The 239,054-nt window shown below is 38.5% G+C and overlaps 3 protein-coding genes and 1 long non-coding RNA gene across 9 annotated transcripts; 2 read left to right on the forward strand and 2 right to left on the reverse strand.

Annotated features, from left to right (window-relative positions):
* Nucleotides 1–14,260: 14,260 nt before the first annotated feature.
* LOC131813732 (uncharacterized) lies at nucleotides 14,261–18,081 on the reverse strand. The gene is made up of 2 exons (XR_009346924.1): nucleotides 17,785–18,081; nucleotides 14,261–14,320 (listed from the first exon to the last, which is right to left on the reverse strand). It is a non-coding gene; the product is annotated as an uncharacterized LOC131813732 (long non-coding RNA).
* A 35,822-nt stretch (nucleotides 18,082–53,903) lies between these two features.
* XPO4 (exportin 4) lies at nucleotides 53,904–175,863 on the forward strand. 4 transcript variants are annotated; one of them, XM_059143773.1, is made up of 23 exons: nucleotides 53,904–54,041; nucleotides 81,197–81,302; nucleotides 86,701–86,842; nucleotides 91,297–91,435; nucleotides 102,896–103,012; nucleotides 103,751–103,904; nucleotides 125,775–125,887; nucleotides 130,582–130,739; nucleotides 130,994–131,168; nucleotides 147,791–147,967; nucleotides 148,574–148,716; nucleotides 149,225–149,370; nucleotides 150,214–150,391; nucleotides 155,290–155,449; nucleotides 155,915–156,084; nucleotides 156,872–157,046; nucleotides 159,692–159,985; nucleotides 161,045–161,225; nucleotides 165,555–165,673; nucleotides 167,137–167,267; nucleotides 167,813–167,930; nucleotides 168,459–168,551; nucleotides 170,861–175,863. In XM_059143773.1, exons 1-23 carry the CDS (start codon nucleotides 53,973–53,975, stop codon nucleotides 171,056–171,058), a joined length of 3,456 nt encoding a protein of 1,151 aa, XP_058999756.1. In that variant the 5' UTR covers nucleotides 53,904–53,972; the 3' UTR covers nucleotides 171,059–175,863. The 4 variants fall into 4 exon arrangements, with proteins under 4 accessions (XP_058999756.1, XP_058999757.1, XP_058999760.1 ...); XM_059143774.1 differs by lacking the exon at nucleotides 53,904–54,041 and adding an exon at nucleotides 56,821–56,839; XM_059143777.1 differs by lacking the exon at nucleotides 53,904–54,041 and adding an exon at nucleotides 86,420–86,590 and having other exon boundaries at nucleotides 81,196–81,302.
* Nucleotides 175,864–180,189: 4,326 nt separating this feature from the next.
* Nucleotides 180,190–206,969, forward strand: EEF1AKMT1 (EEF1A lysine methyltransferase 1). Of its 2 annotated transcripts, XM_059144265.1 has the most exons (6): nucleotides 180,190–180,307; nucleotides 191,890–192,052; nucleotides 195,377–195,459; nucleotides 202,783–203,063; nucleotides 204,963–205,105; nucleotides 205,483–206,969. In XM_059144265.1, exons 2-5 carry the CDS (start codon nucleotides 191,909–191,911, stop codon nucleotides 205,097–205,099), a joined length of 645 nt encoding a protein of 214 aa, XP_059000248.1. In that variant the 5' UTR covers nucleotides 180,190–180,307; nucleotides 191,890–191,908; the 3' UTR covers nucleotides 205,100–205,105; nucleotides 205,483–206,969. The 2 variants fall into 2 exon arrangements, with proteins under 2 accessions (XP_059000248.1, XP_059000249.1); XM_059144266.1 differs by lacking the exon at nucleotides 205,483–206,969 and having other exon boundaries at nucleotides 195,380–195,459; nucleotides 204,963–205,434.
* Nucleotides 206,970–211,159: 4,190 nt separating this feature from the next.
* On the reverse strand, nucleotides 211,160–232,101 carry IL17D (interleukin 17D). Of its 2 annotated transcripts, none has more exons than XM_059144380.1 (3): nucleotides 230,681–232,101; nucleotides 229,610–229,905; nucleotides 211,160–211,918 (listed from the first exon to the last, which is right to left on the reverse strand). In XM_059144380.1, the coding sequence occupies exons 1-3, from the start codon at nucleotides 230,693–230,695 to the stop codon at nucleotides 211,600–211,602; spliced, it is 630 nt and encodes a 209-aa protein (XP_059000363.1). In that variant the 5' UTR covers nucleotides 230,696–232,101; the 3' UTR covers nucleotides 211,160–211,599. The 2 variants fall into 2 exon arrangements, with proteins under 2 accessions (XP_059000363.1, XP_059000362.1); XM_059144379.1 differs by lacking the exon at nucleotides 230,681–232,101 and adding an exon at nucleotides 230,267–230,390.
* Between the last annotated feature and the right edge of the window lie 6,953 nt (nucleotides 232,102–239,054).

Below are 239,054 nucleotides of genomic sequence, written 5' to 3' on the forward strand. Positions count from 1 at the left end.
CATTGGCAAAAATTCAACATAATAAAAGATCTTTGCTATTAAAATGCATATTTGTAAGTACTACTATGCTGGCATTATTAGCCATTAATTATTTTCCATCAATAAAGAACTTTTCCTCAGCAAGTGAATTTTCCATTTCCGAAAGTGACAGCTTAGTGGACAAAATGTGCTTATTCACTGTAGAAAGGAAGAAACATTTTATTGTTATTGAACACTGGGATGAAATACATATGGCCCACTGTTAAGGGGAGAAAACTAGCTTGAACGGCAGCTTTGGTTTTCTTTTGCAACTCACATCAAACTGTTCTAATTTTTATTTCCGCCATCAAATATGCTTTAGAAAACTCAAGAGGGAAAGGGAATCCTACTGTATTTGTGGATAGTTTTGCTCACCATCTTCTTTCTTCCTGATACTGTTAGGATTTTTATCTTTTCCTATCTTTCTAGAAAATGTCCTTTACCCATTCTTTTAGGAAAGGTCAAGAGGTGACAAATTCTGTTAGGTTTCCTTCATCTGAGAATGTCTTCCTCTCCCCTTGTCTCCTGAAAGATATTTTAGGTGTACTTACTTTGGGTATAATTTCATTTGGGTGTAGGATTCTAGATTGATAGTTGTTCTTTCAGCACTTGAGAAATATGCCCCTTCTGTCCAGCCTCCATGGTCTCTGATGAGAATCTATTATTCTATTTTTCCTCTACGGACAAGGTCATTGTCTTTCTCTAACTCCAAAATGTTCTTTAATTGCTTTCCAGAAGTTTAGTTATGTTGTGTGCTGGCTTGGATTTCTTTAGATTTACCCTGTTTGTGGTTCACTCAGATTCCTGACTATGTAGGTTCACATCTCTTGCCAAATTTGAGAAGTTTTCAGCCATTATTTCATTGAGCACTTTTTCATCCCTGCCCTGTTTCTCTTCTCTGTCCAGTACTCTGAAGATGCAAGTATTACATCTTTTGTTATCCCTGAGACTCTGCTCATCTCTCCCCTGCGTTTTCACCCATTTTCTCTGTGCTGCTCAGGCTGGGTAATTTCTGTTGTTCTTTTAGTTCACAGATTCTTTACTCTGTCCCCTCTCTTCTACTCTTGAGCCCATCCACGGAGCTTTGTATTTCAGTTATTGTTTTTGGGGACCACAAAATAACATTTGATTCTTTATATCTTCTGCTGCTTTGCTGAAGCTTTCTACCCATTTTCTTTTCTTTTCTTTTCCTTTTAAAAAAGAACACAATTGCTCTTTGAAGCATACATTGTGATTTCAAATCTTAGGTAAGTCTAATATCTCAGCATTGTTGTCTAGTGATTTCTTTCAAAGATCTTCCTGATTCTTGGTGTGATCCTCAGTTGTGAACCTCACATTTTGCATTACATTCTGAGACTTTGGATCTTCTGTTTTAGCTGGCTGTCATGGGCATTGTTCCGGCAAGGAAAGAGGGACATAACTGCTTCATTATTGCCTGGTGCAGGCAGAAGTCAGCCTCTCAGCCTCTTTTTGATATGCAGGGACAGGGACGTTTCCTTGTTAACTGTTGAGCAGGGGTGATGTATCTGCTGTCCAAGTTGTGTCCACTGACATCTTGTTGGGGTGGCCTCATTATCACTGAGAAGTCCTGACTCTGTGCAAAGCCTCCTCTGACACCATCCTAGTGATGGGGGGAGAGAGATGCCTCATTATTGTCAGGTATCGGACACCAAAGTCCAGGTTCCCCATATTTTTCACTTAGACTGCCAAGTTGGGAAAGGCATCACCAGCCAACGGGGATGAATATCCCAGTCTCCTGCTTGAAGTTCTCTGAAATCACCCCAGCAGGAATGTTGAGGAGCCTCATTTCAGCCTTGCAAGAGTAGAATTGTAGGCTTCCACTTTGCCTTTGCTGGCATGGCATTTTAGGGTGAGCGTGTGGTGCCACAGTTTTCTCTGGCAGTTGGCTGGAGTAGAGAGCGATTATGGTCTAAAAGCTGTCTTGCTAGTCTACCCCACTAGCTAGAGAGAGCAGGCTTTTGTTGGGACTTTTTTTGCCTGTGCTTGTTGGCATTTCCAGGCTGTTGGCTTCTAGCTCCAAGTTTGGAACACTGAGGCAGAAAGAAAACCCAGAGAACTCACTACTATGTCATTCCTTGGAGACTGAGGTCCCTAACTGCTTGGCTACCACCTCTCTACCTTTCAGTGCTTTTTGTTTTATATGTAACGTCTAAGAGTTTTTGTTATATTTAACAGGAGGAATAGGGAAAAGTATGTATACGCCATCTGAAAGTGGAAGAGGGTTTCAATTTCAACTTCAGTTTTAACTAATTAAAACTCAAAATTCAGTTCCTCAGTCATGCCAGCCTCATTTCACATGCTCAGTAGCTACACATGGTTAATGGCTACCATACTGGATAGCTCAGATCTGAGACAATAGGTTCTCTAGTTTTGCATTAATCCTTGCACTGACAAACATCTTGCTGAATTATTTTTTAAGATTTTATTTATTTCAGAGACAGAATGGAAACAGGGGGAGGGGCAGAGGGAGAAGGAGAGAATCTCAAGCAGATTCCACCCTGAGCACAGAGCCCCAATGCGGGGCTTGATCTCATGACCCTGAGATCATGGGCTGAGCTGAAATCAAGAGTTGGATGCCCAACTGACTGAGCCACGCAGGTAACCTCTTGCTGAATTTTAAGATAAGGATAAGCTAGCCTTCATCTCTTATGCATCATTTACACTTGGGCAATGGAGAGACCACACCCTCTCTCAAGGAGCAGAGTCAACTGAAGTGAAGATCTACGGTGCAACCAAAACTACCTTTGGTTCAGCAGCATCATTGACTATTCCTGCTACACTGCTTTGACCACATGGTGTTTCCTAAAATCACCAGTTTCCTTTTCTTTAAGCTGATGACTAATGTCTCCAAAAGGATCATGATAGCTTATAGCAATAAGTCAAGACTAGAAGACATGCAGCATGTCTACTACAGCAATCTCTCACTTGTCTTACCAGACATCGCCAACCGATCAAGAAACCCATTCCGTCTGAACCCAGACCTGGCCTCAAAACCCAGCTCAGTGCTTGGAGAAGTTATTGATTGATCAAACCAGGCATCAAGATAATATCTTGTTAACACCCTTAGCACAGCAATGGCAACCTCTTGAATTCCCCTCTTTCTCCTTTGATCCTATTACATCTTTCCTCCTGTGAAAGCCTCGGTGCTCATTTATTCCTTCCACTGACCTCTAACTCTTACGTCAGTATGATCATAGGTGCTCACATTTTCCCTGTCCATAAAAATGAACCAGCTTCAGTGATGCCTCTGTCGCTTGTGTTTTTAAATTCTTGAAGCAGGGCCATATAAGAGAAAGAGTCCTGGGCGGGGAGTCCAGGGCCTTGATTCTAAGCCCAGCTTTGAATAACTTTGGGTAAGTTAGAACTTCTCTCAGATTTATTAGTTACACAGGTCAGAGAGAATCTGGCTTTTATGTTATTCTTAAAAGTCTTTTGCTTCTCTCATATACTAGTTGTGCTTGTATTTTGCATAGGTTTTCCCAAAAAAGCATTCTAACCAAAACAAGTTTTAAGACCACTAGTTTACATGATTGGTAAAATGTTTTCTTTGTTGTTAAAAGCTAATTTTAAGGTTTATAAACATAATAAATGTATATAGTTTTGAAGAGATTTCAAAAAAAGAAGTCTGTGTCCATCTCTTACCATTTCCCGCTCCCCAAACACAACCAGCTATCGTGTTTTTCTGTTATTTCTTCTAGTATTTCCTTTGTTGGTAATAAGCTTCTAATGCTATTTCTTGACTTACTTATTTCAAATATTTTTTATCAATAGCATATTATGTTCATTCTCTTACAGTCCCCTTCCCAACCTCTGTTTCCTACAGAGTTCTACTACAATTTTTTGTTAAATCAATTGTCAGTGTAAATACTACTGAGACTATGCTATGTACTCTTTGAGCCAAATACTATATTGTGATTATGTTTTTCTTTTTATATAATTTTTTTCCTCTTTGACCTAATTGCCTCACTTTTTCGTTTGCTCTGTTTTCTTTGAGCCTGCAGGTGGTTTTGTCTGTCCACACATCCTTTCCTCCTCCCTCCGTCTCCCCACCCCCGCTCATTCCCTTCCTCCTGCCTGTCCTTCCCTCCTTGCCTTCCAACTGTTGCAGTGGATCTGTCAAATGCCAGACTGTTTTCCAGGAGCACAAATGCTTTGTCCACCTCCTCCCAGTCCGGACTGGCCGCCCTCCAAACCTGACGAACAGCTCATCTTGGGGAGGAATTCTCTTTGTCACTTTTCTGTGTTGGATCCCATTTTTGCCAAAAGCTGTATCTTCCTTTTTCTTGATTTATACCTAGAAAACGTTTGGAGTCCTAGTTTGTCTGAAAATGTCTTTCTTCTACTTGATTGAAAATATGGGGAGGCATAAAATTCTAGGTTGAACATTCACATGCATTTGGAAGGCATTAATCCTTTGTTTACCTGCTTCTAGTCTTAGTGTCAGAAGTCTAATGCCGTTGGGATTCTCACTCCTGTGTAAGTGGCCTTTCTCCTCCCCACCTTTCTCTCCAAGCATTTAGGATCATCTCTGCATGCCCAGTGTTCTACATTTCATGATTATGTTCCTTGATATACATTGTTTTTCATGTATTATCCTGAAAACCATGTAACTTTCAACCTAGAGGTTTGTATCCTTGAAAATTTCTGGGAAATTTTCTTTCGTTGCTTTGAACGTTATTTGTTCTGTTTCTCTAACTCCGATATGTTGGATCTCCTCAATTGCTCCTCCAGTTTTCTTAAGTTTATATACTAACCTCCATGTCTTTTTTATTCCACTCTCTGGAAGATTTCATTGACTTTAGATTTTATATTAAACTCTTCAAGGGCTGGCAAGCAATATCTTTTTTAATTCCCAAGAGCTCATTCTTATTCTCTAAACAATCTATTCTTGTTTTATGTCTTCAATATTTGTGTTTATTAGCACTCTTACTATTTCAAGTTTTTTCTGCTGTTTGCCAAATTATCTCTGGGTATCTTTTTGCTATCATTTTTGATACTTGTGTCTTTGTTTTATTCTTTCTCTTTCATGTTGAAAGCTTTCCTCAAATGACTCTGGCCATCTTTTTTTTCAAAAAGTAGCTTTAGGGGCACCTGGCTTCCTAGTTGGTGGAACATGAGACTCTTGGTCTCAGGGTTGTGAGTTCAAGCCCCAAGCTGGGTGTAGAGATTACTTAAAAATAAATCTTTTCTTTAAAAAGGTAGTTTTAGGGACGCCTGGGTGGCTCAGTTGGTTAAGCAGCTGCCTTTGGCTCAGGTAATGATCCCAGTGTCCATCGGGCTCCTTGCTCAGCGGGGAGCCTGCTTCTCCCTCTACTCTGCCTGCCATTCTGTCTGCCTGTGCTCGTTCTCTCCCTCTCTCTCTCTGATAAATAAATAAAACTTTAAAAAAAAAATAAATAAAAAGGTAGCTTTAGGGGCGCCTGGTGGCTCAGTGGGTTAAAGCCTCTGCCTTCGGCTCAGGTCATGATCCCAGGGTCCTGGGATCGAGTTCCACACCGGGCTTTCTGCTCAGCAGGGAGCCTGCTTCTCCATCTCTCTCTGCCTGTCTCTCTGCCTACTTGTGATTTCTGTCAAATAAATAAATAAATAAAAAGGTAGCTTTAATGAAATATAATTGACACAAATACATAAAGTTCACCCATTCAGAGTGTAAAATTAAACAGTTTTCAGGATATTCAGAGTTGCACAAAAATCCCAACAACTTCGTTTGATTTTTTAAAAGATTTTATTTATTTATTTGAGAGAGTGTGTGCAAGAGAGAGAGAGAGAGAGAAAGAGAGCATGAGCAGGGAAACCAGGAGGGGCAAAGGGAGAGAGGGAAGCAGACTCCCCACCAAGGAGGGAGCCCAGTGTGGCGCTCGATTGCAGGACCCTAGGATCATGACCTGAGCCAAAGGCAGATGCTTAATCAACTAAACCACCCAGGTGCCCCCAAACATCATCACAATTTTAGAACATTTTAATTTTCACTCCAAGAGAAACTCTGTTCCCTTTGGTGATCACTCCCATTTTTTTTTTTAAACCCCCCTCCCAGTTGCCAACCTGAGGCTATCACTAATCTAGCTCTTATCTCTATGGGTTTGCCTCTTCTGGACATTTCACAGAGTCATACAATATACAGCTTTTGGAGACTGGCTTCTTTTACTTAACCTAATGGTTTAAAGTTTCGTCCATGTTGTAGCATATGTTAGTATATCGTTCCTTTTTATTGTCAGATAATTTTGTGTAGATTTCCCCCATTTTACTTATCCTGTTTATCCATCAGTTGATGAACATTTGGGTTATTCCTACTATTATGAATTCATGAGCATTCATTCATAAGCATTCATGAGCACGTTTTTGTGGGGATGATGATTTCATTTCTCTTGGGTATTTGCCCAGTAGTGGAATTGGTGGTTCAAATGATAACTCTATATTTAACCTCAGGAGGAACTGCTAGACTGTTTTCCAAAGCAACTACATCATTTTTGCATTCCCTCCAGCTAGTATGAGGCCCCCAGTTTCTCTGCATCCATCAATGCTTGTTATTATCTGTCCTTTTATTATAACCATCCTAGTAGGGGTGAAGTGGTATCACTTTGGTTTTGATTTATATTTTCCTAAAGAATAATGATATCAGTCCTTTGCCTGTGGTTATTAGCCATCTTTATATCTTCTTTGAAGAAATGTCTCTTCAAATTTTTTGCCAATTTTAAAATTTGATTATTTATTTTTTATTATTATTGAGTTGTTGGAGTCCTTTATATATTCTAGATACAAGTGCCTTATCAGAACTATGGTTTGTGGGGCGTCTGGGTGGCTCAGTGGGTTAAAGCCTCTGCCTTTAGCTCAGGTCATGATCCCAGGGTCCTGGGATCAAGCCCCGAAGCGGGCTCTCTGCTCGGCGGGGAGCCTGCTTCCTCCTCTCTCCCTGACTGCCTCTCTGCCTACTTGTGATCTCTCTGTCTGTCAAATAAATAAGTAAAAATTTAAAAAATAAAATAAATTTAAAAAAAAAGAAAAGAAATATGGTTTGCAAATATCTTTCATTCTTGGAAGTGTGTTTTCCTTTCACTTTTTTTAAAAAGGCATTCTTTAATGCCCTTATGTGTTTTAACGTTGATGAAGTCCAATTTCTTAATTATTTGTTGGTTTTCTTTTTGACATCATATCTAAGAAATCTTTGCCTGACCCAAAGTCATGAAAATTCACTCCTGTGTTTTCTTTAAAATTTTTTAAATTTAGGGGCGCCTGGGTGACTCAGTGGGTGAAAGCCTCTGCCTTCGGCTCAGGTCATGGTCCCAGGGTCCTGGGATCGAGCCAGCATCGTGCTCTCTGCTCAGCAGGGAGCCTGCTTCCTCCTCTCTCTCTCTCTCTGCCTGCCTCTTGGCCTACTTGTAATCTCTGCCTGTCAAGTAAATAAATAAATAATCTTAAAAAAAATTTTTAATTTAACCCTTACATTTAGCTCTATGATTTATTTTTAGTTTATCTTTGTGAGTGGCAAGATGCAGGAGTATGATTTCATTAGTGTGCTTGTGAATATTGACCATTTGCTGAAAAGACTATTCTTTTCCCAATGGATTGTCTTAACATTCTTGCCAAAAATTAACTGACCATAAATTTAAGGATTTATTTCTGGACTCTCCATTGTATTTAATTGAACTATGCATCTATCCTTTTGTTATCCATTCTTGTTTAAAGTATCAAGCACTGACAGCTGAATAGGAGCCCCACCTGGCGGGGTCGGGGTGTGTTTTATTTATGACTGAGGTCTTTCTGTATTTGCAGGAAAGACTGCACTTGCTGACTGGTGGTCATACAACCAACTGCAGGCATTCTGTGGACTTAGGTCCCAGCAGAGATGGGCTCATAATGTGCACCCCTTTCTCTACCTTGAGATCTCTGCCTCTGTTGCTTGTACATTGGCCATGATCTCCCTCGTGAGTCAGGAATCTTCTGCAGTGTGAGAAGCTTGAAGTCTACCTAAAAATGGTTCCCCATTACTCAGCAGCTGGCACTGCCAGGATATTTATGATTCTTAAATAAACCATTGAACCCTCTTTACTCAGTGCCCATTCCTTTGCTTTCAGTTCGCACCAGGAGCACTAATTATTTCCTCAGGACCAAAAGTAACCAGCTTCTTCTAGTGTTCTTCACCAACCATAGACTTTAACACACTACTCTATTTCAATGTATTACACTGATTTAAACATCTAAGATATCTGGATGTATCTACATTTTCTTTCTCCCCTAATACCACTAAAATGACAGAAAATAGATTTTTTTAGGTTTATCTTTTTAGGGCACCTTTAGGTTCACAGCAAAATGGAATGGAAAGTACAGAGGTTTCCCATGCACCCCTGCCTCTACACACGCATAGCCTCTCACATTATCAACATCCCCCACCAGAGTCCTTTTGTTACAATCAATGAATCCACATTGACACATCAGTATCATTCAAAGTCCATAGTTTACAGTAAGATTTGACTTGGTGTCATACATTCTATGGGTTTTGACAAAGGTATAATGACAGGTTTCCACTATTATGTTATACAGAATAGTTTCATGCCCTAAGAATCCTTCGCCTGAGTGACTCATCCTCCCTCCCCATAACCTCTAGCAGCCACTGATTTTTTTTTTTTACTGTCTCCACAGTTTTGTTTTTTCCAGAATGCTATATAGTTGAATATAGATAGATTAGCTTCTTTCCCTTACTAGTATGCATTTAAAGTTCCTTCTGGGCTTTTCATGGCTCGTTCCTTTTTTGTGCTGAATAATATTCCATTGTCTGAATTTACCATGGTTTATTCATCTACTCACCTACTGAAGGACATTTTGGTTGCCTCCAAGTGTGGGCAATTATTAATAAAACTGTTTTAAACACCCATGTATGGATTCTTGTGTGGACATACAGTAGTCTCCCCTTATCCATGGGGGATGTGCTCCAAGATCCCCAGTGGATGCCTGAAACCACAGACAGTGTATGAGTCCTAGATACGCTATGTTCTTTCCTGTACATCCACAGCCGTGATCATGTTTAATTTATCAAAGAGGCATTGTAAGAGATGAACAATAATAACTAACATTAAACTACAATACACATAACAATACACTGTAATAAAAGTTATGTGAACATGGTCTCTTTCTCAAAATATCTTTGTGTACTATATTCATCCTCCTTGTGTTGGTGTGAGATGATAAAAGACCTATATAATAATATATAATATATATAATAAGACAAAGCGAGGTGAATGATGGAGGCATTCTGATAGAGAATTAGGTGACCGCTGACCCTCTGAGAGTATGTCGGAAGGAGGATTGTCTGCTTTAAGACCACGGTTGATGGGGGGTAACTGAAGCCACAGATGAGGGTAGACCACTGTACTTTTCAACTCTGGGTAAATTCCAAGGAGCACAATTGCTGAATCGTATGCTGGGAGGATGTTTAGTTTTGCAAGAAACTACCAAACTGTCTTCCAACGTGGCTGTATCACTCTGCATTCCCACCCGCAATGAATGCATTTCTGTTGCTCCACATTCTCACCAGCATTTGCTATTGTCAGTGTTTGGAATTTTGACCATTCTAATAGGTATGTAGTGTGGTATCTCAGTATTGTTTTAGTTAGCAATTCCCTGATGACATATAATATTGAACCTCTTTCCGTATGCTTACTGGCCATCTATATATCTTATTTGGTGAGGCTTCTTTTCAGACTGTCTATTTTAAAATCAGATTGCTTGTTTTATTATTGCTGAAATTTAAGAGTTCTTTGTGTATTGTGAATAACAGTCCTTTAGCAGATGTGTCTATAGCGAGTAATTTCTTCCAGTCTGTGGCTTATTGTCTCATTTTCTTGAGAGAATCTTATTGTCTTGCACAGTGAAGAAATTTTTAATTGTAACAAAATTCCACTAACCAATTCTTTCTTCCATGGATCATGCCTTCAATGTTCTATCTAAAATGTCATTGCCAGGGGCATCTGGGTGGCTCAGTGGGTTAAAGCCTCTGCTTTCGGCTCGGGTCGTGATCACAGGTCCTGGGATCAAGCCCCACATCGGGCTCTCTGCTCGGCGGGGAGCCTGCTTCCCCCTCTCTCTCTGCCTGCCTCTCTGCCTACTTGTGATCTCTCTCTGTCGAATAAATAAATAAAATCTTTAAAAAAAAATAAAAATAAAATGTCATTGCCAATCTATGACCCCACACCTCTGTGAACATGAGAACATGACTCTAGAAGCAGTGAGGAACTTGGGGGCTGGGGTACCGGGGGGCTGAGGACTGGCACCATCTGGAAGCTGTGCACATGCTCCACTCTGCTCTCTGTGCCTGCATTCACAGACAAACGTGACTGGATGACAACAGAAAATGGTATTGGACCAGTGGGAATCGGCAGCTTTGCACAGGAAGCTTTGGGAGATGTTTATTGCAATCTGCCTGAAGTTGGACCAGATTGAGCAAGATAAGTTTGGTGCTTTGGAAAGTGTGAAAGCTATTAGTGAGCTCTATTCTCCTCTGGTCAGAAATAACTGAAATTAATGAAGCTCTTGCAGAAAATCCAAGACTTGTCAACAAATATGTTATGAAAATGGTTGGCTGATCAAGATAATACTCAGTAATCCTTCAGAACTGGGTGAATTAATGAGTGAAAAAACATATGGAAAATACATAAAATCTACTGAGGAGTGAAAATGGAACCCCTAAATAAACTAGCATAAAGCGACTTAATCTAGTAGAGTTGTCTTGAATTAGTTGTGCATAGAGGTTTTAAAATAGCAACTTAACAATACGTGAAACTATATTAAAGGAGGAAACCACCCCTTAAATTTCTAATGATTGCATATAAACATGACGTGCATCTTTTTTGCAACACCCTATGATTTTTAGGCTAGACTCCAGTTATAACATTCAGAATCCTAAAATTATCTGTGTTTAAAAACTAGTTATAAAAATTACATAAATCAAGAACAACATTGTAATCTTAAACCTTAGGGAATATAGTCATTTGCTTATATCCTGGATTGCTTACCCCAGATTGAGGTGGAAATGCTCAAATTATCTTCCCATTAGAAATGCTAGCACTGGAGAAAGGTTTGTGAGTTGTGTAGTGTCAGATAAAGAGCAATACTGTCTTTAATTTTGCAATATACCGCCCTTGCTGGTGCTGTTTTTATGCAAAGAAGCAACAGGCTTGTAAGAAGAGAATTAGTTTAATCATAAACATTCAACTTCCTCATTAATTATGGTTTTTGTTTTGCTGTTACTATTTCATTTCGTGCTAGTATTTGTGACAATAATAATTTTAACTTAGGGGAAGTTAATTTTGTTTTTGTTTTTTAAAGTAGGCTCCACACCCACGGTGGAGCCCAACTCAGGGCTTGCACTCACCACCCTTAGATCAAGCCCTGAGCTGAGATCAAGAGTTAGACACTTAATCATCTGAGCCACCCAGGTGCCCCTGGAAAGTTATTTTTTAAGAAGAAATTTAAACCATAATAATGAAAATTTCCAAGAGAATATTTTTAAAAAGTAAATAAAATGTCACTGCTATACCCAAGCTCATCTAGATTTTCTCCTATTATATTCTATGACTTCCCTAATTTCATGTTTTAGATTTAGGTTCATGATTTTTTTGGCAAAAAAAAAATTTTTTTGTGAAGAGTGTAAGGTATCTAGATTTTTTTTTTTGTATGAAGATGTCTAATTGTTCCAGCACCACTTACTGAAAAGACTGTCTTTGCTCGTTTCATCTTTGTCAAATATCAGTTGGTGGGCAATATATATGTGGATTTATATCTGTGGTCTCAATCTCATTACACTGATTTATTTGTCCATTCTTGTGCCAATAGGATACTGCTTTGATTACTGTAGCTTTATAGTAAGTCTTGAACTTAGGTAGTGTCAGTCCTCCAACTTTGTTCTTCCCCTTCAGTACTGAGTTGGCTATTCTGGGTCTTTTGCCTCTCCATATCAACTTTAGAATCAGCTTATTAATATCTGTAAAATGATGTGCTAGGATTTAGATTTGGGTTTGGATTGTGTAGGATCTATGGATTAAGTTGGGAAGAACTGACACCTTGACCACAATTGTCCTATTCATGAATATGAAATATCTTTCCATGTATTAACTTCTTCGTTATTTTCATCAAACTTTTAGTTTTCCTCTGTAGATCTTGTATATGTTGTGTTAGATTTATACTGGAGTATTTCATAGTTTTGTGCTTCTATTGTAAATGGCAATATATTTTTAAGTTACAAATTACAAGTTTCACGTTATGCTTGTTCATTGCTGATATATAAGAAAGCCATTGTTTTGTGAACTATAATTGACATATATGCATATATATAATTGACATTTATACATTGTATTCATTTTAGGTATACAACATAATGATTTGATATATGTATATACTGGGAAATGATTATCACAATAAGTTTAACTAATATTCATCACCACACATAGTTACAAGCTTTCTTCCTTGTGATGAGAACTTTTAAGATCTATTATCTTAACAATTTTCAAATATGCAATACATTATTGTTAACTATCATCATCATGAGATACATTACATCCCCAAGACTTATATATCTTACAACTGGGACATTTTTATATGTTGACCGGTTTTACCCCTTACTTTTGTATATTAACCTTGTATCCTGCAAACTTCTATAATTGCTATTGGTTTCAGGAGTATCTGTATAGATTTTTTCAGATTTTCTACATAGACATGTCATCTGTAAACAAAGACCAGTTTGATTTCCTTCTTCCCAATCAGTATAAATGTATTTCTTTTTTTTTTTTATTTTTTAAAAGATTTTATTTATTTATTTGACAGAGACACAACGAGAAGAAACACAAGCACAGGGTGATTGGGCTTTCTGCAGAGCAGGGAGCCTGATGCAGGGATCGTTCCCAGGACCCTGGGATCATGGACCTGACCCGAAGGCAGATGCTTAACAACTGACCCACCCAGGTGCTCCAATGTATTTCTTTTTCTTATGTCAACTGAATTAGCTAGAACTTTCAGTATGACATTGATAAGCAATAGTGAGGGATATCCTTGACTTGTTCCTGATCTTAGCAGGAAAGCTTTGAGTTTCTTACCATTAATTATGATGTTAATTGTATGTTTTTATAGATGTTCTTTATCAAGTTGAGGAAGTTCCCCTCTATTCCGATTTTGCTGAGGTGTTGTTGTTTTTTTTAAATTTTTTAAATTGTTATCATGGATGGGTCTTGGATTTTGTCAAGTGAGTTTTTTCTTTTTTGTATCTATTGATTATGAGCATGTGATTTTTCTTAAGCCTGTCGATGTGATGGACTACCTTAATTAATTTTTGAATGTTGAACCAGCCTCATCTACCTGGGATAAATCATACTTGGTTGTGATGTATAATTCTTTTTATACATTGTTGGATTTGATTTGCTAATATTTGTTGAGGATTTTTACATCTATGTTCATGAGCGATATTGGTCTGTGCTTTCTTCTCTTTTTCTGTGCTATCTTTGGTTTTGGTGTTAGGGTAATGCTGGCCTCATAGAATAAATTAGGAAATATTCCCTTGGCTTCTATCTTTTGGAAGAGATTATAGAGAATTACTATAATTTCTTCCTTAAATGTTTGGCGAAATGCACCAGTGAACTCCTGTGGCCTGGTGCTTTCTGTTTTGGAAAATTAACATTGATTTGATTTCTTTAATGGATATAGGCCTATTCAGATTTTCAATTACTTCTTGCGTGAGTTCTGACAGATTGTGTCTTTCAAGGAAATGGTCCATGTCAACTAGACCAAATATATTCTTTTTCTTAAAAGATATTTATTTATTTCTTTGCTTATTTACTTAATTTAGAGGAGTATGTGGAGGGGCAAAGGGAGAGGGAGAGAATCTCAAGCAGACTTCCCACTCAGTGCAGAGCCCACCACAGGGCTCGATTCCACCACCCTGAGATTATGACCCAAGCCAAAATCAAGACTGACTGAGCCACCACCCAGGCACCCCCCCAAAATGGATTCTTTTAATGTCCATGCTCTATTGATGTCCCTCTTGCATTTCTGATATTGGCAACTTATGTTCACTCTCTTTTTTTCTTAATTAGTTTGGCTGGAAACATACTGATTTGATCAATTCTTTCTAAGAACCAGCTTTTGGTTTTGTTGATTTTCTCTTCTGATTTCCTATTTTCAATTTCATTGATTTCTACTCAAATATTTATCATTTATTTCCCTCTTCTTCCTCCTTCCCCTTCCTCTTCTCCTCCTCCTCCTCCTTCTTCTTTCTTCTTCTTCTCCTTCTCCTTCTTTCCTAAGGTAGAAGGTTAATGCCTTCAATACTATACATTTCCCTCTTATCACTGCTTTTGCAGCATCCCACAAATTTTGGTAAATTGTATTTTCATTTTAATTGGCTTCAAATATGTTTATATTTCTACTGAGCTTTCTTCTTTGACCTATGTGTTATTTAGAAGTGTGTTGGTTAATCTCCAAGTATTTTGGCATTTTCCAGCTCTTTCTGTTACTGATTTCTAGTTTATTCTATTTCTGTTCTCTTAAATGTATAAAAGTATGTTTTATAGCCTAGATTATTGTCTATTTTGATGAATGTTTCATGCAAAAATAAAGAGGATTTGGCTGAAAGTTTGTGTTAGAAACTACTCAAATCATCTCCCCAACTGCCCTTCTCCCAACTGAAAAAGCCAGGAAATTATTCTCTGAGTACGATAAACTAGAGGGCTGTGATGTTACAAGGCATGGTTTCAGACAGAACTATAGGACTGTCCACAGTGGGATGAAATGGATGTATGTTCTGTTCTCACTCAATTTTCAGAATACTGGCCACAAGGCCATCATCCTCTGGGCAGGAGATTGGTGTTCTTCTCCAGGCCCTCTCAACAGTCTAGAAGGAGTGACATGAATATACTGATACTGAGATTCCCCAAGTAGGGGGTCAAACCAGATTACTTTACACTGAAGCTTTACCACACACTCAGAGCTTTTGTCGGCATTTTAGTGCTTAACTCTTATGTATGAACCTTTGAAGAATAATGTGAACCTGAGGAAAGCTTCTAACTTGGAAGATGCAGACAGAAACACACAGACAAAAAAGCAACCAAAAAGAGAGAAAGAGAGATTGTGTGAGAAGAAATTTTCAACAAATTATCACTAATATTTTCAAAATGATAAGAAAAGATATTGCAACCCTGAAAAGGAACAGGAGGCTGTATATTATTTTTTAAGATTTATTTATTTATCCTAAAGAGAGCGTGCTAGGGGATGGGGGGCAGAGAAAGAGAGAGAGAGAGAATCTCAAGCAGATTCCCCACTGAATGCAGAGCCTGATCACATGATCCTGACATCATGACCTGAGCTGAAAATAAGAGTCATATGCTCAACTGATTAAGCCACCCAGGTGTCCCCAGGATACTGTATATACTTCTTTTAATTTCAGAGAATAAAAGAGAGATCTTTGATACTAATAAATAAACAAACAAACAAACAAATAAATAACAATCATAGCAAAAATGTATAACTCAGGAGAAAGTTTGAGTAATAAAGTCAAGGAACTCTTCCAGAAAAAAAAAAAGATCCCAAAGATGAAGACATGGAAAATAAGAGAGAAACATAAAGAATTAGAAGATATGCCCATGTCTAATTTCTGAATCACAGGAGTTCAGAAAGAGAGAAAAAAAATAATGGAGTTGAGGAAATCCTCAATGCCATAATTCAGAAAAATTCCCTAGAGCTAAACAATATGCTTCTAGATTTAAAGGAAATGAAGTGCCCCGAAAAACGGATAAAAAATAGGCCCATACATGGGATGCCTGGGTGGCTCGGTTGAATGTCTGCCTTTTGCTCAGGTCATGATCCCAGGGTCCTGGGATGGAGTCCCACATCAGACTCCTTGCTCAGTGGGGAGCCTGCTTCTCCCTCTGCCTGCAGCTCCCCCTGCTTATGCTCTCTCTGACAAATAAATTTTTAAAAAATAGACCCATACAAATGTATATCATCACAATATTTAGAATATTTGGAACAAAGAGAAAATTCAACAAGCTTCTAGAGAGAGAGAAAACAGTTACTATACAAAAGATCAAGAATCAGAATGGCTTTGAACTCAACACCAATTCTAGACATTAGAGAATAATGGAACAAGGTCTTCAAAATTTGTAAAAAATAATTGTTTCCAACCTTTTTAAATGTTTATTTATTTATTTGTTTGAGGGGTGCCTGGGTGGTGCAGTCAGTTAAGCATCTGACTCTTAGATCCAGCTCAGGTCATGATCTCAGGGTCATGAGATGGAAGCCAACATCAGGCTTTGTGCTAGGCAGTGGAGCCTGTTTGGGATTCACTCTCTCTCTGTCTCTCTGCCCCCACAACCACCCCTGCTCTCTTTCTCTCTCTCTCTCAAAAACAAAAACAAAAAGACATTTCAGATATTGAAAAATTCAAAATATTTTCTTCCCATACAATCTTTCTCAGGAAGTTACTAGAAGGTGCACTTCACTGAAAGAAGAGATTAAACAAAGCTAGAAGAGGACATACGGTCCAAGAAGTAGATCCAATAGAGGGAAAAAGGAAAGGGGATAATTGGGATGATGTTAAAACAATCCAGAATGACAGCCATGCACCATGTGCAGATGACAAGTCATTCATGTGGGATAGCTCAGAAGGCTCTAGTACAGACTTCTGTGGGAGAAGTTCTTTCACCCATCTGGAAAGGAGATTGTGATATTTGGTGAATAGTACAGGATTGGATTTTGGTTAAGTATGTAGAAAGCTAAGCAAGTATTAATTCTAGGGAAAACTAAGGGTTGTGCATAAAAGTAAAAATACAGTGGTTCATTTGAAGATAATACTTACATAGATATAATAATGACATGTTAAATGTTGATTATGATAATACTGTATTAGGAAGATAAGGGAATGGGAAGAACATGCGTGGATAGCAGGAGAAAAACATTTTTATCTTCCATAATGGGAAATATTTGCATCATACCTAAGATGGCAAAGAGATGCTGCCTTACAAGGACGCAATTTGGAAATAAGTCCACTGTCAGATGTATGTATTGAGAATATTTTATCCGATTTTCTTAAAGGTGTCTTTTAAAGAGCAGGTTTTAGTTTTGATGAAGCCAAATCTCTTATTTTTTTTTCTCTAATAATGCTTTTGTTGTTCTATTTGAGAAATCTTTTCCTTGTCCAAGATCATTCTGTGCTTTCTTCTACAGTCTTTTAGCTTTAGCTTTAGCACTGGGATCTGTCAAAGTATTTTTTGTGTTTAGTGGTTTTAAAAAATATTTTATTTATTTATTTATATGAGAGAGAGTGTGTGGAGGGGAGAGACAGAGAGAGAGAGAGTGAGGGGCAGATGGAGAGGGACAAACAGACTCTCTACTGGGCAGGGATCCTGAAGTGTGTGGGACTCAGTGTGGGGCTCAATCCTAGGATCCTGGGATCATGATCCAAGCCCAAAGCAGACACTTAACCAATTGAACCACCCAGGCATCCCCTGTTTAGTGATTTTTGTTAAAGTGAACATGTCTTCCTCCCCCATTGACTTCCTGTGCCTAGCACATAGTGGGCACTCATATTTTTTGTTAAATTCACATATTCATCTACAAGCTCTTTCAGAGCAGGCCCTGTATGTGACAGGGTTGGTTTCTCCACCCCCCCCCCTCTGGTCCATCAAGACCCAGTGCCAAACACAATGCTATACACAATATAACCCTCAATACATAAGTTCTTAAAGAAGCCAAGGGCAGAGGCCATACCTATGTTTCTCTTGTGTCTGTGAAGCCAGGACAAGGCTCTGTTCTACCCCAGGACCTCAGGATGTGGTAGGTGGGTTTCCATAGATGAAGATAAGAGTCTCATCCTGGATATACTGCATATGGCTGGAGCAATGAACATGGGGTGGAAGTTGGCCCTAGGGTCAATCTTCTAGTCTTATCTTCCTGGGACTTCATATGCTGTTCAGATGCTCATTGCTGGTCTTTGGTTTGCATGCTCTGAATTTTAAGGACAGCTTAGCCTGTAAGCTGAGACCATTTCTTTTCTCTCTGGTAAACTTTGATCTTGAACTTTATCTCACAGTAGCTTGGAGTCTCTTTTCAAAATAAACACCACGTGGGAGTACAAACAAAGTCAATATTAGTAAATCGTTAATGGTTGGACACAAATTTTTTACTTTCATCAGCTAAAATACAAGGTAGAAAATCAACCACAATCATATGATACAGCCACCGGCTTCCTGCTAAGAAAAACTAAATCTCCACTGGCTCTAGTCACGGTCAAGCAAGGTCAGGAATTGGAGGAATACTGAAGGTAGAACCAGGAAGACACAAGTTCTACCATCCCAGATTTCCTTGTGACACTTGGCAGCTTTGGATTTAAGCAGGGCTTTCAGACCACAGTATGTTCTTGTTTTTGTTTTCATGGAAGAAGGAATGATATGAGAAACATAAGAAATGAGAGCTGTGGGAAGTCATCACTGTCAATCGGCAAGTCAGGACTTGCTTTTTGCTGGTGGCTTATATTTGCCTATATTCTGCCTTCTTCCCTCAGCGCTATCTGGTGTGGCCCTTTTTTGGGGCCATTGACCAGAAGTCAACTGCATTTTAATTCCTTCTGGAAACAGTCCCAGTTTGACACCTTCCATGATTTCACATTGTCCAAAGATAAGATTCAACATTGGTCCAGCACCAGAGACCTTTAGAATCCCACTCCAAATACTGCATTGTGGTGATGCAATGGAATCATCAGAAGCTCTGGCTTCAGGTGGACCTGAGTGTAAGTTGCTGGTCTGTCTGAAGCTGCATGATCCTGGGTGATTTTTTAAACCTGAAAGAGTTGCTTAACACTTCTGAGGCTCAACCTCCTTAATATAAAAATAAAGATAATAGTACCAATGGGAGAATTAAATGAAAAGCATAAGCAAAGTGCCCAAGACATAACAGATGCTACCTAACAAGGAGTCACACCCCTTCCTTTCATCTCTGAACCCTCTTCCAAACACCTGTGCTGTAACGATACCAAAATCTTTTATGAATCTTTAAATACACATGTTCCTTCAGACTTCCATTATGTTTGCATACATTTCCTTTACCTGAAATGCTGTTTTTTCTAAATTTTCATTCTGAGAACTACTGCATGCACATGAACACCCATCTCAAGTTCTAGCTCCAAGATGAGGTCTTCCCCATGCATGCCTCAGATGCATGTTCTCTTTTCAAGGCTCTGTAGCAGTTGTGTTCCAAGTGGGAAGTTTATAGCAAGACAGGCCTACCTCAAGAAACAAGAAAAAAATCTCAAATAAGTATTCTAACATTACACGTGATTAAAAAAATTTCTAAAAAATGAAACTAAGAGCTCTGAAAAGACAAGCAAAATTGATAAACCTTTATCTAGACTCATCAAGAAAAAAAAGAGTGAGGACACAAATAAAGGAAATCAGACATGAAAGAGATGTGACAACTGACACCACATAAATACAAAGGATTATAAGAGAATACTATGACAAATTATATGCCAACCCAGAGGAAATGGATAAATTCATAGAAACATATAGTTCTCCAAGACTGAAACAGGAAGAAATATAAAATCTGAATGGATCAGTTACTAGTAATGAAATTAACTCATTATAAAGAAGAACTCCCAACAAAATTCTGGGACCAGATGGCTTCACAAGTGAATTCTACCAAACATTTAAGGATGAGTTAACACCTACTCTTCTCAAACTGTTCCAAAAAATATAACAGAAAGGAATGCTTCCATATTCATTCTATATGGCCAACATTACCCTCATACCAAAATCAGATAAAGCTAGTACAAAAAATAAAATTCCAGGCCAATAGCCCTGATGAATATAGAAACAAAAATTCTCAACAATATTAGCAAACTGAATTCAACAATAAATTAAAAGGATCATTTGTCATGACCAAGTGGGGTTTAGTCCAAGGATTCAAGGATGGCTCAACATCCAAAAATCAATCAGCATTATACACCACACTAAAAACCATACTCATCACAATAGATACAGAGAAAGCATCTGACAAAATTAAAAATCCATTCGTGGTAAAAATTCTCAACAAAGTGGATATACAGGGAACATATCTCAGCTGAATAAAGACTATGAAAAACTCGCAGCTAATATTGTATTTGACAGTGAAAAGCCAAAAGCTCTTCCTCTAAAACCAGGATCAAGATAAGGATGCCCATTCTCACCACTATATTAAACATAGAACTGGAAGCTAGCCACCACAATCAGACAAGAAAAAGAAATAAAAGGCATTCAAATTGGTGAGGAAGAAGAGAAAACTCACTATTCACAGATGACATGATATTACATCAGAAAACCCTAAAGACTCTACTACTGCTAGAACTGATAAATGAATTCAGTAAGGTTGCAGGATACAAAGTCAATATAGAGAAATCCACTGCATTTCTGTATACTAATAATGAAGAAGCAGAGGAGAAATTAAGAAACAATCCCATTTACAATTGCACCAAAAATAATAAATACCTAGGAATAAACTTAAACAAGGAGACCTGTCCTCTGAAAACTGTAAGACATTGTAGTAGAAAGAAATTGAAGATGACACTAATAAATGTAAAGATAAACCATGATCATGGATTGGAAGAATTAATATTGTTAGAAGGGCCCATATTTGGGTCCATACTACCCAAAGCAATCCATGGATTCACTACAGTCCCTATCAAATTATCAGTAGCATTTTTCACAGAACTAGAATAAAGGATCCTAAAATTTGTATGGAATCACAAAAGACTTCAAACAGCCAAAACTGTCTTAAGAAAGAATGAATCTGGAGGCATCACACCCCCAGGTTTCAAACTGTGCTACAAAGCTACAGTAATCAAAGTAGTAAGGAATTGACAGAAAAATAGACATAGAGGTCAATAGAACCGAATAGAAAGCCCAGAAATAAACCTGCATTTATGTAGTCAATCAATATATGACAAAGGAGGCAAGAATATACAATGTGGAAAAGACAGTCTCTTCAATAAATGGTGCTGGGAAAATTAGTCAGCCACATACGAAGGAATAAAACTTGACCACCTTAACACGCCATATACAAAAATAAACTCAAAATGGTTTCAAGACCTAAATGTAAAACCCAAAACCATAAAACTCCTAAAAGAAAACATTGGCAATAACTCTTTTTTTTTTCTTAAGACTTTATTTATTTGACAAACCGAGATCACAAGTAGGCAGAGAGGCAGGCAGAGAGAGAGGGGAAAGCAGGCTCCCCATCAACAGAAAGCCCGATTCGGGGCTCGATCCCAGGACCTGGGATCACGACCTGAGCCGAAGGCAGAGGCCTTACCCCACTGAGCCACCCAGGCGCCCCAGCAATAACTCTTGAACATGGGTCTTAGCAATATTTTTTTGGATCTGTCTCCTCAGGCAAGGACAATTAATGCAAAAATAAACAACTGGGACTACATTAAATAAAAAAACTTTCACACATCAAAGGAAACCATCAACAAAATGAAAAGGCAACCTACTAAATAGGAAAGATATTGGCAAATGATATATCTGATAATGGGTTGATATCCAAAATATATATAAAGAACTCACATGACTCAACAACAAAAAACAAACAATCCAATTTTTTAAAAATGAGCAGAGGGACTATATAGACATTTCTCCAAAGAAGACATGCAGATGACCAACAGATACATGGAAAGATGCTCAACATCATTAATCATCAGAGAAATCAAAATCACAACAAGATAGCACCTCACAGCTCTCAGAATGGCTTGTATCAAAAAGACAAAATGTAGTAAGTGTTGACAAGGAGAGCGCCTGGGTAGCTCAGTCGGTTAAGCGTCTGCCTTCAGCTGAATTCATGATCCCAGGGTCCTGGAACTGAGTCGAGTGTCAGGCTCTCTGCTCAGTGGGAGTCTGCTTCTCCCTCTCCCTCTGACACTCCCCTGGCTTATATTCCCTCACTCTCTTTCTCTGCCAAAAAAAGATGGAGGTAATCGATTGATTAATGAATGAAGAAGATGTAGTAGACTTATATAATGAAATATTACTCAGGTCGTAAAAAGGAAAGAAATCTGACACATGCTATTAAACAAATGAAATTTGAACACATTATGCTAAATGAAATAAGCCAATCACAAAAAGACAAATACTGTATGAGTCCACTGATACGAGGTACCTATCGTAGTCAAAATCATAGAAACAGAAATTAGAAGGGGTTGGTTGCCAGGAACTGGAAGGAGGGGGAATGGGGACCTGTCCCTTCCTGGGTACAGAGTTTCAGTTCAGGAAGATAAACAATTCCGAAGATGGATGGTGAAAATCCTTAACAGGATTGAACTGTACACTTAAAAATAACTAAGGTGGTGAATTTTATAGTGTGTGTGTTTTACTACACTTAGAAATAAAATAAATCAATAATCCTCCAGGGGACACAGGTGTGTGGAGGAGGAGTTGTGGTCACCTTCTTATGGGCCACAGTCATCATGAGCCTTCAGTGGGGTCAGATCAGCTACCCAGAATCCCGTGTCAGCATTGCTGGTTTCTGGTGTCTGATACCGAAGGGTCAGGCCCCTTCAGAAACTCAGACCACTTTTGTGCCAGAGGCGTACCTGGGAAGTGTCTCATGCCACTGTGCACGATTGGGGACCCAGCTGCTGTGACCTCACAAGGCAAGAAAAGCGAGAATGAGCAAACAGAATATGTAGATGGGCCAGAGTGTGTTTTTTGTGGGCAGAGGATATCTTAGTCTGTTTATCTTCTTGTCTCTTCTAATAAGACAATGCCTTTTCTGACTATGCTGTTGGAAAAGTCTCCCCACCTGCTCACTATGATCTTAGAATCCAATTATTCAGTCATTGTTCCTCAGTCTCTCCTTGTTTTATTTCCTCTTTCCTTGGGGTTGAATCTGTGCTTAACTGTGTGTCCTGAGAGTCAATGATTAAGACTGCCTGTGTGAAGAAGGAAATGTTTTCCTTCTCTTGACAAAATTATCATGAAAGATGTTGGAACAAGGATATTTTGGTTCAAGTCTCAGATCTGCCACTTTTTAGTTCTGGGATGCTGAGCAAGTCACTGAGCAAGTCATTATCAAAATTAGGCCAGTATCTTTTTTCATTTTACTGGGTTTTGAATATCCTGTTAAGCATATTAGTGTTTTTGGTTCAGTTTAACAAGTGCTTATTGATCACCTACTATGTGACTGGGATCATCCAAAGGAAGTTGTCCTCCCTTGGTTTCTTCACTCATTTGATAAATATGTTCTTACACACCTTCTATGTACCAGAAAGCATTCTAGGTGTTGAGGATACCCATGAAGAAGGCAGACATGTTTCTTGCCTCCCGCAACTCCCAGTGGAGTAAAGCATTTAGAAAATGATAATGCAACAGTCTAAAAAGTGTGCCAGGGTGCTGTTGGGAGCACAAGAGATACCTGGTACCTGAGCCAGACTGGAGAAGTGAGAGAAGGCAGGTCAGCAGAAGTGATGTCTGCACTGAGACCTAATGACAACTAGGAGATGACCAGCTAAGGGGGTATGATGTGGGATGGTAGTGTTATGTCACATTATGGCTGGAGCTTTGTAAGGCCAACAGAGATTTAAGGCCAGAGACACAGGCAGGGGCCAGACCTTATGAGTCTTGTTAAGGAAACTGAGCAGGGTTAGTCAACGTTGATTTCTATTGCAACTCAAGAACTCTACCAGATTCCAATTGAACCACAGATCCATACATCTCAATGCCAGCGAGCAGCTCCAGAGATAATTGATTTGGAACCAAACCTTTGGGCAAGTGAAGTATTATTAGCCCTATTTTGTGAATGGAGTGGATCGCTCAGGCTGAAGAAGCATAAGAAACCCATCCAGTGTCACAGTGAGAGAAGACGAGAACTCAGGCCTCCAGTCTCTCAATGGACCAGTGAGTCACTCTGTTAGGGTCCGTGATCAAAGGAACGAGACTGATACAAAGCGAAGGTCAAACAAAACTTTATTTCACGCCAAGCATCAAGAATCAAACTGACTGGTCAGGGCTATCTCTTACGAAAAGGCGAGGACGATGTTCCTGACAAGGTCACTCCCAAGAAGGCCGCTCCGGACGAGGCTGCTCCAGATGAGGCTGCTCCGCAGATGAGGCCGCTCCATGATCGGAGCCGCTCCCAAGAAGAGGCCGCTGCTCCATGAGGTTGCTCCCCAGACAGGGCCGCTCCCAAGAAGAGGCCATTCTGGACAAGGCCGCTTCCCGGAGGAGGCCGCTCCCAACGTCAAAGAGGCAACGATGACAGCGATGATGACAAGGAGGACAACCCGGATGACACAAACCCTGCTCCCCACGATACCACTCTGACAAGGCTGCCGCCCAGAGGAAGCCACCGCTGCAGACAAGGCCGCTCATGGCTCGGGGTGGTGAGGCATTTTGCGGCAAGGCTGCTGGCGGCTAGGGGCCATTGGCATCTCTGGACCACTGGCGTCTTGGGACCGCTGGCATCCAGGGGCTGCAGGTGTCAGGATCGCTGACCACTGGGTCGCTGGACTACTGGTGTCTCGGCACTGCTGACGTCTAGGGGCTGCAGGCGTGGGGACCACTGACCACTGGACTGCTGGAGCACTGGTATCTCGGGACCGCTGACCGCTGGGCCGCTGGACCACTGGAGTCTCAGGGCTGCAGGCGTCAAGGGACCGCTGACAGCTGGACCGTTAATGTCTGGGCAGCTCGGGCGGCTGCTCGGGACCCCCGGTGGCTGGAGGCTGCAGGGGGCGGCTTTCGGGGCCACTGGAGGCAGGACCGCCGGAGGCGGGGCCGCAGGTGGCTGGAAGCTGCAGGCGGCTGGAGATTGCAGTCGGCGGCTCGGGGCCGCTGGAGGCTGAGGCTGCAGGCGGCGGCTCTTGGGGCCGCCGGAGGCAGGGCCTCAGGCGGCTGGAAGCTACAGGCCGGCTGGAGACTGCAGGCGGCAGCTGGGGACCCCGGGAGAATGGAGGCTGCAGGCGGCGGCTCGGGGCGCCGGAGGCTGGACCGCCAGAGACGGTTATAGCTCTTACAAGAGCTGTTACAGCTCTACTACTCTACTATTCACTGTTGACTCCCCTGCTCTCCGCCGACTCTCCGCGGACCCTCCTGCAGCAGCAGCCCCCTGACAGCCCGGCCGGAGTAACCTTTATGGGGGTGGTTGAGCCCCGCCCCCACATAGGCGGCCAATTGAATTCCAATTTCCCCAGTAGATATACATACGCCTCACTGATTGGATGTCTCCACTCAGTCGGCCCCACCCTTATATCCAGGATCCACAAGCAAGTTCCTCTGGGAGGGGCAGACCCTTCCAACTCCACTGCCACCGTTTAGTTGTCCCATGTGTTTTTCAGTATAATACCTCACTTTGATAACAGAATCATTTTAGTAGAGATAGTAATACAGAATTTAAGCCTATGAGTTGAAAATAATGAGAGAAGAAAGCCATGTTCACTGATAAGAGAGGGAAAGTGCCAAATAGTACTTCTTCCAATATTTAGAACAACCCTTTGGAATTTTCTACATTATTCTCCCCACCTCCCCACCAGGTCAGAAAATAGTTCTCACCTTTCTCAAGAAACAAACAAAGGAGCATAGGGAAAGGGAAGGAAAAATAAATAAGATAAAAACAGAAAAAAATGCAGTTCTGGAGGAAGACAACCATGAGAGACTCTTGACTGCAGGAAAAGAACAAGGGTCGCTGGAAGGGAGGAGGGCGGAGGGATGGGGTAACTGGATGCTGGGCATTAAGGAGGGCGTGTGATGTGATGAGCACTGGGTGTTACATGCAACTGATGAATCACCGAACTTTACTCTAAAACTGGTAATATACTATATGTTAACTAAATTGAATTTAAATAAAAAATTAGAACGAAATAATTCTGATCTTTCTTAACTTCCCTTTTCTTACAATTCCTCCTCATACCCAACAGATGCTTCTCTAGTGTTGAACCATCCAAAGAAAGTTACCCTCAGGGACTTCAGCAGCTCAAACCAGGAACTGAGGGCCCTGGGATGGGTGCTTCTAGAAAAGCCTGGGTTGGGAGCCACCTTGTGGTCAGGGCGCTGCAGAGCATAGCTATTTAATGAGGCAAATGCTTTTGGTTTAAAAAAGGAACAAGCTGTATAGCTAAAACATTTCCCAAAGTGATAAAAATGTTCAGAGGAGTTGTGTGGTTTACAGCAACTCCCAGGAAACCCTTTTTCAAACAGAATTTATCTCTGGTCTCTGTGGAAGGCAAACAGTCTGGGTTTCTGCTAGAGCACTGTTCCTATGATTGAAGAAATCATGACTTAGGCCAGACTAACAGTTCTCAAAGTGTGGTCTATGGGAGCAGGGAGGCCCAGGAGGTCCCCTTTTCCAACTACATATCTGGGGGAGGCTGAACTTTTCCATCTACGTCAACCAAAACAACATAGCACAACAGATTGAATGTGGGGGCAGAAATAAGAATCCAGCTGTCTTCTCTTAAACCAGATATTCAAGAGATTTGCAAAATATGAAACAATGATATTCACCCCATCACCATAACTTTCCCCCCCCCCTTGGAAAAGATAGGTATTTTGCAGAAAGCATGTTGTTTATGTTAACATGTAATGATTTTTTAATTTTTTCAATTAATATTTTTAAAATTTCTAAATTTTAATTTCTACATGATAAATATTGATAGATACAACGCTTTTCCACTCCCTCACTCGACCACACACAAAGTTCTGCAGGGTTCTCGCTAATTTTTTAGAGTGCTTAGGGGTCCTGAGCACAAAAAATGTGAGACCAGCTGGACTAAAGCAACATCTTGTCATCCTGAGCATTCAAAACACCTCAGAACACGGAGGTTCCGAGTGAGTGGTTCTGCACTTTTTGAGGCCCTGGCCCAAAACCACATAAACGTGGAGCATCAGGTTAATCTGCTGTGGTCTTTCCACCAACCTATGCTTTGAAGGCCCAACATTTGACGTTTGGGTTGTTCCCTGTGAGACACCTCCTTAGAGATGTTTGCCCCTCCCCGTCCCTGGTCCTGTTGGGCACATGCTCCCACTTCACTGCTCCAGGAGACCAGCTGTGTGTGGACTCCATGGCCTCACGTGGTACTAGTGGGCCTTGCCTCACACCAGCATCCTGGGACTTCCGGAGCCACGCCGCACGACCCAAAAGAACAGGGAAGTCAAACGCCTGGAGGGAGGCCTTTGACCAATGAGATTTAGGAGCAAGCAGACGCCATTTCCTTCCTCCCTACCTGCGGTGGATGTGCTGAGTAAAGTAAGGGGCTTTCTAGAGACTGCCCAGGAGCTGGAGTAGTGGGGTGTGGTGGGTGCCAGTGGTCCCAGCTCCTCCGCCACCACAGTCAAGCCTCCACTCAAAACTCTAGTTCTGTGAAGCCAGGCTGAGGCCGAGTTTACTATTTCACATTCTCAACATTCTCCATGTCCACCAAATGCAAATGACCCACAAAAGAGAGCCGCATTTTCCTTAGTTTGCCATTTTTTGACCCCAAGTGACAAAAATTAAAGCAGCAGCTTCTAACACTACTATCACTTGAGAACAAAGGTTTAAATTTCCCAAAGTGACATTCTTTTTTATTATGCAAAATATTATTGTTTACTGAGCTGGGTATCCAGGTTCTCTCAAAGCTCTCAAAATGGAATGTCTTTATCCTTAAAGGAATTTTTTTTTAAAGATTTTATTTATTTATTTATTTGAGAAAGAGAGCATGAACACACAAGCAGGTGGGGGGAGGGGCAGAGGAAGAGGGAGAAGCAGGCTCCCTGCTGAACAGTGAGCCCAACTCCAGACTCAAAAACCCAGGACCCTGGGATCATGACCTGAGCTGAAGGCTGCCGCTTAACCTGAGCCACCCGGCAACTTCAGGAATTCCCTCTTTTTTAAGTTTTTATTTATCCCATTTACATTTTTTAAAAGATTTTATTTATTTATTTATTTATTTGTCAGATAGAGAGAGAGAACACAAGTAGGCAGAGTGGCAGGCAGAGGCAGAGAGAGAAACAGGCTCCCTGCTGAGGAAGGAGCCTGATGTGGGACTTGATCCCAGGAACCTGGGATCACGAGCTGAGCTGAAGGCAGTGGTTTAACCGACAGCCACCCAGGCATCCCACATTTACATTTTTTTAAAACCTTGAGGTATAACATATAATTGTCATGTCACAAAAACTCACCCTTACAATATCCCATTCACTGCTTTTAAGAAGTTTTTCTAGTTGTGCAACCATTACCGTAATCCAGCTTTAGGATATTTCCATCACCCTAATAAATTCCTTCACACCCATTCACCATCATCCAACACCTACACAATAGTTCTGTTCCATAGTTCACCCTTTCGCTTTTTCTTTCTCCTCCCTTTCATGTCCAGGTCCACTGTGTTCCAGTGAATGGTCAGTTCATGTGAGCAGCAAGCATGGCTGTGGGGCTATGGCCACTGGCAGAGCAATCTCTCTAAATCACCTCCAGGTCTGTGTCTCAGACACTCAACAGAGAGTCACAAGCCTACTCTCCTCTGTGGTTGAAGAGCCTTATTGATTGCCCATGGAGTAAAGTGCCCTTTCATCTGAGTTGGGTCAGCCTCTCCTTGTCAAATTGCTCTTTGCCAGTCCATCCCCTTCAGTAACAGTGGATGCCCTGGTGGGCTCAGCTGTCCAAAGACTGCTTGCTAGACAGCCCTTGCTCAGTCCTCAAAAGGCTTACTTTTCCTTGAAAAACAATTCATTCCTTTCCCGCTTCTTCTTGCTCCTCGTCCTTCTTCTATTTTTCCTCCCTCTCTTTCCCCTACTTCCCTCCCTCCTTCAACAAAGCTACAGAGCACCCACTAATGCCAGACCTGGTGCAGGAGACAAGAAAATGAAATAACTAAGGCACAGTCCTGCTATCAGGGAGCTCACATTTAGGGAAGACAAACACATAACCAGTTACTTTTTATAAAATCTTTTTAAAGATTTTATTTATTTATTTGACAAAGAGAGAGAGAGAGAGGGAGCACAAGCAGGGGGCGCAATAGAGGGAGAGTGAGGGGCAGACTCCATGCTGAGCAGAAAGCCCAACACAGGGCTTGACCCCAGGACCCCGAGATCATGACAGGAGATGAAGGCAGATGCTTAACTGACCAAGCCACCCACGTGCCCTGACAGTAACTTTTTTTAATGTGATAAATTCTGGGATAAAAATAATCAGGGTATTATGGAGATAATGAAAAACATTTTTAATATTTTGTAATTTCCCTTTTAGTTTTTATTGGAGGAATAAATGAACAAATTTTTAATGTACAGAAATTTAAAAATTTTTATGTCAATTGAGATGTTTAAATATGTGTTCTCATCTGTCCAGAAATTAAATATTAATTAATGTTGCCTTATTTTCATGTTTACATTTAACTCATTGATGCATCTAAAACATAGTCTCATGTATGATATGAGAAGACACTCCAACTTAATTTTTTTCTAAGAACTTATGTGTTTAGTATACAATGAACAACTGCAAAGTGACAAGAAAAACAACAGCATCCTGACATGAAAAATGGGTGAAGAATATGAACAGGAAGTTCACAGAAGGAAAACAAGGCACTGATAAATACATGACAAATACTCAACCAAATTGTCACCATTAATTGAACAAATGCAAATTAAAACACTAAGGTACCACTTTCCCCCTACTGTTATGGCAAAGACTAAAAACAGTGGCGTTCAGATTCTAGCATGGTTATATTGAAATGGACACTCCTGCCCTATTGATAAACATGGTTACAACTTTTATGAACACAGATTTGGTCATAATTTCAGGGTCCTGTGATGGAGCTCCACGTCAGTCTCCCCACTTGGCAGGAAGCCTGCTTATCCCTCTCCCACTCCCCTGTTTGTGTTCCTTCTCTCGCTGTCTCTTTCTCTCTCTGTCAAATAAATAAATTAAAAATCTTTAATTAAAAAAATTCATGCACATGGTAGTTATTTTAACACTTCTTTAGCAGTATTTTTGAAAAGCAATTATATGTCCAGTAATATGAGGACAACTGAAAATATTACGGTGTGAGTCTTCTGCCATATTGAAATTTCATGAATCTTTAGAAATCCTGTTTCCAAAGCTTTTTTTTTAGGGGCCAAAGTCTTAGTTATAAAATATATAATTTTATAAATATATATATGTATATATATATATATATAGTGATATATAATCACTATATAATGTTAAGTCTTAAAAAGGCAGAATATGGGGTGCCAGGGTGGCTCAGTGGGTTAAGTCTCTGCCTTCAGCTCAGGTCATGATCCCAGGGTCCTGGGATTGAGCCCCGCATCAGGCTCTCTGCTCAACAAGGAGCCTGCTGCCTTCTCTCTCTCTCTGCCTGTCTCTCTGCATACTTTTTATCTTTGTCTGTCAAACAAATAAATAAAATCTTTTTTAAAAATGCAGGATATAAAGTTATAGATGTATACTGTGATCTTAATAATGGCATGTAGAGAAAAAAAGAGGAAGAAATATATCAGATTTTTCAATGTTTGAAAAGAAATATGACAAAGTTAAAAAATGGTTGTATCTTCGGAATGGTACAATTGTGGGTGTTTCTTTTTTCTTCCTCCATCTTTATATTTTCTATCTATTTCTAGATTTTCTTTTTCTTTTAAGATATTATTAATCTAGGGGCACCTGGGTGGCTTAGTTTGTTAAGCAGCTGCCTTTGGCTCAGGTCATGGTCTTGAGGTCCTGGGATCAAGCCCCATGTCTTGCTCCCTGTTTGGTGGGAAGTATGCTTCTCCCTTTCCCTCTGTGCTCTCTCTCTCGCTCTCACTCTCATTTATTTGAGAGAGCAAGAAAGAGAGTGTGCATGCACAAGCCTGCTTCTCCCTGCTGAGGAGGGAGTCCCTGGATACCAGGACCCTGGAATCTAAGCCAGGCACCCCCAGGCACCCCACAGTACATTCTTATCACTAGGTTTTTTTGACTACCTCACTGATAATAGCAGAGTATATTGCACATTTGCAGTGTTGTTTTGGCATGTCCTTGCCAGAGATTTCTAAATCTTGGACAAGAGATCAATGTTGTCTGTCAAGCCAAAGCACAAGGTTGTGATCTATGAAGTCTGTCAATGCCGCCAGAAGACTGACCCTCAAGACAGTAATACAAGTAGAAGTTAATAAAATTTTACTTATAAATATGACATTACCAGTAGTAATGCAGTTAATGCAGTAATTAATCATCCAAAAGGCATTTAGCCTCACTACATTATTATAAATCTTGTAATAATTTCTTTAAGACAAGGAGATAAGCCCAGTCTACTCAGAATGATAAACAACTAAGTATAAACTAGTGCATTGGAGTGTGTGACAATATGTTTGTCACACTCAAATCCTTATCCTTTGTTCCTTCCTGGGGAGAAGGTATACATGAGTAGGGAATGAAGTGTCTCACTTCTGGGCCTCCAGTCTGCTCAAGGGAGGAGTAGGAAGTACCTCAGCTGGTGAGGGATCTCTTTGAGGCATAAGCTGGCCTGGAATAGATCAAGTCTTCTGGCGGTCAGCTGTGGGGCAGACATTCATTTCTCTGAATCACTGTGGGAAGAACTGGCTGAGGCCCCAGGCTGGCTCCTCAGAGTGGCTCTTGCTTAAGTCAAATCATGGCATATAGTCAGCTCCTGGTGGGCTTCAAATGCAAAGCCCTTCAGGTTCTTGAGTATTGTCCCTCTCTTTGCCCCCACATTCAAGACAGCAAGGACCCCTTCTGAAACAAACATCCTGGATCAGGTGCCAGGCTTTTGGTGACCCAACCCAGAAGTTTCTGATTTGTTCCTCCTCTTTCTCCATCTGTCCCATCCTTTTTTACCCACTATGCAAAAGCCCCTTTCTTCGTCTTCTTTCCCAGAAGACTTTAGATGATCCCTTAAAACCAGAACCCAAATCTTTAGCAACCCACACTACCATGGATTCCTCTCTCCTCTTGAGCAAGGATGGCTCAGACTTGTGGGCACATCACTTCCTTTATGATAGGTTGGTACTTCTGCCAGTCAACCCAGGGTCACAGACTTGTGTGAAAGCATAGGTCCCCTCTATGCCTGTCCAGGAGTTCCCTACTGAAACCTTAAGTGCTCAGCTTGCCACCGAAGTTTGGTCTGCAGCTCCCACTGTGAAGGCCACTGAAAGGGTTGGAACAACCACTGAGTATCTTAAGCTGTTCTCCCACAGGCTCTTAAACAGAAAATAGAAATAAGGGTAACAGAAAATAGTTTCTAAAAAACAGAAAAAGTCATATCCTTGTACACAAATCCTTTTTCATATCTCTATATCCTTAAGAACATTTTTAAGGCTCTCATCACATATTTTTGAATTGATTTCCCAGAAGGGTTGTGCCAATTTATATTCCCATGGAAGTGTTAATTTTAAAACATCTCTTGTAAATGCTGTCTTTATCTTACTCTTAGAGAATTTCATTTCTTCATTTTGAGTAAATACACATGATGTTTCATGTAGGTTTTTCTTTTCATTCTAGAATTGTAGCTGAGGCCCAAAGCCATGGGCAAAGTTTGTTAAGAACTCCACATTCTATGTTCAGGGAGACTTAAAAAACCCCTCTGGACCTCCGAGAAGTGCCAGGGGGCAGTCCACCTCATCACTAGTCAGCTCTCCAAACCTTCTTACTTCCCCAGTCAGCATAAACCTTTTTGTTCACCTGTTGGGCTTCAGTTCAACCAGAGTTTTGCTCATCAGGAAACTGTGTCATCTAAGCAGAGCAGAACAATGAGGAAGAGATGAAGGGTGAAAGAGGGAAGGCAAGAAGCAGTTCACAGTGATCGCTTGGATGGACTTCTCCCCTTCAGTGAAGTAAGACTATGTTGGTTGAGTGGATGACAGCTTAACCCGAGATGGCCTAGAGGCAAGAAGCTGCCCACTGGGCCAGGCATAGGAGGTGTGGAGGACCAAGGAGAGCAGGAGCAGGACTTCTTGTACAAGAAGTTCAAGCAGGAGCTGAACTTCCCATGTCAGGGGCTTGTGCAGATTCAGTCCTCCCGGGGTGTGAACCTCTTGCCACAGAACCCCTCCCATGCACCCATGCAGCCCCAGGGTTTGGAGGGCCACCTCGAAGAGCTCATGTCTATCAGTTTTGAGCAGAGAGACAGTGGTGACCACCAGAAGGGGGAACTTAGCATGAAGTAAGAAGTGAAACCCAAGCACCCCTCACCTGAATGAGCCCATTCCAATTTTAGTACTCAAGGGTCTGCAACATTCATAAATGTTTATAAGCTTCAGCTCTGAGTCCTGGATCTGCACCTAACAGGCAGTCACAGAAGGAAACCTCTGTCTCTTATACTCTTCTTTCTTTCTCCAACATCAGAGATGCCAGCAAAGAGAAAAGGTGGGGCTAATGCCCCCTTTACCCACTGCCCATCTAGGGCATAAAGACATTTGGCAGCATGCATTGAAAGTAAAGAGTTTGACCAAAATGTCTTCAAGGGACTGGCTACCCAGGGTGAAAGGTAACTTGTTTTTGGTCAAATTATTTGGGGATGGGGGGGGAGGCAGGCATATATACATATATTTTATGTTATGTTCTAATGGATTGAAATCAACTAGATTATAAAGTTATGAAAAGGTAGAACATTTGGGTGGCTCAGTTGGTTAATCTTCAGACTCTTGATTTTGGCTCAGGTCATGATCTCAGAGTTGTGAGATAGAGCTCAGCATCAGACTCCTCGCTCAGCCGCAGACTCTGCTTGGGATTCTCTCTCTGCCTCTCCCTCTGCCCCTCCCCTCAGTCACACATGCATGCTCTCTCTCTCTCTCAAGTAATAAATATGTAAAATCTTTTTTAAAAGTTATGAAATGGTATATAAACATGGTTCTCAAACTGTGTGTTGAGGTGCCCAGTGCACAATCAACTCCTAGGGTCAGCAAGGGGAATTCAAAGTTTTCTCTTATTGAATTGACAAATTGATAGGAAAACAGAAGTGATGCCTGTTGGACACCACTCTGCTAACTCAGGGTAGCTCATAGTTTGAATATTAGATCACACTACCTTCCTTGCAATGACATATATCTTTGCAAAGCTGGGAATTTGGGGAAGTGCCATGATGAAAAACAATAATCTTGTGAAGATCAGTGTGGAATGGGAAATGAGTGGCAGCAGCATCCGGTCTTTTTCCAAGATTTGAGGAATTGTGCAGTGCCCAACAAACACACACATCCATTGGCAATTGTGGTTACTTAAGGATAAAATAAAAATAGCACGTTTTCTTTCAATTTAAATGAATTTTTTTTTCAAATGGCTACTGGGATTTTAGAACACAAATACTAAATTGCTTGGAACTAACTACATAATAAATGGTACTATTAGGTATTTCTTTTGGCAGGGGAGCACTGAGAAAATATCACTGAAACACTAGTGTACACAGACTAGAAGGTACAGTAGTAAGTAGGTCTCTCTTGCACCCAGAGAGGCAACCACAGACACTCATTTCTTGTATGTTCAAGAGATACTTAATACACATAATAATAATTAACTTTTATTTAACTTTTACTTCATGTCAAGGACGCTTCTAAGTCTTGTATTTATTAGTGAGTTTAATCTTCTATGATACAGGTACTATTATTACTCCTATTTTAAGGACACAAACACTCAGAGAGGCTAAGTAACTGCCCAAATCCCACACCCAAAAATGGCTTCAGGGTCAGAGCTCTTTGATCTACTCTATATTACCTTTGTGCCAAGTTTGGCTATTATCTTAAAGATTTTATTTTTAGGTAATCTCTACACCCAACCTGGAGCTAGAACTTATAACCCCAAGATGAAGAGTTGCATGCTCTGCCAACTGAGCCAGCCAGACACCCATCCCATGGATATTGTCTTTTTTTTTTTTTTTTGGACGTTATCTTTAAAAATATGTCAACTTGATAGGGAAAGAAAATACCAGTTGTTTGAGTATTTGTAAAGTTAAGCATTTTTTAGTTTAACAACAGATCAAAATTAATTAATTAATTTAATTTAATGTCTAACATGGAGCCCAATGTGGGCATGAGCTCTTGACCCTATGATCATGACCTCTGCTGAGATCAAAGGTCAGATGCTTAATTAACTTAGCTACCCAGGTGTCCCTTGAGCATCTTTTTCATATGTTTACTGGTCATTTATATTTATTCTTTCTGTGACTTGCCTTCTATGTGAGCATTTTTAAATTTTAAAATGTCACCACTTTCTAGGGTGTCTGTAAAAACATTAATGTGCTAATTACTTTGAAGTGCCCAATCAGGCAGAAATGCCAATTATTGTGCTAACTGGAATCTTCGGCTCCTCTATATTTCAGTAAGCCAAATTCATTTTTTTCAAATTAGAAGTTTATTTTCTAGGGGCACCTGGCTAGCTCAGTTGGCAGAATATGTGACTCTTGGGGCGCCTGGGTGGCTCAGTGGGTTAAGCCGCTGCCTTCAGCTCAGGTCATGATCTCAGGGTCCTGGGATCGAGTCCCACATCGCGCTCTCTGCTCAGCAGGGAGCCTGCTTCCTCCTCTCTCTCTCTGCCTGCCTCTCTGTCTACCTGTGATCTCTCTCTGTCAAATGAATAAATAAAATCTTAAAAAAAAAAAAAAAAGAATATGTGACTCTTGACCTTGGGATTGTGAGTTTGAGCTCCACATCAGGTATAGAGAGTATTAAAAAAATAATAAAATCTTAAAAAATGGTTTAGAGGAACAGTTACTTTCCAGAGACAAAAATTAATCTTGAGCTTTTCCTTTACCACTTCTAATTTAAAATGGTTATTTGAGAAAAATAGAAGAATCTCCCTACTTCATAAAAGAAACCTTAAAACATTTGTCTCTGACAATTAAAGATTGTGAGTGCTGCAGGAATCACTTAAGGCTACTTGTTTTTTTAAGAAGTGATTTTTTTTTTCAAAGTCTGAGGAAGAAATCAATGTTATGTGATATTTTCTTGTGTAAATTTCATTGCTATTTATAATTTATCTTTGCTGATTGTTCTTTATTTCTCCATGTGGGAATCTTATTTCCATGTCTTAGTTGAACTGAAATAGTTTTAAATTGGCACTGCTGAGGCACAGATCTATTTTTTTTTAAGTTTATTTATTTATTTATTAAAACTTAGTAATTTATTTATGAGAGAGAGAGAAAAAGATTGGGGGGAGGAGCAAAAGGAGAGGGGCAAACAGACTCTGCACAAAATGTAGAGCTTGATCTAAAGACCCTGAGATCATGACCTGAGCTGAAGGCAGATGCTTAAGCAACTGAGCAACCCAGGAGCCCCAGGCTTATTTATTTTAAGTGACCTCTACACTGGACTCAAACTTACTTACCTGAAGATCAAGAGTCACATGCTCTCCCAACTGAGCCAGCCAGGCACCCTGGATTGAGGCCTACATTTAGCAAATAGAGGCCATCTGAGTTCCAGTAGAGAAAGCAAACGAGGACCTCAACAATTATTGATATATGTAAGGAATTGAGTCCTGAAGATAAAAATAATTTAAATAATTTTTTTCTAAATATTATTTTAAAAAAATTTTTAAAAGATTTTATTTATTTATTTGACAGAGATCACAAGTAGGCAGAGAGGCAGGCAGAGAAAGAGTGGGGGTGGGGTGGGGAAGCAGGCTCCCTGCAGAGCAGGGGGGCTCAATCCCAGGACCCTGGGATCACGACCTGAGCCAAAAGCAGAGGCTTTAACCCGCTGAGCCACCCAGGTGCCCCCTAAATATTATTTTTAAACAGTCTAACAGACACTCCCCCCTTTAAAAAAAAAAACAGTCTAATGGACATTTCCTTTTATTATGTTACTAATTGGTCCAATTAACTAACCTGTAGCACTAACAATCACATATCAGTTGTGATCTAGACTTTCAAGAAAAGATTGTTCCAGAAAAGCAGGCAGGGGGTGGGGGGAAAGAGGAAAGATTGTTACCATAGAGATTTTCCAGATAACTTCTTTTTTTTTAAATCCATTTGCTTTATAAAAATATAAAAGATTCGTTTTTCCAAATAAATCTGTCTTTCCCAATTCAGTCTGTGGACTTTAGGAACCAGTAAAATAATGTAGGTGAGATCACCAGGTATATAAATACTAGGAAAGAAACTATGATAATGCAGTTTATAGGTGGATCCATGAATTTTTAAAAATTATCACTTATTTTTATTAAAAAGAAATAACTAGAACCCACCTGTGAGATTTCAAGAAGGCTTTAGTACTTAGAATGAGAAATACTTTAAGGCTAGGGAAAGAAAATAAAATTGTTGCCCCAAATATAACTGCAGGTTTTCTTCCTAGTTAAATTAGTTGCCTTTCACCCCAGGTTTTGAACTTAAAGAATTGCTGAACTAGAAATGAAGTTTCAGTTAGAGGCAGCCTGGTGTTTACCTCCTCCAGCAGCCTGGGAGATATCTACAAAGATTGTTAACGGTTTTGATAAGTAGGGATTCAGAACCAAAGTCTTTAGAATGCCCTAAATGGCATTCGTTGTTTTGCCCTGTACTTCTGGCAAATAATTTTTCCAGAGATCACCTGAATTTTGTTGAGTAGATTTTTTTTTTGCTTGTTTCTCTTCTGTGCCATGGAGGTTTATGCCAAATAAATACCTGTAAATAGAAACCTGTTACAAATCTTCTTTCTTCACAATAGGTTACATGATCACAGCTGAAACAAAAACAGAGATACTAATATAATAAGAATACTTGTAGAAATTCTTTTATGCAGATATATTTAGTGGTTTGATTTCCTTTACTCTAGAATATACAGATAACTGTTACCCTTACCTACTATCCACTAGGTTATTTATACTGAATTCTATTTAGTATTTTAGTCCAGAAAGTACCATAGTTTCTCTGCGAGCCAAATCAAAGCAATAAACAGCAGAGGGAGCTGGTGAAGTGCCTTTGCAAGTAAGATCTGTGCTCACTCTAAGGGTACACGAAATTTTTTGGCATGACATTTTCATGGAGTGGAAAATAGGAATTCTTTATTAAACCACCTGCAAATTGCAATGTTTTCTTTTAGGTATTTTCTTTTATATCTATATATTCTAAGAAGGTGCTGTTGAACCTACATTGTCAGAAAAATACTGTGCAGATTTCTGTAATGTTAAGGCAAATCTGCATCATATCCACCACCACCACCAAAAAAAACCCTGCACAATTATTAAGGGACCTTTGAATGCCATGGCTTACTCTGTCCTTGAGCCATTATGGGCACCTAATGTTTGTTCATTTCAGAATGAATCAATAAAAACATACTGAGCAGCCTTATGTACAATGTATTTATTGAGCATCTCTTTGCACATACTGAAAGCTTAAAACTGAAGATTGAATATAAAATCCATGGGTGTCTCTAAATAAAGGTATCATAAGTTTTTTCAGGACAACAGTATAAGGCAGGTAGGCTTATCTGATTCTGTTCATCAACTCTATAGATCATTACTTTCATCAAAGTTGAAATTTGTAGGCGTGCCTGGCCAGCTCAGTCAGTAGAACATGTGGCTCTTGATCTTAAGGCTGTGAGTTCAAGCCCCATGTTGGGTGTAGAGATTACTTAAAAGATTTTTTTTTAAAGTTGAAATTTGTCATATTTACCCTCCAGAATTAGATGAACTTAGAACTTTGGAGAGAGAATTACTTTGAGATTACAGAAAGAACACACTTTTACTTCAAATAGGACTCCTCCTTTTAAGTAAATGTGTAGGGACTGAGTCAGGAGAGCTGGCTGGGGCCATCTTTGATAAGAGGTGGACTTGAGCTCTGTTGGAATAAATAGAGTGAAAATCTTCACAGGAGGCAGAGAGGGTGTTACATGTGAGGGGAACAAGAGTCAGGGGGTGGAGGCCCACATGCATGTGGTGTGGCTGGTCTCTGGGACAGTGGGACCAGCCTGGCTGAGGTAGATCATGACTTCGGTAGGTCAAAACAAACAAACGAGCTCTTGCCAAATACCATGTTCCTTCACACTAGACTCATCTGGAATGTATTCACTAATGCAGCAGTCCTCAGAGTTTGTTTTGTTTTTGTTTTTGTTTTTGTTTTTGGAACGCCTCCGCATTCTTAAAAGAGTATTCAAAAGGGTCCCCCCTGAAAACCAAGAGACCCTGTCTCCATGGAAAACTTTGCTTACAAACTTTGTTGGCATCAGGCCCACAGTCATGAAACAGAGCTTTCCCCAGCGTGTAAAAAATCAAACTCAGAACACCCTGCCGTGTGGAACTCACTCTCCCAGGAACCACCGAAAAAATTAATGAATGGAGAGAAAAACAGAAACAAAATTAGAGAAAACAAAAAAAACAACAACTGCTTTGTTGTTCAAAAAACCTTGCCATGGTTGTAGGTCCTTCTCAGTGCCTGTGTGACCCGGAGGCTTTAAAAGGATCAGAATATTTAGGGGCTGCTCAGCTATATATTTAAATTTGCTGTGTATATGACACATCAGGCTCCAGAGTCTCCCAGTGCTAGCGTTTGTGTCACCTGCTTCTGGTATGAAGATGCTCTCAGGGCCCCCAGGTGTGATGTTCATATAGTGAGGCTGACTTACATAAGCAGTGTCGCACCTGAGGTGGAGATTTGTACACCAGCGGTTCTCGTAATCATAAGCGATGGGGATTTGATGATGACAGTGGGCAGCAGTGGGAAAGAATGGTCTTTCCCAAGCTTCTTTTTCACTTGGAAACGCTTTAAATGTTCAATTCCTGGCAATTCCTTTATTTTTCATGAGAGCATATTAGACTATAATTTTTGTTTTATTTTAATCATTTGAAAATGTGGTATTTTAACTTTAAAAATTAAAATCATGTTCCCTTCAATAATCTGAACATTAAAAAAAAATCAAGCATTAAACCAATTAAAATGAAAGGGGGCAAAACCCTTATTGATGAATCCAAAGAGCTTTTGTGTATGTGGATTATATTTATTGGTATCTACTATGTAAAGAAATTAAAATTAAGAAATGATTATTATTGTTATTTTCTTTAGGCAAAGGAAAAGAGAGAGAGAGAGAGAGATTGGATGAGCAGGGGAGGAGGAGCAGAGGGAAAGGGCATGGAGCCTGACTCAGGGCTCCATCTCACCACCCTGTGATGGTGACCTGAGCTAAAATTAAGAGTTGGAAGCTTAACCAACTGAGCCATCCAGGAGCCCCAAAATTGAGATGTTAAAAAAATACTAATTTATTTTTTATTTTTAAAAATAAATATTTTAAAACAAAACATTTAGTGAGGAGTGACATTATTTTTTACATTTTTATAAGTTTCTTTAAGTCTGACTTAATAAAAAAGAACTACATTTTCATATGTGTCCCTACATTCAATGCACAGGGATATCACATACTCAGCCCTTGGAAAACCTCACTGTTCACACTGACAGAAAAAGAGTAAAAAGGCAAATAATGTCTCAGTTTTATTATGAAAATAAATTTTTCCAATTATTTTGTTTAAGCAAAATCATCGAATTTCACATGAAAAATGGGATGTTTAGATTGATCTTCTAAAACAGAAATTCAGGGGCGCCTGGGTGGTTCAGTCGTTAAGCATCTGCTTTTGGCTCAGATCCTGATCCCAGGGTCCTGGGATCCAGCCCCACCTTGGGCTCCTTGCTCAGCAGAGAGGCTGCTTCTCCCTCTCCCTCTCCTCCTGCTTATGTTCCCTCTCTCCCTCTCTCTCTGTCAAATAATAAATAAAATCTAAACAAATACATACATACATACATACACACAATAAAAAAGAAATTCAATTATGGTTTAAAAAAGAACCCATAGGAACATAAAATTTACCATCTTAAGTATTTTAAGTATTCAGTTCAGTAATGTTAAGTATGTTAACACTGTTAACAGTGTTGTGCAACAGATCTCTAGAACTTTCCAGTCTTAAAAAACAAACTCTGTGCCCCCAACAAACAGTTAGCCATCCCTCTACTTTGTTTCTGTAAGTTTGACTACTTTAGGTACCTCCTATAAGTGGAATCATACAGTATTTGTCTTTTTCTTCTCTTTATTTTTTAAAAGACTTTATTTATCTGTTTTAGAGAGGGAGAGACAGAGAAAGAGAGCTACCATGAGCAGGGGAAGTGGCAGAGGAGGAGGGAGAGAGAGGAAATCTCAAGCCGACCTCATGGTGAGCACAAAGATTGCACGATCACGACCTAAGCTGAAACCAAGAGTCAGATGTTTAACTGACTGAGCCACACAAGCACCTCAGTATTTGTCTTTTTCTAACTGGCTAATTTCACCTGGCACAATGTCTTCAAAGTTCATCCATGTTATAGCATGTATCAGAATTTGCATCTGTTTGTTTGTTTGATTTATGCATTTACTTCAGAGAGTGAGTGCATGACTGGGGGGCGTGGAGAAAGAAGAAGAGGGGAAGCAGACTCCCCACTGAGCAAGGAGCCCTATGGGGGCTAATCTCCAGACTCAGGGGTTATGACCTGAGCCCAAACTAAGAGTTAGATGCTCAACCAACTGAGTCACCTAGGTGCATACCAGAATTTTCATCCTTTTAAAGGAGGATTAATATTTCATTTTATGTCTGTACTACATTTTGTTTATCCATGCATACACTTTCTTTCAAGAGTTTTAACGCTTTTAGGTCTTCAATCCATTTTAAGTTAATTTTTGTATATGGTGTAAGAAAGTCCAACCTAATTCTTTTTTGTCCCCAGCTTTACTGAGGTATAATTGACTTATAAAATTGTGCAAGTTGAAGATGTAAAACATGGTGATTTTATATATGTATGTTTATATGTATATATATCTTGCAAAATGATTACTACAATAAAGTTACTTAACACGTCCATCCCTCACATAGTTACAATTTGTGTGTGTGTGTGTGTGCAAGTCAACTTCTTTTTTTTTTTTTGCACGTTTTTCCATCCAGTTTACCCAACTCCCGTTTGTTGAAAATTGACCTTTCCCCATTGAAAGATCTTGACACTTTTTTTTTTTTAAAGATTATTTATTTAACAGAGAAAGAGAGAGAGAGGTCACAAGTAGATGGAGAGGCAGGCAGAGAGAAAGAGGGAAGCAGGCTCCCTGCTGAGCAGAGAGCCTGATGCAGGACTCAGTCCCAGGACCCTGAGATCATGACCTGAGCCGAAGGCAGTGGCTTAACCCACTGAGCCACCCAGGTGCCCAGATCTTGGCACTCTTGTCAGAAATCATTTGGGGCGCCTGGGTGACTCAGTCAGTTGAGCATCCAACTCCTGGTTTTGGCTCAGGTCCTGATCTTAGGGTCATGAGCCTGAGCCTAGCATCAGGCTCTGGATCCTGCTTGGGATTCTCTTTCCCTCTCCCTCTTCCTCTCCCCCTCCACCTGCTTGCACTATCTCAAAAAAAAAAAATCATTTGATCACATATATGAAGGTTCATTTCTGGGATCTCTGCTATATTGTGTTCATTTACATGTCTGTCTTTGTGCTCGTGCTTTGTGATTAAGTTTTGAAATCAGGAATTGCTTTGCTTTTTCAGGACTGTTTTAGCTATTTGGGATCCCTTGTGATTCCAGGGGACTTTTAGAATGGGTTTTTCTATTTCTACAAAAAAAGTATTATTGGGATTTTGATAGAGATTACATTAAATCTATACATCATCTGGGTATTACTGACAACTTAGCAATAATAGGACTTCCAATCCATGAACATTCCCATTTATCTGTGTCTTCTTTCTTTCAGCAGTGTTTTGTGGGTTTTAGTGTATAAATCTTTCACTTCCTTGGTTAGGTTTACTCCTAATTACGTTTTTCTTATTGATGTTATTGTAAATAAGTTTATTTTCTTAATTTCCTTTTTAGATATTTCATTGTTAGTACATAGCAATGCTGCTGAGTTTTTATTGTTGACTTTATATCCTGCAACTTTGCTGAATCTTTAGGATTTTCTTTATCTGACATCATGACATCTGTACACAGAGATAATTTTACTTCTTTCTCACCAATTTGGGTGAAATCCCAGTTCTGCTATTTCTTTTTTTTTAAATTTTAATTTTTTATAAAATAATATATTTTTATCCCCAGGGGTACAGGTCTGTGAATCGCCAGGTTTACACACTTCACAGCACTTACCAAAGCACATACCCTCCCCAATGTCCATAACCCCACCCCCCTTCTCCCAACCCCCCTCCCAGCAACCCTCAGTTTGTTTTGTGAGATTAAGAGTCACTTATGGTTTGTCTCCATCCCAATCCCATCTTGTTTCATTTATTCTTCTCCTACCCCCTTAAGCCCCCATGTTGCATCACCACTTCCTCATATCAGGGAGATCATATGATAGTTGTCTTTCTCTGCTTGACTTATTTCGCTAAGCATGATATGCTCTAGTTCCATCCACGTTGTCGCAAATGGCAAGATTTCATTTCTTTTGATGGCTGCATAGTATTCCATTATGTATATATACCACATCTTCTTTATCCATTCATCTGTTGATGGACATCTAGGTTCTTTCCATAGTTTGGCTATTATGGACATTGCTGCTATAAACATTCAGGTGCATGTGCCCCTTCGGATCACTACGTTTGTATCTTTAGGGTAAATACCCAGTAGTGCAATTGCTGGGTCATAGGGCAGTTCTATTTTCAACATTTTGAGGAACCTCCATGCTGTTTTCCAGAGAGGTTGCACCAGCTTGCATTCCCACCAACAGTGTAGGAGGGTTCCCCTTTCTCTGCATCCTCGCCAGGATCTGTCATTTCCTGATCTGTTAATTTTAGCCATTCTGACTGGTGTGAGGTGATATCTCATTGTGGTTTTGATTTGTATTTCCCTGATGCCGAGTGATATGGAGCACTTTTTCATGTGTCCGTTGGCCATCTGGATGTCTTCTTTGCAGAAATGTCTGTTCATGTCCTCTGCCCATTTCTTGATTGGATTATTTGTTCTTTGGGTGTTGAGTTTGCTAAGTTCTTTATAGATTTTGGACACTAGTCCTTTATCTGATATGTCGTTTGCAAATATCTTCTCCCATTTTGTCAGCTGTCTTTTGGTTTTGTTAACTGTTTCCTTTGCTGTGCAAAAGCTTTTGATCTTGATAAAATCCCAATAGTTCATTTTTGCCCTTGCTTCCCTTGCCTTTGGCGATGTTCCTAGGGAGATGTTGCTGTGGCTGAGGTCAAAGAGGTTGCTGCCTGTGTTCTCCTCAAGGATTTTGATGGATTCCTTTCGCACATTGAGATCCTTCATCCATTTTGAGTCTATTTTCGTGTGTGGTGTAAGGAAATGGTCCAATTTCATTTTTCTGCATGTGGCTGTCCAATTTTCCCAACACCATTTATTGAAGAGGCTGTCTTTTTTCCATTGGACATCCTTTCCTGCTTTGTCGAAGATTAGTTGACCATAGAGTTGAGGGTCTATTTCTGGGCTTTCTATTCTGTTCCATTGATCTATGTGTCTCTTTTTGTGCCAGTATCCTGCTGTCTTGATGATGACAGCTTTGTAATAGAGCTTGAAGTCCGGAATTGTGATGCCACCAACTTTGGCTTTCTTTTTCAATATTCCTTGGGCTATTCGAGGTCTTTTCTGGTTCCATATAAATTTTAGGATTATTTGTTCCATTTCTTTGAAAAAGATGGATGGTACTTTGATAGGAATTGCATTAAATGTGTAAATTGCTTTAGGTAGCATAGACATTTTCACAATATTTATTCTTCCAATCCATGAGCATGGAACATTTTTCCATTTCTTTGTGTCTTCCTCAATTTCTTTCATGAGTACTTTATAGTTTTCTGAGTATAGATTCTGTGCCTCTTTGGTTAGGTTTATTCCTAGGTATCTTATGGTTTTGGGTGCAATTGTAAATGGGATTGACTCCTTAATTTCTCTTTCTTCTGTCTTGTTGTTGGTGTAGATAAATGCAACTGATTTCTGTGCATTGATTTTATATCCTGACACTTTACTGAATTCCTGTACAAGTTCTATCAGTTTTCGAGTGGGGTCTTTTGGGTTTTCCACGTATAGTATCATATCATCTGCGAAGAGTAATAGTTTGACTTCTTTGCCGATTTGGATGCCTTTAATTTCCTTTTGTTGTCTGATTGCTGAAGCTAGGACTTCTAGTACTATGTTGAATAGCAGTGGTGATAATGGACATCCCTGCCGTGTTCCTGACCTTAGCGGAAAAGCTTTCAGTTTTTCTCCACTGAGAATGATTTTACGGTGGGTTTTTCATAGATGGCTTTGATAATATTGAGGTATGTGCCCTCTATCCCCACACTTTGAAGAGTTTTGATCAGGAAGGGATACTGTACTTTGTCAAATGCTTTTTCAGCATATATTGAGAGTATCATATGGTTCTTGTTCTTTCTTTTATTGATGCGTTGTCTCACATTGATTGATTTGCGGATGTTGAACTAACCTTGCAGCCCTGGAATAAATCCCACTTCATTGTGGTGAATAATCCTTTTAATGTACTGTTGAATCCTATTGGCTAGTATTTTGGTGAGAATTTTCGCACCTGTGTTCATCTAGGATATTGGTCTATAGCTCTCTTTCTGGATGGGATCCTTGTCTGGTTTTGGGATCAAGGTGATGCTGGCCTCATAAAGTGAGTTTGGAAGTTTTCCTTCCATTTCTATTTTTTGGAACAGTTTGAGGAGAATAGGAATTAGTTCTTCTTTAAATGTTTGGTAGAATTCCCCCGGGAAGCCGTCTGGCCCTGGGCTTTCGTTTGCTTGGAGATTTTTGATGACTGTTTCAATCTACTTACTGGTTATGGATCTGTTCAGGCTTTCTATTTCTTCATGGTTCAGTTATGGTAGTTTATATGTTTCTAGGAATGCATGCATTTCTTCCAGATTATCAAATTTGTTGGCGTAGAGTTGCTCATAGTATGTTCTTAAAATTGTTTGTATTTCTTTGGTGTTAGTTGTGATCTCTCCTCTCTCGTTCATGATTTTATTTATTTGGGTCCTTCCTCTTTTCTTTTTGATAAGTCTGGCCAGGGGTTTATCAATTTTATTAATTCTTTCGAAGAGCCAGCTCCTAGTTTCGTTGATTTGTTCCATTGTTTTTTTGGTTTCTATTTCATTGATTTCTGCTCTGATCTTTATGATTTCTCTTCTCCTGCTGGGTTTAGAGTTTCTTTCTTGTTCTTTCTCCAGCTCCTTTAGGTGTAGGGTTAGGTTGTGTACCTGAGACCTTTTTTGTTTCTTGAGAAAGTCTTGTACCGCTATATATTTTCCTCTCAGGACTGCCTTTGTTGTGTCCCACAGATTTTGAACCATTGTGTTTTCATTATCATTTGTTTCCATGATTTTTTTCAATTCTTCTTTAATTTCCTGGTTGACCCATTCATTCTTTAGAAGGATGCTGTTTAGTCTCCATGTATTTGGGTTCTTTCCAAACTTCCTCTTGTGGTTGAGTTCTAGCTTCAGAGCATTGTGTTCGGAAAATATGCAGGGAATGATCCCAATCTTTTGATACCCATTGAGGCCTGATTTAGGACCGAGGATGTGATCTATTCTGGAGAATGTTCCATGTGCACTAGAGAAGAATGTGTATTCTGTTGCTTTGGGATGAAATGTTCTGAATATATCTGTGATGTCCATCTGGTCCAGTGTGTCATTTAAGGCCTTTATTTCCTTGTTGATCTTTTGCTTGGATGATCTGTCGATTTCAGTGAGGGGAGTGTTAAAATCCCCTACTATTATTGTATTATTGTTGATGTGTTTCTTTGATTTTGTTATTAATTGGTTTATATAGTTGGCTGCTCCCACATTAGGGGCATAGATATTTAAAATTGTTAGATCTTGTTGGACAGACCCTTTGAGTATGATATAGCATCCTTCCTCATCTCTTATTACAGTCCTTGGCTTAAAATCTAATTGATCTGATATAAGGATTGCCACTCCTGCTTTCTTCTGATGTCCATTAGCATGGAAAATTCTTATCTACCCCCTCACTTTAAATCTGGAGGTGTCTTCGGGCTTAAAATGAGTTTCTTGTAGGCAGCATATTGATGGGTTTTGTTTTTTTTATCCATTCTGCTACCCTGTGTCTTTTGATTGGGGCATTTAGCCCATTAACATTCAGGGTAACTATTGAGAGATATGAATTTAGTGCCACTGGATTGCCTGTAAGGTGTATATTGTGTCTGTTCCTTTCTGATCTACCACTTGTAGGCTCTGTCTTTGCTTAGAGGACCCCTTTCAATATTTCCTGTAGAGCTGGTTTGGTGTTTGCAAATTCTTTCAGTTTTTGTTTGTCCTGGAAGCTTTTAATCTCTCCTTTTCTTTTCAATGATAGCTTAGCTGGATATAGTATTCTTGGCTGCATGTTTTTCTCGTTTAGTGCTCTAAATATATCATGCCAGCTTTTACTGGCCTTCCAGGTCTCTGTAGATAAGTCTGCTGCCAATCTAATATTTTTGCCATTGTATGTTACAGACTTCTTTTCCCAGGCTGCTTTCAGGATTTTCTCTTTGTCACTAAGACTTGTAAATTTTACTATTAGGTGACGGGGTGTGGGCCTATTCTTACTGATTTTGAGGGTCATTCTCTGCACGTCCTGAATTTTGATGCTTATTCCCTTTGCCATATTGGGGAAATTCTCCCCAATAATTCTTTCCAGTATACCTTCTGCTCCCCTCTTTCTTCTTCTGGAATCCCAATTATTCTAATGTTGTTTCGTCTTATGGTGTCACTTATCTCTTGAATTCTCCCCTCGTGGTCCACTAGCTGTTTGTCCCTCTTTTGCTCAGCTTCTTTATTCTCTGTCATTTGGTCTTCTATATCGCTAATTCTTTCTTCTGCCTCATTTATCCTAGCAGTGAGAGCCTCCATTTTTTATTGCACCTCATTAATAGCTTTTTTGATTTCAACTTGGTTAGATTTTAGTTCTTTTATTTCTCCAGAAAGGGCTTTTATATCTCCCGAGAGGGTTTCTCTAATACCTTCCATGCCTTTTTCGAGCCCGGCTAGAACTTTGAGAATTGTTATTCTGAACTCTAGATCTGACATATTACCAATGTCTGTATTGATTAGGTCCCTAGCCTTCAGTACTGCCTCTTGTTCTTTTTTTTATGGTGAATTTTTCCGCCTTGTCATTTTGTCCAGATAAGAGAATATGAAGGAGCAAGTAAAATACTAAAAGGGTGGCAACAACCCCAGGGAAATATGCTTTAACCAAATCAGAAGAGATCCCAAATCATGAGGGGGGAGAAAGGGGATAAAAAGAGGTTCAGAAAAAAAGAAAGAAAAGAAAAGAATTAAAAAAAGAAAACAAATAAAGAAAAGTATAAAAAAGAAAAAATATATATATTAGATGAACTAGTTAAAACACGTTAAAAAAAGAAAAGGGTAAAAGTTAAAAAAATTTTAGCAGAAGAAGAGAAAAAAAAAGAAAAAGAAAAAAAATTAAATTAACTGCAAGACTAAAGAATCATAGGGAGAAAGCCATGAGTTCTGAGCTTTGCTATCTCCTCCTCTGGAATTCTGCTACTCTTCTTGGTATTGAAACTGCACTCCTTGGTAGGTGAACTTGGTCCTGCTGAATTTCTTGTTGATCTTCTGGGGGAGGGGCCTGTTGTAGTGATTCTCAAGTGTCTTTGTCCTAGGCCGACTTGCACCACCCTTACCAGGGGACAGACTGAGTAATCCGCTCAGGTTTGCTTTCAGAAGCTTTTGTTCCCTGAGCACTTTCCGTAGAGTTCCGGAGGACGGGAATACAAATGGCTGCCTCCTGGTTTCTGGCCTGGAGGAGCCGAGATCCCAGGGCCCCACTCCTCAGTGTGCCCTCAGAGAACAGCGCCCAGTAACTCCCGTCTGCCTGACCTCCAGCCGCACTCCAAGCTCACCCAACCTGTGACAGGTTCAAGATAACCCCGAGCTGTGAGCTCGCTGTCGGCTCTGTCTCTGTTGCCGGCTTTCCCGTTCCAATACCTGCAAACTCTGTGACACTCAGACACCCCCGATCCTTCTGTGACCCTGCAGGACCTGACGCCACGCTGACCCCGCGTGGGCGTCACCCCGGTTTAGCCTCTGGAGCGATGTTCCTCAGCGGAACAGACTTTTAAAAGTCCTGATTTTGTGCTCCGTTGCTCCACTTGCCGGGAACCGGCCCCTCCCTTGGGGTCTATCTTCCCGTCGCTTTGGATTCACTTCTCCGCCAGTCCTACCTTTCAGAAAGTGGTTGTTTTTCTGTTTCTAGAATTGCTGTTCTTCTTCTCTTCGATCTGCCTATGGATTTGTAGGTGTTTGCAATCTTTAGATAAGCTATCTAGCTGATCTCCTGCTAGCTGAAGTAGTCTCAGCCTGCTACTTCTCGGCCATCTTGACTCCTCCCCCCCCCCCAGTTCTGCTATTTCTGAGGCAAGTAACTAGGGTGCTTTATGCCTCAATTTCCTCATCTGAGATTTGTGAAAATAATAGAATAATTATTATATCACAGAGTTATTGGGAGTATTGAATGAGTTAGATGAAAACAGCTTAAAAAAATAGCTTTGTCCTTCATGTAGTAATAGTTTGTAAACATTAACCACCATTTTGTAATATTCTTAAATTGATTGGAATGTTTACTATTTTACAATGTGAAAATTCTTATATATTTAAATAATCCATATGAGACACCAACTGTGTGTCCTTCAACTCTTTTTTTAAAAGAATTTATTTGAGAGAGAGAGTGAATATAAGAGCGAGAGTGAGAGAGAGCATGAGTGAGCAGAGGGAGGACAGGGAGATGCACGCTCCCCACCGAGGAGGGAAGCCGATGTGGGGCTTGATCCTGGGACCCAAGGATCATGACCTGAGCCAAAGGTAGATGCTTAAGAACTGAGCTACCCAGGCACCCCTACAATGCTATTCTGATATAAGTATTCAGAATTAGTGCAGACCCCACAAATCAAGGACCCAATCCCATACGACTGCCTCTACTTTAGATGCCTGTTTCAAGTCTTAGGAACAACCCATACTTTTGACCCACTGGGATTCCCACAACCCTCTGATTAGATTCAATCATTTGCTAGAATGGATCACAGATCTCAGAAAAACACTTTACTTACATTTACCAGTTTATTATAAAGGATACAAGTGAACAGCCAGATGAAGAGGTACATAGGACAAGGTCTGGAAGGTCTCTATCACAGGAACCTCTGTCCCTGTGCAGATGGGGTGTGTCACTGCAGGTGGATATATTCACCAACTTGGAAGCTCAGCAAATCTCATTGTTAAAAAAGTTTTTATAGTGTTCAATATCCAGCACCCCTTTTCCTCCCTGGAGGTTGAAGAGTAGGTCCAAAACCAAAAGAACCAAAGTTCCTAGCTTTTGCACCTTTAGGTGACCAGCCCCATCACAGGGCCATCTGGGGGCCCCACCTTTTCACCTCATTAGCATAAACTCAGGTGTGCTTGGAGGAGGCTTGTTATGATTAAGGGAAGACGTTCTGTCACTGAAGAAATCGAAGGGTTTTAGCAGCTTCTTGTCAGGAATGAGGGCAAAGCCCAAATGTATTCTTTATTATACTACAGTTGGAAAGAAGTAAGAGAAAATGAATTAATTAATGACTGTTATTTTAAATAGCCTTATCTCAAACTTTTCGGAAGCAAAGACCATGACTTCAATTTTAATTGTCCTATAGTGTCAACCATTGTGCCAAACAAGTAATCAATTGATAATAGTATTACCTTACAATCATGAAATGCTTCATAGCTTTATAAGTCATCTCAAATGTATTATCTTCTTTGAATCTCACATACTAGTAATGGTCAACACTTTACAGATGATCAAACTCAGGTCCTGGGATGTTAAGTTACTTAGCCAGTAAATATACCTTAGACGAAGCAGAGATAAAATACAAACTCAATTCTTCTGATTTAAATTCCAGCCTTTGTTTACTTCACAACAAAAGATACTAAACTATAAGATAGGTGACTTGTTCTACCTGGGTTGGTCCTAGATCATTTAATTTCTCTGGGTCTTATTTTCTTTATCTGAGAAATGATCATTAAAGGATTTTCATTTCCAAATCTTAAGATTCTATTATCTCTAAATTATCTTCTGGTTTTAAAGTTTTAATATCATTTAAAATACCACAAAAGTTGGTTTTTCCTTTGCACTGAAATGTCAACAGTGGAGATAATAACCATATTTCCACTTGAGAAATATTCCTGGAAAGCCACTAATTTAGGAAAGACACAACATTTAGTAACATTGGTAAATCCCACTGGTTTCCATTAAAAAAAAAAAAAAAAGCAAACACCAAACACCTGTGTTTCTAAGAAAAAGTATGTAATATACTTTACTAATAAGTTTTGGTGAAGAATAAGTAGGGATAATTTTGACTCCCATGACATCATACTTGTTAAAGGAGTACTCTAAAAGTAGAGGGGATGTATTTGTGTAATATTCTTGATTTCAGGAACATTTCAACCAGACATATACTTCTTTTTAGACCATTAACATTTCTCTCTTAGAAATTATTTGAATCTAAAAAAAAAAAAAAAGAAATTATTTGAATCTGCACAACTTTCTTCTCCTTTTTTATTACAGGATATGAAAAGCTTGTGGTAGGCTGGAATACTACTTCTTAATTCTCTGCAAGAGAGCATTACTATTGACTAAATAAAGAAATAACACGAGCCAGGCATTGGAGGGGAGGTTAAGCTGGTAAGTAAATTCTACTGTTTTCCAACATTGAGATTCTACAATTTCATTTTTTACCCCCCCCCTAAAATTCATGGTCCTCAGTAATATGAGATGTCTATAATCCATTTTATAAAGCCTAATATACTAATTTGAAAAGAAGCCTACTTATCTCCACATTTGATAAAATACTTTCTACCCTCCTTTTAAAAAAGTGTCTCCATGCAAATTTCTTACGTAATTACACAAAACAAATGCTTTGGAACAGAAGACTCAATCTGAAGCATTATAGGCCTCAAACATTTAATGTCACAAACTATTCATTTGCCTACACTTTGCAGATAGATCACTGATGTACAGTAATTACTCTTGCAGTGACATTCTGTAATCCTTTTCTGGACTGCTATACTTAGTCAAATATTTATTGAATGCCTACTATATGTCATGCAGTATGTTAATCATTTAGCTTCACACAATTCTTAAAATAAAAAAGGCCATTCACTGTATTTTGGTCAACTTTACCCTTTTGTAATGAAATGAAAGCTACTTCCTTTATTTCTCACGCAATAAAAACCTCATTAATTCACTTTCTCAACTCCCAAGTTGCAGATATCAAATACAAGAAATGTGTTTTTTTAAAAACAACCTGTTTTGCTTTTTTTTTTTTTTAAGATATTATTTATTTCAATCTCAAATAGGTGGAGAGGCAGGCAGAGAGAGAGAGAGAGAGAGGAGGAAGAGGAAGCAGGCTCCCCACTTAGCAGAGAGCCCGATACGGGGCTCGATTCCAGGACCCTGAGATCATGACCTGAGCCAAAGGCAGAGGTTTAACCCACTGAGCCATCCAGGTGCCCCAACAACCTGTTTTTCAATGGCGAAAACAATGCAGTTCTGTTGCAGTGACATTAAAAACACAACACAACACAACACCCTGGGGTGTGGCTCAGTTGGGTAAACCTCTGCCATCTGCCTTTGGCTCAGGTCATGATCCTAGGGTACTGGAGCCTGCTTCTTCCTCTGGCCCTCATTCATGCTTGCTCTTCCTCAAATAAACAAAATATTAAAAAAAAAAAAATTCTCAGGGTGCCTGGGTGGTTCAGTCCGTTAAGGGGCTGCCTTAAGCCCAGGTCATGATCCCACGGTCCTGGGAAGGAGCCTCACATCCAGCTTCCTGCTCAGAGAGCTCCCTCTCTCTCACCTGCTGCTCTCCCATTTGGGCGCTCTCTATCTCTCTGTCAAATAAATAAATAAAATCTTTTAAAAAAATCTCAAAAGTACGCTTTACTTATAACTAGGAAGAATAAATATAGAAAGATTTCAACTGAGGAAAACTTACAAACACTGAAATGAATTTGACTTTCTGCACAGTCCCAGAAAGCAGACCAGCACCAAAAGATCAAAGTCATAGGAAAGTAGGTATCAGCTGAAAACAAAATAAACCTCTCTTCTGAACAACTTTTCTAATAGTTAAAGCTGGTTTGAATACTGAAATAGCTGCTCTCAGGACTACTTGCTTGGATGTTGTAAAGGAGGCTGAAGCACTAGAGGGAAAGTTATATCACTATATAAAGTATCCATCAACATGGATTCCGTAACTAACATTGCTATTACAACTTTCTTAAACCCGACAAAACGGTTGACGAGGAGTTCTTTCTGAATTCAAGAAGCAGGGTATTCAAGGTTAGGATTCCTGTTATTTCACTTTCCCGTATGACATAGCCCTTGAAAAGAGCTCGCAATGATCTCCTGTCCAAATAAATTTGGAGGAATCTCCTGCAGGACCTCCCATTAGGAAAAACAACCTTACGAACCTTTCTATCTTGGAATGCTCCCCCCACCCCCGCCCTTTCTTTTTGGCAAGGAGAGACGGAGAATTAGGACTTGGGAGGACAGAGATGTTCTCAAAGGCGCACTCTTAGGAGAGGAAGTGGGGAGAGCAATTCCAAGTGAGATCCTACACTGCGTAGAGTGGAAGGGCCGGGACGAAAGGAGTGAAGGGTAGAGAACAGAGAGCGTGCCGCCGTCGCGTAATAATGCCTGGTGATGGGGCGGGGTGTGTTCCGGGTGGAGGGAACCCAGACGCTCGTGGGCACAGGGGCTGGAGAGGCGGAGAGGACCGGGCGCCGGACAGCACGCATGCGCGGGCCCGAAATCGCGGCCGTCACGGTCTGGGTCAACGGCCCGGGTCTTGCCTGGCGCCGCTCTGCGGGCGCCTTCTGCTCCAGCGAGGCGGCTGGGCACAGCCTCTTCTCTTTCCCGCCGCCCAGGCCAGGCCAGGCCCACGGGGCCGTAACACCGGCGTCGACGGCGGCTGAGACGGCCTCTGGGAGCGCGTGAGGCTCCGGGGTCGCTGCGGCGATTGGCCGGCCGCGGCGCCCGCTCCCATAATGCAGCGCATGGCGCGTCATTGAAGAGAGACCATGATGGCGGCGGCGCTTGGGCCCCCAGAAGTGATCGCTCAGCTGGAGAACGCGGCCAAAGTTCTGATGGTGAGTACACCGCGACCCCCGCACCCCAGTATCTGCGAGACCTTGGCTGGCACTGCAGTGCCAGGCGTTCCCGTCCCCCGGGCTGGCGACCGGCAAGGGCCTCCAGGGAGCCCTGGAAGTGGAGGAGGTGGCGGTGGCGTGGCGCAGGATTCTCCATCCTACTTTCCTTCCCTCTTGGTTCCCCCTTCTTCCTGGGGCTCTCCACTTCCTCTAGGTGTCTGGCACTCCGGTCGGGCGACGGAATAGGGTGTTGAAGGAAAGAGGGTTTCCTGTGCCACGGTCTTCACGGTATACCCTGTCCCACAGACTGGGTCGAGAGCGAGGCGTGGTTGTGAGGTCGGGGTCATCTCCGCAGGGCTTTGGTCGGGGGCAGTGTGTGCGCCGCCGAGGAGTTGCTGCCAGAAGGGAAGGAAGGAAGGGATGGCTCAGCCCAGGTGCTGTTAGCAGTCCTTGTTTCCTTCGAGGATGTGGGTACTCAAGCTCTTTCTCCGACCTGCAACCACCTCTGGGGTAACCGCAGCCGCCAGCACGTGGAAGGACCGGCAGGAGGAAGGGAGGGGAATATTTGGGACCAAGGTCATTGGGGCAAAACTTTATTAAGTACCAAGTTCCCTGTGGGTCGCGCATTGAGAGCGGAGTCTAAGGGGCTCCTTAACACTATTCAGTGAACAATTTGATGAGTATGTTATTTGCCCAGGGAGTTTAAGAAGGCTGAGTTAAAGGATAAAAAAAGTATTCCACGCAGGGAGTAGAAGTAAGGATAAACTATATTCAATAAACTGTATTTTCTGGCTCGGTTTTGTTTTTGTAAATTTTGGTTTCCGTGTTCGTAGTTGTTTTTTTTTTTTTTTTGGAAGTTTGAGGCTCGGTTGATTGCTTGAATTGATCCAGCCTTTCTAAGAATCGAATATCGAGTGCGGCTAGCTTCGTTTTATTTTATTGATTAATTGAACTTTTTTTTCCCTTTTGGTTCGTTGCTTGGATTATATGTTCGAGCATCACGTTTAAAAGTATTTGAACTAATTCTAGCATAGTATGTAGTACCACTTATCAAGTTTTGTTTTCACACACAACATCAGATAGCTTAGGAAATTTAACTAACGAAATTGAGAAGTCTAATAAAAGCAGGGTTTGCTTGCTTCCTTATGAGCAAAGCTAAGTGAATCGTTTTGTCACAAAACAGTAAAATTTTCAAACTCTTCCAAGTCCAGAAAAAACTAGCTAGTGTTCTCAAAATTCCTGACGTGGTATTTCCTGAAATATCTGAAAAATTTCTGGGAGCCAGGGACCCTATTTTCATTAGACTCTGGAAGCAGTATGTGACCCCAAAAAACACTGCCTTTGTTCTTACATTAATAAGATAAAATTAGTGTCCTTCATTACTGGCCTGAGTATTAATTAGCACTTGAGTTTGCCAGCACCAGTACCGTCCCTCTTCCTTGGCAAAGCTGTTTTATCATCTGTAAGGGAGTAGCTGAGAAGAATAGCAATAAGTTCTGTTTATTGAGTGCATACTACATCCAGATACTATGTGCGATGGTTTTACATACTTTATTAATCCCTGCAACAGCTTTACAAGGTTGAAAGAGAGTTTACGTGGCCCAGATTACATAATTACTAAGTTGATGATTTAGGTTCAGAAATGAGATCTGCCTGACTCTAAAGCTGAGTCTGTTTCTGCTGTACCTCACCACCTCTTAGATATGTTGTGTAGATATCCATTTACATACTTTTTATTTAATCATTCTAGAGGGTAGTATTAAAAAAAATTATTAAAAGTAGGAAATTTGTTTTTTGAAGTTTCCACTTTATATTCACAAATGTGGACTACAAATGTGTGGGAGTAACAATTACTGCATTATTTCTAAGTATGAAAGCTGTATTCCAATTTATTATTAGTAATAACAGCTCACATTTATTAAATGCTTACTGTGTGTGGAGCATTCTGCTAGGTGCTTTTACGTATGTTGCCTTATTTAATTCTTACTAACTATAAGGTGGTAATTTTTTTTTTTTAAGATTTTATTTATCTGCTTGACAGAGATCACAAGTACGCAGAGAGGCAGGTGTGAGGGGTGGGTCCGGGGGAAGCAGGCTCCTTTCCGACCAGAGTGCCATACTTAGGGCTCCATCCCAGGACCCTGGGATCATGTCCTGATCCGAAGGCAGAGGCTTTAACCCACTGAGCCACCCAGGAGCCCCTGTGACGTGGTAATTGTTAACTTTCATTTTCATTTTATAGACTAAGGGGCAAAAACATGTAAATGCTAAGTAATTTACCCAAATTTGCAAGCAAAGTAGTTAAATCTTCAACTATTAAGCATTAGAATATTTTTAAAAAGGTTGAATGATTTTAGCATTTATCCATCTGTGGGTCAGATGGATAGCCATCTGAGGAAATCTCATTTATAGGAAGTTGCTATATATTTTAATTGTTAATGTGTTTTGGGATTCAAAGTAATTACTGATATCTTTCACAATCGTTTTGCTTAATTTTTCCATTTGGTATCCATATATTTCTTTTATGAAATTTGGCATAGAGTTTTAGTGTGCAGAATAAACTCAAGACATCTCTTAGTACAGAGGTCAGAGGTCTTAGTCCACAGTGGATATCAGAAGGAAATTGTAAGCAAATTTTTTGATGCAAGCATACATATTTGGAAATAGGGTTTATAGTTTTATCAGCATTTCTAAGGAAGTAGAGACCCTGAAAAATAAGAACCTAGTCTAAGCATTCTCCCTTCCATTCTACATATGGGGAAACTGAGGTTCAAAGAGGTAGAAGTGACTTGCCGAAGGTAGGTCACAGAACAAATTAGTGAGAAGAGTGATCCAGAACCTAGATCACCAGACTCCTGTTTCGGAACTTTAAAAATTTTTTACTCACCCATGTTGTTTCTCGAAGTCAGTATATTATAATACTGTAAATGTTACATTTTATTGCTTGATGGGAAATTTTGAAATTGTTTTTGGATATTGCAGTTGCTTCATTGTAAATATCTACACTCAGTCCTATTTAGGTTATTGGGTAAATTGCCAAATAGTGTATTAGACCTTTATAGTGAAAAAAATATTTATTGATTTTATAGATCTCAACATAAATGGTGATTATCCCCCCACCACCTCAGTTGTAATAGGGAGTATTTTCTGTAGATGCTTGCTAGAAAATATATTTGAAGGTGAACAAACTAGGAGGAGGATGGACTTTTGTAGGTTAGCAGTTGTGCAAGTGAAGTTATCTATTTTGAAAGCATTGTGCAGTTGGAAAGTTAAATAGGTCCTGAACATTTCTTCTGCAAAGAAGATTCCATTTGTTGGCTTTTGGTTAAGACACCTAACCCTAAATTTTTGAGAGTATATTAGATATATACTAGAGTAAGTTAAGTTGACCACACTTCAGTGCTAACAATCTTATCAGTGAGAATCTTCTTTGTAACTGCTTGAATTTAGTAGGTTACATTATAGACCTGAAAATTTGGTGGTGTAGACACATTTTCTGTTATTTAAAACTATAGCAGTAATACCGGAACATATTATTTTAAAATACAGCAACAGCACACACATACACAGAATAAAAAGTGAATCTCTCTCTTCTTCGTTCCCCACTCTCAGTCCGCCCTCCCTAAGCAATCTGTATTAAGGTTCAATATACCTTTTTTCCTGTGCTTTTATAATACACATTATATAGTTTTCTTTTTTTCACATGAATAAGAATACTATCAATATCCATAATTTAGGAAATCTTGCAGATACCTTTCTGAATAGTAAGAAATTCAAGCTGTGCAGAAAGGTGTATAGGGGAAAGTAAAAGTTCCCTAAGGTCCCATTTGCTTTTCAGACTTGACTGTTTCTTGAGTACACATATTAAAAATCTCTAAACAGGGTACCTGGGGGGTACAGTTGATTAAGTGTTCCACTCATGATTTTGGCTCAGGTCATGATCTCAGGATCATGAGATCGAGCCCTGAGTTCATCTCCTTGCCCAGCGCAGAGTTGGCTTGAGATTCTCTCTCTCTCGCCTCTGCCCCACTTGTGTGTGTGTGCGTGGTGTGTGTGGGCGTGTGTGCTCGCTCATGCCCTCTCAAATAAATAAATCTTAAAAAAAAATCTCTAAGCATATAAGAGCATACATAACATTTTTATTTTTTATTTTATTTTTTCATTTATTGGGTTTCTTCTTATTTTTTCATTTGTTTAGTTTCTCTTAGTGGATAATTATAAATCAGTAGGACCAGCACAAAACTGACACAGCCTCTACAATGCTGATAGCAATTTTACATTTATAAACACATCAACACAGAGAGTATGTAGGCTGGTAGGCTAACAAAACCATGTCTGAACCTCACAGAGATGGTCCTTCCGTCGCAGCTGGGACCAAGGGGGGACAGGGACCTTATTCTGAGGCTGCATAACTGCCCCCGCCGCCAAGAAGTACACACGTAATTTTTCAAATGTATTTTTTTACATCAGTGAAACTGTGTAAGCCATATCTTCCTGTGCTTTTCTTTATCTCCTTGTGGATGAATTTTTTTTTTTTTTTTAAAGATTTTATTTATTTATTTGTCAGAGAGAGAGCGAGAGCGAGCACAGGCAGACAGTGGAAGGCAGAGTCAGAGGGAGAAGCAGGCTCCCTGTGGAGCAAAGAGCCTGATGTGGGACTCGATCCCAAGATGCTGGGATCATGACCTGAGCCGAAGGCAGCTGCTTAACCAACTGAGCCACTCAGGCATCCCAATCCTTGTGGATGAATTGTAAATGGGGTTTGTTTCCATTTTGTTTGTGTGTGTGTGTGTGTGTGTGTGTGTGTGTGTGAGAGAGAGAGAGAATAGGTATAAAATGTAGGATGTCTTTTGATTTTAGAGACATAATGGAAAAGTTTAGTGTCCTTTTAGTATTAATATCATATTTGAACAATAAACCTGAAAAATGGTTTATTTTTTTCAATTTCCTTGGTATTGTTTTCCTGGCTTGCTCGAGCTGTTAGGAATTGTCCTTTGTTGAGTGTGTGTGGTGCCAATATGTTGCAGAGTACATATGTTAACTGATACTTCAAAGAAAAATAGTTTACTGTGGTTGTTTTAAAACTAAAATTGATTTAATACATGTAAATGCAGCTTTAATGGGAGTGATTTTATGATTGGTTTTCATGGTTTTTATTGTAGTAGAATCTGGTTACTATTTTGAAAGCTTCTATAAAATTGTAGTGAGATATAAAAAATTCCTATTTCATTTTCCCATCAATTCTGTGAAGCAAATAGATATAAATTTTATAAAGAAGTTCTGAGATTCAGAGATGGTAAGTGATTTGCCTGTGGTCCCATAGCTGGTTTGGATTTGGAGTTAAGTCTGGTCATTCAGTCATTCTAGAGCAATTCTTCCATATGTATTTGCTAGGCATAATGCTATGTATGCTAAGGAGATAGGAGAAAGACATTGTTTTGAGTATAGTCTAATGGGGGAGAAAGGCAAAACTATTAGTTGTTAGATGGCATTATGGAAGTATATACTAGTGCTCTGAGGGTACAGAGGAGGGACATCTATCGCAGACTGAGTTGGGGATGTAGAAAGGGCTTCTAGGTGATCCTTAAGTAACAGGTGATCTTTAAGCTGAGTAGTCAATGAAGGACAAGTTGGAATTTTCCAGTTGGGTGAGGGGTGAGGCTAGAGGAATATATTTGTATAAAGGCCCAAGAGAACCAAATGCCATGCTTGGGGAATATTTGAGCATTTATTTATTTATTTAAGATTTATTTATTTTAGAGAGAGCATGAATAGGAGGAGGGGCAGAGGGGGAAGGAAAGAAGCACAGTTCCAGCTGAGTGCGGAGCCCGGTGAGGCAAGTCTGGATTCCATGACCCCAAGATCAAGAGTTGGACGCTCAACTCCCAGGCACCCCTTGTGCATTTATTTAGTAGATATTTCCTGAGCCCTCCTATGTTTAAGGTACAGTGCTTTTATTTTTTTTTGTAACCAATCATAAATTTAAGAATTTTGATTGTAGCACTTACTTTTATTGGAAAGATGCATTATATTGAGTAAGCATTTTTCTTTCTTTTTTTAAAAGATTTTATTTATTTGAGATAGAGATAGTGGGAGAGCACAAGCTGGGAGGAGGGGGAGAAGTGGGCTCTCCACTGAGCAGGGAGCTCAATGCCGGGCTCGATGCCAGGACTACGGGATCATGACCTGAGCCGAAGGCAAACACTTAAGCAACTGAGCCACGCAGGCACCCCCATTTTAATTTATTTCACTTTTGTCTCTGTTGTGGCACTAGTAATTTTTTCCAAAAAATTAGTGGGGAATTTTTATTTAAAGTTCAATTAAATATGTATTTTACATTTGGACTCATAACTCCACTAATTGAAACATGGCCAGTGATCCAGAGAAATGTGAAAAGACCTTTGAAAAAGGCAGTTGATAAAATTTAACAGCCTTGGGCGCCTGGGTGGCTGAGTGGGTTAAAGCCTCTGTCTTTGGCTCAGGTCATGATCCCATCAGGCTCTCTGCTCAGCGGGGAACCTGCTTCCTCCTCTCTCTGCCTGCTTCTTTGCCTAATTGTGATCTCTGTCTGTCAAAATAAATAAATAAATAAATAAATAAATAAATAAATTTAACAGCCTTAAAATTTAACAGCCTTAAAAATTCAGTAAACTAGGAATTGACTTAAAAAACACAGTAAGTTATTTCAGACCACTAGTAAATGGTGATATTCTTAAGAGTTGAAATAGGGAGTTGTAATATAATTATTACTTAACACTTGGAGAGCGAGCTGATACAGTAAGATAAGAAAAAGGAGTAAGTGCAAATATTGGAAAGGAAAGTAAAAAAGATAGTTATTTGCAGGTGATATCCAGAAAAAGAAGTCCAAGGAAACTAAACTATTATTGGAGTATGGGGACACCTGGGTGCTTCCGTTGATTAAGCAGCTGCCTTCAGCTCAGGTCGTGATCCCAGGGTCCTGGGATCAGAGTCTCTTATCTAGCTACTTCCTCAGTGGGAAGCCTGCTTCTCCCTCTGCCTGCATTGCCTGCCACTCCCCTTGCTTGTGCTCTCTTTCTCTGACAAAGAAAGAAAATCTTAAAAAAAAAAAAGAAAGAAACTCTTAATAGTTGTTTGGTAATGTGACCAGATATAAGAGAAATAAACCAATTGTGAGATTTCTTTTATATCAACAATAATCAAGTTAAAATTGGGAAAAAAAAAAAGACTTTATTACTTCAGTTATAAAAAACCGTGGGAATAAATTATAGGACACTATTTTTTTTTTTTTTTTTTTTTTTTTTAAGATTTATTTATTTATTTGACAGAGAGAGATCACAAGTAGGCAGAGAGGCAGGCAGAGAGAGAGAGGAGGAAGCAGGCTCCCTGCTGAGCAGAGAGCCCGATGTGGGACTCGATCCCAGGACCCTGAGATCATGACCTGAGCCGAAGGCAGCGGCCTAACCCACTGAGCCACCCAGGCGCCCTATTATAGGACACTATTAAACATTAAACACTATTAACCATTCAACTTTTTATGAAGAAAACTAAATAGTTTATTTGAAGAATACAAAAGGAAATCTGAATTAGATGAAGGCTATGTTCATCATTTCAAAGAATTAATTTGGTAAGGTGGCAATTCCTCCCTCATTGATCTGTAAGTTGCATGTAATGTCAATCAAAATCTTTCTTTCCTCTTCACCCTTTTTTGAGGTGGGAGAAAAATGTGACTAATTAATTAGAAAGTATATTTGGGAGAACAGTTGTATGAGAATAACATTTTTAAAAAAGGAAAATGAAGGGTTGGGGGGACTTGATGTACAGTTATTAAGATTTATTCAAAAGTAATAGTAATTGAGGGGCACCTGGCTGACTCAGTGCATGGAACCTATGACTCTTGATCTTTAGGTTGTGAGTTCAAGACCCATGTTGGGTGTAGAGATTACTTAAAATCTTTAAGAAAATAAAATAAACAATTTTTAAAAAGTTACAGTAATTGAAACTTTGTAGTGCTAGCATGGGAAAAGAATAGAAAATTGAAAGACTGGTCTAAAAACTACTTTAATTAAAATGATATTTCACATTGTGAAGGTAACATAAGAAAAAACAAACTATGCTTTAATGCTAGCAGAGGTATAAAAAGTTACAACTTTTAGGGGCGCCTGGGTGGCTCAGTGGGTTAAAGCCTCTGCCTTTGGCTCAGGTCATGATCTCAGGGTCCTGGGATCCAGCCCACATCAGGCTCTCTGCTCAGCAGGGAGCCTGCTTCCTCCTCGCTCTCTCCACCTACTCGTAATCTCTGTCTGTCAAATAAATAAATAAAATCTTAAAAAAAAAAGTTACAACTTTTTGGTAGATCGTTGAATCTCAAGAAATGTAGGTTGAATGTATTGTAGTGTTACTTTTTTTTTTTCCCAAAGATTTTTATTTATTCATTTGACAGAGATCACAAGTAGGCAGAGAGGCAGGCAGAGAGAGAGGAGGAAGCAGGCTCCCTGCCGAGCAGAGAGCCTGATGTGGGACTCCATCCCAGGACCCTGGGGATCAGGACCTGAGCCGAAGGCAGAGGCTTTAACCCACTGAGCCACCCAGGTACCCTGTAGTGTTACTTTTTTATAGAAAGATCAAAATGGACATGGGAAGAACCTCAAATTGGGGGTAAAAAATGAAGGACAGAATATATGATCTTGTTTTTGCTTTCTAAATAAAATCTCTGCATATATCTGTATATGTATAGAAGCAGAATTGGAAGATATATACTAAATTTTTAAGAATGGGGGTCTAGAGAATGGGATTGGAAGTGGGAAGAGTCCTTTCTACATTTCAGTATAGTCTGAATTTTTTTACAACATAAAACATCAGATCACACATAATTAATATGTCATTCTGATAAATTTGAATGTTGCATGTATTTTTAAAATCTGTGATTACTTTCTTGACTATTCTGTATTTATCTCAAAATTAAAAGCTGTCTCACAGCTGAAGCTGAATAGAAACCGCATTTGTAAATCAGGTCCCATTTCTGCAGTTTTCTTTAATCAGTGCTAGTTAAGGATAATCTTGCTAGCAAATAAAAGGAAAAAAAAAAAGGATTTCGAGAAAGAGCTATTAGAAAATCAATAAACTTTATTTTGGAGAAGGGATATGGATTTATTCTCATGCCAAGTTCTATTCACTTACAGTCATGGGAAAAATTAGGCCCATTATAAAATGACAAAGAGAATATTCTAGAGTAGGGACTTTCAAAATTTAGAAGGTGCATAATCATTCTTAGGGTGTGTTTTTTTTTTAAGATTTTTATTTGATAAAGAGATTGACAGCAAGAGAAGGAACACAAGCAGGGGAGTGGGGGGTGGGGAGTGGGAGAGAGAGAGGCAGTCTTTTTGCTGAGCAGGGAGCCCTGTGCAGGGCTCCATCCCAGGACTCTGGGATCATGCGCTGAGCTGAAGGTAGACGCTTAACCGACTGAGCCACCCGGGCACCCCTAGGTTTATTGTTAAAACTAGAATGCTGTCTTCTGTGTAAGGGTACTGATTTACTAGGCTATGTCTCATTTCACTCTCCTATCTTTAATGGCTTCCATAATAGGGGTCTGAAAGCTCAGCGTGGTTGTTGGCCCCAGTCTCATCTTCCAGCCATAAGCCTGATCCTGTCTACTTTTTTTTTGTTTCCCAGCCAGGGATGGCTACATGATTTGTGGGGCCTCATGTAAAATGAAAATGTGGGGCTCCTTGTTCAAAAGGCAGGGAAGAGGTGCCATTAGAGGCTTTAAAATACAACGCTCTTTCCTTTATGTTTTATACTCACAAAATGTGATAGTAATAATGCTTTCTGGGTAGCAGCAAATTTATAAATTGTAAAAGTATTTTCGTTTAATTTTATGTGGAATTGTGATTGGTCATAAGATATTTTTGGCTTTTCTACAAATTTATTAGGTCATCAAAATTTTTACTTTTAGCCATTTTATTTTCAGTTGCTATAATTGAAAGTGATGTCATTCGCTCTTGGCAAATGCAAGATTGTTAATCTTAAAAAAATATTTATTTATTTATTTATTTATTTAAAGATTTATTTATTTGTTTGACAGAGATCACAAGTAGGCAGAGAGTGAGAGGGAGAGAAGCAGGCTCCCTGCTGAGCAGATAGCCTGATGCAGGGCTCGATCCCAGGACCCTGGGATTATGTACGGAGCCGAAGGCAGAGGCTTTAACCCACTGAGCCACCCAGGCGCCCCTTATTTATTTGACAGAGATCACAAGTAGGCAGAGAGGCAGGTAGAGAGAGAAAGGAGGAAGCGGGCTCCCCACAAAGCAGAGAGCCCGATGTGGGGCTTGATCCCAGGACCCTGGCATCATGACTTGGGCCGAAGGCAGAGGCTTTAACCCACTGAGCCACCCAGGTGCCCCAAGATTCTAAGTGTTTTGAGTAGGATCTTTTTATTGTTGCAGCTATTACTAGAGTTAAATTTTATAGGCTGTGACAACTATGGGATACATTTCTGATTAATTATAAATACAAATTTTAGCTGATGATTCTTACAGAACTTTTTTTTTTTCTTTAAAGATTTTATTTTTTTCTTTGACAGAGACACAACAAGAGAAGGGTACACAAGCAAGGGGAGTGGGAGTGGGAGCCCCCGATGCGGGGCTCAATACCAGGACCCTGGAATCATGACCTGAGCCTAAGGCAGGTGCTTAACAGCTGAGCCACTCAGGTGCCCCAGAACTTTTTTTTTAAAGACTTGGTACTGAAATTAGTTTTAGATGTAACTTTATACAGTATTTTAATGTTTCTTTTGACAGTTCTTGTTACTTGTAGAAGTTATAGAAGAAACCAAAAGTAGCTTGCTTAATGGTTTATTTATGATTAAATTTATATACAATGAAAGATGTGTTTTTATGCATCCTGCCGTAGTATCCTTCAGTTATAAAAGAAAAATAAAATTGTCTCTCTGATTAATACATGGTCTGTCCAGAGCTTTATACTAAAACAGTGCCTTTTCTGTTGAATGCAATGATTTCTAAATTTAATTTTTATTTCCAAGCCTGGAGATGCTTGCTTTGGTGTAGAAATTTTGAAAACCAGAGACTCTAAACTCTGAAGGATTCTAACAACTCCCTGAAATGCTTTAGTGCAGTGTCTGTTTGTATAATTTTCTTCTGTAATTTGCTGACAAAGTTTACTCCTTGAGTTCTTGTAAGTGCTTAGACTGGAAGGTTATTGTTTGTGTAGTTATCTTAGGGACAGGGTTGGGTCATGAGCAGGCAAGTGACTTCCCATGATGGTAGGTCCTGGAGTAGCTGCTAGTTGGGCCCAGCTTTGTCCATAGCCACTTGGGGCTTGCAGCACTCCAGACTGTCTTGAGGCATGTGTCCCAGGCCACCATCCTGTCTTCACATCTCCTACACATGCTCTCTTGTCCCATTGGGCTTCACCTAAAACACAAGTTCAAAAATAAAATTATTAAGAATTTCAAAATGGCAGGCGCCTGGGTGGCTCAGTGGGTTAAGCTGCTGCCTTCGGCTCAGGTCATGATCTTGGGGTCCTGGGATCGAGTCCCGCATCGGGCTCTCTGCTCTGCAGGTAGCCTGCTTCCTCCTCTCCCTCTCTCTGCCTGCCTGTCTGCCTGCTTGTGATCTGTCAAATAAATAAATAAAATCTTAAAAAAAAAAAAAAAGAATTTCAAAATGGCAGCAGCAGAGTATCATGTTAAACATAGATCACACACTCTTGAAGCTAGCCTTAGGCTACAGCTTGCCAGGCATTTTGAGTTACTCCCTTCTTCTGGAACCTTACATGTATGTATTCCCTTCTCTTGGAACATTGTTCTCCCCATTCTGCCTAGTTATTGTTAACTCCAAATTTTAATGTAGTTGTTTACTTTCTCAAAGAAGCCTGAACACTCTTAGGTTAAATTGTTTTTTTCATAACATCGTCTGCTTTAGTAATACTTATTTATACCTGCCACTTTATGGTATTTATTTGATTGTATGACTGACTCATCTACTGGATTGTAAGCTCCATGAGGACAGGGCTTCTATTTGTTTTTGGTTGTCATTGGCTCACTATTGTGTCTGAAGCATCTAGCACATTGCTTGCATATAGTAGGCATTTGGTAGTAATTTATGGACTGAAATATAGGAACAGATTACTATAGGGAAGGCCTAGAGTTTAGCAGTAGGTTTCAGAGACAGATTATGCAGGTTTGAGTTGAGGTTTTATTGATGCTTGCTTTTTGCAAGGTTTTGAGTAAGTTTTTATCTTTCCAGCTTCTTAAAACCCTTCTTCTATTGCTTTTTTATTGTCTCAGCCATACCAGCCCTCTTTTCAGTCTTTCGCTTTCCTGTTCTTCATCCTGCCCCAGGCCTGTCTTTGTTCTTTGGTTTTGTGGCAGGGGTTAGAGAAACAATTAGAAAACAGCAGTAGTATGGGTAGTGAGCTACTCAGATGAGATATTAGAAAAACCACTCTGTTGCTTATATTAGTAAGCACATGTGGAAAATTATTGAAATTTAGAAATTGAAAGGCAGTATAACAAAGAGGTTGTAGAGCCAGACTACTTGTATTCTTCTTGGCTTCCGACCAGCTGTGTGACATTTGGCCAGTTGATAACATTGCATCAAAGCACATAAATCAAGGCAACCTTAGGGTAAGCACTTAATAAGTATATTGTTGAGTTAATTAAATTTCTTATAGAGTAGTGCTGATAGAACTTTCTGGTTGATGGAAATATTCTCTATCCCACTTTCCAGTATAGTAGCTGATAGCAACATGTGACTGTTGAGCACTTGAAATGGGCTAGTGCAGTGGAGCCACTAAGATTTTAATTTTAGTTAACTTAAATAGCCACACGTGGGTAGTGGCTGCCATATTGGGCAGCATAGATCTAGAGTGTGGCTGGGTGTCTCTTTGCATTCAACTTCTGATTGGTAAATATTGATTCCAGATTTCAAATAATTCTTGGAGTCTGTCATTACTTCTGGTTGTTGCATTCCTACTGTTAAAATGCAATGTACACTAATTTAGATATCAACTGCTGCATCTTTAATAGATTTTACCTTGTGTCTGGGTGGCTCAGTCAGTTGGGTGTCTGCCTTTGGTTCAGGTCGTGATCCCAGGGTCTCAGGAGCCAGCTTCTCCCTCTCCCTCTGCTTGCAGCTCCCTTTGCTAGATGTGTGCATTCTCTCTCTGTGTCAAATAAAATAAAATCTTTAAAAAATATATAGATTTTACCTTGTTATCCTGATTCTTGCACTAGAATCATCAAAATACATACTTTTGGAAACATTAGTGGTACATAACATTGATGAAGAGAAGATGGCCAAATTCTTTGCTTCATAATTATAATTTTCCTGTTTAGGTTTATAAACAGCAATTAGAATGATCAAAACAATGAATTTTTCATCACCTTTACATACATACCTGCCTTTTAACATTTGTCCACTTATGAACTATATCTTTTTTTTTTTAATGCAGACCTCATAAAAGAGTAAGAATAAAAAATAGTGTCACATATCCACCTAGCAAATTTTTTTTTGTTACAGAATATTGGGTAATGAGGTAGTTCCTCTGTAATGACTGGATGAGAATACCATCATTTCCTTTTGTCCTTGGAAGTATATGGTTCATTTACTGATTCTTGTGTTTGAGAGAACTAGGGCGAGGTTTCTCATCCTTGCCATTATTGATATTATTGTGGTCCGGCATGTGCATCCTGGGAAGTTTGGCAGCATCTTTATCCTTGATCCATAGTTACCAGTAGCACTTCCCAGTTATGACAACCAAAAATGTCTCTAGACACTGCAGGCAGCCCCTGGGGGATAAAAATTGCCTTAGGTGAGAGCCAGTGATGTAGAATATCATCATCTGTAGACTCAGGGTCTGAGATTATGTTTATATGATCAATTTTATCATCAAACAGTCTATCTGTTAGAATTTTCTGCAGTGATAGGATTTGCTTTGCCTAATCAGCTAGCCACTAGCAACATTTGGCTATTAAGCATTTGAAATGTAGCTGGTGCAACTGAGGAACTAAATTTGTAATTTAAGTTAATTTAAACTAATTTTAAACAACCACATGTGGCTAGTGGCTACTGTATTGGACAGTACAGGCCTAGAGTGCTGTTATTGTGTCTTTTCTGTTCTGTTGATGATGCTGTTCTGTGCATCATCTTCTGATTCACCTCATAATTGTGTCTTGTCTGTTTTTTTCTCTTTCTCATTTTGGGTGGAAATTTTAAAATTCTGAATTCTCAGGACTATTGAATGTAATGTTAAAAAAAGACTTAGGAATGTGGTGTTTCCATATTTCTTTGATATGTTCTTGAAAGGTCATGCTATATCTTGAGCAGTGTAGTAAAAGAAAAATAGAGGCTAATGTAATAGGGTTGATTTGTTTTGCTATTGGATTATTTTTCTAGGTGATTTCACCATTTCTTGTTTTTAATTTTGTTGTTAGTTTAGCCATAGTATAGTTGACAATAGTTGCTGAGTTCTGATGAAATAGTCCTTAGAATGGTGAAAATGGGGGCACCTGGGTGGCTCAGTGCATTAAAGCCTCTTCCTTTGGCTCAGATCATGATCTCAGGGTCCTGGGATCGAATCTGTCAGAGTCTGTCATCGTGCTCTCTGCTCAGCGGGGAGCCTGCATCTCTCTCTCTCTGCCTGCCTCTTTGCTTACTTGCGATCTCAATCTCTGTCAAATAAATAAATAAAACCTTAAAAAAAAAAAGAATGGTGAAATGGTAAAATGTTTCAAGATCTAAGAAAATATTATTACTAAGATTCCATTATGAATCCTAGACTTATAAAAGGGTCTGGTGGGTTCATAAATGAGTTCAAATCAGAATGAGTTTTATTCTGTTTTTTTAAAAAATAAATTTTCTCTTTAGTCTTTAAAATAAAATACCTCTTTAAAAAAAAAATCAGGGTGCCTGGGTAGCTCAGTCAGTTAGGTGTCAGTCTTTTGATTTCATGTCAGTTTATGATCTCAGGTCCTAAGATCTAGCTTTTATTGGGCTCCTTGCTGTTCATGGAGCCTGCTTGAGATTCTCTCTCACTCTCTCTTTCCCTTTGCTCCTTCCCATCAGGCGTGCACTTACTCACACTCTGTCTCTCTTGCTCTCTCTCCCCCCTCTTAAAAAAAAAAGGAGAGAGAGCAGAAATCACAAAATACCAAGCATTATAAATAGTTATTAAAAAAAAAAAAAAAACAAATTTGCTAATTAAGGAAAAAAACTCCAAAAATTAAGTCCACAAGACTCTGATGTTATACTGACAATTATGGATAGTTTAAGGGAGTGCCTTCATTGTCTCAACATTATTGTGATGTTTGCTCTTTTTTTTTTTTCTTGATTCTTTTTTTTTTCAATCTGGTTAAGGAAGTTTCCATTCCTATTTTGCCAAAAGTTTAGTCATGGATCTTATTAAACATGTTTCTGCATTTTTTTTTTATAAATACCTTTCTCCTTTAATATGTTAATGTGGTGAAAGACATTAGTTTTCTGATGTTAATCCAACTTTGCAGTCCTGTGATAAACTAAGTTGGTCATAGTGTACATTATTTTTATTTTTAAAAAATCCATTGTTGTATTTGGTATGTGAACTGTCTTAAGATTTTTTCCATCTCTGTTCATGAGTAAGCTTGGCCTGTAATTTTCTTTTCTTACACTGTTCTCATCTGGTTTTGGTATCAGCATATTTGTGATGATATATGCTGACTTCCTAAAATAGGTTGAAGAATGTTCCCTCTTTTGTATTCTCTTGAAATCTGTGTAAGATTGGAAAGATTTATTCCCTGCTGTTTGGTAAAATCTGGATTAGGGGTTTAAAGAAAAAACATTTAAAACTTATTCAATTTATTTAATAGTTGCAGGACTGTTTAAGTTTTCCATTTCTTCGTAAGTTAGTTTTGCTTTATTTTTCTAAGAATTTGTCCATATTACATAAGCTATGTTTATCAGCATAATGTTATTCTTTTGGTATCTCTTTATTATTCAAGACCTTTGTAGTTACAGTTTCTTTAATCTTGCCTGCTTAAATTCTTGTGTCTCTTCACCCCTCTTGCCAGAGTTTTATTAGTCATTCCAAAGAATGACTAATAAAACTAATAAAGAAGCAACTCTGGGCTTTTTTTGTTTCTATTTATTGTATATATAATTTCTGTTTCATCATTTTTTGCTCTTTGTTATTTTCTTCATTTTATTCTTTTTGGGTAGGTTCTGTCATTTTTCTAAGTTCTTAGGTTAGAGGTTTAGCTTACTTGTTTTAACCTTCTAAAATTTCCAATGTAAGCATTTAAGGCTATGCATTTTCCTCTTTTACTTGATTTACATATCACAGATTTTTGATATGAAGTATTTTGGGTCAGTGTTTTCTATTATTGTTTCTTCTTTCATCCTTAAGTTTTTCTTTTCTTTTTTTTTCTTTTAAGGTTTATTTATTTGAGAGGGAGGGGAATGGCTGCAGACTGAGAGGAGGAATCCTCAAGCCGACTCCTGGCTGAATGGGGGCCTGATTAGGGCTTAATCCGAAGACCCTGAGATTATGACCTGAGCCGAAATCAAGGGTCAGACACTTAACTGACTGGGTCACTAGGTACCCTGTCTTTGAATTTTTTTAGTTTTCATTTTTAGGCAGGTTCTAATTTAATTGCTTTGTGATAATGTGTTACATATGTATCAATTATTTAAAATTTGTTTGAATATGCCTTATAGCCTAGTATGTTGTCAGTTTTTATTCAGCATGTATTTGAAAAGAATATATGATATCCAGTTAAGGGCCAAGGTGTTTATGCCTCTTAAATTAAGCTTGTTAAGTCTTTTTGTCTCCATAAGCTAGCAGTTACAGACAGAGATATATTAATGGATTTGTTGGTAGTCCTCTCATTTTTGCTTTATATATATTGGAGGCTGTGTATGTACATACCACTTCAGTTAACCCTTTAATGATTATTAGATGGCCCACTTCTTTTTAGTAATACTTGACTTTAAAGTGTTTTTTTTTCCTTTTGTTATCATAGTTATATCAATTTCATTAACTTCTGATGATAATTTGCTTGGCATGTTTTTTCCCATCCTTTTCTTTTCAGCCTTTTTATGCCCTTAGGTTTTTTGTATGCACGAAGTTGGATTTCCTTTTTATCTAGATTGAGAATCTCAGGGGTTTTTTTTGTTTGTTTGTTTTTTGTTTTTAAATCTACAGTTAGTTTATTTATATTTATTTGTGATTGCTGATAAGTTATATATTTTTGTTATTTTGTGTATGTGTATATGGTTCTTCCTTTTGCTTTCTTTTGAGGTTTGAGAATCTTTTGTTTCTCATTCCATGGTTTGGGTGTTGTAATGTATATATTTTCTATTTTCTTGACCATGGCAGATATTTTAGTATGCATACTCAATTTAATCTGTATATGTTGTCCCAGAACAGTGCAAGAATTTAGAACTACCTCTCCTGATTTATGTTCTGTATATTGTCCAAAATCTTAAGCACCTTTTAATTTCATAAATTAATCATTTTAAAAATATTAGTATTCAGATTTAGTCCCCTAATTAATTTCTTTGTCCATAGTCCTTTGCATTCAAGACTTTCCATCTGGGATTCCTTTCCTTCTTGGAGTATATCCTTCAGAATTTCCTAAAGGAGGAGTGTTTCCATAGTTAAGAGTTTTTATTTAGGGAGCCTGGGTGGCTCAGTGGGTTAAGCCACTGCCTTTGGCTCAGGTCATGATCTTAGGGTCCTGGGATCGAGTCCCACATCAGGCTCTCTGCTCAGCGCGGAGCCTGCTTCCTCCTCTCTCTCTGCCTGCCTCTCTGCCTACTTGTGATCTCTCTCTGTCAAATAAATAAATAAATTCTTTAAAAAAAAAGTTTTTATTTAGCTTTTATTTGCATGACCATGTCTTCAATTTCATCTTAATCCTTGAAAGATGTTTCCTGGATCTGCATTTCTAAGTTAATAGTTACTTTTTGTTAGTACTCTGTAAGTGTTACTCTGTTTTCTCTCTAGTCTGGTTTTTCCTTGCTTTAAGAAATCATTTTCAAACTGTTACTTCTTTGAAGATAATCTTTCTTTTTTGGCTGTCTTTCGGATCTTCTCTTTAATTTTTGGATTCTTCAGTTTCACTGTGGTATCAGTAATATGATTTTTTTTTTCTTTTTTTATTCTGTTTGGATTCATTGGGCTTTCTTACTTTGAGCTTTAGTGTTTCTCATAAATTTTGAAATTTACTTACCAATTTGGAATACTTCTGCCATTTTTGAATCTTTATTTTTCTCATCCTTACTAGATGGTGTGTCAGTAAAGATCTTGGCAAAGGAACACTAAAAGGAGTAATTGAACAGTGTTACACTGGGGTAAGGTCTAGGAATCGCAGTGTTGCATTGGGGTAAGGTCTAAGGGAACCGCAGTGGATAGGGAAGCTTTTGTTAGGGCCTGAATGTGCAGGGAGGGAGAGTGAAGAATTTGAGAGAGCTGCAGCTGTAGTAGAGAGCAGCCTGACTGGAGTTGTGGCTTTTGGTGAAGAAAAGGTGCCACATGCTGGGGCTAGGGGAAGAGGGTGAGGAAGCCTAGATGATATGGTTTTGTGTAGGTTAGTTTCCTGGGGCTCTAACCTTTACTTTGTCCTCCAAGACTTTTAATGTTTGTACCTCTCTACATTTTGAATAATTTTTTGTATCTCTTTTCAGTTTTCTCCTATATTTAAAAAAATGCCTTTTTTTAAATATATATATATGTGTGTGTGTGTGTGTATATATGGATATATTTACTTATTTATTTTAAAATATTTTATTTATTTATTAGACAGAGAGAGAGGTCGCAAGTAGGCAGAGAGGCAGGCAGAGGGGGGGGGGGGAAGCAGGCTCCCCATTGAGCAGAGAGCCCAATGCGGGCCTCAATCCCAGGACCCTTACTGAGATCATGACCTGAGCCAAAGGCAGAGGCTTAACCCACTGAGCCACTCAGGCGCCCTCTTACGTGCCTTTTAATCTATCCATTGAATTTTTAACATTTTTTGAGGCATATACAATAAAATTCACAAATCTTGGGTGTCTAGTTTGATGAGTTTGGGCTGTTGTATATACTCCCTGTAACTACCATCTAAGTGAGATATATGTTTATAAAATGTTGAAATTTTTCTTGTATGTTGTTCCTAAGAGATCTGTTGTGTTATCTTGCTACTTACTTTTACCATTTTTAAGTACTTTCATATAGTTGTACAGCCTTCACCACTATCTCCAGAATTTTTCCATTATCCCAAACTGAAACTCTGTACTCATTAAATAATAATTCCCCATTTCTCCCCTCACCCCATCCAAGGCAAGCACTATTCTACTTTCTTTCTCTATGAGTTTAACTGTTTTAGATACCTTATATAAGTGGAATTATATGGCATTTTTCTCATTTCTTGCTTATTTCATGCAGCAGATTGTTTCTAAGATTCATTCCTGTTGTAGCATGTATCAAAAATTCATTCCTTTTTAAGGCTGAATATATGCCATTATCTGTGTATGTATACTACCTTTTGTTTATTTATTGCTCCATCAGTGGACATGTGGTTGTTTACACCTTTTGGCTTTTGGGAGTAATACTGCTATGGACATTGGTATATGGTCTGTTTGAGCCCTGCTTTTCATTCTTTTGAGTATATACCTAGAGGTGGAATGCTGTCTTGTGTGCTAGTTCTGTGTTTAATTTTTGAGGAACTAACATACTATCTTTCATAGTAGCTGCATTTAAAAAAAAATAAATGTTGGGGTGCCTGGGTGGCTCAGTCAGTTAAACACCTGCCTTCAGCTCAGGTCATGATCCCAGGGTCCTGAGATCAAGCCCTGCATCCAGCTCCTTGCTCCATGGGGAGCCTGCTTCTCCCTCTGCCTGCCACTCCCCTTGCTTGTGCGTGCATACGCGCGCTCTCTCTCTCTCTCTGTCAAGTAAATAAATAAAATCTTAAAAAAACTAACAAACCAAACCTACATGTTTTACATTCCCACCAGTAATGGACAAGGGTTCCAGTTTCTCCACATCTTTGTCAACAACTGTTCCTTTCTTTCCTTGTCTTTCTTTGTCATTCTTCTAGATGTAAAGTACAATCTCATTGTAGTTTTGATTTGCATTTCCCTAATGAGTGATGTTGGGAATATTTTTATGTGCTTACTTGCCAGTTTGTATGTCTTTGGAGAAAATGTATATTCCTGAGGTGCCTGGGTAGCTCTGTCAGTTAAGTATTTGCTTTCTGGTCAGGTCATGATCTCAAGGTCTTTGAATTGAGCCCCGCGTCAGGCTCTCTGCTCAGCAGGGCATCTGCTTCTCCCTCTCCCTCTATGCTTTCTCTCCCTTTCTCATTTTAAAGAAAAAAAAATCTTGAATATAAAAGAAATATATATTCGAGTTCTTTGCTCATTTTTAAATTGAGTTCTTTGTTTCTCTTTTGTTTAGTTTTAGGAATCTTTTATAGATTCTGGTGGTTACTCGCTTATCATATGTATGATTGGTAAAAATTTTTCCCATTCTGTGAATTGATTTTTTGTTCTGTTGATAGTATCATTTGATATGCAAAGGGTTTTTTAATTAGGTTTGCATCATATAGTTTTAAGTTCTTTTAAACATTTGTACTGTGTTTCTGAACGTTTCCAATATTTAAGAGTTTTGTTGGTTTGATTGCTTAATTTATTATTTTGCAGACTCATGGTGACATGTTTTCTCACGTGTTTAAAAGTTTTTGAATATTAGCTGTGGGAGGTGTTTCTAGAAAAGTCTGAAACCTGGATTATAGTGCATGACCAACACAGGACTACTTTAAATTTATTGGCTTGAAGTTTTTGGGCCACATGGGTACTGTTGAAATGAAGCAGAAACTTGTTTGAAGGCTTGTTCATGGTTATCAATTGTAGTAATTTTCTACTTTTACCTATCACTAAGATCCAGGCTAGGAAGTTTCTTTCTCCCTCTCTTCTTCCTCCCTCTCTGTTTTTCTTTTTGTTTTTAATGGTTTACCTGTACTAAGTTTTATGTTTACCTGTACTCAGGTTTTGTTTTTTAATGGTTTACCTGTAATAAATTTTATGTTTACCTGTACTCAGGTTTTTGTTTTTTAATGGTTTACCTGTACTCAGTTTTATGTGGAGGGATGTCCTGTTAGTTCCCATCTTAGGAGATTCCTGATTATATCTTGTGTCTTTTTTACCTTTGGGCAGCCATCAGAATGGAAATTCAAGGTCACCTGGGATTGGCAGATGTCTCTTGGGTAAATGCATAAGTGCCGTTTTTAATCTTTGGATCACTGCTTTGGTTTAGTTTTAGCTTCTGAGGATTTCTTAATTTGTTGTAAGCTCAGGAGTACATTAAAAATGTAGAGATACTTCATCCACCATTTTTATTTGATTTTAGCTGGAGAGGAGTTCAGAGTATCTTGAACTGTTGGGGCCCAAGGAAGGCTCCCTCATTTTAAAAATGCAATGTTTCAAATAAATGGAGAAATATGAGCAGTTTAAATCATAACCATGTACCCATCTCCTGGATTAACAAAGGTTAATATAGTCATTTTACATATAATCTTAAGAATAATGTCACAGATATAATTGAAGCCTCCTTTGGGTCCCTTTTAGATACTGTTCTCTAGCCTCTGCTTCTTCATAATCATAATTTTAAAATTGTTTGTCCTTACCATCCATGTTTTTACATTTTACCCACAAAGAAAAATAAAAACTACCATAATTTAGAGTTTCTGAAATTTTATATAGATGATATGTTATATATATTCTGTCATTTGGTCTCTCCTCTGTCAATTTCTATTGTGAAATGATCACAGTTAATTAATACATGTCAACATACATAGCTACTAAATCTTTTTCTTAAGATGAGAACTTTTAAGATCTATTCTCTTAGAAACTTTCAAATACACAATATTATTAATATAGTTACCATCCTATACATAGCATCCCCGTAGCTTACTTATTTTATAACTGGAAGTTTGCCTTTTCACCCCCTTCACCCATTTCATCTTCCTCTTCCTCACAGCCACCAATCTGATCTCGTATCTATGAAGAGCTGTTTTTTGTTAGAGACAACATATAAGTGAGATCATTCTCTTTAAGTAAATGTCTTTCTCTCTCACTTCACTTAGGCATACTGCTTTCAAGGTCCTTTTTCCTCGTTAATTTGACTCTTTTGGGCCTTTTCCTTACTTGTCTTGGGATCTCCTTGTCATATTCTGAGATGAACCATAAGGTTCATTGGTATTTAAATTGGAATTGTATTAATTATTATAGGTTAATTTGAGGAGACGCATGTGTATTTTTAACTGCAGTTCTCTTACCAATTATAAGATGTATTCATCAGCGTCATTAGATGGGAACCCTGATTTGCCTGGAGAGATCCTTGACTGGAAGTTTCCCAAATACTGCGCTACAGAGATAGGATTAGAAACCTGGGGATTTTAAGTCAGTATCCCATTCTTTTAATTAAAGGGGACTCTAAGATTGTTTAAAAGGATTTTTAAGGTAGTGTAAACCTGTTTGTAAGCAGAAAGCACAGTGCCATTGCTTAGCATAACTTTAAGATAAAAAGAGAGAAGAGAGGAGGGAGGAAATGAGGTGATAAGTGAGCAGGGAGCCAGTGGGACAGGAATGGGAGAAGGATTTAGATTTCAGAGAAAGTTGAGGGGGAGGGAATATTTTGTTAGAAATTGGAGAAGGATATAGGAGATCAGTCCTTTTGAAAAGGAAGATACATAAAGGAGCTAGCTAATCATACAGGAAGGCTTTCACTTTGGGAAAGAAAAGAAAGATCATTTTCTGAGAGATTGGAATACTGGGTATCATGAGATGAGAGGTTTGAGAGAAAAACAGATTTGAAAGGACAGTTTTTGGGAGTGTGCTAGGAAATCACAAGAGATTAATTAGGGCACATCTCTCAAATGAGTTTAGCTGGAAAGGTCCAGTATCTGGAATTTAGTCTTTGTGGAACACTTGAAATATTGATATGATAATATCATTATGTGTTACGGTTTTAAGTTTAGGTAGGAGCATTGGTAAGTTCCAAAGGTTTAAGGAAAGATTGTAGATAGAAAACTAAAAATTGAACAAATTCTTAACTTAAAGTCTTCAGGGAATGAATGAAAAGTTGCCAGTAAACATGTTTTTAGGTAGTACATCTGTGATTTTCTCTTTTTTAGTGTATGTGCTGCCAAAGGGAGCACCATCTGTGATTTTCTAATTTGAACATTAAGCCATGCTCTCTCTCTAACAAAAAGAACAATTAGAGCTAAGAAAATTCTTATTATGAGCTCTATGACATAGCTTCCAGTTTTGTTTTCTACTTTTGTTGCTTGTTTCCTTTCTACAAGTTGTGCCTGATTTTTCAATCTTTGACCATTTTTTTTAACACAGTCCTATAAATGTTGGTATTTATAGTAAGCCAAGAATATTACTCAGATTTCTCTAATAGCTATCTGATAGAAATTAGTCTCAGTCATGTCTCCTCATTAGTACTAAAAAAGAGTCAAATAATGGGCTTTGATATCACACAAATGTAAGGTGAAATTCTGGTTATGATATTTATTGTGATCTTGGGTATGTGACGATCTGCAAATATAAGTTTCTCCATATGTAAAAGGGAGGAAATAATTTGTACAGGGATGTTGCGTGATTAAATAAGAGCTTATGTATGTAACTTAGCAGTCTGCATGAGGAATAATTAATGCTTTTGTTGTTAACCAGAATAAAAGTTACTGTAGCTGCCCAGGGAAAGAAAAAGTCTGAAGGTCTCATAGGATTTAGCAAGTGGGATTTTTTGAGGATAGATTAGCATGATGACAGAGAAACCAGAATGCAGTTAGTGGCAGAAGTGATAGACTGTCATAATTATTTGCGTGATTACTTGATCAATGTCTGTCTTTTCTAAGACTCAGAATTCTGTAAGGGCAGGGGTAATTTTCCCTGTTGTTACACACTCAGTTTCTGGCATGGTGTTTGAAGTTTAGGTAGCCTTAGTAAATATTCTTTTAATAGAAATTATTTAGGTACTTTGGTTTTCCCAAACACCTCATATTAAATATGTCATTTAATCCATTTATTAGTGTATTTTGAGTTCTAGCTTCAGATGCCCTTGGCTGTGTGCTACCAATGGTGTTTTCTCAGGGTTTTTTGTAAATTGAAGGTGGCCTGGATAGGCTATGGAATGGTGCAGGCTGGGCGAGAAACACCAGTATATTGCGTTAGGAATTTGTAAGCTTCAGGTTTCTTGCTAGCGTGACTCCTTAGAAAAACCTCAATTTTTCCCTGATGTTGACTTTGTTGTCCTGAAGAAACCCAGAATTGCTCAGCTGCTGTTTCCTCTTACCATTACTGTACTCTGCTACCACCTACTATTTCTTTCAGCTCTTCTGATTCATTTGACCACACTTCGTAAGTGTGAGCTTTTTAAAAGTTTTTACTATTTATTAATGACAATGAAAGAACATTAATAGACAATACAAAAAGACTCTTTTATTTTACTATTATTTCTTTACTGAAAGTTTACAAGCTATGTAAAACATCCTAATGCCTGCATTGGGTGCTAGAGGAGGACTTTTAGGGGGAATTTACTTCCTTTCTATCTCCATGCTTTAAACACAGTAAGTCTTACATGGTACTGAGCCATCTAAGTGTAGTTTCTGTTAAAGAGTTAGGGCACTAGGTTCAGTTTCCACCTCTGTTTCCTCTTTGACCGTGAGCAAATTGATTACTCCATTCCTCAGTTTCCTCATCTGTAAAATGGGGATAATGATAGTTTGTACCTCGTAAGGCTGTTATTAGGATTAATGAGATTATATATGTACGTTCCCATCCATCTATTTGAAAATAATGCTTTGCAATGCTGAGTACTCAGTCTTGTTGTGTTGCCTCTCCTTTTGGTATGTGCAAGGCTCTAGGGCTCTAGGAATTTAGAGATGAGTAAAGTTAAGTTTCTGGTGTCAGAAAAGTCAGAGAAAAGGAAAGAGGGGTAAGCAAATACTTGGGAGTACATTATGGTAAGTTAAGTAGTAGAGATACACCTGTAGTGTATCCTACAAGGTGAGAGAGACACATCATTTGTGTTCAGGCTGACTAGGGAGAGGTCAGAAAAAGCTGATGAAGGAGAGACTGAAGCAGAATTTGAAGGATGAATTCTGATTTCTTTCTTTCTTTTTTTTTTAATTTAATTTTATTTTTTCAGTGTTCCAAGAGAGTTCTGATTTCTAAAGAGGAAGGAGTTTACAGGTGGAGGTTCCATAGGTCATACTATGTAGGGACTTTGGAGGGAAAAATGTATATTTTTGGTTTAGGCTCCCTGCCTGCTGAATCTTTAGGGGCTGGGAATCTGTTTTGTGTTTTGTTTTTAACAAAAAAACTTCAGCACTCAGCAGTGCATAGAACTTGCTATTTGGAAACCACTGCCAAGTCATTTTCAAAAAGAATTAAAAGCTTTGGTTTTGGGAAACTAAAGTGAACACCATATTGCCATTTAATGAATCAGTTGATGATTTTATTGTTTTTATGATAATGTTCAACCAGGTGATTGAGATAAACCAACTTTTAGATTATACTTCACTACTTAGGAAATCTGATACTTTATAAATGAAATAGTTAAGTTATATTGAGACCTGTACTTTATTAGAGTGTCTAAAGGTCATTAGCCTTAGGAACTATTTTTGTTTGTAGAGTAACTGGCATGATTATTTGAAAAATTGTATATGTACTGCTTTTCAAGGGTGATGAGATGAATGTTTAAATCAGAATTACCTGGGCAATCCATAGTTGTTGATTTGTATTCATAGCAGTATAACATGTTGCAGTGATGTTTAATAATATGCCTGTGTTTCTGGGGTATAGTCAGCAGATATTAATGAAAATATATCTTGCGAAAACACAAACTTGTTGAATTTAAAAAGACGGTGAGATGAAGAATTTGCAAATGGAAGGACAAAAATATTTATATTTAGCATAGATTTCACAGTATTTTATTAATAAAGCCTTTTTTCAAAAAACATTAAGGAATTTAACACAATTCTTTAATAAAAATATTTTCATTTTTATTAGAGAGCTGTAGAGGGTGCTGTATCATTGGGAATAGTATCTGAATTGGTTTTAGCTAATTACAAGAATTCCTTTAGGCCAGACTATCAAAGTTGGTTAATTTCTCATAGATACACATTTCTGCCCACTATTTTAACTAAAATTATAGTGACTAATGTTGCTATAGTTTATTATAATGGTCTAACATACTTTATTGCAAAATGTTTTTTATCTTCCAGATTATTTGAATCTAGTTGAAATTTTGATCTCCCCATTTTCTATTGGTTACAGTAGCAAAGGTTTATTTTCCTACCATCTACCCTGACTCTTCCCGCCCAAATTGCGAATTCTGGTATTTAATTGGTAGACTTATTTAAACAACCTCTTCTCTTCAGATGGGTCCCAATCAGTCGAAGATAACCATGCCATATAATGAGAATATATATATTTTAGGTTCAAAAGAATATTTATCTTTAGAGAAAAAAACAAAATGGAATTTTAGAACAAAATGGAACTTTAAAACCTGATAGACTTTACAGGTGGTTTTTGTTAAGCCAGAATTCTGGCTTTTTCTGATTTATTTATTATTCAGATAGGAGTTTTATAAATCCCAACTTCACTGTTCCCTAGTTTTTCTGGTTTAATGGTGATTTTAGAAAACTTGATATGTAGAATTATCTGGTAATAACTTTTATTTTAAAGGATTGCTGTTAGAAAACACATTTTTAGTAACTTAAGGATTCATTTTCACCAGTGCTGAAGAATTTAGAGATTATTTGAACTTGATGAAGTGATATATTTTAGAATAAAAAGCAGTAAGTTAGCTATGTTTAAAAAATAAGGAAAATGTTGGGTAAGTATCTTCTAAAATGTAGGCATCTTTAAAGGCTTCTCATCCAAACTTTGCCAGGAATTTCTTCCTTTTTCCTGAAACCATATTTTAAATATTTATTAAGAAGTTTTATACTATAGTTTCTTTAAAATAAGAAGCAGGAATTTGTCCTTTCATTACCACCACCCATCCCAAGTGAAAATATTTTCTCTTTCTGTGGGTTAAAGGTTTGCTGCTGTTCAAGCTTTCTTATTAAACAAGTGTACTCTGTTTTTTTGTTTTGTTTTGCTTTTGTTTTTTTAACTCTCAAGGCACCACCTTCCATGGTTAATAATGAGCAACGCCAGCATGCAGAGCACATATTCTTATCATTTAGGAAATCAAAATCACCATTTGCGGTTTGCAAGCATATTTTGGGTAAGTATTCGTTTTAAAAATAATTTTGCAGAATCAGATCTCATTTTTCTGTCTTGAATGTTTTTAAATTTTTAAATTTAAATTCCTTTTAAAACAAGCAGGTTTGTATAGTTAAAATTTTCTATTAATATTGATTCTATTGAAGTGGCTTTAAAGATATTCCATAAAGCCAGACAGAGAAATTTGTTTTTACTTTGAATTTTCTTCCCCTGAATATAGTATTCAGTAATTTATTATTCAATAATTTATTCAGTAATTTTTTATTGACCATAATACAAAGGCTGTTAATGGTGGTGGTGGGGGGGAAGTCTAACAGTTTTTCAGTTGTTCAAGCGTGCTGTCACTTATCATAGGAAATGTACTATAGTATAGCTTACCCTAGTGTTTTAAAATTATGATTATTTTGGAGGTTTCAACAGTTTTTCTTTTAGTTTTTTTCAGAAAAAATTTTTTTAACCATGTAGCTTATACTCAGCTTTCTTAGCAAATATTAGTTCTGTGTAGGTTATCACTGTATATTTTTAAATGAAGCATTTTTACTCTTGTAAAAATATTTTACGGGTACCCTTTATCTGACATATGTACAGAAATGATCTCTTTCCTTTAAAAATAATCACAAAAGTTTTAACTCTTGTCCAAAAATGGCATTTTCTTAAATATATACACACAGTTTTCTTCCTCTTACATGTTTTTCAAAAACAGTAAGAGAAAATTTCATTGGTTATTGTTATTTTATAACTTAATTATTGTTGGCTCTTTTGCTTAATCGGAGCTATTTTTTGTAACCCATATTTGAGGCTCTGAGCTATCCTTGACTACAAAGTTGATTAGTTGTGTATTAAGACCTAAAATTTATGACCTTTTATTCTTGTGCTTTTAGAAAGACTCATCTGTTAGCCACCAGCACTCTGGTTTCTAGATTGAAATAGCCTATAATTAAAATCATGTTAATAATGCTTTATGTAAAGGGCTTATAAATAAGTTGTCAGATTGTAGTAGAAAGAGTATTGCTGTAGGTATGGTGAGATCGGGATACCTGCACGGTATCAACTTAGGAAGTCATTTAGCCCGTTTTTCATCTGTAAGAGGAGAACATTGGTACCCTTTTCCTTCATGGACTTGGTTGCCTTAAGCTGTTATGAGGCACAAATGTAGTAACATTTAAAACCGCTTTGTAAACAGTCTAAGTGACCCCATTACCTGATTACAGAAGGCATTTAAAAAATATGATAACCTTAAAAAAGTGCTCTGTTCTCTTTTTGCAAGGAGCTAGCAGTGGTGGTGAAGGTGGCTCTGTTTCATTCAGGAGTTAGATCTTACCATTAGAGGGACAGTTTTAATAACCACCTTTTAAATTCTAAATGAGGCAGTTTTGGTCTTTTTTTTTTTTTTTTAATGGTCAATTTTTATACTTTGGGGTGAATTTGTTTCTGGCACTAAGAAAATTTGTTACCATATGCCCATGGAGAATATTTGATTTCATGTTAAATTATAAAAAGCAAAACTAAACATCACTATTAAGAATTTAAGGGAGGCTTCATCTTTACTGCCTTGAGATTGTCCAGCATTTAGAAATTAGATTTAGAAAGCCATCGTATTAAACTAGTCACCTAAAATAAATTGAGTCTGGTTTTTATGGCTTATGCCTTAACTACATTAATTAGGATTCCATCATTTTCATCTGACTTTCTGTTGTAATTCAGTTGTCATTCTGTACTAGTTGGGAAATAGTTGATCTAAGTTTTAAGTATTTTATTAGAGTGTATTTGTTTATACAATTCTTTCCTTTTTAGAGTATGTATTTTATGAAGTACTATTGCTTTGTTATGATTTGAGCTTGTTTTAGAATACTTTTGTTTTCCTGATAAAAATTTCTAAAGAATAGTATTGCTAGTTCTGGCTGTGCTTTTAAAATCAGTTTGGGTTTTGAGACATTAACTATTTAAAAGGTTGAGTGCATGTATTATAAGCATAATCTAATCATTAATGTACTGCAAAGCCCTGTGTTACATTAATGTTTACATCTAAACTTCACAGAAAATCTTTCAACTCCTTACTCAGTTGCCACCAGCACAGAAGGGTTAATTCCTCTAAGAAGACTTCTCATACACGTGGCAGTCAATCGCAATTCAGAATTTTCACATTCTTATTTAGGGATAATATGTCATTTTTATACAGTGGGTAATATTCTGATAAAGGGGAGACTTTCTCTTTGATGCTTCCCTTCTCTGGCCTCTTAAAATTCTTCCTTCCCACTTAAGTTTTATGTTGCTTGTTTTTCCCCATTTCTTTCTCTTCTACACTTTTATTTTTATTCTAGGTTTACTTTTCCACTCTTCTCTGTGTGTGTGTGTGTGTGTGTGCGCGCGTGCACACGCGCATGTGCGTGTTCATGTTGCATGCCTGTGCATTTTATCAGAAGACTTTTAGACTTCAGAAGTCTGGCACTTAAGGTTTTGCTAGTTTGGTCTGGTCGAATGTGTGTTCCCAAATCCTGCAAGTTCTGTTCTTGTTTAAGAAATACCTCCAACCAGTGAGAGATTGGTTCAACGCTTCTGGGACTAACTTTGTAGCATTCTTCTATCCTTCCCTCAGAGAGAAATGGATTTCTTTAATTTCTTATCTCAGAAGTGGTTGAAACAAAACAAAGTGAAACCCAAGACTTATTGTTGTTTGGTGTGCCTATGTATCATTAAGCAGACTCTGGAGCTTCTATTGCCTGTGCTTTAGACAGAAATCTTTAAGGCTAGAGGTAAATGTATATAGTAGCTGATTATCTCAGCCTTGACTATTACGGTTTTAGTATTCCTCTGAAAATATTTTTGATCAGAATGTAGTGCTCTGCCTCTCATTATTTACTTCAATTTATTTCACCTCTCATTATTTACTTTAACTTTTGTCTTCATGGTTCTGTGTAATTTCAGATGGCTGACATGATAGAAATTAATTTTATTTACATAATTATTATTAAAGAAAGTTACTGTGGTGGGAAGTGAAAGCTTCCTGCCAAAGTGGCCCAAAATAATTATCTAGACAGTGTCCTGGTCAGTGGAGAATCATCCTACAAGTATCAGAAATTCCAAGTAAATTGTGATTTCCTCATGAAGACTTTGCAATTTCAAGCATCTTTAGAGCAGAGAGCAAGAATAAGAGCTTGTTTGTCCAAGTGAAGTCCTAATCTTCTGCTGGTAGCTTCTAGAGTTCCATAGAGCTTCTGCACATTTATATTACGTGTACATACAGTTTATGAAGGCTAATCATAAGTTTTACGAGAAGGTATAATTCATTAGGTTAGGAAGATTCTTCCTTTTAAATTTGGAATTCAGCTTTCTTTTTTTCAGATCCTCCATTCTTAGAGACAGCTTCTTATGGGAGTAGTAATTTCGCTATGCCTATTTAATATCAAACAGAGGTATCTAAGAGTTATCTTGGAAACTTTTGAATGTCATTCACCTTCTGCAGTTATTTCCTCCCCCAACCCTTGCAAAAAAAGGAGGAGGAGGCAGGAAAAATGGATTGGGTATAAGTACAAACAGAAATAAGCATGTTTCATTGCTTATGAAAACAAGAAGGTACTTGCTTGGTCTCTCTTCATTGGCATATGCCTTTAGGGGCGGGTTAGTATAGCTCAAGAAACATTTACCAGCCATGCTTATTGAACTTCTTCTCTTAATCTCTTGGTTCATCAACACTTTCTTTAGCTGTAAAATGCAGAAAATGAATTAGATGATCTTCGGAATAGTATTTCCAAAATTCTGTGAGTCCGTAAGATTTTGCTTCTTTGTTAAAACTCATAGTTAAGGATTTCAGGTTTCTTGTCTTTAAAATTTTTACCATTGCAATAGAAAATGAAATTAGGCCATCAATCATCATTCAGTTTCAGGAAGAGGTTTATAATAAGAGACTACCTAACTTACCTTTATGAAGCAGTACCATATTTTTCCTTAAGTGATCTAAATAGATAGAGCTAGTTTCTGTTTCAAATCCTCTTTGAATAAAACATGGTTTGTTTGTTTTTTACTCCTAGAACTTTAAACATCTTTTTATAATAAGTTTACATTTTTGGAAGCTATTGCTTTATTTATTGATAATTTTTTAAGGTTTCTAAATTTTTGTGAGTTCTGATTATCATCTCAATTAGAATTCATGTTAAGATAGCATGGAATAATCAAACTTAAAAAGAAGAAAGCCCGAATTGGTTCCTCTTATTAGTTTTTATAGGTTCAAAACTCATATGTAGTAGTCTAAATTGATAGAAATTTATGTAGGATATACCTTTTCTCATGCATTTTTATAGCTTATTGTGTCAAGATCACTTAAAGATTTTTAAATGACCTAAGCTTGAGTAGGAGAGAAAATGATGTGCCTGACTATATCTTCATGCTCTTCTAATAAATTCTTGAAGGTGCCATTCTATGCCTAGAGTTAATTTCTCATGGCTTTCAGATACTCATGTCTAGTGATCTTGGCAAATAACCTGCAGTCTAATCATAGACTTTTCATGGATTTCACATGATGGTTATTTTTTAGGACTTCACAAAATTTCTATTTTTTCTTGACTTCATTTTGACTGTTTCTCCCTTTTGATAATGCTGTTTGGAAACCGATTGTAGTGGTATTGGTGAAAGAAAGAAAAAATAGAAGATTAAAATATTTCTTACGGATGTTAATTTTCTATTTTTTCTTTCCCTCCTGATTTAGTTTTTAGTTCAGAAACTATAACTTGCTAGTTAAGGCTGGGTTTTTCTAAGTGTAGCTTTGGAATTTTACTCAGTTTGAACAATATTGCAATCAGAAAATTCACAAGAACTTCTCACCTTGTGTAAATGTGACTCATTTTTGTTTTCTTTTCTTTCTTCTTTTTTTTTTTTAACATTTTGAGAAAAGTAAGCTGAACGTGATAGTGTTTATTTCTGAACTTGCTATTGGAGATGGGCCATCCTGCTGAAAGCTCAGTCACTTAACAAATATTTTAACAGCATGGCTCATCACAAATAGTGATGTTCAAAGACTAGTTTAAGATATTTTGCAGATACAAAGCTCTATTTTGCACAGGGTGAGAATCTCTTAGGAAATTTTCTGATTGCTTTATATTTTTATTTTTATTTTTTTTAAAGCTGTGTTATTTTTTAGTTCTTCATGCTTTGGAAGTAACAGTTGAAGAGAGGTGAGGAAAGTTTGTGAAAATTGTGATCGGTGATTAGCTGCCACCTGCCTGGGGTGTCTTCTGAGAGGAACTAACCTCTTTGTGGTGCTAGAGCAAGGTCACTGGATTAAAAAAGGAACAGGTAACCATCTTATTCCTTGTCTGAAAAGTTCTGTTTTTAAATTAATAAATGCAAAATGTTCAAAGGAAGATGAACTACTGTTTAAAGAAAGTTTCTAATTTTCTCCTCAGAAACAAGTAAAGTGGACTATGTCCTCTTTCAAGCTGCCACAGCCATAATGGAAGCAGTTGTCCGAGAGTGGATTCTCTTGGAAAAAGGTAGCATCGAGTCACTGCGAACATTCCTTTTAACATATGTCTTACAGAGGCCTAAGTAAGTATGTGGTGGAGGTACTGCTAAAATACTTGTGCTGTGCTTCTCTCTCTCTCTGTTTTTTTAATGATAATGATAATGATGTTTATGGTTAAGCTCTGTTTGGAACTCCTATTTTAAAAATCACATGGTTGTGAGTTGTTTTTGGTACTTAATGAAATACTACTTTTTCTTTACGCTTACAGTACTAGGTTTTGTTTCTTTGAAAAGATGATGCTGGATGTTAGGGATTTTTTTTTTTTTTTTAAGAATTTATTTATTCATTTGGCAGAGAGAGACACAGCAAGAGAGGGAACACAAGCAGGGCAAGTGGGAGAGGGAGAAGCAGCAGCCTTCCTGCTGAGCAGGGAGCCCGATGTGGGGCCGAATCCCAGGCTCATAACCTGAGCTGAAGGCAGAACCTTAACGACTGAGCTACCCAGGTGCCCCGGGTGTTGCGTTTTTTTTGATGTTGGTTTAGTTCCAAAGATTTTGATTATAAATAAAAGTTGATCTTGGGCTCAAATGAAAATACTTTGTACTTACTTGTTCTTTTGGTACTTAGTAAGTATTATAAGACATAGGTGAGTATCCTAAGACAGGTGAAGAGGGAACCATCTGTATTATGTATATATGTACATAGAAATGCACGTTAATAAGGCTGTAGAAGAGAAAGAACCAAATTTTAATAGTTTCTTTTGGAAAATGGATCAGTTTTAAGAAATGGGGTAAAAGTAAGTTTTCTTTTTGTGTCATACACATTCTGTCTGAATATTTTATAAGATTTGTACATTCATTGCCTATATGACTTTTTTAATATGATGAAAATTGTCAGTCACACTATTTGGGGGAGAAATTCATATACCAGGGTGCCTGGGAGGCTGTTAGGTTAAGCGTCCGACTTGATTTCAGTTCAGGTTTTGATCTCAAGGTTATGAGTTCAAGGCCCGCATTGGGCTCCATGCTGGGCATGGAGCCTACTTAAAAAAAAAATGAAGAAGAGAAAAGAATGCATTTGCTACTTACCTTTTTTTTTTTAAGTCCCCTAAACACCAAGTTGTCATTTGAGAAGAGGCAGTGCACATTGTATGTATGCCATTTGCATAACTGGACAATTGAATTCGAGGAAAGTGTTATGTAATCAGAAATGTTGGTAATTAGGAATTTCAATTAGTGGCATTAAACATACATAAAGCTTTAAAAGTAGAACATACATTTGTTCCTACTGATTGTTCACTAGCAGTCTCTGAATTCATAATATTTAATAATAATTACTGGCACAAATTTAGCACACAGTTAAATGCTGGTTGCTTTACAGATGCAAGAATGCATGAGAGAAAAAAGGCAAGATTTACTTAGCCTATAAACATTACAGGTGTAATGGGTAATGTTTTCTATAGATGAGTGAATATAGATGTGTGTAAAGGGAGAGTTTGGCTTGTTTTTCCCCGTTTTAATAGCATAAGGAAAAATTGACCAGTTTTCAAACCTTTCTCTTCTCCTTCACACTGATTTTCTTTATTTAAATTTTAATTTGTGTGATGTGATGAGGCCATTTGGGTGTGATATGATATTGTCTTGCCCTGGGGCTGCTCATTGATCCCATCCTTCCCACTTGGGAACCACTGAAATCTGAACCACACACTTAATATATGGTAGACTTAGAGAGAGAGAGTGAGTGTGTGTGTATGTGTTTACACGTGCTCACATGTGATCTCTTTTATTATCCAAGAATAATCTCATTCTTACTTTTTTTTTAAAGGAATTTATTTATTTATTTGAGAGAGGGAGAAGAGAGAGAACAAGCACAGAGGGAGAGGGAGAAGCAGCCTGCCTGCTGATGCCCGCTGAGAGCTCGTTGGAGGGCCTGATCCCAGAACCCTGAGATCATGACCTGAGCTGAAGGCTCAACTGACTGAGCCACCCAGGCGGCCCCCACATAATCTCATTCTTAAATAATTTTCATTAGTTCAGAAGCTGTTTTGGAGCTGATTGTTGGGTTCTACATTGGTTCACTTACATATTTTCTCCCAAACTGTTTAAAAACAAAACTCTCAGCGAAATTGTAAGAAGAGTACAGTAAACACACACATACTCTTTTCCTAGTGGGGATTCAGTTAACATTTTGTCACATTTGATTTCTCTTATATATGTGCATTCCCCCCCGCCAACCACCTGAAAGTATGCCACAGAAATCGTGGTACTTCATCTTTAAATATTTGAGCATCTCTCCTGAGAGCATAATCTCAATACTCTTGATATAATTGACATATCTGTGTTAATCTAATGTAATTCTGATTCTACATTTTCATTTCCCCAGTTGTCTGAATTATGTTACTGATATTCTTTTTCCTTTATGTTACTTGTTTGATCCAGAATTTAACCACAGATTATATGTTGTATTTAGTTGTCATGTCTCTTCAGTCTCTTTTAATCTGGAATAATTCTACCCTTCTTTTGTTTCTCATGACACAGCCATTTTTGTCTCGTAGAATTTCCTACAGTATGGACTCAAGTCAAATGAAAACCATTGGTATACTGCATAGGTAGAATACTATGAATATTGTGTTCATAATGTTACATACTTCTCATTTGGTGCACAGAATTTTTTCTGGTTTTTTTCCTCCTAATTGAGATAACATTTGCATAGAGTAAAATGGAAGGTACACTTGACAGTATAGCAGAGTGGTTCAGAAAGGGACTGATTTCCACTTCTGCCACTCTGCACTGGCAGATTACCCTCTTTGTGCATTAGTTTTTTTAATTGTTGTTTAATTAACTATTAGAGTTAATACTATTTTACTCAAAAGATAGCTGTGAGGATTAAATGTATGTATTTCTGTGAAGGTGGTTTATAGGAAGCCTTGCATACTGTAAGGATCAACAAACGTTAAACATTATTATTTATTTTCCTATTAACTTACAATTTTTGCCAATGGACTTCCTTCAAACTTGCTTTATGGGGGCTCCTGGATTGCTCAGTTGTTGAGCATCCGACTCTTGGTTTTGACTCAGCTCATGATCTCAGGGTTGTGGGATCAAGCCCTGCATCAGGGTCCCTGCTCAGTAGGGAGTCCGCTTGGAGATTCTTTCCCTCTATCCCTCCCCGCAATTATACACACACACATGCACCCCCACCCTCAAATAAATAAAATCAGCTTTATGTACATTTCCTAGGAGTAATCAGTGTATTTGAAATTATTGTGTTGCTCCAAAAGTACAGAAATTCACTTTGATCAATTCATATTCTTCCACATAGTAGGATCTCTGCATTTATTTGTTTAATGAATACTTCAAGTCTGTATTTTGAAGGAATGCTTTTCACTTCAGTCTTGACAGGGAGACATGTTTGTTTGTAAATGCCCATCATGTGTTGGGGGTGTCCTCCTTAGTAATGGCCCCCCAACCATGTTCAGGGAATGTTTTTGGAGAAAGTGGCATCACAGTCTTGGCAGAGGATATCAACATTTAGAGGCCAGGAAGTGCATGTGCATTGTGCCAGGAATTGAAAGAAGCTCAGTATTTCTGCAGTTTGGAGTATGTGTGGGTGGGGGGAGATTAGAGAGGGCAGTAGATACCTGACCATGAAGGGCCCCAATCGGGACACTTTCCAGGGCTAAAGAAAACACTATTTGTAAGTAATGATGTGAGACAACAGGTAAATTGGGAGTGTTCAAAGAAAGCTGGGCAGGATCCCACTGCTTATAAGCCATATTAAGGAATTTGGAGTTTATCCCAAGGGCATATGGTTGTCGTATCCTATGGCATTCTAGAGTCTGGATTACAAAGTTCAGAGTTAGTTTTCTGAACCTTACCTTTAAGAAGAGATTGCAAAAAGACAGATCTCTGTTTCCTTGTGGTCTAATAGACTTTGTAGAATGCCTCTACTTGTGATCAGTCAGTGCTTCTGCCATCACACTGAGGAGCACAGTTTAGATAGGAAATTTTAAAAAGTTTTAAAAAAATTTGTATGTGTCCATAATGTATCATGAGCAGCTAGCATGTTGCCTTTTCATATTATAGGGAATGAATTTAAGATTATACTACTGGTTGGAGATGGATATAGATCAGAATTTCTAATTGACAGAATCATAAGCTGGCTCTTAATGAACTGACTTGCATCTATTGAACACTGCCTAAAGCAGCTAACACTTATCTAGCACTTAGTATGCACTGGACATAGTTTTAAGAACATTTAATCCTAGTGACACCCCTGTTCTGTTTACCCCCTTTGAACAGATGAGAAAGCTTGAGGCTGTGAAGCTATCTTGCTTAGGGTCACATAGCCCGTAAAATAATGAGTGCAGATTCAAATCTAGACCTTACGGCTTTGGACACTGTGCATAACCAATAGGCTATACTACCCTCATATATAAGCAGTGCTATTAGTAGCTTCAGACATAGTGAGAAATTCGGGAGTATCTTTATAGTAGATTCACGTAAAGATTTTTCACAAGGATTTTTATGTTTTACAGCCTCCAAAAGTATGTTCGGGAACAGATTCTATTAGCAGTAGCAGTAATTGTAAAACGAGGATCCTTAGATAAATCAATTGACTGCAAAAGCATTTTTCATGAAGTCAGCCAGTTGATAAGTAGTGGCAATCCCACTGTGGTAAGTACGCTATCTGTATTTATAAATATTTAAAATTTTTATTTTGTATGATGTAACAGTAATGAAATCTGTGTTAAAGAACAAGTGCACAGTCTAAAAATCAAGCAATTTTCATTTGTTCATATTTTCTTTTAGTCCTTTGTGTTTACATACTATTGATATAGAATACTTTGCTTTTTCCTTTGACTCTGTTTTTCCGTGTTGGCATTGTTCATAATCATCATTTTAATGGTATAAAATACTATAAGCCATTACACTGTAATATTCTTAAACGTTTCTTTTCTGTTGAGTGTTTTTCCTCATTTAATAAACTGTTGACAACTACTAATGATAATAGAAATGTTTGAATAAAATATAAAATGATATGTCATATAACAAAAATTATTTAAATGTTGCTGTACTAATGAATCAAGGTATGCTTTGACCACCAGGTATTAATTGAACACATTTGAGATCCCTTTTTCTTGACTTAATTACTCTGGGGAACGTGTTTTTTTTTCCCTTTCAGTATTCTGTCTACCTTTTGAGAACTAGTCATGCCTAGAGAGTGACTGGTGGTAGCCTCCTGTCAGAGGCAGGAGGAGTTGGAGTTGGTGTTAGTGATCAGCTGTGATCTGTGGTTAGAACTTTTGACTGCTTTAGCTGAAGGATATTGTGGAGTTGGGTTTTGGTAATACCTGGCTCTTCTGATTTTCACGTGTAAATCTTGAAATGTTTTGGGTGGTTTTTCATTTTACCAATATCTTTAATCATTGGGAAGATACCTATGTGAGGCTATACACGTTAGAACTTCTTATGAATTACTTTACATCTTCAGTGGCCCCTCAGGGAGCGGTACGATTTTAATAATGTATTTGATGTATGAGGTTAGGGTATAGGTACATTTTTGGAGGACTCTAACATTGTCACTTACTTTCTGTAGTATCTTGGATCTCCTGCCCCTCACACCTCTTACCATAAACAGATGCGCACTCTTCTCTTTGCTCTAGTCATCTGTCCCCCACTCTGGCTTGGATCGCCAGCCTGATACACCAGGGTCTCAACTGAAGGACTGCAAAAGGAAGTTGTCAGGACTTTGGAACTTCCTCTACATGTTCAAAGTATATTTTGTTTTTCCTTTGGAATACACCAGTGGTTATAGGTCTGTTCTTTTTCCTTATCAACTTTATTGAGGAATAATTTACTTAATGTTACCTTATTCATTTAAAATGTACACTTCCAGGGACGCCTGGGTGGCTCAGTTGGTTAAGCAGCTGCCTTCGGCTCGGGTCATGATCCCAGCATCCTGGGATCGAGTCCCACATCGGGCTCCTTGCTCAGCAGGGAGCCTGCTTCTCCCTCTGCCTCTGCCTCTGCCTGCCATTCTGTCTGCCTGTGCTTGCTCTCTCCCCCCCCCTCTCTGATAAATAAATAAAATCTTTGAAGGAAAAATAAATAAATAAATAAAATGTACACTTCCATAGTTGTGACAGCTGTGTATGAACTACCATCACAGAACAGATACAGAACAATTTTGGTTGTGTAGATACCATGTTCTTTGCCATTTTTGCCTCAGATTTCTTAAAGTACTGCTCTCCAGTAGAACTTTCTTTGTTGATGCAAATGTTCTGGATCTCTACACCAATATGTAGCCACTATACCAGACACATGTGGCTTTTGAACATTTGAAATGTGGCTGGTGTGACTGAGGAACTGAATTTTTATTTTGTATTAGTTGAAATTCAAATAAACAGAGCTTGTGGCAACCATATTGGACAGTGTAGTTCTAGAGACTTAGATAATCCAAAGGTCTAATTTTATGTTTTTTTTCCCACTTAATCTTAGTATAGGAAAGTCTGATTGCTTACATAAAACTGACAGCTTCAGAAATGTGCATGTGTGAATCATTACATTTTATGAGTCATTTTGGCTTTTATTTTATGTAGTGCAAAGCTCTCTTGAACATAGTCCTCAAGATTCTGTTTAAAATTTTTAGATAAAAATGATTGGGAAGCTACTTTTTAACTGTGTTAATCTTTATACGTTCAGAATCTCTGTTGGTAGACATGGTCTCCATTTTTGATGATGAGCTTTGCGCCTGTCATGCTGATGCCTCAGGGTTGCCTACATTAGTTGTGTAATGGTAATCTTGTTATTTGCATGGATTTTTGTTCACATTTGTTGCCTAACTAATGGCCATGTGTGCAATCCAGTGGTGGCGGTCATTGATATCTGATGGGAAAGCAACTAGCCATAAGTGGTAGGGAAGGGGTATGTGCGCTCCAATGTTTATAACAGCGTTATCGACAATAGCCAGACTATGGAAAGAGTCCAAATGTCCATCAACTGACGAATGGATTAAGATGGTGTGTGTGTACACACACACACACACACACACACACACTGGTATATTACTTAGCCATCAAAAAGAATGAAATCTTGTCGTTTGCAGTGACATAGATGGAGCTAGAGTGTAATTGTGCTAAGCAAAAAAGAGAAAGATTTCACTCATATTTCACTCATATGTGGAATTTAGGAAACAAAACATGAATATTTGGGAAGGGAGAAAAAGGGAAGCAAACCATAAGAGACTCTTTTTTTTTTTTTTTTTAAAGATTTTATTTATTTATTTGAGAGCGAAACAGAGAGAGCATGAGAGGGGAGAAGGTCAGAGGGAGCAGACTCCCCATGGAGCAGGGAGCCTGATGCGGGATTCAATCCCAGGATTCTGAGATCATGACCTGAGCCAAAGGCAGTCGCTTAACCAACTGAGCCACCCAGGCACCCACCATAAGAGACTCTTAACAATAGAGAATAAATAGGGTTGATGGAGGGAGGTGGGTGGGGAATGGGCTAAATGGGTGATAGATATTAAGGAGGGCAGTTGTTATGATGAGCTCTGGGTGTTAATGTAAGTGATGAATCACTGAATTCTCCCAAAACCAAAATTATTCCACTATATGTTAGCTAACTAGTATTTAAATAAAAATTCGGAAGGAAAAATAAAGTAGTAGGTGAAGGTTTAGAACTAAAGCTACTGCTTAGAAATGTTATCCTAGACCCTGCTGCTCTGAATCAAGTTACTCTTCATATTTTTAGATTCTACTTGAGGATGTATTGTTTTATTTGCTAATCTGCAGTAAAGGAGTCCAGCTCATTGTGATTGACCAGGATTTAACCTTCAGGAAATTAACTAGTAATTCTGGGATCTATATGTTTATGACTAATGCTTTTTCCCTTGTTGATTTGATGGTCATGTTAGCCGAGGATTTCAGTGTTAAGGTAGAATTTCTGTATCCTGTCCTCACCCGCTACGAGTAGTTGCTTGGCTCCGGATACTGAAGGCACAGGAATTGCGTTCTCTTTCTTCCCCCTTGGGTAATTTGACCCACCACAAAAAGTAGTCCCAATGCAACCTGACATTTGGATCTTTTTGAGCCACTGAAATAATTGATGTTCTAAGAATGTTTGGAACAGATGTAACTGTTTAGTTAGAGAAGATTTTGCTCTGTTCACAGTGTGTGCACTCTGAGAATAGTGGGTAAATTTAATATCCTCATGAAATATTCCAAAACAAAGTTTGTTTGTTTTTTTTTAAGTTGAATTTCTACTAACAAGATTAACAACTTAAAGTAGCGGGGAGTGAGTAGTGAGAGGTAGAATTTAGTTTCAGAATTGCTGGATGAATTTACTTCAGTGACCACACTGGAACATTAAACTAGAAAAGTACTCCTACAGTTACACGACAAGTTAAATGCCCACCATGCCACCATGTGGCCATCCCGATTTGTCCTTGCCTGGTAGTTTAAAACTAGCTGATTTGACAGGTCTATAAAAATGAGGTTAAGACCAGTACAAACTACATTTTAATATATTTTCTTCTCTTTATTTTCTTCTGAGACTAAGAATTTGTGGGAATGCTGTAAGAATTTACTTAACATTTTCTTAATCTCAGAGAATTATTAGTAGGAGGGAGGGTAAAGTAGACTGTTAAAATCAGAACACTGAAACTTTCTTCATGAGAGTAATTTTAAGAGCTATTTGAAAAGAAGAGCTAACTGACTGATCGTTTTCTATAGATAAAAGAGTTGATCTCATAAATTATTTAGTTTACTAACTTTCCCATCATACCTCTTCTAGAATAATGTTCCCATCAACCTTCACTGGTCAGAAACTGAATGTAGTCTGGCTTTCCCACGTCCCTTTTATATTTTGTGGTGGTCCATCCCCTTTACTAAAGTACATATTCAAATAAGTTTTGGGGCAGTATAGTAGAATAGAACACTGATTCTGATTTTGGATTCACATTTAGGCTTAAATCACAGCTCTTCTATTTATTGTCTTACCAACTTGTACAAATTATTTACCATCTCTAGGCCTTGATTTACTAATACTGTGTGTAAAATAAATGTGATTAATGTCCATTTCTGGGACTCCCCAGGCGAGGAGAGACGATGTTAAGTAAATTAGTTAGTAAGCATTCAACAAATGTAGGTTTTATCTTCCTAGTGATCTAACACCTTTGCTTATAGAACTTTGGGACATATGCTCTTCTAATAGATTATCTCTTTTAATGGAAATAATACTTTTTAAGTGTTGAAATTAGAAGAATATATTTGTCCTTTTACTCATGAGTGGAAACTAATTGTATATTTTTAAAATTATATATTTAAAAAAAATCCAGGGCGCCTGGGTGGCTCAGTGGGTTAAGCCGCTGCTCAGGTCATGATCTCAGGGTCCTGGGATCGAGTCCTGCGTTGGGCTCTCTGCTCAGCAGGGAGCCTGCTTCCTTCTCTCTCTCTGCCTGCCTCTCTGTCTACTTGTGATCTCTCTCTGTCCAGTAAATAAATAAAATCTTAAAAAAAAAAATCCAACATAATAACTTTCCTTTAAATGCTTTTAGGAGGTTTCTTACAGTGTTCGTTCTTTACAGATAGTAATAAAGTATTTCCTAAGGAGATTATATTTTTAAAATACAGTCCATTTTCCAGGTGTCATGATGTATTCTCAGAGTAATTGTGTTGGTACAGTTATTAAATAATATGTTGTTTCCTGCCTGTCTTTGTGGACAGGTTGTTTTCCTTCTGTGGTTATAAAGGTTGTCATGGTTACTTCATCTTGGTTTGTAATTGTATCAAACTCACTCTACTAATTTGAAAGGGATAGGCCTGGAGACTTCAGTTCCTAAGGAAATTAGCTAAGTTTTTTTATTTTAAATTAATATTTAAGCTAAATATTTAATCTATTTAATGTTTATTTCCTTTGAAAGTAGTAAGCATATGTTAAATCACTTTTAAAGCTGTTTAATTTAGCATTTAAGCCTTCTGTCTTCCTCTTTGCCATGCTAGAGAGAAGTGGGTGAGAAATTCACTTATCTACAGCAGTGCTGCCCCTGGATCTGATAGCCAGCCTAATCTCTCTTATCACAAGTCTCATTGATGTTTGCTTAGAAGAGCAGCTGGAAGTCTGCTTTATGTATGGCAACCTTTCATAAAGTTTATTCTTGGTAATAAATCTCCTGGGGTAAGAGCCAGGCTATTATAAGAGACAATCCTCTCTCTGAACAAGAGTATTTTATTTTGTCAGCTGGAGTTAGTATTTGAATATCTTGTGCTTATGACAGTAAGCTGGAGAGTAAGGCAAGCTGTCTCTGAAGGGTATTTTTACACCATCATGAAATTATTGGCTTTCACTGGAAATGAGAATGCTGCTGTAGGATTGTGATGTGAAGACAACAGTTACTTAAGTTGTTAGTGAACTTAACTTGTGAATTTTTAGTAGTTCAGTGAAAGAAAACATTAAAACTCATTTATAATGTTAAGACCTCATTGAATTTCTTCTGTTGTACATATTTACATCTTCTTTTTGAAATTTATTAACTGCTAAAAAATGGTGAACACATCATGTATTCGTTTTCTACTTGCCTTTTGTTAATATGGTATTAGGTATAGAAGCAAATGTTGATTCATCAGTTCAGCTAAGATTTACTGAGCATCTGCTATATTGCTTTAATGCTTTAGTTACAGCTTTCTTTTTTTAACCATTATCTTGTAGTTTTAATTTGATGCAATGTACTTAATAATCAAGAAATGGAACAAAAAAAGCCAGAATATGTATTTTTTATGATAATGATAAAAATACTGTTGTTGTTTGACCTTATCAAATCATAAGTTACTACGTATACATAATACTTCTACATGCATTATCTAATTGGAACCTTTGGACAGTCATATGAATTAGACAGGGCAGAGGGTGTTAACCCCTTTTATAGATGAGAAAACTGAGGCTAAAATAGATGAAGCGATTTGCCCTCAAGTTACTTGAAGTGGTAAATCTCGAAGTGTTAAAACCCAGATTTTCTAATTTCTTTGTCAAAACAGGAAGATCCTTGTACTAGATTCCCTAAAGAGTCCCATAGAGTATTTTCATTTAGAGTTTATTTTAGACATAGTTTTAAAAAATTTTATTATTTGGTTTCTAACTTGCTGAAAACAAAAATGATCAATTTAAGACTACGTGTTAGTGCTAGTCAAATTGCCAGCAACAATGAGTGATAAGACACCAACAAAGGATGGTGGAGAAAAACTGGGGCAAACATAAATCAAAAAGCATTGAGTCTGGTGTCACTTGGTCAAAGGATGTAAAGCATCATATGTTTTAGTAGATTCCAAGTATTCTCTTTATTACAACATCTTTATAATAATTCCCTTAGAAATAATTCATTTGAAAAAATTTATGTGAAGGAAGTCGCATTAAAAATAAAATACTAAATTCTCTATGATCTTGGATAAATGAGACATTACTGTGTTAACCTCATGCTGCTAATATTTGTACAAGTGATATTTTATACTAGTCTAATCACTGCTAATTTTAGTTTGACAGTCTTATAGTATACTAATCAGTTCACTTTGATCTGTTTTCATTGAAATTCACCACTTTAAATTATTTACAACAGCTTTTGTTTCTGACCCTTTTAAATATCAGAGTCCCTGACTTTGGTACAGAAATAATTATCTAGCCCTGACTATGACAAAGGGCCAAGAGGCAACACTTGAAAGTACTGGTCATTAGAGAGGGGTTAAGAGGTAATACCCTTGGGATGACCATTGAGACCTGAAAGTCTGAAACAGGCAGACAGGAATCTTCTACATGTGTAAGAAAAGGAAAAGCTCGTTATCTCTCAGAGGCAGAATTTATGCTTTTCTCCTGCTTTTCTCTTTGTTTGTCCTGAGAAGGAGTTGTCCTCTTTTTCCCATAGGTTATCACATTTGGCTTGCTTCCCTAGTTATCTTCATAACAGTGCACTGCAGCTGCTCTGAAGGTAACTTGATTTTAATGAGATTTAATTGATAACCAAATATCGAAAATGAGCAATCAAGTTAGGAAAGGAGTCCTGGACACTATGTGATATGTGAGCTGTGAATAGGGAAAAATAATGGTTTTGATAATGTATAGAAGTGCTTTGCCTTACTGCGCTACAATCAGTGCTTAATTATTCATTGTTCTTGAGGAATTTTTATTAATCTGGCACCTTTGAACCCTAGTGGTATGGAATATTGAATGTACGTAATGTTAATCTCAAATCCTTACAGAGTTTCCAAATTAAGGAGCAATTAAACTGGTATCTTTTAATGATGAGACTATCTTACTGAATTTTAGTTCTTTGAAAACTGGTAATTTTAGGTAGGTTAACACCAGAATATTTGGTTTCTGATAATACTTGTAACCATGCTGCATAATACATTTTTATGTATTTCTTACATCTTTTATTAGTAATTTGAAAAGAACTTACTTTAAAAAATTTTGTCTTTTTATTTCATAAGTATAAAGTGGAAAAAGGAATACAAAACAATACATACAGGTGATAGTAATAATATATAAATGATGTATGCCTATGAATGAAAAAATTAGAAAACTGAACAGATGTTCAAGTAGTAACCTCTCTATGGTAGGATTGTGAGCAGTTTTTCTTTGTGCTTTTCTGTACTTTCTAGTTTTTCTAAGATTAAGTATTTTTATAGGAAGAAGTTAAAAACAATATTATGTTCAGAGAATTGAGTATATAATAAGACTCTGTTTTGTTTTTAATTATCATTTGTTAAGAATGTAATTTTCTGGGGTGCCTGGCTAAGTGTCTGCCTTTGGCTCAGGTCATGATCCTAGGATTAAGCCCAGTGCCCTGTGTTGTGCTCCCTGCTCAGCAGGGAGTCTGCTTCTGCCTCTCCCTCTGCTCCCCTTCCCCACCCCACTTGTGCTCTCTTTTCATGCTTTGTCTCTCTCAAAAAAAAAAAAACAAAAACAAAAAAAAAACACCTTAAAAAGAAAAAATGAATGCACTTTCCTTTAAGGGTGAAATTTACTTCAGTAACATAAAAGTTTGCTCTTTTGGAGAGATAATCTTTATTGAGACATTACTGTGTTAACCTCATGCTGCTAATATTTATACAAGTGATATTTTATACTAATCTAATCACTGGATGAAGCCATCCTATCCCCCTGTGGCTCCTTGTTTATCTGGTGATGTTTGTAGTTAAAGGAGACTTTTATTTTTTAAAAATTCTCTTTGGGGTGCCTGGGTGGCTCATTTGGTGAAGCATCTGACTCTTGCTCTCAGCTCAGGTCTTGGCCTTAGGGTCATGGGTTCAGGCTCCTAGTTGGGCTCCATGCTGAGCGTGGCACCTACTTTAAAAAATGATAAAAATTCCTTCCTCTTTCCAAGTAACATTAGCTTCATAAAGTCTTCAGCTTTCATTGTTTTACCTTTCTTCTTCACTCATTTTTTCATATCTTGACTTCAGACACATGCATGTACTGCATTCGTAAGAAATGTTTATTTCACATAAAAATAAAGCTTCATTGTGAGTACAGGTTGTTTCATTAATTAGAGGTGTGTTACTGAGAATTTGAATGTGGAAATCATTTTAAAATAAGCCATTTTGTGGTGAATAGAGATTGACATTAATAGTTTGGGAATTTATAAATACTTGTGTATACTTTTATAGATAATAATTTAAGAATGATAAATTTGTGTTTGATGAGAGCTTCTGGGTTCATAATGTTCTATTCACTGAAGTCTTATTTAGAAAGGATGAGATAAAAACCAAGGTTAAAAGACATAAAATATAGGATGCTATAAAATGTTTACAGAATCAGAGGATCTTGTTGTCTTAGATTTCTATGTGCTAACTTTTTGCTTTGAATTTTATTAATTTGAACTTAATACCTTTCTCTCCTAAAGCCTAGGTATATTAAAAACTATGTTCATAGTTGGTCCCAGTGTTATTTAAATGTATCTGTGAGGTTTTGGTTCCTTGCATTTTAATTATTTAACTATTTTAAAAGAAACCTATTTTTTAAAATACGATTTTCTTAACTGGGAAAAAAAAAATGATGGGATTGTACTAGTGAGTTTCCAAGAGTCTGTTAATGTATAAAATGAATTGAGTTATGTAACAGACTATTTTTTCTATGAGAGGTTTTTAGTGCTTCATTTTTCAGACCAGGTTTCTTTCTCCATGTGCCTCAGGCAGTTAAGCTTACACAATTCTCTTGATGATTTGGGGACATTTTTATATTAAATGTATTTTAAAGTAAAATTAAAAAGTGAGTGTGCATGTGTGTGTTTGTGTGTGTGTGTATGTGTGTTTAAACCAGGCATATTAAGAGTACTTTTACCATTGTTGAAGGCAGCTTGGTCTATACCCCCAGATTCCTGAAGGAATTTGCATGTATTCTTTATTGTTAGGGCCTCCTGGTGTGGCAAAGTCTAAGAAACTGCTTGAATGGATGGGCTGGTGGTACCATCCATAAATAGTAGTTATACAGTCATGCTTATTTTAATTGAGATTAAGAGACAAATATGAATTTAATTCTTTTTTTACAGTTTTTAGAAGAAAGTTTCAGACATCTGCAAAATTAGACATGTAGTATATTGGTCATCCATGTAACCATGATTGAGCTTCAGCAAATATCACCTCATGCCATTCTTTAGGAATTTAATTTTATGTATATTTGCTCAAATTTGCCAAGATAAGCATCTGTAAGGTCAAGGTACTGACATCAGAAGCATTTCTGAACAAAGATGTTGCAGTTGGTGGGTGGGTATGACTGTGTTCAGCTGTTGTATAAGCTTGCATAAATAGTATCATCTTGACTTTAATCTTTCGGTTGTTCAGAGGTAGTGTGCATATTTCTGCTTAACCCCTGGAAACTTGCCAAAATCATTTGTATCCTCTCCATCCTTGTTACCTTGACCCTGAATAGTTTATGAGTAAAAGCAGTAAGTTGATGTTAGGAGCCTGTTGAACTAGAAGAGATTATGCTGAGTGAAATAAGTCAAGCAGACAGTCACTTATCATATGGTTTCACTTACTTGTGGAGCATAAGGAATAACACGGAAGACATTGGGAGATGGAGAGAAGTGAGTGGGGGGAAATCAGAGGGGGAGACAAATCAAGAGAGACTGTGGACTCTGAGAAACAAACTGAGGGTTTTGGAGGGGAGGGAGGGTGCGGGGTTGGGTGAGCCTGGTGGTGGGTATTATGGAGGGCACATATTGCATGGAGCACTGGGTGTTGTGCATAAACAATGAATTTTGGAACACTGAAAAAAATTAAATCAAAAAAATAAAATCACTAGAAACTTGTTTAGCGTACAAAGGAATAAAACTCTTACCAAAGAACTCTAATGTTTAAGTCCAAGTCACAAAAAGAGATTTTAGAATTTGACCATGTTGTTCTACTATAGGGGATTAATACTTTGAGAAACTTCTGAGAGACTAAAAGTTCTCAGAAGCTAACCTTTCCAGCACTCTGGTTCACCATTGTTTCCTCCAACCAAATATTACACTTCTTGTGATGGCCTAAATTTTTGCAAAAACAAAACAAAAAAGGGAACATCTTCATTTTCAATTCAAAAAACTTCTGAGAATTATCTCGTTAATGTTTTGGATGCTGTAAAATCTGTTTCGCTTTACAAACATGAGAACATAGACTCAGAGAGACCTGAATTCAGATCTTGGCTGGCCTTACTTACTTTATACACTTTATAAACATGAGAACATAGACAGACCTGAATTCAGATCTCAGCTGGCCTTAATTACTTATCCTCTCCAAATCTCACTTGTTCAAATGTAAAATGGGGATATGGATTGTTGTGTGAAGTAAATGAAATAATACATTTAACTTTTGTTATCTTGAGGTGTAATTTGCTCTCTATGATTGAATAGATGTATATCCTGAGTTAAGTCGTGGATGGATTTGTATAGCTGAATTTGGGATAGTTACAAAGGAGAGCTAATTTTTACTTTGTCATAACTAGTTTTCTGACTAGTAGGTGTAAGATCGAAAGATATAATAGAAGATCTAGAGATATAATGGAAGATCTAAAGATAGAAAATGTTCTCTGAATAAATAGTGTATTGGAACAAAGCATTGGAAAAAAATCATGCCTTACGGTTTGTTTCTTACCAAATAATTACAGCAAACTCTGGCTTGTTCTATTCTAACTGCACTATTGAGTGAATTCTCAAGTTCAAGTAAAACTAGCAACATTGGACTCAGTATGGAATTCCATGGTAACTGCAAAAGAGTTTTTCAGGTACTGGTATTTTTATGTTTTATTAGATTGTTAACATTTTACCATCTGTTCCTAATGGAGTGAGAACATTTATTTTATCTAATTGAATGGTGGCCTGTACTTGAAGATTTGTGTTATGATTTCATAGCATTTAATAAAGGATAAAGATAAGATAGGATAAAGATTTGGCAAACATAGTTGACAATTTTAGATTTCTTGTTTAATTCTAGTCTTTAAAAAAAAAGGAAATACCACTCCAAAGATCCTTAGATTACTTATTTTGTTCTTATTGCATTTAGATGTGACTAATTCAATTGGTAGGATTTTGCTGGCCTTAAAATAGGCCTGGCAGAATGCCAATGAGCGCCATGTATTTAAAATGTTATTGCAGATGGTGTGGGCTCTTTGTCTCATATGTATTGTTTGGCTCTGAAGTAGAGTTATGTGAAGGCATTGGCTTAAATCCGAGGGCTCTGCACTAAACAACTGACCCATCCAGCTCTCGAGTAGTTGTCAAAGACTGAGCTTCTTTATGGAGTAGCATTTATATTATAGTAGGTGCATTCAAAGGGGTGTTACTTGAAAGCATACTTGTGATATAAATTATGAGCAGGCCTGAAAATGGAAAATGTTCTTAAAGAGGTAATGTTTTTCCTTGAAAATTTTAAGGTTTTTGTTTATCTCACTTTATGGTTCTTAAATGGTATACATTTTGAATAAGCTTTTGATTGAAAAATACATGTGATTTATTTATTATAGGAAGAAGACCTTCGTCAGATCTTCATGTTAACGGTTGAAGTTCTTCAGGAGTTCAGCAGGCGGGAAAACCTCAATGCTCAGATGTCTTCGGTATTTCAACGTTACCTTGCACTTGCCAATCAAGTCTTGAGCTGGAACTTTCTTCCTCCAAATTATATCCTTTTAACAACTGAAGAGTTTTTTTGTGGTAATTTTCATAGATGACTTAATTTTGGCTAAAAGACTTCATCTCTGTAGATTTGTAAAGCATGTTGTTGGAAAAAAATAAGCTTTTTTAGAAATGGAATTAATTTTTTTTTTCATTTTCCAGTACACAGTGCAGTGGACTACTTAGAGGTTTTAAAATTTCATTTATAACTTTGTAGAAGAGAGTCAAATAAATGGAAGCATTTAGTGGATAAGGGTGTTATTGCTAACTAAGGAATAGCAGTGTTCCTTAGGAAGGAAAAGGAAGAAGGTGGGAAGCAAATTTTTGTCAAGAAACTGAATCATTTCCTCCATCTAACATGTGATTACATTGGATTTTTTTGACTGACTTTCCTTAAGTCTAATTTGGCATTCTCTAATTTGATCTTTTTGGTTGCAGATGTAAATATGAAGGTAGTGGTATGTTTATTCTGTGAAGACCTTTTTTAATGTAAAAATATTAAACTTTTATTTCTAGATAGTTATGAATAACACAAAATAAGTTTAAATGGGTTATGTTGTATGTACGTGTGTGCTTTTTAAAAAATCAGTTACTGAAGTTGAAAAATTTGTATTTCTGAGTTTAAGGTTTATGATTTGCTTTCTAGAACATTTGCTGCCTATTGATAGATTGAAAGCAGTAATAGCTGGTGTCTCTTCATCTTTATCATAATTGAATCAGACAAATCTAGGTTCAGCAAATTTAAGCGAATTATTTAACATCACTGAGACTTGGTTTTTCCAGATATTAAATGGGGATATGGAATTGTTGAGTGAATTGAATGTAGCAATACACTTAAAACACTCAGGAGTTAGCTAGTATTTATTCAGCTTTAATAGTTTACTTAAATGAAGACGTTCATCAGCTGTCTGTGTTATGTTCCTTTTTCTTGACCTAATATATAAGAAATTTAATTTAACTTCTACATGTCTTTAATAAGTCTTTTCTTGGGGGCCTGAGTATAGGGGGTTAGGGAATCTATTAAGGAGAAAAAGACAAAATGACAAGCATATAGGAAATACATATTCACCCATACCAGAAATTTAAGATGAGACTCATCTTTATTCCAACAGAGCCAACAGTTGCTACATTCATATACTAGAAATTACCTACTGTTTTTGGCTGGTAATATTGTGGGATTTTAAAGGGGCTAAGTGGGGCTAGGTACAACATTATCTTCTATTTTCAAGTTAATACAGTTCTGTAGAAAACTAACTAAAATATATAGGGTATTGAGTCTCTGACTCAGACCTTGAGTTCTCCAGTTTTCTTTCCTCAAGGCAGACATGGTCAACTACTGCTCTGTGGGGCAGAGCTTACAGGGATGTTAATCACTTTCTGCTTTTATCCGTGTTCTCTAATCATTTTTCTACTCATTATTAATTTTATATCTTCAGTACATTCTTTTTGGTTGTTAAAAAGGCACATATTTTCTTAGGTTTACTTTTTAAAAAATTTCCCCTATGAGTGTTGCAATATAATTTTTGCTCCAGTTTTTGTTAGTAAAAAGAAAGATGTTGAAAAACTTTGAGACAGATTTAAAAAGTAGCAGGCCATATGGAGCTATCAAAACATTAATTATATATGTAGGGAAAATCAACAAAAGTTACACTGCATATATTGGAGCCAATTTTAAAATCTCTGTTTTAGGGGAAAAAGTAGTTGGCTGAAGAGTGACTATTTTGTAAAGGGAAACAGTGCTGTGGGAGTTTGGAAACAAAGTTTGTCTAAAGATACACACATAAAATATTTTCATAAAGTATTTAGATAAAGCTTTGGAAAACCTGTCATCTGAAAATAATAAGCACAACTACAGTGTTCCCAAAGGAAATAATTCCTTGTTTAAAGAAAAGTAGGTCTTGATCTTGACCTTCAGATATTCTACTTCACGGCATACAGATAAATTCATATCTGATCAGAGATGTTTGCATAGTAGCCATTTGTTGGCCACTTGAACTCTAGTTCAGTATCCCTTCCTGTAAGTGGATTAGCTTTAAATGTAGGAAAAAGAGCATGGCAATGGAGTTAAACTAAGCTATACTTTTAGTGCTAATTAGGGATCAGTTTCAAGGAACCCAATTCTAATATAATTTCTAATCTTGGCTATTCCTTGGTAATCGATTTAATCATTGGGAAGGGAACTGGATAATTATTTAGCTTTGTACCTTGAAGAGGATCTACAGATGAAATTTAACTTAGTTAATATAAAATGGTTGGCTTTTTAAAAAATGATTTATCTTTTAAGGTAGAAGAATAGCTAGTAGACCTTGTAAAGTGTGTATTATGTATCAAATATATTCTATCATTTAGAATGGTATCATGTTAAATGAGGCTATGTTAAATTGCCAATATCAGTCTCTATTCATAATTTTTTGTAATGTGCTTTTCTCTTTTGCGTCCTTTTATTTTGATGTAATTCTAAACATACAGAGATACTGTAAGAGTAATTCAAAGAATTGGCATGTGTCCTAATACCAAGATTCACCAGTTGAGAACATTTTGTCCCTTTATTTTTCTTTCTATTTCTTTCTGTTTCTACATAAGCATAATTTTTCTATTGTAAGAATATACCACATTTCTATGTAATCATGGATCAGTTGATTCATAGTTGGGTTGTTTCAGCTTTTTGGTTATTATGAATAATGCTGCTGCTATGAACATTCATGTTTGGACTTATATTTTCATTTCTCTGGGATACCTGGGGGATAGAATTGCTGGATCATATGGAAACTCTGTGTTTAATCTTTTTTTTTTTTTTTTTAAGATTTTATTTATTTATTTGACAAACAGATCACAAGTAGGCAGAGAGGTAGGCAGAAAGAGAGGGGGGAAGCAGGCTCCCCGTTGAGCAGAAAGCCCGATGCGTGGCTCGATCCCAGGACCCTAAAATCATGACCTGAGCTGAAGGCAGAGGCTTAACCCACTGAGCCACCAAGGCGCCCCTCTGTTTAATCTTTTGAGGAGTTGCCAAGCTGTTTGCTAAAGTGGCTGTACAATTTCACATTCCCACCGACATTATATGAGGTTTCCAATTTCTCCACATCCTGGTCAACACTTGTTATTTGTCTGTTTATAGCTATCCTATTTCATATGAAGTGGTATTTCATTGTGATTTTGATTTGCCTTACCCTGATGGTTAATGTATTAAACATCTTTTTATGTGATTGTGGGCCATTTGTGTCTCTACTTTGGAAAAAATGCCTATTGAAGTCCTTGTCTGTTTTTTAATTGGCTTATTTGTATGTTTAAATTTGAATTGTAATAGTTCTTTATATATTCTGGATACAGGTCCCTTGACAGATACATGATGTTCAAATATGTCCTCCATTTCTCAGAGCCGTATTTTATTTTTTACGATATCCTTTGAAACACAAGTTTTGAATTTTGATGATGTCCAGTTTATTTATTTTTTATTTTATTGTCATATCTCATAGCCCAGTCCAAGGTCATGAAGATTTATGCCTGTGTCTTCTTCTACGACTGGCTTCTTACATACAGATTCTTCATATTGAATTACATACAGACCCTTCATATTGAAGACTTTGATCCATTTTGAATTAAGTTTTATGTATGATATGAGAAAGTGATCAGGCTTATTCTTTTGCGTGTGGATATCCAGGTATCCCAACAGATAACCATTGATTAGAAAGATAGAAGAGTCTGGGGGAGTAGGAAGTACCTGAGATATGTCATGGTGGTGAATGATGACTCTATCTATTAATATGTAACTTAATTGCCCTAACATGAATTTTTAACTTGGAATGCCAAAAGGATTGATAGGAGAAATTATTCATATCAATCTGTAAGGTTAAATATGCATGCTTAACCTCTAAATTTGTATTTACATAGATATTTGTTGAAAAAGGAAATGATTGTAGACCAAAATATGTATTAGATTGCCTAGAAGGAAATTTTGTATAGTCGGCTGCTGAAGCTTTTGGAAATTTCTTACAGAGAAGTACGTAAATTTTGACTATAAAAATGTTATCTTGAAAGCCAGTTGAGGCTAACTCAGCAGTGGAGCTAGGATATTCAGAGAGGTATTAATGAAAAGAATACACTAATTGAATATTTAGATATTTATTCATATTTAAGAGTATACAGTAATTTATTTTGCAATGATCTTAGGTCAAGATTAATGTACATACATACGGTTTCACTGAAGAAATCATAACTCTACAGCAGTGGCTCTTAGTTGGGGTGATTTTGCACAGTTGGGACATTCGGCAATGCCTGGAGATGTATTTGGTTATCACTTCTAGGAGAGTGTTACTGGCAGCTGGTGGGTAGAGGCCAGGGTTACTGCTAGACATCTGCAGTGCACAGGATGGCTCCCACAGGAAGCAGTTATTGTGCTCAAAATGTGATCAGTAGTGATCCCTACAAAAACATTTATGTGAATGTACTTAGCAGTATTATTTATCATAGGCAAAAAGTAGAAATGACCCAAGTAGCCATCAACTGATGAATGGATATATGTGGTTTACCCACATTATAGACTATTATTTAACAACAAAAAAGGAATGCCGATAACTGATAAATGCAGCAGCATGGATACAGCTTGGAAACAACATACATCTTAAATGAAGGAAATCATTCACAAAAAAACCACATGTGCAATTCCAGAGTAGGCAGACCTATGGAAACGAAGATTAGTGGTTATCTAGAGCTGGGACGGTTGGAAGGAAACAGGAAGTGATGGCTTAAGTGGATGGGGCTTCTTTCTAGATGATGAGAATGTTCTAAAATTATATCATGGTGATGGTTGCATAACTCTGAATATACTAAAAACCACTGAATTGTACCATTAATGAGTAAATTATGTAGTATGTAAATTAAGTCTCAAGGCTTTAGAAATACCAGTCATGCCAAGGGTAGAAATCTTGCCATACAGGTTGACTGCCTACTGTCGTAGAATGTTATAGAGGGAGATTAATGATAAAGTCTTGAGAGATACTCCTTTTATGGGACCATTAAAGGGAATGAGAACGATTGAAAGAGAAGCAGAGTAGATCGATGGTAGAAATTTTGGGTACCACAGCAATAGTAAAAAACAGGAAGAAGCAAAAGAGATTGAGCAGGACAGTTCAGACAAACAGAGGGAATAGCTAGGCAAGGGAGTCTGGGAAGCAAAGTTAGATCAGTGTTTCAAAAAATAAAGGTTGTAGACATGCTCTGTTACTGATAAGGAAGATGTAGATTGGGTGTCAGGGCACAGATAGTCATGTGTAGATCTGTTTATTTGAGTACCAGGTGGGTGGGGTATTGCCCAAAAGCCATTTCGGTGATTGACTAGTGATGGGTAATTGAGGTAGAAAGTGTAGGTATTGGGTGTCTGGGTGGCTCAGTGGGTTAAAGCCTCTGCCTTCAGCTTAGGTCATGGTCTGAGGGTCCTGGGATCGAGTCCCACATTGGGCTCCCTGCTCATCGGGGAGCCTGCTTCCCCCCTCCACTCTCTGACTGCCTCTCTACCTACTTGGGATCTCTGTCTTTCAAATAAATTAAAAAAAAAAAAAAAGAAAGTGTAGGTATTTCTTGGACCGTGAACTGTGAGAAATTGAGTGACAGTTTGAGACAGTTGAAGGTTTAAGACAGTTGTACTTGATGCTTTGGAGAGATGAACCTTTTTATTACCCAAGGGGAAGAAATAAGAATTGAAGCAAGAAAATACAACATCGTAGTGCTAGTGAGGCCAATGATAGGAATGTTTAGATAGCCCAACCTGCAACTGAGGTAGTGAGGAAAATAATAAGGTGGAGGATATATGGCATACCTACCATCATGATCCGAGATTCTTAGCCATTAAATGCTGGTTTGATCAGCTTTGTCCAGGTTTGCTCAAAAGTAGAGGAGTAAAAGTGGTAGAAATCAGTATATGATGAAATTTTTAAGTGTGTGCGTGTGTGTGTGTGTGTGTCTGAAAAAATGTATAAGCCATTGTCAAGTTTCTTCTTTGGTCCTTTTTTGTTTGTTTGTTTGTTTGTTTTGTTTTTTCCTCAAACTATTCTCTGTTTATACCTGATATTTTCACTTTAAAAGAAATTCTGGCACACCTGGGTGGCTCAGTGGGTTAAAGCCTCTGCCTTCGGCTTAGGTCATGATCTCAGGGTCCCTGAATCGGGCTCTCTGCTCAGCAAGGAGCCTGCTTCCCTCTCACTCTTTGCCTTGCCACTTAGCCTACTTGTGATCTTTGTCTGCCAAATAAATAAAGAAATAAACTCTTAAAAAAAAAAAAAAAGGTCAGTCTGTAAAGTCATTAATCAGCGTATGAAGTAGTTTATGTATTATCCTTCCAGGGGTATTTCTGTTTTACAAGGAACGTATCTAGGAGGATCAGCAAGAAGAATTTCTGACTTCAGGCTGTTGGAAGGGAAGGTTATGTTGAGAATTGTCCCTCAGTCCTGGGTGATAATTGAGTCTCCTGAATTACATGTTAACCTATACTATAATATTTTGAAAAATATTAGTAGTTGAACTTATAAACTTGGTAGTTCTTATGTCTGTCGTCTTGCCTGTGACATCCTGTTATTACCCCATTATACATAACTATAGTTACTTAGAACCATGATAGCCAGTAGAGCTTTTGGCTATAGGAGAAAGTTAACTTTCTCAGAAAGCAACTGCTTTTCTGATGTCAGCCTACACGTGATTAGAGAGCAAACAAGGGAAGGTCTGGGCCACTAAGTTGTTTGCTACTGTCAGAGCAAGGCTGTGCAGTTTTATTTTCTCTTTCTCACCCCACAGATTTTTCACTCACTCCTTTTTATAGTTTAAAGCTATGCAGGAGCAAAGGAGTAATGGAATGAGCATTAGAAAAAAGTCTGCCAAGAGGAACCTTAACTTCTGCATTTTTAAAAAAATATTTATTTGACAGAAATCACAAGTAGGCAGAGAGGCAGGCAGAGAGAAAGAGGGGGAAGCAGGCTCCCCGCCAAGCAGAGAGCCCAATACGGGGCTCGATCTCAGGGCCCTGAGATCATGGCCTAGCCGAAGGCTGAGGCTTAACCCACTGAGCCACCCAGGCGCCCCAACGTCTGCATTTTTAAACTTAATTTATCTTAATTGCTTAGTAATTTCAGGCCATAGGCAACTTGAAAGTTGAATCTTACATGCCAAGAGCAGTGTCCTTTGGTGCCTCTTTAGCTCAGTAAGTTACATCATTTATGTAGGTGTCTGTTGGACAGACCTTACTTAATTATTTTAAATGCTGTATTTCTCACTAGAAAATTTCCTTTAAAATTATGTATTTATAAAGAAATATATCCATTGAGTTTTTTTTTTTTTTTTTTTAAAGATTTTATTTATTTATTTGAGAGAGAGACAGTGAGAGAGAACATGAGCGAGGAGAAGGTCAGAGGGAGAAGCAGACTCCCCATGGAGCTGGGAGCCTGATGTGGGACTCGATCCCGGGACTCCAGGATCATGACCTGAGCCGAAGGCAGTCGTCCAACCAACTGAGCCACCCAGGCGCCCTATCCATTGAGTTTTAAATTCCATGAACTAGCTGGGTTATTAGTTCAATAACTTCTTTTTTTTTTTTTTTTTTTAAATTTTATTTATTTATTTGACAGAGAGAAAGAGAGGGAGCCCAAGCAAGGGGAGTGTGAGAGGGAGAAGCGGGCTTCCTGCTGAGCAGGGAGCCCCATATGTGGGGCTTGATCCCAGGATGCTGGGATCGTGACCTGAGCTGAAGGCAGACGCTTAACGGCTGAGCCACCCAGGCACCCCAATAAATTCTTAATGGATGCCACTACTTACAAGGTAGTCTGGGATGTACTCTGAAGCATGGAGTTGAAGATTATATTGTTTGCAAAATGATGTTGTTGGGAAGATGGTAAAAGAGTTGCCCACTAAAGTACTTGTTTTCCCCATGTATTAGTTTTAAGTGAATAGTGAATACTCAAATTATAATTATGTGGAGAGTTTTGGTTTATTAATATCTAATGTGAATTCTTGAAGGCCATTCTATACATTTTAATTTTGATGGCAGGATTCTTTTGTTCATATCAGACAGCATTAAGACTATGTGGATTTAATCTTTTTCTTGGTTAAAGCAACTTTGCTTTTGTCATGGGTAGAACTGTACTTCCTACCCTGGTCGGTTGTCTTTAGCAGATTTTGGTCATTATTTGGACTGGGGAAAAGTGTGCAAATGTGTTACCATTAGTGCAAAATCATTGTTCTACTGACAGTAGGCTGGTAGCATGAGCTTTATATATAAAGATTATACAGCTGCCCACCCTAGACAGTTCTTGTGATAGATCAGACAGTGATATTAACATTGTGGCCCCACACCTTAGCTCAAGTTGGATTTTTAAGTTTCATGAAAGAGGGAATGACACCTTTTCTCTCTCTTCACATCAATGTTGGTTGACTAGCCTAGCCCTATAGTAGGATGGGTAAGCAACCAACATACTGGAATAGAATACAAAAGAGGGCTTGATAGCCTGAAAGTTCTCTGACCTAATCACCAAAACATATATCCACACCTAAATGTGTAGCATTGAACTCCATGAAAGTAATGAGAATGTCATCTAATTGGGGTAAACTTCACTTGCTATATCTTTTGAATTTTTAATATTTGGTTTTCTATTTTTTAATCCACTTAGGGTAGTAAATATTCCTCATTATACATCAGGTTTCCTTCTCAAAGACGGAGGAAGTGGGGAATCATCCTATATGGAAGACTTTGATTTTACTTAACATTTTAAGTCATCTAAAATGTCTGCTTGATGCATTATATCTTTTCATTAAAACGGCTGTATTCTTGAGGATTCATGTTGAAAAATTTATGTTTGACATTGATAAACAACAGATACATGTTGACATAGTTTAAACGTTGAATTAAGAAATACTATGATATTTTTAAAGGCAGTGCAATATAATTCACAAACCATACAAGCCATATATTTATTTATTTATTTATTTTTTAAGAAAGAGAGAGGGTAGGGAGAGAAGATTTCAGGAAGCCTCCATGCTTAGCATGGAGCCTGATGCAGGCTCAGTCTCACAACCCTAAGATCATGACCTGAGCCAAGATCAAGAGTCCGATACTTAACTGACTGAGCCACCTGGATGCCCCACAAGTCACACATTTAAAATGTAGAATTAAATTTTTTGCTTAAAGTTTACTCAAGAGCTGTACAACCATTACCACCATTGATTTTAAGGAATATTTATCATCCCAAAAGAAACCCCATACCTTTTAACATTCCTACCTCCACCGCATTTCAATGGCAACTACTAACCCATTTTCTATCTGTATAGATTTTTGTATTCTGAAATTTTTAAAAAAGATTTTATTTATTTATTTGACAGAGATCACAAGTAGGCAGAGAGGCAGGCAGAGAGAGAGACGGAAGCAGGCTCTCTGCTCAGCAGAGATGTGAGGCTCGATCGCAGAACTCTGGGATCATGACCTAAGCCAAAGGCAGAGGCTTTATTTAACTCACTGAGCCACCCAGGTACCCCTGGATGTTTTGGAATCATGCAGTATGTGTTTTTTTTGTTTGTTTGTTTGTTTTTGTGGGTTGTCTTTTTGTTGTTGTTGTTGTTGTTGTTTTGGTCACTTTTATGTGGTATGTTCTTGAGGTTTATTCATGTAGCATGTATTGACATTCCATTCCCCCCCCCTTTTTTTTTGCCAAGTAATATTCCACTGTGTGGATAATACCATGTTTTATTTCTCAGTTCATCTGATCAGTTGATGGTCATTTGAGTTCTTTCCATTTATTTATTTATTTAAGATTTCATTTTTTTCATTTGATAGAGATCATGAGAGAGCATGAGCAGGGGGGAAGGGCAGGAGAAACAGATTCCCTGCTGAGCTGGGAGCCTGATGCAGGGGCTTGATGGCAGGACCCCAGGATCATGACCCAAGCCGAAGGTAGATGCTTAACCAACTTAGCCACGCGGGTACATCAGTTCTTTCCATTTTTTAAAACCAATTTTCAGTATAGAATAATGCTGCTGTGAACATCTTTGTACCAGTTTTTCCTTACTTGCGGATTTGTGTTCCCATTTTTCTAGAGTGTATCTGTGGGAATGGATTTCTGGGTCAATATGGTAACTATATAATTAACATTTTGAGAACTGTCAGACTGTTTTCCACAGTACCTGCAGTATTTTCAATTAACATTGTGATGTACAAGTATCCCATTTTGTTTGCACTCTCACCAACACTTACCTGGTTTTTCTTCTTGTTTATAAACCATCCTGTTTCATACAAAGTGGTATCTCATTGTGACTTAGATTTGCCTTACCCTAATGGTAAATGCTGTTGAGCATCATTTTATGTGGTTACTGACCATTTTTGTATCTTTAGAGAAATGACTGTTGAGGTCCCTTGTCCATTTTTATTTATTGTTTATTATTTTAATTTTTTAAAAAAATATTTATGTGAGAGAGAGAGTGCATGAAAGAGCACAAAAGGGGTGGGGGAGAAGGGCAGAAGGAGAAGCAGACTCCCACTGAGCAAGAAGCTGGACATAGGGCTTGATCCCAGGACCCTGAGATCATGACCTGAGTCGAGGACAGAGGCTGAACTGACTTAGCTACCCAGGCACCCCTCCCTTGTTGGTTTTTAAATTGAGTTGTCTTTTTAAAATGTTTGGGTTGTAAGAGTCATGTATATATTATAAATATATAAAACAAATCCCTTGTCAGATAAATGATTTTCAAATATTTTCTGCCATTATCTGAGTTGTCTTTTTACTTTACTGATAATGGCCTATGAAACATAGAAATTTTAAATTTTTTTCTTTTGTTTTTTTGTGCTTCTGATATATTTATAAGATTGTTTTGCATGACCCAAGGTCAGAAAGATTTTTTTAAAACTGACTTTTTTTTTTTTTAAGATTTTATTTATTTATTTGACAGACAGAAATGACAAGTAGGCAGAGGCAGGCAGAAAGAGAGGAGGAAGCAGGATCCCTGCTGAGCAGAGAGCGCAATGTGGGGCTCGATCCCAGGACTCTGGGATCATGACCTGAGCCGAAGGCAGAGGCTTTAACCCACTGAGCCACCCAGGTGCCTCTAAAACTGACTTTTTTAGAGCAATTTTAGATTCATAGGACTATTGAGCAGAAGGTACAGAAATTTCCTGTATCCTCCCTTTCCCCGCACATGCATAGTCTCCCATTATCAATATCCCCTTCAGAGTTGTGCTTTTGTTATTATTGGTGAACCTACAAGTAACACATCATTATCTCTCAAAGTCCATGGTTTACATTAGAGTTCACTCTTGGTGTTCTGTGAATTTTGACTAATGAGTAATAACGTGTATCCACCAATCTTTTTTGTTCCAGCTGTTCATCCCTACCTCTCCCTGAACCCTTGTCAGCCACTGATTGTCTTACCATCTCAGTAGTTTCTCCTTTTCCAAAATGTCATGTAATTGGAATTGTATAATATGTGACCTTTTCAGATTGACTTTCACTTAGTAATGTGCATTGAAGATTCCATGTCTCTTCATTGCTTGATAGCTTATTTCTTTATTACTGAATAATACTATGTTGTCTGGATGATGGTTTACTTCCCCATTCACCTACCAAAGGACATCTTGCTGCTTCTAAGTTCTAGCAGTTATGATTATACAGCTGTGTGCAGGTTTTTGTGTTGACACAAATATTCAACTGCTTTAGGTAAATACCCAGGAGTATAATTGCTAGATCACATGGTAAGAGTAGGTTTAGTTTTTTAAGAAACTGCCAAACTGACCTTCAAAATGCCTGCATTGTGCATCCCCACTGGCAGTGAATGCATGTTCTTTCAGCTCCACATTCTTATTAGCATTTGGTAGTGGTGTCAGTGTTCAGATTTTGGCTGATCTAGTAGGTGTGTAGAGGTATCTTATTGTTTTAATTTGCATTTCCCTGATGACATAATGATGTAGAGCATCTTTTCATGTGCTTACTGCCGTCTGTGTATCTTTGGTGATGTATCTGTTAAGGTCTTTGGCCCATTTTTTAACTGGGTTGTTTGTTTTCTTATTGTGGAACTTTAAGAGTTCTTTGTATATTTTGGATAATAGTCTTTTACCAGAAATATCTTTTGCAAATACATTTTACTGGTGTTTGTCTTATTTTGTTAACATTGTCCTTCACAGAGCAGAAGTTTTTAATTTTAATGAAATTCAGCTTATCGGTTTGTTCCATCATAGGTCATGGCTTTGGTATTACATCTAAAAAAATCATTGTTGAATCTGTCATCTGGAACATCTAGAACATCTAGATGTTCATCTAGAACATCTAGATGTTCTTCTGTATTCTAGCAATTTTAGTTTTTTGTTTTATGTTTAAATCTGGTTGAGTTAATTGTTGTTAGGGATATAAAGTCTGTCTAGGTTCTTTTTTTTTTTTTTTTTTTTTTTTTTGCATTGGATTGTTCAGGCACTATTTTTGGAAAGACTGTCTTTACTCTGTTGTATTACCTTTGCTCCTTAATCAAAGATTATTGGATTACATTTATGTAGGTCTGTTTCTGGTCTCTTTTATTTTGTTTCTTTGATCTGATTTGTCCATTTTTCTCTCCATTACCACCCTGTCTGGATTATTGTGGTATCATAGTAAGTTAGTGTCAGTACTGTCACTTTGTTCTTGTTCTTAAGGCCACGAAGATTTAGTTTTATATTTTTTCTGAGTTTTATGGTTTTTTCAGTCCATATGGTTAGGTTGGTCATATATTAGGTCTATCATTATTTTAAGTTAGTTTTTGTATATGGTATAAGGTGGAGAGCCAGCTTCATTTTTTACATGTTGAATATCTTCACAGGAACAATAACATGTTCCTAGACCATTTGTTGAAAGAGATATTTTCCAGTTGAATTGTCTTATCTCCACGACCTCCCATTCTGTGTAAAGTTAAAATGTGACTTCTCAATTCTGTTCCATTGGTTTCTATGTCTGTTCCTTTGCCAGTGCCAGACTGTCTTGATTATTATTGTAGCTTTGTAGTAAGTTTTGAAATCAGGAAGTGTGTGTCCTTCAGCTTTGTTCTTTTTTTTTTTTTTTTTTTTTTTGAAGATTATTTTGTCTTCTCTGTGTCCCTTGTGTTTCCATATGAAAAACAGAATTAGCTTATCAATTTCTGCAGAAAAGGCAGCTGGGATTTTGATAGATACTGTGTTGAATCTGTAGATTAGTTTGGGGAGTATTGCCATGTTTAATAGTGTTAAATTTCCTGATCCATGAACATGGGATATCCTTCCATTTATTTAGATCTTTAATTTCTTCTCACAATGTTTTATAGTTTTCAGAGTAGGAGGTTTGGAATTCTCTTGTTAAATTTGTTCCTGATATTTTATTCTTTTTAATTTAGTTGTAGATGGAGTTGATTTTAAAATTATTTTCATATTCATTGCTAGTGTATAGAAATAGATTTTTTAAAAGATTTTTTAATTTGAGAGAGAGAAATAATGAGGGGGGGAGGGTCAGTGTGGGACTTGATCCCAGGACACTGGGATCATGACCTGAGCCAAAGTTGCTTAACCAACTGACCATCCAGGTTCCCTGGAAATACATTTTTAATGTTAATCTTATACCATGTAATGTTGCTGAATTTACCATTTAATGTTACTGAATTTACTGACACAAATAGTATTTTTAGTGGATTAAAATTTTTTGTATATGGGATGTCATTTGTAAACCATTATCTTTATTAAGGACTTATTATATGTAGGTTTTATATGTGTAGAAAGTAATTCATCCAAGTATCCTCCACCTCAGACCTAGGTGGAACAACATATATAGACAGCTCCTGGGATTTGGTAGATGTTAGAATCACTCCTTGGCCCAATGAGCTTTTTACTTACTGAATGTGCCCCAGTCTCACCTTGTTGAAGGAGACTGACATGAAATTACCTGCTTTCATTCTGCTTCAGATCACTGCTGTCTAAAGAAAGTGTCCCTCGTTCCATGATTCTCTGGTCATATCATCATCCCAGTTTAAAAATGGCCTCTGTGGGATGCCTTGGTCGCTCAATAGGTTAAGCCTCTGCCTTCGGCTCAGGGCGTCATCTCAGGGTCTTGGGCTCTCTGCTCAGTGGGGAGCCTGCTTCCCCTCTCTCTCTGCCCATCTCTCTGCCTGCTTGTGATCTCTTTCTGTCAAATAAATAAAAATCTTAAAAAAAAGCCTCTGTGAACCTGCATGGTCTGATCTCTGCCTCTTCCTCAAAACTTTCCTGTGCTATTTTGTTAGAGCTGCTCTCACAAGCTGTTTCCTTCTGCGTTGGCACTCTTCACATGGACTTTCTCTGCCTGGACACCTTCTCCCCTTTGCCTAATCACCACCTGATTGTGCCTGAGATGGGTACCCTAGATCAGGATTCTTTTGCTATGCTTTCTCATATGTATGTTATATGTGATTTTCTCCCACTTTGCTCACTTCTCATTTGTAAATTTTCATTTGTAGCTCATTTGAATAAATCTACTTACCCACTCATTTGGAAGTTCATGAAAGCATAGGTCATATGTTTGTTCACTGTATTGTTTTAGCACCTTGCACAGTCTAGCATATAGTAATAGATGCTTAACAAATATGTATTATTTAATTAGTGAGGTAAGATGATTTGATTCCAAAATACTATTTTATTTCTTGGATGTTTGTTGATGCTGCTAAGATTATTTAGCTGGGAGTTCACCTGGTGTCCATAAATGCTTAAGGGTTTTGGCAATACTAATCAAAAATGACAGTATCATTTTGTAATAAGAATGTTTGGCAGGTATGTTTGGTGTGTTGACTTTAATAGTACTTCTTTTTTGTTTGATTACAGTGCATTTTATTGATACTCTATTTTCGTGGATCTGATTTGGTTTTAGTAAAAAAATTCAACTCCGTTTCTTGGGGAAAGGTAACTGGATCATAAAATAGTAATGGGATATAGAAGCCTTCACCTAAATTAGGATTTCCAGTAAACCCACTGTTACTATTTGCAGGCAAGGCTTGGGAAAACATTCAGGTGAGGTCAGTTCTCCTTTATTTCAGAAGACTTTTGGTTACTTGGACTAAATGCTATCTGTGAGACTGGGCTTATTGGTTCTGTGGTGTGCCAGAAAGAGAAATAACAGTTTTTATTTTTAGAAAAATTCATAGTGACAGAGATTAAATGTTTAAGAAGAAAAACTTGCCTTTCCCTTTGCCTCTGAAACTTCGTTGTGCTAATGAAGTAGCTTAAGAATATGGGAAGATGGAGAAATTTAACTTTTTATTACTTTTGTGAAATGTTCATGTTGCTATATTATCTTCCCATACCATAAAGTATTTATAAGTATAAGCTATGGTAATTTTCATACTCTCTGTGTTTGTTTGAGGATGATTTGTAGTTACTGTGTAACTCAATGTTTTTTTACTGTCAGTTATTACCACAAAATGATACCCTTACTAAAGGTGAACAAGAACTCATTTGCATTTGTAAGGATCAGTGTATTTCTGAGGATGACTTTTTTCCCCTTTATTAAGATATATGTGCTTACTGATAATACTGCTTGCTGTTTGAGACCTTAAGACTTGTTCAGGACAGAAGACTTAGTAGGATTTATCCAGTGACAATCAGTAGCAGGGTGCATTCAATTCTGTCCTAGTGTGTTTCTCTCTGATCATGCAGTTATAAAATAGGGCAGGTGGTACTTTTATATAAAGTTATTAAATGTTGCTGAGCTTTCCTAAGCAGAGAATTTTAGAGCTAGATAGGATCATTGTGAAACAGACAGTAGAGAATGGAGTTAATTATTCACTGTTCTGAGGTACAGTTGAATTTATGTCTAGTTGTGGCTGATTTTACAGAGGATTAAGATAGTGTTGAACTTAGAGGACTGCTTGGGTTTTTGCATCAAAGAATTGCAACCCTTGCTGGAACCCTTGCTAAGAAGGGAGTGGGCTTATATTTGATACAGTGACAGAAATATTGTACTGCAACTTGTGTTTTTTGAATTTGGTGAAAATATGGGAAGGTAAAGTAAGGTTAGATGGGGATGACAGATTTTTAAAAAGACAGGATTATTAAAAGACAAAGCTCTGGATGACTGTTTTACTGAATTTTTGTTCATTTGGGTAGAAATGAATTTTCTGATACAAAATATAAATTCCTTGAGTGCAATATTTATTATAGATAAATGTTTAAACCCAGAGGCCAAGGGGTGTCTGGGTGGCTCAGTGGGTTAAAGCCTCTGCCTTTGGCTCAGGTCATGATCCCAGGGTCCTGGGATCAAGCCCTGCATTGGGCTCTCTGCTCAGCAGGGAGCCTGCTTCCCCCCTCTCTCTCTTTGCCTGCCTCTCTGGCTACTTGTGATCTCTGTCTGTCAAATAAGTAAAATCTTAAAAAAAACAAAAACAAAAAACCCAGAGGCCAGGAAAATTCTTGATTTAAAATCTGATTCAGCTTTTGGTAAATGCTAGCTATTTAACTAGTATCAACCAGTTATAACTTGTAGGTCTCCTAAAACCTGATAGGTGTATAATATGTATAATAAATGATTAATTAGTAAGTAATCACTTCATTGTTAGACTCCTCTTTCATTGGTAATACATTTGGATAAAAAAGACAAAGCAGTATAATGTGTAGATATGGCATGTTAATGTAGTAGTATAAATGAAAACTTTTTTTTCCACTTAAAAAATTTTTTAAATTAACATATATTTGTTTTGGGGTACAGGTCTGTGATTTGTCAGTCTTACACAGTTAACAGCGCTCACCGTAGCACATATCCTCCTCCCCAATGTCCCATCACCCAGCCACCCATCTCTCCCACCTAAATCAAAACTTTAAATCATTTTTCAAATGTCTTAAGAATAGAAGTGCTTGGAGCACCTAGGTGGCCCAGGCAGTTAAGTGTCTAACTCTTGGTTTCAGCTCCGGTCATGATCTCGTGGTCGTGGGAGCAAACCTTGCATCAGGCTCTGCTCATCACGGAGTCAACGTGCCCATCTTCTTTCTCCTCTGCTCTTCCTCCTCTTTCTCTCAAATAAATAAAATCTTAAAAAAAAAAAAAAAGTAATGCTTGATTTTTGAATTTTAGAGGTGGTCTTTTTGATTTGTTTTTAAAGTAATCTACACATTGAATTATCTGGGAGAGAAATGATATTTTGGGGTATCTTATACAAACATACAGAAATAGTCAATTGGCAATACCAAATCAAAAATTGAATTGCCCTAATTTTTTACATTTTGAATGTCTGGATATGATCCAGATCTATATATGACTGTTCTATTCACATTGTGATATGCTTCTCACTGGTTTTTTTTTTTTTTTAATTGAAAAGTAATACTTGTACATTCATAGTAACAGTATTTCAGGTAATACAGAAGAACCCTCATAAGCTTTTCCTCTCTTTTTTGAAGATTTTATTTGTTTGTTTGGTTATTTATTATTTATTTATTTGAGAGAGAGAGAGAGAAGAGAGAGAGAACAAGAGCAGGGGAGATTGAGAAAAGCAGACTCCCTGCTGAGCAGGGAGCCCAGTGTGGGGCTGTATCCCAGGACTCTGGAACTATGACCTGAGCTGAAGGCAGACACTTATTAACTGATTGAGCCTCCCAGGGGCCCCCACACCAGCCATAGCCTCTTAGAAAAGCAACCACTTTAGCAGTTTCACAGCATAGTCTGCTAACTAAAACATGTATTTCTTGTCAGAATAACTTTGTTCCTACAAATTTGTTTCATTCATTATACTGTTCCTTTTGTCTCCTTTAATGTGAAGTTTTTGTTAAAATGCTTTTGGAGTAGTTACATGTTCTTTCAGTAGAGATATTATTTATAATTAAGTTACATGGTTGTATCTTACTATACCAACAAGAGTATGTGTGTGCTTTTACTGTGCAAAAATGATGGTAGTGGTTGTGCTGGGCTGCTTTATAAGGAGAAGGTAGTTAAGTTTGCAGTGTTACAGATTAATTCTTCAAAGAACAATTAAGGTAATCTCTGAGCGAAGTGTGTTATAAATGAGCTTTCTAGTAGAAGGCAAACATGTCAGAGATAAAAGTCCTTTCTAGGTTCAGAGTGGAAAACAAAAAACTGACGTGAATTTTAAGATAATTACAGGATCAGGGTGCCTGTGTGGCTTAGTCAAGCATCTTCCTTCAGCTCAGGTCACGTTCCTGGGGTCCTGGGATCAAGCCCTGCGTTGGGCTCCCTTCTTAGTGGGGAGTCTGCTCCCACATCCTCTGCTGCTCCCCCTGCTTGTGTTCTCTCTCTCTCTCCGTATCAAGTAAGTAAGTAAATAAATAAATAAATAAATAAAATCATTTAAAAAAAGAAAATAATTGGGGGAAAATATTTTCTGATAGATGTCAGATACAGAACTCACAGATCTCCAAGTGGTGTTAGCAAAATGTAAGGAATTAACATTTTAAAAATATGCATGTCAGGTTTTAGAGGAAATTTGGCTGTGCATACTGGCACTAGGGGAGGTATATTTAAAAACAGACCAGGATCAGGGAAGCTGAAACCAGAATTTTTTTTTAATTTAAATTTTTTTTATTTATTGTTATTATTTTTTATAAACATATAATGTATTTTTATCCCCAGGGGTACAGGTCTGTATCGCCAGTTTTACACATTTCACAGCACTCACCATAGCACATTCCCTCCCCAGTGTCCATAACCCCACTCCCCATCCTGACCACCCCAACCCCCTCTCACCCTCAGCAACCCTCAGTTTGTTTTGTGAGATTAAGCGTCACTTATGGTTTGTGAAACCAGAATTTTAAAAAATGAAAGATTTTGGGCGCCTGGGTAGCTCGTTTGGTTAAGTGGCTGCCTTCTGCTCCAGTCATGATCGCAGAGTCCTGAGTCGAGCCCCACAGCAGGCTCCCTGCTCAACAGGGAGCTGCCTGCTTACCTGCCTGCTGTTCCCCCTGCTTGTACTTGCTCTTTGTCTCTCGCTCTCTCTGTGTCAAGTAAATAAATACAGTAATTTAGGAAAAATTAAAGATTTGAGAGTTATTTTGAATGTGAGGTTTAGGTGAGCAATTGCAATTAATTCATTTCCTATCTGGAAAAAAGCCCTCTCCTAAAATTAGGTGTTTCCATTTTCTCTTAATACAAAGCCTTGATATCCACAAGAATTTAAGGAGCATACACTTTTTCGAAATACAAAAAGGGTAGAAAAGAAAAACAAGTATATTGGTTTAGATTTTGTTTCCATTTGTAATACTTATTAATCTTTGCATTAATCTTTGCCGTTATCACTGTCCACTCAATGAAGAATGTTGGCAACCCCTTGTTGAGTATGACTAGCAGGCTTAGTTCGGATGCAGGAGATTCATCGCCTTCCCTTGAAATGAGATTTTGCATTTTTCCAAGACTAGTATTACTCCTTTTACTTTTGACTGTATTCTTCCAATATTCTTCCTCTTTGCTTGAATTGTGTAGGGTTCTTGGAGGTTTTAGATTTTAGCTTTCTCTTACAGGTACCAGCCTTGAAGTATTTGTCTGTCTTATTCTGAGAGAGAACAGCTTGTGCATGCTCACTGCCTGGATGGCTATATTAACAAGAAAATTGATAGATGGTTTGTTTTGAGATGAACCATTTTACTACAGTATGTGAATCTGTCTCATATCCCACCTAATTTAAAAATAAATTGATACCCAATAAATAAATAAATAAATCGATACCTTTTCTAAGCATATGAAGTACTAATAAATTGTCTTATTTTTCTGGTTGAAGATATTTAGTAAAATTATACACATATATTTTGTTAGATCTAGATCGCCAACAAAATAACAGTTTGTTACCATTTTAATGTGATACTGCAGACTCCCCTAAAAAATTGGAATGAGATTGTCATGTTTTTCTTTATGCATCTGCTCAACACAGTACTGAGCGTAAGTAATAAATATAAATGGGGTGTTGAAATTTGAGGAAAACAGAGCTGGAAAAAAAATAAGTGGAATATTTTTATGAAATACAAAGAATTTTTTGCCTCACTCTTGGGTACTTTATTTCATATGCTCAAGCCTTATTTTTTAATGCCCCAAAACTTTTTTATTGTGGAAAATTTCAAAGATGTGCAAAAATAAAATACCCAGCTTTGTTAGCTCTAAGTTCTTGTTTTAAGCTATACTCTTCCATCCTCAGATTATTGTAAAGCAAATCCTAGACATCCTATGATTCCATCCACAGATATTTCTCTAAAAAATAAGCCTTCATTTTAGACAACATGTAAAAATACTAGTTTTCAATTGATATATTCTGAATGCAGAAGACAGTGTTAACAACATAAGATCAAAATACGCACCTAGTGAGAAAGTGGAATCATTTAAAAAACTATCAACCATTGAAAACTCTTATGGGGCGCCTGGGTGACTCAGGTCCAAAGCCTCTGCCTTCAGCTCAGTTCTTGATCCCCGGGTCCTGGGATCAAGCCCCTGCATTGAGCTCTCTGCTCAGCGGGGAGCCTGCATCCCTTCTTTCTCTCTCTCTCTGCCTACTTGTGATCTCTGTCTGTCAAATTAAAAAAAAAAAAAAAAACCTCTTTGTACTCATGGGCTGATTTTTTTTTTCTCCCTTCAAAAAAAAGCCAGGCTTACTTCGTTTTAACTGTTCCGTTTTGTGTCTTTTGACTCTTTCTCTGCACTTCCACAAGGGGGCAGATAAAGGAAGAGAAAAGTGAAGTAAGTGACTGACTTGAATTTCACTTTTATTTATCAATCAAATGGAGTTGCAGAACAATTTTGGAGCAATTTTTCAGAAATAAGTAGACTTCTCTTCTGAAACAACTTGTAGTCCCCTCCTTGCTCTTCAGAGACAAAATACTAGATATTTCAAAAGGGGGTTAGGTAATTTTTTAAAAAATGATTTCCAAAGCATTGTTGTACCTTTAATGTTCTCTTAATGATTTGGGCTTTAATGAAAATACAGCATTTGAACATGGGTCTAATTTTTGCAAGCTATAGTTTTAGATAACTATTTTTGAAATTTCTCATTGAGTGATGAAAATGTTGCCTAGTTGATGTATTTAGCTGGACATCTGATTAGCAATGGAAGGGGCAGAACTACTGTCTTTATACCCAGACATCTTTCTCTTTTCTTAAAAACCTCAGTTTGTACATCAGTGTCATTGAGTGAATTATATTCATGGACACTTAAAAATATATTATGGTTATTTCATGTATGGCAAAGATAGTATTCTATTTGAAGCATGCTTAATATTGAAACACTTGAACACCATAAAAGTAGGTTTTTAGTCTGTGGGAATTTTAAATGAGTATCTGTAGAGTTGTGCATAAACTGATTATTTCTCTATCTGGAATTGGTATTTGCATAATCTAATGTGTGGGAGTTTTGCTGCCTCAGTATGAGGCATTTTTTTTTTTGCCTCAGTATGAGTATGTTTTTTTTTTGTTGTTGTTACCTAGTGAATATATTTCTTTGGGAAAAATACTATTTTTCCAAGTAGTCTATTAGGAGACTCACATTTTGTATATGTAGTTTTAGTTGTTACAAGATATTAGGGGGAAATGTGGGATAAATACTTAGAAATTGATTGTTCCTTTTTTGTATATATTTTGGCATCTGTTTTACATCACGTTTTTTCTTTTTGTTGCTACTGTTAAGATCTCTGATTATCAACATTTTTATATCCCTACAGCATGACATGTAATTCTGATGAAACTGTTCTTATATTCCTGTAGCATGGTTTTGGGTTTTTTGTTTTTTGTTTTTTGTTTTTTAGCACTTAATGCCTTTTATTCCTTAGCTTCATTCATGAATTATGTAGCATATGTGAAGAGGCTTAAACTGTTTCCATTACATTCTTTTGGATGGCTCCTGTTATATTTAGGATATACTTAAACTTTAGACAAAGTAAGAATGTTGTTGTTGTCCTTGACACCAGATAACTGGGCAGACATTATATAGCTATGTTTGAATCCTCACAAAATGTGCTGTTAAAGCCAACAGAATCCTGGCGGGAGACTCTTCTGGATAGCAGAGTTATGGAGCTGTTCTTCACAGTAAGTCTTGCTTTTCATCTCTGGTGGTAAAGGCCGAGGGAGAGTGCCACTGAAAAGAGTACATGTTTTGTATTTTTCTTAAGTAAAACAGGACAGATTGCTTTCTCCTCTGAAGTGTTCTCTTCTAATCAATAAATCTGCTTAGATAGAAATTATATAGAAATATTCTTGCTAATTTATAAAAATGTCATGTAAGTATGAAGACTTGAATATTCTGGAGCTGAAGTTCTCAAACATTTTGGTCTCAGGGCCGCTTTACATTCTTAAAAATTACTGACAACTCGAAGTAGCTTTTGTTTATGAGTTTATACTATTACTATTTACTGTATTAAAAATTCAAACTGAAAACTTTAAAAAATAATTTAGTAATTCATTTAAAAATAACAATCTTTGAGGGGGCGCCTGGCTAGCTCAGTCAGTTTAGCATGCAACTCTTGATCTGAGGGTTGTGGCTTTGCCCCATGTTGGGCGAAGAAATTAGTTAAAAATAAAGTCTTTAAAATATTGACACAAAACTGTTATATATTGACATAAATAACATTTTAGTGAACAGATAGCTATATTTGGGGGAGGGGGAAGTTTACTGAAAAGAGTGGCATTGTTTTATATTTTTGCAAAACTCTAATGTTACACTTAATAGAAGATAGACAGATTCTCAGATCTGCTTCTGCATCCAGTTGGTTGTAATATTACAGGTCAGATAACCTTGAGGAAACTCCACTGGATACATGTGTGAAAGTGACAGTGAAAAGGGCAAATACTGTGTTAGTATTAGTATGAAAATAGTTTTGCCCTTATGGACAACCTGACATGGTCTTAGGAATGTCTCGGGATTCCTGGACCTCACTTGGAGATCCACTTTAGTAGAGTAGTGTACTTTTTTATGTAGTAATTTATCAGTCATGGGTTAAGTTAGTGTTGTTGAATAGCAGTTTATTTCAATTATAACTTTAAATAGTCCTGTTTATTACTTGCTAAATATCAAGAAGTAGGCAGTATGTTCCTATGTTTGCACATGAGGATCCCCACCGTAATAGTCCAAAGCTGGTAAAAACATGTATATGGAGTGGGGAGGGATGCTAATTTGCTGTTAATAGTACAGGCACACAAGTTAGTTAGATAAAATGACTGGAGTGAAAGTCCAAATAAAGACCAATTAAGAAGGAAAAAAGGAAGCCCTTTTACTTAATCTTAGCCATTTTAGTTTCTTACTTTTCCATTTGTTAGAAAAACATTATTTACTATCCTTACAGCTGCCTTCCTGTTCTGATCAAACCATTTAAAATATTGTAGTTTTGTGATATATATTTTACAATACCTAGAATAGGTTATTCATCCATGGTTATACATAAAAATGTTTTCAGCAGAAATGTTTAGACTAAGTATTACCTTCCATTTTATTCTTTAAGTCAGAGAAATGATGACTAAAAACACTATCAGTACCAAAGAGATGAGTGTGACTAAATTAACAAATTCTGTTGCCTGCCATATCTGACAAATTGTTTTGATACGTATCCAAGTTCAGTTCTTTGTGTTCTTCATTTGACTGAAAGAAGATCCCATTCCAGCAGTTTTTGAAAAGGTGAAAAACTTGCTGGCAGCACTGGAAACAACTCCCCCAAATCTGAACAGCTGTCTAGACAAACTAGACAGCTGCTTCTGTCAGCTGTGAACCACCACATGCAAATAACTTCTGAATTTGAAAGTTTAACCCTTTTTACTGTATTATTTTAACAGTTTTGTGCTTTTGGCCTATTGCTTTCATTTAAGGGATTTATAAAAAGTTTTTAATTTGTAGTTTGTTATATGAATGACAGTGGGTAATCTTTTAATTTCATTCAGTTTTTGTTAAATTTGTTTTCAAGTTATGTGAATGCATTACCTAATAGAAAGCATTTTTCTATTGGATATCCTTATTTCTCTAGAGATTTGAGTAGATAGACATAAATGTACTATGCACGAACTTAAGACTTGAAATATATTGGTCACATCTGAATTTAGGAGTACTCTAGGTTTCATTCTGCCCCTCAAAAGTTTTCAAATGTCTCAATTTTTCTTTATTCCATAAGATATTAGAAAAACCACTCTCGTTAATTTTTCCTCCTACCTTTTTGACTGATTCTCCTTGACCTCATTTATGGTCTCTTATTTTCTCTGCTTACTGAAAAAAATCATTAGTGTTCTATCTTAATTTTGAGTTTTGCTGACTCTATACTCGTTTCTTGGGCTGTCTCTTCCACACTTTGGACTTCAAGCACCGCTTCTGCACCGATGACTCCTAAATCTATATTCAGCACAGGCTGCTCTAGAGTTCCAGAGCCTTATAATCCAAGTGCTTACTGGGTGTTTTAATTTGGATGGCGCACAGACATCTCAGATTCAGCATGTTCCAATAGAATTTATCTTACTAACTTGCTTCTCTTTGCTCCTTGTCTTTCTTTGCCATTTACGTCCTTGGGTGTTCTGCTGGACTTTCCTTCTCCTTATCCCTCTGCTTTCCCTGTTCAGGTGATGAATTGAGTTTTTAATTTGGGTGATACAGTTCAGTTGCGGTAAAACTCCTGTGTAATGCTGACATTGGAAGAAGGGCAAGAATCTGCCATATTATACAAGAATTCATTGGTTTATCATGAGTTTTATATGGTTCATATTTCAGAGAACATAAATTAAGTGTAAACAGTGTTCCATGCAGGCTCTGAGGCATATCCTTATTTTTATTTCATTTTATTACATAATCAATATTAGCTGTTTTGGTCATCATATCTTTTGATTCCTCACTTCTTGCCCAGGAATAAGCAACCATTTAGCTCTATAGAAAAGAAACCCTCTGTTGTCCGGGATTGCATTGTATTCACTGGCAGAATGTACCCTTGGATAACTTTGCTTAAATGTTGATTAGGTTAAATGGTATGACGACAGAAATTTAGTTAGTTTTCAGATCAGGAATTTAAGAATGAGTTGTGTTCAGAAGTTCTTGAATCTCGGACGATGTAGATGGATGAATTTGTGTATTATACTTTAAATTTACTATTTAAAACTTAAAATGCAATGGAATATATTTTGATAAACATTTGTGTTATTCTAGACCAGGGATTGGCAGAGTTTTTCTGTAAAGGCCAGGTAGTAAATATTAGGCTTTGCAGGTCATATGTTCTCTGAGGCAGCTGTTTAGCTCTGCCGTTGTCATACAGAAGCAGCCATGGATGATAACTAAACAAAAAAGCGTTGTAGTGTTCCTGTATAACTTCATTCACAGTTATTAAAATGTGAGTTTTGTATAATTGTCTTATCTTTTGAAATACCATTTTTCTTTTATTTTGTTGACCTCAACCATAAAAAAAAAAAAAAGTAAAAACCGTCTGAATAGGCCATACAAAGTAAGTAGTAGGCCAGATTTGGCCATAAGCTGTGGTTTGCCAACCCATATTCTAGACCAAAGAGGATGGAATATTCTAAACATGTCAGTAGATCAATTTTGTGACTCTTTAGTATTTTAAATTTCTTAGAGCCTTAAGAAGTTCAAGGTTTTAAAGATTAATGAAATCAATCTGTGAATAAGGATTTGAGTGTCTGTTCACTGTGTCCCAAAAATGTACCTGTGAATACTTAAGAGAAATATGCTAACTTCAAGTAATTTATAAATGATTTGCAGAGTCAGAGTGAACATAATTTGAAACAAATAGAGAACTAATGTTTAAAATTCTGTGACATTCAGAAAGCAAAGAGATTTGTGTAAGAAAAGAAGGGCTGGATGAGTCAAATGCTTGTGGAAAGTAGAAAATGGTTGCCATTGAATGTGGTTGGTGGATTAGGATAAAAAATTACCTGCATGATATTTCTGAAAATAAATAAATTAATATAATTTTAAAAAAGTACCTGCAATTTCTTTACAAAGTGTATTTTTCTTTGGCATTTTAATTATGTCAGATCACAGAAATGAAACATCTTTAAAATCTGAGAATATTAACACTGTAAAATGGGGAGCAGTATTTCAGGAGCATTTCTTTTTGTACAGAATACCATGGACCAGGTGTTTCACATCAGTATTGCATCATTGAAACAAGATCTAGATGAGGTTTAAATTGGATGTAAATATAATTTAAATAAAATAAAACATTTTAGCCATTATTAAAAGCAATGGTATAGGATAAAATGAAATTCAGGCAAATTGTGGGCAATCTCAGAGTAATGAAAGAGTATGCTTATATACTGGTTGAATTAGCAAATGTCTAGGGATTGAAAGGTATATTGGTTTTCTAAGTGTGCAACTGTTTACTTCTGCTAAAGCAGCATCTATATACTCTTGATTGAACTTGTCTGCTAACTTTAGCAAGAAGCTGGAGCTAGGCATAGTTAGCATAATACAGATGACTGTCGTTGTTGCTGTTTTTAGAAGAAGCAGTATGTCTGACTGGCTGGCATCTGTTTCTCTCTTTGTCATAACATGCTGGAGACAGTTCAATTTTCAAAATGTAGGTAGCCCTCAGTTAAGAATTACTTGATAAGTTTAAAATCATGGCCTATAATGTAAAATGGACTGAGGGACAATTTTCAAATTTAATTAAGTTCAGGAATTAATTTTCTAGAAATAACCAGCTACAGTGAATTTTTCTCTTACCTCATTCGGCATGATAGACACGTGACCCTTACAAAAGAAGAATTTATTTTTATGGATTAGTAATTCTTTCTAACAGGTACATCGAAAAATCAGAGAAGATTCAGATATGGCACAAGATTCTCTTCAGTGCCTTGCCCAGTTAGCTTCTCTTCATGGACCCATCTTCCCTGATGAAGGATCACAAGTTGATTATCTAGCACACTTCATTGAGGGATTACTGAATACTATCAATGGGTAGGTATATTTGCCCTTTGTAGCTGAAAAAGAACCTTCAGTTTTTTTCTTTGTTTAACATTAGAGGAGAAAAAGAAACTGGTGATTTTTTTTCCCTGTTTATATTCTAAAGTATAGTTATATGGGTAATTTGAAATAATACACAGAGACACACCTTTAAAAATGAATGGATGATAATATTTGCATGTTTGGAAATGAGTTCTTGGGACTTTTCTTCTACTACCACTTAATAATACTCATTACTTGACTTGTAGAATTGAAATAGAAGATTCAGAAGCTGTGGGAATCTCCAGCATTATCAGCAACCTGATAACTGTGTTCCCTCGAAATGTTTTAACTGCCATTCCAAATGAACTTTTCTCGTCCTTTGTTAACTGCCTCACACACCTCACTTGTTCTTTTGGGCGAAGTGCTGCATTGGAAGAAGTGGTGAGTGCCTATTCTAAAATAAATTGTGTCTGTTTTTTACAAGGAAATTTGCTGTGCCTTTGCAGCATTTGTCATGACAAATAAGGAAGTGCTACCTATTGCTAAGACTGCATTTTTGTTACATGTGCAAACTATTTGTAATCTGTGTTTAGAAACAATATTTTTAAATCTTGTGGATTAAAATCACTTTAGTAGATTAAATTTATTGTTAAAATTTTAATTTTGAGAAAATTAAATTGGAATGAAGTGTCTGTATTAAGAATTATGTTGCAAACCCATTTTAACAAAATTTTAAGTTTAAAAATTGCTAATATGGTAATTTAATATTTTTTGAGGATTAAAAAATTTTGGACTTATTTGGAATTTTGGACTTATCTGGAAATTTTGGACTTATCTGGAAATTACAGAAATATAATTTGGTTCAAATAATTATAATCATGCTGGTTTTAACTGAGCCGTCCTCTTTCATTTTTTTGATGCTATGGTTTAATAGTATATTAGAATTTAGTTTTCTTTAAGATCAATAGCAGTACTAAAGATGTTTTTTGGTGGAAGTTTTCGAATGTATATTTTCCAAATATAAAATTTAATTTAAGAGATTAAAATTCCTTGACAGCACAGCTGTGTTACTAAGAGTTACTGTGAATAACTACATTAATCATGGGAAATAATTGATTTTTTTCCTCTGTAGTGGTTCTTAAATTGTTGGAACTAATTTTTCTTTTTGTGAATCAGAATGTGAGTTTTTTTGAAAGATCATAATTAAAAAGAATATTTATAGTTATCTGTTTGAATTTTATGTTAGATCCCATCTGAGTTGTTTTGTTGGGGGTCTGGCAACATCTGTATGAGTTTTTGTATCCCTTTAAGGGTGTTCAGAAGATAGAGAACTCGAGAATGGTTTATGTAGTTGGACGCTTTAGCGTTTTGATGAGTAAAGGAACCAGGTCAGGCAGATATTTGCGTGTTGGAAAAAAATGTAGGTAGTAGAAGAATAGAAGCATAAAGGCATCATATGTGAGATTTGAATTTCTCAGAGGGAAAAATTATGTACTGAGCATGGAAATACGGGGAAATTTTAAGTATTTAACTTGATTCAAACCCTTTTCAAATTATCACAAATTCTGAATCATTCAGGTTTCATTGAACATGATTTCATTGTGCTTTTCCCCCCGCTTGATTGGTTTGTTCTCTCTTCTAAACCAGGTGGATTAAACAATATGTTGATCACATATTTAGAAACATAGCTATTTTTTCATTTCTGTTTGTGGGTTAAGGAAGTTCCTAGACATTTTATAGAAGAATTGCTAGAAGATATATAACATTCTTGGTTTGCAGATTTTAAGTTGAGAATTCATTTATTTTGACCAGGAGACTGACAACTTGGAAAATAATTTTCTGTCAAGTTGGATAGAGAAACTTTAGAATATGGAAAGCCTAGATACACTTTCTGAGATGATGTATATTGTGCTTGTTTCACAAAAAGGTGTGCTGTAGATACTATATACCTCATAGATTTCATTTAAGAAAATTGTTACTTCTTTTCATTTGTTTTAATTAATTTAATTGTTCTGTTTATGGTGTTGGAAAATGATTTTAAAGATAATTGGTTGCCGGAGCATGGGGGTGGCTCATTCAGTTAAGTGACTGCCTTCTGCTCAGGTCATGATTCCCAGGTCTTGATATTGAGCCCCACATCAGGTTCCCTGCTCAGTGGGGAGCCTGCTTCTCCCTCTCCCTCTGCTGCTCTCCCTGCTTGTGCTCTCTCTCTCTCCTGCACTCTGTCAAATAAATAAACAAAATCCTACCCCCCCCCCAAAATATATTGGTTACCTGCCTCTGAAACTAAATTGAAAAAAAAAAAATGGTTACCTATTTAAAAAGGCAGAGGGGAAAGATTTGCCTAAAGCTTTGTATTACTCAGAGGCAAGATTTGGTGAGGTGGAGGGCTACGAGGGAGGCCCCTCAGGATGAGTTGTCAGAGGACTAAACAAATCCTCCTAAATATCATCTCAACCTCATGTGGTTTTCACTGTATCTTGTGTGTGCCAGGGGAGGGGAGCCTGGGGAAAGTGCAGCTAATATCAAAGTACATGAACAATTCTAGCCAAACCAGAGTGGAAGTTCTAGGATTCAGGTCCCATCATCTTTTGTTTCCTTGGGTACCCAGTAATTGTAGTACTAGTACATAATACCTATTTGTCAACCTCAGATGAAAAAATGTATTTTTAAAATGATCTTTTAAGTAAAAATAGAAAAATTGGGGCAATTAAAAAAACTGCTTAGAGAGTCAGCATGATACAGAAAGATCATGAATGTTTGGAAGGAGACAGTATTGTCATGAGCCAAGTAATTATAAACTACAGAACCTTGAACAAATTGCTTTACCTTTTTTGAGCATGTTGATATAGTTAGGATAATAATTCCTTCTGTTGTTCTGTGGGGTGGATTAATTATATGGAAGTGCCTGAAAACTAGACACAATAAAATGTGGAATAATAATGTTAAAATTAACCTTTATAATAATAGGACTTATTGAGAGCCTGTGTTGTGTATACTGTCTTACCAAGGTAAGACAAGTTCTTGGGTTTTGTGCATACTAACAGTTTTAATAGTACTTTTCTTCACAATTTTAATTTTGTGAAATGTTTTGTTTTTCTTTAATAGTGAAGGAGGTTTTTTTGCTCCAATAGGAAAATAGACTCAGCATATACACCTCTGTGTTACTGTGAGAATATTTTTTCAAAACTGTATTTTATTTAGGAATACATACAGATTGTCTCCTTTTTAAGAAGTTTATGTCTCCAATGGTGATTATGTGGCTGTAGCAAGGGAGAAAAATCTACATGGGAAGAGAAATTTTTGATATTCATAATGTGCATTTCATGAAACGTGTCTTTACTTAGTGACTTTAGCTTGTGTGTGAAGACAGTTATTTATGACTACTCTTCAACTTGCAATGAACTGAAAGTCTGTGCTGAAAAAGAATAATTCCAGTCTTCAGCCAAGTCGTTCTCTTGGCTGTCAAAATTTCCTGGTATTACTTGAGGCTTCCTGAAGCCAAGAATTTTTTCATTGCACCCCAGAAATCAGATACTAACTATTCCTGGACTAAAGAGGTGAGAATAACTGTAGAGATGGAACTGTTGCCTTAAAAATTAATATTCTAACAAAATAATTGTTCCTATTATATCAGTTGTTTTATAAAATGTTTATAATACTAGTATATCCATTTGAATCAATTCAGTGAAATTTGAAGAAGACTGTGACTTGAACTCTGTACTCTAGTTTGCTTCTTGGTTTCTTTTGTTAATAGAAAACTTTAAGTTCAACTCCCAATAGGTTCATCAGACAGGAGCCACATAACTTGTTCAGTTAATTGAGCACAGCAGCCAAGCATGATGCTTAAACCTTGAAGTGTATGAAGTGTATACATATGTGTTTCACAGTGGGTATGTAAAGGAGGTGGTGTTAGATAAACTTTGTAAAGAAAAAACTTTAATTGTAGTACATCTGTAGCCTAAACTCAAGACCAGCAGGACAAGGTAGTAAAGAGAAAGATACTTGATAAAGTTGTTAGGAAGTTCATTATAGAATGTAACATGGTAAAGTAACGTTGCAGTTTGTTGGGTGAATGAGTGAAGGTGAAGTTCAGCATTCTTCATTCAGAGTCTATTTTCTCTGGCTCAGTGGATAATTACATTGTAGGGAGGAGATGTAGTGAAAAGGAAAGCATTTAAGTCAGATTACAAATTGAAGTTGAAAAGTGGGGAGCATAAATTTGAGATATTTCAGTGATAAGAGGGAAAACTACTAACTCACTTTCTGGAATGGTGATATCCATACAATAATACACATATAGTTGGCCTTGCCCCTTAACTCACAAGAGGATGGGACTGTTTGAGAAGCCATGCCAACCTCCCCACCTAGTGGTTCTGATGTCCAGAAAGGATAAATTGGTGATACTATAGAGAGCAAGACAGCTGTCCAGCTTCATTATGTGCATTCATTTCATCTGCTTGAAAGAGTAAAAAAAAAAAAAAAGAATTAGACAATGTGCATGAGTATTTTTTAAACCTTGCACGTTTTAAATATACTTCTTTTTAATACTAACAGTTTTACCTCTCTTAGGGTATTTGGAAGAAAATTGGCTATTACACCTTAAATAAAGATTCTTATTAAAACAGGTCTTTAAAAAATAATTGCACTGTTTTATTTAATCCTGGTTGGATCATAATTTTATGAAAGCAGTGTTTTCCTGACTTGTACTTGAATCACCTCCAATTTTTTCAATTTGTTGTACTAATCCTAGCACAGAACCAGTGTTTACGTTTTACAGAATTCTTGCACTTGAGGTGCGGTATAGTTGGTTGAGAATAAAGCTTACCTATTGTCATAACTGTTGTTACATATAATATCCTTTGTATTGTTTAAAACAGTATTATTAGCACTAGAAACATAACCAGATCTAATGTGCTGGGGGTTTAAAAATGAACACAGAGTGAGGTAGAAAAAAGGGATTGCCCGTCTACCCCTTCCTTGTAAGCCAGGCAAGTCCCGGAGATGTTGGCACATGAGGATATTGCTGGAGTAATTCAATTCCATAAATATTTATTGACACCTACCATGTGCCAGGCATGGTGCTTGATGTATATACATTACTTAGCACTAAGAATTTGAAAATTCATGTGCATTTCTAAAAGGAAGAAACTATTTTAAGGAATTTGTAATGTTTAAGCACTCTGAAAATTGCAGCTCAGACTCTTGGTGTTTTTATGGGGGCAGATTTTTTCCCCCTTGTGATCTATCTATAGGATTCTTCTAACAGCTGCAATACTTGTCCACTAAATCAATTTATCTTGGGGTCTTTTAGAAGCCAGGAATACTGTCAGCTGCATAGGTATGCTGAAGTTAAATTAATTCTATGCCTTTAGGGCCAGCTAGAAGAAAAAAAATAAGAGAACGAATTATTCCTTTTGCATTGAACATTCAGAGGCTTCTGAAGTTTAAGTAGAGTTCATGAAGTTTTATTTGTGACATTTCTGTTATTTTTATCTATGTTATCGTATTTGCCTTAAATAATGCTACACCAGGAAAAGAATCTAAATTCTTCCAACAGATGAACAACAGCATAAACTAGTAAGAGTTCTTTGAGTCTTTAATCTTTCATTTTTCCTTTCTTACTAGTGTTTTACACTTTGCACTACATCATATATTATTTGATCTGTCGTTGGATTCGGGGGTTGTCCCCATACCTATAAATTTTAAACTTACTGTGAAATATTTCATTCATCCAAAGTAAAAAATTTCATATGTATATGTGTATATATGTTATAAAATAATAAAATGAGTCACTGTATACCAACCTCCAGATTAAGAAATAGTATATCGATAGAACTTTTTTTTTTTCGATAGAACTTTTTTTTTTTTTACCCTTACATTTACCTGGAGTCCTCCCCCCCCCGCCCCGTCTTTTATTGTAGGCATGTTTTTGTCTCATCAGTTAATTCTTTCAAATGGTTTTTTTCATCATGTTTGCAAAGGAACACTGCTAGTGAACTTCTGGTCAGTGTTGGCATTTTTTTCTCCAGCTTCTACAATCTCTGATTGTTTAATTTGTTTTCACTCCCAAGTCCATGTAAAGAGTAATACAGTAACAACAGCCTCCGGCCAGAAATACGGAACACAAAGTTAAACCAGGTCAAGGAATTTCTTAAAGAATATTTCTTAAAGGGGCGCCTGGGTGGCTCAGTGGGTTAAAGCCTCTGCCTTCGGCTCAAGTCATGATCCCAGAATCTTGGGATAGAGCCCCGCATCGGGCTCTCTGCTCAGCAGGGAGCCTGCTTCCTCCTCTCTCTCTTCCTGCCTCTCTGCCTACTTGTGATCTCTGTCTGTCAAATAAATAAATAAAATCTAAAAAAAATATATGCCTTAGAAATAAAATTTTCTGTGTGAGAATGAATTATCCATATCCATCTTCTTGCATTTTTTATGTCCGAATCATATTCTTCTTTTGACTAACTCATGTAATTTATGTTTACATATGAAGAAAATACTGATGATCATTTCAATTTCATGGACTTCTTTTTAATATTTGGAGTCTTCATGTTGGTTATTTGCTGTCTGTAGAAAAAAGATCTATTGTAGTGGGATGGATCATACTAAATATCTGATAGTAACTATTGTCCTGTTAGGAGTAGGTTTGGAGTTGTTTACAGCATGACAATCAAATTTAGAACTACTCTAGCACGAGATGTATTTTCAGTGCAAGAGTTATCTTATGTACTTTTATAGTATCTCATATTAGGTATATACATACACACATACTTTATTATTTAGGACAATTTTAGATTCATAGCAAAACTGAATGAAAAAATCAGAGTTCCCTTATCCCCCCCTGCCCCTACAAATGTAAACAGCCTCCCCTAACATCAGCATCCCCCACCAATGTGGTAAACATTTGTTACAATCGATGAACCAGGACTGACACATCCTTATCCCGCAAAGTCTATAGTTTACATTAGAAATCACTCTTGGTGTTATATGTTCTGTGGATTTTGACTAATGTGCATTGATATGTATTCACCATTATGGTATCATACAGGATAGCTTCAGGGCCTTAAAAATCTTTTGTGTTCTACCTCTTTCCCCTATCGCTGGCAACCACTGATCTTTTTACTGTTTCCATAGTTTTGGGGTTTTTAAAAACATTTTATTTTTTTAAAGGTCTCATTTATTTATTTGACAGAGAAAGGGCACAGACAGGGAGCAGCAGGAGAGGGGGAAGCAGGGTCTCCGCTGAGCAAGAAACCTGACATGGGGCTGGATCCCAGGACCCTCAGATCATGGCCTGAGTCGAAGGCAGATGCATAACTGACTGAGCCATCTAGATGCCCCTAAAAACATTTTATTTATTTTATAGAGGGAGAGCACAAGCAGTAGGAGAAGTAGGCAGAGGGAGAAGGAGAAGCAAGCAACCTCTGAGCAAGGAGCCTGACATGGGGCTCTATCCCAGGAATCCTGGGATCATGAGCTGAGTTGAAGGCAGCTTAACCAACTGAGCCACCCAGGTGCCCCTACTATCTCCATAGTTTTTGCCTTTCCCAGGATATCATATAGTTGGAGTCAAACAATATTGTTAGATTTTAATTCTGAAATTCAAAGTCAAGAAGGGGGAGCAGATTCACATATACATATTTACTTTAGAAAGCCTTCTTTGGCAGCATCTTCATAAATGAAATTCACCACTATTTTTTTTTTTTAATATTCACATAGACGTAAAAACAGATACTTTTCTATGGCTGAAGGGCTCCAGATTCACTCCTCTGTACACTTCTAAGTTAATTATGAGCTTTGAAATGTAAGTGCTGTTATCACAGTTTGATTACCTTCTCCACCCTCCATTCCCAAATGGAGTAAAGTGGGGTCAAGTAGTCTCATAAGCTCTAAGCCCCTCTCCAAAGCCTTTCTGGCAGCAGGCCTGACAATACTTATGGCATGAGCACATAGTGTCTAGCTTGGACTGCTTGGTCATCTCTGTGCACGTGCTCTGGCTTGGCTGTTGGGTGTTGGCCAGTGTGGCCATGGAGCAGGGCCAAAGTATTATGAAAAAGCACTTGGTTAGGTTTCAGTTCTCCATGATTAGACTGAAAGATTTAGTTGCCAATTGTCATCAACCAGATTTCTCACACTTTGCCTGATGAGTTACTTATATTGGTATTCAGGAGGATCCAGAAGGCTGTTTAGAAGTTTTTAGTTCTTATTTTCTATCACCATCTAATGAATAGGGGCTCTTACAGTCTGTGATTTTCTGCTTTGTTTAGTATCAGGATTATTGCTCTTTTGATAATAAAAAAGCTTATAAGGCTTTTACATCTTCTACTTTTCTATATATGAATAATTAAATTATGATAAGATTCATTATATATGTACTAAAGAACAACAAAGATAGTTTTAAGAAAATGTCCTGCTTCCTTTTGAGATACCAGAGGTCAGAGGATGCTATTCCATAAGTTCCTCTTAAGATATGTTACCAGTCTGTTTGTTTTGGCAAGATAAACTGTTAAGACTTAACAAATGATGTCTGCAAAGCATGTGCTTTATTAAGTATATAAACAGGCCACAGATGTTTCTTTGGGAAGAAACTATTTTATTCATCTCTGTATTCCAGTGCTTCGCTCTTAGCATTCAATGTATTTTTATTGAAAGAATAAAACTACCCTTTTTTCTTGCTGCTGATAACACATTGAGCACTGTGCATGGCCATTGTAGCATTGTATTTGTTCATCTTAAAGATCTTTTCTTTAGTCCTCAAAACCATCGCAGATTATTTTATTATGTCATATTTGATACAAAAAATAAAATGTTACTTTAAATCATCAGATCACCATAAGTGAACCCATGACCCAACCTAAGATCACCAGTACTGTGGTCAGTGGTACCAGTGTAGTCATCCCAATCCTATGACCCCAGTTTCTCCCCCTTGCAACCCTGCAAGAAAAGTGACCACTGTTCTGAATGTGTCATTCTCTTGCTTTAGAAATTTTCATCATTTCTATGTATAAGATACATCATCGTGTGAATGTTATGCCAGATTTCCTCTGTTCTGCTGTAAATGAACTTTTGAGGTTCCTTTTCTGCCATTACAAACAGCATTACAGCAAACATTCTTCTGTGTGTTTCCTAGCATACATTCATGAGAGCTTTTGTAAGGTCTAAACCTAGAAATGGAGTTTTAGGACCATAAGATAATGTGAATGTTCAATTCTACAAGATAGTTTCAAATTGTTTGTTGAAATGATGGAACCAGTTACTTGTTCAGTAGTGATATGTGTGAGTTTTCATTGGTCCATGTCTTTCCCATCACAGTTTTGTTAAACTTGTAAGTACACGATATGGTCTTACATAATTAAGGTGCTAGTAAGGTGAGCATTTTTTCATATATATGATTCCTGTGGTTATTCCTTTGAATTGCTTGTTCAGTCCACTCCCCATTTCCGTATCAAGTTGTCTTTTTTGTACTGTTTTATAGAAATTCTTTATACTGTACACTAGTTTTTTTGTCAGTTATTTGTTGCAGATCTATCCTCCCAGTTCTGTGGCTCTTCTTTTCAGTTTATGATATCTTTCTTCTTATAATTAATTTGGAGTAATTTTAGATTTACAGAAAAGTTGCAAAGCAGTACCTTTTACCTAGTTTGCTCTAATTTTACCATGTTATATAACAATGGTACATTTGTCAAAAGTAAGAAATTAACATTAGATGAATTATTATTAACCAAACTTTCATGCTTTATTTGGATTTCACTAATTTTCCATCAGTCATTTTTCTGTTTTGGAATCCAATCCTGAATACACTATTGCATTTAAGCTTTATGGTGTCTTTTGATGAACAAATGTTCTTCGTTTTAGTGTAGTCGAACTTACTGTCATTTCTTTTATAATTAGCATTATTGGGGTGCCTAGCTGGCTCAGTCAGTAAGAGCAGTGTGGCTCTTGATCTCAGGGTTGTGAGTTAGAACCTCATGTTGGGTGTAGAAATTACTTTTAAAAAATGATTTGCATTATTAGTTCCTTGTTTCGGACAGCTCCTCTTCCTGTGTTTTCTTCTAAATGTTAAAAGTTTACCTTACATGACTTGACCATCTTAGACTTCAGGTTTTAATATGGGATCAAGTAGGGATCCAATTTCCCTTTTTTTCATATGGATAACAAATTTTTATTGATTTATATTTATATTTTTCCCCATTTTTTAAAAAAGATTTTATTTATTTGACAGAGATCACAAGTAGGCAGAGAGGCAGGCAGAGAGAGAGGAGGAAGCAGGCTCCCTGCTGAGCAGAGAGCCCGATGTAGGGCTCGATCCCAGGACCCTGAGATTATGACCTGAGCCCAAGGCAGAGGCTTTAACCCACTGAGCCATCCAGGCGCCCCTATTTTTCCCCATTTTTATTGAGAAATAATTGACATACATTGCTGTGTAAGTTTAAGGTGTACAGCATGATGGCTTGATTTACACATATGTGAAATGATCATCACAGTAGGTTTATTAACATTTATATATCATAGATACAACAAAAAGAAAAAGTTTTTCTCTTTGTGATGAGAACTTTTAGGATCTACTCAAACAACTTTCCTATATATCACAGAGGAGTGTTAACTACAGTCATCATATTTTACCTTACTTCCCCAGAATTACTTATAACTGAAAGTTTGTGCCTTTTGACCACCTTTTTCCAGTTCCTCCTCCTCATTCCTCTGGTACAACAAATCTGATGTCTTTTTCTGAGTTTTGTGGGATTGTTGTTGTTGTTCTTCTGGTGCCATATATAAGTGAGATCAGTATTTGTCTTTCTCTGACTTATTTCACTTGGCATAATGCTTTCAGGGTCCATCCGTGTTGTCACAAATGGTAGATTTTCCTCATTTTTTTTTTTTTAATGGGAAATTTTCCAGTGTGTATATATACCAGAGTTTCTTTATTCATCTCTCAGTGGACACTTGGGTTTTTTCCATGTCTTGGCTATAATGCTGTCTATAATGCTGCTGTGAATGTGGGGTTGCAGATTATCTTCTTGAGTTTTTATTCCCTTCGGATATATTCCCAGAAGTAGAATTGCTGGATCAAATGGTAATTCTGTTAATTTTTTGAAGGTCCTTCGTACTAGTTTCCATAGTGGCTGCACCAATTTACAATCCCACCAACAATGCACAGGGGTCCCCTTTTCTCCTAATCCATGCCATTATTTATTAACTTTTGCTCTTTTGATGATGGCCATTCTCACACCCATAAAGTGATAATCTCCTTTTGATTTTGATTTGCATTTCCCTAATAACTAGTGATATTGAGCACCTTTGATGTACTTGTTGACCATTCCTATATCTTTGGAAAAATGTCTTTTCAGGTCCTTTGTTCATTTTTAAATTGGATTATTTGTGGGTTTTTTGCTATGAAGTTATATAAATTCTTTATATTTTTTGGATATTAACCCCACATCACATCTATGCTATCATATATGTAGTTTTCACATAAAAGCGGTGTGTTTCCAGAACTCTCTAATCACTTCCATTGGTCGGGTTTCTATTTCTGCACTTATATTTTGCTTTATTCTGAAGGGGTGTTTAGGTATTTGATAGGACAATCTCCCACCCTCACCCCCACTCCCTTCAAGTTCTTCAGAAGAGTCTTGGATATATTTGGCTCTTTATTTTCCATATAAAATTTGTGAATTTGTTAAGTTGGATTGTGGTAGGGGTTATGGGGAATCCCCTCTCTCTCTTTTTTAAAGATTCCATTCATCATTTTGACAGAGAGAGAGTGGGAGAGGGAGAAGCAGGCTTTCTGGGATCATGACCTGAGCCAAAGGCAGACACTTCTGAACCACCCAGACACCCCAACTATGGGAAATCTTAAGTGAGGAATGGATATCTCTCGATACTAACACTATCCATAAAAGTGGTATTTCTCTGTACTGATTTAAGTCTAATTCATTGTGCCTAAATAAAGGAATACATTTTTTACTAACTTATATTTTTATTACTATTGTAAATAGTATTTTTAAACTTCATTTTTCACATTCCTGCTAGCATAGAAAAAAATGCAGTCAGTTTTTGTATATTGATCTGATATTTACTAACCCTTCTAAATTTTTACTGGTTCCAATAATTTATCTTTAGAATCTTTTTAGTCTTCTGTGACAATTACATCATTTATAAATAATGATAATGTGTTCAGACATTACAATCTGTGTTTCTTTTTTAATACATTTCTTTTTCTTATTGTACAGTATTGAATACAAATGGGAACAACTCATCTTTTCTGGTTTATCATTGGGAATAATGTCTGCTCTAGGTTTTTGAGCTGTTCTTTATCAAAATTGCTAATAGGTTTCTGTAAAACTTGACTGACTATTGGATATTATTAAATGAATTCCTGCTTAATAATTTAATGAACTGAATTGCTCTTATGGATATTTCTAATGGTAAAATTGCCTTTGAATTTCTGAGCTGAACCCAGCTGGATAATCATGTATCATGGCCTTTTATGAATGGCTGGATTTGTTTGTTGTCAGAATTATAACAACTCCACAGATCACTCTCTAGCCCATTTTTTTCTCTTCACTCGGTCAGTTTGTATAAGATTAGTTGTTTTTTATTTTGCTTTTTTTGGCTAATTCACTAGATCTCACCTGTAAATCTGCCGAGCCTGGTATTTTCTTCTGGAGAAAAATTTAAACTAACTAAAAATTTTAAATGGTTGGTTGTGAGAATATTCAAGTTTTCTTTTTTCTTTTTTTTCCTTGGTCCAAATACTAGGAGTGTGTCCATTTTTTTTAATGAGTTAAGTTTTTACTTCTACTTTTTTCTTCACATTTATAATTTTAATTTTGTTACTTGTATCATTTCAGAATATAATTTTAATGTAAAAATGGAATATGCTAATTGGTAAAAGTAACCCAAACGGTGCATAAAAATTAAAATTCTTCAAAAATCCCATGAATTGCCCACTTTCTTGGCATCTCTTTATTCATATATAGGGTTATAAATACCTTTTCCCCTCCTCAAAGTATGAACATTTAATACTCAAAATTGTTTTAAAATTTTTTTGATTAATGAGAAGTAAACCAAATCACTTGTAGTTTCACCTTCTGAAACTTATTAATTTTTTAATGTATTTTTTCCAAATTTTAAGCCATACTTAGACTTACATAAAAATAAAATCATTACTTTTTATTTATATCATTAGCATTTTTTCATGTCATTAAAATAGTACTGGAAATCATGATTAGGGAAATGGTTCATAAATTTGTTAGCATGTGTTTAAGTAATGCTGCAGTAGACATTCTTACATGTAAATCACCATATGACTCTGCTGTTAAGTAGACATTCTTAAGTCAGTTCCATTTTCAGTTAACCCTTTGAATGTTGTCTTGTTCTACATTAGGCCACTCTTCACAGCTGCTCTTCCATTAATCAGGCTTTAGAATAGTGGCCATGAGGGAAAGAGGAAAGGTATTTAACATAGCAGTTGAAACTATATTAGAGATTATTTTATTTTTTCGTTACCTTCTTTGTTTCATAGATTTCTGGTGGCATTTAAATGAAATAATCTTTTAAAACTTGCAGAAAACAATCAGAAATAGAGTAGAAAGTTAAGATTAGAGAAAAAGAGCAATGGTGATATGCAAGCTAGAAGCTTACTTTGTAGGTAATAATAAATTTGATTTTTTAGATTTGAATTTGAAGGACTTGAAATGGGATGGGAGGTAAGGTTCCTTAAGAGGGTCTCCTGCAAAAAGAGGGAGCACAGCTGCTCCTCAGAGGAATTCTTTCTAATATTAAGTAAAAATAAAGGTAGAAAAAGTTTCTTGCAAAGCTTTATATAGGAGGCAGTGAATGATGTGGAATCCTCCGTCCCATGACAGCAGATGATGCTTGAACAGATTTTATTTGGCTATTTTTTGCAACATTCTTTAACTCTCAGTATACCACTGGGGTCTAGATTTTCAGTTTCCTTTAAGTTCTTTTTTGTTTGTTTGTTTGTCTTTATGTTTAATTGGATCCTTTTGGAATTCAGAATTTTTCATTTTCTGCCCATAGTAACAAAGAGGAGGAAATTGCCAGAATAAGACCGTTTACAGTGATAAAACAAATTAGAAATAAATGTAAAGAGATGGCATGCTAAACTCCAATAATGATGATGAAATTGATAGTATAAGTGAAATCGAAGATTGAGTTTAAGCTGATATCCTAGGTAAATTTTTTCAAATTCATCAACTTGTGAGAAAGCAATTTATTTCCAAGGACAATAGGAAATCTCAGGGTCCTGGGATCGAGTCCCGCATCGGGCTCTCTGCTCAGCAGGGAGCCTGCTTCCTCCTCTCTCTCTGGCTGCCTCTCTGCCTACTTGTGATCTCTCTCTGTCAAATGAATAAATAAAATCTTAAAAAAAAAAAAATACTGAAGTTCTTCCTGTGCAGTGACTGCCAGGATCATTTCACTATTTGAGATGGCCTCTGAGTGCTATGTTGAAGTGCTGCCTAGTGTTCCTGTGTGTAAGATGGCTGTGATGCCTTATGGAGCAGATACATGAATCAGATAAGTTTCATTCAGGCATGAGTTATAGTGGTGTTGATCACTAGTTCATTATTAGTAAATGAATGATGTATATTAAATAAGGTGTCTGTAAACAGAAAGACATAAAACTAAGTTATGCATAAGTTATGCACAGTTATGTATTGATCTGTTCACCTCGACGTGGTAGAAAAATGTAGTGATTGGAGAAGGACCCTAACCTGTTTACTAACTCAGCGTTTGTGGCATCTTTATAGAATATAAATACCACAGATAATAAGCAGTAACTGTTCATGAAATGAATAAGTTCCAGTTGGTTTCATTCAAAGAATTGCTCATTTTTGGTAAATATGCTTTTAGGGCCAGGTAAATATATAGTAAGAATTTGGGTTTGCTCTGTTTAAATCCTTATTAAATTATCTAATGACGCTCTTTTCATTTTTTCCTTCATTCTTCTGTAAATTTTTCACAAAATGATTTAAAATTTTATATATTTTAAAAGGTCCATTTTAAGGGTGCCTAGGTGGCATTAATTGGTTAAAGCATCCAACTCTTGGTTTCAGCTCAGGACTGATCTCAGGGTCATGTGATTGAGCCCCATGTCAGGCTCTGCACTCAGTGCAAAATCCACTTGGTTTCTCTCTCCCTCTCTCTTTGCCCCTCCCTCCACTTGCACGCACATCTGTATTCATCTTCTCTCTCAAACAAATGAATTTTTAAAAATAACTAAGAGGTCCATTTTACCTAGAAAATGACTGGCTTTTTTGTTTTGTTTTTGTTTTGTTTTTAAATACACTGTGGGTAAATAAAAGCTTGAAGGCATAAGAAAACATAGTTTATCTGAAGTAGTTCCCGTAAGTGCTTAGGTACTATGATCTGGGGGCACAGGGTAATCTGGAATACTTGAAATAGATTTTCCATTACTTCCCTTTTTTAAGTCATTGGCAAATTGCTAGAATAACAGCTTGAGATGATTCTCTTTGGCAAAGGTTCCAGAGTTCTGTATTTGTAGGATGAATGCCTGTTTGCTTTAGAACCCAGAAAAGCCAAGTTTTAAATTAGACCTATTGACCTTCAGTATTCGTGGGTTCACTACCTAGTATCAGAATACCAGAAACCTAGTAACAAAATGGTGAAAACCTTTTAAGTGAGTATATAGTTCAAAACTCTGTTCTTTTATTTATAACAAATTTCTTATGAGAGACACCATTGTTAAAAACTGACTCTAAAATGTGTGTTTATCCTTCATGGCCTTTAGTTATTTTTTGTTTGCTTTTTGCTCTTCCCCATTGGACTGAGTTTAAAAGCATTAAAGGGCACGTTATTTATGTTTCTGTACTAACCAGTAGTTGGTTGACACTAAGTGTTCCTTTCATTGAATTGTGCTAATCTAATGAGTTTGTGGGTGAAGAAATCAATACATAGGTAAATTATGTACCCATATTAGTAATTGATGGCAAAATTAGGATGTGGATTCTTACTAGAATGTGAAAAATGAAGTGATACGTTAAATGTTAAAGACTTTGGGCTCCATAGAGGTATCCTTAATCTCTACATATAGACTTCCTCCTCAATATGACAGAATACTTTACTGTGAAGTTCTTTTAGTTATATATGTTGTAAAACTTAATACCCAAGCCTGCATAATTGTACCATTCTATTCTACATTGCTTACTGTCCATTTGGCTTCGCCACTCACTTGTACTCACATACTTTGCTTTTTGTGAGTACGCAGGCTTCTGGTGTTCCTCCCACCTCAGCATCCTTTCTGGATTCCTTCCTGTGTAGGCCCTATCCTTGTTTTTCTTTTTTGTTCTAAAATGTTAGGGAATAGCTATGAAGTTCTCCCCACATATTCTTAAATATGCTGATTAAGCCAGTCTGTTTTCATCATCCTTCACTTTTTCTAAAATCGTTGAAAGGTGTATATTAAGTACACATTTAGTATTTTTATTCTAACAGTTCTCTTGACTACAGAAAAATACTGTTTTAATTTTTACTTGCAAAGCACATGTTCCACAAAGTACTGAGCACTTCTAAATGAGTTCAGTGTTATCTTCTGAAAAGCATTAATTCCTTTGTGCCTGAGAATTCCTTAGATTAAGGGGCACTTGGGTGGCTCAGTGGGTTAAACCTCTGCCTTCAGCTCAGGTCATGATCCCAGGGTCCTGGCATTGAGCCCTTCATCGGGCTCTCTGCTCAGGAGGGAGCCTGCTTCTTCCTCTCTCTCTGCCTGCCTCACTACCTGCTTGTGATCTCTGTCAAGTAAATAAATTAAATCTTTAAAAGAAAAAATTTTTTTAAAAATTTAAGAAAAGAATTACTTAGATTAAGTTATAAAGATTTTAGAAGGTTTAACAAAAGGCCTATACATTTTTACTGTAATGTTTGTTTAATTTTAAAATGGGCTCAGTTAGCTCTAGATTATTAAATAATTGGGAACCTTTGCTAAAGGAAAAATTCATTTATATGTATAACTCTGTAACTCATGTTATAATTCCCATCTTATTTCTCTGACCACCTGTTTTATGAGTGTTCTTTTCTCTTAGCTTGATAAAGATGACATGGTATACATGGAAGCATATGACAAATTGCTAGAGTCCTGGCTAACTTTGGTTCAAGACGACAAACATTTCCATAAAGGCTTTTTTACCCAACATGCTGTTCAAGTTTTCAATTCCTATATTCAGTGCCACCTCGCTGCTCCAGATGGCACAAGGAATTTGGTAAGTTTCAAGCTAGATTGTAAGTAAAAATCCATTTCATTATAATTCTGTTTTGTCTATTTTATCCTATTATACATTGTATAATACTAGATATTTAGGAAGAGCTTCTTAAGAAGATGTGCTGAGAACATTAGAGCAAAAGTTATCCCATTTTCTAAATGAGTTCAGTGTTTTGTTTTCGTAGTTACCCCATTTTTCTTCGGTTTTCACTGAAAACCTGTGTCTTCCACCTGTCTTCCTAGTTGTCCAGTGATACTTCTGTATAAAGGACCAATATATCTTAAAGATGTCAGATTTTTCAGTTACTGAAGTTAAATTCTCTGGTGTGGGGAAGTGGGTTGTGAGTGCATTTTACTGTTTATACATGTGCATCATGGTGGGGTAATACCCTCCATTTCTTTCTCTTCTGTGTCTCCCTTACCCCGTTCTTTTGTAACTGCTAGCATTATCAAGCATAGTTAGTAGGCCCTAGACCGCTGGGTTGGCTCTGTCCACCTCTCCTTTTCCTGTGATATGCTGAAGTTATTTTACAGTGCAACAGAAATGTATGATTCATTGAACAAAGGAATGCAGTTCCTCACTCTCTATTTCCTTCTTCAATAATAGACTGCCAATGGTGTGGCCTCTCGTGAGGAAGAAGAAATAAGTGAACTTCAAGAGGATGATCGAGACCAGTTTTCAGATCAACTAGCCAGTGTAGGAATGCTAGGAAGAATTGCTGCAGAACACTGTATACCTCTTCTGACAAGGTACACACAGTCCAAAGAAACCCCATGGAGCAAATATTCTCTATTCACAATTCCCTGGAGAGCACTTAAAGTGTTTAAAGACTTTAAACACCCCCACCCCGTATCCCAGCACACTGGAACAAATGGACAGAAACATACTCATGATTGCATTCCTTGGCTTGTACATTTGGAGCCCAGGCACTACAGCATAGATGGCAGAGAGATTGTGGAAAACATGGTATGAGAAATGATTTGACCCATATCAATATAAAAACTTGGAATAACCAGTTTTCAAATGCCTGTTGTAAACCTTGATTGTTTGTAAAGCAATGTTTTAATTCTATGTCATAAATAATAAATCACAATTCCTATACTGCTATGAGAACAGTTGTATACTATAATATTTTCATATATGTGTTTTTGTGCTAACTTCTTAATTTATGATGTCTAATAAATGGATATTATGAGTTGTTCTAGATCTTTGTTTATTGAGTTTTATGAAGCTTTGGTTTTTTTCCCCCTCTTTCAGTTTATTAGAAGAAAGAGTAACAAGACTCCATGGTCAGTTACAACGACATCAGCAGCAATTACTTGCTTCACCTGGTTCAAGCACTATTGACAACAAAATGCTTGATGATCTGTATGAAGATATTCACTGGCTTATTTTAGTTACAGGTTGGTTGGTTGTTTCTTTTTAAAATGTAGTTGCCAACTGAGCAGTTTAAACTTCATATGTTAGAAGAAGCTTCATATGTTAAAAAAAATAAAAGTCCATACATGAATTGGATAAATTGGATGAAATTTGAATATAGCTTCTGTATATCACAGAGCTGTGGATGCATTTTTAAAAAATACTGGCTAACATGTATATTTAATGCCTTTTGCTTACCCAGTGACATGTGGAATTCATTGCAACCCACTGATTTAGTACTATTTTTTTTCTGTTTAGTACTATTAGCAGGTTTTATTATTGTTACTGTTATTATTCCCATCTTATAAATGAAGAAGCTGAGAGAGAGTTTTACCACAGAGTAGCCTGTGGTCACACTGCTATTAATTTTTGGAGTTAGAATGCAAATCTAGGCAGTCTGACTTTTAGGGTCTTATTTTATAAGCATATTATCAGTGTTTTTGTATTTTAAATAATCAAGAAAAAGAAATCTTACTTTTTGAAAAGGCATGCCCAAATACTGATTTTGATAGAGATAATAGTAGAATTCCTATTATGTTTATAGATATATTACTGAAAATTATTAAAAGGTAGTAGATTAAAAAGCCTACATGTCAGTATGAATTATAAAATTGATGAATAAAACATTTGTCCTTTGTATTTTGAGAGTTAATTATCTGAGAAATAGAAAATTTCTTCTCCTCAAACTTGAAATTGACATTTATAATTTATCTTCACATCAACTTAATATGATGTATGTAAATCAGATAAAATTGAAAACATTTATAGTACGATTTGATAAATGTAGATTTGTTAAGTGTTCATTTTTAATTTTTTTTAAACTGAAGGCTACCTCTTAGCTGATGATACTCAGGGAGAGACTCCGCTAATACCTCCAGAAATAATGGAATATTCCATTAAGCATTCATCTGAAGTTGACATTAATACAACACTTCAAATTTTGGGATCTCCAGGAGAAAAGGCTTCTTCCATCCCAGGGTACAACAGAACAGATTCTGTGATTAGGTAATATGAACTCTATAGCTGTGCTCTTGTAATTTATACTGTTTTATAAATTCTGAGTTGATGGGTAGATTACTTGAGTGTTAGGCACGTTGTAAATCTGATACATGAAAGAAAACTTGGAGAAGCCTTGAAATAAACAAGGATGGCAAGTACTCAGTATATATAAGTAATGCCAATCTGGTGAGAATTGACAGCTATATCCTGTACTGGGGAAAACAAATGTAAAATTATTCTGAATACAGTGAGACTTTGAAGGGACATTTGATCTAAAGTACTCTGAACATATCCCATGTCCATCAGAAAACAGTGCTAACACAGTACAGGCACCCTAAATGAATGAAACAAAGTATGTGAGATTTTTAGAAACCGGGGGAATATTAACAAGCATTTTTTTGTTGATAAAGCTAAAACTACATTTCAGTGGCTTTCTTAAGGAAAACCAAGATTCTTACTTTATAAAACAGAAATAGCTGTCCTGAATATGTGAAACTTGAGAGTCCTGTCAGGTGAAGTTAGAAGACAGTAGTGTGCCTAGATGAGAATTGACTTCGATCTTCCTATTAGTAGTGGCAAAATTTTCATTACTTTTTAATGGTGAAATTAAGGAGGGATACACCTAGACAAATATTCTCCTAAAAGGGGATTTGAAACAGCATTTTGGATTTCAGTATCTTTAAATTTAGGTTTCAGGCAGAAATATCAATAATGAAATAACATTGGTTTTTGCCAGTTGCAAAATCAGTAACTCAAGCAGGGTGCTGTCCCCCCTCATCTTTTTATTTTTAATGCAAAAATACATGGATATCATTTATGCCTGTGCAGTAGAAAGTGATTTTTTTTTAAAAAAATGAACTATTAAGTTAATATCAAGGAAATGTTTGAGAATTTATTTCCTTTATTGTTTTATACTCTTGTTTGAAATAAAATATCAATGCTCTATGGAAAAAGTTTTATTCTTTATGGGATTACTATATGCATTAGATTAGGTGCTTGTGGAAATCATCACTTTTGCTTTGGCTTGATTCATGGCGAATGTTAATTTCAAAGGCAGTTCATTTCAGGTTGCTGTCATATTATATTCTTTGTCACATTTCTTGCCTCGGCAGTACCATCAGGAATGCTTTCCTTGTATTTTCAGTGCTTTTTCAATTTTTGCAAGTCTCAGGTATCAGTGTGGGAGCAAAACATTTTTGTATCTGAGAGCACAGACTATGGAGGGTTGAGATGAGGGTTGGAAACAAAAATTGTCTTCTCCAGTCCAAAGAATTAATTTGAAATTGAAGGCTATATGAGAGAAACACTACTAGTTTGACTAAAAAAAGTTCACATTTCTTGAAGAATTTATCCTTTAACAAATAATTATTGATTACCTAATATGTACCAAGTACTGTTCTAGGCATTTGGGATACATTAGTGACCAAAACCGACAAAAATCAATCCCCTTCTAAAGCTCTTTATAGGGGAAAGATAATAAATAAATCATATGGTGTGTTAGAAGACCATAAGACTGTGGGATAAGAAACTGAACAGGGTTAGGAGAATCAGGAGTGCTGATTTCAGAGATTTCTATAATTTTTAATGTTGTGATCAGTATAGGCTTTATTTAGAAGGTGACTTGTGAGCAAAGACTTGAGGTGGTAGGGATGAGGCCATGATGTCCTAGGGAAGAGCATTCCAGGCAGAGTGAACTAACTGCTAATACAAAGGCCCTGTGGTATGCCTGGCATAATCAGGCAACAGTTGGAACTGCCATTGTGGGTTGAGCAGAGTGAGATGGAATTTTGTCAGAAAATGGAAATAGAAGGGAAAATAGAGGGAAATCAGATAAAGTCTTTAGCCTTTGCTCTGAATGAAGTGGGGTGCTGTTGTAGGGTTTTGAACAGAGAATGTTTAAAAGGTTACTCTGCTACCCTGAGAGTAAACTACGAGCAGGGGGACCAGTGAAGAGGCTAATTGAAGTAATCCAAGGCAAAGATGATGGTGATCCAGATTAGAGTAGATGTTGCAGGAAGTTAAAGAGAGCTTTCTTGGACCCATTTTGCTGACTTTTGGTTTATAAACTGAAAAGGTAATCCAAGATTAATTTGTAAAGTATTGGAAAGTGTGAGTGCTGTCTGAAATGCAATGTTTAGATAGCTTACTTAAGAATTAAAGTAAGATTAGGAGTTTAAACTATCAACAATTAAAAAATATTTGAGTGTAACATTGTGTGTCCACTATACTTTAATGAAAAAAATGTGACATTTTCATCAGTTCAACTCCCCTATGTGCCACGATCCAAGGATACAGTAGAAGTCTGATAAGAGTGATAGAGGAGCACCAAGGTTTACCTAACCTCTTACTAGGGGAAGAATAAAGGGGTGCTTTTGGGAAAGATGGCATTTAGCCTGATAGTTGAGGGCTGAATAGGAGTGCAACATACAGCAGAAGGTGAAGAGTATTCCAGGCAGTGACAGTAGCCTAGGCAGAGACCTGGAAGTGAGAGTGTGGCGTGAAGCAGGAGGCATTTTGTTGTTGCTTACATGTAAACGTAGAGGGAAAAGGTCTTTGTGGAGATGAAGAAGTAGGGATGGTCTTTGTATTGCGTGAGAAAGATTGGAAATAGGGAGGTGAAGTGATCAAACCATAGTAGTAAGATTATACTGTGGAAAACGGATTTAAAGGATGACAAGGTAGGTTAGGCAGCATTTCCATTAGTAGGGTGAAAGAGGCAGATGGTTCTTTCAGAAGAAACCCCATGGGGTACAGTGGTGAGGATATAGGAAGGCTTCCAGGGGAGCCTCAGCGAACTGCCTGTGCTACTCTTCTTTACCTTGCTCCCGCTTTACAAAAGAAAGGCAAAAGCTCTTATTCATTCTGAATCTTATCATAATGGATAGGCAGATATGTAAAAATGTGCAGAGTGCCAAATAAAGGGACAGTTCCAAATAGTATGGTGTTGGGAGTGAATGACTGAGGAATAGAGAACCAGTAATTTTACAAGTCAGAAGGTTTTCAGCCCTTTGCATTAAGTGACATTGAAGGAATCAGGTTGTCAGTTAACAGATTGTTAAAAGTAATTTTTGATGGTGGATTTCTGTGATTTTTGGCATATAACTTGGAAGAAGTTCAAATAATTAAGGAACCCTGTTATTTTAAAAATGCTTTCCATTTATGTGAATAGATTTTCCCACTGTTTCTATTTAAATGAAATCGGATTCAAATCAAATTATGTTCAGCTCTGTCTTATTCTAGCAAGACGTAGTATTTTTTCAGATATATGGACTCATTTGGAAAAACAAAATCCTGCTACATTAATTTCAATTACAAATGCATAAAATTTTATTTTTACATTTAATAATTTGTTTAAATTTGTGTTGTACTTTGCTCAAGTGTGTATTAGTATTACATCGATAGATAATTCAAAAGATATTTTAAAAATAGTCTTATGATCACTGAGAATATTTTTAAATTCTATTTCAATAACCAGACATACTTGTTTCAGATAATTAAATGGTGTGAGCAGTAAATGAGTATAAAAATATATTAAGATAATCTGGGGAAATGAAATTGAAATGAAAATTTAAGGAGAAAAAAAATTTGAGGAAAAAGAAACAATGTAAAGTTTCCAACTGTTAAAGAAAAATGTGTTTATTTTTCAAATGGATGATGGTGGGTATCAGAAAGAACACTGATAAATAAATTCCTGTTTATAATTTAGAAAGTTACTGTAATTATTTAATTCAAATTATGCTAGGCAGCAAGTTATATTATTTAAAACCATTCATTCTTATGAGAATAATCTGATACATCGACTTAAATGTATTGTGAAGTCATGGGGTATTTTTGTTCATATCCACCCTAAATTGAAATTCTTGATATAGGGAGTAGGTAATATATAGGGAAAAAGATGTTCTGGGGGTAGAAACTTAAAAACTACCGGTTTGGTGCAAGGAAAGAAATTATATCAAAAGGATGGAGTGATAAATAGTAGCTAGTACTTTGGAGACATCCAGTTGGATAAAGAACTGAAATATAAGATTTAATTACAAGATAATTTCAGTCATCTTGAGAAGAACAGTAAGGAAAAGTAGCAGAAGCCCTACTTCAGGTGATTAGAATCTCTGCTTTGGCACAGTCAGTCATAAAATGATTTTTAAATGGATTCTTTCAGTTACACCCTTTCCTTCTTTGTATTTTAGCTAAAGTCAAGTTAAATATATATCACTTCTGATTATGTTCTCTCCTACTCCCACCTCCAGAACGAAGACTTTCCAACTTAACTGCAGATCATGCTCTTTTATTGAAACCATATAACCATATGAATTATGTAGTGTAGGAGATGACACTTTCTTAGAGCACATCATTACAGAGATAAATTTTTTTAGCAAGACTTTTTATTTTAAAATACCATTAAGAATCAAGTTTTTGTTAGGAAGTATTTAGGACTATCGGATTTAGAGACAAGATTCAGCATTCAAAGTGTTTTAGATAAGTCGATTTCCAGATCCTCTACCATAAAATGACAAATGTATAAAAACAGCGCTAACCCATGGGAGGTTTGAGTAGTGATAAAGTGCTGAAGAATTTAGCATTTACTCTGAACTTTTAATTTTATGTATTTCTCCATTTTGAATGTGAAAAACATCTTTAGATGGTAACACTGAGACTTGCACATGCAGTATGACTTGCACAGAAGGTTGTCTCTATCCATGACTCTTCACTTTGTCTTGTTTCTTGCTTCCTGAAAGGTAAGCAGTAAAACAGGGCCTTTATGTACAACACAGTTGACGAAAATTTCAAGTGTAGCCTGGCCTAAATTCAGAGAGTTGAGAAACAGAAAAAGGACTTTTAAGAAAAAAACAAGATTAGACAGTCAATAAATAAAAGAATAAATGACTTCTTTTTTATACCTACAGGCTGTTATCTGCTGTTCTGAGAGTTTCAGAAGTTGAATCTCGAGCAATAAGAGCAGATCTCACTCATCTACTAAGCCCTCAAATGGGCAAAGATATTGTTTGGTTTCTAAAACGCTGGGCAAAGACTTACCTCCTGGTGGATGAGAAACTATATGATCAGGTCAGAATGTAAAACTGACTTCGTTTGGATTTATGATGATAACAATTTTCTTGGTGATTTTCTCATCAACATAAAATTAAGAGCTGAACATCTTCCACATTGAAGAGAACCATATGAATGGCGTGCAATTTTAATAACTTTCTTAGAGCACATCATTTGGTTCAGCTTATTTTAACTGTATTAATTTACAGATTACTATTGGGAATGGATTAATTTATGTTCTTTGTATTTGGTGTAAATATCATTTTGGTGTATTAATATGAAAGTAAAGTTGATGGGAAAATCACATTGGAAGATTAAGTGGATTGAGTATGTCTTTTTTGGACTTAATAGAAATGAATACATTTAAAATTGATATAAGTAGTACTTCAGATTTAGATGCTAATTTCAGTTTGACTTTTCAGTGGATTTCTTTTGAAGATGATCTTTCTTTCTGACTTTAAAAATTTTGTTTTCTCTCTTAAGATAAGTCTGCCATTCAGTACAGCATTTGGGGCAGATACAGAAGGTTCTCAGTGGATTATTGGCTACCTCTTACAAAAAGTCATCAGTAACCTCTCAGTGTGGAGTAGTGAGCAGGACCTTGCAAATGACACTGTGCAGCTCCTTGTCACTTTGGTGGAAAGAAGAGAAAGGTAAGCTGATTATAGGAGGAAGACTGTGTGTCTGTTGTCTGTAGTCTTTCAAGTGGCAGTTACCTGGTCCTAAAGTCCAGATAGGCCTTGCCTTTTGGAGCAGTGTAATATATATATATATATTATTATTATTATTATTGCTGTAAGTGCAAATTCAGCTTTCACATGTTACAGTTGAGAATTGTGTTGACTATTCAGGGATTTGGCATTAAAGAATCTTATGAGAAACATGTTTAATTCAGTAATTTATAGTTTTAAAAACACTAATACAGAATAATCTTGTTTAATTTTTTCAGATATCCTGTTCCATTTTAAAGATAAGAAAAACTTGATAATTTAATTATTTTGCAAGTTAAGAGCTTAGTGTTTTCTACAACTCTGGAAGAGTTTCTCATTTTTCTTACTACATAAGAATGTGATTGTACTACTCCTGGCATTGACTAACTCTTACTTAATTGAGTTTCTTGTAATTTACTAGGTATTGTTCCAAGCATTTCAACTACAGTATTTTATTTAATTATTGTATTAGTCTCAACCATGAGAATTAGGTCTATTATTATTGTTATTCCTATGTCATAGATGTGGAAACTAAGGAGAGTAAATAAATTTTACAGTATCAAATAACTAATGGGATTTGAGCGCAAAATTGTGTGACTCCAAATTCTATACCAAGTTTATTATACTGTACTTCAATAACTAATTAAATTTGGTTACCTTCCATTTTTGTTTGCTTAGTATACATATGATGTAAGTAATGCGTCTTGTGTTTTGTTCTTTCTGCCTGTAGGGCAAACTTAGTAATTCAGTGTGAAAACTGGTGGAACTTAGCTAAGCAGTTTGCAAGCCGAAGCCCACCTCTGAATTTCTTGTCAAGTCCTGTGCAGAGGACATTAATGAAGGCTCTTGTTTTGGGAGGTTTTGCACATATGGACACAGAAACCAAACAGCAGTATTGGACAGAGGTAATAGTTCCCTTTATTTTGATAGCATCCTCTTATATCTTTCCCTGTGTGTTGCTGTAAAATACTCTGTGGGGACATAAATATGTCAGTTATACCTTTTTTTGATACTTTTCCCTTATAATGAATAGGTTGAAGGTTATTATTTTTACAAATATCATCTAACAATTTGTCCATATCTGCATTCATGAAAACTTTGAATAGTACTAAGTATTTTGTGGTTTGGGCACATTTTGCCCACAACTCAAATGAAAGCCTAAAAAATCAGTGAAATAGCCCCTTGTTTTGAATGTGGAGATGCAAATTAACCACATATTAGTTTGCTAGGACTGCCGCAACAAAATACCACAAACTTAGTGGTGTAAAAACAGAAATTTATTGTCTATAGACCAGAAATCCAAGATCAGGGTGTTGGTAGGATTGGTTCCTTTTGAAGGCTGTGAGGGAGAAGCTGTTCCAGGCCTCTCCCCAAATTTCTGGTGGTTTCTGGCCGTCTTTGGCATTCCTTACTTTGTAGAAGCATCATCATAATCTCTGTCTTCATCTTCACGTGACGTTCTCCATGTGTGCATGTCTGTGTAAAGATATCAGTCATACTGAATCAGAGGCCCACCCTAATCATCTCTTCTTAATTTACTTATATCTGCACCATCCCTGTTTCTAAATAAGGCCTCTTTTTGAGGTACTTGGGGTTTGGACTTCAACATGTCAATTTGAGGGGGGTACATAACTCAACCAATAACCACTGTGGACACATTGCCTTATGTAAATTAGCTTTAAATCAGGAACCAAGAGTTAACCAGTTTATGTAGGTGGATGGCCTGTAGTCCTTGTGACTAGAATGCTCTTAATGTCTGAGAAGGGACACAGTAACAGAATTAGACTTCAGACCAGAATTTAAATAATTGTGCTCTCATATATATAGCTTTAAATAGAATTAAGATATCTTCATAAATATACATTTTCACTCAGGACAGGACTGATTATCTGAAGTTATGTTCTCTGCTAAGAGGAGTTAGAAAAGAGAAAAACAGGCAAGAGGTGTATGTTGGATTTGACCTGTAAAACAGAGGCAAATTGGAACCCACCAAACCAGACCAAATCTGGCCTGCTTTCACTTTGTAAATAAAGTTTTATTGAAACTCAGTCTTGTTCAATTGTTTACATTTGTATCTCTGGCTGCTTCTGTACTATTGTACAATTGTAATTGGATAATTGGGCCAGAGATGACATGTTCTGCGAAGTCTGTATTTACTCTCTGGCCCTTTGGAGACTTAAATTTAATCTTTGGGGGTGGGGGCAGTTAACGAATTAGAAAGAGATGATCGTGACAGAATTCTGTGAATGGCATTGACTAAGTCATGTTCTGTGATTGGTGGTTGTTGGAAACTAAATTACTTCAGGAAGTGGTTTGACTTACATATATTGTGAAGTAATTTCCATAAGAAGTTTAGTCAACACCCATCATCTCATATAGATACAATAAAAAGAAAAAACAAAAAAAAATTTTTTTCTTGTGATAAGAACTCTTTTAAGCATTTTCATATATATCATACAGCATAATAATATGTATTAACTGTAGTCATTATGTTGTACATTACACTTCTAGTACTTACTTATTCTTACAACTATTCCCCTCCACCTCCACCTCTAGTAACTACAAGTCTGTTTCTTTTTTACAGAACATTTTTTTTTAACAAATCTTTTTCTGAAAGTTGGAATTTTTTGTTACTTTATTTTACTATTTTATTAAAATTCCTCATTTTAAGTAAGATCATATGGTATTTTCCTTTGTCTGAGTTACTTAAGATACACCCTCAAGGTTCATCCATATGGTTGCAAATGGTAGGATTTACCATTTTTTATGGCTCAGTATTCCGTTGCATATGTACCATAACTCTTTATCCATTCATCCATTGACGGACACTCAGGTTGTTTCCAGGTCTTGGGAATTGTAAATAATGCTACAGTGAACGTGGGGGTACAGATGTCTTCTCAAGTTGCTGTTTTTATTTCCTTTGGATACATATCCAGAAGTGAAATTACTGGGTCATGTGGTAATTCTGTTTTTAATTTTTTGAGGGTCCTCCATACTATTTGCCATAGTGGGCGGCACCAGTTTACCATCCCCATTAGTAGTGCCCTGGGATCCCCTTTTCTCCACATCCTTGCTGGCATTTATCTCTTGTCCTTTTGATGATGGCCATTCTAAAATGAACGAGGTGATATCATATTGTGGTTTTGATACCCATTTCCCTAATGACTAGTGCACTGTTACTTCTTTATGTAGGCCAGAATTTATGATGACCCTCAAAATGGGGAATGTTGGGATCCCTGAGTGCCTTAGTCAGTTGAGTATGTATCTTCATTTTGGCTCAGGTCATAATCTCACGGTCATGTGATGAAGCCCCTTGTTGGGCTCTGTGCTTAAGATTGTCTCCCTCTCCTCCCCTACCCCTACTTGCACATGCACACACAGGCTCTCTTTCTCTGCAAAATAAATAAAGTCTTTTAAATGGAGAATGTAACATGGTACAGTTTGTAATGCTTTATAAAGTGAGTATTTATCCAAGTTGAGGAAATAAAGTTGAAATAAATGAAACATGTGAATTAAACTTTAGAAAATTGTGTTTTACTATCATTGATAGGTTCTTCAGCCACTTCAGCAGCGATTCTTAAGAGTGATAAATCAAGAAAACTTTCAGCAGATGTGTCAACAAGAGGAAGTCAAGCAGGAAATCACTGCCACACTGGAGGCCCTTTGTGGCATTGCTGAGGCTACCCAGATTGACAATGTAGCAATTCTTTTTAATTTTTTGATGGACTTCCTTACCAATTGCATTGGATTGATGGAAGTTTACAAAAATACCCCAGAGACTGTCAATCTCATAATAGAAGTTTTTGTTGAAGTTGCACATAAACAGATATGCTATCTTGGAGAGGTAAGTGCTTTCTAATTTTATCCCTTTAGGATTAGAACTCCTTAAAGTATAACAAAATAACAGATACTTTACTTTAAATTCAGTGAATACTATCTGAAATATTTTTGTGCCTCCAAAAGAGTTTTCAAAAAGACTTCAGAATTTTCCAGAAGAACTCAGAATTCAGAGGAAGGTTTATTGAAGGAATATAAATTACTGACCTAATACTGTTAGTAATAAGTAATTTTTTATATATAATATGTTATTCTGTCAAACTCAACCAAATGAGGAATATTTGATAAGACAATAGTAGAAAAATTTAATCAGTTTCTGTCTGTTGAAACTCTAAAGCTTAAAATTTTAAGTGGCAATTTGTGTCTTTGCTTTATAAATCAAATGGATATTTAGACACTGAATTCTTTTATGATCAGTAAGCAAAGGTGCCTTTTTTAATCCTTAGAAGTTATTTGGAAAGCTGTTTTAAAACTGTCTTAAAGGAATATATTTGTATTTGCCTGCAGATTAGTATAAATTTTGTTTTAAACCATTTCATAATGGGTTCCTGATTTGTACATTTTTTTGCTAGATCAAAGACACCTGCTCAAAAGTAAGATTTTATTTTATAAATATTACAAATCAGTCACAGATGCATGACTGAGAGGGCAGGCCATTGCCATTTATTCTGATGTTTAAGACCATTGTTTGGTACTCTTTGCTTTTGCAAGTTAAACAGTGTTAAATCTTAAAATAATAAATGTTATATAAGAAATTGAAACAGCAAAAATACAGCCGTTCTGCTGCCAAAATATTATTATCTCTCTAGTATGTGTTATGAAATGAACAACAACAACAAAAAAGGATGTCAGATTTTGTTAGAAACTGCTAATTTTTAAAATACAACTGCAATCTTTAATGTACGCTTTTTCATTTTTCTTAATGTTTTATAATAGTTTAAAACAAGTATTTGAGCTACTCTTGGGATTCAGAGTAAATTTGTTAGATTATAGTTTCTTTTAGGGCTTATATTTTTTCCAAACTAAGTTCTTCTTAGTAGTGTAATTTATGCACATTCTCTTACAGTCCAAAGCTATGAACCTATATGAAGCCTGCCTTACTTTGCTGCAAGTATATTCTAAGAATAACTTAGGGCGACAAAGAATAGATGTTACAGCAGAGGAAGAGCAATACCAAGACCTGCTTCTCATTATGGAACTTCTTACTAACCTTCTATCAAAAGAATTCATAGATTTCAGTGATACAGGTAAGATGCAGTGTAATGGTTTTAAATTTTTATTTTTTATTGTTTTTTTTTAAGCAAAGGAATATTTTTAAGTGAAATTTTATGAGAAAATTCAGTTTATAAAATCATGAAAGCCGGTCTTTTTGGTTGAAGCAAAGGGGTAGGACCAACATCCCTTCCTGCTTGGTGCTTCCCTTATAGGAATAATAGTAATCATCTTGTATTTATTAGGTTCTTAAAAATGCTAAGCACTGTTTATATCACAAAGGCAAGAAATAAGTATCATTGCTACACTCATTTTGTTGATGAGGAAACAGGCACAGAGAAAGTCATGTCATTTGCCTGCAGATCAATAGCTAGTAAGTTGCAGGACTGGGATTCACATCCTAGCATCTGAATGGGATGCCAGAGGCCAGTCTTTTCTGAGGTACGCTTTATTTATTTATTTTTTAAGATTTTATTTATTTGAGAGGGAGAGACTGTGTGTGTGAGTGAACATGAGCAGGGGTGAAGGGGGGCAGAGGTAGAAGATGACTTCCCACTAAGCAGGGAGCCTGATGTGGGGCTTGATCCCAGGACCCTGGGATCATGATCTGAGCCGAAGACAGCTGCTTAACTGACTGAGCCACACTAGTACTCTGGCATTATATTTATTGACCAAATCACTCCCTTTTGGTAGCTATCAGCCAAAATTGTAGCACTTTCCAGATTGCAGCTTGATTTAGAATCCTTGTTGGGATGAGTAACACTGAATTCTGGAGCTGAAAGGCCATACTTGGAAGACTTAACTTAGGGTCTCACAGACAGCCTGACCTTGGGAAAGTCAATTAGCCTTCTTCATTTATTCTGCTAAAGTGGGTATGTAATAAATGCTTTTTGAAGTGTCTTCAAAAGCTGCAAAGTATCATGGTGCCTAGCATTGTTCCCCGCAACCAGAAGGTTAAGCAAGTTGTTATTACAGGGAAGAACTTCATTACTAATTGAAACATCACTTATTTACATAGTTTTCCTTCACTTGCCTCTTAACCCACTGCCAACCTTGCCTTAAAACCCAAGGGATCTTGTTTTCTTAGAGAAAAATGAATCCTGTCTAGGGCCTTCTTTCATACTTTGTGCAAATATTCACAATTGTGGACACTTCTGATATCCTTGTAAGATTCTCTTTCTGAGTTGGGTGCTGTGACATTCCACTTTAACCCAGTACTTGAGATTCTTCCTTCTCTGTTTCCTTTATTAATTTATTTTTCTTATTCCCTGAACAATAGGTTTTTGTGATGTCTGCCCCTACCCTAAGCACTACCAGTTTTACAGTCCAGAGGGTTTACTCTCCTTCACAGTTAATAAGGCGTATCTAGGAAAGAAGCACTATCCTGCACTTCCCCTCAGTGAATTCTTTCTATACCAAAGCCTCAGCTGCCTGTCTGTGTCTAGGCCCAGCCTCTCACCAAGTGTCATTCCTATGTTTTCTGATTTGTTCAGGTTGACGCTTCTCCATCCAAGAGTTCTTAACCTTTTCTAGAGCACATGTTCCTTTAAAATCTGAAGTAGTTACTGAGCCTTTCCCTTAAAAGGTGTATGTTACATCAGCCTCAGAGCTTTACCGAAGGTTAATAGTTGGTTGTGAACTCTTAGGAACTAAGCTATAGACTTTCCAGGGCTATAAAGCCCTAGGTCAAGAACCCTGTGCTCTGAGGAGTCTGACTCAAAGTTAAGAGCTTGTATTGAAAGGGTTGGGAGGGCTCTTACATGTTGTGGAGAGGGAAAAGGCATCCCAGTTACCAGTTTGTGGTGCAGTCTGCCATTCTAAGAACATATTATATAGATGAATGGCAGATTTTCACAATAAAAAGTCAAAAAGATGAGAAGAAACAGCATTAGCCGATAAAATAGGTGACAAAAAGGAAAGTGATAATTTAAGTAATTATTTTAAAAATAAATATAATTGAGATAAAATAGAAAATACATTAAATATTATGAAATACAACTTATATTGTAGGTTGGAGATTAAAAGCATAAGTGGAAATGGGCTTCTGCTCTATATTCTTTAATCCTTAGGAAAGCTTGTGGCTGGAGAGCTGTGTCCCACCAAGCACAAGGCAGGATGTTTTATATAGTCCTGAGAGCCCTATCTTTTAGGAGCAAGTCCTGGGAGTTGGGTAGGAGTTTGAGGATCAGCTTCCCAGGGCTCCAGAGCAGGTACAGGTTTCCTGCTAGATGCAGTTGAGGTTCACCAGTGCCTGGCTTCAGAACATGCCATTTTTCCAACTGGAAAGGAGACTCCTAGGGAAGAAGGTCACAGGCTGGAAAAAGTCATTTTTAAGTAGAAATGCCTTTTTTTTTTTTTAAAAAAAACCTGACTTTACCTTTTTTTTTTTTTTTTTTTAATTAAAGATTTTATTTATTTATTCGACAGAGAGAGATCACAAGTAGGCAGAGAGGCAGGCAGAGAGAGAGGAGGAAGCAGGCTCCCCGCTGAGCAGAGAGCCCAGTGCGGGACTCGATCCCAGGACCCTGGGATCATGGCCTGAGCCGAAGGCAGAGGCTTAACCCACTGAGCCACCCAGGCGCCCGACTTTACCTTTTTTTTTGTTTGTTATACAAGTAATTTGCTCTTAGTAGAAAATTTTGAAGTTCAGAGATAGAAAAATCATCCATTCTTTGACATTATCTAGAGTCAAATATAAATGGCATTGTAGTCATTGCCCTTTTAGTTATTTTGTATAATTTTGTGATCATACTCTAAATAGAATTTTATATTCTGCCCTTTTTTGTCAATGTGTTGTTAGCCTTTTCCTTGTCATTAAGATTTTTCATGGCTGCATGGTGTTCCACGTTTTGGAATTTAACCTGATTTCCCTAATACTGGACATTTGGAATATGTATGATTTTGCTCTTATAACTGGTAATGCAGCAACCGCTTCTGTGGACAAATCTCTTTCTGAATTTCTGATTATATCTTTAGTACATACAGTGCTCAATAGGCTTTTAATGAATTACTTTTGAAGGTAACTGTTATACTGTATCCTCACCAACATTTAAATGTATTAACATTTAAAAGTCTTTTTAAGGGGGCGCCTAGGTGGCCCAGTGGATTAAGCCACTGCCTTCAGCTCAGGTCATGATCTCAGGGTCCTGGGATCAAATCCTGCATCAGGCTCTTGGGACACCTGGGTGGCTCAGTTGGTTAAGCAGCTGCCTTCGGCTCAGGTCATGATCCCAGCGTCCTGGGATCGAGTCCCACATAGGGCTCCTTGCTCAGCAGGGAGCCTGCTTCTCCCTCTGCCTCTGCCTGCCATTCTATCTGCCTGTGCTCACTCTCTCCCCCCCTCTCTCTGATAAATAAATAAAATCTTTAAAAAAAAAAAAAAGTCTTTTTAATGAATCAGAAGTAGTATCTTTTTGCAGTTTCATTAATGAGTAGAATGAACTGGGTTTTTTTTTTTTTTAAACTTTGTAAAAAGATATTATTTGTTTGTTTGAGAGAGTGTGAGTCTCAGAGCACAAGCAGGGGAGAGGGGTGGAGGGAGAGGGAGAAGCAGACTCCACCCTGAGCAGGGAGCCCAGTGTGGGGCTCTATCCTACGACCCTGGGATCACGACCTGAGCCAAAGGTAGACACTTACAAGCTTGAGGTACCCAGGCACCCGAATGAACTATTTTTCACTGGGCTTCTGGTTTTGTTAGGTGTTTGTGGATTTTGCTCACTTACTTACTTAGGTCTTAGGAGGATTCTTAATTTATATGCGTTTTTTTTTAAAGCTTTTATTTATTAATTTGACAGAGAGAAATCACAAGTAGACGGAGAGGCAGCCAGAGAGAGAGAGAGATAGGGAAGCAGGCTCCCTGCTGAGCAGAGAGCTCGATGCGGGACTCGATCCCAGGACCCCGAGATCATGACTTGAGCCGAAGGCAGCGGCTTAACCCACTGAGCCACCCAGGCGCCCCTATATGCGTATTTTTAATAGATTAAGGATAATAACCCTTTTTCATATCAGTAGTTATTTTTGACTGCTTTTTTTTTCATGTAACATTTTAATTTCTTTGTTTTCCCCCATAGCTTTATAGCATAGAAAAATTTCATACAGCTAGGAGATAAAATAAGTATTACTGTGGAACTTGTTTAACTTACGGTATAGTGTGTCAGTGGAATAGGTTTTACTTTACTTTTATCATTGTAGAATAATAACATAAACACAGAATATCCTCATATCCTCATCATGTACTCAGAGATCTTAAAAAGTAAAATATAAAAGGATGACCCAGGGCAAAGTAGGATAGAATATATCTAATTCTATTGGCTTATTGATGTTGCAATTCTAAGACAGCTTTTTTTTCCCCGCTCCCCCCATAGATGAAGTGTTCAGAGGACATGAGCCAGGGCAAGCAGCAAACAGGTCTGTGTCTGCAGCTGATGTTGTTTTATATGGAGTGAACCTAATTCTGCCTCTGATGTCACAGGATCTTTTGAAGGTAATTGAAGACAGTGAATGTGAACATCCAAAGTGTGTATGTTTGGAGTTAAGATGTTTTAGACAAGAATACACCTGATTTCATGAAGGGGGTATAAGTACCTGTTTATCTGTTAAGTACACATGAAAACTAGAATTTTAAGTTCCTATTGTGTGTCATTCACACTCCTGTATGCAGCTCAATGCGCAGTTTATGTCCTCATTTAATCATGGCCCAGAGTCCTGCATTCACTGATGATTAGTGACAGAAAAAAGTGGTTCTTTTAGAAACTTAGTTCTAATGTTGGCAGTTCTGATTCCCTCATCATTAAATTGTCATTAGACAACTTAAGTTATATGTTTGGGTGTATTCACTGATACTTCTGAACATTATTCTCAGATGTGAGGGATTGAGCTGTAGAAGGCATTTTCTATCCACCCCATGTAGAAGTGGGATGGTAAAAAACCAAGAGTACCACAGTTTTTAAGTTTGTGTACGTTCTGATAACCACGTGTCTTGGTTTCAGCAGTCAATATCAGTGGTGATGAGTCCGTCTTTTCTTCTTCCTTTAAGTACCACAGGGGAGGAGAGTCTCTTTTGTGAGTTGTCATAGACGGTAAAGATGAGGACAAAGAGGTGGATGGGAAGGAAATGGGAAGTGTGTGCATGTGCGCATGTTTGGAGCTCACACAAGCTGGAGTGGGAGAGGAAAAGAGAAGTCAGTCATGGGAAGGAAGAAGATAGAGGTTGAGAAGTGGTTGAAAGTTGGGGTTTAAGAATAGGAGGTTCTGCCAGATTCCCACAGTGGGCTGGGACCACATACTTCTTTCCTTGAGAAATGTTTTTAGGAGAGGATTCTGAAGCCCTTTTAGCCAAGTAGTCATGTAGCTACTAGTAGTAGAGGGATGTTTAGTAAGTTCTGTATATTGCTTTTCTTTTAGGATTTTTGGTTTGGTTTTGAGAGTTTTTTCTCATCAAATAGACCGTTAAACAATTAGATGTGTATTAAGTGTACATTGCCTGCTTTTTACTTCAGTTTTCCAGGACTGTCAGCCAACTTTTGGAAGTGTGAAGGAGTGAATATTCTATTCTATACATAATCTTAACAATTCGTATTTCTCTAACATGCTGGAATGCAAATAAACACATTTGCAAAAGGGTTTTAATCATAGGTCATTTAATAATTTGAAATTTGGCTGTTTTGTCTACTTTTCAAGGTAAAGAGGCTATCTGCAGTTGGCTGTAGCTTTTATTAACTGTCCAGAAGATAATTGTTCCTACTATGTATTACTTTTGTATACTAAAATATTCCCTTTATTATAATTTATTTTTACATTTAATTTGGTCTTCATGTTTTCTATATCTTGAATATGTTTTTAAGACATCATTGTGCTTTAAAGTTTGTCAGTTATTACTTTATTTACTGCATTAATGAATATAGAAATTAGATACTAGTAAGCATCTAAATAATATTTCTTTTTCAGTTTCCAACCCTTTGTAATCAGTACTACAAATTAATCACATTTATCTGTGAGATTTTTCCTGAAAAAATACCACAGCTTCCTGAAGATCTTTTTAAAAGTCTGATGTACTCTTTAGAACTAGGAATGACATCATATCCTTTAACTGAGCGACATTATCATTTGTCACTTGGGGAAAAAGATCTTACCTTAAAGAAGTTTTTTAAATTGGTGTTTTTTAAAAAATTTCTTTTGTGTTTTAGTTTTATTTCTTTAGAAAGCAGTCATCTCTCTAACTATCTTAGTTCTGTGTTTCTTTTGTTAGTTTGCCTCACCTTGTTCTCCTTTCACAGATCCCACAGGTGTTTGGTGCCTGATCCCAAAGTCACTCTTTTCGTTAAGAGCCCCAGTTAGTAATGTCATATATTGTTGCTGAGTCTCTGATCTTAGCTACTGGATAGGAGAGAAAAGTAAGACTTTTTATCAGTTGTGTCCTCTTGATCAGAAACACTAGAAATCTATAGTCCAGCTCCCATTCAGAACCACTGGAAACCCTTTCTCACATAATGGTGTATAGACATACTGCACGCTAACCTACTCCCTTATCTGTATTCAGTCCTAGAATTTGCTAATAGCTATAACTTTTTAATCTTTAATTAAAGTCAAATATATCTAGTTTGTCCTTGACCTTCATGATCAGAATGAGTTCGGAGGTTTGCCAGCTTTGCCTGGAAGCTTTGACACCGTTAGCTGAACAGTGTGCTAAAGCACAAGAAACAGATTCACCTCTTTTTTTAGCAACACGGCACTTTCTTAAGGTAAGAGGTTTGGGTGGCCTGTCGTGAAAAAATCTGCTTTAATAATTAAGGTCTTAATTTAATAATTATGGTCTTAATAAAGATAGGATTTTGAGGCCTTTCATGTTACTTAAAGACTCTATAGACTTCCTATGCGACCTGCACCCCAAAGTGCATGTAAATCTTCATTCAAATGAGGAAATGCTTATATCATTCATAAAGCAGGAAATCATTACTTTTTGTTCACTGTGCTTTCTGGCTATAATTCCCTGAATACATTATTCTCTGCTATTATTGTGTGTTTTTGAAAATCAGAGTGGTTAAAAGTAACAGGGAATTTGGTCACTTGATGATTTCGTTTATCACAGCAAGAGGTAACAGCCCCTTTATGGTTGGATTTTTAAAAAACTTTTCTTTAATTTTCAGATTTATTTAATAAATAAGAACAACTACCACCCCTCTTTTTTGGGGGGGGGAATGGGGAGGGGCTGGAAGACTGTATGATAATCATATGTTTTTATTTAGATGTTTTATGTTGTGTACTTTCAGCTGGTTTTTGATATGCTGGTTTTGCAAAAGCACAACACAGAGATGACCACTGCAGCCGGTGAAGCTTTCTACACATTGGTGTGCTTGCATCAGGTACTGGACACAAGTGTTTTCATGGGACTCTTTAGCAAGGAGATTATTCATACAGACAGTGGGCCTTTAATACTTGTAGTTCTTAGAGAATCTGTGACTCATTGCTTCCGTTCTGTTTCGGTGAGGCTGTATTTATTTCCTTGTTACTTCTGACTTTCTGTGTTTATTTGACAGTCTGTTTGTCAGTTAATAAGGACTTCTTTTCCTTTCTCCACTGTTGTGAATCATCCTTTGCATTGATTGCTGCCCTTAAGCTTTTCCTTAAACAAGTGCTAGAAACCAGGAATCAGCCTGAACGAATAGTAGTGACATGGTTTTTGTTCTTGAGGAACTCATAGTACAAGGGAGACCAGAGGAGTAAGACCATGGACGCAGAGGAGTCTGCCTTAGGAAAGCATGGAAATCAGCAGTGTGTATTTTCTGTCACAGTATTCAAAGTGTATTACTTCATATTACACTATGGAAAAGAATATATTGCTTCATTTTATTTTGTTCAGCCTTTAAAGACTCTGAAGTACTCATTCACTGGGGGTTAATATAATGGAAGAAAAGTTACGCTAGCTCACCTATCCCTTCCCTATTTCAGTATTCCAGTATTCCAATATTTCAGTCCCTTCCCTAGTCCCTTCAGGTATATGAGAAAAACTATATTGGGTCATCAGCTGCTTTAGTTACCCAACACTCCTTTCCCCTTTTTTGGTCTCCCCACCCCCACCACCAAGCACATGTAAATGTCCCTCATGACTAAGTGATTTACTTTATTATTGTTATTACAAAAAGGCTTTGGCTTTTTTTTTTTCTTTCCTTCCTTGTTTAGAGTCCATAGTATTTGCTGTGAGTGGCACTTGGAGTTTGATTTTATTTACCTGTTTAATAAAGATAGGATTTTGAGGCCTTTCATGTTACTTAAAGACTCCTTATAGACTTCCTATGCGACCTGCACCCCAAGCTAAAGTTATTCTGGGACTTCAGGTCTTGTTGTGTTCTGTAGGTACTACTTTCTGCAGATGGTGCCTACCTCAGGTCTGTGGCCTTTTGCTGTCATCTTACTTCCTTATTGCTTAGTAAGAGGATAGGTGTCTTTTCCCTGTAGATATAAGCCATTGCATTTCAGTTGCCTTAAAAAAAAAAATTTACACATTGTAGAAAGGAGAGCAGGGCTTTAGGTTTGGCTAATATAAAATCTTGCTGGGTCTGGCCCTAGAAGGGCTATCATTTTGGGAAATGATTTGAGTTTATACTTACTCCTCTGTGAGAGGCCTGTTCCTTGGATAGAGCACTTCAGGTGGCCATCCTGGTTTCATGCTTGTAGGTCAAGGATGGCTACTGTGCCTTACTCTTCCTTTCCAAACGTAATTAACATTTCATTTCACCATTTGGTCTATTATGATATCCCAAGGAGCTACTTTTTTCTTGAAAAGCTGTTTTGTTTGAATGTCCCTTAACCCCACACCTACTCCTCTATATAAGGTTTTATATAGAGGGCATTAGAACCAGAATCTCTACACGTACACCCCCACCCCACTCCCATGTTCCTGTGTTTCTTATGCTCTTTCTCCCAGAGCCATTGGGTCCATTACTGGTTTGGAGCCACATTTGGTCAAAGTGTCCTGCTTCCACCTTGAGAAAGGACTGAAATACAGTCCTCCCACTATGCCACCTCCTTACAAACAACTCCCGTCTGCCTTTGTGTGACTCTGCTGTCCTCAGAACTGAGTCAACAGGATGTCTATAGAAACCTCTGGAAAACTGTTGAAAGTCAGGTTGCAGACTTAGGTTATATATAAAATCCAAAATAAATATGAAAAATGTGCTTGGAAAACAGAGAAGAGGAACACAGCAACGTTGGTAATTGCATGACTTCTGGAGCCAAGCAGCCTGGATTCTTGCTGTAAAAGCAGTGCAATCAAAAAAAAGGGGGGATGCAGTGCAGTCTTGGACATATTACTTCTATCACTGTATGTAAGAACTTCATCTATGGAACAGAAGTATAAACAGTACTTACCTCATAGGATTGTTATAAAAAGTGATTTATGAATGTAAATGACTGGAACAGTACTTGAAATATAAACTTTCAGTAAATGTTAACTGTTAAAAAGAGTTGTCATGATCATTTCACGATGTATTTAAATATGGAGTTATTATGTACATAAACTAATATAATGTTATATGACAGTTATACTTTAATATAAGAGAAAAGACCTGTTACACCCTGCTTTCAGAATTCCACAAGGCAGTACCTGATGTGATTTATTGTGTGACATTTGAAGAAGATAAATGTTCTTATGTGTACTTTATCTCTTCAATAGGCTGAATACTCTGAATTGGTTGAAACATTACTGTCAAGTCAACAAGACCCAGTTATTTACCAGAGATTAGCAGATGCCTTCAACAAACTCACTGCAAGCAGCACTCCTCCTACGCTGGATCGGAAGCAGAAGATGGCCTTCCTAAAGAGTTTAGAAGAATTTATGGCAAATGTTGGTGGTCTCCTTTGTGTAAAATAAACAACAAAACTTTATGCATAATTTAGATCTTTCTGCAAAGTGCACTGAATTGCTAAAAGCTGACTTGAGTCTTGTCCTGTTCTTCAGTTCCTTGGCCATTTTGGATTTCAGAGAGCCTGAAAGTTTGATATTTAATGCAGTGAAACAGGAGAGGTCACTTTGAATCAGCTTCTGCTGTTGGGTGTTAGCCACAATATGTCATATATGTCTTGTAGATTTTGAATGGTGATTTAGGATTTTCAATTCCATATATGTGCAAACAGATATGGCACCATGAAATGCATATTCAGTGCCTTTCCCCCCTTATCAAAACATTAGGTGGCTAGCCAAAGTTTAGAATTTTTGTTAAATTAAATATTAGATGGACATATGCTCCCTGTTATTTCTCAAAATGTTGTCCATAGATCACCTGCATCACTCAAGGAGCTGGTTGAAAAGGTAGTTCTTGGGTCCAACTGTAGATCCTCAGAGTCATAATTTCTGTATGTTGGGCCTTGGATTCTTCATCTTAATAAGCCCCTCCCCTTTGCCACCCCAAAAGTTTTGAATCAATGCAGAAGACATTGGAAACTCCTAAGAGGTTTTGTGCTTTCACACTTTTCCTCCCTTTGATGATAAGGTTTATAATTGAGCAGGAAGAAGACACACCGGGTGTTTGTTGGCTTCTTATAGCACACGCTCTCGCTCTTTTTTTTGTAACATCCCTGGTGTCGCAGGTTTTGTATAATGCAGGTCTCTAATCATACTCTGATGCCTGAACTTAAGGAGGAAAATACATGTATATTTTTGTTCCATAAAAAGAACTTTAGGAACTGTAGCCATTTCATTGCCTTAATTTTAAGAAGAAAATACAAAAAAGAGCAGATTTGTTTTAGTAAGAAATCAAGTCTTGATGCTTCAGAGTTGGTTTAGGGTGTTAGCTGCTATGAACCTGGTGCCCTTTTGATCGTGTATTTATGTGGGTTTATGAGTGAAATGAAAGGCTCATTCATTTGTAGTCTAACTTTTTGAGTATGTATCTCTTCAGCCATGTAGCCATGGCTAATAATCTACTCTGAATGGCTTGCTTAAGCAATAACTATTTTAAAGGATGTGAATTACTGATTCATACAGACTATTATACATTGGGGCATTAGGGGCAATAATTATGCTAGAGTGGACATTCTCCTCATTTCACAGGAGCCATGTAAATTTAATTTAAGAGATTAAAAAATTCCTATTTAGATCCTCTAGTTTGACTTTTCTAATCAGGACTTTTGTACTGCTGCCATGCTCCACTTAATTCTATGTGCCAGCTTAAATTATGGAAATGTAAGCTAATTTATAAACTGCAGCATATGAAACTCTGCCTACTTCAGTGTCAGAAATCCCACAGCACAGTGACAGAGGACTGTGGTGCAGGCGCACTCTGCAGCTGTGCTTCCAAGGGGTGGGCTTTCTCCTTCTGTGTTCTTGAACACGCTCAACTGTCCTTCGAATGTAGTGTTAATATCTGAATTGCATATAGTATATGCACCTTCATATGAGATGCTGTGCAAAACTTTGTATGACTCTGTGCTACTAACAATTATAGTTAACAAAACTGGAGCATCAAAATTACACCCACCCAGTGCATGTGATGTTAGACACGAGTGAATGAAAAGCCTGGGGCCGTAACTTTGTAAGGAACATTACTCTTAATCCGATCACTGTTAAATAACAACTGAGGTGGAACAAAAATATCTTAAAAGACAGGTAGGAAAAAACTAACATCACTCTTCATGAAATACACATACTGTATTTTTTAAAATACTTCAAACAAGTGCATTTAATTTCTTCTTCTTTTCTCCCCTTACCGTGAAGTCTGATGTGGCAGTGTTCTTGGTGTTATATGTTTCCCAGCTCCCTAATGCTTTCTCAGTAGTTATATCTGTGTCTTAAGTAATATAGTCCCTTTGCCAAAGGATGCTAAAATATGCAACTAACTGGGTGGGTCTGCTGGCCATGACAAAATTATAATCAAATTGTTAAGAGTAAAGATGAGTAGGAAAGAAATGACTTGTTAAATAAAAAGGCATCAGTATTTAATAACTTTTCTATAGACAGAAATGTATCTGCTGAATTGGCCCAGGTGTTATTACAATACTGCAGTTTCATTAGATCAGTTTCAGTTAAAGTGAGATTTACTTCATATTGGACCAAATGATACTTCAGTATCTCCAGAATGTTGTTTAGTGGCAAATGGGAAAAACAGCCCCCACCATTTTCTAGGTAATGGGGGAGCAACTTTAATTGTAATGGCTAAGACTTCTTTTCAGGGTGTTTGTGTATGTTTGCCTGGTTGAATATTTGCTTAGTTTGGGTCCTTTGTTTTACTTTGTCCAGTTTTGTCTTTGGCTGTGTTTCCTGGCTCTGATTTTGAGGGTTTTTGTTTTAATGCTCTTGGCCCAATGGATATAAAAAACATTGGCTTAATTCCAGTAAATTGGTTCATATTATTAAACTAAGTTGTTAAAAAGTTTTAAAAACAAAAATATTATTTTTGCCCCCCTTTTAATATGTTAAAGGGTCACTGTTGAAGATATGATTTTTAGAATTTTGTGTTTTACAAAATTTCTGTTGTTCATATATAGTATCCTTTAACTTACAGTTTTCAGTTTATTCTTTATTTGACTTATTTCTGTTTTTATTTTCCTTTCCCATTTGTTTCCCAAACAGAGTCTCTACAGAGTCCCGCTGCACAATCACTAGGGACTTGGTCCTTTCACAATTTGTATCCATGTAACAGCACCTGTAACTGTGTTCTTTGTAGCTCTGTTAAAAAGATTAGTTTGTCTTTACAGTCCTTCTGGATAGGTGGCTGCCTGGGTAGCTAAACTATTTGGCAGTATTTGACAGTGTCCTTCTCAACACATTTATCCCGGTCTTTCTGCCTTGCTGTCTCTTAATCTCTTGGAAGACAGTGGGAGCATGTTAACATCACTGCATTGAGTTTTTTTTGTCTGGTATAAAGTATGACATGTTAAAAAAAAAAAAAACAACTTTGCAATAGTTTTCAAATTTTAAGAATTTAGTCTTATTTCATTGTAAACCATGTATCTAATTACATTACATTGCTCTGTTCAGATATGATGGTTACACCTTTTTTTTTTTTTTTTTTTTTTTTTAAGTTTTTACTTCACAACCAAGCATCTCTATTATTATAACTCCCCCCTCCCCCGGCCAGCAATATTTAACACTACCCTTACAGTCTTTGATTGAATTTTCTCTTTTACCAAGACATCAAGTCTTTGTCTTTCTGATGTCACCATATTTCCCATTTTGGTTAATACTTATATGAATCCCTCAAGTATTGAAGAGAACTAGCTTTCAGTTTCAAGGATTTCAGGCTTGAGTATCCTATTATTCACTGTCAGTTGAACCCTTAAAAAACCCTTTTAAAACAGTTTTACTTGTTTCTGTTTGCCACTTCCATCATTAGGGGTGGTTGTCATTAGACCTTATAAGTTAGCTGTCTCTGACAGATAATTACCATTATTGGTTCCTGAATAAAATATTAACTGTTAAAGCAGAAGGAACCTCAGAACTTCTTAGTGTTTGTGGTTTTTTTTTTTTAACAGAATAAGGAACTGACTTGATGTAAGTTTTTTAACATAATTTTCTATAAATTCTAATACAAAACAGCATAGCTGATTTGAGGATATAATAATGTTTTAAATTATTTTAAAATACAAGTGGGTATTCTCTGATTTGGTAAAACACTACATTTAAGAATTCTTCAGAAGTTGATTTTCTAAAATTAAAAAATGTCCAAATTAGGTATGTTGCTGAGCTCAAATTAATTTGAAGTACCCTGGTGAAAGCTGAACTTTAAATACTTAAATTTAGATGTGAGAAGTATGAAATATTCCTCATTGATGATAATGGGAACCCATAACATACTTAGCCAAAGAATATATTTGGTTCAGGTAAAGATACCTAATAATGGGCATCCATTCTTTTTTTAAAGAAGATGGATGAAGTAATCTGTTTCTGGCCTGTAACTCTCTCTACTTTGGATAGACTGAAATATTCCACAACCGCTTCAGTGGTGCTTGGGAGGTGCAGCTGGCGCGTTAGACTTCTTAGACTCACATCAGAAACCATCTTCATCCACCTCACCCACTGGGGTTTGTACTTCACTTATTCCCAGGCCTTTCCAACAGTAGAGAGAATTTGTTGTTTCTTTTTCAACATATATTCTTAGGCCTCTTAGCTATTAAGAGCTGTCAGATTTGTACTAATAGCATATTTTCCTAACCTGAAATTAAAAATACTGCATCTGCACCATGTACCTGATGGGGATCTGACCTCAAGTGTGTTCTGAGCCTAGGCTTCCTGGCGTGGTGTCTTTTTTACCACATAAGATTATGACAGATTGCAAATACTGGTATTATGATTTGGTTCTCTGTACAAAGAAAGAAGCTCCATGCAGTGAGTTTGTGGTTTAATGGTCACAAAATGTTAGCACTGCTACCATTCAGCACGTGTAAAATTTTTTAAATTTATAAATATTAAAATTTTAAACTTCACTAAGACTTTTCAGTTTTTTTAAGAAACCCAGGGATGAGTATACTGTTTAAATATTTACCTCTATTAACATTACTGAAGGTATAAAGTTGCATTTAATTTTTCAAAAGATGCTACAGTATGATTTTAGGAAATAAATCAAGGCTATGTATTGAGTCAGTTACAAGCTGAATATCAAATTGATAAAATTTTATTTGTATTTTTAAAATCCATAAATGGGAGTTAAATGTGTCTTTTCACTAAATATTTTTATTACATTTTTGTTTTGACCATGTGTGATTTGTTCATGGGTATTTAGCTAGACTGTTTTATGAAGCTTATTGAAATGGTGCTAGTTCATTTACAATCATAGGATGTTTGACACTGGGAACATTACACAGTCATAAGATAATTTTGAAAAAAAAACACGAGACATATCTGTATAGACAAAAATTTGCATTACCTTTTGGGAAAATACCCCAACCCTAATAGAGTATTCAGAATTCAGAAAGAAAAAGTTTTGTTTATATTCTGTAATATTGAGCATATTTATTTTTTTATTTCACTTCACAGTCTTACAAACATTTCCAGAGTTATTAGTCAAATCACTGGATTTGGGCATATTTGTAGTAAATATTATTAGTATTATTAGTAGTTTGGGTCATTCTTTCTGGGCTTTCAGGGAAAGTGGAGAATTACCATCCTGTTCTGTGTTAGACTTAACAGACTTTCACCCTTTCTCCAGTCTTCCCATCCAAGTACTAACCAGGCCCGACCCTGCTTAGCTTCCGAGATCAGACGAGATCGGGCGCGTTCAGGGTGGTATGGCCGTAGACCCTTTCTCCAGTCTTAAGTCTTGTAAACATGTGCGGTGGAAAGTTAATTTTTTTAAAGAAAAGCAAATGCTTGAAATATATTGATTTTAAACTTGATTTTTCTTTGAATATTCATTGATTTATTATGGTATTTCTTAGATTATGTTGAAATTTGATTCTACTCCAAGGGTAGATAAAGAAAAAGTAGGTTGTTTAAGGGACAGAGTAGGAGTACATGTTGAATTTTGTTTCACCCTCTTAAGGAGGGACGTTAGGCACAGACTAATCACCTGTCATTTGAAGAGAGCCATAGGTGATATTTAAGGTCCCATATATAAAAATTAGTTTTTTAAAAAATTCATCTTTAATGATTCTCTCTAAAAATAGTCATTTGTGAATAATGCCTCTGGTGCATTAATTAGATTATGTTACATTTTTCTTTATGTTTTAAGCATAGCTTCCCAGATTGGGTCTTGTGCATTCTTTGTAATCTCAAATGGCAGTTCAGTTTGACTTTCTTTTAAAGCTAAGTGAAAGCAAAAACATGTTCAGTGAAACCAACGAGAAAATCTTTGGCTCAGAAATTCCATACAGTACTAATAGGGTTATGTCTCACCTCCTATTGACTTCTTTCCGGGTAAATTAGTTTTAATGACTAGCATGACTATGAACAGAGGTAAGTCACTGATGATTCCTGGAGTTAAAGAATGAAAAAACTGAAGTGAAGCACACTTAAATAGGGATGTGCTAAATATTCTTTCCACAGTAGTCAGTGGTTTTAAGTTTTGATGGTTTTCATGTCTGTTTACTTTGCCAGGTGAATCTTCAAATATTCCTATTAGTAAGCCTAAGATCTTAGGCTGCAATACTCATTTGTACATGTGCTTATAACTGCATTGCCCTGGATGGTCCTTTCTGAGGACTCACCTGGTAAAGCCTTTTGAACTGATACAGTACAGGGGAGAGGCAGAGAGACTTAGATTCAATTCCTAACTAAGCTATTCAGGGTTTATGTTAATTTCCATGGGCCTATCACTTATATCATAGGACTATACGTGTTGTTAATTCTTCCCAAAGGAAAAATTTTAAACATGGTAATGGATATAATAGTAGATGCTCAGCAGATTCCATTATATTTAAAGATTATTTCCAAGAACACATTTTGATCAATAAATGTGACCTAATACAAAGTCTAATACCTGATTGTCATTAATTACTTTCAAATACTGTGATACCTACACATCAATAAAATGTGACCTTCTAGCCCTAGCCAAACCACCATGTTGATACTGGGATAGAGTTCACCATAGTATTTACTGTTTCTTCTTTTCTATGTGATAAAATCGATTAATTTAAGTCGGTGGTTTCATTTCTGTTGAATATTCAGCTTCTGTTCCTACAACAATAACAATCCTAAAGTGATTCCTAAAGTAAGTTTTACGAATCACTAATTCTTTATGACTTAGTGTTATCAAATAAATTGGAGAAATAAACCAAGTGGGTTTTTTTTTTTTTTTTTGGTTGGTTTTTTGTTTTACTATGTGAAGCTAAAGCTTTACTACACTAATGCACATTGGAAACTAGAAGATCTTAAAGAGATTTTCTTCAGCTTATTTAATGGTTTCTTCTCAAAGCATCTTATGGGACTAGAATTCTAGTGAACATCCTTTGCAACATGGTTAGGTTGAATAATCTGGTTATACAGTACTTGAATGGAATAAAAAGACTGCGTTCTTGTAATTATGGGTAATTACTAGTTATTTTTTAGAAAGGGAAAAACGAAGCTAAAGTTTATCTTACAAAACATTTTCAAAGTAATCTTCATTCCTTTTATGTACCATTTCTGAAGAATAGCAAGATGAACAAAAATAGTTTCTGAATACACAAAGGAGTAATTCCTGGATTGAAACTGATTTGAAAGCATCTTTAAGTTTAGTTTAACTTGACAGATAATCTTCACTTTACTTCAATAATAAATTGCCTTTGATGTTTTACATTTCTTTTTTTTTTTTTAAATTTCATTTATTTATTTGACAGAGAGTGAGAGAGAACACAAGCAGGCAGAGCAGCAGGCAGAGGGAGAGGGAGAAACAGGCACCTTGCCAAGCAAGGAGCCCGACATGGGGTTTGATCTTAGGACCCTGGGATCATGACCTGAGCCGAAGGCAGTTGCCTAACCAACTGAGCCACCCAGGCACCCAGATGTTTTACATTTCTTAATGATTTTCAAAAACCATTAAATTACAATGCAAACATTTCACCAGGAAAATTCTGATCTTCATGCAGTAGAGATGTGCTGTCTGGGCAGTCAGCACTCTTGGTGAAGGTATAATTACATGAACTTCCTGACATCTAGGTCACTTTATTTATAAAAATAACACTTAGCTGTACACATCACATGAAGCTACCTTGTGTCTCACACGTTATGAAAGCAATTGAAACTTTGAAAGCTTAAAAAGATGTTTCTTTTCCTTTTTTAAAAAGATTTTATTTATGACAGATAGCAAGAGCGAGAACACAAGCACAGGGAAGCTGGAGAGGAAGAAGCCGGCTCCCACTGAGCAGAGAGCTTGATATGGCATTGGATCCCAGAACGCTGGGATCATGACCTGAGTCGAGGTCACTTAATGACTGAGCCACTCAGGAGCCCCTAAAAAGATGTTTCAAACCAAAAGTGATTCGCTTTAGCATAAATTTTCTGATAATTTACAAGCCAAGGCAGTCTCATATATGGACAGACTCATGTATGGACACTACCTCTAAAAATGTACTGCCATAAAAGTTGGTTATTGTTTCCTGGTTAATGTTACTGATTTCTTTTAGTTTTATATATTTTCTTTACAGCCTCTTTGCTAAGTTACAACTGATTTTGAAATATTTAGTAGATTTGTCTTAAGTTCGAAGCATTCAAAGTAAATAAAGCATGTTACAGACCTGCAAATAGTACTTAAAATTATGGTACTCAACAAAGTTGTAAGCCTCTTTTATGAACTACTGAATGTCATCAATTGGCAGCTGAGCAATTTATTTATATCCTCATCCAAAAAAAAAGGACTTAAAGCTATTTGGAAAATACATAACTTAGCAAGATCATAAAATTGATAAAGGAAGGTAGGAACATAACATTGATTGCCTTGGGGAATGGAAAATTATCTCCCTTGAGTTTCGGTGACAGTGAAGCTGGAAGGGAACCTCTTACACTATGTGTTATGTGGTAGGTACTGTATGCTAGATGTCTTACACATTGAAGGCACTCAACTCTGAAGGCTCTGAAGGACTCCTGGCAGGTCAGCTGACCAAAAAGTATCTGTTATTTTCATGGATAATGTTGTTGCCTCATAATTACATTGTTTGCCCAATTAGTAGCGGGTCTTATTTCAGCATGTCATCGTTGACCAATCAGATCTTGCGCTCATTTATATCTCTTGCATTCTATAGCTAACCCCCAAATGAAAAATGCCTCTAAATCTGTCAATATTACAAAGCCTCAATTTAATGTCTTAGTGCCTCTATTTAAAAAAAAATTTTTTTAATTTCTGTATTAAGACTGGGTAAACTAGACAGGTTTGAATTTAATGTTTGTAAAACGGACATCTAGCTTCAAGTGCAAAATAAGCTACCTGGAATACGTTTAATTTGAAGGGAATCTAAAACCTTAAATCTTGTCTATTGCCACCATTCTTAGGTGTAATTTATAAGATAGAGAAACGAGAGGAAACAGTTCCATCAAGAGTCAGGACTTGGAAGGCCTGGAACAAACTGCGTTCACCCGCTTCCCGGAAGCGCCCTCGGGCGGGAGGCTGTGCGCGTGCGCGTGCGCGAATGCAGCACGGCCGCCCCGCCCGTCGCCCTATCCCGGAGTGACTGCGCACGTGTGGCCTGTGAGTGGAAGGTCCCGGTTGCCAAGGTGGGGTAGTCTCTGCGCTCTTCGGCGGCTTCGGAATCGATTGTGGTTCTTTTTCTCTTGTGGCTCTTTCCCCAGTGCAGTGGAGGAGGAGGGGTTTCAATTAGTGGTGTCTGGGGATGGCTGCCGCGCTGAGAGGGGAACCTGGTTGCTGCTGTATGAGACCCGGCCTCGTGGGCCGCGGCCCGGGAAGGTCCGCGCGGCTGGGCTTAGGCAGTCCAGGTACGGGGAAGAGCCAACCCCCAGGCCAGGGCAGCACGAGAACTCCCCTCCGGCCAGAAACGGAACTGGGGCCTACTGCTCTTCACTCCTTTGTCCCGGACGTTCAAGCCTCCGCACCTGTCTCCTGGGGCCTTAGGAGGCAGGTCTGCTGCTGGGCGCAGGGTGTTGAGTGGCGTAGACCAGGCCCCAGCTCCCCGGGACAGGCGGGAGCACGGGAAACTTACCGGTACTAAAGGGCAGTAGCGTCTCCTACAGGGATCCCAGTAAGGGACCTAGCCGGGATGGGGGACACTTTCCAGGGGAAAGAGGATGTGTAAGATCAGAAGGATATCTTGACAGGGGTGGTGATTTCGTGGAGGTACACACAGCAGTTCATCGTGTTGTACGTTTATGATCTGTATTAAACTGTAGGTAAATTTTACCTTTTTAAAAGTTAATTTCTTAAAATAACAGGATAAATAGAATTTTAGAAAATGAGAGGGAAGAAAGCATCTTAGGCAGGGTAACTACGTATACAAAGATGAAAATGAAAGATTTTGGCCCTTTTCTGACAGTAAATGGGATTAAGGATAGAGTCGTGGGGCAATATGCAAAACTATTTAGGAAACATCTAGGCCATTCTTACCCATTTTCAGAGGGAGCCTTACAGACTACCTCAGGTTTCCCTTCCCTCCCTCCACACCCCCTAGGCTCTGAGGTGAGCCCTAAACCTGGGGGTTTCTCCTAGTGCTCTTTCCACTGAATCACACTGCCTTGACTAAAAGAGCTTGCAGACGGCAATATGAAACTGTATGAATTTATACAGTGGGGGAGGGAGTGGCTTACTTTAGTAAATTTAATATATGGAGATTGAATTTTATATATTTGAAGTGTAATTGGATTTACACATTACTTTTTAGGATTACATTAGTTACTTTGAGTTAAATACTATTTAAAGAAATAGAAAGAAACCACAGTCCATTAGGAGCCTGCGAATCCCTACTGATGCTGTAAGTTAATGTTTCCAGCCCTTTGTTCATGCTGTTCCTTCTGCAGTCCTCCCTCTTCATCTTTTCTTCTCCCTCAAGGCCAAGTTAAAGTGCCACCTGCTGTTTCACTTCTGTTCGCCCACTCATGCTCTTCATTCCCGTCCCACTGCACTAACGGTGGTGAATGGCACTTTTCTAATAGAGGACTCACCATATTATCACAATGATTCGTCTTTTCCTCAACCATGGCACTGTAGACATTTGAGGTCAGGTAGTTCCTTGTTGTGGAGGGTTGTCTTGTAAATACATGGTATTTGCCAGCATTCCTGGTCTCTACCCACTAGATACCAGTGTCACCCCAACCCCACACACACACACACTCTTCTGACAACCAGAAATATCTCCAGACAGTGCCAAATACTCCCCTTCTGGGGCAGGCAGCAGGGGTACAAAATCCATGAGAACCACCGATCTTATGTATGAGCCATATGAGACTCAGCATCAGTTTAATAATATGACATAGCACTTCCCAACTTTTCTGGACTTGAAAATCTCTTTCACATCAATTTCATAAACCCACTTAAAAACCATTGTTTTTAAACAATGCTAAAGATACGATAAAGTAGTGACTTAAGTAAAAAAGTGAGAATATTGAAACTAAAGTTCATTTTATTTAGTCTGTAGCAATGTTTATTACATAAGCAGATTTAAATTTCTCCCACTTAACAAGTGATGCAATCTTGAACTCACTTTTTTAAGGTAGAAAACAGTCTATGATTGCTAACATTGCAGCCCCTTCCACTCTCCACATGTTCCTCTATTGATCTTACTATCATCCAACACATTTTATTCCTATTGCTTATAGTCTGTGCCTCACTGGAATATAAGCTCCAAGAGGACTGGGACTTTGATTTCCATCACTAAGAATAGTGATTAGTACAATGCAGTACCTCAATAACTGATTACCAAATGAATGGATTTGGTCAGCTTTAATGTAAAATTTTATTTTGGAACACAATCCATACTAAGCTATAGATTGGAGTATAAATTGCCTATAAATTGGAGTATAATTTGCAGTGAAAGTAGACAGTTTTTTTAAACTGCTTTTTAGAATTTTTTTTAAACATAAACTGGTTTCTTTTTATGGTTTTCAGGTTTTATTTCAAGCTGCAGTTTGAAAGCCCTTCTTCACAAATGGAGCTGTGGAAAATGCTTAGTAATAGTAAATAAAAATTCAAATTTTCTTGTCTGTATCAGGGATAGATGTACGTACATGTGCCTATACAATGTACATGGGTGTGCATGCATACATATATGTATATACATATTCATATGTATATACACTAACACACACATACTTTTTTTTGTCCTTTACCTCTTCTAGACAGTAGCATAGTGTAGCTTTGATCAGGAACTGGTTGAACACTTCAACTCTGCCAGGAGATGCTGGATTGTGTGAAAAGATTCTTAATCCTGAAACACCAAACCAAAATGAGACCTTTTAGTAGGTTGCAGACCAGTTTGCTATATTTTCTTAGTCTCTCTTGGCTCGGCATGCACAACACACTAATCTTTGGAATTTCCCCCTGGAAATTCTCCAGCCTGATAGCTCCTGGTATGCTTTCCTAAAAATTTATTCTTTGTGCTTTTTGCAGTAAACTAAAGTTGCTCATTTAAAGTCTTCATACCATTGCTCAGTGGGACTGCTGCAGACCCCTCTATGTTGATTTAAGTTACTTTTATTCTAAATTATAACCTCAAAGGCAAATAATTCATCCTGCTGTCTGCTGTCTGCATCATTTCACCACAGATTCTTCCACATCTACAGAACTTAATACATTTCTCAATTAAATATAAACAAAACTATAAAACAACAAAATTCAAATTAGTTCATTGCAAACATTATTTTATTGCTGAATTAGTAGGCAGTTCTTTTGAGATTATTCCTAATCTACTTGAAACTGTATAATGCATCAGTTCTTTTACCAAACACTTGATGCAAAGTCTATGTCCTCTACCTTCAGTGCTCTTTTTCCTTTCTTTGCCTACGGGCGAACTTATTCTTTAGATCATAGTGTAAATATCCCTTCTTCACAGAAGCCTTTAATAACCAGAGTCATGACAACAATATCATTTAATTACCTTACTTAACCATCCATTGATATCCATGCTAATAACATTTCCCTCAATATTTTTATTGTGATAATATACATGTAACATAAAATTTACCATCTGAACCATTTTTAAGTGTACAGCTCAGTAGTGTTAATATATTCAGTACTGTTGTGCAACAACTGCCACCATCCATTTCCAGAACTCTTCATCTTCCTATAAAACTGAAACGTGTATACACATTAAACAACTTCTCATTTCTCCCATCCCCCAGCAACCACCATTCCACTTGCTGCCTTTATGAATTTGACAGTGGAATCATAGAGTATTTGTCTTTTTGTGACAGACTTTTTTCACTTGTAAAATGTCCTTAAGGTTCATCCATATTGTAGCATGTGTCGAATTTATTTCCTTTTTAAGGCTGAATAATATTCCTTTGTATATGTATCCATTCATCTGTTGATAGACACTTGGGTATTGATCTCTTAGATCATGTAGAAAACAAAAAGTAGAGTTATAAATTGACATTACAATAAAAGTAATAAAGTTACTTTCATAATTGCCCATATATTTACCTTTATGAGATCTTTATCTCTTCTACATACGGCTTTGAGTCACTGTCTAGAGTACTTTCTTTCTTTTTTTTTTTTTTAAGATTTTTCTATTTCTTTATTTAACAGAGAGATCACAAGTACGCAGAGAGGCAGACAGAGAGGGGGAAGCAGGCTCCCTGCTGAGCAGAGAGCCTGATGCGGGGCTCGATCCCAGGACCCTGAGATCATGACCTGAGCCGAAGGGTTAAGCAGAGGCTTAACCCACTGAGCCACCCAGGCGCCCTGTCTAGTGTACTTTCATTTTAACTAGAGGACTCGCTGTACCAATTTTTGCAGGGGTAGTCTAGTGGTAACAAACTCCCTCAGCTATTGTTTATCTGTGAATGTCAGTTTCTCGCTCACTTTTTTTTTTTAAGATTTTATTTATTTATTTGATAGAAATCACAAGTAGGCAGAGAGGCAGGCAGAGAGGAGGAAGGAGGCTCCCCACTGAGCAGATTGCCCGGTGCAGGGCTCAATCCCAGGACCTTGAGACCATGACCTGAGCCGAAGGCAGAGACTTTAACCCACTGAGCCACGCAGGTGCCCCTCTCCCTCACTTTTGAAGGACATTTTCATCAGATAAGCGTTGTTGGCTGATTTTTTTTTTTTCCTATTCAGCACTTTTTAAGTATATCAGTCCACTCCTTTCTAGCCTCCAACATTTCTGATGAGAAATCTACTAATGATCCCTTTTGGTGATCCCTTTTATGTGACAAGTACCCTGTCTTGATGCTTTCAAGATTCTATTTTTGGCTTTCCATAGTTATTTTTATTATGTGTGGGTGTTTTGAGTTCATTCTACTAAAGAGGTCATTAAGCTTCTTGGATGTTTATAGTTCTGTCTTTCACCTAATTTGGGAAGTTTTCAGCCATTATTTCTTCAAATAATTGCTTTGTCCCTTTTTCCTCTCTTTCTGAGACTCCCACAGTGTGTATTTTGGTCTACTTGGTATATGCCCTTAAGTTCTGTTCACTTTTCTTTATTCTTTTTTTTTTTTCTTTCTTTCTTTTCCTCAAACTTAGTAGTTCTAATTATCTTATCATCAGGTTTGCTGATTCTGTCTAATTTGCCTTCGAATTCCTCTAGTGAATTTTTCATTTCAGTAATTGTAATTCTTAGCTCTGGACCCTTTAAATTTCTTTTTATGTTTCCTGTCTCTATTGATATTCCCATTTTGTTCATACATCATTTTCTTAGCTTTCCCCACATCTTCCTTTAGTTTCTTTAACATGTTTTAAAGTCTTTCTCTAGTAGGTCCACCATCTGATCTTTCTCAGCGATGGTTTCTCTTGATTTACTTTTTCCCTTTGAATGGGCTATACTTTCCAATTTCTTTGTATGCCTTGTGATTTTTTGTTGTTGTTGTTGAAAACTGTTGGTAACTCTGGAAATTATATTCTTCCCCTTCTCAAGGATTTGCTGATTTTATTATTGTTCTGTTCATTGTTTTGGAGTTTTGATGTTGTAGGGCTGTCTGTGCTGAGTATCAGCCTGAGGTGTAAACTTAAGGTCTTCTCAGGTTTTTTTCTGTCTACCTCTTCCTGGGAAGATTTTAAGTGACTTTCTAAATTCCCCTGTATATGTAGTTCCTTTTTATAATGATCTTGTCCTTAAATGTTTGGCTTCCCAAAGGAGAACAAGAGAAAAATAAAGTGAAGAAAGAACTGCTGGCCCTTTAAATCCTCTCAAAGTTTCTTGAACTGGAGGTGGAACTAAGGACCACAGTAGGAGCCTTACCCTAATGGCTGCTTGACTGTGTCTGTGCCTCCATATGCAGAAGCAGCTGTTACTGATCAGTATACAGATCCCCAATATTTGAAGGACAGAGCCCTTATTCTCTACCTTGTTTCCCACAATTGCATACAAACTACTCCTGGGACTTTGTGTGCTCTTAAGCTTTGTATTTGTTCATTTGGCATCAGCTAGTTACAGGGCCAAACTAGTGGCCAGAGTTGTTTCCATCTTCCCTGCAAACCAGTTTTCATGGGCACATCAAAGTCATATCACAAACCTCCTAACCACAAACTGTAAAATGTGTGTTTTTACTTTGTGCCCAACAGGGTACATCCCCACCTAATTTCTTCCCACCCACCTTAGCAGTAAAGACGAGTTCCAGGTCTCTCTCTGCTTCTTTGTCCCCACATGTGACAAGTTTTGTATGGCCCTTTATGGTGCACTATGCCTCTCATTTCTAGGGAAACTGAATAGTAAACACTTCTTGTAAGGACATTGATCTCTCTGTGCCCTCACTCAATCTCCTTGATATATTAGGACCAAACACAAAACAGAATCCTGTACACAGCTTCCTGACACAGGAATAAGGAGTGGGGGATGGGTGACCACCGCAGAGCTAAGTGCCAAAACTGACTGAAATTAATTGTACTTGAGCCTTCCTTTGGAAGTTGAAAGCCTTTAAATAAACTCTACAGTTCTAAAATAGTTACATCAGACAGATTGTACCAGTACAGCTGGTCTAGTCTTCACAGAATCCTCTAATAACCTTTATACACACCCTTTTTCACCATTGATTCCCATGGATACCACTGGGACATTGTCAACTCTCAGAACAGTTTCATCTCTTTCTGACCACTTTATGTAGAGGATACAAAATGGTGGATCTGCTGCATGGATGATTCACTGTATTGCCTACAGTTGTTACAGTGATAACTATATTTTATCAAATCTGAGATACCATGGATTATAAGAATACCATCACTTTAAGAAAACATGCCCACAGTTAAATTTATACACCATCATTTTTAAAGTCATGTCCTGATTTTAAGTTGTTAGAATGAGAAAAAAAATAGGTGAGGGATACTTGGACCTCAGTGTATTAGTTTTGCCACTTCCTCTGAATTTAAACATTTCAAAATATGAAGTTTAGAAATGAGAATTGGGTCAGAAAGTAGGAATATCCTTAAATGCAGAATATCTGATTCTTTCCAAATAGAGCTGATGCCAACTTAAATTATTAACCAGCTTAGAGTACCAATATCCCTACATTCTCATCAGCATTTCCATTCTTTCGATTTACTTCTTTTATCTGCCCAAGCTTATTTTGGCCATTTGTTTCTAATACTGAGGATATAGAAACTAATCAAAATATTGGTAAGTGGTTTAGTGCTATGATTTGTTTGATGTTCATATAAACAAAGCTTTAATCCAAAAAAAAAAGTGTAATTGTACACAGATGTTTATAGTATTTTATTCACAATAGCCAAAAACTGGAAGCCATCTTAATTTCCTTCAATGAATGAATGTTTAAATAAATTTTAGGACCAGTATATCAATTTCTATTTTAAACTCATAAGTGCATGCAGGTGCATGCACACACACACACACACACACACACACCCTGCTGCTTGGATATTTTGAATGTATTGATAAATCTGGGGAGAATTTACACCTTAATAATACTAATTCTTCTAGTTCATGAGCGTGGTATGTCTCTCCTTTTACTTAGGTCTTCTCTAATTTCTTTCAACAGTGCTATGGAATTTTCAGTATCGAGGACTTAACAGTCTTTATGTTAAATATACTCTTAAGTATTTTTTATGCTATTTTATAGGAAATTGCTTTTAAGCTTAATTTCTATTTATTTGCTGTTAGAATACAGAAATGCAATTTACTTCTCTGTATTGATCGTATACTCTTAGACTTCAATAAACTCATTTATTAATTCTAGTAGTTTTTGTTGTTGAAGTTGGTTATGCTTCCTTAAAATTTTCTGAAAATAAACTTTGTCTTAGAATAGTTTTAAGTTTACAGAAAAATTGGGAAGATATCAGTGAGTTCCTATGTATCTATACCCAGTTTCCCCTATTATTAACATCTTCTATTAATAGGGTACGTTTGTCACACCTAATGAACAATATTGCTACATTATTATTAACCAAAGCCCATACTTTATTCTGATGTCCTTAGGTAATACATAGGCACTTCTTGGCAGTGACTGTTGTGTTTTTCTTGTTTTTGATGACTCTTAATCGGGGTTTGTCTGATTTTCGTTCATGCTTACACTGGGATTATGTGTTTTGTGGGGGGAAGACCATGAAGTACTGTTTTCATCACTGTATATCAAGGCTACAGGCCGCTGATAATCAATTATCACCATTGATGTTGACCTTGATCACCTGGATGAGAGTAATGTTTCCTTAGGATTTTCTCTGTACATAATCATGTCTACAGATAGGGGCATTTCTTCCTTTCCAGTCTCAATGCTTGCTTGTTTTTGTTTTGTTTGTTTGCCTTCTGGAATTAATGAAAAGCCAGGATAATTTTAAATGAAAGTGGTGACAGTGAATAACCTTTCCCTTGTTCCTGAGCTTAGAGAGAAAGCATTTATTGTTTCACCACGAAGAAAAGTATGAAGCTTATGTGTTTTGTAGGGACTGCTTATCAGATTGAAGTTCCCTTTTATACCTAGTTTGTTCAGTTTTTAACATGAATGGGTGTTGAATTTTGTCAAAAGCTTTTGTAGTATCTATGCAAATGATCATATGGCTTTTCGCTTTTAAACTGTTAAACTAGGGGACACCTGGGTGGCTCAGTGGGTTAAAGCCTCTGCCTTTGGCTCAGGTCATGATCTCAGGGTCCTGGGATCGAGCCCCACATCCGGCTCTCTGCTCAGCAGGAACCTGCTTCCTCCTCTATCTCTGCCTGCTTCTCTGTCTACTTGTGATCTCCCTCTGTCAAATAAATAAATCAAATCTTTTTAAAAATAAAATAAAAATTAATAAACTGTTAAATTAGGAGTCAGCACACTTTTTGTAAAAGACCAGGTAATAAATATTAAAATATTTACTAAAATAATAACTTCTTTTTTTTTTAAGATTTTATTTATTTATTTGACAGAAATCACAGGTAGACGGAGAGGCAGGCAGAGAGAGAGAGAGAGAGGGAAGCAGGCTCCCCGTTGAGCAGAGAGCCCGATGCAGGACTCGATCCCAGGACCCTGAGATCATGACCCAAGCCGAAGGCAGTGGCTTAACCCACTGAGCCACCTAGGCGCCCTAAAATAATAACTTCTTATAATAACTTATGATAATAACTTATCATAAAAACAACTGTAAGACATATATCATAAAAACAACTGTAAGACATATATAAACCAAATGGTGTGGCTGTGTTCCCAGTAATCTGATTTGCAAAAAAAAGCCACAGGCCTGATTTGGACTGCAGTCCAGAGTTTCCTGTAGCTAAGATTGTTTGCTTGATCAAACTTGAGTCAGCCTCCTGAACCTTCTAGGCCCATCTGTGCACTTCTTTGTAAAATCTCATTTTAGCAAGAAGTTTGCTAAATCACTTTCACCAGAAACCACCATCCCTCTCTGCCTCTGATATCTGATCACCCTCAATCAGGAATTGAACCTGGTTGTATACTGACATGTTTTTATGTTAGATTTAATCTGGCTTCATTAAACAAGTTGGGAAGTACTCCTTCTCCTCTGTTTTCTGGATGATAAAATTATCAACATTTCTTTTTAAACGTTTGCTAGAACTCATCAGTAAATTTTCTTAGCCTCGAGTCTTCTCTTTGGGAAGGTTTGGTAATAAAATTAGTCTATCTTTGATAAATATAGGTTGATATGCTTCTTGAAATAGTTTAATTTTACTTGTTTTTGAACTTTCTATAAATATGTTATAGTGTTTATACCTTTGCTTTGCTCCTTCTCTTCCTAGAGGGGTAACTGCTTGCTCATAGAGGGCTTATTTATGTTCCTAGATTAAATTGTGTGACCAGATGTTTTATTAACAAGACTTTACAGGTGAGTCTTTGATGAAGAAAGGAAAGAAGAAATCAATAAGCTATTTATACTTCATGAAAACACATTGGTTTGTCAGTAGTTGATACATACAAGGTTTTTGGTTTGGGTTTTTTGTTTATTTGTTTTGTTTTGTTTTTTTGTTTTTTTGGTTGTATTTTTGGATCCTAGGTAGAATGGCTAGCTCTTTGATTTTGAAAAGTAGAACAAAAGCAGCATCTAGCAGGCATTTCTCCTTTAAAAAAAAAAAAAAAAAAAATATATATATATATATATATATATATATATATATATATTTAAAGAGGGAGCATGAGTGGAGAGGCAGAGGGAGAGAGAATCTCAAGCAGACTCCATACTGAGCCCATCAGGGGGCTGGATTCCAGAACCCCGAGATCATGACCTGAGCCGAAACCAGGAGTCATAGGTTTAACTGACTGCACCACTTAGGCATCTTGGCATTTTTCATTTTAAGTGGCTGCTCAGCATCTCTTGAACCCTTTTCCTAAGCCTGGTGAATTTGCCAGGTTCGAATGCTATTTTACCAGCTGCCCTTGGTGGCATAGGCAGGGGGCCAAGATTGTCAATCAGGTACACCTCCACAGGCCTTGGAGGAGGAAGGGAGCCATGTGACGAAGCTATTGAATAATCTTTGCTGATTTTCAACACATCACTTGCTGTACACTTTGGGCATATTTTAAAAAGCAAATAAGATGCTGTTTTTATGCTCTTAGAAAAAAAAAAAGTTATCTAACTTTTGGCTTAAAAATATGTTTGGTACTGTGTAGTAAAGAATTTGACCTCAAAGAGAGGTTTGAGCTTTGCCAAGGCTCTTGGGAGGTAACCTGTAAAAAGGTAGACTGTCCCAGGTTGTGGGAAAGTCTTTGTTATTTATCAGGGCCATGAGGCCTTATCAACCCTACCTCCTGGTTGGGACAGCTGGAAACTGACTTCATCCAGGTAGGCTATCATTCAGTCACTCATACCAACACAGTGAAACCTTAATAATAGCTGGACACTGAAACTCTGCAGAGCTTCCCTGGTTGGCAGGACTCCATGCATATGATCCCGTATCTGCGCCAGGAAGGTGATGCATCCTGAGGGCAATGGGAGCTTCCTGTTTGGAGCTCTTCTTGACGCTGCCCTGTGCATCTCTTCCTTTGGCTGGCTCTGATTTGTATCAGCTGTGAGTACAGTTGTTCTCAGTGAGTTCTGTGAATCCGTCTAACAAATTACTGGACGTGAGGGTGGTTTTGGGAACCCCCCTGAACTTGAAGTGGTCAGGAGTCTTGGGAAGACTTTGCTGTCTGGACCAGAGCTGTGCCTTAATCTCCCAGTCTGGCTAACTCCATTGGTACCACAAGAAGTGATTGGCCTGGCCATCAGTTCCTGCAAGACCCCTTCTTTTTCTCCCTCCCTGTGTTTTACTTCTTCCCCTTCTCCTTGTCATTCCTTTAAATTTCCATACCTCTTTCTATTCCCCTCCTTTATATGTCCTTCACTTACCCTATTAATAACACCCATGAGCCTTAGATCACCTGAACAGTGACATTCAAACTCAGAATGATTTCTGATTCAAGGATCTACTGTGAAATGTCCACATATGGCTATTGGGGTGCCAGAAGAAAGCAAAATGTCTTTCGATATTTATGGTAAAAAATTTCATTCTGCTAGGAGTCTTAAAAATGCAAGAATCTCATTTGTAAAAACTGAATATGGATAAAGGAAAAGCCTGCATTTGTTGAGCTGTATTTCAATAGGCGACTTCTGTAGATGTTTGATCTCAGAAATTTTAAATATGAGTTTCTCTTATAAAACCCACTTCCAGTGTGGACCTTTGCTGTGAGATAAAAAATTTCTAAATTGTTATTTGATGGGAGAGAGGAAAAATACCCCCACAATACCTTTGCTTATTTATTTGCAGATTATAGACGATTTGTGAAATGAGTGACTCTGATGATGAAGATATCCCCCAGCTGTCTTCCCATGCCTTAGCAGCCCTCCAGGAATTTTATGCTGAGCAGAAACAACAAAGTGACCCAGGCAGAGATGATAAATATAATATTGGAATAATAGAAGAGAACTGGGTAAGTAAATGCATTCCACATCCCTCCGAAACTATGGGTGCGATGCCGATTCCGTACTTGTCCACACCTGTTGGTCCTGCCCTGTGTTTGTATCCTACTTCATATCAGTGTCTGTCTCACCTGCCCCTCAGAAGCTGATAGCCTGTCCTGGGAGCTGAGACAGAGTTCAGTCCATGATCATCTAAGACAGCATAAATGCAGATTTTCCTGGGTCTGACCATCAGGCTAGTTGGTGGTCAGACGGGGACAGAATGTTCATTTGTGACCAACACAAACTTGTGCTTCCTTCTTGTACATGGACGGTTTCTATTGGTTTTTGTGGAACCCAGCATCCTAATAAAAGGGGTAAAATATATCATTGCAGTAAATAGGATAACTAAACATAAGCATGCAATGAAAAAAGATGAGAGGGAGTTCTATAGAAGATATTAATAATTTCTGGTGCATAGAATGTATTTTAATTATATATTTGTGGTCTAAATAAAAATAGGAATTAAAAGAAAAAAAAAAGTGAGTTGAGGGAAACCAAGCTAGGATGGAGCCTGGCAATTTAAATTTTTGAGGGAGATAGTTGAGAAATAGATGAAGCTTGTATTTTCTCTCTGTGCACACCCCTCAGTAATGGATTTGTGTCTCTCTCTCTCTGTCACTTTGGAACTAGAAGGAAGGTTTTGTATGCCTTTTTTTTAATAACCTTTTTATAACCTATACATTTTGTGTCAAGTTTGGATCTCTTAAGTTGTATAAAATTCTCCTATATTACCATCTGTTTGAAACTGACTGATAAAAATATTTCTACACTAAATTTTCTACCAACACAAAAGCCTTTTTCTCACAATTTCCCTTCTTTACGTGTCTTTGTCTTCTGGTTTGCTGCTTCTGTAAATGTCAGAGACTTGAAGTACCTCATTCTTTTCTTTTCTCCCTGCTTAATGTTTGAAACACTGTGTGTTTTTTTCTGATTTTAAAAGTAATCCATGGTTGTTTTAGAAAATATATAAAAATATGAACACAAAAGTAAGTTATTCCTAATCCCACTACTTAGAATTAAGTATTTTTATAATTTTGACTCTTTCTTTGGTTTGGTTTATCAAGTTGAGAAAATTTCTTAGGGACCAAAAAAAAAAAAGAGAGAGAGAGAGAATGATACAAGTATTGGAAAGAAAACATTATAAAACTAGAGAATAAATTCAAGAGGCTCAATATTTAACTAATTGGAGTTAGAAATACTGAACTGAAAACAAAGGGGAGAGGAAATCTTCAAAGATTAATATTAGAAAATTTTCCAGAACTTCAGATCCTTACTAAGACACATGGTTACAGGACTGAAAATTCTGTATGCAGGTTGACAAGATCTTAGAACCTTCCAGAGGAAAAGCAGACCACCTACAAAGACTCAGGATGAGTCACATTGCACTTTTTGATAGCTTTGTTAGAAAACTAGAAAAAAGTGGAGCAATGTCTTCAGTATTTGAAGTAAAATTTTGTTCAGCCTAGAATTCTGTACTCAGCTGAGCTATCAAACATGAAGATAAACTAAAAAACATTTTAGAAATGACAAGTCTCATGGCATTGACCACCCATGCACTGCTTCTCCAAGGCTGCCAGAGGATGTGGAAGAATTAGAGGTGAGTTCAAAAAAACAAGCAAATGACACATGTATTGAGTCTAGGAAAAAGAAAAGGTAACATACTAGAAGGAAATGGTAGCAAAATATGTTACTTGCCCCCACGGTAAACACTGACTATGATTTTAACCAAAACAGGTTATAATTAATATGGGGAGGTGAAGGGTAGGAGAGGGTGTGCATGACAGAGTGAAATTCTCATCTGCCATAATGTAAAGTGAATTAATCAAGAGATAGCATTTAGAGACACCTGGCTGGCTCAGTCAGAAAAGCATGGGACTCCTGATCTTGGGGTTGTGAGTTTGAGTCCCACACTGAGTGCAGAGATTACTTAAAAATAAATAAATAAACTTTAAAAAAATAAAAAAGGAGCATTTAAAGCATAATATTTGGAAATGTGGGAACAAATGACAGAAGAGCCAACACTTCAGAAGATGCTTTTGAGGAGTGGGGGCAGGAACTCTTGTTTTTCTTTGTAAGTTTAGTAGTGCTTTTGACTTTTAAAGCTATCTTCATGCAGCACACTGAATAAGAGAAAGACTTTTATTTTTTAGAAGGGTATGAGGAGAGCCAAAATACACAGCTGTGCTCTGACAATGCTGGAGTAAGAGAGAAGGGCAGCTCGGTAGCCAACTGCCAGAAATAGTCACCCACCTCCCAGTGCAAGTCGAGCAGACCCCCTTGCATATCCTGTGTATTAGGGGCTTTCCTCCAGCTTCTTAAGCACCCACTGAGCCACCCAGGCACCGCACTTTTTCTTTTTAAAAAGTAATGATTCTTTGAAATTATTTTACTGAAGGCTCTAATCAAGCCCCTGAGCATCAGGGGCTGCTGACATCACAAAAGGAGACAACCAATCAGTGTTTCTGCTGATGGAAGAACACACTTCCACCTTTGTGTGATTCTTGCCTAAAAACTAAATGTGAGTCTGATTAAGCTTCTAGGCTCAATCACCAGCCAGCAGCGTATGTCAGCCAACACCACAGGGAGGAGAACAGCAAAACCCGGTGTGTGATCCTTTCTCTCCCACGCCTGGCCTCAGCCTTCGCCTTACGAATGTTTCCTGAGTTACTTGTCTTTTCCTCAAGGTGTAAGTTGTTTGTCATCTTGCTCTTTGTCTTTCTTTCTTTCTTTTTTTATAACAGCTGTCATCTATTCAGCATTCTTTGGTGCAGTCTTACAGGCTCAGTGGGTGCTGCTTAAGCAAAGAGAGGTGGAGCTTGGCATTTTCCTGCAGCTAAGAATGGTTAGACACAGACATAGTTCATTTATATCCAAATGAATAAGTACATTCTGTCTTTGGAAACATTTACCCACCTTGGTATTTTCTAGGTCAACAGTCACAAAATGTGCAGAATAAAACAGATGTCACAGAAAAGTAACATAAAAAGTGTGTGGGGAGGTGCCTGGGTGGCTCAGTGGGTTGAGCCTCTGCCTTCTGCTCAGGTCATGATCCCAGGGTCCTGGGATCGAGCCCCACATCGGACTCTGCTCAGCTGGGGGCCTGCTTCCCTCTCTCTCTCTCTGTCTGCCTCTCTGCCTACTTGTGATCTCTGTCTGTCAAATAAATAAATAAAATCTTAAAAAGAAAAAGAAAAAAACCTGAAGAAAATGTGCACACTGATATGGTAGATATAAATTAAAGGACAGCATTTATGGTGGTTCTGAAATGACTTTGACTCATTGCTCTGTTCCAGCAGCTGAGCCAGTTTTGGTACAGTCAGGACACTGCTTTGCGACTTGCAACAGAAGCCGTTGCAGCTGCTGGAGAACGTGGCAGGTAAGATCCAGAGTTGGTCTCTCTTTTGCCTTCTGATCTAAAGTAATGTTTGAAATGACCTTGCTTGTTGAGCAATAGTTTGGAAGAAGTCTGAACCCTAATCTGCAAAAGTGGTAAACCGTGGTTTGCAGAACATGACGAATTAAGAACTGCTCTAGGACTGAGTTTAGGGACACAGAAATCCACTCATAAGATATCCTACCTCTGATATTTATTTCAGTGTTCTGTAACCTGTTTCTTACATTTATACCCCTAAAGTTTGCTTTAAAAGAAAAAAAAAATCTTTATGTTTGACTTTTGAAGTTTTAAGAATACAGGTTTTCAGGGTGCCTGTCTGGTTCATTCGGTGGAGCACGCAACTTTTTTTTTTACCATTTGTATTTTTTTTTAAGGATTTTGTTTATTTATTTGACAGAGAGAGATCACCAGGAGGCAGAGAGGCAGGCAGAGGTTGGGTTGTGGGGGAATGCAGGCTCTCTACTGAGCAGAGAGCCTGAAATAGGGCTCGATCCCAGGACCCTGGGATCATGACCAGAGCCAAAGGCAGAGGCTTTAACCCATTGAGCCACCCAGGCACCGTGTATTTTTTTTTTTTTTTGCTTAGAATTGATACATTTATTTTTTATTTATTTTTAAATTTTTTAAATTAACATATAATGTATTATTAGCCCCAGTGGTACAGGTGTGTGAATCATCAGGCTTACACATTTCATAGCACTCACCATAGCACATACCCTCCCCAATGTCCATAACCCCACCACCGTCTCCCTACCCCCTCCACCCCCCAGCAACCCTCAGTTTGTTTCATGAGATTAAGAGTCTCTTATAGTTTGTCACCCTCCCAATCCCATTTTGTTTCATTTTTTCCCTCCCTATCCACCATGACCCCCCTTCCTGCCTCTGAAATTCCTCATATCAGAGAGATCATATGATAATTGTCTTTCTCTCATTGACTTATTTCGCTCAGCATAATACCCTCTAGTTGCCTCTACATCGTTGCAAGTGGCAGGATTTCATTTTTTGATGGCTGCATAGTATTCCACTGTATATCTATACCACATCTTCTTTATCCATTCATCTGTTGATGAACATCTAGGTTCTTTCCATAGTTTGACTAAATTGTATACATTGCTGCTATAAACATTCAGGTGCAGGTGCCCTTTTGGATCACTACATTTGTATCTTTAGGATAAATAGCCAGTAGTGTGATTCTGCGTCATTGGGAAGCTCTCGTTTCAACTTTTTGAGGAACCTCCATGCTATTTTCCAAAGTGGCCGCACCAGCTTGCTTTCCCACCAAAAGTGTAGTAAGGTTCCCCTTTCACTGTATCCTCATCAACATCTGTCATTTCCTGAATTGTTAATTTTAGCCATTCGGACTGGTGTAGGGTGGTATCTCATTGTGGTTTTGATTTGTATTTCCCTGATGCCGAGTGATGTGGAGCACTTTTTCATGTGTCTGTTGGCCATCTGGATGTCTTCTTTGCAGACATGTCTGTTCATTTCTTCTGCCCATTTCTTGATTGGATTCTTTGTTCTTTGGGTGTTGAGTTTGAAAAGTTCCTTATAGATTTTAGATACTAGCCCTTTATCTGATATGTCATTTGTGAATGAATATCTTCTCTCATTCTGTCAGTTGTCTTTTGGTTTTGTTAACTGTTTCCTTTGCTGTGCAAAAGCTTTTGATCTTGATGAAGTCCCAATAGTTCATTTTTGCCCTTGCTTCCCTTGCCTTTGGCGATGTTTCTAGGAACAAGTTGCTGTGGCTGAAGTCGAAGAGGTTGCTGCCTGTGTTCTCCTCAAAGATTTTGATGGATTCCTGTCTCACACTGAGGTCTTTCATCCATTTTGAGTCTATTTTTGTGTGTGGTATAAGGAAATAGTCCAGTTTCATTCTTTTGCATGTGGCTGTCCAATTTTCCCAACACCATTTGTTGAAGAGACTGTCTTTTTTCCATTGGACATTCCTTCCTGCTTTGTTGAAGATTAGTTGACCATAGAGTTAAGGGTCCATTTCTGGGCTCTCTATTCCGTTCCTTTGATCTGTGTGTCTCTTTTGGTGCCAGTACCATACTGTCTTGATGACTAGAGCTTTGTAATAGAGTTTGAACTCTGGAATTGTGATGCTGCCAAATTTGGTTTTCTTTTTCAACATTCCTCTGGCTATTCAGGGTCTTTTCTGGTTCCATATAAATTTTAGGATTATTTTTTCTATGTCTTTGAAAAAAATTGATGGTATTTTGATAGGGATTGCATTAAATGTGTAGAATGCTTTAGATAGCATAGACGTTTTCACAATATTTGTTCTTCCAATCCATGAGCTTGAAACGTTTTTCCATTTCTTTGTGTCTCACTCACTTTCATGAATACTTTGTTTCCTGAGTACAGATTCTTTGCCTCTTTGGTTAGGTTTATTCCTAGGTATCTTATGGATTTGGGTGCCATTGTAAATGGGATCTACTCCTTAATTTCTCTCTCTTCCATCTTCTTGTTGGTGTATAGAAATGCAACTGATTTCTGTGCATTGATTTTATATCCTGACACTTTACTGGATTCCTGTATGAGTTCTAGCAGTTTTGGAGTGGAGTCTTTTGGGTTTTTCACAAAAGTATCATCTGCAAAGAGTGAGAGTTTGACTTCTTATTTGCCATTTCGGATACCTTTTATTTCTTTTTGTTGTCTGATTGCTGAGGCTAGGACTTCTAGAAACATGTAGAATAGCTGTGGTATAGTGGACATCCCTGCCAGAGCACACAACTCTTGATCTCAGGGTTGTAAGTTCAAGCCCCGTGCTGGGTATAGAGATTACTTTTAAAAAAATTAATAAGAAAAAGAATATATGTTTTCTGTTTTGTTATTTCAGTTTTTATTTTCATCAGAATTTTGTATGTATATAATTTAAAGCCAAATGGTGCTGCAAGGCTTGCTCAAAAAAAAAAAAAAAAAAAAAAAAAAAAATCAATTGCTTATTGCCTGCTGTGTGCTTCCTTCCCTCTGCTCCCTTTCCGTGGATGCATTAGATATTTACGGCCATATTTCTCAATACCTGTTTATATTGGCACTTCTTGATCTGTCACTTGTAGACATTATTTCTTAACTTCTTACTATGGAGTGTGACGATTTAGCTCTCTCTCAAACTCCACACATATGCATGCTTTCTGTCTATATTCCTGATTTATGTCTTAATTTTGGTGAGAACAGGGTTTATATTATGCCACCACAAATGTCCCTTAAAGCTGAGCCTTATACTCTTCCTTTTCTAGTATGATTTTTCATTTTCCTGAAGACAGTAATTCTTACATTTTATGTGTATCTGTATTCATATCATGAATTAATGCTCAGGCTGTCTTCCAGTTATGTGAACCTCCTATCCATTAATGCAGACATGTTTCAACTCCATGAAAAATGTCACTTCTGAGGCTTTACAAACTGCTCTTACCTAGACTAGTTGATTTCTAGCTTTGCTGTCGGTCTTACCTTGGTATCTTCCTTCACCAGAGCCCTTTTACTTCTCTTTTCCTCTGGATTCCTGTTTCCTGTTCTCCAGTTCTTAGTGTACAGCCTTATCTAGGTTGGTACATCCTTCGATAGCTTCCACCGGAAAGGTACACTGGAGGAAAATGTTTAAACCTTTCATATATGTAAGCACTTTTATTCTGTCCTTCCTCTTGACTGTGTTGGTGTTGCTGGGTATCTCTTCTAGGTTTTGAGGGCATTGGCTCACTGCGTCTGGGTTTCTGTAGGTGCTGTGAGAAACCCAGTGCCATTCTGATTTCTTGTAGGAAACCTGTGTTTTCCTGTCTCTGTCCACAGCAAGCTTCAGGTTTTCTCTTATTCCCATCCTTGGTGCCTTGCTGTGGCGCTTTCACCTTCTGTACTTTTTATTTTCTTCTTTCCTTTTTTCTATTTTCTTAACTCAGGCCTTTCAGTTTGGGGAAAGGTTTCTGCCACAGTTTTGGAGGCGTGGGTTGGGGAAGAGAATCCTGGGAACGAGTTTCTTCTTTATTAAATAAACTTTCAGTGAATCTTCCTGTTTTTAGCCCCGCCTTCTCCCCCAGGTCTTCCCTGAGCCTTTGGGGGTGCCCTGATGTAAACCAGGATGCTTCTCAGCTTACCTAGCTGCCAATTTGGGACTTGGCTTGTTGGGTCTGCTGAGCCAGATTCCACCTATCCATTTGCTTTTATGCTTCTTAAGGGGTTTTTGGTTGGTTGGTTGGTTGGTTGGTTGGTTTTTATAGTTTTAGGTCTTCTCTAGAGTTCTCTTTGCTCTTGGCAGTTCATGCTTAAGCAACAGGATGAACTTAAACTTATGTTTTATTTTGTAGGCTTTAATGAGGGGCAAATGTAAATGAGTGTGTTATATCTGCCATCTTTAACTGGAAGTCCTAAGTTTTTCATTTTGCTGCTCTTTTTCTTTTAAATTATATGTAGATGCTTATCAGCTTTTTCTTAATGACAGTGTTTTTACACATGCTTTCTTTTTCTCCATTAATGTATGGGCATTGGAGGAAGTTTTTTATTTGCTCTGAAAGGCATCTTCAGTATTTTTAGGAAGTGTCTCATAATATTCCAAATTAATAATAATGGTAACATTTATTGAGCTCTACTGTGTGCCCTGTCCACTATATACATGCTTTACAGGGGGTCATCCCTTTTGATGATCCATTATACTCTGCATTGTAAAGAGAGACTCTCAGGCTCCCCAGATGGTGTCTCCTGCGGAAGATCACCCACCAGCAAGTGGCAGAGCTGGGTCTGCTGCAGGATAAATGACATTGTCTCCCCCAAGTTTCTCACCATTCTACTCTCAGTCCCTCTTGCGCCTCAGACCACTTTCCTTTAGCCCTCAGTACAGCTCTGAAATTTCATGGTGGAGATCTGCTGCTGACAGACTCTCAGATTTCGATTGTCTGAAATTACCTGTCTCTCACCCTCTTTCTCAGAAGATACTTGCATTGTGTGTGTAAGCCAGGGCCACTGCGTGGTATCTTTGAGCACAATGAGGACACCATTCCATCCTCTGCCTCTCTCTGGCCCCAGAGCTCTGGCAGCAGCCTGAGCTGGGGGTTCTGATGGCCCTTGTCTGTTTGGGCTGGGACATGCGTGTTTCTCACAGAAGTATATGTGACATCAACAGGGTGTATCACACACTTCAAGTGCACTGGGGCTGAGAAGCCCTTTTAGGGAACCAATTGGTACATGGAACACGGGTCTCTGTTCAGAAATGCATTTCATGAGGCACCTGAGTGGCTTAGTCAGTTAAGTATCTCCCTTCAGCTCAGGTCATGATCCTGGAGCCCCACATTGGGATCCCAGCTCAGCGGGGAGTCTGCTTCTCCCTCTGCCCCTCACCCACTTGTGCTCTTTCTCTCTCTCTGTCTCTCTCACAAATAAAAAAATAGAATGTTTTTTAAAAATGCATTTCACAGTTTTAAAGCTGTGTCTACTTTTTAAAAGGAGTACTTTTTTGAATGATAATATAAATGATGAAAATCTAAAAGTTACAAAGAGGATCGAGGAAAAAGTCAACCTCCAGGGTCCTGGTTCTCCTCCATGTGGGGAGGTGGGGAGACCACCTCCAGTGGTCTCTGGCTCTATGCATCTCCCAGAGACCACCAGAGCAACTGTAAGCATATGTTCTTATACCCATGGAAGCTACAGCAACTTCTTGCTAGACATCTATCCAAAGGCAAGGGAAACAAAAGCAAACATGAACTACTGAGATTTCATCAAGATAAAAGGCTTTTGCACAGCAAAGGAAATAGTCAACAAAACTAAAAGGCAATCTATGGAATGGGAGAAGATATTTGCAAATGACATAACAGATAAAGGGCTAGTATCCAAAATCTATAAGGAACTTATCAAACTCAGCACCTAAAAAACAAAAATCCAGTCAAGAAATGGGCAGAAGACACAAACAGACATTTCTCCAAGAAAGACATCCAGATGGCCAACAGACACATAAAAAAATACTCAACATCACTCGGCATCAGAGAAACAGATACTGTGAAGGTTGTGGAGAAAGGGGAACCCTCTCATACTGCTGATGGGAATGCAAACTGGTGCAGTCACACTGGAAAACAGTATGAGGGTTCCTCAAAAAGTTGAAAATAGAGCTACCCTATGCCCCAGCAATTGCACTGGTAGGTATTTACCCAAAGGATACAAACAGTGATCCAAAGGGGCACCAGCACCCCAGTGTTTATAGAGCAATGTCCACAATAGCCAAACTATGGAAAGAAGCCAGATGCCCAACAGATGACACTCAAAAGAATGATATCTTGCCATTTGCAATGATGTGGATGGAATTAGAGAGTAGAATACTAAGCAAAATAAGTCAGAGCAATACAAATACCTTGTGATTTCACTCATATGTGGAATTTAAAAAACAACAGCTGAACATAGGGGAAGCGTGGGAAAAATCAAATAAAATGAAAATTGAGAGGGAGACAAACCATGAGACACTGGACTCTAGGAAACAAACTGAGCGTTGCTGGAGGGAAAGTGGGTGGAGGGACGGGGTAACTGAGTGATAGGCATTAAGGAGGCATGTGATGTGAGGAGCACTGGGTGTTCAATGAAACTGATGAATCACTAAATTCCACCTCTGAAACTAATAATAATAAAAGCGTGGTTTACACTTATTCCTTCAGTATCTTGCAGGGTAATGATATGTACCATTCCATTTTATTAGATGTACCGCAGTCAACTCAGTAATTCAATATTTAGGTTGCTTTTAATTTTTTGAGTAGTTGGTTTTAAAGTTAAATGTTGGAGTACTACCCATTTGTAAACTAGGGACTGCTTATAATGAAACAAATTCTTTGATTTCCTTATATAAAAAAGAAACAAATTCAAAGTAGCTTTTTGGCAACGATGTTGAATTTTACGATATCTTATTGAGGCAACCGTTTGGGGTTTTTCTCTCTAGATTATGAATATTACAAATTAGCTTCAAAATATTTTAGACTTAAGGTATTGGAAATAAATATTAAAACAAGGACCAACGTGAAAATAACAAGCAAATTTAAGCCTTGGGCTATCTAACTTTCTTCCTAATGTGTTCCTAATGTTTTACATTTTTTACTATAAAAAAGCAGTTATTCTTTCACATACCTTAAAATTATGAGTTGCAGAATTTTTAAATACCAGATTCCTTAAAAGTGAGGTAGTATAGTTTTCTCTTGAAATTTACTGCCTTTACATTAACTTGGACTCCGATTAAAATCTGAATGCAAGGACCTGTATTCTCTTAGAGAAGTAGTTGTTACTTAACACCATAAGCTATGGATCTTTCAGGAGTTTTTTCCTTTTCTTTTCTAGAATAGCCTGTGTGAGCGCCCCCAGTGTTTACCAGAAACTGAGATCCCTACACAGAGAAGACATTTCTGTATACATCTTTGAATATGACAAAAGATTTGCCATATATGGAGAGGAGTATATCTTCTATGATTACAATAATCCATTGGATTTACCTGAAAAAATTGCCACACACAGTTTTGACATCGTAATAGCGGATCCCCCCTACCTTTCCAAGGAGTGTCTCAGAAAAACGTCAGAAACCATCAAGTATCTGACTCAGGGCAAGATTCTGCTGTGCACAGGTAGGTACGTCTCTGGAACAACAACCAGATATTCCAGCCTTAGGTTTCAGGAGCTGGAAGAGATCTCAGAACTCAAAGCCTGAATCCATCTCCTGTGTAACCCTACACAAGTTGCATAGCCTCTCTGTGCCCGGATTTCCTTATCTGTAAACTGGGACTGGTAATATGTCCTGCCTTTCAGCATTGCTGGAATTAAGTGATATGATAAATGTGAGATGGGGTCTGGCACTTGGTGAGTGGACTATGTTTTTTTACTCCTTCTCATCAGGAATAGTAGCAGTATTTGATCCAGCCTCTCCACTTGCTGAAAGAGAAACATGGAATCGATAACATTAAAATGAATTGCATAGGGTTACAGAACTAGGCATTGGATTAGATTTATTTAATCAGCAGAAGATTTTCTTACTGGTGAGAGTCATGCATGTACTTTCTAAGGTGGATATACAGAGGGTTGGTGGAGAACTAGCATGTTAACTCCTGGTCAGTTACGTTGGGGGGCTGTTGTCCAGACCCCAGGGTGCCCTTGGGCTGCTGATGCCCCTCAGGCTGGGCAGGAAGCTGGAGCTGCAGGGAGTCTGTTTCCCATTGTGTTGGAGAATTGTCAAGAAGTGACTTTTTCTCCCAGCTCATGTTTACTTAAGGCTTATTACTTCAGTAGTTTGCTAGCCATCTGTGTTGGCTGACAGGCTGGCGCTCTGAGCTCATGGACCGTACCTTTTAGTTTTAGGGGATAGGTCAAAAACTAGCAAAACAGGAGAAATGAATGACCAATTCTGGTAAGTGTAGTGAAAAAATGAAAGAATCAGAGAAGGGTGGGGCAGGCACTGAGACTGACCAATGCCCTTAAGATGGGGCTGGGAGAGAGCTCCTGGAGGAGCAACATTCCAGTGGAGACCTCAAGGGGCACCCCCCCTGGGGTGGGAGTGGGGAGGAAAGAGATTATAATTCCAGGAACCAGTGTCAGAGCCCCCTGGAGTTTTCCTCCTCCCCCTGGTTCTTGGAAGGCTGTAGGGAGCACAACCCAGCACTGTGCAAGTGCAGGGAGCATCGCTGGAGTGGGGGGGGGGGGCAAGAGGAGCCCTACAAGTGATGGACCCTGTTGGGGCTATCCTTTAAAGGCAGCAGCCCCCAATGGACAGGACCCAGTTGGCCTAAAGGAATGTGCTTTCACTTTGTGCTGAAAGGGATTGAAGGACAGAAGTAGAAGCAGGCCCCCCATTGAGGGTATGTCCAGCAGAGAAAAGACGTGGTGGGGACCAGGTATGACAGTAGAAAGGAGGGCAGGGAATGGAGTAAAGATACACTTTGAGATCAAAGTGGAAGAACTCACTATGCTCAAGATGTGGTGGGAAGGGAAGAATCTAGGATGAGTCCTGGGTCTCGGGCCTGGGCTGGCTGGAGAAGTACTTCCTGCAATGGGGTGTTCCAGGAGAGGTGCTCCGAGGTCCCCGGGGCATGTCCACAGTGGTGGCCACATGCCAGGCAGCAGGTGAGATACCGGAGCACTCAGCCAGAAGCTGGTGTGAATGTATTCCCCTGAGTTTGCAAGGTCGGGTATTACTGAGAAGGGGGGTTCTTGACTCAAAGTTGGAAAACACTAATTCTTAGTAATTATTTTCACTTATGTTACTTTGTGGAATATAACTTCATTTCTAAATTTTTCTAAGTATCTCAGTTTTGCAGAAATATGAAAACCATTTATTAAATGAAAAAGGGGAAAAGTAGGTAATTTGCAAATGTGTTGAAGTAAAAAGGGATATATCCAGAATTGACCTTCCCCTGTATTTGCTGAGCGATATTGTCAGCTTCACGTATTCTAGTCAAGAATCCCTTCACTGCTGGCGATGGCATTGTAGTTGGCATTTCAGACTCTGGGCTCACTGGGTTTTTTCCCTTCAGGTGCGGTCATGGAAGAAGAGGCAGCAAAACTTCTTGGCGTGAAGATGTGCAAGTTTATTCCAAAACACACCCGGACCTTGGGAAATGAATTTCGCTGTTATGTGAATTACGATTCTGGGCTAGACCGTGAAATCTAAATGCAGGTAGTAATATAATATGGTAAAGGATCCTGTACGACATTTCTCTCTTATTATTTCCTTGATAGACTAAAGTTATAACCTCTGCCCCTCCCCTGCGAAGTGGGGCTATCCCTGGCCTAATTTTCAAAATAAAGAATATAGGGTGCCTGGGTGGCTCAATGGGTTAAGCCGCTGCCTTCTGCTCAGGTCATGATCCTGGGATCAAGTCCCGCCTTGGGCTCTCTGCTCAGCAGGGAGCCTGCTTCCCTTTCTCTCTCTCTCTGCCTGCCTCTCTGCCTACTTGTGATCTCTTTCTGTCAAATAAATAAATAAAAATATTTAAAATAAATAAATAAATAAAATAAAGAATGTAACTTCTCACTATGACTTCCTGACTGCAGGTGCCTCTAGAGCTTGGGATGCTTTTGCCAACTTGAATCCATTGAATTAGAGTGGGAGAAATCTTAGAACCTATCTAAAGTCTGCTCTCCTCTCCTATGAATACGTAAAAAACTGAGGTACTAACAGCTTAGCGGCTTGGCCAAGACCTGAATTAGGACCTAGGCCTCTGCCTCAGGCCATCTGCCCCCTTCAGATGGGCCCATTCTGACTCCACCCAACGGCCTGCCCGTTCTTCACAGCCGCTTTCCTGGGGTGTCATAGGACTTGTGAAGGGTCCCATCATCTGCTCCAGCGCCTCAAGGAGGAACAGCTTGTCTCCATGAGAGAAGTTGGTAATCCTTAGAACTAGTATCTGAAAGCCTCCTGGATGTTTCCTCCTCTTCAAGGCCCAGGTGCCTTCTGCACACATAGCCCCTGCACCCTCAGCAAAGCCACAGCAAATGCTCCAAGCCCCTGAGAAACGGAAACTGCCATCTACCAACCAGACGCTACAGCAGAAGGAGGTGAGAAGCATGCTAGACTGTTAGATTTCAGAAATGAGACATCATTCATCCCCACCACAGAACAGTAATTACTGATACCTGCAACTTGGATTTCAAGACCTTGTCCTGAGTGACAGAAGCCAGTCCCCAAAGTTTCCATACTTCGTTTTCATCTATGTAATATTCTAGAATGGTGAACAGATTGGTGGTCGGCAGAGGCTAAGAGGCGGTCCGGTCCAGGGAGGAGGGCGGGCGGGCCCAGGAAAGGGAGAGCTTAGGGAAGCTGGAGCACGTCTGCATCTTGTCTGTGCAAAGCTTACACACAGCTCCACAGATGGCATTACTCAGCACACACACTTGCACACACGTGTGAACTCTGAGTGAGGTCTTTGGGCAGTTTGCGATGTCCAGCTCCTGGTATTCTGTGCTTGGTTAAGATGTTCTCATTGTGGGCAAGTGGGTAAAAGACACACAAGACCTCTCTGTAGTGTTCTTGCAATTCCCTGTGAGTTTAGAATCATTTCAAAATAAAAACATAAAAAGGGGGGGGGGGAATAACACTTACCTACCTCAGATGACTTGCTTTGCTAACAAAACATGAAAGGAAGTGCCAAGTAGAGCTTTCATTTTCTGACATGACTGCCAAGGATTTTCCACACACAAGCGCTCTGGCTGTCCAGGTGCTTGAGTGAACGGTGGGCCTGCAGTGGATGTGGGGAGGGAGCAGGAAGTCTGCTCTTGAAAATCAGAGACTGTGGGATAGTTACTGCAGTGAAAACCCAGCCTGTCCTGGAGAGTCTGGTACCCCGGCACCTGTGCTCAGGAAATGGGGGTAGGGGGAACCTGCTTACTGTCTGTTCGTTCTTACCCTCGATGGTCCTACTTTGGGATAATTTTCAATTTACTTTAAAAATCACTTGGTATTTTTATGAGACATTTATATTTTATCAGTATGTCAGCACCTGGCACATGTGAAGTATTCAATAAATGTTCTTTAAAAAATACCCCCTTATTATTTCTTCATGAAGTCAGTTCACTAAAAATTACTTAGGCCAGTAACAAATTTTAGTAACATGTATGGTAATGTCATGTGTAACTTAGGAACTGTGGGCAAGTAGCAGCCTAGAAACAGAAAATTGTAGTTACCCTAGAAGTCTAGCGTTTAGATGAGGAGAAACCTTATTTCTTCATGGAGGGCGGGGGAGGGAAGGACCAAGCTCAACTCATTAAATGTTTGTATAATAATAAGCAGCCAACATGTGTTTTTTTATTACTTTGGACCCCTTGTGATTTTAGCAAACCCGTGTTCACATGTAATCCACTTCTGGGTCTCATAAAAGGTCTGCCACTCTGCCTCTGCAACCCTGAGGAACCGGAGTCACAGCTGAGGGGCTGCCCAGCCCGCCCAGGGAAGGCAGGTGTATGCTGCATGGCGCGTTTGACGTAAGCTCCCTGACTTCTTAGGAGGCAGCCTCACCTCTTCCACTCGACCAAACCACTTCAAAAACTCAAAAGAATATTCTAAGAGACACCTTTTTAAAGTCCTTGCTAATGCAGAGATTTCCACTGAGGCACAAAATAACCATAGCATGAGTGGAAAGAGAAAGGATAATAATTTCCACGTTGCTGACAATTCAGAAGTCTATACAATGACTTAGTCGGGTTGTTTGGGGGTCATGGGGAACCCTGACAGCTGAACACATGAAATCCCAGAGTCAGTTGGAAACCCCATTTTCCATGGGAACATCATGCTCTTCCATTCCTCTCTCAAATCAGAGCAGACTAAGCAATGACCCCTTTCTCCCTTTGCCTTGCTAAGAGACCTACAGCAAACAAGAAGTTTGGGTAACTGGACCCTGAATGTGGAACTCTTGGCATTTGTGATGTGTTTTGGTTGATATTCCCAAATGATTGTTTTTATCAAACAGTAGACATACTGTCAGTTGGCTGGAGAAAAATCTTCAATAAGCAGCAAGGTATGCCCATCCCCAGGGCCACCTCAGAGCCCTCCAGACAGAATTACTTGAAGGAAATGTTGGCAGCATGGCCTTTCTTGGAGAGGAGGGAAGAAGCTGTGAAGGTCCCACTAGCAAAGTGTGCCATTCCGTGAAGCCTGGGACTGAAATGGTCTGGTCAGCGTGGTGCCACTCCATTCACTGTGGGCGCGGGGGAGTGGGGTGACTAAGACCCGCATGGGAGGGGCTGATCCTCACCTTGGGGGGTGTGGGTGGGCAGAATTGCTGTAGCCAGCACATTTCTCCAGATGTTTGATAAAACACAGTAACTACCTCTCTCAGCTCTAAAACACCCCTTTAGTTTAAGAAGGGAACAAAATTCTGTCCCAATAAACTCTTATTATTCCCTGAAACAGTATCTCCCTGGACTGCATCACCACCCTCTGCCTCCAACAAATATTTTTTTAAGTTTTTATTTTAATTCCTGTTAACATTCACTCCAACATATTCTATCTGGTTGCTGCTCTCTAGTGATAGATTTTTTAAACTTTTATACAAAAAGTCATTATGATGATCAAAGCAATAAACATGAAAGAATAGCTTGATATTTATTTTCAACGTAGCTTATAAATTACCGAGGCCAATATGTTCTCCTACCTCCTATGTGTCAGGCACAGCATCCATGTATAAGTGAGGAAAATGCGGCTCCGATTCACAGGGCAGCATTTGTGAGACGTGGCCTGCCAATGCCTGACTGCTCACCAGCCAGTGCAGGGTCTGCTTTTGGCTGAGGATGGCGACTGTGCCTGCTTCACATGTGGTTCCCAGGGGTTTGGTGCCTGCAACAGGGCAAGTGCTCAATACATATTAAGTGCATGAATATTCCATTCAGAGAAAAAAACACAAACGTTGCCTGTCTGGTTCTGTAGAATGGAAAGCTAAATTTCTTCCGCAGGGAATGTGCTAGCCTTTCACAAGCTAATTCGTTAAATAAAAATAAAACAGTGGTAGTTTCCTCAAATGTCTACTCTAAGTCTAGTCTTCTGTGATGTTTCCACTATTAGTATTTGAGGAGTAGCTGGAAAATGTTACCCAACAGTGGCAATGACTAGAACGATCATCCAAGCCACTGGTTTGACAGCAGTTTTTCTTTTTAATTTATGGATTTGATGTTATTTTTGAGCTAGCAATGAAAGATTGCTCTGGACAGGAATGTATTCCAGATATACTACCACTAGGGATACCTTTTTTCCCCCCCACACACCACTCCCCCAGAAGTTGAATGCAGAAGTAAAATTTCTCAGATAGTACAGAACTATACATTGTACATAACTAGCATTTTCAATTCTGAATTTCTGAATTTATGGAAAATTCTGGATTTGGCTCAATAATGTATTTTTCACGTACAAACTTCCATCAGTACAAGTTGAAAATTCAGTGAACCCTCCAACTAGATCAAAGTAAGGCTGATACTTTGTAACTAGAGAGCTAAAGCCCTGTTATTGAGAGCTGAAGTTTGAGAGTGAAATACATATAAATAGGGTAGCCTTGGTGGCTCAGTCAGTTAGGCATCTGCCTTTGGCTGGGGTCATAATCTTAGGGTCCTGGGATCGAGTCCTGTACTGGACTCCTTGTTCTGCAGGGAGCCTGCTTTTCCATCTGCCTCTGGTCCCCCTGTTTATGCACATGCTGACAAATTTTTTTAAATTTTTTTTTTTTTTTTTTTTAAGATTTATTTGTCAATAAGAGGCAGATTGAGAGAGACCACAAGCAGGGGGAGCAGCAGAGAGAGAAAGAGAAGCAAGCTCTCCACTGAGCAGGGAGACTGATGCGGGGTTTGATCCCAGGACCCTGGGATCATGACCTGAGCCAAAGGCAGACACTTAATGACTGAGTCACCCAGGCACCCCTCAATTATTAAAAAAAAAAAAAAAAAAAAAAAAAAAACAAAAAACCCAGGGCACCTGGGTGGCTCAGTGGGTTAAGCCGCTGCCTTTGGCTCAGGTCATGATCTCGGGGTCCTGGGATCGAGTCCCGCATCGGGCTCTCTGCTCAGCAGGGAGCCTGCTTCCCCCCACCCCCCCTCTCTCTGCCTGTCTCTCCATCTACTTGTGATTTCTCTCTGTCAATAAATAAATAAATAAATAAATCTTTAAAAAAAAAAAAAAACCCAAAACATATAAAAAAGGGACACTTCTTGGCTTGGTTGGGGTGTCACACAAAAGAGACACTGACTTACAGGAGTAGTTGATCTTTCAAAGACCAAATCAGATCTTAATTTAAACTTCAACCATAAAATTAAGATAAAGTGAAAACTAAGATAGTTTCCTCTAAAAAGTCAAGTCCATCAAAGCCGAGTCCAGAGAGAAATGCACACGGCCAACATGCCCTTCACCTACAATTGCTTTAATGGTTTAAAAAGAACTTCTCACTTTTACAAATAATTGTGTTCATGGACAAACTTTCAGCCTACAGAAGGGAGTATGGTTTTAGCTCGCATTGCAGGATGTAAATAAAGAGGCCCCTGATACTGATTTCTGGACATCGTAAGCTGGCTGGCTTCTCATGTGGCTAGTTCTTGAAGCCCTTAAAACTAAGCTGAAACTTGGACTCTACTGAGAATTGGCAGAGATAGGACATTCCACCTCTAGCCTTATCCACCACATCTTATTTGGTCCCACTTACTTTCAAAAGTGAAAAAAAAGTTTAATTATATACATCTGTGGCCCTTTATAGAGTCATGAACAAACCACATTTGAGGCTTCTGGAATCCCTGGCCAATCTGGGGTGAGCTAAGCCTCCTGCACTTCCATTTTACTCATGTAGCAGCCTGTGAAGATCTTTACTGAAGGTCACATTCAGCCCTGTTTTGTTATGGTCAGCAACTGATGACAGGCTGAATTCCAGGACTCAGGCCCCAGTACCCGCTAAAAAGTTTATCTGAGGATTCCAGTTGTGCTTTTAAAAAACCTTGCCAGAGGAGGAAGGGAGAACAGAATGGTTATAAAATACTTATATGTCAAGTAAAAAATTTTTAATATATGCAAAATTCCTAATATAAAAATAGTTTCTGCGTCATTGAAAACATTGAACAACAAAAAAAGTAGGTATATATGCTACTTAAAAAAAAAAAAAAGATTTCTTTTAGAAGCACCCATCTACCCATCTATCTGTAGAGGCTGGCACCTCTTCTGAGAGCGTCCTAAAAGCATGGCACTGTGGCGGGGGCGGGGGGGGGGGCGGGGGGGGGAGGGTCTGAGCACTGAGGACCACGGAGGGAGGGCCACAGAGGGAGGACCACAGAGGGAGAGCCACGGAGGGAGGACTACGTAGAGAGGACTACGGAGGGAGGGCCTCGGAGAGAGGAACACGGAGAGAGGACTAAGGAGGGAGGGCCCCGAAGCCACTTGGCCACACACCAGGCTCCGGCTACATGCGGAAGGCCCTGGTGCTACGCTCCCGACCTGCGGCCGTGTACCCGGTAACTTGCCGGCAGCCTTCACCAGCCCCATGCCTTTGCCTAGAAGAAAACCAGGTGATGCTGTGTGAGAGCAAGCCGTCAAGCAGTCGGTCGGAAGCCCTCTGCCGTTGGGCCGTGTTTCATTTACTGCTCTCCGTCGAGTCCGCTCGGGGGAGGCGGCTGAAGCAGCCCGCGCTCCAGGAGAGGGGCAGCAGCGCCTCAGGGCCGGCCTGGCTTGTCGCTGGGGCTGAGCAGGAGCTTGGCGCCCTGCTTGTCCATGCTGGAGTTGATGCTGTCCGCTTCCTTCTCCTGCTCGGGGACGCACGTGCAGCCCACCGGCACGGTGACGTACTCCTCGGCGTACACCGAGCGGCCGCCCGCGCACGCCGCGGTGCGCCGCAGGACGACAGTGGGCACGTACACCGGCGCGCTCCGGAATCGCAGGTCCTCCTCGCCGAACAGCCCGGTCAGGCAGCCCCTGCACAAGCAGTAGGCCTCGGGCAGGTACTTCGGGTACCTGGCAGGGTCGTAGGAAATTCTGCGGGGAAGAGAGCACAGCTTTAGTTCACGCTTTGCGGCAAGAGGAACGCACTGCGCGCTGAGAGAGGGCGGCCAACAAGGACTTCCACTTCTGGGTTCAGAAGGTGTTGAGACCATTGATTAATGGAGCAGGAAGAAAGGTGGGGCCGGACAGGTCATCCCGCAGTTAGCGTCCACGCAAGATCCCAATCTTAGACGCACCATGTGACTGCTGCATGTTAAATGCTGAAGACAGTTTATAACTGTCAGTACATTCCCTAAAAATGCTCTCAGAGTCTGTGCTAATATACACAGAAAAGTAAAATGTATCTATTCACGTTAATGACCGAAATTCGTTGGCAAAGTGAAGAGATGTACAATGAAGCAGGCTCAGAGCCTGGAGTTAGAGCCTGGCGGAGGCGGCTGTAATCTGGAGCAGCCTGTAAGCGAGCCACATGCACACTGATAGGCGGCCACAGGGCCACCAGAATGTGAGACGCCCTCCCTGCTTCCCAAGGAAACAACAGCCCTCAGCCCCAAAGCCCTAAGATCCCAGATCTGCCTCCCCTTCAGACACTAGGCTCTGTAGCCCCAGGGTACCACCCACATCCTTCCCCAGGAAGGTGCCACCTCTGCAAGAAGCTAGCTGGCCCAGGTGCCAGACGGTGCAGGCACCAGCCACATGGCCTCTAACACAGCTATCAGCAAAGGCAGCTGCAAGACACCTGTCCAGAAGGTCACAAGGAGGGCCCTGTGTCTGTCAGGGTCTGTGTGCCCTCCTCTGTGAAGGGGCCAAAGCCATGCTGGGGAGGGCAAGCTGGCCAGCCTGGGACATTTGAGAAACTAATGCTGGTTTAAATGTAATCACTTCCACCCTCCTCCAAGGCTATTTTCTGGTCAGATGCCAAGAACCAATGTCAACACCTACAAAACAGCCCACTGCCATAACGCCAAGGGAATCTAGGGCTTTCACTGGGCCGGATGGCTCCTTGGGAGGGGAAAAAAAAAGCACATTCTGGCAGGATTCTGCCCTCTGCCACCATCCCCTGCAATGAGCCAAGAGGTCAAAGCTGTGTTTGGTCACTAATGGAGATCCAGGGCTCTTCTGTAATGTCCCCTTGTACAGGGAAGGATGATCCCCATTCCTCATGGGACTGCCATTTCCCATGGCAATGGGAATTCTCATTTCCACGAATCTCCCCCACTTAAAACGTGTGCAATCCTCTTACAAATGTTTCTCTTGCTTCTGGAACTGAGTCTTAGGGACCCTAAACTCTCAGAGCCAGAAGTCAGGACTTCTGGCCTCTCAAGCAACACACACACACTTGTAGACCCACAATGTGCCAAGTCCAAGAAGGCCCCAAAATTGCTGTGCCAATGAGAGCTTATGAAATAAATTTTTTTTTTAAAGATTTTTATTTATTTATTTATTTGACAGACAGAGATCACAAGTAGGCAGAGAGGCAGGCAGAGAGAGAGGAGGAAGCAGAGAGCCCAATGCGGGACTCAATCCGAGGACCCCGAGATCATGACCTGAGCCGAAGGCAGCGGCTCAACCCACTGAGCCACCCAGGCGCCCCATGAAATAAATTCTTAAAAATAAGACATTCCTAGAGGTCTTTACAGCCAAGAACTTGAGATGTATATGGTTTCTCATCCAGGTTTCTGGACAGCAGAGTGTGGCTCCATGGAGAGGAACAGCGGCCCAGGCTGGCCTTCACCCTCTACGGCTTGCACAAGTTTTATATCCTTCTGCAGAAAACCCCTCTTGACTGGTTTTCTTAATGACTAAAGTTCATTCACAAAGTTAAGAAATTTCCAGTTAAGAAGCATGCTCAGACCATCCAGTTAATGGGGCAATGGGGGGTAGGAGGCTTTGGAAAGGTAAGGGACAGGTCAGCGAGCAGTGGGGTGTCCCAACAACAGAGCTGAGGATTTCTTGCAGAGAGGAGCTGAAAGGTGGACAGACCAGCGGTGCTTACTGGGGCCAACTGGGGGCATCTCAGGGGTAGGAAGCAGAAGCCTGAATGAACTTCAAGCATGGGAGGGACAGGGTTGTTACACTGATTGGCCAAGAGACTTCTCTACTGAGAGCTCATGTCAGAGGAAGTGTTAACTCTCAATGGCAGGGTGAGGGTGGGCGGTTCCAGGTATGTAGGGAAAGTACATGGGTCTCTTTTTCTGTTTGGATCCAACATCTTTAGACATTAGTAGACGGAAGCATGATTGGGTGGGAAAGAGTCTAGAAATTGTTATTTTCACACAGCACCAAATTTACTCACTGCCAACTACATGCCAGGGACCATGCCCCCTTCAGCCCGGAGCTGGGGGGCCCACCCAGGCACAGCGGTGGGGGAGCTGGGTAACACCTGCTGCACGCAGAAAGGCCAGTGAGGCCGGGAGCCAACAGTTAAACTAGAGGACCCAGCCCAGCCTGCCACTTGAGCATTCTAAAGCCAAGAGGGACATCTGCAGTACTTGGCCACTGTCTGAATGTGGGGGATAAGGTCAGAGGAAAAGTCAGCAGTGATTCCACAGCTTCCTGTTGGGGTGACCAGAAAAATGGGAGTAGCAACAGGGGGAGGGGGAGCTAGGAGGCCTCAGGCCTGGCCATGCCTACTGGTGGTTGAACGCTGAGGCACAGATATCTTCACCTCCCTTCTCACTGTTATAAGGCAAAGGCAGAGTCAAGGGTGAAGGCTATGAAATCTGTTGTGTGCAAACAGGAAGAGGGAGGGGTGGGGACTGTCTACACAATGTAAGTCATCTCTGAAGCCAAAACATTGAAATTTATACTGATTTTGTCTATTCATCTTTCCCTCCAACAGAAACACAAAAATAGTGGTTGAAAAAATATTTTTTAAGCGTCTCATTACCACTTTTTCCTCAGATCTGCCATGAGGAGCTTTTGGAACAAATGAGCTCTATCCTTGCAAGGGCTGACAAAGTTGACCACCCTTACCATTCCAACTTTTTCAACCTCCTCTGTAAAGACTTGTTCTTATCCCTCATCTGAGGTATGCAGAGGCACAGCACTGGGAGGACAAGTCAGGACAAATCCAAACTCCTTGTTTTGCCTTCAGAGGCCTCTGCAGCATGGTCCCTACTCCATTCCTTTCCAGCATTGCCTCAAGGTCTCCTCCTTCACACATCCTAGCCTACAGTCATCCCAAAGAGGAATGCCCCTTGCATGTGCTACAGCTCAACTTTTACTCAAGATGCCCTCCCCCCAAAACCAATATTAAATCTTGCCATATTTTAAGGTCCAATTCAAATCATTATGAGTTTTCAAATTTCCTTAGTCAAATTCATTCTCTTTCTCCCCCAAGTCCTCACAACACTTGGTGCCTGTGAAACAAAGCTACACTTTTCTATGTTTTCCCCTGGGAGGGAAGATTCGAGGCTGTACTCTTGCTCATCCTTTCCCTAACATGAGAGAAAGAGTTTGGGAGATGGTGAGCTGCTGATGGGGAGTCTGGACTGCAGAGCTCCCTGTCCTTCATACCCTTAGGTCCATATAAGGCCCTAACTTAAAGTTTGATGAAAAAGGAATTTATACTATCTCTGGTCACCTTCAATATTTATTCAGCAACATCTGAGTGTAAGTGTGATGTTTCAGCCAATGAGGATAGAGATGAAACACAGATCTACTAACCAAGGACTCACCATTTCTGGGGATAAACACTTAGAGAGTTCATCCAGCTGTGGCAGCTGGGAAGGCTTCCTAGCAAAGGTGGTTCCTGGGTGGATTCATCCAGATGAGGACGGGAGAAAGGGCAGTTAGGATAGAGGGCAGAGCCTAGAGCCCAGGGATCATGTCAGTATTAGGGAACTGCGGAACAGGAAGGGAAGTATGAGATGATGCAGGGGTAATCTGTGGAGGCTGGGTCATTTAGGGGCCTTAAATTCATAGGGAGGAATTTGGATTGGACCGTGAAGGCAAAGGGGAGGATGTTAAAAAGGGAAGTGACCCAATCAGATGGAATTTTAGATAGATCTTCCAGCCTACACAGTAGAATATGGTCTGGAGCCCAAGAGAGAGGTACTGGCTGAAGGTAGAGATTTTTTTTTTTTAAGATTATTTATTTATTTGACAGAGAGACGATACAACGAGAGAGGGAGCATGAGCAGGGGGAGTGGGAGAGGAAGAAGCAGGCTTCCCACAGAGCCGGAAGCCTGATGCAGGGCTTGATCCCAGGACCCTGGAATCATGACCAGAGCCAAAGGCAGATGCTTAATGACTGAGCCACCCAGGCACCCCAAAGGTGGAGACTTTTAAATTATTAGCATATAAGGAGGCCTGGGTGGCTCAGTTGGTTGGACGACTGCTTTCGGCTCAGGTCATGATCCCGGAGTTCGGGGATCGAGTCCCGCATCGGGCTCCCAGCTCCACGGGGAGTCTGTTTCTCCCTCTGACCTTCTCCTCGCTCATGCTCTCTCTCACCTCCTCTCTCTCAAATAAATAAATAAAATCTTTAAAAAAAAATTATTAGCATATAGATGGTAGTTAAATAAGATAATTCAGGGAAGTATAGGGAGAGACACAAAATGAAAGACAGGGAAAAGCAAGGGGAGGGGCAGCGGGAAAGGGGTAGACAGAGAATCTTAAGCAGACTCCCCACAGAGTGTGGAGTCCGATGTGGGGCTCCATCCCACAACCCCAAGATCATGACCAGAGCTGAAATAAAAAGTCAGATGCGTAACCAAATGAGCCACCCAGGCTTCTGGGAAAAACAATTTTTAAGGGAGAATATGTCTTACTGTGGAGATTGACAGAATCAGGAGTGGCAATCCCTGAGCTAAGGAGGGTGACGCTAAAGAGGGGCTGACCAAAAATTGGAACTGAGGGGGCCAGTTTACTGGAACTGGAGGGATGGAGGAACATGTTAAATGGCACTATGAGGATATGACCAACAGCATACAGAATGCTGGAAATTCAGCACATGTTTATTCCAAGGGAGAAAGGGAGGGAGGGAACCCCAAAGAACACTGAGGAGACTGACATGGATACAGGGGACATGGGGCACCGCTAGCTGCTTTACATCCACTGTTTCTGTGCAGTTGTGAATCGAGCAACTTTTTACTTGTAAGTGTCTCCGTTTGGATGAAAACTTATGATTGCTTAAAAAAAAAAAAAAAAATCAGGGGCCCCTGGGTGGCTCTGTGGTTAAAGCCTCTGCCTTCGGCTCAGGTCATGATCCCAGGGTCCTGGGATCGAGCCCCGCATCGGGCTCTCTGCTCAGCAGGGAGCCTGCTTCCTCCTCTCTCTCTGCCTGCCTCTCTGCCTGCTTGTGATCTCTGTCAAATAAATAAATATCTTTAAAAAAAAATTAAACCCAAACTAAGGAACTTTCCAAAAAACAACTGAAGGTACTCTTTAAAAGTGTCACAGTCTCAAAAGACAAAGAACGAAAAACTGCCGCAGACTGAAGGCCGCTAACGGGTCTAACCACCAGAGGCTGCGTGTGAGCCCGGGTGAAGTGCTGGGGCAGACAAGGGACTTAGTGGACTGGCTCTGAGTAAGGACTCTGGATTCTAGGATTGTTATCAAGCATTTTCTGATCTTGATAATTCTACTGAGTTTTGATGCTGCCGTTTAGGGAATCTGGGTAAAGGGTACACAGAAATTCTTTGTACTAATTTCATAAAGGTTTTTGTTAGTTTGAAACTATTTCAAAATGTAGACTTAAATAATATAATAGAAAAAAAAGAGAAAAAATTTTAAGGTTCTAAAAAACCACTAATAAGGTAATTAGGGAACTATGAACCTGACTGAATATTTGAAGATATTTGGGAAGTATGAACTTCCAGGTGTGTTAATGGTATTGTGTGGTTTTATTTAACAGAGTCCTTATCTTTTAGAGATGCACACCAGATACAAGAGTGTACACAGACATACATACACAAACAGTGCTAAATGCTTGCGAAGTTACAAAGTGCCCTGGGAATTGGCCAACTGGAAAGTTAGTCGTGATCATTACTTTTGCAGATTTTCCAGCTCTCACGGTGGCCACTGGGCAAGGGTATGGCCCCTCCATGAACATTCATGCCAGACCATCAGGACAAAGTAACGCAAAGTATACACAAGCCACTGCGAACACGTGGGTGCCTGGAGGCTACGGCCCCAGGAAAGTCTGAGGCAGGTTTAGAAAAGGAGTGCTGAGCAACCTACACCCAGGCAGGAAAGCAGCAACCACATGGGTAGGAAACTTCCAGCAGGTCACCGTAGCTGGAATGACATGAGTGCAAGCTCATGCGTACAGGGGGCAGAGATTTAGTAAGACGTGTAGGAAGTGGACAGGATCTTTGAAGACCAGCGCAAAAAGTCTGGATTTTATCTTCCAGATCACGGGAAGCCATGTGAGGATGGTAAGCATGTAGAAACCCGATCAGTGGACGTTTAGAAAGACCATTTTGATAGTGGCGTAGACCCAACTACAGGCCAAAATCGGGGCTGGGGCAGGAAGGTCAGGCACAGCCTCTTCACACTCAGTTTCCTCCAATGCTAGTGTGACCTGGGGGCATCCAAGATCCCTTTCAATTCCAAGTAGTTGGGATTTATCTTTATCTATGCACTCCTGTATGCAGGTAACAATCTGTGTAACAATCCTCATACCATCTGTTAATGATAGGCAGAATGAACAGTCACTTAGATGCTGTGATCATCAGAAGGCTCATCATCTGACTAAAAATATCTACTCCACCCCTACCAGTCGGCCCCCCAGGACTGAAATTTCCACTGGCACAGTGACACTTCTGGGCTAAGGCATTATGACAAAGAGACATCTGCCTATCCCCACTTCTGCCCGGTACATGGAACATAATAACAAGGCATATGCATTGGTGGGTTTCAAATTGTGGCTTATGATCAAGAGGTTTCTCTTAAAATAGAAATGTGCTACCAAGGGGAGGGGTGCAGATACAATGCAAATCACATCCTAATACCCAGTATGGTGGGTATCAATCCTAGCAGGTACCATGGAAGAGAGAGAGCACAAAGACGGACATTCTGAAGGACACTAGCTGGGGGGAGGTGGGGAAGAGATCAGGAAGAAAGGTCTAGAAGCTTTGGAGACACAAAGTTAAAGCCTGTCACCCCAACCTCCTGGCTTAAGAGTCTGAGGAAATTATCAGCCTGGAGTGTTTTCTAGTTAAAGAAAGCTACCACGAAAACAAGACATCAAGAAACTCCAACACAGATCCTTTTCTCTTACCAAACATGGAAATGCAATTGAGTAAGAATCCTGCACGGCTGTCTTGCCTCCTTGTGAGCAATAATTCTTTTGTCTTTACATTTTCTGCATGCTACACTGTGGAAGCTTGGCACCGGAACATACTTGAAACAAATCAGGTTTTCCCCTCTGATGGGATCCAAAAGTGTCCCTGGGGCCACGTGTGAAGCCTGGCTTGAGTGAGTGACAGCTGGCCCAGCTTAATCCAAGAACAAAGGACAAGTCCTCCAGGGATGATTAGAGGTGATGGAAACTGAGCTTGGAGAGGAATGTGAGTGACAGCAGAGACAGAAAAGAGCACTGCCCCTGGGACCTTGAACTTGGTAGGAAACAATTCGAAGCTGTTCCCCAAAGACTGCCACCTGGAGAACAATGCGTACATTCCGGCAGACAGAACCGCAGCCACCCGATGTGCTCTCCATCCCATGCCCAAGTATAGCTTGGTATTTACTGGCACAAACTCACCAGCATGGCTCACCTTCCCACTTTGCAAAACATACAATTATTTTGATCTCAAGACAGCAGAGGCTAAGTATGATTGTTTCACAGCCATTCCAAGATCCCAAACTAATGGAACAAAGTTGGGGAAAATGCCTTCTCTGGTTCAGATTGGAGACCCACAAGGACTGAAATGGTCTAAGTGGAAACAAAATTGTCTCAAAATTGTCTTGCCAGATCTTAAGGTCAATGTGTTCAACTCATTGTCAATTACTTTTTTAAAAAGGGCAGGATGAAAAAAAGGGGGGGGCCAGGATGGAGTCATAAGCCTAAAATTTCAGTCCTATTTAGTTACCAATATCATTGCCTCTGCCTGGTTCTTTGCTGCAGAGAGGATGAAGCTGATGACTAGGCTACTTCCTCCAGCTTCCTGATGGCAGGACTGTTAATGTGGTATTTTTTAATCCATGTTTTTTGTTTACAAAGGACAGCTGTCATCTACTGAGTTTCTGAGATTCCCTAAATTAATCTATAAAGTACAGTTCTAAACAAAATCCCAGTAGAGTTTTTGTAGAACTTGGCAAGCTGATCCTAAAATTCATAGAAAGAGAAAAAGTCCAAGAATACACAAGATAATTTTGCAAAGGAAAGAGGGGGACTCACTTTACCAGAGATTAAGATCTTCTGAAACCATGGTAATACATGGCAGTCCTCTGGGGAAACTGAGGAGAACCAATTTCCCTTCCCAAGAGCTAAGATTCCTCTGCAGAATACCTGTCTTTTTGCCCAGCAGGTGGGCAATAACAAAAGGCAGAAACAAGATTTCCAAACTGTGGTTTTCCGACCACATGCATAAGAACCACAGTAGGAGTTAAAAGCAGAGATTCTCACCCTTGACCCCCTGAGTCAGGATTTCTGCATACCAGCCAGCTGTGCATGTGACTTGTCTTGCTCACTTGAAGTGGGGAGTCACTGACGGTCAGCAGGAGCCTGTTCCACAGCACAGCCAGCAGTTTCTTCAAAAGGTAGCCACATATATATTGACTGCAGTTGATAGCAAGTAATTAAATGATTGCATTTTCCCCAATACACCCAATTTTCATGATCCTACCAGTGTAGCACTCCCTACACTGAGAAATCTAGCTAATGCAGAAGGTCAGTGTTAACCAAACAAGCAACTGGCATTGTAGAGAGGATGGTGTGCGGATCTCAACTGTGCTTCACTGGAGGCCCACAAAGGAGCTTTCAAAACTAGTGATAACTATTCCCCCCACCCCAGAGATTCAGAATTCATGGTTCTGGCATGGGGCCAAGGTATTGGGATTTTTTTAAAGCTCCCCAGATTATTCCAACATGCGACCCTGGTAGAGGCTGGTAAGTCTCCAGATATGAGAGATAATGAGTCACTGAGATGGGGGTTTGTATAACCTTCCAATTTCTTTTTCCCTTTGGAACCAGCCCTGAAGCTAGGTGGTTATGAGACTATCGGGGAAAGAATGGTGCATGACGAGGCTGAGAGCTGCTATGAGAGGGCTCTGTTTGTAGGCCAGGGAGTAGCCAGGGTCATAAGGACCACAGTTTCCCTCTGCTGTAAAGCTGCGGCCAGCAGCTCCAACGGTTCCACCCTCTCTCTATTCCCTAAGGCCTGAGAGAGCCAAGATCTTCAATACATGCTGCCAAGGAGCTCTGAAAAAAGTTCTTCTGGCCCCTGCAAGAAAACAGCAGTTGTGCATTTCTCCTGAAAGAGGACATGGAAAAATCAGCCTGGGAGAGCAAAGTCTGAGCTGGCACTGATGCCCTGGAGTCAGAGCCCCAGTGGATTTCACCTGGCCCTCTTCACTGGCCAAGGAGAGCTAGGGGTCAGCCCTACCTCCCTGTGGGGACTGAAGTTGACTTTGGTATGATCCTGAACTTGGCATCAAGGTCAGTCCTGAAGCTGAGCCAGTGAGGCAGGCTCCAGAACTGACCAGGCTCTCCTGCCAACCAGGCTGGCTCTGGACTATTGGGAACCTGGAAGGACTCACAGCTTGTCCGTCCTTTCCCTTTCCTGAGAAGGAAACTGAGGCACTGATAAGGCGAGGGGCTTGTCCAAAGTCTTTCAGCTCACCTGGCTTCGTCCCATCCGCTGCCCCACCCACAAAGCCCCGCCACGGTTGGGGTATTCAGCTGGTAGCCAGATGCTTCGTAAGTGCTAAATCTACAAGCAGGAAATCCACTGATGCCATGTAAAATCTGTTTTCTGGAAGATCAGGGAAGATGAGAGAGACTCATGGCTTGGAAAAGAATTTGGAAGATAATTTGGAAAAAAAGCTTTCCCAGAGGGAAAGAGAGAATGAGAAATTAGAATGAGGGCCAGAATTTCTCAAAGGGTTTTATTCTTTTGCCATGGCAAATGCCACACATTCACTGCAGCTGGGAAATATCTCTTCAAAGGAAAAACATAGCTCATGCCCACGGGGTGGCTTAACTATCTTTCCAGGGGAAGCTGCAGAATTTGGGTTCAAAGCCATCTTTGATGTGTCCGTCCTTGAGGCAGCCGGGTGAAGCACCTCCGTGCATTAAGGGTGGAGCCCACCTTGATCTGAAATGAACCAGCTGCAGCCTTACAGTGTTCAGGAGGAATAATTTATACCAAAACATTAGCCTAGGCTATTTAATTCTGGAAGAGTCCTTAGCAGATTATTTTCTCTTTGACCTCATTACTTTAGTGAGCAATGTACTCATTACCATCCTTCAAAATCTTCATGTGCCATTTCTGGAAGACAGGCACCATAAGGAATTTCACTTCGTGGTATGTGTGTTCCTTCCAGGACTTGGCCCAATTCTTCTGTTGGTATCAAGAGTACAAACATTCTATTCAGGTGAGGACATTTGGAAGAGGTGACGATGGATGAAACATTATCATTATCCCTGGTTGCTCTAACAATGCCAAAGTAAAACCCAGGCAGTTGAAGAAAATAACTATCAAAGCAAAATGAACATATCTGTTTTCAGAAAGAGAGACTTTAATCCCATGACAATGCTCTTATTTTTACTCTGTGAAACAATGATATGTGCAGTAGAGCCCGTTATACTGAGCAGCTCAGAGAAAAAAATCCACACAGTACTTCGGCCAATTAAACGTCACTTATCCATAAAAAGTTTTCCAGGGTTGGGGCAAGGGGAGGGGCGGTGCTCTGCTGGTTAAGTGGTTAAAGGGCTGCCTTTGGCTCTGGTCATGATCCCAAGGTCCTGGGATCTAGCACGACCTCCCCCACCCTCCCCACAGTCAGGCTCCCTGCTCAGTGGGGAGTCTACTTCTCCCTTTCCCACTGCATTCCACCCCACCCCCACCCCCCACCCCCGCTGCCCCCGTGCTCTCCCTCTAATAAATAAATAAAATCTTAAAAAAGTATTTTGGGGTGAGGTGTATCAACATTTCATAAACAAGCTGCCTTGAACCATGAGTGTCTCCTTTTCTAGGACAATGGGTTTGGTTAGCAGTGCCCTCACCCTCCCTGCAAGCTGTAACTGGAGACTTCCCCAGCGGGCAATCGGATACTACTTCTGCTCTGTCCGCCCTCCCCTGTCCCTTTCCCCAGCCCTTCCTTTCTTGAACAGAGAGGTACCACAGTGAGCGGGCACAGAAAGGGCACAGCACCTGCGCTGCTTCACCATATACAGATATTCCTTGAAGGCACGCACATTCCTAGTTTGTTCTTAAGCCGTTTGCAAAAGCTGTAGATTTGAATCAGGGACCGAGGAAAAAGTGCACTTGCTAAGGAGAATTATAAACAGGAAAGGACGCTTCTCCGTTCCAAAGATCACAGGGCCCGGCCTCCCCAGGAGGAAGCCAGGCAGGTCCGCCACGGCGGCGGCCGGGGAGAAGGCGGGTTGCCGCGGTGCTGCCCCCTGTCGGCCACAGTGGACGCAGCGACCCCATTGAGGCCCCCTCCCTGGAGCAGTAGGATGCAGTCCTACAAGGCTTTGGGGTAAGGGAACCACTGTGCTTAATGCTGGGACACAAACATGCAAGTGCGTCAGGGGAAAGGGGGAAAGGGGGCATTTAAAAGGAAATATTTTTAAAGGGGGCTCAGTGCAGCAGAGAGAACTTCAACATTGTACTAACTCCTCTCACTATCTCTGGTTAATGTTATATTCCCTTCACAATTTTACAAATGACATGATGAGGGGAAAGTGATGTGATCGTTGCCCTGAGAATGTGCGAGGAAAGCGGCAGGTCTGTGTTCTGAGCACTGCCCTGGCTCGGGCAGTATGTGGGGAGTGGACGCAGCTGTTTCTGCAGTGGTGAAAGGGAATAGGTGATGGACAGTCCCAGGGGAAACAGGATGTTTGGGTTAGCTGAACTGAAAGGTTAGAAGAGGGTGAAGCACAAATACCCTTTTTATTTCAACCTTTCCTGACGAAAACCTTTCTAAAGTGCAGTGTTGCTAAATATCCAATGATAGATTTATCATGAAGAACATGAAGTTCATCCCTGTAAATGGGCATCACTGGTCTGGCCCAGGGGACGGTGGTGACCTTGCCTGACTCACACATGAGCTGGAAGCCATTGCTGTTGCTGTGCCCCTCTTCCCCAAAAAAGTCACCTGTTGAAAGTTCTGGTAATAGGGAGTGGTGCCAATTTGGGTTCTGCATGGGAAAAAAATCAGCCTATCCGATCTGGTGATTGTACTATTGGACTCTCCTCCAGCCTGTCCCCCTGCTGAGACAGCTCCTCCTCCCCCAAGGCTCCTCTGCCCTGGGAGGATTTGCCCAGCTGTGGGTGGTCTCACCCCTCTTCCAACTCCCTGCTGGCAGCTGCCTTTATTTTTAAGTCCCTCACCCTCCCCATGCCCTTTCCTCTTTCTTCTCTCTTCTTCTCTGTTCTGTTACTTCTTCTTTCCATTTATTTCCCTTGCTGTGTTTGCTACCCTTGAAGTTGTTTATTGCAAAATACATTTAGGTATAGTCTCTTAAATTCACAGGAGGAAAGAGTTATATGGAAAAGTAGCAAAACCTAAAATTAAATTGTTGTGCATTGATCATAACCCAGAGAAAAGTTATCTTTAGACCATGACCCCAAATTGAGAAATATAAACAATTTAAAAATCAGAGTATTGGTAGGTGTTTATCTTTGGGGTTTCAACATCAATGAGTGATGTGTACCTTTAAACCTTAATGAACCTCAGCGTTCTTACAATGTATTTCTTACTATGTCAGTTTGGCTTAAAAAAGTTAATGTGCAATTACATTGATTTTATTCTTGGCATTTTGTTTCTAAAGCTAAAGAGAAACAAACATGATGCCACAAAGTAAATGAGAAAATATTTTTATATTCTGGAAGTTGAATGCTGCTTTTCTACTAGCACATTGGTCAGGAGCATGGGCCAGATGGAATTAAAGATCCAGGATGAGGTCCTGGCTCTACCATTTAATGCCTAAACTCTTGGCCCAATACCTTCATGTCTCCAGGCCAAGTTCCCCACCCATAGCAGCTTAGCTGTGGGGGCACAAGCGGCCCCAAAAAGTACAGTGTCTCTCCTGTCAGCCAGAACAAACAATTCTCTTCAGACCAATGCTCAGGGAAAATCAAGGCTGTAGTTACCTGTTAAGTTTTGTTTCTTCACTCTCTGCTTTTTCCTCATGGTTGGTGAATTTCCCTTTCTGCTCTCAATTTAAAAAGGAAGATGTTTTTGAAATCAGTAATACATGCACATAGTAGAAAATTCAAAAGATATGAAGGAGAAAAAGTAAGTCTACTTCCTCCTCCATCCCCAGCCTTCCAGTTCCCTTCCTGACAGGCACCATGATAACCATGTTCTAAAGCTGCCCTTAAGTGTGTGGGGGTGGTGTGTGTGTGTTTGCGTGTGTGTGTACGTTTAAAAATAACATATGTATGTGTTATATAATAGCTTCTCTTTAACATGCAAATAAAGCTATTACATAGCTTCTCTCTAACATATGACACTGTACTGCAACTTGCCGTGTTGCCCTCTATGTTGGTGATGGACTGGTCTCATTAGGCAGGTTTACAGCTGCCCCATATCTCTTTCTGGCTGTTTTATGACATTTTATTGACCTAGTTGCCTATTGGTGGGTGTTGGGATGGTTTCCAATGCCCTATTACGACCACGGACACGCTTGTACATACATCATTTGCTACACAGACAGGTGTGGCTGGTGGAGTAAACCGGTACCTAGAGCTGCTGGGTCAAAGAGCAAGTATATTTAAAATGTGAATGGCTAATGCCTGGTTGTGTGGTTTCATACCCCCTGCTGTAATGAGACTGCCTTTTTCCTCACCCCTTTGCCAACAGAGCCAGGTTTCTCAGCCCTGTTTTAATATGCATTTCACTTTAGGTTGCCTGAGTTTCACATAACTGACTCCTTTACCAGGAACTACTCATGATCTTTGTTCCACCCTATATTACATCTTTTTCTTTCTTTCTTTCTTTTTTTTTTTTTTTTTTAAGATTTTACTTATTTATTTGACAGACAGAGATCACAAGTAGGCAGGGAGGCAGGCAGAGAGAGAGGAAGGGACGTAGGCTCCCGGCTGAGCAGAGAGCCTGATGCGGGACTCGATGCTAGGACCCTGGGATCATGACCTGAGCTGAAGGCAGAGGCTTTAACCCACTGAGCCAACCAGGTGCCCTTCTAATTTTATTTTATTGTTTATTTTACCAAGAAGAAATGGCATATAACTGTGTAGGTGAATGTATCAGTCTTGTCTTTTATGGCTTTGGGGGAGTCTGTAAGCTACTAAATTGGCCTCTCCACTCCAAGACTGTAAATATAATTAATTGTGTTTTTTATGGGTTTGTGATTTTATTCTTACATTTAAATCTTTCAGTCATTTGTTATTTATTTGTATATAGAAGTGAGATACAATCATGTTTTTCCAGTTAGTTACTCAGTTGTCCCAACACCATTTTGAATGATCCATCTCCCCCTTAAAAGTATGAAAAGTCACCTTATAATCCAATTTCTATTTTAAATCCTATCTTATCCACCTAAGTCATCCTTTCCTTGCCTTCCTGTATTTCTTACTGGCAGTCTGTTTCCCCATCCTTCTTCCTTTGGTGTTCTGACTCGTTTTAGACTTAACATACTACTTCTAATTCTATACTTAGAGTTGCAGAGGCGAGCGTACTCTTCCCCCCAGGCTACACAGGTCCCACAGTGAAACCACTAAGAAACCAGTCCTGTCCTTCTACACACTGCTTTAGAAGAGGTTTTGAGCTTCTATGAGAAATTTTTTTTTTTCCAGTCTTCCAGTGACTCAGGAGCATTGAGAAGTGATCAGAGGTCAGGAGAGAAGAGAGGCCATCTCCTGGTGGGAGAAGGCAGGGCTTGCTTTAGCACCCAGCAGTTTGGAGTCCTGGCCCAGTTCCCATTCCTAAAAGACTGTCCTTCGTTCAGAGAGTGTAAGCCTCCATTGGCTCACAGGGGAGTAATGTCATCGGTATTTCTAAATAATAAGAAAACTAATGCAGATGATACCATCATCAGCCACCTGATACAGATATAGCTCCTGCTGCCAGGCTCCATACAGCACAACCTGGGCAGCTTAGACCCGGACTGCTCTATGCTGTGTGTTGTTCTTTTCCATGACCTACCTTAGCCACTCCCTCCTCCCTGCTGCTCTTAGAACTTTCCCAGGAGACACAGGTAAGGTAGTAAAGGCAACTCAACTTAACTTACTATGCAGAATTCTAGGGCTGACACCTCCTGATCTGTACTTCAGTCCCAATCTTTCTTCTGAGACCACATTTCCAAGTCAAGTTGGATATTCATATCTGTGTTCCTCTTAGGCACGTAAAACTAAACTCAACAGGTCTACTACTGAATTTACTTTCACCCAAAAAACTCTCCTCATTCATTTTCTCTGTTTTGCTTAAATACCATCAACAACGCAAGCCAGAAACACAAGAGATGCCCAAGGGTCTTGAAAGGTCACTGCTGTGTGTTACTCTTCTGCCTTTCAGACCACAGCCTAGCCTGGGAGACATCTATTTGCCAGGAGAGCTTAGAATTCATTAAAAATTCTCACTTTGCAACTTCTGCCTGGAGAAGACAAGCTCTTGTTTTGGGAGATCTTCCAAGCTTCTTTAATACTATTTAGCATATCAAGGGTGTAATATGAGGTTGGAGGAAAAAGGATAATATAAAAGCCCATCCTTTGGACTGTGGATATGATGGGAAGAAAGAGGAAAAACAAGAGAATGAAGGCATCAAAAGGAATGCTTCAATATGTGTGTCCTGAGGGCATCAGACGAATGAAGAGTCAATTAGGGCAGGAGGGAGTTCTGGGCCTGACTTCCATGGTGGGAGGGAGCTCAGCCACAAGTGAGCCTGATCCTCAGCAGAGCGGCCAGGAAGAGGGGAGGCCCCTGACTAGCAGGTGGGGGCTTGGAGAAGCCTGGATTGGCTTCAGACAAAATCATTATATTCTGCATATCTTAATAGCAGATATGCACTTAAAGGCTTAAAGACACTTAAAGCCTCAAGCCATTACATGTTTTACACTCTCCCTCTCCCTCACTCCCACATACAATCATCATGCACCAAATCTTGTCACTTTAACTTCTTTAAGTAATACCTTTCAAGCTGACCCTAGTCTCACTTTTTCCACTGCCGCACTGCCTCAGTCCAGACCCTAACTACCTTTTGCCGGAAGTACTATACTGTGTCCTGTGTCTCCCCTCAGATCCATCCCTCATCAGGGGTGCCTTACCAAAACACAAAGTAGTCACATGACTTCCTTCATCAAAAAACATCCTACAGGATACATATCAAACTTGTAGCATTGCTTTTTAATTAACACATAATGTATTATTTGTTTCAGGGGTACATGTCTGTGATTCATCGGTCTTACACAATTCACAACACTCACCATAGCACGTACCCTCCCCGATGTCCATCACCCAACCACCCCATCTCCCCCCCCCCCAGCATTGCTTTTAAGGCCAAATCTAGTTTCTGCTTCCCTCTGCAGCCTCCTCTCTTGCCACTCCCAGCCACACAGAAACACACATGCGCTTGCCATTCTTCCATCTCTTCCCTCTCGTCATAAGCACTCCCTGTGAACCACACTTGTCCTTGCTTTTTCACTGAGGGCTTTTCCAGGTCTGTGGCAATGTGAAGGCTCCCTCCTTGTACAGAGAACTTTGAGTCCTTGAGGACGGTGGTACTCAACAGTTAACAGCAGGGAAGGGGACAGTCATAAATGTGTGCTGGGGACATTCCTGCCACACTATACCCTACCCAAGCCCTAGAACACCCCAGCCTCACTACTTTGTATGTTATTCCTTTCTTCTGAGATGACCTCTTTACCAGGCCAATCTCCGAGTTATGCCCATTCTCCAAAACACATTTCAAATGCCATTTTGATCCCCCTCACCACTTCACACTATCACACTCTTAAGCTTTCCTGTCAAATAGTGTTCTGCCTTGTTTCTTTCCCAATTATCTCCACTTCTCCCTTAGACTATAAACTCAGATGAAGGGCTTCTTAAGGTTTAATGCTCAACAGTGTCTGGACCACCGCCACAGGCACTCAGAAAATGTCTGCAGACTGCCACACTAGAACTTCACAGGTCTCCTGTACAAAATTCTAATGACGGATCACTCGGGTTGGTCCCTTGCGGAATCTACTGAACTATATACCTGGCAAATAGGTACTCAAGAAACATCTGCTCCGTATTCACTAGTGAAAGGGTAAATAACGGGATGCAGGTTTCCCTCCAGCGAGAGGTGATGAGACCTTTGCGGGAATTATTTATTCCCAGCCCAGTCTCTGCACTTGGTCCGCCCGCCTCCCTACCTGCCCTGCCTCGCTACATCTGCCCATCCCCGTCCCTCTCCGCGACCCACCTAGCCACTCCCGACCGCCCCGCCCTGCCCCGCCGCACCTGCCCTGGCCACTCGCGCCCAGCCTGCCCCGCCCGGCCCCGCCCTCCTCACCACCCACCTCACTTTCGCAGGCGCCACCCGCCGCATCCCACCTGCCTCGCCCAGCCCCGCCCTGGCCGCCCCACCACGGCCCCGCGGCTCACCTGTAGGCCCACGGCGACACGCTGCGCAGGTTGGTGGGCGGCCGGAAGCGCCGGTCGCCCGGCCTGCCCCCTGCCGGGCAGCTCGCGTTACGCGCTTGCTCGCGCGGCCCCAGCTGCAGCGTGTGGTGGAAGGCGCCGAGCACGCCCGCCGCCAGCCGCCCGTACAGCTGCTCCAGGAGCTCCTCGGGCCGGTCGGCGCAGCCCCGTGGCCGCGCCGGGCGTCTGTTCGCCCTCAGGGCACCTGCGGCCCGGCCAGGCCCCAAAGCCAGCAGGACGCCGACCACCAGCATCCAGACCTGCAAGACAGGCCGCGCTCAGCGTCCGCCCGCGGCGGAGGAGCCCGCGCCCGCCCGCGCCCGGCCCGCCGCGGTCTGGGAGCCGGTGGGCGCCCCCCGTCGCGCAGCGGACCGTGAGGCGGGCCCGGAGGATGGGTGCTGACCAAACGGGCCCCCGAGCGCCGCCCCCGCCCGCCCGCCGCCCTCGGGGGCCCCGGGACCCTGCCCTGCGCCGGCCCGCGCGGCCCGGGCCGCCGCCGCCGCCGCCGCCCCGAGCCGGGGGCCGCGGGGGAGACGGCTGCGGGGTGCGCGTGTGCGTGTGCCTGCCGGGCTGCTGCGCCCTGGGCTGCGAGTGCCTGTGACGGCCGTCCGCGCCACTTACCCCCGCACGCGCCATCCCCCCGCGGCGGCGACCTCGACGCTCCGCTTGCAGCGCCCGGCCGGTCAGCGACGGAGCCTGCCGAGCCGGCGCCCGCGCTTGAGACGCCGGAGCCCGCCGCCCTCAGACTCACGCCCCCACACCCTCGTCATCCGCCCGCCTCCCTCCCGCGGGGGGCTGCGCGGCCGAGGAGGGGCCCGCGCGGGGTCTCGGCGTGGACAGCCCTGGGTGCCGGCCGTCTTAGCACCGGACTTGGCTTGAGTGAGTTCCCTCGGGCGTTTCCTACTCTGCGTCCGCGGGCGCGCACCGACGAGCCGGGGCCACGAGGTCGTTGCCCGGGTTCTCAGGAACAAGCCGGGGCTGCACCCTGTCCTTCTGGGACTGGAGCACATTTGCCCCCTGATGAAATGCACTCACCAGTAACCCCGGCATCCCCCCGGTTGTCAGGAGAGACCCGCACCACCTGAGGGCTGGCCAGCCGCGTTGATTCGCGCCGGACGAAAGTGGCGCCTCCCGAGGCCCGGGGAAGAGCGAGCTTGGAACTGCGTGCTGCGCGGCAGACGGGGAGGACGAGCGAAGGTGCTGCGGCCCGGCCCTGGCGCGGGCCTGTCTGGCTGAAGAAGGCCTGGAAGGATCTGGGCAGATCTGCAGATCTCCAGAGTTCAAAAGTGGGGCCAGCTTTGCGAAGTTAGGGGAGACAGATTCTGGCTCAGGGCAAAAAGATTCTTCTAGTATTTAAAGCTCTCCGAGAATAGAACAGACCATCCGATCCGGAAAAAGCTAAAACCTAGAAGATTCTGTTCTTTAGGACGACTTCCTCTTCTGAGACTCCATAGTTCAAAGAAATAAATTTATTAGAGATTAAAACATTTCTTTTTAACAGGGTGAGAGGAGGTCGTTTCTCCTTTCCCCTCAACACTCACGAAACGAACCTTCTGTGCCTCTTCTAGCAACTCTAAAATCGAAGTACTAAAATCCCCCAACTTGCATTTTTACGTCTGTGAGTGGGCATCACTTGATCTATTACAGTGTTGGATAATTCCTACTCCATGATATCTGTAAGTGCAAGCAGTCTTGTAAAATAATATTCTGTGAATAAATTTAAAAATATATTTAAATGAAGGGACTCTATTATACTTCAAGAACACAAGAAAACGTGCTCATTTGTTCTACAAATTAATGCTTTTTAGATGGCAGGCTAATGAATATGGCCATTTTACAGCAGTCATTCTTTGAAAATGAAAATGAAAGACTGATACCTTGAAAGTGTAGAAAATAGGTAATTTATGCTTCCCTGAATGGTTTGAAGCTTTGATATTTGACTGCCTTGGTTGTCTACAAGGTATTGGTCTCCTTGATTAAATGACATTTCAGTTGTGCTGTGTAGAAAAAGCAACACTTTTACATGCCTTGAACATTATGTAACTGAAGAATTTCAGAATTACTGCTAAAAATCCACTGAAATCTCCAATTTAAGCAATTTACAGCTCTTGGTGAGTAAACGTTTGTTTTGAGGTTATAAAACACTTCTTTTCTGACTAGTAGATAAATTGTTCATGTTCTTTGTTATCTTTCTGGTAAAATGGGAATAAAGATCAGTATTCTAAATACTGCTTATTTTGTATTTGATAAAAAGTGTGGGAGTCCTTTAGGAGAATGAGACTGTCATCACAATAGTTTTCCTAGGAATACTCAGTATGTCTCATTACAATATCCTTTCATATGCAAGGGGACACAACTTAATTGTGCCAGGCTGTTAATTCTGTATGTTTTTCAACAAAATACCTGTTGTTGTCTGGTAGCAATTTCTCTCTTCTTTCTTGATTGGAAATACAAAGTATTTCTCTTCTTTCTTGGTTGGAAATAGAAAGTATTTCCTTCCCAACAGTTTCACCTGAAAATGCTTACCTATTTGATAGAACATAAAATTCATCTTTGTGAGTCTAGACAGAGTTGAGAAAATTTCTCAGAAACAGGTGCAAAGGAATGCCTGGGTGGCTCAGTCAGTTAAGCTTTTGCCTTTGGCTCAGATCATGATCTCAGGATCCTGGGATCCAGTCCCATATCAAGCTCTTTGTTCAGTGGGGAGCCTGCTTCTCCGTCTGCCTGCTGCTTCCCCTGCTTTGTGCTCTCTCTCTCTCTGACAAATAAATAAAATATTTTTTAAAAAGTGCAAAATGTTTTGTCTAATTTTTCATCAGTTACCCTCAAGTCTGAACATATGTATGCACATACGAAATAAACATGTTAATAATTAAATCCAAATTTAAGAAAAATGGGAAAAAGGCAACCAACTTCCTCATGTTCCCTTAGAAATTAATGCTTCTCTGGTGTTCTTTACTGAAGATGTCACCATCCTTGTAGTTACAAAATCTTGATCTCAAGTCATCCTCAGTTCTTCCCTCTCAACACCTCGTCCACTCAACCATTCCAGTTCCAGACACAACTTAAAACAGACCAAGCTGTTGGGAAAAATCTTTTAGGCACAATAACTCTGAAAGCCAGCATGAGGTTGATCACTCCTATAGTTAGCTTTTGGGTTACCCATGCTTCCTTCCTTCCTTTAAAGAACTGTCACATTTTTCCACCAGTAGTGCTTTTTATTACTACCACCTTCTTGGTTAGCACCTGGATCTACCATCACTCCTGCTTATCATTCCTGGCACCTCTAACATCCACACAAATAATTTATTCAAATTAATTCTAAAGGACTACCTCCGTTCCAATTGTCTTTTCTTCCATGTTATCTCAACTATCAAATCATATGGTTGTACTCCAGATATTATCATTACCAATAACTGCACTACATGCAAATATAGGATTTCAAATAGCTACTCCCTGATACAATCACTATTCTCTGATCTCATCAGTTCTTCTAATCTTACCACTTTTCTACTAAGCATCCCATTCTTGAGTCATTTCCTTCTTTGTCTACTTTAGAGTTCATGGCTCAGCACTATTAGCACACCCTTGCAAACACCGTTAATCCCTTGTTCCTTTTTTCCTCTTAATATTTGCTCACAATAATCCCAACTCCATTAAAATCATACAACTTGGTTGATTAGACTCCATTCTAATTTCTGACCACAAATCTCAGATAAGCATTCAACACACACATCCATTACATTTCCCCAGTTCTATTCCCTTTTACCAAGATCATTAATTTACATTTCCTCTCTATCAAATCTCTACTACTCATTTCCCTCCTCACCAAATGTTCCATACCCACAGATGAAAGCTATTTTTTTCTACCACTGAATACTAACCTATTTTCATTCACTTTCATATATTCTGCCTTCTTTCCTGATACATTTGATAAACCCTTGACCCCAGTTCCCACTCTAACAACCATCTAATTTCCTTACTTTTTAAAAATATTTATTTGACAGAGAGAGCACAAGTGGAGGTGCAGCAGGCCGAAGGTGAGAGAGAAGGATCCCCGCTGAGCAGAGCGCCAGACTGATGTGGGGTCTAATCCCAAGACCTTGGGATCATAACTTGAGCCAAAGGCAGCCTCTTAACTGACTGAGCCACCCAGGTGCCCTTAATTTGCTTCCTTTTATAAGAAAATGTTCTGAGTTGTGTCCCTTCTCTGGCTCCAAAACCTCATTTTTTACTTTCTGCTCAACCTCTCCTAGTTGGCTATTTATCCGCAACACTTCATTGCAATAACTTTTAACAAAGTTGAAGTGATATAATTATTGCCAAAGTCAATTGTGTTTATCTAATTATTAGATTTTTTTTGCACACTTTCACATACTTAACCACTCCCTTAGTCCTTATTCCTTTTGATTAATGTTTGTATAGTGTATCTTTTCCCATCTTTTCATTTTCAACCTGTCTGTGCCCTTATGCTTAAAATGTCTCTTGGGATGCCTGGGTGGCTTAGTTGGTTAAGCATCTGACTCTTTTTTTTTTCTTTTTTTAAAGATTTTATTTATTTGTCTGACAGAGAGAAAGAGAGATCACAAGGAGGCAGAGAGAAAGAGAGGAAGCAGGCCCCCCACTGAGCAGAGAGCCCGATGCAGGGCTCGATCCCAGAACCCTGAGACCATGACCCGAGCCGAAGGCAGAGGCTTAACACATTGAGCTACCCAGGTGCCCCAGCATCTGACTCTTGATCTCAGTTCAAGTCTTGATCTCTAGGCCTTGAGTTCAAGTCCCACATTGGGCTCCAAACCCAGCATGGATGTGGACTTAAAAAAAAATATGTCTCTTCTAAGTAACATATAGTTTGATTTAATTTTTAATCCAGTCTGATAAGCTTTGTCATTTAACTGGAATATTTAATCTTTTTACATTTACTGTATTCAATAATATAACATAATTATTAATATAATTAGTACTTACTAATTATATAATTATTTATATAATTTGGTTTACTTTTTAATACTTACTAATATGTAAATACTAATATAATTGGGTTTACATAAGTTATATATAATAACTTAAAATGTGTTAGTATAACAAGTATTTACTTGTAAATTATGTAATTATTAATATAATTTGGCTTACTTTTTTATACTTACTAATGTGTAAATACTAATTGGGTTTAAGTCCTACTATCCTGTTACTTGTTTTCTATTTGTCCATCTGTTCTTTTTTCCTTTGTTTTTCCTTTCCTGCCTTTTTGGATGAATCAAGTACTTTTGTTATATATTATCCTTCATTAGCTTAAAAAACTTCTATTCTGAAATAATTTCAGATTTATAGAAAAGTTGTAAGAATAGAATAAATAACTCTATTTGCCCTTCACACAAATCCATCAATTGTTAACATTTTTCCACATTTATCATTACATTTTTTTTCTGACATCAGGATCCTTTGTTCCAAAATACTTTGGTAATGTATTACGGAAAAAGGGCATTCGGTTATGTAACCACAATGTGATTATCAAAATTAGGAAATTTTACAGCTAATAGTCAGATTGTCTAATAGACCTATTCATATATAAAGTTGTCCCTATAATGTCGTTTAGAACAAATTTCCTCCAATCTAGGATCTGAATGAGGATCATGCACTACATTTCATTGACATGTCTCTTTGTCTCCTTTAATCTAGAGCATTTTCTCTGATATTTTTTGTCTTTCATGATCTTAACTTTTTTTAAAGATTTCATTTATTTATTTTTGACAGAGAGAGACACAGGAAGACAGGGAACACAAGCAGGGGGGAGTCAGAGAGGAGCACAGGATTCCCACTGAGCAGGGAACCTGATGTGGGGCCTGATCCCAGGACCCCGAAATCATGACCTGAACTGAAGGCAGATGCTTAACCCACTGAGCCACCCAGGCACCTTATGATCTTAACATTTTTGAAAAGTTCAGCCAGTGATGTTGTAGGATATTCCTCAATTTGGGATCCTTCTCATGATTAGGAATTGGGTTAGGTATTTTTGGCAGGAAGATCACCTAAGAAATCTTGGGCTCTCTCAGGAGGCACATGGTTTTAGTTTGTCCTATTATTCGTCATGTTAATTTTGGTCACAAATTAAGGTTGTGTCCAACGAATTTATCTTCTACAAATTGATCTTCTCTTTTGTAATTAATAAGTAATTTGAGAGGAAATACTTTGAGGCTGTGTAAATATACTACTCTCATCAAACTTTCCTCCACTTGCTTTAGAACAACAGATTCTTGAATCAGTTACTGCCGTGGTTGCAAGATGGTGATGTTCTCAGTCTTTTTGTGTTTGTTAGTTATTCTATTAGATTTTTAATCATATATTCTTTTATTTCAGTTGTTACTCTAGAGACTTCAATATGCATCTTTGACATTATGGTCTGCTACTATCTGAACGATATAGTAACCTTAGAACAACTTAATACTTCTTCCCAGTTTTTGGGTTACTATTGTTATATATTTTATTTCTAGATATGTTAAAAATCCCACAAATCATTACTATTGTTGTTTTAAGTAGTCACTATTCTTTTATATATCCCCCTACCTCTTTGGTGTTTTTCACCGTCTTTCATGGTTTCCACGATAATTTTCCTTTAGACTATAGAAATACTTTTAGTATTTTCTGTAGAGCTAGTCTATGGTAATCCATTTTCTCAAATTTTATTTGTCTTAGAAGTCTTTAACCTTAAAGATATATTGAAACGATATATTGAAAGATATATTCACTGGAATAGAATTCTAGATTGGCAGGGTTTTTGTTTTCTTTTAGCACTTTTAAAGATGTTATTCTATTGTCTTCTGGTTCCATAATTTCTATGGATAAGTCAATCCTAAGTAATATTATTGTTCCTCTGAAGGTACTGTGTCCTTTTTTATTCTAAAGCAGTTCTTTGTCTTTGTTTTTCAACATTTAAACATATTTTTAGGGTGTAGTTATCTTTGAATCTACTCTCATTGTGTTCACTGAGCTTCCTGCATCTGTGGGTTGATACCTTTCATCAATTTGGGATAATTTTAGACACTGTCTGTTCAACTGTTACTTTTACTCCATTCCCTTTCTTTTCTGAGAGCCCTATTATGTTTATTTAAATTTTCTGCTTTTTAAAAAAGATTTTATTTATTCATTTGAAAGAGAGAGAGAGCATGAGCAGGGGGTGGGGGAGAAGCAGACTCCCCTGCTGAGCAGGAAGCCAGAGGTGGGGCTCGATCTCAGGCTCTGGGATTATGACCTGAGCTGAAGGCAGACACTTAATAGACTGAGTCACTAAGGCTCCCCTGCCTTTTTTTTTTTTTTTTAAGATTTTATTTGTTTATTTGAGACAGAGAGAGAGAGTACAAGTGGAGAGGAGGTCTAGAGGGAGCCCGATGAGCATGGAGCCCGATGGGTGGCTCAATCCCAGGACCCTGACATCATAACCTGAGCTGAAAACAGACGCTTAACCTCTAAGCCACCCAGCTTAAATAATGATGATAAAGCTTAAATAAGGTGATAAAGCAGATGATTATCTTACATATTTTATTCTTATGATATTATTCTTATCACTTTTTATTTTTATTTTTATTCTTATCTGCTCTTACCATCTGCTTTATTCTTTTTTCTAATTTTTCTAATTGTATTTAAATTCAATTAATTAACATATATTACTCATTTCAGAGGTAGAGTTCAGTGATTTATCAGTTGCATATAACACCCAGTGCTCATTACATCACGTACCCTCCTTAATGCCCATCACCTAGTTATCCCATTCCCCCATCTACCTCACCTCCAGCAACCCTGTTTGTTTCCTGTAGTTAAGAGTCTCTTATGGGTTATCTCCCTCTCTGATTTCATCTTATTTGTCCCTCCCTTCCCCTATGATCCACTGTTTTGTTCCTTAAATTACACATATGAATAAAATCATATGATAATTGTCTTTCTCTGATTAACTTACCGTAATACCCTCTAGTTCTATCAACATCATTGCAAAAGGTAAGATTTCATTTTTTTAATGGCTGAGTAATAGTCCATTGTGTGTGAGTGTGTGTGTGTGTGTGTGTGTGTGTGTGTGTGTATCTATCACATCTTCTTTATTCATTCATCTGTCAATGGACATTTTAGCTCTTTCCACGGTTTGGCTGTTGTGGACATTGCTGCTATAAACATTGGGTGCAGTTGCCCTTTTGGATCACTGCATTTGTATCTTTGGATAAATACCTAGCATTGCAATTTAAGAGTCATAGGGTAGCTCTATTTTGACTTTGACAGAACTTCCATACTGTTTTCCAGAGTGGCTGTACCAGCCTGCATTCCCACCAATAGTGTAAGAGGTTCCCCTTTCTCTGCATCCTTGCCAACATTTAGTGTTTCCTGACTTGTTAATTTTTATCATTCTGACTGGTGTGAGGTGGTATCTCATTCTGGTTTTGATTTGTATTTCCCTGACACACATGTGTTTGTTGGCCATTTTTATGTCTCCTTTGGAGAAATGTCTGTTCATGTCTTCTGCCCATTTCTTGACTGGATTATTTGTTCATCTACTTTATTCTTTCCATTCTTATTTCATTTGTGCTTCAATTTTGATGTTTTCTAATGATGGCTTCACTAATTCTGACTTAAGCTGTGTCCAGTACTTTGTTAAATCTATCCAAATAAGTTAATTTCAAACGTTGTATTTTTCAGTTCTAGGTTATCCTTGATTCTTGTTCATAGATTCAAGTATCCTGATGAAATTCTCTTTTCACCCATTGTGTCCATCTTTCTCTATTTTATTTAATATAATAATCATATCGTAAAGCCTGTTAGATCTATTATCTGGATTATCTAAGGGCCTTCTTCTTTTCTTTTGTTTATTGGCTATTTTCTTACTCTTTATTTCTTACTGTATGCCTAATGTTATATATATAAGAACCATGGGAACTACAAATGATATTGTTACCTGAGGAAGTTATTCTTTCTTCTGCTAGTCAGAGATGATTTGGTACTAATGATGTCAGTCCAATCAGGGATTGAGCTGGGTTGGGGCTGGTTGCAGTTTTTGTAAGTCAGTCCACCCCTGGTTCATGTCTATCCTTCCAGGCTTTTGATCAAGAGCCTGGCAGATCTATCTCCTCAACTGTGAAAGACAGCAAGAGAGTCAAATCAGCCCCTGGAGGTTTTGAATTTAGACCATTAGCCTCCTACCTCACACAGCTCACAAAATAGCAAATGTCTTGAGGGTGGACAAATTGTGTTATTTGTGGAAAGCCCTTCTCTTTAGTGGAACTTTGTCCCCTAAGCACTCTAAGATTGTGGGAGATTTAACTTTAAATCTCTTTCTTAGACTTTTAAAACTTTAAAACCCTATAGCTTCCAGTACAGTCACAAAGTTCAGCAAATGCCCATGGTGGAAAAATGGTCAGAAATTTGGGAT

Source organism: Mustela lutreola, chromosome 13 (assembly GCF_030435805.1).
Source record: "Mustela lutreola isolate mMusLut2 chromosome 13, mMusLut2.pri, whole genome shotgun sequence".
Classification (NCBI taxonomy): domain Eukaryota; kingdom Metazoa; phylum Chordata; class Mammalia; order Carnivora; family Mustelidae; genus Mustela; species Mustela lutreola.

Bases quoted from the DNA above. Each gene is read 5' to 3' on its own strand.
- XPO4 (XM_059143773.1), top strand. From the start codon at position 53,973: ATGATGGCGGCGGCGCTTGGGCCCCCAGAAGTGATCGCTCAGCTGGAG. The intron at 155,450-155,914 runs GTCAGAATGTAA...TTCTCTCTTAAG, and splicing joins ATGAGAAACTATATGATCAG to ATAAGTCTGCCATTCAGTAC. The intron at 156,085-156,871 runs GTAAGCTGATTA...TTCTGCCTGTAG, and splicing joins TTGGTGGAAAGAAGAGAAAG to GGCAAACTTAGTAATTCAGT.
- EEF1AKMT1 (XM_059144265.1), top strand. From the start codon at position 191,909: ATGAGTGACTCTGATGATGAAGATATCCCCCAGCTGTCTTCCCATGCC. The intron at 192,053-195,376 runs GTAAGTAAATGC...GCTCTGTTCCAG, and splicing joins GAATAATAGAAGAGAACTGG to CAGCTGAGCCAGTTTTGGTA. The intron at 195,460-202,782 runs GTAAGATCCAGA...TTTCTTTTCTAG, and splicing joins GCTGCTGGAGAACGTGGCAG to AATAGCCTGTGTGAGCGCCC.
- IL17D (XM_059144380.1), bottom strand. The intron at 211,919-229,609 runs GTGAGCCGCGGG...TCTTCCCCGCAG, and splicing joins GTGTCGCCGTGGGCCTACAG to AATTTCCTACGACCCTGCCA.